Here is a 288,358-nt window from a genome sequence, read left to right on the forward strand (position 1 = left end):
ACTTAAAAGTTGCCATATTGAGTCAGACCTAAGGTCCATCAAGCCCACCATCCTGTTTCCAATAATGGCCAATCCAGATAACAAGAACTTTGCAAGGCCCCAAAAAATTAAAACAGATTGTGTGTTGCTTATCCTAGAAATAAGTATCATGCATCCTATTTTGCTATATTCTCCTTATCGATCCAATTTCTCAATCTCTTCTGGCCTTATCATGTTCCAGAGGCCTGCACATCCATAATCTTCAACTTCAAGTTCTTGGGGTACCATAGAACTTTTCAAAGGAATGAACTGTTCTATAACTGCCGTGCCATCTTCCTCCAGCCAGTCTCCTTCGATCCCATGTCTCCACCTAGACTCACCTCTTCCAGAGATCCTCTCTCCAAATTTTTACCGTATAGAAGCAATCATGGCCTCTTGACCCCCAAGTTCCATGAAACCGTTTGTTTTGTTCCTTTGTCTTAAATTCCTCTTGGAAGTGGGCCACATGTCATTGAAGAGTGCTGAATCCATTACTACAATATATTCTGCTTGTTGCTTTCTACAAAGTGATGCTTGCAGTTGATAAAGAACTGCTTTTTGCTCGAAGAGTTGGAAAAGCAATGGGAAAAGAAAATGGCAATATATATCATCTACGGTATTTGCTCTTGTTTCTAATTCCTGTTTTTCATTAAGCAATTAACGTTATTAGCTATGGGAAATGCAGCCAACACAGTTGACTAGTTGAGACAGCACCATGAGATATGTTCCTTGGCACTGGTGTTGCCTCTGTTGGCCTTGTTCCTGGATGCTATTGCTTTTTGTCTAATATAGTTACGTGTCTTATATATTTTTATCTTTCTTGGGACAAAGAATATGCTCCTTTTATTATGATGATAAAAGTTTATTGTTTATTGAAGGCTTCTATACCGCTGCTAATGACTGGGAGAGTCAATTCAGAGCAGTTTATATGAGCTTTGTAATGGTGTTAGAATACATGAGCCTCTATAATGGTGTTACAATACAGAGTTTGTGTTTCCTGGGATGGTTTCAATACAGACATTATTAAACTATAATCAATACATGTGCTTTTGTAAAGGTGTTACAATACAGAGTTAGCATTTTCTGACTTGGTTCTCAATACAGTCAATGGATTGAGATAAACACTTCAGCAAGAAGTGGTTAAAGTAGGGATCTATATACCAAGGTTCAGTACATCAAAATGTGTGCTATCACACATAGAAACATGATGGTACATAAAAGCTAAATGGCCCAACCAGTTTGCCCAGCCACAGTAACCATTATCTCTTCCTCTCTCTAAGAGATCCCACGGGCCTATCCCAGACTTTCTTGAATTCAGACACAGTCTCTGTCTCTACCACCTCTTCCGGGAGACTGTTCCACGCATCTACCATCCTTTCTGTAAAAAAATATTTGCTTAGATTACTCCAGAGCCTATCACCTCTTAACTTCATCTTATGCCCTCTCGTTACAGAGCTTCCTTTCAGATGAAAAACTCGATTCATGTGCATTTATATTATGTAGGTATTTAAACCACTCTATCATATCTCCCCTCTCCTGCCTTTCCTCCAAAGTATACAGATTGAGATCTTTAAGTCTGTCCCCATTTGCCTTATGACGAAGACCACGCACCATTTTAGTAGCCTTCCTCTGGACCAACTCCATCCTGTTTATATCTTTTTGAAGGTGAGGCCTCCAGAATTGTACACAATATTCTAAATGAGGTCTCACCAGAGTCTTATACAGTGGCATCAATACCTCCTTTTTCCTACTCATTAGACATAAGGGGTCCTTTTACTTAACCACAGTAAGCTCTACTGTATGTTTACTGTTGCTTACAACCGGTGCTAGTGGGCAGCATGCAGGAATCATGTGCTAATAGTGGATTCAATGTGTGCTTCCCATGTGCATATATTTTATATTTTAGCATGAGGGGCATATAAGAGGCAGAGGGCAGGTATGCCCAGAGCTAATCAGTTAATGCATGGGCATTGGTGTCTACTTACTGATTAGTGCAGGAGTAGCACAGGAGTCCTTAACGCCTACTAAATAGGTGGCATTGAGGGTTCATGTGGCCATGTGCTAATTTTGCAATTTGGACATGGCCATTAACAGGAAAACGGCAATGTCGGCCATTTTAGAGCCGTGCTAAAAAGTGGCTTCAGTATGTGTGAAACCCACTTCATAGTACGGTTTGGTAAAAAGACCCCTATGTAAGCCATGGTAAATAGCATGCCTTTACACCCCCACGCACACACCTTAATAAGTAGACCCCCCCCCCCCCCAAAGAACACAGTAATAGGGCACCATGACATGGCAAAATACCAAAAAGGAGAAAAAAATCCCCATTGAAAAAATATAAATGGAAAAGAGTAAAGGAGGATAAATACAGAATAAAAAAATAATACAAAAAAAATAAAAAGAAACTTAGGAGTCAAGGAACAATAAACAAAAACTGTGGCTCTAGTTTTGATCATAATAATTTTTGCTTATCATTTCTTGACTCCTAGGGCTCCTTTTGCTAAGGTGCGCTAGCGTTTTTAATGCACGCTAAACCCACGCTACGGGGCTAGAACTAACGCCAGCTCAATGCTGGCATTAGCATTCCAAGCGTGCTATTCCAAGCGTTAATACCCTAACGCAGCTTAGTAAAAGGAGCCCCAAGGTTCCTTTTTCTTTATTTTTTTTCTAAAATATTATTTTATTATTTAATCTTTATTGGTCCTTCCCTACATCTTTTATGTATTATTTTTTTTTCTAAGACATAGGCAACTCAATTGGGGGGGGGGAGTCTATAAGGGCTTCTGGGTGTCCCTAAGCCAGGGGTAGGCAATTCCGGTCCTCGAGAGCCGGAGCCAGGTCAGGTTTTCAGGATATCCACAATAAATATGCATAAGATAGATTTGCATCTCAAGGAGGCAGTGCATGCAAATCTATCTCATACATATTCATTGTGGATATCCTGAAAACCTGACCTGGCTCCGGCTCTCGAGGACCGGAATTGCCTACTCCTGCCCTAAGCCATTATAGAATGCTACTGCAAAGCCGATGTGGTGTGTTGAAAGTTTGATGAAGGGCTGTGAAAGATGGGATTACATATGTGCACCATGCAACGTGCATACGTTGCATGTGTGGCTTAGCGGTACACCTATGACATGCTCTGCTCCATCAATGTGAATGTCCCTTTGCATTTGCATGCTAAGAGGTAGATTCAGTAAGTAGCACCCCAAATTAGGTGTCAGGAGGATGTACACTAAGCACAAATTCTATAGAAGCAGTTCCAAGAGGAATTGTTTCTTTCTAGAATAGTAATTAAGCAATTTGTGTGCCTAATTTAGACATGAGCATTTATGCTTTCCAAAGGCTGGTACAAATGATGGTGTCTAACGATTGTCAGGCATGGAAGTGGAAGTGTTCTATAACTTTAAATCTGAATCCAGGGAATACTCATGACCTGCTTATACCCCTACTTTGGCCACACCCACTTTGGAGTTGCACGTGAGATGAATTAGGCCTGCAGGTTAGAGTATAGGGGCACAGAACAGATAGACATAGAAACATGACGGCAGATAAAGGCCAAACGGTCCATCCACAGCATCCACTATCTCCTCCTCTCCCTATAGGCTAAGGTTCTTTACATCTGCATTGTGATGTCATAGAGCTTTATGGTTACAGCAACATAGAAACATGACGGCACATCAAGGCCAAATGGCCCATCTGTAGCATCCACCTTCTCCTCCTCTCCCTAAGAGATCCCACGTGACTGTCCCACGCTTTCTTGAATTCAAGATGTATGCATAACCAGTAATAAGTGTCAATTAGCACTTGTCAAGGCCAGTTATTGATTTTTATCATCAATTTAGCCAATTAATTTACATGCATATCTGTGATCCGCAAACAAATTGCACAATGAGAGGCTAGAGAAACTGGGCCTCTTCTCCCTTGAAAAGAGGAGACTGAGAGGGGACATGATCGAAACATTCAAAATATTGAAGGGAATTGACTTAGTAGACAAAGAGAGACTGTTCACCCTCTCCAAGGTAGAGAGAACGAGAGGGCACTCGCTAAAGTTAGAAGGGAAAAGATTCCGTACAAACGTAAGGAAGTTCTTCTTCACCCAGAGAGTGGTAGAAACCTGGAACGCTCTTCCGGAGGCTGTTACAGGGGAAAACACCCTTCAGGGATTCAAGACAAGGTTGGATAAGTTCCTACTGGAACAGAACTTACGCTAGTAAGGCTAGACTCAAATAAGGCACTGGTCTTTGACCAGTGAGCGGACTGATGGGCACGATGGACCGCTGGTCTGACCCAGCAGCAGCAAATTTTATGTTCACACCTAACTGTGGGCGGCCTGTACAGAACTTCGGGGCAAGTGACTTACCCGTGCCGATTACAGAATCGCGTTTTAAGTGCTAGATGAGAAACTAAAGTGTTCCTCAATATATACAGTACAGTCATGCTCTAGGTTATAGAAGCACTTGGTACTATATTGTCATCAAATGTTTACATTTCTGTAGTAAATAATGCAGACGTGTCTAAAGCTGCCAAGTTTTCGTTTCACAATCCGCATCTGTTTTTATATATTAGTTCCTAGCTAGTTAAATTAGTCTGAGCTTAACCTCTTACTCTCTGTATTGATTCCCATTGGCTGCGGAAATCACATTTCATAGAGAAAAGTCTTTGGTCCATAAGGTGCCATTCTTAAAAGCACCTTCTGGAGCAGAGGGACACGGAAGTGGAGACGATTCTTCAAGAATATGGATTGCAGTTTATTGGAGAAATAAATTATAAGCCAGTGGCTGCAAATCACGCTGCCGCAGCATTAAAGGTTTCCTTTGCAAGAAAGGTCTGTTTTACAACATGAAAAGGGGGAACCTTTTATGCAGGCACTGGCTGGTGCAAAGGAGAAAGGAAATGCAGTTTGCAATGTTTTTTTTCAGGATCTTCTTTGGCTTTACATTTTAAGAGCAAGATGCAGATGCTACCTATCAACTTATAAAAGCACACATACATAGAAACATAGAAGATGACGGCAGAAAAGGGCTACAGCCCATCAAGTCTGCCCACTCTGCTTACCCACCCCCTGTCTATGCCCTAATGACCCTCGTAGGGATCCCATATGGGTATCCCATTTATTCTTAAAGTCTGGCACGCTGTCTGCCTCGATCACCTGCACTGGAAGCTTGTTCCAATGATCAACCACTCTCTCTGTGAAGAAATACTTTTTGGTGTCGCCATGAAATTTTCTGCCCCTGAGTTTGAGCAGGTGCCCTCTTGTGGCCGAGGGTCCCTTGAGAAAGAAAATATCATCTTCCACTTCGACACGTCCCATGAGGTACTTAAATGTTTCGATCATGTCTCCCCTCTCCCTACTTTCCTCGAGAGTGTAGAGCTGCAATTTGTTCAGTCTCTCTTCGTACGAGAGACCCTTGAGCCCCCGAGATCATCCTGGTGGCCGTCCGCTGAACCGATTCAATTCTGCGCACATTTTTCTGTAATGTGGCCTCCAGAATTGCACACAGTACTCCAGATGAGGTCTCACCATGGCCCTGTACAACGGCATTATGACTTCAGGCTTTCGGCTGACGAAACTTCTATTGATACAACCCAATATCTGCCTTGCCTTAGATGAAGCCTTCTCCACTTGATTGGCAGTTTTCATGTCTGCACTGATGATTACTCCTAAATCTCGTTCTGCTGAAGTCCTAGTTAAAGTTTCTCCGTTCAAGAAGTACGTCCTGCATGGATTTCCGCTTCCAAGGTGCATGACCTTACATTTCTTAGCATTGAAGCCTAGCTGCCAGGTTGAGGACCAACTTTCCATATATGTTGTCACTCCCTTCCTCGTAAGTCTTTTCTGTTTTCCCACCTGAGTTGCAAGGATAAGTCACTTTGGTCCTGAATGTCTTATCATATTTTGATTATAAGCTCTTTGAACGGGGACCGTCTCTTACATGTTTGCTGTACATCGTAGCGTTCATCTCGGAGCACTTTAGAAATAGTAACTACTAGTAGTAGATGCTGGACTGGCAGGGTATCTTGGATGTAAGAAAGGCTTAAAATAAGGACATAAGACTAGCCTTACTGGGTCAGATCAATGGTCCATCAAGCTCAGTAGCCAGTTCTCACGGTGGCCAATCCAGATCACTAGTACCTGGCCAAAACCCGAAGAGTAGCAACATTCCGTTCAGAATCTCAAAAAATAATAAGATTCCGGAATCCCATAGAGAAGGGGTGCCCACACTTTTTTGGCTTGCGAGCTACTTTTAAAATGACCAAGTCAAAATGATCTACCAACAATAAAATTTTAAAAAAAGCACAAAGCACTCCGTATGCAGAGAAAATGTTAATTATAATTTATATTTGCTGGTTTTTTAAGAACATGAGAACATAAGCGGTGCCTCCGCTGGTTCAGACCCGAGGCCCATCATGCCCAGCAGTCCGCTCACGCGGACTTTTTCAAAGAGGTCGAGGCAGATGACCTTAAAATATGCAAAGCCACCTCAGTAACAACTATACATAAATAGACAAATATACCCCCTCCCCTTTTACTAAATCACGATAGCTGTGCAGAGCTGCGCTTAATGTCCTGCGCTGCTCCCGACGCTCAGGCTCCCTGCACTAAAAACCGCTATTGCGGTTTAGTAAAAAGGGGGCCATAGTGCAAAATATAGACAGCCAATATAAATTCTCAAAATTGACACATTTTGATCACTAAATTGAAAATAAAATCATTTTTCCTACCTTTGTTGTCTGGTGATTTCATGAGTCTCTGGTTGCACTTCCTTATGACTGTGCATCTAATATTTTGAAAAATTGCGAGCCATGGAATTGAGGGTGAAATACTCATGTGGATTAAAAACTGGTTGATGGATAGGAAACAGTGTGTGGAAGTAAATGGACAATGCTCAGATTGGAAAAGCGTCACGAATGGAATGCCGCAGGGTTCTGTCCAGAGAAGAGCGACTAAAATGGTTAAGGGGCTGGAAGAGTTGCTGTACAGTGAGAGATTAGAGAAACTGGGCCTCTTCTCCCTTGAAAAGAGGAGACTGAGAGGGAACATGATCAAAACATTCAAGATAATGAAGGGAATAGACTTAGTAGATAAAGACAGGTTGTTCACCCTCTCCAAGGTAGAGAGAACGAGAGGGCACTCTCTAAAGTTAAAAGGGGATAGATTCCGTACAAACATAAGGAAGTTCTTCTTCACCCAGAGAGTGGTAGAAATCTGGAACACTCTTACAGAAGCTGTTATAGGGGAAAACACCCTCCAGGGATTCAAGACAAAGTTAGACAAGTTCCTGCTGAACCAGAACGTACGCAGGTAAGGCTAGTCTCAGGGCACTGGTCTTTGACCTAAGGGCCGCCGCGTGAGCGGACTGCTGGGCACGATGGACCACTCTGCTGACCCAGCAGTGGCAATTCTTATGTTCTTATGTTCCCTTCTTTCTGCCTCCTGCATGCTTCCTCTCCTCCAGACCTCATTCCATTCTCCAACCAACATCTCTCTCTGTCCCTTCATGAGTCCAACTTTTTCTTCCTCTCTTCCTGCATGCCCACTGCCACCTGACACACTCCATTCCCTCCCCCAACTTTTTCTTCCTCTCTCCCTGCCCCCTCACCTTTCTTTCTTTCTCTCTCCCTGCCTCCCCCCAAGCCACCACCGCCAATTTCTCCCCGATGCCATAACAGCTACTGCACAAGCGCTGGGCCCATATGCTTTCGGGGGTATGGGTGTGGGGTGGAGGTGTATGAAGCCTTGTGGGCCCGGCATTTGTTGCCCTTGAGATCTACTGGTCGATCGTGATCAACCTTTTGGGCACTCATGCCATAGAGAAACAAGGTTCTAGGACTCAAAAGAGTAGCAACATTCCATGCTACCGATCCAGGGCAAGCAGTGGCTTCTCCCATGTCTCCCTCAATAACAGACTATGGACTTTTCCTCCAGGAACTTGTCCAAACCTTTCTTAAAACCAGCTACACTATTTGCTCTTACCACAACATCTGGCAATGCGCTCCAAATCTTAACTATTCTCTGAGTGAAAAAAATATTTCCTCCTATTGGTTTTAAGAATATTTCCCTGTAACTTCATCGAGTGTTCCCGTCTTTGTCATTTTTGACGGAGTGAAAAATCAATCCACTTGTACCTGTTCTACTCCACTCAGGATTTTGTAGACTTCAATCCTATCTCCCCTCAACCGTCTCTTTTCCAAGCTGAAGAGCCCAAACCATTTTAGTCTTTCCTCATACGAGAGGAGTTCCATCCCCTTTGTCGTTCTTCTTTGAACCTTTTCTAGCACCACTATATCTTTCTTGAGATAAGGAGGCCAGAACTGAACGCAATACTCCAGGTGAGGTCACTCCATGAAGCAATACAGAGACATTATAACATTCTTAGTCTTGATAACCATTCCCTTTCTAGCTAGTGGCTGTGAAGGAGCATAGAGACTGGCCACACTGAAAAGCTGCTGATTTACTGCTTTTCCACCACTTTGGTCTGTCCTGGCTCAAAGCGTGTGTTCTCTGCTCATTGTATCAACTGGAAGGCACCCAGAAGTGCCTGGGAGTTCACAGGCCTTCATGTCTGGTCATGCCTGCTGACTTCCAGCCAGACCTCTCCTTGCTCAGGATTAAAACCATGATTTATTGCTTTGTTATCATGTCTGTCGGCTTCTCTACAGCCACTGAATCTTATCATCCAGCTTGTCCTCTGGTGTCTGGAAGGTAATTATTGAGCACACAGTTTTCTGAACAGAAAACAAGTGCAAAGAGCTGTCTTGCACTACATTTTGAATGAACAGTGGGCAGTAAGTGCAGTGCATGACACACTTGAAGAGGTCCAGGTCCTTATTTGCGATTATGAATCGACCTTTCAAGTTCAGTTTCTTGCCATCCTAGCTCTATCTTCGAGGGGGTATCGGGGGCATGATTTCAGTGCCAAATTCAGTGCCCGGCAATTTTCCAATGCCAGTTAAACTAAACTAAACTAAAACTTAGCTTTGTATCCCGGGTCTTCAACCAAAAAGGAGCTCGACTCGGTTAACGATGATTGAAAAGATACAAAAGATGGAAAGTTGGGAAAAATGTTAATGTGGCGTAGTAACGGGGCGGGGGAGGGGGCCTGCCCTGAGCACCAGCACCCGTCCTCTCGGCCCCCCTCCTTCCCTGCTTCACAACTGCCGTGCGCATGCCGTCTCCCTTCCCCTGTACCTTTGTAGTGTTTGCGGCGCCAGCAACGACCCCCCAATCTGCTGCTCACAGCAGCGTCGGCACTTCCAGGACCCGCACCTAAGAAATGATGTCAGAGGAAGGTTGGGGGTCGCTGCTCACGCCACAAATATTATAGAGGTTTGGGGGAAGGGGAACGCTCACATGGCAGGAGGGGGAAGGGAAGGAGGGGATGGGGGTAGGAGGGGCACCACCCCCACCGTCCCCATCCCGGGCGCCTCTCACGCTCGCTGTGCCACCGGCTTTATCTTCAGATCTGCATATATCCGGTAGTCGTTCCGCACATCTTGCGACAACTAGAGATTGTGCGTTCTTTTATTTAGTTCCGCGCTTACGGAATAACCTGCCCATAGACTTGAGAAAAGAAGAATCCTATATAAATCTTAAAAAGACGTTTAAAAGCACATTCTTTTCAATTGGCTTTCCCAAATTAGAACGGAGTTAGGGACTGTGATCTGTGTTTATATAATGGTTGATTTTGTAATGGAGAATTTTTAGCTGTCTATATAAATTATGGCTCATTGAGATTTGAATGTTTTACTGTTTTGTCATTAGAATGGTTTTTATGGAGATGTAGTTTGTTTTAATATTTATGAACAAAAAACATTTTTTTAAACTTTTGTTCTTAATCTTTCCTTTTCTATTTTTAATGGAGTTCTTTTCTTGATGAATGTGACTTATGCATTGATCCTTTTAGGCCGTTATGCGGTATATAAAGTTTTTAATAAACATAAACATGTCCTTTACTAGGCCGAGCTACTAAAGGATCCCACCGATTCACTCAAGGCAGTCTACAGTAGCATTAAATAAACTCTCTATGGCCAATTTTGGAGGAACCTAAGGCCACCTCTTCCTTTCCCCTCTCTTTGCCCCTCCTTACCTCCCCCAGCACCTCCTCAAACTCAGAATATAAATACCTGAGCTGGTGGGAATCCCTAAGGCCCGCTAACTGACTTCTTCCTGCTTTGGTGGTCCAGCCTCAGCAGTGTCCCCCAAGCTTCTGCTGCCACCACTCCTCTGAACGTGCTCAGTTTTTCTTGCCTAGAACTGTGGATAAAAATGGGAAATAAAAGCATGATAGTAGGGAAGAGAAACGTACAAGGCCGTTGCCGTCAGCGCTCTGACCCTTTATTTTTCTAGATGATTCCATGCACAATGAGGCACTCTGCAGGAAAGGCCAGATTACATAGGTTGGTCTCTGATCTTAGCCTAGTGCATTTTAAGCTGAGTTCAATATTCAAAGCGACTTAACTGGTCAGAAGTAGCTTCTGGCAAGTTAAATCACCTGTTTGAGGCTGACCACTCCTTTTCAATGGCACTGAAAATGCCCAGTTAGCCCCCGCAACTCAAAACCAGCCACTGTGTGTACTTTCCAGAGGCAGATTCAACAATGGATTTCTTGTCCTATTAACCTTCTTTCTTCCTCCCCTCTTAAAGTCAATCAATTTGTACCTTTGCTTAATCTTTGTAAACCGCATAGAACTTCACGGTATTGCGGTATATAAGCTGTTATTATTATTATTATAAAAGTCAGTCCCATCCTTATGCAGTTTGCCTTAGCCAGTTAAGGTGCTGATTATCCTACTTAACTGGCTCCATAATCCCAGAAATTCAACGCTGGAGTTTAGACACGTCCTGGCATTGAGTTTTGGGGCCAGCGGCGATCAGCAAAATGTTACATGTGCTGACTGAATATTGACCCCCTCAGTTTATTGTAATTAGCAACATTTTGGAAATCTTTTTTTTTTGTCTTGTCTGTACGGCTTGACTAGACTGTAAACTCTCATTGTTTAGTTTGGTTTATTTGTAGTCTTTCTATAAAACCCTTTGACATAAACAAGAGTGATTCACAATATAATATAAACTTAAAGTAAAATTAAATAAACTCGAGTAGGATAAGAAACAGGTTTGGACAATTTCCTGAAGGAATAGTCCATAGTCTGTTTTTAAGACATGGGGGAAGCCACTGCTTGCCCTGGATCGGTATGTTGTTACTCTCTGGTATTCTGGAATCTTGTTATTCCTTGAGATTCTGTATGGAATGTTGCTACTCTTTGGAATTACAGAATCTTGTTACTCTCTGGTATTCTGGAATCTTGTTATTCCTTGAGATTCTGTATGGAATGTTGCTACTCTTTGGGATTCCAGAATCTTGTTACTCTCTGGGATTCCGGAATCTTATTATTCCTTGAGATTCTGTATGGAATGTTGCTACTCTTTGGGATTCCAGAATCTTGTTACTCTCTGGTATTCTGGAATCTTGTTATTCCTTGAGATTCTGTATGGAATGTTGCTACTCTTTGGGATTCCAGAATCTTGTTACTCTCTGGGATTCCGGAATCTTATTATTCCTTGAGATTCTGTATGGAATGTTGCTACTCTTTGGGATTCCAGAATCTTGTTACTCTCTGGTATTCTGGAATCTTGTTATTCCTTGAGATTCTGTATGGAATGTTGCTACTCTTTGGGATTCCAGAATCTTGTTACTCTCTGGGATTCCGGAATCTTATTATTCCTTGAGATTCTGTATGGAATGTTGCTACTCTTTGGGATTCCAGAATCTTCTTACTCTCTGGTATTCTGGAATCTTGTTATTCCTTGAGATTCTGTATGGAATGTTGCTACTCTTTGGGATTCCAGAATCTTGTTACTCTCTGGGATTCCGGAATCTTATTATTCCTTGAGATTCTGTATGGAATGTTGCTACTCTTTGGGATTCCAGAATCTTGTTACTCTCTGGTATTCTGGAATCTTGTTATTCCTTGAGATTCTGTATGGAATGTTGCTACTCTTTGGGATTCCAGAATCTTGTTACTCTCTGGGATTCCGGAATCTTATTACTCCTTGAAATTCTGTATGGACTGTTGCTACTCTTTGGGATTCCAGAATCTTGTTACTCTCTGGTATTCTGGAATCTTGTTATTCCTTGAGATTCTGTATGGAATGTTGCTACTCTTTGGGATTCCAGAATCTTGTTACTCTCTGGGATTCCAGAATCTTATTATTCCTTGAGATTCTGTATGGAATGTTGCTACTCTTTGGGATTCCAGAATCTTGTTACTCTCTGGGATTCCGGAATCTTATTATTCCTTGAGATTCTGTATGGAATGTTGCTACTCTTTAGGATTCCAGAATCTTGTTACTCTCTGGTATTCTGGAATCTTGTTATTCCTTGAGATTCTGTAAGGAATGTTGCTACTCTTTGGGATTCCAGAATCTTGTTACTCTCTGGGATTCCGGATTCTTGTTATTCCTTGAGATTCTGTATGGAATGTTGCTACTCTTTGGGATTCCAGAATCTTGTTACTCTCTGGGATTCCGGAATCTTGTTATTCCTTGAGATTCTGTATGGAATGTCGCTACTCTTTGGGATTCCAGAATCTTGTTACTCTCTGGTATTCCGGAATCTTGTTATTCCTTGAGATTCTGTATGGAATGTCGCTACTCTTTGGGATTCCAGAATCTTGTTACTCTCTGGTATTCCGGAATCTTGTTATTCCTTGAGATTCTGTATGGAATGTTGCTACTCTTTGGGATTCCAGAATCTTGTTACTCTCTGGGATTCTGGAATCTTGTTATTCCTTGAGATTCTGTATGGAATGTTGCTACTCTTTGGGATTCCAGAATCTTGTTACTCTCTGGTATTCCGGAATCTTATTATTCCTTGAGATTCTGTATGGAATGTTGCTACTCTTTGGGATTCCAGAATCTTGTTACTCTCTGGTATTCCGGAATCTTATTATTCCTTGAGATTCTGTATGGAATGTTGCTACTCTTTGGGATTCCAGAATCTTGTTACTCTCTGGGATTCCGGAATCTTGTTATTCCTTGAGATTCTGTATGGAATGTTGCTACTCTTTGGGATTCCAGAATCTTGTTACTCTCTGGGATTCCGGAATCTTGTTATTCCTTGAGATTCTGTATGGAATGTTGCTACTCTTTGGGATTCCAGAATCTTGTTACTCTCTGGGATTCCGGAATCTTATTATTCCTTGAGATTCTGTATGGAATGTTGCTACTCTTTGGGATTCCAGAATCTTGTTACTCTCTGGTATTCTGGAATCTTGTTATTCCTTGAGATTCTGTATGGAATGTTGCTACTCTTTGGGATTCCAGAATCTTGTTACTCTCTGGGATTCCGGAATCTTATTACTCCTTGAAATTCTGTATGGACTGTTGCTACTCTTTGGGATTCCAGAATCTTGTTACTCTCTGGTATTCTGGAATCTTGTTATTCCTTGAGATTCTGTATGGAATGTTGCTACTCTTTGGGATTCCAGAATCTTGTTACTCTCTGGGATTCCAGAATCTTATTATTCCTTGAGATTCTGTATGGAATGTTGCTACTCTTTGGGATTCCAGAATCTTGTTACTCTCTGGGATTCCGGAATCTTATTATTCCTTGAGATTCTGTATGGAATGTTGCTACTCTTTAGGATTCCAGAATCTTGTTACTCTCTGGTATTCTGGAATCTTGTTATTCCTTGAGATTCTGTAAGGAATGTTGCTACTCTTTGGGATTCCAGAATCTTGTTACTCTCTGGGATTCCGGATTCTTGTTATTCCTTGAGATTCTGTATGGAATGTTGCTACTCTTTGGGATTCCAGAATCTTGTTACTCTCTGGGATTCCGGAATCTTGTTATTCCTTGAGATTCTGTATGGAATGTCGCTACTCTTTGGGATTCCAGAATCTTGTTACTCTCTGGTATTCCGGAATCTTGTTATTCCTTGAGATTCTGTATGGAATGTCGCTACTCTTTGGGATTCCAGAATCTTGTTACTCTCTGGTATTCCGGAATCTTGTTATTCCTTGAGATTCTGTATGGAATGTTGCTACTCTTTGGGATTCCAGAATCTTGTTACTCTCTGGGATTCTGGAATCTTGTTATTCCTTGAGATTCTGTATGGAATGTTGCTACTCTTTGGGATTCCAGAATCTTGTTACTCTCTGGTATTCCGGAATCTTATTATTCCTTGAGATTCTGTATGGAATGTTGCTACTCTTTGGGATTCCAGAATCTTGTTACTCTCTGGTATTCCGGAATCTTATTATTCCTTGAGATTCTGTATGGAATGTTGCTACTCTTTGGGATTCCAGAATCTTGTTACTCTCTGGGATTCCGGAATCTTGTTATTCCTTGAGATTCTGTATGGAATGTTGCTACTCTTTGGGATTCCAGAATCTTGTTACTCTCTGGGATTCCGGAATCTTGTTATTCCTTGAGATTCTGTATGGAATGTTGCTACTCTTTGGGATTCCAGAATCTTGTTACTCTCTGGGATTCCGGAATCTTGTTATTCCTTGAGATTCTGTATGGAATGTTGCTACTCTTTGGGATTCCAGAATCTTGTTACTCTCTGGGATTCCGGAATCTTGTTATTCCTTGAGATTCTGTATGGAATGTTGCTACTCTTTGGGATTCCAGAATCTTGTTACTCTCTGGTATTCTGGAATCTTGTTATTCCTTGAGATTCTGTAAGGAATGTTGCTACTCTATGGGATTCCAGAATCTTGTTACTCTCTGGTATTCTGGAATCTTGTTATTCCTTGAGATTCTGTATGGAATGTTGCTACTCTTTGGGATTCCAGAATCTTGTTACTCTCTAGTATTCCAGAATCTTGTTATTCCTTGAGATTCTGTATGGAATGTTGATGCTCTTTGGGATTCCAGAATCTTGTTACTCTCTGGGATTCCGGAATCTTATTATTCCTTGAGATTCTGTATGGAATGTTGATACTCCTTGGGTTTTGGCCAGGTACTAGTGACCTGGATTGGCCACCGTGAGAACGGGCTATTGGCCTTGATGGCCCATTGATCTGACCCAGTAAGGCTAGTCTTATGTTCTTATGATATGTGTGACTTATGATTAAGTCACCACTGTTTGATCAGTTCTTCATGGCTCGACTGTGCCCAGGAAGCCCAAACTTATCCACTCTGTTAAGTTCCATGCCACCAAGCATTAATGGGGGCAATTCTATGACAGGATACACCCTTTTTAGAGACCGTGGTACAGTGCAGGAAGTGCCTATTCTATCATGCTATCTGTGTGCCAAGATATAATACCAGCATAAACCCTCATTGGACCTCCTGAATTAAGGTGTGACCAATTATACAAGGTCAACGGTATAATTGATAAAACTGCGAACTTCACTTCAACTAGAGGTATGGGGGAAGGGAAGATGGGCGCTTGGAGGGAAGAAATGGGTAGAGGGAAGAGAGGAGGGGTGCCTGTGCCCCCAACATGGTGCCCGGAAAAAGGGGGGAGTTTGCCTTGAGACAGCCCTAGTGGTGAAACTTGGTCGTGTCGGCTTTTCTATTCCCTCCCTGACGCGATTACAAAGCTAAGTTTTTACTTACAAAGTTTTTTGTTTAATAACATACTATGCTCTCGATGCTATTTATTTGACTAAGAAAATAATTTAATACTCGGAAGATTACTAGGATTACTATGAATTTTGAGCACTTTCTTGCACTTTAAAATTTTCAAAAAAATGGACTGATGTTAAGACACTGTGGAACAGCATTTCAGCTACTATAAGTGTTATTCCTGAAGTCCTAGAAAAAATTGCCTTTAATAATGTAATTGCAATTGCAACATAAGCAATATATATTTGGTTCTAACTTTTTGTGCTTTTCTAGAACTTTTCCAAAGACCATTTAGTGCCTTTAGCTCGATATCAATGTTTCTCTAACCATAATGCTCTATGACCTCACAATGCAGGTGTTAAGAGCCTTAGGTCTCCTTTTTAGCGCATACGCTATTCCACGCGTTAAGGCCCTAACGCGCCTTCATAAAAGGAGCCCTTAGCTTAGAAACATAGAAACATGACGGCAGATAAAGACCAAATGGCCCATCCAGTCTCCCTATTGGCTAAAGCTGATGTGTGTGACGTCATCCTCGCATGGTCACATGTCCTCCCAATGCGGCCGGAGCTCGTTGGGGCTTTCCAAACAGGGGACAAACTGCCAGGTTTTGGAAAGTCTGTCTGGGACCCCAGGCAGTCCTATAAAAAGAGCACATGTCCTGGTTTTCCCAGACGTCTGGTGACCCTACCCTGTGCCAGAACCACCAGCATTGAGTAGCTGCTTGAGGAGGGCTGGTCCTTTGGGCTCCTTTTACAAAGCTGCGTTAGGGCTTTAATGCACAGAATAGCGCGCGCTGAATTGTCACGCGCACTAGACTTTAACGCCACCATTGAGCTGGCGTTAGTTCTAGAAGCGTAGCGTGGGTTTAGCGCACGCTAAAATCCTGCAGGCGCTAAAAACGCTAACGCACCTCAGTAAAAGGAGCCCTTTGTGAGCCCAGTGCAGTTCTGTCCTCGCACGGCCTGCCTTGTTGTTTGAAGCCTACTGTCTCTTCTTACAGAACAGTTTCACTTCGGACGTGCCGGCATCCAAAGAGTGAGTAGTGATTTTGCAATCTTTCAACAAAGTTTATAATTTTGGTGTCATTAGAGGCATATCAGGCCGTTTAGGCCAAAATATGTACATGTCGAGTCTCTTTTTGAATGAATTACGAACTACAGCACCCTGTGGTCGCCTTCACCGTTCTTTTCGTCTCTACTGTGATGGAGTACCATTAAGGGGAAGTGACAGAGTCCTGTCGGCATTGGCCGACTGAATTTCTTTCTTTCTTTCTTTCTTTCATGGCAAAATCTGCTTCGGATCTTTGAAAAAAACTGAAGTGAATTTGTAGAAATCCAGTCTGGATTACTTCAAATCAATGGATCTGTTCCAGATATTCCTTGGTTGTTCTATCTGGGGAAAATCTAAAAAGTTCATCAGACTTAAAACCGGACTGGAAGTCTCAAGATTCATATTCCGCTTTCAATTGTTCCTTTATCCTGCTCTTGCTAAGGTTCAGAGCTCTGCGTTTTAACATCAACAGCACTTAAGAAGCAGAAGAAAATAAATTCACACAGGCAAACAATATTCCTATTGTATGATTATCACATATTAGCTTTCACCATTAAATGGGATTAGACTTTGGGAAGGAAATTGAAACCTGATGCTTTTTTGTTCAGAGGAGGATTGGGAAGGGAAACAAGACATGGAAAAGTGTACTGTGGAAGATTTCCAAAAAGCTGAGATCACGAACACACATATCCTTTTGTGCACATGCATGAACACCCACACACATGCACGCGTGTAGGCACTAAGATCCCCACCCCCTATATACACACACACACTTGTTTGAGCTCCACAGCTGCATAAATTCAAGCTGTCACTAGATGAATAATCCATTAATCTCAGCATGGAAAATTAACTAATGAATTGAAACTAATTAGTTAGATATGGAGAGAGCAAGCTATCACCTGTTTGTTGCTAAAAGCATGCATTAGATGTGTGGCAAAGAAGCAGTTAGGCTTAAATGCGGAGAAAGATGAACAGAGGAGTTAAAAAAAAAAAAGGATGAGAGAAGCAAGAAAAGTGAATGAGACGAGGAAAAGAAGGACAAAAGCACTTGCCAAAAGGAGAGAGGAGATAGGGAGATCAGTCTAAAGAGCGGACTCCCCCCAGGTTTGGAGTGCATTTCTCTAAAGCAGTGACCACCCCCCCCCCCCCCCAGCCAGTCGGGTTTTCAAGATATCCCTCATGAATATGCATGAGGAAGATTTGCATGCCTGTCATCTCTATTATATGCAAATCTGTCTCATGCATATTCATGAGGTATTTCTTGAAACCCCCCGACTGGCTAGGGGTTTAAGAACTACTGCTCTTGAGAATATTGCATTCAACTTACACACACCGTCTCTTCCCGCTAAGGGGGTCATGTACTAACTTTATATGCCAGGTGTGTGCATAAATGTTTAGAATAATGACATTTGCATGTTTATGTGTGCACTTTCACACCTAACTGCCAAAACTCAGCCTAAGTGCTATCCTGAAAATAACCTACAGTAGGGGTCTCAAAGTTCCTCCTTGAGGGCCGCAATCCAGTCGGGTTTTCAGGATTTCCCCAATGAATATGCATGACATCTATGTGCATATACTGCTTTCAATGCATATTCATTGGGGAAATCCTGAAAACCCGACTGGATTGCGGCCCTCAAGGAGGGACTTTGAGATCCCTGCCCTACGTCCTTGGGATGACCCTACCTGAATGTGAGGTTTTAAAAATGGCGCTATCAGAATTACTGTTCAGGGCAAAGTAATGCAAATCACAGTTACCAAATGATAGGGTCCACCTTAGGGGTCGGCATCCATGAAAAAGATCTAGGTGTTATCGCAGATAATAGGCTGAAACCATCTTCCCATTGTGTGGTAAGGTGGCCAAAAAATCAAATAGAATGCTAAGAATTATTAGGAAGAGGATGGTAATTAAGACCAAGAATGTTATAATGCCTCTGTATCGCTCCGTGGTGTAACCTCATCTTGAGAATTGTATTCAGTTCTTGTCACTGTATCTAAAAATATATATATAATGAAATTAGAAAAGGTTCAAAGAAGAGCAACCAAAATGATAAAGGCTATGGAACTCCTCTCGTATGAGGTTTGGAAAAGAGATGGCCAAGGGGCAATATGATTAAGTCTCATAAATCCTTAGTGGTGTAGAACAGGTAAAAATGAATTGATTTTTTGCTCTTTCATAAATTATAAAGACTATGGGATACTCAATGAAGTTATGTGGAAATACCTTTAAAACCAATAGGAGGAAATATTTTGTCACTGAAAGAATAGTTAAGTTCTAGAACTTATTGCTGGAAATGTGGTAACAGCGATTAGTGTAGCTGGGTTTAAAAAAAGATTTGGAGAAATTCCTGAAGGAAAAGTCCAGAGTCTGCTATTGAGACAGGCATGGGGAAGCCACTGCTTATCATGGGATTTGTAGCATGCAACGTTGCTACTATTTCAGGTTCCAAAATCTTGCTTACTCTTTGAGATTCCGGAATGTTGCTACTAACTGAGATTCTGCCAGGTCCTTGTGACCTGGATTGATACTGGGCTTGATGGAGCACTGGTCTGACCCAGCATGTCTATTTTTATATTCTTATGTCCAAAATCAGGGCTGGGCCAATTTTGCTTGGTTGACCAGACGTCAATTGGTGATCCCTTTCTCATCCTCCCCTCTCCCACAGTATTCTCACTCCTCAAATCTCCAACAACCTTAAGATTCATCCTAGACTCCATGTCCTGGCCTACAACCCTGGAAGCAGGATCTTTCAGTTATATCAGTCTGATGCTTATCTGCCCACAGCTGTGCTCTTCAGAGCTTGGAATATATGCCAAACTGTTGATATGAAATAACATGGAAATATGAACAAATTCTTTTGTATGCTGTTGTGCCATTGACGACTCCAAAATGACAGAAAAATCAAACGAGCATCATTATTTTCTGCTCTCTGTATTAAGAACATAAGACTAGCCTTACTGGGTCAGACCAATGGTCCATCTGGCCCAGCATCCCGTCTTCAATAAAACAAGCTAGCTGTTGAACATAAGAACCTAAGAAATGCCTTCACCGGATCAGACCGAGGTCCATCCAGTCCGGTGACCCGCACACGCGGCGGCCCATTTAGGTACTCCTTTTTAATGACCCGGATTTGCCGTATCCTTCAATATGATATGCAAGAAGGTGTGCATCCAACTTGCGTTTGAAACCTAGCACAGTATTTTCTGCCACCACCTCCTCCGGGAGAGCATTCCAAGCACCCACCACGCGCCGTGTGAAACAGAACTTCCTGACATTTGTCCTGAACCTGCTGCCACTCAGTTTCAGGCTATGACCTCTTGTCCGTGTCACATCTGAAAATGTCAGTAATGCTGCTTCTTGGTCTATTTTATCAAATCCTTTTAATATTTTAAAAGTCTCTGTCAAGTCCCCTCTCAGTCTTCTCTTCTCGAGGGTAAACAGTCCCAGTTTCCTGAGTCCACTAGAAGCGGAAGTAAAGAGCGCATGCTTGTTGAAAAAATAAATGCGACGTGATACATTGCAACAAGCAAAACAAATTAGATAGAGCAGATGGGAAAAATGAAACATTACACATAGCATAGCATAAGACTGGAATGAAACCACAGTATGCCACGAAATAACCTTTTTTTTTTTTTTTCTCTCTCGCACAGTCCTGGTTTATACAAGAGGAGAATTTAGGAGAGTACGGCCTGTTGCATTATAGCAAGTGGAATTGCCTGCTAATGAAATTATTAGCTCAATAATTTAAGAGCAACCTACGTTGCTTTTACAGTAAATGACAAAGCCCAGAACATGTTAACAGCCCCGGCCTGACTCTCAGTACAAGTTTAAACAGCTCGAGCTGCCCCAGGTGTACGCCGTAGTCTTGGGCTCTTTTAAGAGCGGGTTGTTGTTTTTTCTTCAGGCTCTCAGCCAAATCCAGCAGTTTGTTGATGTTGAGGACTGCCAAGCTCACAAGGGACCTGTTATTGAGTGAACCATGTCCCAGCACCCTCTCTCCCCTCAACTGGATTTACAAGCTGAGTCTTGAGGCCTGGGAGGGGGAGGGGGGGAGAGCAACAGAGCTCTTCTTGGCTTCTTGGCCTGACAGACAGATTGATTTTTGTGGCTTGGGAAGATACTGAATTTGTGTTCCACCTAAAGGCAAGATGTGGGCTCAGGTAAGGCACATCTTCAGAAGCATGACTGGTTCAGTTCCATGGGACTGGCACATGGTTTGGACTGAGAAACAAATCTTGTCACCAATTACTACGACGACGACTATTTGTCATTTATATGGCGCTGAAAGACCTACACAGCACTGTACATTTAACATGTAATAGATGGTCCCTGCTCATAAGAGCTTACAATCTATTTTGGACAGACAGATGGGACATATAGGGGTTGGGGGTTTTTTTGCAGAGAGAATGATAAGATGGACATAGGTATCTTAGAGTGAATGGGAGTTAGGAGTTGAAAACAGCCTCGAAAAAGTGTTTGGATTTGAATACTTCTAGAGAAAGAGCCTGATGTAATGACTCAGGCAGTCTGTTTCAGGCAAATGGTGCAGCAAGAAAGAAGGGACGGAGTCTGGAGTTGGCAGTGGAGGAGAAGGGTACAGATAGGAGGGACCAACACACCACGTGCCCCCTGCGTTCTGATCACCCCTCCCACCAAATCCTGGTGGTCTAGAGGGCTGGTGGGGTTTGGATGCATGCCGGTGATTGCACTAAGAGGAGCCTAAGGCCCCGATTGGCTCAGGTGTCTAAGGTCCCTCCCCTAGGGGAGGGGTATTAGGCTCCTTAGCCAATCGGGGCCTTAGGCTCCTTCCAGGATGCAAAAGGAGGGGGAGGGCAACCCTCCTGCCTGATTTTCAATGAAAGATACGAGGGGAAGTATCAGGAGTGGAATGTTCTTGAGCAGGGGAGGGTCTGATATGATCTCCCCAGCCCACTAGACCACCAGGATTTTGTGGGAGGGGTTTGAGGAGATTGGAAGCCGGAAGGGGGAGCACATAGTGTCTGGGGTGTTGGAGGGTTTGAAACCCGTACACTTAGCAAGGGGTTAGAGAGGAGGAGAAAAGCCGGGGGGCGGACCACCCCCTGCCCCCTTTACCATGCCACTGAGTAATAGGACCCTTTATTGACGCATTGACTTCCCTCAGATCATAATGAAAGCAACTCCTCCAATGTTGTGCCTATCTTAACAAATGCCTTATGCTGGATGTGATTTCCAATATTTTTATTTTTTTTTAAATATAGCATTCGTTTTAGCTACAGGTGATATTAATTAAAGCACCTGCTACCATTATGCCTAATCGCTTGCTCCTAGCCATGAAAAAAAAAAAAGTGTTTTTCTTTAAATGCCAGCACAATGCAACATTATGTCTGAACTGTACTGCAGCTGTGACTAACCGAAAGCGGGTTTATGGAATAACTGCTATACACAGCTCTGATCCAGCAGAAATGGTAGTGATTAAATGCGACCGTGTCCCCATATGCTGTGCTGCCGTATAAAGCAGTATATATAGAAAAGAACTGGCAAAAATGCGATACTTCACCTGATGGCCCAGTTTCCGGGGGGGGGGGGGGGGGGGGGAGGGGGGTTCTTCAGCTGAGGATTAGCCCAATGCAGTAGCACAAGGCTGAGGAGATGAGCAGCCTGCCTCTCCCCTCTTTCCTTCAGCAATGAATCCAGGAAGCCTCCCAGCTCTGGAGCTGTGGTGCAGTGGTTAGAGCATCCTGAGGTTGTGGGTTCACATCCTGTACCTCTCCTTGTGCCCCTGGGCAAGTCACTTGACCCCATTGCCCCAGGTACATTAGATGGAGTAGGAGTCCACTGGGACAGTTAAGGAAAAATGCTTGAGTACCTAAATAATTTGTAATCTGCATAGAATATAATTTTTTTTTTTTTAAACCCTGCTCGTAAACTTTTGGGAGGAACATTCTGACTCTTTTGGTCCTGCATGTGCCACATATCATCCCATGAAAGAGCCGGATGGTTGGATTGTTCCACGTTATTTCTAAAATGTGAATGAGGATGAAGTTGGATCTAGCAGGACGGGTTTTCTGATCCATTAAGGTCTCCAAATGGGTTATTCGTGCCTATCGGTAAAAGCTCTCCCCCAGCCTGGACGCATTTGACTCGATCTCAGCTTCTCAAATTTATTGCTCTTGTTCACTTCAATTCTTGCATTGTGCCAAAGAGAGCTTCCTTCTGGAGTTCATAGAGAACAATATTGTACCCTTTGTCCTGAAGTGTATTAGTTGGTCTTTCCCTAGAAATTCCCTGGGCTCTCCTGATGTCACTTCCTGGTCCTGCAACCAGGAAGTGACTTCAGAGGGAGAGCTGAGGCCAGTGCAAGCAGTGGGTTGGACATGCTGCTAGTGCTGGTAAACAGTAAGAGGCCTGCCGATGCCTCCACCAAGACGGCAGTCTGCCCCTCCCCCTTGCTCCTCCTTACTAGGGTTGCCAGATAGACCCGCCCCAGGCCCGCCCAGCCCACCCATCCCCGCCCTGTCCTGCCCCATCACACCCCGATCCCCCCCAACCCACCCAAGCCCTGCTTCCAACCCCGCCCCCTGCTGCCTGCTTTCATCGGGCAGGACATCCGCGCATACACAAATGCAATGCAATAATGTCACTTGCACATGATGTCATCGCGTGGTATCCATGCATGCACGGATGCCCTCCTGCCCGAAGGAAAGCTTTTAAAACCCAGACAAAGTGCTGGGTTTTGTAAAGCCGTCCGGGAAATTTGTATGTCTGGTAACCCTACTCCTTTCTATGCCACTGCCGTGTGCTAAGGCCACTTTTACCACCAGGATAAAATAGCCAATCATTTCTATTTCTCCCATTAATGGTCATGTGGCAATTTTTCCATTCGCCCCTACTACCATCCATTATGTAGGCGGTAAGGACTCTACAAGTGGTAATGTAGTTGTGCTAACCAGTTACCACTCTTCATGCCCCCAGGCTAGGGTTGCCAGATTTTCCAGTTGGAAAATCCAGACCCCTTAGACCCGCCCATCCCCACCCTGTAAATGCTTTCGTCAGTCAGGGAGGAAGTCCGCACATGCACGGACTTCCTTCCTGCCCGACGCCATTTGAGAAGGCTTTTCAAAACCCTGCTCCAGGCACATGCAAAAAGTACACGTGAAGCCTGCTTATGCTCCTTTGAAGCCCTTTTTTTGCTGTGGTTCATGCTTACCGTACCATGCTTATCACACATCCCCCTCATATAATGCTCCATGAATTATTTCACGTTTCTTTGAATGGCGGCGATTTCCAGAAGTCTCCCCAACTTCGCTCATTAACTGCAGCTAACTTGCACAGCTCGATACTATCGCCCCCAAATCCACGTCCTATAAGAACCTTTTCTTCCATATTATGAAGAATTAACACAAATGGCCACTATCTGAGCTTTGAAAGAAATGAGTCTGTATAATTTCGTGTTGTCAGAGTAAGTTAGCTTTATGACCTGCATTAACAAAAAAAACCACCACCTAAATGCTGCTTTAATTAAGCAAGAAAAAAACATTGGAGAACATTAGATTCCTGTTCCAACATGTAGCTGTCAGCACCCTGCTAACCATCTGAATTGAACTACGTCTCCATTTCATAGCTGGAAAAATCTAACTGCAAAACTGTGGCTTATTTCTTAAAGAAACAGCGGGATGCATTTATTTTTATGGATTTCTTTTGGCACTGTCAAATACTAAAAGGTAGGGCTGTCTTTTGCTTCAGTATGAAGAACTCTCCCAATCTGTGTGGATATTCATGAACATACCATATTTTGAATTCATTTATGTATAGAATGTAAGCTTATATAACGTGGTCGACACACTGAAACAGGCTTGTGGTGGTCTAGGACCCCCGGAAAGGACGAAAGAACATTATCTTTCAAAAAAAATAGCAGAACTTGTGAGGTTGAACACAAACAATTTTATTTAAATTGCATAATATTGACATACTTTGCATGCATTTTTTTTTTTTTGTAAATCTTTATTGATTTTCAAACGTTAACAGTGCAATACAATTAATTTTAAACAAAAACACTACACAGAACGCACTTTAAATTTACAAATAATTCAGAAAACAATCATTTTCTCCCCCTCTCCCCCCATAACAAATACAAGAAGAAGTACATATTTAATTTCAATAATATAGATAATTTAGTATAGCAAACCAGAATACATTCCCTTCCCCCCACCCACCCACCCTGGATGTGTAAGGAAAGGTACATGCCAGCTATTGTGACTCAATAAATGCAGTCAAGGGGCTCCACACCATTTGGAATGCGTTACTAGATCCCAAACATTCCGCGTTCATTCTTTCATGCTTGTAACTGGAACATAGGTTTGCCCACCAGAAAGTGTAATTCAGTCGATCGTAACTCTTCCAGTTACGTGTAACCATCTGGATGGCTATTCCCATCATTATCAAGAAAAGCCGGCTTTTATGTCGATCCAAAGAAGGTTTAATATGTAATAGAGGACCACAAATTATGGCTTCATAAGTCATTGGTATCGATGACGCAAGTACAACATTGATTTGTCCCCAAATCGACTTCCAAAAATTAAGTATCAATGGACAATAGAACAACAGATGATCCAAAGTCCCTATATCAACATGACAATGCCAGCGTCTATTAGATTTAGAACTGTCTAACTTTTGCAAACGAACTGGGGTCCAAAAAATCCTATGCAACAAGAAAAACCAAGTTTGTCTCATAGATGCTGACGCTGTACATTTCAATCTCCAAGTCCAAATTCATGGCCATCGAGATGCAGAAATATACTGCTCTATCTCCATGCTCCAAATATCTCTAAGACTATTTTTTTGTTTTTTTATTTAAGCATTCAGAAATTAATTTATACTATCTGGCGGCCTGATGTCCTAAAAGATCTGTCTGGAAGCATAGGATCTGCAAACTATAGTATGTTTTTAAATTTTGCCAATCAGGGAACCCACTCTGAATGGCCTGCTTCAACTGCAACCATCTATAATTTTGAGTCTTTAAAATACCAAATGATTGTTGCAATCGTGAAAAATCAAGCAGCCTCCCATTTGCATGCATTTTCATGTGTCGCTTCTCACTATTATTTAGCTGACATCTCATTACCGAGGCATGTGTAAAAGACAGATAATGGTGGATTTTGCCATTTTATCTGCATTATTTGACCCAAATCATGCATTATTCCCTCTATGGAGGGCAATTGCTTCCTTCCTCACTGTGCAAAAGTGAAACTAAAAGTTGGGTTAGGTCAGGGAAGGGTGCATAGGAGCTTTCTATTGGGTACTTTGGCACCTAATTCAAAGGGGGTATAAAACTAAGCAGGAGCAAGATAGCCCCTTTCACCTGGCTGCCCGGGTTTAAATCTCATTTAACAATGGTTCTAAGAAATTGAAAAAGAAACACTCCATTTCTAATTACTTCCCAACCCAACATGGATCCTCCTTGAAATGATAGTGCATTAGGAAATTGCACAAAAATTGGCCCAGTCCATTCACCAAAGAACAATTGGCATCCCCGTGGTTGTTTTCAATGTGTCCAGCCGTCTGATTGCAAGTCACCCTCTTTACTTGGTTCTTTCAGTCTTCCCAAACATGATGTCCTTCTCCACCAAAATAAGGCAGTCATAGCTTTATCATTTGGGCTTCGAGTGACATAGCCGGTTTGATCTCTTCCAGAATCAATTGGTTAGTTCTTCTGGCAGTCCACGGCATGCCTAAAGTCCTTCTCCAGCACCAAAGCTCAAATGAGTCAATCTTCTTTCTGTCTTGTTTCCATAGAATTACCCCTCACAATCATTGTCCCAGGTACATTTGATAGAGGGTGAGCCCACTGGGACAGAAAGGGAAAAATGCTTGAGTACCTGAATATAAACCACTTAGGTTATAAGTAGACAGTACCTTACTTGCAGCCAGAAGGATAGGACGCAGTGGCGTTTGACACATAACCTACCTAACTGTTGAAGACTCTACAGTAGGGATGGCCAATGTTGGTCAATGAGCTCTGCAACCCAGTCAGGTTTCCATGATTTCCACAACAGTATGCAGAAGATTTATTTGCATAAAACGGAGGCAGTGAATGGAAGTACGTCTCATGCGTAGAAATCCTGAGGACCCGATTGAGTTGTGGCCCCCGGGGACCAACATTGAGCACCCCCTGCCATAGAAGCAATATTCCAAAACTTGGACACAGCATAAAAACAAACAGATGGCTTGTCCACTTACCTGTATACTCAGTATTCAGGGGTGCTATCATATGTTTCTCAGGTAAAATTAAGACATGTGAAAATAAAAAATATAATGATGTTGATTTGAATTGGGCTGTTGAATATATACTGTACAATGTATTCATTTAAGACTACTATGTTTGTGGCTGAATATTAACACTACGCAGGTAACACTGTGTCTCCTCCCTGGAAAGAGCCTGGCTCCTCATAATCTTATATGGATAACTTTTGACTGAATATGAAGATAACGGGCCAAAGTTGGAAAGTAGACGATGCTAACCACCTAACTTCATTGAGTTGTGTTTGAAGATACTGGCCAAAAAATGAAGGGGTCACTGGCGTAGCAAGGGGGTGCAGTCTTAGTAAAGAGCGCAGGCACCCTCCTTCCCAACTCCCCATGCCACCTGTGTGTGCCCCTTCCCTTGCCTTATACCTCTTTAATTATTCCTGCACGAGCAGAATTACGAACTTGCTGCCCACGTCGGTGTCGCCTCTCTCTGATGTCACTTCCGGGCACCGCACTTCAGAAGTGATATCAGAGGGATAGCTGACATCACGCGGGCAGCAAGTTTGTGCAATTGCTCTCACCTGGAAAATGAAAAAGGTATGGAGGAAAGGAAGGGGGGTTAGGAAGGAGCAAGAGGGGTGCCACTGCCCTGAGCACCACTGACCCTTGCTAAGCCACTGGAAGGGGTCAACTTTCTTAACCTTTTCTTATCGTGTGTCCCGGATGACGGGACATTCCAAAAATGACATAGACAGTGGATAAACAGTCTGTATGGACTAATAAAGAGCCAGGAACACAAAATATTTGAATTTACAGACTTATGACTTATTTACATTGGCCCTGATTCTGTATAGGACGCCCTGGGCTAATCAGGCCTTAGGATTAGTGGGGATGGGCGGACCCGCTATGCCTAAGGACTGATTGGTCCAGGCTTCTAGAGCCTGGGCCAATCAGGCCTTAGATTTAGCGGGGATGGGCCGGGAAGGGGCGGGCCTGTCTCATTTCCACGAGGCGGGCCCGTCGGCTGGACGGCAGCAAGACCCATCCAGCCGACCAACATGTAAAGGTTAGTTGGGGGAGAGAGGTTAGTTTTGGGGTGGGGGGGGTCGTTGGGCTTTCCGGCAGGAGGATTGGGCATCCTCCTGCCCACGATTACCAGTTTGGGGGGGAGGGGGGTTCCAGGGGGGTTCCGGCAGGAGGACTGGGCATCCTCCTGCCCACGATTACCAGTTTGGGGGGGAGGGGAGCTCCAGGGGGTTCCGGCAGGAGGAATGGGCATCCTCCTGTCGGCGATGGGACAGGCGGCCGCGACCGAGGCCGCTATACTTATTGCAGCAGGGAGATCCCTTGCTGCCATAAGTATAGCGGCCGCGTCTACTTACAATGTAGACCAGCATTTTGCTGGCCTACATTTTAAGCTTCTCTTCCTCTACTAGGGAGACACGTAGGGCCGCCTAGGTTCGCCTAAGGCCCTTAGGTGAGCTTAGGCATCTTGCAGGTCTCCCTAGGCTCCCGGAGGCGCCTTCAATATAGGCGGCCTGCCTGGGGAGCATTTTTTTAAAAAACGTGCATCCCGATTGGCTGATTAGACAGCTGTAGGAGGCCTACAGCTGCCTAAAATCGGAACACACATTGGAGAATCAGGCCCATTATGTTTACAATAGCCGTAAATGATAACGGTGAATAATACAAAACTTTGCTAAAATAATTACGATTGGAGCCAGCGTAACGTAAAATTTATTACGATAGGAAAAGGTTAAAAGTCAATACAATACTCTGTGACATGTTTTTTAAAAATTAAATATAGGTTCTCCTTCATGCATGAAAATCTGACCACTAGTTTGTGTCTTAGGAGGAAGTGATGATGTGCAATCCAAAGTTTGTGAATATCCACCAAAGCCAGAACGCAGAAGGAGGGAGGGAAAGCAGAGGTTTTCTCTAATCTCTTCATTATCTAATTATGTATGCTTGAGCTTTATTAAAAAGTGAGCTGCCTCATCAGGAAGGCTTGGAAAATGTCATCCGATAGCACCAATTAGAGCCGGCGTAAGGCAGAGTAAAACACGGCAAGCCCTTCAAGATCGTCTGTCCTAAGGAAAGTGGGACATTTGGCAAACTACAGGCCCTGAATTTCTCCCTCTCCCGTGTTAATATTGAAATGAGACTTTCGAATGATGAATGTTTATTGAATTTGAAATAGTTCAGGATAACTAGCGCATATTCCTAAGGTTAGAATGACATTTTGAAATAAACATTGGATTCATATGATTTACAGTAGTAGCAATGCTAGTATTTTGAGATAAATTAGTTGACAGAACCATGACATGAATCCAGTTTTTTGAACGGCAAATCTTTCTGTGTACTGATTGTTGTCTGAAGTCTGTTAAAACATCAACCTTTTACACCTGATTTAATATCTGCATATGGTACAGACAGCTGAGAAGTGATTTTAGTGAAAGGAAATATTGAAAGCATGGGGTGTATAACTTTTATTCTAAACACATGTAAAAATATATGACTCAGTTCAGTCCAAAGAAAGTATATTTCTGGAGAGTGAAGAGCAGAATTTAATCAAATTGCTGTATAAAAATCAAATAAAATCAGGGTGTACAGGAAGAATTGCCATCATGGACCTTCTAAGGACTTCTATTCATATCAAAGACCTGTCTACAAAGACTTATTCACCTAATTACATCCACACCTTGTAATTATCACTGTGAGTCTAGAGACCTGACCTGAGGCTAATGTCAGCCTGGGCCACCCTGTTGGCACATGCAAGTAGCTCCCATTCGGGTCAAAGGGAACAATTTTGACACCCTGAAAAACCTACCTAGTTCCTACCTATCTTGGAAGATGTGGAAAGGTTCATTGCTCCTCAATTAAACATTATCCTACTACAGGAAGCTTGAACCTTTTGTGAAGAAGTTTTGCTGCATCATGAATAAGTAAGCTCCGGAACTCCTTGCTAGAGGATGTGGTTACAGCGGTTGGTGTATCTGGATTTTAAAAAAAATTTTAGAGAAGTTCCTGGAGGAAAAGTCCAAAGTCTGCTATTGTGACTGACTTGGGGGAAGCCACTGCTTGCCCTAAGATCAGTAGCATGGAATGTTGCTACTCTTGGGTTTCTGCCAAGTACTTGGGACCTGGGTTGGCCACTGTTGGATACAGGATACTGGGCTTGATGGGCCATTGGCCTGACCCAGTATGGGTGACATGGAGTGACATGTTCATATTTCTAGTGTCCTATGATGTTTGATAACAGTATTTTGTATGATTTGTAGATGGCAAAAGTCTTTCATCCTGAAGCCTTTGTAAGGGGCATTATAGTAATCTTTCTCTCTCCTTCTCCTTTTCCCCATACCCTGGGCCTAATTCTGGAAATGGCGCCTGCCGCGGTTGGCACCTGCAAAATGGGCACCTACCGTGTGTCAATCACTGGTAGGCGCTGCATCAAGAATTGCATCTATTTTTTGTACAGATGCCTTAAATGTAGGCAAGCGTTTTACAGTCTGATTCGCACCTACAGAAGCGCCTAGGCATGCATATGGATTCCTAAGTCCACTTCCGGCATAAGCCATGCCTATATCAGCCTTAGGCATCCGTAGACATGCCTAGGTGCTTCCATAGGCATGAGTCAGATTGCCTACATTGTAGGCATAGTTCGCCGCATCGATTTCTTTTTTTTTTTTTTTTTTTTTAATGTGCATCCCGATTGGTCCATTAGATGGCAGTAGGATACCTACCGCTGCCTACAATTGGGGGCACTGTTTTGAGAATCAGGAACTCTGTATCTAGTACCTCCCCTTCCCTTCTATATTTCCCTCCCTCAGGGTCAAGCATCTCCTCTTTGTTTTCTCCACCAAGTGCCTAATATCTTCCCATCCTTATCTCCCCAGATATTCAGCATCTTCTCTCTTTTGTTTATCCTCTTGGACCCTCCTCTGTCACTGCTGATGCATTTGTGGTGTCACCACTACCACCATTATCCTCTGCTTACACTAAAGAAGAGTCACGGTGGCCAGTGCGGGACCTTGAGCTTACATGTATGTTCAAAGCCTGCCACATCAGCCATCCACCCTGGTAAAATCACACAACATTCAAAATGTACTATTTCTGTACAGATTTTTTTGGGGTGGGAGGGTTAGAAAGCCAGGGAGGGTACTATTAGATAAAATTAAGGGAGGGGTGGAGTGTGTCTTACATTTACAAAAGAAAAGTATGTTGCATCAGGGCTTTCAGTGATGAGGGCATTCATTTAGACCTTGAGGTCCTCTTAAGATGGTAACGAAGGGAGTGTTGCCACAACACATTAGCTTTTTCTTTGGGCTGATCCAGTTTTCGTCTTAGCCCACTTCATACAGGACTGCCCAAGTTCCTACTGGTAGGGGAGGGGTAGCAATCTTAGTTTTAATTGCACAAGGGAGGCGACTCTACTGAAACCCTGAGGAGCTCTCTTTCCTTCATGATTAAAACTGTGAGGTGTCTGCGCTACCAGTGGAATCTGGTGCATCTCAAAGGGAACTTGCATATGTCAACGTTGCCAGCAATACATCGCGAGGCCAGTAGCAGTTGCTGTGATCGTAAAACCTCGTGATAGTGCTCGCCATTTATCTATGCACCAGGGTCAATAAAAGCTCCATGCGTCCCATTTTGGGCCTGCCAAAAGAGACCATGATCAGTCTGCTGAATGTCAAGCAAGTATGCTGAAGACGATTGGCAGCAATATCGTTCATTAAATTGGCCGTTTTAGGTGTTGAAATCGATAGCATGAGAGTTGTTTGGACTGTGTCATATGAGCAATGTGGTTATTCTTGGTTAGCCTCCTCTTAAGACACCGATTCAGAACACTTGACTGAGACACGCTGGCCATTTGACTAATTTGATGAATGGACTTGAGAGTTCTAGGTGCGTCTTGTTGACTCAGCATGAGTTCGTCAACTGTGGCAACATTTCTTCAGTGCAAACAATTGGTCCTTCTGCTTCCTAACTTGCAATCAGTTGAGCTCGTTAGTCATCATTTCTTCAAAACCTCGTCCACCTCTTTTCTGGAAACCCTCATACTAGTCTATGAGAACCCTAACCTCCAGTTACAAATTTTTAATAGGGATCAGATCCTCCTGTGTTAAAGCCATGGTAACTAATATATTTGTTTGAGCTTGTAAGCTTCCTTTACCATTTTCTCAGTTGTGGCCCTACCAGCTCCTGTAAGGGAAGAGACCAACCTTGTGCGTTTCAAGGGCCTACTTAAGAGTCAAAGAAGCTTTCAATACTTGATTCAATCACTCATATTATTCCTCAAATTTCTTCAAAGAAACAAGTAGCAATGTTCCCTTTCCTTTTGTTTCCTCCCTATTAGGCTTTCTTTCCTATACAATTTGTAGTTCCATCCTAGTTTCTTTTTTATCTCATGTCTGTTGCCTATTCATTAATTAAATGGCATATTGATGTTTATTTTTAATTTTTTTGTACTTCTCCTGTTTATGTTAATGGCACTGTTTTTATTTTATCATGCTTTTATTTTTCTCTTCCCTTTTATTTCACTTAGAAATTGGATAAACGATCAAATCAAATTTTAATAAAAACTTGAAACCTCGTATCAGAAAATGTAGCTTAGCACGTTTAGAATAAACCACTAAACCAAAAGCAAAATGTCATCTGTGCCTATCATAATCGCTAGGTGATAGTGACATCAAGTATAGGCTTATTACGAATTTACCCTCCCCCCTTGTATGAAGCCACATTAGCGTTTTTTTTATCACCAGCCGTAGCGGTAAAAGTTCTGACGCTCGTAGGAATTCTGTGAACATTGGAGCTTTTACCACCATGGCTGGTGATTTTAGGTTTCAAACAATTTTTATTGATGCAAACAACAAAACACAATAGCAAGGCACCCCGAAAGGCACTCAATACAAAACAAATATGCATCAGATAAATAGTATAACATACAAGGACAAAACAAGAGGAATAGCAACCAAACTCCCCCCCCCCTCTCTCACACACCGCTGAAAGTGTGCATGGGAAGGAGAGCGGAAAGGCACCCCGAGGCCCTGGACTCTGATGAGCCCCGAGGAAGCCACACCACTCCCCCACACACTGAATCCCCCGTTCCCTGTCCATAGCAAAATCCCAGAACCTACCCATACCCTCAATCCCACCCCAAACCCCCCACCCACCCAAAGGTAGTCCCCACCAATACTCGCCAGTACTCTCCCAGCCCAACTATCCGGGCACCCACATTAGGACACCCATCTCAATACCGCACTACGGCCCTTTGGATGCAAATCTTGCAAATATGGCTCCCAAATATTCAGGAACAACAACTTACGCTTCCTGGCCCCTCCCACATCTCACGCCTCCCAGATGGCCAACTCATGCAACTAGTTCCGCCAATGCCAAAACGCCGGTCCAGCATTGAAGAATACTTTTCCTGGCCAATAAACTCATCTTCCTGCACAGTGCCCGATTCCCCCTAGGCAAGAGGCCAAAAGCCTCTGGCAAATCCAAAACAAAGTGAGCCAGGGTACTGCGCAGGGCTCTCCCTCTAAAAGTGCTGGATGACGGGGCAAGTCCAGAAGGCATGTCCCAAAGTGTGTCCCCCTGACCGTGGCTTCATAAAAGGGGGGGGGGGGGGGTATTTAGGTTGATATATCCCAAATTTTATTAAAATTGGTCAAATGTTGCCACAGTTATGCAGAAAATAAGCTTTGTCTAGTGTTTTTTTTTAGGGGGGGTGTTTTTCAACGTTATTAGTAATATTGTTCCTTCGCATTACTACAAGGCCCACACAACCCATTGTATACACTAGTTCATTAGCATATGCTAAATATGTCAGTATGGCAGAATAAAAGGACCCCTTGGATTCCAATCTAACTTATTGTCATTGTGAGATTTTGAATCAAGCCTCTTTTTTTCCTCCAAGTTTAGTTCCTGTGTACGTACGAGAGTCAAGCTGCTTCGGAGTGAAGGACACACATCCATTCTGAACCGTCTCTCAATAAATAAGACTCCCATTTAATCAACTGTTTCTTTTTAAGATTGTGCATAGCATTCATTATATCACATCTCCCTGCATATTTGGCGTGCCATCTTTCGCTTTAAACTATGCTCTGCAATTAAGAGGATTTTTTTTTTTTTTAAACCACTCTTGCATTGCACTTCACCTGCAAGAAATATCACTAAAACAAATTGATATTAGTGGCAGAAGACTGATCTGCAGTCGCAAACTAATTAAGTTGGATTCCAACGATTTGTCAGATCCCTATTAACAAAGGAAGTAGGGTGGGAGAGGGGCTCTGACTTTTCAACTTGAGGTCTCCAAAACAGAGAGTGGCACAGGAGCGATCGTGGAATAGTCAAAGTTAAAGGGAGCGATAAATCCGCACGCTCCAGACGAGCAACCAATCAATGCTGTAAACATTAAAGATTAGGCCCGGCAGCCAGGAAGAGCAAGGCAAGGCGGTGTGCTAATTTCAGTGCAGCCAATTAGAGAACGTGAAGCAGCCCTGTGGGCTCAGCAGCGGCAGGGACCGTGCGCGCCGCTGCTAACAAGATAGCCGGAGCTTCGAAGCCTACCATGGGGGAAGGAGGGCGATGGGAAAATGGAGCCACGGCAGATCCTTCATGGATGAGAGCTGCGTATGTCATTGTTAACCTTCAGCGTGAGACATCTCTGGGGTTAGGCACAAGGCAATCTGTTCACCTGTCCCCTACCTTTATTATAATTTCATTAATTGAATTTGTAGAAAACCCCATACTGGCAGCAGCTTGAAACTGTGCAGAAAATAAATAGGCAAATAAAAGCTGCATACATCAAACCAAACAGCTAAACTAATCGAATTATGAATCTTCAAGGCTTCAGGTTTGCTTAAAGCAACATTCCGACATGGGCAACTAATAATTCACTTAGAGGTCGCTTTACCAAGCTGCAGCAAAAAGTGACCTTAGCACAGCCTTGTATAAGGTTTTCCTGCATTTATAAAATAGCAGATTTTCTAGTTTTTTTTTCTGCTGCAGCCATTTTTTTTCTTAAAAAAAATTCTGCTTGAGCACTTGGAGGTTCTTTCACTAAGCTCTGGTAAGCACTAACTTAGATATTTATTTTTCTTTGAGAGGGGGTGTGGACAGTGGGTGGAACAGCACAGCCATGTTATCACGCACTAACTGATTAGATAGGGTTACCATCTGGAAAATTGGAGAATTGTGTTCAGTTTTGGAGGCCGTATTTGGCGAAGGACGTAAGAAGACTTGAGGCGGTCCAGAGGAGAGCGACATAAATGATAGGAGGCTTGTGCTAGAAGACATATGAGGAGAGACTGGAAGCCCTGAATATGTATACCCTAGAGCAGGGGTGTCCAATGTCGGTCCTCGAGGGCCGCAATCCAGTCGGGTTTTCAGGATTTCCCCAATGAATATGCATGAGATCTATGTGCATGCACTGCTTTCAATGCATATTCATTGGGGAAATCCTGAAAACCCGACTGGATTGCGGCCCTCGAGGACCGACATTGGACACCCCTGCCCTAGAGGAAAGGAGGGACAGGGGAGATATGATTCAGACGTTCAGATACTTGAAGGGTATTAATTTAGAACAAAATATTTTCCAGAGAAAGGAAAATGGTAAAACCAGAGGACATAATTTGAGGTTGAGGGGTGGTAGATTCAAAGGCAGTGTTAGGAAATTCTACTTTACGGAGAGGGTAGTGGATGCCTGGAATGCGCTCCCGAGAGAGGTGGAGGAGAGTAAAACTGTGACTGAGTTCAAAGAAGCGTGAGATGAACACAGAAGATCTAGAATCAGAAAATAATAGTAAAAATTGAACTAAGGCCAGTACTGGGCAGACTTGCACGGTCTGTGTCTGTATATGGCCGTTTGGTGGAGGATGGGCTGGGGAGGGCTTCAATGGCTGGGAGGGTGTAGATGGGCTGGAGTAGGTTTTGATGGAGATTTCGGCAGTTGGAACCCAACCACAGTACCGGGTAGAGCTTTGGATTCTTGCCCAGAAATAGCTAAGAAGAAAAAATTTAAAAAATTTAAATTGAATCAGGTTGGACAGACTGGATGGACCATTCGGGTCTTTATCTGCCGTCTTCTACTATGTTACTATTTGGAATGTAAAATCCGGACCCCTAGACCTGCCCCCAGGTCCACCCATCCCCACCCTGTCACGCCTCAGTTCTTCCCCGTCATTCCCCCAAGATTACCCCAGTCCCGCCTGTTCTCATCGGGCAGGACGAAGGAAAGGAGAACATGTCCTGTGAAATCCGGATGACTGGTAACCCTATGATTAGAAGAAAAGGGTACCTTTTCCTAGGTCTGGATGTGTTGAATTAGGGGTACCAGTGGGAACTCGGGCAAGAGGGCATGTATGAGGGATGGGGCTAGGACTGTGCCACTCAAAAGTGAGGGCTCCTCACCCCTTGAAGGCTTAATGAGATACTCCTCTTGGACGGAGGGGCATGTCTGAGAAGTGACTAACGGTGCAAATTAAAAGTTACGCGTGCAAATTCAGCCACGGAATCTGAACTGAAATGTTATGCACAAGTCAAAAAAAGGGGGCATGGAAATGGGCGAGTCATGAGCGGGTCGGGGCGGATCGGGAATGTTGCTTGAAGTTACACAAGCAATTATGGAATAAGGGCATCCCCGCCTAAATTCAGGCACAGACATGTGTGCCACACTTTGGTTGGTGCCTATTAATGTAGCTGTGATTCTCAAGCGTAAGTGCTAGTCTATAAATCACTCCTAAATTTAAGCGAGGCTTAAAGCGCCAATCTTGTAGGCAGCTTAGTGAAGGGGCCCTGGACATAACAGACATAGTCCCTTTAAGAGAAAAAGAACTTCCATGCATCGCAAAGCCTGCTAGACTTTCCCTAAAGCAAAATCATTTCGATAATGAGTAGAAATAGTCAAGCAGCTCAGTGCAAAATAAGTCTGATGTCTCAAGGCTTTTTTCACTTCATAAAGTCTTGTAAGCATCATTATTTGCTCAGTAATTGTTTATAATATCAATTCCAGTTAATTTTATGTTGGGTTTTATTCCAGTAGCTAGATCCTTTATGGGGGGGGGGGGGGGGGGGGGGGTTCTTCTCTGTTTTATCCACCACCACATTCTGTGTCATCCCTGATGAGGGGGACTAAGTACCAGAAGTGCTTTATCTGGCAAGATCTTGCAGGTTATAACATGTTTTTCTCTAATAATTATACCAGGAAGTATAAACTGATCGCAAATACAATACTGCCCATATCTGATTGAAACAGAATGCATGCAATGTCTCATGCAAGGTCCTTGGTATCACTATCGATTCCTCTCTCTCCCTCAATGACCACCTCAACTCCTTGGCAAAATCATGCTTTTTCAGCCTTCACATGCTGAGGAAAGCTAGATCCTACTTCAGCCAACAACACTTTGCCATCCTTGTCCAATCCTCATCCTCTCCAAACTAGATTACTGCAACGCCATCTACTTAAATCTATCAAAAAAAAGTATTCTAAGACTCCAGCTAATCCAGAATACTGCAGCCAAACTGATCTTCTCAAAACGCAAGTCTGACCATGCCTCCCCACTCCTTGCCAAACTTTACTGGCTTCCAATAATCTCCAGAATCCATTTCAAATGTTCCTGCCTGGCTTTCAAGATCATTCATGGAATCCTGCCTCCTCTTATCCCACTGTCTTTCAACTCCTCCAGTCCCGACTCCTCCAGAACTGCCCAAAGGCTTAAACTAGCCTTCCCCTCTCCACGCGGCATCCACTATTCAGGCAAACTGGGAAAATCCCTTCTCTTCAAAATCACAGGTCTTTGGAACGACCTCACCACCCCGCTGCGGAACCTGAGCTCCCTTCAGTTATTCCGCAAACAACTGAAAACCTGGCTTTTCAGCAAATTGTAGCTCTATCCTTCCCCCCTTTCTCTCCCCCCTTCTACACATAAGTTCATGTAATCCTTTTTCTTCTTCTCTACCCACTATTTTAAGTTCTTGTAAACCGTGTCGAGCTCCATTCTCATGGAGATGATGCAGTATATAAACTTAAGGTTTAGATTAGATTAGATTCTTCTAAAAGCATTCAGCGGTAAGTCATATCTAGATACTGTATCGGGTTCAGCATATCTTCTCCACGTTCTTCCAGCTGAATCAGGAGCAGATACTGGCATATTTCTTGTCGCGAATGCCGAGATGATTCAGTTTTTCCTCGAAAAAGAGCAATGAATCTTGTTCAGGTGCCCATTTACTAAGCAGTGGTAAGCGCAGAAACGTCCTTAACTGCTGTGAAAAGCGCTTAAGAAAAGTCTCGCTCTGGCTACTGCGGTCATTTTTTGGCACGTGCGGGCGCTTCCCACGCACGAAAGCATAAACGTTATGTTTTAGCGCTGGGGCAGGTTGCGGGGGATGGAGAGTAGACGTGTTCTGTGCTAACTGATCATCAGATGGTTAGCGTCTGAGATCTTAGGCCCAGATTTTATTTTAAAAAATTTCTAAAGTTAGGTGCTTAAATCAATGCGCCAAGCCAATATAGGCACTTAGCTTATCCCCATCCCCCCCCCCCCCCCCTCATTTTATCAAGCTGCACTAGAAGTTTATAGCAGTGGTTCTCAACCCTGTCTTGGAGGATCACCAGGCCAATCGGGTTTTCAGGCTAGCTCTAATGAATATGCATGGAGCAGATTTGCATGCCTGTCACTTCCACTATATGCAAATCTCTCTCATGCATATTCATTAGGGCTAGCCTGAAAACCCGACTGGCGGTTGAGAACCACTGGTTTATAGCACAGGCTGGCGCAGTAAATGCGGTGTCAGGTCAAAAGCGCGCCGGGACAAAGGCGCGCGCAGACAACTGAGCGCAGCGTGGAGGTGCGCACCGAAGAAAATGACTGTTTTAAAGGGCTCCGATGAGGAGTGTTTTCCTTTATACAGATCGCTCCGCGTTGTGGGGGGTTTGAGGGGTTGTAACCCCCCACATTTTATTGAAAACTTCACTTTTTCCCTAAAAAACAGGGAAACAGTTAAGTTTCCAATATAATGAGGAAGGTTACAACCCCCCACAACGCCGCCGCAATCTGTATTAAGTAAACTGGTGGGTTCCCCAACAAACCCCCCCGTCGGAGCCCCTAAAAACACTCTTTTTCTTTGGCGCGTGCTTCCGTCTTGTGCTCAGTTGTCGGCGCGCGCCTTTGTCTTCGGCGGTTTTGTCTATGAACCGTAAATGCTCTTGCACTAGTAGAATTAATTCCTAAGAGCGTCAGAGCACTTCCCTCGCTATCCCACACTAAAATCCTCTAGCACAGCTTGATAAAAGGGAGTTAATTAATTGAAAGGTTTAATCAGCGCTGCCAATTAACAATTAGCACTTCGTAATTGATTTAAAGTGTGCTTAATTGGATGGTAGGTACCTAATTCGGTGGCTGCCTAGTCCAAAGCACCTCCAGAAAGGAAGCAGGTTGTGAGCGCGTTTATCGCGTAGGCACCTGTTTTAGACTTAGGGCTCCTCTTGCGAAGGTGCGTTAGGGCCTTAACGCCCGGAATAGCGCACACTAAAATGCTGCGCGTGCTAGCCGCTGCCGCCGCCTCTTGAGCCGGCGGTAGTTTTTTGGCTAGCGCGTGCGCTAATCCGGTGCGTGCACTAAAAACGCTGGCGCACCTTTGTAAAAGAAGCCCTTAGGCGCCATCATTTAGGCCAGTAAAACCCTGGCATAAATAGGGTACGCCTAAGGTTAGAACGCCTATCGAAACTACTCGGTCCCTAAATCCTTACCCACCGACAGAAAAAGTTAGCAAGGGGCTCATGTGCTAATGGGAAAATTAGCACATGGTCATCAATCTTAGAAATAGGGGGGAAAAAAAATTTGCCATTTTATCCACATGGCAAAAATGGCCTTAGTGTACAGGCCTGACACATGTAAGCATGTGCAAAAGGAAAGGGATTGGGACTTCTATATCGCCTTTTTGTAGTAATACAGGTACTTCGAGCATTTTCCATATCTGGCCTGGTGGGGGATTAAGTGACTTGCCCAGGGTCACAAGGAGCAGCATAGGGTTTGAACCCATGACCTCAGGGTGCTGAGGCTGTAGCTTTAACCACTGCACCACTCTAGAAATCATAAAGTAGCAAAAGTGAGCCAAGTAATTTGTAATTTGTTTCTTATATACCGCTAAACTCCGTTAGGATTCTAAGCGGTTTACAGAAAAATAGACAATAGGGTGCATTAAAATTATAAGTAAAAGAGGTACTTAGAAATTCCCTTACTGTCCCGAAGGCTCACAACCTAACTAAAAGTACCTGGAAAAATGACAATTAGTAGAGTAATGAAGAAATAAAATAGAGATAGATGAGAAAAAATAAGAAAATAAACATTCTAATAAGACTACAATGATCTAAAGGACTTTGAAAGGTTGAAAAAAAAGGGGAGATAAGAATAGATGCAGAGGGAGAACCGTTGAAGCAATAGAATTCTGGGGAAATTTAAATGAAATTTGAATGATAAAATAAAACAAAATAAGCGGTAAAACAATAAGTGAGATTAAAAAATATATCATAAACTAAAAAGAAGAAGTGAAAATAAAATGAAAACAGTCAAAACTGAAGTCCAGCTTGAACGGGCCCCCGAGCCAACTGTTGGTCCGATGGCCGGACTGCAGCCCTCCTCCGTCGGCTCTCCCCTGCTGGAATGGGGGAGGAGCGAAGACAGTGTCGGGTGCCCCGCTGGAACGGGCCCCTGAGCCGACTGTTGGTCCGATGGCCGGACTGCAGCCCTCCTCCGTCGGCTCTCCCCTGCTGGAATGATGTTAGATGGTGTTACAGGGTTTGGTTTTGGACTTTTACTTTTCCCATCTGTAGCAAATACAGTATCCAATGTAAGTTGTTTTCTTGAAACCATTGAAATCACTTTAGTTAAACTGAAGGGATTAAATAGTTATAAAATCTTTAGTGAGAATGTCCAGGGAGAGGAGCTCTGCACTCAAACTGCCATCCTCCTCGCCTCCAAGTATAGGACAATGAAGCCATTGTGACATCACTGCTGAGGTTGGCTCTTATTGGTGGAATGAGGCATTATGACATCACAGTCTCAGCTCTGGAATGTTGCTACTCTTTGGGTTTCTGCCAGGCATTATGACATCAGGGAAAGGGATTGGGACTTGTAGACCACCTTTTGGTAGTTACAACCACGCTCCAAAGCGGTTAACATACAGTTACTTCAAGCATTTCCCTGTCGGTCCTGCTGGGCTCACAATCTGGAGGATTAAGTGACTTGCCCAGGGTCAAAGGGAGCAGTGCAGGGTTTGAACGCACATCCTCAGGGTGCTGAGGCTGGAGTTCTAATCATTCACTCTCCTATTGTTTTCTGCAGCTTAGTAAAAATGTCCCTAAAACAGAAGCCAACACACTTCCATTAGTTGTTCTACGCTATTACCAGTAACTCCAACTATTGTATACAGTATATATATATATATATTTTTTTTTTTACAAAACGAAAGACCTGCAGTTCTTCATGGAGAGAAAAAAAAGTCTGGCACAGAGAGACTTCCAGGAGTTCAGTAAAAATAGAGTTCTTCTGCTCGGATCTAGAAATTGTGCCAGGTTTGTAGCAGCCAAACCAATACTATCTTGGTTTGTGAAGAAATGTAGTTTTGAAAATGATTCTTGCCAACCCTATTATTTATTAGAGAAAAAAAAGCTGAAAATGTAGATTTACTGGAAGTTTCTACAAAGCACTGAAGTAAGTTAAGGAATAACAAATTCTCAAAATTAACTGAAGCAATTATTCATTATAGAGAATCTAACAGATGTCTTAAGATAGGAAAAAAAAAAACCCTAAGATTCTAGTAAATGTATTTATTATTTTATTTATTTAAAATTTATATACCGCATAAATACTATGCGGTTTACAAAATTACATGCATACATAGTAAAAATACTAAAACATGTTATCAATAGAACAAACACAATGCTTTGTAATTTTACTAGTTAGGAGGGGAAGGGGGTGCTGAAACGTTCTCAGCCCAACCAACTAACTTCCTAAATTATGAGCGGCGTTTCCCACTCTAGCTGAAAAGTGCCCGCGGTCTAACGCTTCCCATTTATTACTCCCTCCATATATCTATGTTAAATCTGCTCACTTCTAATCTGGAATCATGAATGTAGTTCTTCTTGATGTAAACCGCAATGATTCACTGTTGAAAATTGTGGGATATAAAGAAGTCGTATTGTATTGTAATTTGCAGAAATGAAATTCTATGTTCTGACATTGTTTCATATCATTGATTAAACCATATCTACATCATTCTCTTCTTGGCTGGGTTGAGAACGTTTCAGCACCCCCTGGTGGTGTGAAGACTTTCAGTCTCTGGTAACCAGAGCTGAGATTGTGATGTCATCATGCCTCATTCCACCAATAAGAGCCAACCTCACCAGTGATGTCACAATGGCTTGATTGTTCTCACTTTTATTACATAGGAGGGGGTGCTAAAAAGTTCTCAACCAACCAAACAACTTCCTCAGTTCTAAGCGTTATTTTGCCTTTGTAGCTGAAAAAAGTGTTATCTTTTTTCTTTAAGTGCCAAGTTGCAGAAACAAAACTCATTGTTTTGACATTGTTTCAGACCATCGATTGAATCATGTCCATGTCATTCTCTTCTTGGATGGGCTGAGAACTTTACAACACCCCCCTCGTAAGTGCTGTTGAGATTTCAGCAAGTGAACACTAAGGTCCGGATTCTGTATTGGACGCACAGTCTCTGAAGCTTTTGAGAATAGCACACGGGCGTCCTATTGAGAATCGCGCCTAAGCCCACCTATTAACCTCATTCTCTAACCGATGTCCATGTCACAGGCGCAAGTTAGAGAATCGGGTTGCCGCTGAGCTTATCGCAGCAAGGGATATCCCTTGTACCGGGGAGGGGGGGGGGATGGCTATGGCCGCTAGACTTATTGCGGAAGGGAGATCCCTTGCCGCAATAAGCTCAGCGGCCACATCTGCTTACAATATAGGCCTGCCCAAGGCTACTTCCATGCCAAGCCACGCCCATGCCTAGCCTTAGGCGAGCTTACTTGCCTCCCTAGGCTCCCAGAGGTGCCTCCAATGTAGGCGGCCTGCCTCGGGAGTGTGTCCCGATGCAGCAGTTGGCCGCCTACAATCGGAACACCATTTATAGAATTTTGCCCTAAGGGCCCCTTTTATCAAACTGCATAAGGGTTTTTCATCACAAGCCGCTTTGGTAAAAGCTCCGATGCTCATAGAATTCTTATGAACATTGGAGCTGTTACCACTGTGGCTAGCGCTAAAAACCGCGCCATGGTTTTGTAAAAGGGAGTGGGTGTATGTGTACAAAATATAGACAATTTACAATAACACCTTCCCAATAGTCAAGTGCAATAAATCCATACAAAAAATGTTGACCATCAACATCAGAGTTATACTGCCAGTTCGGTGTCCGAGGCTACGCAGAAGAAATACTGCCTGGACAACCTGTTGATGATGGCCTCGTGGTTTCAGCCAAATACCTGAAGGAACAGGAGACGCTGGTCTCCACCGTGTGCTCTCAGCTGGCGGGGATTGGCTTCTTTGCCAAGGCAATAGGTATAGCGAATCCTGCCAATCACTTTGTAATTTGGCAAATCGTGAAGGGTTGGGTGAAGTGCCCTAGAGCAGTGGTTCTCAACCCTGTCCTGGAGGACCACCAGGCCAATCGGGTTTTCAGGCTAGCCCTAATGAATATGCATGAGAGAGATTTGCATATAATGGACGTGACAGGCATGCAAATCTGCTCCATGCACATTCGTTAGAGCTATCCTGAAAACCCGATTGGCCTGGTGGTCCTCCAGGACAGGGCTGGGAACCCCTACCCTAGAGTCCCAGACACTAGGCAACCCATGACATTCAACACCTTGGGCATGCTATTACGAGCCCTGCCGGGTGTATGCCACGACACTTCTGTGACTGTATGAGGTCGGGGTAGGGTTACAAGATTTTACCTAGACCGGCCAGAGGCCCACCCACACTCCAGCCTCACCCCTAGCCCCGCCCCCTTAGCCTGCTCATCTCGGTCACGAATGCAACGCAATGATATCGCATGCATGCATGCGTACGCATGGTATGACCGCTTGCATCCGTGTTTGCGTGGATGCCCCTCCTGATGTGTTTTGATTTTCAAAACCCAGACAAAATGCTGGGCTTTGAAAAGCTGTCCGGACGCCCGGACATGCCCGCTACAAAGAGGGCATGCCCAGGTAAATCCGTAGGTTGGGGACCCTTCTGCAGTTGTTCGAATCACAAGAAAGGAGACAAGAATCTGAGCTACTTTGTGAATACCGGAAAGGGTGATAGATGCGTGGAACAGTCTCTCGGAAGAAGTGGTGGAGACAGAGACTGTGTCTGAATTCAAGAAAGCCTGCGATAGACACGTGGGATTTCAGAGAGAGGAAGAGATAATGTTACTGTAGATGGGCAGACTGGATGGGCCATTTGACCTTTATCTGCCATCATGTTTCTATGTTTCTACTTATCATTTATATAGCGCTGAAAGGTGTATGCAGGGCTGTACATTTTGACATTTATAGACGGTCCCTGCTCGGAAGAGCTTACCATCTAACTTGGACAGACAATAGGTTTGGGGATGCAGAACCCAAGGTGAGAGGAGTTAGGAGTCAAAAGCACTCTCAAAGAGATGGGCTGACATTTATAGACGGTCCCTACTCGGAAGAGCTTACAATCTAACATGGACAGACAGACATCACATCTAGGGTTGGGGATGCAGAATCCAAGCTGAGAGGAGTTAGGTGTCGAAAGCACTCTCCATGAGGTGGGCTTTTAACTGGGTCTTGAACACTGCTAGAGACAGAGCCCACGATAGGGTTTCGGGCAGCTTGTTCCAAGCAAATGATGCAGCAAGGCAGAAGGAAGGAGTCTGGAGTTGACAGAGGAAGAGAAGGGCACAAATAGGAGGGACTTACCAGGTGAGTGGAGCTGATGGGGGGAGGGGGGACACAGGGGGAGAGCTACGAAGCTCCAATGATTTGTCTAGTGTTTGGTAAAGAATTACCAGATTTAATCTACTCTAATGCGGCAGGCTTACACATCTGCATAAAACCAGCTCATTCACACAGCATATTTTTTTTTGCACTCATTGATGGATGACTCTCGTTGAAGCTGAGAAAAAAAATTCCACGCTGAGCGAAAATACCCTGACAATATCTCTGTTCTAAAGAATGGCTATTACCCTTCGTTTACTTGTTAAAAAGAGCTTTTCATTCATACAAGAGAGATAATAATCATCCCTCTTCATGGATGAGGTACTCTATATTTAATCTCTGCCTTCTTCCCCTGGCGGAGACAATGTAGACATGATTAGTGGCACTCTCTTTTCGCTTATTGGCATGTACCAAAAGATAGGCCAACATGTTTACTGTATATTAATATTGGCAAACGCGAACAGTTTAGAACGCTTCTCCTCCATGAAAGCAACTACGTTTACTTAACAATTTGAGTCAGCTGATAATCATTGGGTTTGGCACCTAGAAATACTCGAATGCTCCAAGCTAAACTATTTTGATTTTTATTAGCAGCACTGCTCCCTCCCATTTATTTTTATCTTGCAGGAAAGCTTTCTTATCTGCCCCCCGTTTCACCCTTGTACTTCCACTGGTTGTGCTGGTTTTCTTTTTTAGATTTTTTTTTGGTATCTGCTATGGAAATAGGATTAAAGGGGAACTAATTTTATAGGTTCGTATACCGCCTGTGTACTATTTCTGTGCGTCTTGCAAATTGCTGGGGGCCTCTGATTTCATATGTACTCTGGAAGAGGCCCAGGGAAAAGAGGTTGGGGTTTTGTAGACTTTCACAATATACTTATTTGGTTTTATATCAATTACTAAGGTTTCATAAAAATTTGAAAGCTTTTTTATATGACGTGTTATGATATTTTAATTTTTGATTGCTTTTGTATTTTCCTGTAGATTTTACGGCCTCTTTGAATGTAAATCGCCGTGAACCTTTTTGGTATAGTGCGATTAATAAATTGTGGATTAGATTAGAATCATAGCAAATGAATATTTATTATGCCTCTGCTTCCCTCCAATTAAAACTAAGCACAGCTTATATTTTATTTACCCTGTAGCGTGGTTTTTAGCACTAGCCATAGCGGTAACAGCTCCAACTCTCATAGAATTCCTATGAACGTCAGAGCTGTTACCGCCGTGAACAGCACAAAAACCCCTCTGGGGGAGGGGTAATTTCATAACACTTCACAGTTCAGGTAGTTGCTTATTCTGATAGACATCCAATTACAACTTACTCCAGCCTTGTCTGGCTGAGGAACATGGACAAGCACAGAGATATCTCAGGTTCCTTCACCTGTCACCAGAGCTGCCTCTATCGCCTGCTTAAGGCGCAAAACCATTCTGAGAATATATAAAGTCACCTTGCAGATGACCCATGTACTTCTATGAAACGTTACAGTCAGAAGGAGGAAGGGCTTGACCGATCGTGTTGGAAATGAATCATAAGTAGAACTTTGAATCCAGGCTTGTGCAATAAAGAGATTTCCTACTTCTCTTTTCCCATGGTTATGCCTGCTGTCTTGAAAGGTCACTTGGACACACAAAGTCAGAGGCGTGAAGAAAGTACAAGAGGTTTATTACAGCATGCTGGACTCTAGTGCAGTTAACAGCCTGCCTACTAGAGTGTTAGAAACAGGAAATGCATGGACTTTTATGCCCTTTTTACTAAGCATACGCAAACTAATATATGCAAAAACTACAATTTTTATTTGTTACTTCTATAACTTTTCTACAATTATTATTGGTCCTAAGCCAGCACTTATGATAGGTTCAGGAATACAACTTATAGTCTATAGGAAACTACCTCATTTCTCTGCTTATCTAAATCTTACAGTTCTAAATGTTACATGTACAGAAGGGCAGGGTACATCATGGCTCAAACTCTTATCTATTTAGCTTACAATGTGGTAAGGCAGGGACATACATTTCAGGCAGATGAGGTCAATAGATTGTATACTGTTTTCAGCTATGTAGGCCAGAGCAATATTTTAAACAACAGTTAACCATTTCATGACCCTACAGTCTCTTTAATAGTTTTAGAACATAGTAACACAGTAAGGTCTCCTTTTACGAAGGCACGTTAGGGCCTTAACGCGTGGAATAGTGCGCACTAAAATGCCACGCGCGCTAGCCGCTACTGCCTCCTCTTGAGCAGGCAGTAGTTTTTCGGCTAGCACACGCTAAAAACGCTAGCGCACCTTCATAAACGGAGAACACAACGAAAGGCTGGTACAACTAGAGGTAAGCATAGAGGATGTCCACAGACAGATAGACAGACTAAAGAGCGACAAATCACCAGGCCCGGATGGCATCCACCCAAGGGTAGTAAAAGAACTGAAAAACGAAATAGCAGAGACACTTCGCCAAATATGTAACCTCTCCCTAAAAACTGGGGAGATCCCAGAGGACTGGAAAATAGCAAATGTCACGCCCATCTTTAAGAAGGGATCAAGGGGTGACCCGGGAAACTACAGGCCTGTGAGCTTGACCTCGGTTCCTGGAAAGATGATGGAAGCAATGGTAAAGGACACAATCTGCGAACACATAGAAAACAATGGACAACTGAAGGCGAGCCAGCATGGCTTCTGCAAGGGAAGGTCGTGCCTCACGAACTTGCTGTACTTCTTTGAGGGAATAAACAGTCAGATGGATAAGGGTGAATCCATAGACATCATTTACCTTGACTTCCAAAAAGCCTTCGACAAGGTACCTCACGAACGGCTACTTAAAAAACTGTGGAACCACGGGGTGCAAGGGGATATCTACCGATGGATCAAACACTGGCTAGCGGGCAGGAAACAGAGGGTTGGAGTCAAGGGCCAATACTCAGATTGGCAATGGGTCACGAGCGGAGTTCCGCAGGGGTCGGTGCTGGGACCTCTACTATTCAATATATTTATTAACGATCTGGAGACGGGGACAAAATGTGAGGTTATCAAATTTGCTGATGACACCAAACTCTGCAGCAGGGTTAGAAACACGGAAGACTGCGAAGACCTACAAAGGGACCTAACGAGACTGGAAGACTGGGCAAAAAAGTGGCAAATGAGTTTTAACGTAGAGAAATGCAAGGTCATGCATGTAGGGAAAAAGAACCCGATGTTCAACTACAAAATGGGGGGAACACTGCTAGGGGTGAGTAACCTGGAAAGGGACCTGGGGGTGATGGTCGACTCATCACTGAAACCATCGGTGCAATGTGCGACAGCCTCAAAGAAAGCAAACAGAATGCTGGGCATCATCAAGAAGGGTATCACGACCCGGACGAAGGAAGTCATCATGCCGCTGTATCGCGCAATGGTGCGCCCGCACCTGGAGTACTGTGTTCAATACTGGTCGCCGTACCTCAAGAAGGACATGGCGGTACTCGAGGGAGTGCAGAGGAGGGCGACTAAGCTGATAAAAGGTATGGAAAATTTTCCATACGCTGACAGGTTAAAAATGCTGGGGATGTTCTCCCTGGAGAAGAGGAGACTTAGAGGGGACATGATAGAAACCTTCAAAATCCTTAGGGGCATAGAGAGAGTAAATAAGGACAGATTCTTCAAACTGAGAGGAGCCACAAGCACTAGGGGTCACTCGGAGAAATTGAAAGGGGACAGGTTTAGAACAAATGCTAGAAAATTCTTTTTTACACAGAGGGTGGTAGACACATGGAACGCGCTTCCGGAGGAAGTGATAGGCCAGAACTCTGTACAAGGATTCAAGAAGGGTTTGGATAGGTTCCTGGAGGATAAGGGGATAGAGGGGTACAGATAGAACTTGAGGTAGGTTATAGAAGTGGTCAGAAACCACTTCACAGGTCGCAGACCTGATGGGCCGCCGCGGGAGCGGACCGCTGGGCGAGATGGACCTCGGTCTGACCCAGTGGAGGCAACTTCTTATGTTCTTATGTTCTTATAAAAGGAGCCCTAAATAATGACAAAAAAAGGACCTGAACAATCTATGCAAGCTTGCCCAAAAATCACACTCTCTAATCCATGATTAAATTGTCGTTCTTTGGCATTTCTGGGGCATGGACCGTAAAAGTCTGCCTGGCACTGTCCTCGCGTCCCAAATTCTTAGAGTTTCCGTCAAAACCTTGGGCTCCTTTTACAAAGGCACGCTAGTGGTCTAACGCGTGTAATAGCGTGCTGCTAAACCGCCGGATGCGCTAGCCGCTACCGCCTCCTCTTGAGCAGGTGGTAGTTTTTGGCCAGCGCGTGATGAAAAGTCGCGCGCGTTAACCCCTCTGGCGCGGCTTTGTAAAAGGAGCCCCTCGTTCAGTTCATCCTCATTGTTCAATTAAATTTGTGTGTGCAATTTTTAGCGCTTTTCGTAGAATTCCAGGGGATAATATACATTATACAAGGAATCCTTGGTATTCATATATATATATATATATATACTGTATATATACCTCCAAAGGAGTACATGTTTGGGGAAATCCAGACGTCTGGTAACCCTACCTCTAAGTTCAACATAATGGGTTTCTGTGCTCGTTGTCTCCCTATCACACCCTCTGAGTCTCCAAAGAAAAGGACCTTGTTTATGCCTCTTCTTTTGAAATTTGGGGGCTGAAGCATGTATATGAGGGAAGGAGGAGGGGGTTGCATTAGGCCTTGGTGCCCCTTCCTTGGAGGCTTCGGTTTTGGAGAGGAACTCCGAGCTTTAAAGTCCTTTCTTTGGAGACATTGGGGAGGTCAGAAACAGGTGAATCATCCCATTACCCTTCTTTAGTATGTGGGGAAAACCACATTAAAATCATGTGTTTTAGCCAACATGTTAGTAGCATATTTTAATGTGACTTAGTTTCAAGTTTATTAAAAATTTGATATACTGTCTATCAAACTTCTAAGCGGTTTTACATAATAAAATCATTAAACTTGTTAATGAACATTAGACAAACAGGATTTACTGGAACGATAGGATTAGAAGTAGGAAATACATTTTATAATAGTAAAGGTAGCAATCCAAGGGAAATACAGAAAGGGAGGAATCTCATCTGAAAGCCAGAGCAAGAAGGACCTGTGACGCTTGAGCGGAAGGGGTATTAATGATTAAATGCGTCTTTGAACAGAAATGTTTTTAGTTTTCCTTTAAATCTGTCTAGAATACTTTTGTCATGTAATTCAAGGGGTAATTAATTCCAAAAGGCCGGGGCAGTAACTGTAGACTCCCCTGTCCCCTTTCCCCTTCTCCGTGGATTTAAGGGCTTGAAGGAAATTCCTCCTAGAGAAAGACAGAGCTTGTGATAAGAGCGGATAGAGTAGCTGGTTTTAAGAAAGGTTTGGACAAGTTCCTGGAGGAAAAGTCCATAGTCTGTTATTAGGAAAAACATGGGGGAAGCCACTGCTTGCCCTGGATCGGTAGCATGGAATGTTGCTCTTATTTGGGATTCCAGAATCTTGCTAATCTTGGAGATTCTGGAATGTTGCTACTCCTTGGATTTTGGCCAGGTAGTAGGGACTTGGATTGGCCACCGTGAGAATGGGCTACTGGGCTTGATGGACCATTAGTCTGACCCAGTAAGGCTATTTTTATGTTCTTATGAAGGAATTTTATCGTCAATCTGCAGAAGCATTTGATGAAAAGGGAGTTGCTAGGCAGTAAAGACTGTACTATATCATTGCCTTTGGCTGCTGGCCTGTATGGATCAGAGTTGCATTAAGATCATTACAGCCTGCCCAGGACTGATATGAACAGAGTTATCCAGCTGGAAGAAAGAGAGGGGCAGCTGATAAAAACACACAGAATGAGCCAAGACAAATGTATTTCACTTTTCAGCCCTGCTCTTCTCAGTCAGACTCAGCCGAACCGCTTTTAATGAAAGCAGAGCGAGTCTCCTTAGCAAGGTAAAGTTTCGGGCAAGGAGGGAGCAGAAAAGAGGAGTGTGTGGCGCAGTGGTTGGATCTACAGCCTCAGCACCCTGGAGTTGTGGGTTCAAACCCCGCGCTGCTCCTTGTGACCCTGGGCAAGTCACTTAATCCTCCATAACCCCAGGTACGTTAGATAGATTGTGAGCCCACCAGGACAGAGAGGGAAAATGCTTGATTGTAAAAAAAAACGCTTAGATAACCTTGATAGGCGGTATATAAAATCCTAATAAAACTTGAAACTACTCCAAGAGTGCAAAACAGGTTTACTGCTTGCGTGGTTCAGTTCCGGACAGGTACAGACGGCGGCGTAGTGAGGAGTGGGCGCTACCTGGAGCGGTGGTGCCCCCCTCCTTCTTTCCTGCCCCTTGCTGCATGCACACCCCCTTCCCTTTTCCTGTACCTTTTTTTACTTCTCCAGCATGCGCAGCATGTCCTCGTTGGTGATGGCTCACCCTTTAAGAGAGCACCGATGCCGATGCCGGTAGCAACCTCATGCTGGGGAAGTAAAAAAGGTACGGGGGAAGGCAGGGGGCATGCACACACTGCAAGGAGAGAAGCGGGGGGCAGAGAGGAGGACGAGAGGTGCCCCCGTCCCCCTCATTACGCCACTGGGTACAGATTTTAGATTTTGACACCCATAGGAAGGAATGGAGAGTAGAATTGAGAACATTATGATGCCTTTGCATCTTAAATATTGAGTGCAAGTCTGGTCACTGCATCTTAAAGAAGATAGAGCAGATCTAGGACAACAAAAATGCTAAAGGGAGTGGGACAACTTATTTATGGATTTCTTTCTTTATGCTAGCTAGGTGGGTATGGTACTGTACCTGCGGTAAAGGCATCGCTAGTCATCTGGAAATTCAGGCCCCGATTCTATAAAGGGTGCCTAAATCCCACCAAACTCTAAGCAGGACTTTGGCATCCAAACTAAGTGGTTAATGAACCATTTAAGCGATAATTGGCACTTGGACATCCAAAGGATGTGGACGTCACTTTGTAGGTCCATTGGAAAAACTCACGCCTAACAGAATAGGCATGGGCATGGAATGAGCGTGGTCTGGGTGAGGCTTCAATATGGGCGTCCTTCGATTCATTTGCATAACGCTGAGCGACCTAGGGCGGCCGTCTCATGTCTACATTGTAGACAAATGAAAACCAGGTCTACTTTGGAGCATAGTTTGGGCTTCAGATAGACCTGAGTTCTATGTACGGGACTTAAGCACAGTTTGGACGTCCTTAATGCGATCTGCTAAATAGCTCTCTGGGTTTTTATTTTTGCTTTATTAAGCTCAAAAGACATTTAATAAGGCATCACATAAACAGGGCACATCAAAGCAGATATATTGCATGTAAAACCTTCTGTTTTTGTGGATAAACAGCAATGTTATTTGCTAATTAGAGGAAAACATCCATTAACTAAAGATGAGCATATGAAAAAACACAGCTTTAGGTCTCTTGCTAAAAAGCTACCATTTTTCTGCCTAAACAGTGCTCCAATCAGCTCATTACTGAAAGGAAGGAAAGCACATGAAAAAAATATATAAATTGCATACATAATTTCATTTGCAAAAGCTTAAAAACAGATACAGACCTTAGCATGGTTTCTACTTCATTGCAAATGGAAGCATGCAGCTGCACAATGCAGACCTCATTTTGAAATCATCAAGGTGCACCTGCAAGGTAGAATGCCTCAATTAAAATATGTGCTAGGATTTGAACCTATGACTTCTGGAAGATGGGAATAGGGCTTTTACCCATTGAGCCACAGCAGCTCCCACTGTCTTTCTTCCTCACATCTGATATGATAGCTTAGGGATCTGCTAAGCTATGATTTTCTCAGGTATTTTCACCTTCACATGGCTAGGATCACTAAGCTCTCATGGTAGGTAAGCTTCCATGACTGAAAGGAAGCAGCTGTGGCAGATGTAATAGGTTCAAATCCCAGCGCATATTTTAATTGTAGCATTCTACCTTGCAGGTACGCCTTGATGATCTCACAATGAGATCAGCATTGTGCAGCTGCACACCTCCATTTGCAATGAAGTAGAAGCCATGCTAAGGTCTGTATCTGGGGTTTTTTTTTCAGTTTTTAAGCTTATGCAAATGAAGTTATGTTTCTAACAGTGGCCAACCCAGGTCCCAAGTACCGAGTTAGGTCCCAAGTAGTAAAACAGATTTCATTCAGGAGAAACTGAAGGGAGATAGGTTCAAAACAAATGCAAGGAAGTTTTTTTTCACCCAAAGGGTCGTGGACACTTGGAATGCGCTACCGGAGGAAGTGATCAGGCAGAGTACGGTACAGGGATTCAAACAGGGATTGGACGGATTCCTGAGGGATAAAGGGATCGTGGGATACTGAGGGAAGAGCTGGGATGTAACACAAGTATAGAAAGCTAACCAGGTAATAAGTATAGAAACCCAACCAGGTCGTGCATGTGCAAGACCGGAGGGTTAGGACTTCGATGGGAAGATAGGACTTCAATGAGAAACCAAGGTGGCAAGGGAGCCCCTTCTGGTGATTCTGACAGGTCGTGACCTGTTTGGGCCGCCGCGGGAGTGGACTGCCGGGCAGGATGGACCTATGGTCTGACCCGGCGGAGGCACTGCTTATGTTCTTATGCTGCTTATCTTAGGAATAAACTGTGAATTTCCCTAAGTCTGTCTTAATAATGGCTTATGGACTTTTCTTTAAGGAAATTATCCAAACCTTTTTTAAACCCCACTATGCTAACTGATTTTACCACATTCTCCGGCAATGAATTCCAGAGTTTAATTATATGTTGTGTGAAGATTTATTTTCTCTGGTTTGTTTTAAATTTACTACTTGGTAGCTTCATCGCATGGCCCCTAGTCCAAGTATTTTTGGAAAGATTCCACTCCACTCATTATTTTATAGACCTCTATCATATCACCCCTGAGCCGTCTCTTCTCCAAGCTGAAGAGCCCTAACCCCTTTAGCCTTTCCTGATAGGGACATCGTTCCATCCCTTTTATCATTTTGTCGCCCTTCTCTGTACCTTTTCTAATTCCGCTATATCTTTTTTGAGATATGGCGACCAGAACTGCACACAGTATTCGAGGTGCGGCCGTACCATAGAGCGATACAAGGGCATTAGAACATTTTCATCTTTATTTTCCATTCCTGACAGAGAGAGAGAGAGAGTGTGTGTACTCTCTAATAATTTCTTTGATCAATAACTGTTCATGTCCTAAGCAAATAACAAGTATGCTGGGCAGAAATTAGCTGGAAACCACATATGTAACCAAAGGATCTCAGTTCTATTAAAAAAAAATGCAATAACAGTCACACCTCATGCTCTCCTTCTACTAATCTGAGTTATAAAGCCTCTGCTTAAAACACCAGGAGTGAATCTGGCTATTGGCATCCTCTGAGCTAGGAACCAAAAAAGTGCTGACTTGTTATCCAGGGCACCACCTCTAACAGACTTCAAGTGAAATAATATTTGCTTCCCAACACTACTTTGGACCCTGCTCACTTTGTTAAAACGATCGCCCCCTGGCTCTCTCCGCTGGTCTGATTTGTACAAGCAAAAACGCTTTCAGCCAACTACATAAATAACTTAACGAGAAGAAGACACTTCTTCAGCGCTCCGCACCGGGTCCTATAGAACATGACAGATCAGTAAATGACGCCTCAGTGAAGCTCATCTGGGAAGCTCTGTCAGTTGAATATGAGTAATTACAATATTGTACTTGGGCTGAAAGGGTTGTCTGTCTTCCTTTAAAAAGGGCTAACAAGAAAAATAATTTGTGACTGATTCCTCCTGTGTATGAAAGTGATCTAAGTGGCTCTTTTCTCTCTCTCTCTCTCTCTCTCTCTACCAGGGTAAAGCGACTTTATTTCTCCCCTGTTGCAAATGTTGGTTTTGAATAGAAAATGAAGGCAAAAGAATGTGTAAATGGAGGGACTCCCCGATGTGAACGAGGATGGGAGGTGCTATATTATACTGCAAGAAATCTGAGCGGTTTTCTTTTCACCTTCCTTCCATCTGAGCCCTTTAAAATCAGAGGAAAAAAAATGTAATTTTGCAGGTTCCTGGTGCATAGCAGAGAATGCCAAGGGGACAAATTTGTCCTCATCCCTGCAGGAACTCACTGTCACTGTCCCTGCCCTTGCCCCATTCCTGTAAGCTCTGCCTTAACCGCACAAGCCTCGAACACTTGTGATTTTAAAGTGTTTGAAGCTTGTGTAGATGAGGACGGAGCTTGCAGGGATGGGGCAGGGACAGGAAAAGAACTCGCGAGGACGGAACGGGAAAATGAGTTCCCGCAGAGACGGGGGAAATTTTGTCCCCGTGTCATTCTCTAGTGCACAGCATAGCTTCTCAACCAGGGGGTCTGTGGCAGGGAGACACCAAGGGCCTGATTCTCTGAAGGACGCCAATCTCTCATCAGTGCCCTTTAGTGAATCACATCTATTTTCGGAGACACATGGGGACGTTTACTGATGCCCAGTGTCACTTCCAGTGGAAACCACACCCACACCAGCCTTGGGTGTCAGTAGGCATGCCTAGACACTTCCGTAGGTGTGAGTCAGATGCTTATATTGTAGGCGTCCTTCCTGGCATGAATTTAAAAAAAAAAAACATGCATCCTGATTGGCTGCTGCGATGGCAGTAGGATATCTAGTGCCACCTATAATCGGGATGCCATTTGGAGAGCCAGCCCCCAAATGAAGTTATATTAAGGTATCTGTATTTAAACTAAAGAAGGGAGTAAAATCTAAAGTCTAAAAGGGCAATCCTAAAACCGCATCTTGGCATCAAGATTCCATTTTAGACTCCTTAACCAAGATGTGCATGCATCATGGATCTGTGCCTAAATTTGGGCGACATATATAGAATCCAGGGGGTTGAGCCTTAATGCTAGAGCATGCAACTGCAAAGGGACGTGGGCATGGGGGGGGGGGGAAACAGGCGTGTATCTAGCAGTTGCATGTGTAAGTTATAGAATACAATGACTTTCGTGCAACTGCCAACTTTCGTTAGATCAGTGCCATTGACTCATGTTCGAGTCCTGGCGACTTATTTTTATTTCTTTCTAAAATTTCTTGAGAATGCATTTAACTCGTAACCCCCTCACCCTAAGCCCCCTACATGTCCTGTTGTCTGTTCAATTAGATTGTAAGCTCTTCTGAGCAGGGACCATTTTTAAAATATGTTGTCAAGTAGTCGGTTGGTGGCTGAATCTACTTTGAGAACGATAAGGAAAAGTACAGATGGCTACAAACTACTGACATTCAAGAAGCACCTAATTCTTTTTTAAACACTTTTAGGCAGACTATATGGAAAGGAGTTAGACCCATAATTCACCAAAAGTTTATAATTAATGTTATATAAACTGGCAAACTGAGTTTGACAGAAATTGCTTGTTTTATCCTCCTCCAAACACGCATAACATATAATTTCACTCTTATGGAAGACTGACGTTGACAAGAGACTCCCAAACTCCCCTCTCTCGGTGGCACCTCTCGCAGCTAATTCCCTAAGACGTAGGTGTCTCTGGCATTACGTCCTCTGCTAAAGACTGAAGAGTCTAAACATCTGTTTCATTATTGTTTGACAATTTTATCTCTTGGTTTTCTTTTATACATAAAAGATTCTTTTTCTCCGAACTGAATTCTAACACATTTTGTTAAGCCTACCAAGTTTCGCAGCAAAAGGAATACTGTTCTCAGTATTTTAGCAACTGTGCTTAAGCGGAACCAAGTGGTGTTTCCATACCGTGAACTCAAAAAGAACATATGATAGAAACATAGAAATATAGAAATTGACGGCAGAAAAGGGCCATAGCCCATCGAGTCTGCCCATACCAATGACCCACTCCCTGACTTTTACTCCCCTATAGATCCCATGTGAATATCCCATTTTCTCTTAAAATCTGACACCCTGTTGGCCTCAATCACCTGCTGAGGCAGCTCGTTCCAATGATCGACCACCCTTTCGGTGAAGAAGTACTTCCTAGCATCACCCTGAAATTTCCCTCCCCTGATTTTCAGCGAGTGTCCTCTGGTTACCGAGGGCCCTGTAAGACTGAAGATATCATCTTTCACCTTTATACGCCCCGTGATATACTTAAAGGTCTCAATCATGTCCCCCCTCTCTCTTCGCTCCTCCAGTGAGTACATCCGCAGTTTTTTTAGCCTTTCTTCATACGTGAGATCCCTGAGCCCCAAAACCATCCTGGTAGCCGTTCGCTGAACCGACTCAATTCTCAACACATCTTTTCGGTAGTGTGGTCTCCAGAATTGAACCCAATACTTGAGATGAGGTCTCACCATGGATCTGTACAGTGGCATTATGACTTCAGGTTTTCTGCTGACAAAACCCCTACGGATACAGCCCATCATTTGTCTTGCCTTGGACGAAGCCTTCTCTACTTGATTGGCAGCCTTCATATCGTCGCTAATGATCACTCCTAAATCACGTTCCACCGTGGTCCTGGACAAGGTTTCACCATTTAGTGTGTAAGTTCTGTGTGGATTTTTTTTGCCTAGGTGCATTATTTTACATTTTTTAGCATTGAAGCCTAGCTGCCAAGTTGATGACCACTGTTCAAGCTGTCTTAGGTCCTGCGTCATAAAGTCAGGCACACTGCTTTTGCCAACTATGTTGCATAGTTTGGCGTCGTCGGCAAACAGTGATACTTTTCCTCTAAGTCCTTGGGTCAAATCTCCTATGAATAAATTGAATAGAATCGGCCCTAAGACGGAGCCCTGAGGTACTCCACTCATCACTGCTGACGTTTTGGAGGGGGTACCATTTACCATCACCCTTTGAAGCCTACCATCTAGCCAATCCCTTACCCATGTAGTGAATGTATCCCCTAATCCCATCGATTTTAGTTTGTTCAACAGCCTGCGGTTGTGCGTGCTCACCCCGCCTAAGGGCTCCTTTTATCAAGATGCGAAAGCGGTTATAGTGCACCCAGAATTTTAGAGCGCACTAAACCCGCGCTACGCTCAATGCTGGCGTTAGGGTCTAGCGCATGCGGCAATTCAGCACGCACTACGCACGCACTAAAACCGCTATCGCAGCTTAGTAAAAGGAGTCCGTTATCTGTTTCTGACAATAACTAATCTATATCACTTGGTCTCACCAGATCCTAAAGGCTAGGTCCATTCCTTATTTAGGGCCAGCGAGGTAAATGCTCTGATGCTCATTCAGTTCCTAAGAGTGAAAACCTCTACCTCGGTTTGATAAAAGTCAGCGTTCTTTATTTATTTAAATAGCTATTACCCACATATCCAATAGTTCTAAGCAGGGTACAAAATAAATGTACAGAATAATAAGCATAAAAACAAATTAAAACAATCGTCAATGAGTACCAACAACAACAAAAAAACACATTAATTCAATTCTGCTGGATCATTGCAATAAACCCCTCATGCTTCATATGCCTGTCCAAATAAGTTACGTTTTAGCCATTTCCTGAACTGCAGTAGACCTGAGATAGGCTGTAGGCCCATACGGGCGCCTTCAATGTATATCATTGCATCAATGGGGACAAGTGGATTGATTTATCGCTACGTCAAAATTTACAAAGACTAGGGGACACTCGATGAAGATACAGGGAAATGCTTTTAAAACCAATAGGAGGAAAAAATATTTCACTCGGAGAATAAGCTCTGGAATGTGTTGCTAGAGGTTGTGGTAAGAGCGGATAGCGTAGCTGGTTTTAAGAAAGGTTTGGGCAAGTTCCTGGAGGAAAAGTCCATAGTCTGTTATTGAGAAAGACATGGGGGAAGCCACTGCTTGCCCTGGATTGGTAGCATGGAATGTTGCTACTATTTGAGGTTCTGGAATCTTGTTACTCTTTAGAGTTCTAGAATCTTTTGTCACTCTTTGGGATTCTGGAATGTTGCTACTCCTTGGGATTCTGTATGGAATGTTGCTACTCTTTGGGATTCTAGAATCTTGTTACTCTCTGGGATTCCGGAATCTTGCTATTCTTTGGGATTCTGTATGGAATGTTGCTACTCCTTGGGTTTTGGCCAGGTACTAGTGACCTGGATTGGCCACCGTGATAACGGGCTACTGGGCTTGATGGACCATTGGACTGACCCAGTAAGGCTAGTCTTATCTTCTTATGGTAACAAGCCAATCTGATATGTTTGAAAGAAGGCACATCCAACACCAGTTTGTCTGAAGATTGCAGATTACGTAAAGGTTTATAAAGATGAAGATAGGTTGCTAAAGCTGTAGGAGCATCATTGTCCAATACTTTTAAGGTAACAAGTCTTACATTTAATTTGTGACTTGATTGGTAGCCAGTGGAGATTTTTTTTAACACTGGTGCTACAAAGTCATCTCTTGATAAACCGGCCACCAATCGAGCCAAGTCATGAAATATACCTCATTATTATGAAAACAGAATTCGGCAACTTGACCCTTCTAAGACTTGACTATTCTAAGACTACTGCAAGGGATTACCAGTGCCATTTTCGCCATGGCACCAGCAGAGTCAGGATCAAGTTTCAAGTTTATTATTTCTTTGATATACCGTCCATCAAAACTTATCTAGACGGTTTACAGTCAAAAAAAAATTTTTAAATCAGAAAAAAAAAAAATCCCACCACATGATAATTACATGTGGAGGAGGGGGGTTGAGGTTACAGATACTGCATAAGGCTAACATGACAGGGAGGGAGATACAAGAGGTGGTAAAAAAAATACATGGCGATAAAATAAAAATATAAAGGATTGAGGGTGATGGATAGAACATTAGGAGTTAATTCACCTCTAAAGAAGCGGTTGGTGTTGAAAACCTGAAATAAAGATCATTCCAGGGAAAAGAAAGGGCTCCTAAGATTAGGTATTGTAAGCATCCTTGAATAAAAAAAGTTTTGAGTTTTGTCCTGAATAATGTAAGAGAAGACTCTTGTTTTATGTGCAAGGGAAGAGTGTTCCAGCGTGAGGGCGCTATAATGGAGATGGACTTTCTAGTGGGGTCGTAAAAAATTTCTTGAATGGAAGGGACAACAAGCAAATCTTGGTAATTTGAGCGCAGTGTACGGGTTGAAGCGTAAGAGATTTAAATATTTTTCAAAAAAGGCGGGGATATGGTGTTTGATTTTATAGGTGAGACTTGTTCATGTCCCAAGAGAGATAGGCTTAGGGTGGGGTGGTAGAAGGATTATGGGAGGGTGGGGACCTTTGGGTTGATCTCTGGGGGGGAAATGGTTGTGTTCTGGGGGTTCCTCAAGAGAGTGTTTGAATTTGGATGGCCTGGGAGAAGGTAAAGGTTTTGAGGGGTCTGTGTATGGAGGGGGGGAGGTGGCTTTTGGGGGTTCCTCAAGAGAGTGGTTGAATTTGAATTTGGATGGCCTGGAAGAAGGTAAAGGTTTTGAAGGGTCTGTGTATGGAGGAGGGGAGGTGGCTTTTCAGGAGGAGGTTATGCTCACAAGGAGGGGGATTATGTTGTGGCGTTCCTAGGGAGGGGAGTTGTGTATTTGGAGATGAAGGGAGAGCACTGGTCCCTTTAAGGTGCTACCTGGAAGCACTGGACAATGGATCAATCCTTATGAAATTGATCATAAATTGTATTATTCATTATCGCCAGAATCACTAACCTGAGATACTGACAAAACTACAGGTTGGTGAGTCCCAGTGGTAAAATAAGCTTCGATAAAAAGACAAATTTCCAGTCTTAGCAGTACATTATTTGAGGGGATGTTTTGTGATTCTTTATTTACCATTCCACCCCACCCATAAACCTCAACAGGGTTGTGCAAGTTCACAGGTTCTTTATATCATGTTTTCCATCATTGTCTGAGAATTAAATAGAAAACAGCACATTTGGGCATCAAAGAATTCTCCTGTGTGCCCTGATTAAATTGTACTGCGCCAGACCAAAGACTAAGTGCTTCCAGCATCTGGAACTATGTAGAAATACTTTATTGCACGGGCTGGAGTACATGATTATAATCTATAAATTGTCCTAGACAAATGAAAAAGAAGAATTTGCTTTCAAATTTAAAATACTTTAAAACTTTATGCTCTACTTTTAGTATCCTTAGTTGGTAGAATGAAGGTTGAGTACGTTGTCGTGTCGTTAATTGTTGTTTGGATCTCAGTAGAGCTGTGTATTTTTGGTTTGCTGGGTTTCAGTTTTTTGGAGCACATGTGGAGGAACATTTTATAGCAAGACACCTGGATTAATAGACCAGGAAAGAGCCTTTTTTTTTTATCAAAACACATAGGTGATGTCTAAGGGCATAATCAAAAAATGAAAACATCCCCCAAAAACGCCTAAGGTGACACTTTCCTGGACATTTTCCTGGACATCTAGCGAGATGTTTCATCCATTGTATGTCCAGAGTTAAAGGGGGCATGTTATGGGTGCACTTTGGGTGGGATTTGAGCATACCAGACTTGGACATCTTGCGGGGATAATCAAACCTTTCCCATGAGATCCTGGATGAAACTTAGACATTTGGGGCTAGACCTCTTTATGGAAGCTTCTAAGTACAAAAAGGTACCCAAACTGACCAGATGACTACTGCAGAAATTAAGTAATGATTCCCCCTCCCCTCATTCCCTCAGTGGTCACTGACCCCCTTCCACACCCCAAAATCTGAATAAAACAGTACATACCTGTCTCTGGAGTAGCAGCATCTGGTATTCAAAATCCTAATAGCACATCACACACGTGTCTTAAGTAGCCAGGTTGGTGGGCTGGTTAACCATAGAGGGGAGGAGCTAGACCCATAAGGCACTCTAATCACATCTATGGTGTTAAGTTTGAGCCCATCAAAGCCACCAAAACCCTACTATTCTGCCATATAGTTGCCACCTACAGCCATAAGGTCTATTGGGGTAGTAGACAGATGGATATAATAGGTTTTGAGGGAGTTTTGGAGGGCTCATCATAAATTATATGGGGGCTACGGTGAGATATACATTTGACACCTTTTATATGAAGTTCATAGCAGTGCTCTCTAAGGCCCCCCACTGCTCTGTTGGCATGTCTATGTGGTCATTCCATTAGAATGGTGGCCAGTCCCACATCTAAACGGTGCTGATATGGACGTTTCTAACTTGGATGTTTTGATGGTCGAAAATGGCGAATAAAGTTAGATGTCTGGGCAGTCTAGATGTTTTAGCAACCAAGATGTCCAAGTAGGTGATTTAAAAAAAAAAAAAAAAAAAAAAAATTGCGCATCTTGTTTGAAAATGGACATTTCTGTGCTTTTGAATTTGGACGTTTAGCTGAAAACATCCCGGTCAGACTTAGATGTCACCCAGTCAAAGAAGTTGATCAGATTTGTCTGACAAAACCTACCTCTAGTGAATCCATGTTGCCTCCGGTCCTGTAATCCACAGGATTTCAGAAACTTGACCATTTTCTGTTTTAAAAGTGTTTCCATTAATTTGCTTACCACAGAAGTCAGACTTACCGGCCTGTAATTCCCTACTTCATAGTAACATAGTAGATGACGGCAGATAAAGACCCGAATGGTCCATCCAGTCTGCCCAACCTGATTCAATTTAAATTCTTTTTTTTTTTTTCTTCTTAGCTATTTCTGGGCAAGAATCCAAAGCTTTACCCGGTACTGTGCTTGGGTTCCAACTGCCAAAATCTCTGTTAAGACTTACTCCAGCCCATCTACACCCTCCCAGCCATTGAAGCCCTCCCCTGCCCATCCTCCACCAAACGGCCATACACAGACACAGACCGTGCAAGTCTGCCCAGTAACTGGCCTAGTTCAATCTTTAATACTTTTTCCTTACTTCCACTTTTGTGGAGAGGAACCACATCTGCCCTTCACCAGAAGATATGAATATGCAAACATTTTTTCATCGTTATTTACACCTGTTCTAAGGCACGCATAAATACCTGCTGGAAGAACAAGCACAAAGATCAAGGGCAAACTTCCAATCCTGATCCTCTCCGTTGCACATCAAAACCTCATAGTAAATGACGGCAAATAAAGACCTGAATGAGTCATCCAGTCTGCATTACAATTTCATGATTAAATTAAAATATCTATTTTTCTTTGTTATTTCTGGGCCATAGACCTTAGAAGTATACCTGCTACTGGACTTGTCACTGAAGCTCACTCCAGCCTATCGAAACCATCTCCTTTGTGGGATTTAGACCTTAAAAGTATGCCAGTTCTTATTCTAATCAGCGATCCTCTGTATTCATCCCACACTTTTTTGAATTCTATCATAGTTTTCCTCTCCACCACCTCCATCGGGAGGGTATTCCAGGCATCCAACACCCTCTCCATGAAAAATAATTTCCTAACATTACTCTTAAGTCTACCACCCCTCAACCTCAATTTATGACCTCTAGTTTTACCAATTTTCCTTCTCTGGAAAAGATTTGGTCCCATATTAATACCTATATCATATCTTACCTGTCATAAGAACATAAGAATAGCCTTACTGGTTCAGACCAATGGTCCATCAAGCCCAGTAGCCCATTCTCATGGTGGCCAATCCAGAGCAAGTAGTGGCTTCCCCCATGTGTTTCTCAATAACAGACTATGGACTTTTCCTCCAGGAGGTTGTCCAAACCTTCCTTAAAACCAGCTACGCTATCCGCATTCCAGAGCTTAACTATTCTCTGAGTGAATTTTTTTTTCCTCCAATTGATTTTAAAAGTATTTCCCTGTAACTTCATCGAGTGTCCCCTAGTCTTTGTCATTTTTGACAGAGTGAAAAATCGATCCACTTATACCCGTTCTACTCCGCTCAGGATTTTGTAGACTTCAATCCTATCTCCCCTCAACCATCTCTTTTCCAAGCTAAGCAGCCCTAACCATTTTAGTCTTTTCTCATACGAGAGGAGTTCCATCCCCTTTACCATCTTGGTCGCTCTTCTTTGAACCTTTTCTAGCACCACTATATCTTAAGCACATAAGCACATAAGCAATGCCTCTGCCGGGTCAGACCTGAGGTCCATCGTGCCCAGCAGTCCGCTCACGCGGCGGCCCAACAGGTCCAGAACCTGCGTAATAATCCTCTATCTATACCCCTCTATCCCCTTTTCCAACAGGAAATTGTCCAATCCTTTCTTAAACCCCAGTACCGTACTCTGCCCTATTACATCCTCTGGAAGCGCATTCCAGGTGTCCACCACCCGCTGAGTAAAGAAAAACTTCCTAGCATTTGTTTTGAATCTATCCCCTTCTAATTTTTCCGAATGCCCTCTTGTTCTTTTATGTTTTGAAAGTTTGAAGAATCTGTCTCTCTCCACTTTCTCTATGCCCTTCATGATCTTGTAGGTCTCTATCATGTCTCCTCTGAGTCTCCGCTTTTCCAGGGAGAAGAGCTCCAGCTTCTCCAATCTTTCAGTGTATGAAAGGTTTTCCATGCCCTTAATCATTCGTGTCGCTCTCCTCTGGACCCTCTCAAGTATTGCCATATCCTTCTTAAGATGCGGTGACCAATACTGAACACAGTACTCCAGGTGCGGGCGCACCATTGCCCGATACAACGGCAGGATGACTTCTTTCGTTCTGGTCGTAATACCATTTTTAATAATACCCAACATTCTGTTCGCCTTCTTCGCAGCTGCTGTGCATTGCGCCGTTGACTTCATTGTTGTATCCACCAGTACACCCAAATCTCTTTCAAGGTTACTTCCCTCTAATACTAATCCCCCCATTTGGTAGCTGAACATCCTTATCTTGAGATAAGGAGACCAAAATTGAACGCAATACTCCAGACGAGGTCGCACCATGGAGCGATACAGGGGCATTATAACATTCTTAGTCTTGTTAACCATCCCTGTCCCTCCTCTCCTCCACAGTATGCATGTTGAGGTCTTCTAGTCTCTTGTCATACTTCTTTTGGTGCAAACCTTCTACCATTTTTGTCGTTTTCCTCTGGACTACTCCACTATATACAGCCTTCCAGTCCCCCCCCACCCCATGTATTACTATTCCAAATCCCACCCCCAAAACATGTATTATCCCTCAGATCTTTCCCACCATGTACGATCCTTCTGATTTTCCCCAACATGTAGAACAGAAATGAAACAAAAGTGAAGAAAAATTTCCTCTCCTCCACTCCCTAAACATCCAGTTTTAAGATGTCAATGAACACTCTATAATCTGAATGGTGTTTTGTTCTATTCTTGAATGAATTTTCTCCCAGTATTGCTGGTGAAAATAGACTTTCATGATTGCATTCTCAGCAGCAAATCTCTGCCAATTCTATATCAGGCCCATCACTTAAAGATAGTGATTCATGAATTTGTAAATCCTCAAGGGAAGATTTCCAAACTACGATAAAATTATACTACAGTAGACTCAGTGGTGTAGCAACGGTGAAAGGCACCCGGGGTGGTGGCAGCCTTCCCCCGCCTTTGTTTCCACCCCCTCTCCTTCCCCAATCCCCTCTGCCACACGTGGGCTCCCCTTCCCCTGTATCTATAGTTGTGCACTGCCGTGAGCAACAAGAACTTCACCGTGCTCCTCGTGACCCCATCGTCTCTCCCAATGACGTCACTTCCTATGCCTGGCACCAGTGGGAGAGTCACTGGTCACGAGGAGCACGTTAAAGTAGTTGTTCACAGCAGTGAACACCTAGAGGTATGGGGAAAAGGAAGAGGGGTGCCTACATAGAGAGGGGAGGAATGGGAGGAGGCGGGGCACAGAGTAGGAGGAGTGCCGGCACCCCCACCAATATGGCGCCACTGAGTAGAATCACTGGGCACAAAAAGCACATGTGTGAGTCTCAGAGTGAGTAATTTACAAAGGCAACCCTAGTTGACGGTTCAGGTTGAATGGAAGTGTCTTGTGGATTCTAGTTCAGCTAATTAAAGTCAAGGTCCGTTGAATGAATGGAGATGATGAGAAAATGAATAGGGAGGAAGAAGAGATGCCAATTAAGCATTGCAACCTGTGTAAATTGTTTTGTGAACCAATGATTCTGCGCGGTATATCAAAGTAATCGATTAAATCAAAGTGTCATCTGCGTACAGCAAAACAGAGTGAGTTCCCCCTTCAATAACAGAATCAGAACTAGCACAGCCCATGCCTGTACCCACCTATTCTGGAGTCAGAAATTAGAAGATTCCCAAACTCATCTGTGAGGTAAAGCTTTGGAAATCTGGGGGGTGAAGAGGTCCTTTAAAAGATGGTTTAATACAGGCTTGGGTTGCCTGTTGATAAGAGTTGCAAGCTCGGGCTGTCAGCTTGCTGGCACACTTGCTGGTTGTCTAGGCCCTGAGCACAACAAGTAGGTTGTGTATGGACTAGTATTCCTAATTGTTGGGGATGTGGGGGAACTTTCCAGTGTTATTTCTGGTCTTTTGAGAGCAAAGGACTTGAAAAGGCTTTATTGTGTGCCCCTGGAATGAAGTTATACAGTTGGGATCCAAACCCAAGGCAGAAGCTGAAGGTAATGAGAGGCAATGAGGGACTGTGACAGATGGAGAGACCATACTTGAAGTGTGCTGGAAGTCCTCTTCTGGTAGTAGGGATCAAAATATATTTAGGGAGAGGGTATACACTTTGAAAAAGTGGCCAGGACCTTTGAACAACAAAGGTGTTCCTTAAGCGATGAATGAGACGTCTAATGGATTTTGGAGATTTCTGTGGAGAACTGCTCCAGGTAAGAAATGAGAGGGTTTTTAAAAAAATATTATTTTGAAGGGGTGGAGGGGGGGATGACTCAGTCTTGTTTGGTAAGGCCATACAATAGTTACACAGGGAAAATCAGGGCTAGAAAGCCAGTATGAGGTTATCCAGACAAATTCCAGCTTAGTTGGGGGCAGGAAACAAGTGGGCCATGATAATCCCAAGCCTAGATCCGTACAGGCTGCAGCATCATGATTAGGTGGGGGAAGAAGGGAGAGAGACATTAAGGGGAGAGGAGAGACTAGGGACCTCTCATATACTGACAGACTGAAAAAGCTGGGGCTTTTCTCCCTGGAAAAGCGACGACTCAGGGGAGACATGATAGAAACCTTCAAGATCATGAAGGGCATAGAAAAAGTGGACAGGGGCAGATTTTTCAAACTAAGGGGAACCACAAGTACAAGGGGGCACTCGGAGAAATTGAAAGGGGGAAGGTTTAGAACAAACGCCAGGAAGTTCTTTTTCACCCAGAGGGTGGTGGATACATGGAACGCGCTTCCGGAGGCTGTGATAGGCAGAAGTACGCTACAGGGCTTCAAAGAAGATTTGGATAGGTACCTGGAGGACAAAGGGATTGAGGGGTACAGATAGGAGTAGAGATAAGGTTATAGGGACAGGATTAGAGGTAAATTATAAAAATTAGTCAGAGACCACTGTTCAGGCAGTGGACCTGATGGGCCGCCGCGGGAGTGGACCGCTGGGCAGGATGGACCTCTGGTCTGCCCCAGCGGAGGCAACTTCTTATGTTCTTATGACACCATCCTCATTCCTGGGCCAGTTTTTGGTCACAAGCTGCCTTTTTATTTAAAATAAAGGCCTACTGCACTCTACACAGTGTATCAGGACTTTCCTATTTTGCTTTGCTCTGCACATTTAAAACCCCAGAATCATTTCTAGGGAAATGTGAGATTAGGAGGAAGCCGCAATGCATTTGTCGAACAGTTTTAATGAGTCACAGGTAGCAAAACTTGGATGGCACGTTTGTTTGCACGTGGGCTGCCTTAGTTCTAGATCTGGCTCACATGTGAATTATTGTCGCTTCTGTGATCAGCATGGATCGTTTTGTTTTCCAATTACTTTAGCAGAGCATTTTTATCCTGTCAGCAATGTTTGTGGCAGTGTGATAACCACTCTGGCAGGCCAACTTTCTAGCGCTAATTGTTTTTTTTGGTTTTTTTTAATGAAATATGTGTATTTATGAAATATTGCTTATACAGTTCGGCAACAAGTTATACAGTCTGTGGTTTTCTTTTATTTTTGGAGATTACTGACATTTTCCAATAGACTATTGAGGAGCTGATTTAAAAAATCATTCCCTCAGTTCATATTTATCTTTTGGTCATACTTATAAAATGTACACAACGGACAGTCCCTGCTTCTTGAAGCTTACAGTCTAATCAAGTTTCAAGTTTATTAAAATTTGATGGTTCGCCTATTAAATCTAAGCGAATTACATAATAAAAGAATTATAGTATAGAACAATAAAACAAGTTATTTTACATTAACAATTTTTAAGGTGCTACGACAGATTGACAATACAGACGAACTGTGAAACTAGGAAAGAACATTAGGGAATAATAGTTACAAATTGTAGTTTCCTCAAGGGAAGAAAGGGGGATGATGTGGGTAGGAACAAACGAGTAGGTTGGGGAAGATGTGTAAGAAAGTATTGATTGTTTACCTGTACTCCAAAAAGTTGTTCTAAAGGTTAAATGAGGATTTGAAGAGATAAGTTTTTAGATTAATTTTAAATAAATTAAGGTCTTTGATGTTTCTGATATATAGGGGGAGGGTATTCCAAATACGAGGAGCCATAACAGAGAAGATGTCATGGCGTCTGGTTCCTATTATTTTCAATGAGGGGACCAATAATAAATGAGGGGACTAATAAAAGATAAACAAGAAACACAGACATAGGCATATCAACACTTGGAAAGCATTCAATCAACAAACCTTAAAAGACCATCCTCCCACCCCCACCCCCCCCTTATACAAAGCTGCGTTAGCAGCTGCCACTGTGGTAACTTCCTGAAACCTATAGAGATTTAAAGTGCTTTGGGATTTTTGTGCGCAGCTGTGTAAAAAGGGGGTATATTTATGATCAGATATTAATAAATCACTGAATAAACTACTGATTTGGGACATGTTTTTACAAAGCTATTACGCAGTAACTCATATTCTTTAAAAAATAATCCAATATTTTTTCTTTGCTTTCCCAGTACCATTAAAAAGATGCACGCTGGTGCAGTTCTATTTCTATAATATTTATTTATTGGGATTTATTAACCACGTTTTTGAAAAGATTCACCCAATATGTCTCCATTTTCTTTCTTTTTTTAATTGACATTTGTTCTTTAAAATGGATACAATAAAAACAAAAATAAAATAATATAAAAAAAAATAAAACAGTGAACTATTTGTAGCACATATGTTTGGGTATTATGGAACTTCTTAAGTTGCTAACTTTTATCCCCCCTTTTACAAAACCGTAGCATCGGCCATGGTGGTAACGCTCTTAGAATTCCTATGAGTTTCAGAGGTGCTAAAAACTGCGCTAAGGTTTTATAAAGGGGGGGGGGGAGTTAATGTGCTATTTCATGCTTTGTGAACAGAGTGATAACATTCATTGCTCATTTACTACCTCCATTCAAATCGCTGATTTATAATTTATAATTGTTATGTTTATTCTTTCAACACTTTAGCTAAAAGACATTTAGCTAAAAGACATTTAGCTAAAAGACTTTAGCTAAAAGACATCTCAAAACTACTGACCAAAACAACAGACATAAAAGAGTTCCGTAAAGAAATAAAAACACTACTGTTCAAAAAATATCTCCCATCACTCTAACCACCATCCAATGAGTTCCCAATCAACGCCTTTGGAAACACCCACCTATAGTATCTCTTTGTCTGTGATCTAGAATTACTGTAACTCTTTTACACCCCACCTGACTTAACTTGTTTCAGTTGATATGTATTATCTTCTGTGATATGTATTATCTATGGTGATATATATTATCTTCTGTGATATGTATTATCTTCTGTGATATGTATTATCTTCCGTGAAATTGAAGTATCATAATTCTTTACGGTTCCTGTAACTTACTCTTATCCTGTAATGTAATTCTACTAGAAATGCCCAGACATCTTCTATATCTTGTAATCCGCCTAGAACCGCAAGGCACAGGCGGAATAGAAATCCCTAATGTAATGTAATGTAAAAGAAACAAAAATCAGAAGGTCTGATCAAATATCTCACAGAAATCATGAGAAAAGTTAAATATTAATAGGACTAATATTCTATAGTACTGCCCAGTGGTATAAATTGATATCTGAATTTGTGAATAAAAAGCCAAAAACTAGTCTTAAAGACATTTGGAGCATTGAGACAAAGCAGCAAATTTCTGCATCTCAATGGCCACGAATTTGGACTTGGAGGATGAGGTGTACAGCGTCAGCATCTCTGAGACAGACTTGGTTTTTCTTGTTGCCTAGATCTACATAAATGGATGCTTAGGTGCCGTTAACAGAATCACCAGCTAACGACGCCTAAGAAGAAGCGTAGACGCTTGCGATGTAGGCCAGCATTTGACTGGCCTACATTGCAGGCGTCTAAGTTCTTTAGTGAACCGCACCTAACAGTGCCTAAGTCCCTCTCTGCCCCTAGCCTCGCCCAATTAGGCGTAAGGCACCGTTAGACGTTCTGCTGGAGACGCAAAAATGGCGCCTACACTGTAGATGCATCATCCGAGTTAGACTTTTCCAATTATTCCTGTGATGTGTCACTTTCTTTAAATTTGTCCCCTTATTTTCTAACTTCTGTTACTCTAGCTTATTTATCTATATGTTTCATCTCTACTTACACCTTATGCTGTCCATTAACTCCTTATATTGTACTGTGCAATACCTTGTATTATTATTATTTGAATAGTTTTACTGCTGTAATTGTCTATTAAGAACATAAGAATAGCCGACAGAAACCCAGAGAGTAGCAACTTTCCAGAACTGAGACTGTGACATCATAATACCTCATTCCACCAATGCCTAAGAGCCAACCTCATCAGTGATGTCACAATGGCTTGATTGTTCTATACTTGACTCACTTAAGAACATAAGAATTGCCATACTGGGACAGACCAAAGGTCCATCAAGTCCAGGATCCTGTTTCCAACAGTGGCCAGCCCAGGTCCCAAGTATCTGGCAGAAACCCAAAGAGTAGCAACATTCCAGAGCTGAGATTGTGATGTCATAATGCCTCATTCCACCAATGCCTAAGAGCCAACCTCATCAGTGATGTCACAATGGCTTGATTGTCCTAGACTTGGCTCACATAAGAATAGCCTTCTTAGGTCAAAGCAAAGGTCCATCTAGCCCAGTATCTCATCTTCATGGAGACCAATTCAAGTCACAAGTACCTGGCAGAAACCCAAAGAGTAGCAGCAGTCCATGCCACCGATCCAGGGCAAGCAGCGGCTTCTCCCATGTCTGTCTCAACAGCAGTTTATGGCCTTTTCCTCTAGGAACTTGTCCAAACCGCTCTTACCACATCCTCTGGCTTAACTATTCCCCGAGTGAAAAAATATTTCCTATTGGTTTTAAAAGGATGACTCTGTTGCTTACGTTTGACGCATTCTTGCTGTACACTGTCCTGAGTGAATTCCTTGAAAAAGGCATTAAATACAAGTAAATCCTAATAAAAAATAATGTTTGCTGAAAATTGACCCATCGATTTGTATCTGCATTAAAGCCACCTGTTTCTTTTAAAATGTGCCCCTTTGATGTCAAATGAGACTACAGCATCAGAGCATTTGGTAAATAAATATGACTCCACCACCGAGAACAGATTTGTCCAATTGAATTTTCTTGGAGACATCCAATTTTTTTTTTTCTTTGAACAGGACCATTTACCAGGAATCACACTGTATAAGGAACAAGCTCCTTTCACAAAATCCAAGCAGTCTATCATTCAGAATGGAAAATCTGCCTCCTAGCATGGAAACCTGCTCATCTTCCAAAGTACAAAATGCAGAACGTCAGGAGCATTCTTCCTTGAAGGACGGAGAGACCTTCTCCATATGGAAGCCAGAAGCAGTTTACATTAGGCAGCCCATGTGAGTTCATTTGACTACAAATTGGCAAACGTCGCTGTTGTGCAAATATTGGCAGTTGTGTCCTCGTTGGACACTTTCCTATGTTCGTGTTCCTGCTTTAGACCACGATGCTTCTGATCCTATTAACTTCATTTGGTCTACAATACCTAATACTTTTCAAGTCATTGTGATTTTTTTTATTAGTTGGATCAAAGCTAAGTAAGCAATTAGAGAACAGTTGAGTCACCAGGATAAACAGCTCCCTGGCCCTGGTGTCGCCTTTGGGGGTTTTTTCACTTAAAGGGGGAAGCCAGCTTCTCCTCAGCCTGAAATACCCTAATGCCTCAAATAATTGAAACAAAGTCACTATCGAGAGAAAACGTCACAACCGCAGTCCCCAGAGCTATAAACTCTTCTTTTTATTCCCTTTGCAAACTTCCCAGCGCTCTTCTTATAGAGAAGAATAAAGTCATTAATTATCTTCCCAAATTCAGAGTCTTGGCAACAGATTAGTGAACCAACTAGTTTTCAGCAGGTCTTACACAGCAAGATAGGAGAACGCCAAGACCAGATAGCGCATAAAATGCTCAGCAGTGGAGTCTTGCATGTGCACGCATCATGGCTTGAACAGAGACGATGTTTCCAAATGACAAACTGTAATAATAAAAGCAACATGTGGTCTTTAACATTTCAGCCTTTACCTCGAATGAACCTTCATTAAAGTTGTTTCAAGACTTATGGCCTGTTGAGATCCACCCCCTCCCTCTGCTCTGCCCCTTCCCTTGAAGGATGAACTTTTCATACTCAAAATTTAGAAGCATATGATTTAAGCATTAGTCAACTGAAAGAATCCTTCATATGTTTTGTGGTTATTTTGTTTTGGTTAGTTTCAGCGAGTGTGAGGTCTGTTTGTGATCATTCCGAGCAACCCAAGTCCCCCAGGATGGCACTGAAGTTGTGCAGCTCATCTGATGAGCAGCGAAAACGTCATCTAAAAATACCAAAAGGCAACCAGGAACCAATCACAGAAATGACTTTCCTTGCAGATATTTGTACCTGCTTCAAAACTGGCACACAAGTATAAGTGATAAGTACCTGCTGTTCCCCCCTTAGACAGATGTTCAGAGGGAAAAATATTTTTGCATCCTGCAGATATGTTAGACCTGTAAGCCCTAGGAAGTGATGTCAACGCAGGATGACACAAAAAAGGGGAGGAGACAACCAGGACAGCGCCTTTGGAACCGTTATGAGGAAGCCCTCCAATAATTGTAAAAAATATTTTTTGTTTTCACAAACGCACAGAGATATTGATTATTTATTCACTACTTTTTTCAAAAAAAAACTTTTTTGTAGACTGGTATCTTTATGATCGAGAGAGTGCACAGTTGTTTGAGGGTTGTCTGAGGCAGCAAATATGTGGGAACGCGTCAAGACCCTGAGAGAACATCTAAGTTACACGTGCTATGATTGAAAAAGAGACAGCTTGAACCACACAATGGTGTCAACAATTGAACATTCTCTGAGCACCTTTCAAGTACACTATTATTGACATGTTGAATTATGGACAATAGGTTTGCTGGCAATATTGTTTTTCATTTTTGGATTTATAGAGATTATGGCAGGTCAGATGACAATGGGAGGCTGCGGTAAGCTATTCTAATAATTCTCAAATTTTCTTAGGTTTAGATGTTACAGATTAAATATGTGGTAGAGGGATTGAGATATATAGTTTGTAATTATAGGGAAGGATCCTTGAAAAAGCTGAGTTACAGTGCAGGATTTCTCAATACAAGTTTTCGTAACGTGACATACCAGGATCTGCTACCAATATTACATTTCATTGTAATTCTTTGGTCATAGCAGAGGAGTTAGGTGAAGAGGTCTGTTTTTCTTGCTTTCCTAAATTTGAGGAGTCCTTCAAGGGATTCCAGTGGCTCAGTATGAAGTGGAAATAGGAATATCGTTTGGCAGTTTGCAGTTGAAGGGCACCACAAGGGGGCGTTTTGAAGCATATTTCATCCTGGGAGTAGAGGGAGCTGTTCGGCCCTTCCAGAGGGAGCTTGGTCATCATGTAGCCCGGCGCCATGTCGTGCAGTGATTTTGACGTTAGCATCAGGCCCTTGAAGACACAACATCTGGCTACGTTATGTGCCTAACTGCCATGAGTTGCATGCCAACTTTTGCACAAGGTTTTAGTAGGTGTAAGTGTGGTGCCCAGATCAAAACTAAGCTAGTATTCCATAAAGGATGTCCCATGCAAAGTGCCCTTTACAGAACACTCATTTAGCACGCTAAGGTTATAGAATTGTCCTTCATATGTGCAATTGTTAAAGAATTCTGTGGGCACTGGCCAGGGTCAGTAAATCTGGTACAATATTGCATCTGTATTTGCAACAGATAGACAATAAGCAGAAGACTGAGCAGATAATTTGTAATAACTTTCCTGGTGCCATTTCTTACTCAATATAACATGTCAATTGTAACGATGAACTGACTTGCTCGAAATTGCTTTAAAATACCGTGTAGATTAAGAGAACTTGGAACGGCTTACATGTTTAGTCATGCACTAAAAAGAAAATAATCCATTAATTGCCTTTATGTTAATTGCATTGAAGCTAGATTTATCTTTTGCATAGTTTAGTATACTATGTAATCCAAGTCCATAGCTGCAGTGCTCACGGCCCAGAAGGATGGGGGGAGGGGAAATCAAACATTCTTAGACTGTCTCAAGAAGGTACAAAAGGCATCTTTAGAAAGAGAAAACATTCTTATTAATTTGGGTTCTTCAGTAGGAGCTCAAGATGAGTCACATTTGGGTACATTAGATATTGCCCTTTCCCTAAAGTGCTCATAATCCTTTTTTTTTTTGTTTACACCTGAAACAACAGAGAGTTGAGTTCCTTGCTCAGGATCACAAGGTGCAGCATTGGGATTTGAACTCATCACCCCCTGGCTCTTGGGCATAATGCTTTCATCACTAGACTCCAATCCTCTGCAATGTTGGCATCATTCCCAGTGACTTTTTCATAAAATGCACAATGGGAATGGACAAGACAGGGAAAGAGAAACGGCCAAAGAAAAATGACATCAAGACAGCCTATAGAACACCACAGAAACTTGCATTCACACTCATACACCCCTGGAGTGTACGAAATCCCATGCAGTTGTGGCCAGTCTTGCATTGGTGAAATTGGACACCCTATAGAGGAAAGGATGAAGGAGCACAAGAGACACCACATAGATGTCAAAAGAGTGCCACCAATTGGATGTGTCTTGTACCCCTGAGGCAGACTCCAACGCTGAAACACGGATCTGTAACACAGTTGCTTTCTGTTGCTTCCTTGTAGGGTTTATTTCCTTGTTTTTCTCCTACGTTTACTCAAACTTTATGTCCAGCCTTACAGCTGCTGAACAGAGGTGTCAGTGCTACATATAAAATGACCCAAGTTTCCAAGTTTATTAAAATCTTTCTATCCTGCACCATGGGGGTATCCTTCTGGGCGGCTTACAATCTAAAATTCCAATAACACAAATAATAAAACAAAGCACAAACAAATCACATACACATGAATTTGAAGTTAAAAAGTTGAACTACAATTTTTTTTTAGTAAATATTTTAAGTAAAATTTTGATAAATATAAATAGGGGAACAAACAACAGATAATAAACATAATCCTTACACGTCAGACAAACTTGATTTGGGAAAGGGAGTGAAAACAAGAGGAGAAGAGAATGTAAAAGATAAAAACAATGGGATATGAAAAGGTAGGGATTAGTTATGGGAGTAAAAATAGAAAGATATGATAAATCAATCGTAGGCATCTTTAAAAAGAAAGCATTTTAAACTACTCTTGAATTTATCCAAGTTTTGTTCTGCTCTAATATATAATGAGAGGGAATTCCAAATTGAAGGAGCGGTGACCGAAAATATAGAAGCACGACGGGTGCTAATTGAGACATTGAGAGTATGTTGAGAAGTGGATCTTAAGGTTCTGGGGGGATCGTATGGTATTAGAAGTCTATCTAGGAATGCAGGGGCATTAGTATTTTGAGTTTTGAAAATTAGAAGAGCAATTTTATAGGTAATCCAATGCGGAATGGGTAACCAGTGTGCATTCTTTAACAAAGGAGTGGCATGATCGAATCTTTTCGAGTTCGTGATGATTTTAATGGCCGTATTTTAAATAATAACATAAGAATTGCCGCTGCTAGGTCAGATCATTGGTCCATCGTGCCCAGCAATCCGCTCACGCGGCGGCCCTCTGGTCAAAGACCTGTGCCCTAACTGAGACCAGCCCTACCTGCGCTCGTTCTGGTTCAGCAGGAACTTGTCCAACCTTGTCTTGAATCCCTGGAGGGTGTTTTCCCTTATAACAGATTCCGGAAGAGCATTCCAGTTCTCTTCCACTCTCTGGGTGAAGAAGAACTTCCTTACATTTGTACGGAATCTATCCCCTTTTAACTTCAGAGAGTGACCATGGAGAGGGTGAACAACCTGTCTTTATCTATTAAGTCTATTCCCTTCAGTATCTTGAATGTTTCTATTATGTTCCCTCTCAGTCTCCTCTTTTCAAGGGAGAAGAGGGCCAGTTTCTCCAATCTCTCACTGTACGGCAACTCCTTCAGCCCCTTAACCATTTTAATCGCTCTTCTCTGGACCCTTTCAAGTAGTACCATGTCCTTCTTCATGTATGGCGACCAGTGCTGTATGCAGTATTCCAGGTGAGGGCATACCATGAGTTGGAGACGCCTGATATCTTTTTGCCACAACCCTTTATATAATGAATTGCAATAATCGATTTTAGATCTAATGAGAGATTGGATTAGGATATTGAGAGAATTCGAATCGAGGAGAGGGACCAGGGATCTTATCATCCTGAGCTTATAGAAGCAGTTTTTGACCAAAGAGCTAACTTGGGGTCAATATGTAAGTTTATTGTCGATGATGACACCTAGGATTTTTCTTCTTAAAATGGATTCAAGTGGGATATTATCGACGGATACCTGTGAAACTAGCTGTAAACCTTCTTTCCAAGGGAAAAGAACAGTCTTTGTTTTTGTGATGCTTAGAGAAAGCATATTTGAATTTAGCCAGTCACGGATTTTGACTAATTTGAGGTTAATGGAAGCAATATCATTTAAGTTAGAAGGATCTTATATTCTACAGAGCTTCTCCAGTACAGTTGAATCCTTCCAACAGTTCTCCTGTAATAACTGTGGCATCCATCAAAATGTATATGCATCTGCAAATAAAAACGTTTTCAGCTCAGTTTTCAATTTCTCAATAGAATTCAATAATTGAAGAGATCATGGTAAGGAATTCCAAAGCTTAAGACCATTTGCTGAGAAAATAGCAGCCCTAGAGCTAAGTGCACAACTTTTCGGAAGCCCCTGCCTCTTCCTATTCCTCCTCTCCATACCTCTAGTTGACGTTGTTGTTCGCGGCAGTCCGCAACCTTGTCTGCTCTCCCGCTGACGTCACTTCCGGGAGCCACGCATAGGAAGTGATGTCAGAGGGAGAGCCGACGAGGTCACACGGAGCACGTTGTTGATCGTCGCGAGCAACAACTTCAACGGGGGAAGGGAAGAGAAAGGAAGGGGGCACACACGGCAGGAAAGGAGAAAGGAGGGGGGGGGATGAAGGTGGGGAAGGGGCTCCTCTCACCCTAGCCACGCCACTGGCCTGAGATTCCAGATGTATCCTGAGAAGGACATCTTTCCTGTTATTCTATCAGCCGTTTTCTTCACAGCTTGCCCCTCAGGACATTTTTCTCAGAAAGCAGAGGCTGGTCCCTTCCAGCTAGGAAACTTCATGTTTTTTTCCTTTATTAGCAAATCAGCAAAGCAAGCAATAGCTCTAGTTTGGGCCTGGATACAGGCTGTGGTTAACCCACATAAGTAGCTATAATTTTAAGTGAACCTTTATGAATATGGAAAGCTATTCTGGCAATAATAAATGCTTTTTTGAACTCAACCATGACACATTTAAAGACCTACCTTATTACAGTGAAAATGAATCTCATCAATTGAACAGAAGATTTGGAGCCCTACTATCTAATCAGCCTATGGCAGAGGCCTGATTTTCAGCATAAGTGGAATCTACAAATTTACCAGACTCTAAGACCAAATGCATGCAGATGTGCTTGATGAATATTCAATGTAGACATCCTGAAACCAAAGCTGTTTCATCGGAAAGATCTGGAGTTTCCTAACCCTGGAAAATAGACCAGATATTAGCAGTCAGAAATAGTTTTTTTTATTTGTTTGTTTGTTTTCTTTTTGGCACTGTATTTTAGCGCAATATCCTTTATTTATTAGCTCTCAGGGCTCCTTTTACGAAGGCGCGTTAGGGCCTTAACCCGTGAAATAGCGCACGCTAAAATGCAGCACGCGCTAGCCGCTACCGCCTCCTCTTGAGCAGGCGGTAGTTTTTCGGCTAAAACGCTAATACGTCGCGTGCTTTATAAACGCTAGCGCACTTTCGTAAAAGGAGCCCTCAGTTTCTAGGTACAGATTTCAAATGTTTGAAATAATGTGGCCCTCCCTTCCTATATCATAAGAGCAGACCATTGGTCCATTTAACCCGGTTTCCTGTTTCCACAGTGGCCAATCCAGGCCGCAAAACCCCAAAGGGTAAAAAAGTTCCAGAATCTCAAAGAATAAGTAAGATTCTGGAACCCCAAAGAGTAGCAGCATTCCATGCTACCAGTCCCAGGGCAAGCAGTGGCTTTCCCCATGTCTGCCTCAATAGCAGACTCTGGACTTTTCCTCCAGGAACTTGTCTAAACTTTTTTTTAAACCCAGATTCACTAAATATTTTTACAACAACCTCTGGCAATGAGTTCCAGAACTCTTGCTTTTAAAAGTATTTCCCTGTAACTTCTTTGAGTGTCTCCTTAGTCTTTGTCATTTTTGATAAGAGTAAAAAAATTGATTCACTTGTACCCAGGATTTTGTAGATCTCAGGCACCCTCCAGTATCTGCCAAATGTGCACATGCTGGCCACCTGATTAAAAATATTTTATTTTTAGTTTTTTTTTTTTTTTTACTTTATTTAGTTTTTAATGCCAACAAAAAGTGCAATACAATTTATATACAAATAATGATAATCAACCAAGCACTTATAATCAATCAGTATCTATACAAAAGATAAAAATTCCCTCCCCATCCATCATTACCATCAGGAATAATACCAAAACAAAAGATATACGCCCCTCCCGCCCCCCCCCCCCCCCCCCCCGGATGTATGGGTGAAAAACAACAGACAAGTCCGAAAATTCTTTGAAAAAACACAATTTCAACTCCTAGTACAATCTCTAATCCTAAGTACCCTAGACTATTGCAACATCCTCTACCTCCCCTGTCCTGCAATAATGATTAAACAATTACAGACAATTCAGAATACAGCTCTGAGACTCGTCTACTCATTGAAGAAACATGACCACATTACTGAGGCATTCATCAACTCACATTGGCTTCCAATCCAGGAAAGAATACAATTTAAATTCTACTGTATACTATTTAAAACTATAAATGGAGACAGCCCAACCTACCTAAACGACCGCCTCATCCAAACCACCTCTACCAGGCATAGAAAAACACACACCCCATTCACGTACCCCCCAATCAAAGAAGTAAAACGGAAAAAACTATACAACGGACTACAGGCCACTCAGGCAGCGAAGATAGACAACCAAGTCTCCAACCTGTTGACAACAACCCCAGACTACAAGATGTTCAGAAAGGAAATAAAAACTATATTCTTCAAGAAATCCCTTAATAAAGCTTAATACCATGATAAAGCTTAACCCCCCTCTTACCATCCCCTCCCTAACCCCAGATCCTACTTTTCCCTCTCTTGGAAACCTTCTCTGATCTAACATTGTAACCCTTCTTCCATAACTCTTTTTGTAATCCGCTTTGAACCGATAGGTAATGGCGGAATAGAAATCTGTAATGTAATGTAATGTAAAATAAAGATAAAGGACAACTATAGCAAATCTACAAAAGACATCAATGGACCCCCAAACTAATTTGAATATCTTATTATGCCCCAGCATGTCAGCATTCTTTTTCTCATATTTATAAGCTAAACATAAGCTCACCCACCAAAAAGGAAAACTAAGGTGATCCCAATTCTTCCAATTGCGAGTAATTTTTTCATTTTTTTAAGGATGCCTGTCAGGGAACAGAGAGTGGGTGCTCTTGCACTAAAAAGCACATTTACATTCGCACTGAATAACTAGTTAACAGAGGAATACCACCTGGGCCCCTACCATCTACAAAATGGGTGGTAGTAAATGGTTTTTTTTGGGGGGGGTTAATGGCCACATGCTAAAAATGGCTTTGACGTGCGTGGAAAACCCACATAAAGGCATGCTAAGGTCACTTTTTCCCACAGCTTAGTAAAAGGACCCCATGGGTGTTTTGCTGTCTTTGCAATCTAACAACTAAGAATTTCTCCTACAGATAAATGGGAGAAACCTTTCAGAAAACATTCTCCTGAAATCTGGACCCGTTTGGAGCACTCTGTCATTTACAATACTATTAATAGTGAACAGAGAACAAGAGAAACAAAAAAAAAAATACCAAAATCAACAATGTGTCATATTCAATTTTATCTTATCTCCAGTGTTCCCTGTAAACTAAGCAGGTCCTACCATGGGAAGGGGGGGGGGGGGCGGGGGTCAACCTATTTCAATAATGAAGGATAGGCAAGCTCTGCAGGACTCCAAGGAATCTGCCTGTCTCAAGTGATTCAAAACACAATATTGACACACTGCCCCCCACTGGCAGCAATGAAAATTTTTCTCAGCATAGAGGGAACACTGGTTGCCTCTTCTAAAAGTGGTAAAATAAAGAACAGAGTGGGGTGAGGAAAGGTTTTAACATGGGGTGCAGATTCTTCCGATGTTAGCCCAGAAGAAGCATGTAGCTCCACAGAATCCAATTACTCTGGCCCACTGCAGAGGGAAAAAAGTGTCATGTGCCAACAGCCATTTTCCACAATTTTGCTAAAACAAAAAATAAAAAAATTGAAAGAAATGCAGAAAATTGATTTGTAGCCTTGGCAGAGTTTTGAGAAAACAGTAGCAGTAGGCCGGAGGCCAGTAATTTATGTTTCAAATATCACAGAGTGCATTCCCCATAATTTCAGGGGAGAATAATGATAATAATTTTACTAAAACGCACACAGTTGCAGTCACTGCGTGCTGGAGAGAAAAGCTTCACTTCGCCAAGGTGGTTAGCTCCAATGTGTTTTTACTTTCCTAGTGAGTTTCAGACATGGAATGACTGGCTTAATCAAATACATAATTAATCACTTGTTGATGTTTTGCCTGAGATGGAACATACTGCGGTTCTCTTGAAGAAAGACCCTGGAGTATAGCAGGCTAGAGCTAGTGGTGCAGAGTGGACCTCCAGTGGTAACAGCCGAGACCATCTGAGCTGCCTGGATACATTTCAGCCATTGCTTCTCTACAAAAAGTCTAGCAAGGATTTTGCTCATTTATCGCAAAAGCGGTTATTGGCGCAGGCCGGCACTCTGAATGCTCGACGCTTCTCCCGACACTCATAGGCCCTCTTTTATTAAGGTGCCCTAACCGATTAGCGTGCGCTAATCAGTTCTCCCTGGAAAAGCGGAGACTTAGGGGAGACATGATAGAAACCTTCAAAATCATGAAGGGCATAGAGAAGGTAGACAGGGACAAATTCTTCAGGCTGTGGGGAGCCACAAGTACAAGGGGGCACTCGGAGAAATTGAAAAAGGACAGGTTTAGAACAAATGCTAGGAAGTTCTTTTTCACTCAGAGGGTGGTGGACACATGGAACACGCTCCCGGAGGCTGTGATAGGCCAGAGCACGCTACAGGGGTTCAAGGAGGGTCTAGATAGGTTCCTAAAGGATGAGGGGATTGAGGGTTACAGATAGAAGTATAGGTAGGTTATAGGAATAGTCAGGGACCACTTCACAGGTCATGGACCTGATGGGCCGCCGCGGGAGCGGACCGCTGGGCACGATGGACCTCTCGTCTGACCCAGTGGAGGCAACTTCTTATGTTCTTAGAGCTTGGGAGCAGCGTAGAGCATTCAGTGCGCCGGCCTGAGCTAAAAACCACTTTTGCAGTTTTGTAAAAAGGGGGGAGGGGCGGTAATGCTGACACACACAGAAAGCATATTTTAACAGTTCAGGGTCATTGGTGCTCTAGGGGGAGCAAGGGCAGAAAGGTGTTATTAATGAGCAAGCAGATATTTTTCAAAGATGGAGGAGCTGCAGAACCCGAGGACGTGAAGCGAAACCGCAAAGAGGGAACGATAACATCAGGCATCGGGAAATACTATTTCATGGAAAGGGTGATGGATGTTCCGCCAGCTTTCAGCCGGGGACTTTGCAATTTGATGTAATTCCAAGCCTTTGTTTCTCCTCCCCATCCCCTCCCTCCACAACTCTTCCTTTCCTTTGTTTGACCTTCCAGCTGCAATCCATGTAACTGCCTACTTGACGCCACCTTCCCTACATGCCGATCCTTTTCCTGCCATATATTCGTTTGCCTTTCCCTCAGCTTCCACCCTTCCTTCACTCTGTGGTGACCACCAGCCCCACCACAGGAGTATTTCCTGGTTTCTGGAAACAGAGCCAAATATCAAGAATCCCAAATTGGATTGCTCTTCTTTTAACAACGTTAGACACATCTCTAATTTTCCTTTTGTGTCCAATGGAGTGGTAGCCGTGTTAGTCCACTGTTTGAGATAATATATAGAATAATAGAAATAAAACTAATGGAATAAAGGTAATACCTTTTTTATTGGACTAACTTAGTGCATTTTTTGATTAGCTTTCGAAGGTAACCTTCTTCCTCAGATCAGAAATAGGCAAATTTGACAACTGTCTAGTAAGGAGGGTGCAGGAAGGGGTGTCTTCCTAAAGGCGTGGCACCCCTTCTCCTCTGCGCCCCTCCCACTTCTCTTCTTGCCGCGCAAGCGTGCCCATTACCTTCCCCGTATTTTTTTTACTTTCCTGGCGTGACAATGTTGGCATTGGCGCTCTCTGTGACATCACTTCCAGGACCCACGCCTAAGAAACGACATCAACGGGTGAGTCGACAACAACGTGGACATGCTGCTCATGTCAGAGAAGTCAAAAAGGTACAGGGAAAGCAAAGGGGGGGAGGGGCGCCACTCACTCTACTACGCTACTGAAAGTAAGTGAAACATCAAAACATTTCAGTGATAGCCTCACAGGAGGAGGGGGAGTTGGGTGAAGTGTAAGCCAAAAGGGGCAGGGTGGATGAGAGATAGAGAGATAATGGGCAGGTAATGAGCAGGAGACAACGTCATAAATATTCATGTCCTTGTTGAGTCCTGTTTTGTGGTGTCAAGATACTACTACTATTAATTATTTCATTAGCGCTGTACAGAATCACAAAGAAGACAGTCCCTGCTTGAAAGAGCTTACAATATAAACAGACAAGACAGACAAACAGGATGTCATAGATACAATTAAGAGGAACGGTGAATCTGCTGGCTGGGTTGGTGGGCACTGGTGACTAGGGTTATGGATTGAAGGCTATATCAAAAAGGTGGTCTGCTTTGAAACAAGGGAAGGGAAGGGGCTTGGCAGGCAAACTCGGGTTAGTTTTTCCAGGCAAAGTCTGGAAATGGCAGTGGAGGAGAAGGGAAACGCTAACAGCGGCTTATCTGAGGAACAGAGTTCTCTGAGTGGGGTATAAGGAGAGTTATTGAGGGGCAATAGAATGAACACAGCTTGAATTGTATGCGAAGGCGGCTAGGGAGCCAATTAAGTGATTTAAGGAGAAGGGTGACATGAGTGTAGCGAGGTTGGTAAAAGATGAGTCGTGCAGCAGAGTTTTGCATCAAATGCAGGGGGGGGTGGGGGGGGGGGGTAGAGGCGGCCCTGCAGGAGACCAGTTAGAAGTAGATTGCAGTAATCTAAGCGTGAGGTTCTGAGATAATTTATCATTTTGATTTCAAAGGTCTTACATTCCTGGATTGTTTTAAAATTTCCATCGGTAGTCTCACCATAAAGTCACTGGTTTGTTGTCCTACAGAGGTGATGAGTCGTTGGTGAAAGGAGTTGGCACATGTGCAGAATACGTCACAAAAAGAGGCTTAAATGTGCGCATAAGTCGGGTCTCATCACATATCTTCTCATTGGGCCAACATGGAAAGTGCGAGGAATAAGAGCCACCATCTATAATGTCGTCAGCTATTTTAGCACAAAACATGCACCGCTCACAAATGCCTAGAATTCGTAATTTTTTAAATGCAAAATTTTACCACGAGCCACAACCAGAAACATATGAGACACGCCTATAATACATTGGCTCAAGACGCGCGCTTTTGTTCCCTTCCCCCAAAAATCGACTATAATTCATGTGAATCTTGTAAAAAAAAAAGGTTTATGTCAAATTTTATCATGAGACGGCAACCAGGTGGTACTCACCATCTTTATTCTATGAAAACTTGACATGTCCGTGTTTCGGCCCAAAGGCCTGTCTCCTCAAGAGTCTTAATGCTTTGATCAATACAGTATATGCCGACTATTCTGTCTTATAAAAAGGATGGAGTCGGTCCAGAGGAAGGCTATTAAAATGGTGTGTGGTTTTCGTGATAAGGCATATGGGGGACAGACTTAAAGATCTCAACCTGTATACTTTGGAGGAAAGGCGTTTAAATACCTACATGGCATAAATGCGCATGAGTCAAGTCTCTTTCATTTGAAAGGAAACTCTGCAATGAGACGGCATAGGATGAAGTTAAGAAGTGTAATCTGAGGAAATACTTTTTTATGGAAAGGGTGATAGATTCATGGAACAGTCTCCCGGAAGAGATGGTGTAAACAGAGACTGTGGGATCTCTCAGAGAGATAGAGATAATGGTTACTGTGGATGGGTAGACTTCACTAGATGGGCCATTTGGCCTTTATCTGCCGTCATCTTTCTATGATTGAGTCATTCACTAGACACATCAATCAGAACGATCACGCAAAAATTTGTCCACGATGTGGCAATTAATCCAGGTTCCGCGGTTCACATTTAAAACATTCATAATAGTTCGGAAGACAGTACTTTGCATACAAACATTCAATTACATTACAAATCACAAAGTAATTTATCCCACTTAAAAACAGTGTCAGAAAACTCAACAAATCCACATTAACTATACATACTAAGAAAAGGTACAGCAATCAAAATTCAGAACTCTTATTAAAAAATAAAGGCCTCCACAAACAATTGCGTTTTCAACATCTTTCTAAACTGTAGATGATCAGGATTCCAGGGAGGGAATTCCACAATTTTACCCCAGCTAAGGGACAACATCGCTGCCCTGGTTTGACTGCTTTCAACAGCGAGAGCTCTCCCGGATGCCAATGCCTTGTACACGGTCTTTGATAGAGACGTCACCAATTTCAACCTTATCATTTATACACATCAGACATAGGGTTGCTATGTGTTGCTTATCAAGATTCTATTGTTGCCTACCCCAAGTCTTGTTAGGTAGACGGGCCAAAATGCCTACTTTTATTTTGACTGTACTAAACCATGGAAATGACAGCTGTATGTTGATTTTGTTCAGGACAAAACACTCTTTTTAAAAAAAAAAAGTGTTCTGGAAAATCTTTCAAGCTTTGCTACCATTAATGTAAACAATAAAATATGTTGTACTATTAATCTTCTAAGTGGACCACTGGGACTGGATTGGAGACAGAAAACCGTTCTTCCAATTGGTTAATGGAATGGCTATACATGACCCAGAAATGCATGCTATAACAATCACTTTGGCAACCTGTCATAAAATAATGATTTGTATATTTTGTAAGCCTACAAATTCATAACAGCAGTCGTGAATTTCTGAGAGAGCATTTCTCGAGCAGTGGACCTGCTGCATTAAGGACCCTTACCCTTATAGCCTGAGAGCTTCAGGAAATTGCAAAGCATTTCAATTAAAAATGGAAAAAAAAAAAATCAGAAATGTGAAATGTTCTGCTCCTCCAGAATTTTCATAATAAAATACCCATCACTTTTTTTACACAGATTCAGACAGGTATGCACAGTGGGAAGAATAACCCGAAACACAGTTACCGGATGCTAGGGTCCACCTCGGGGGTTAGTGCCCAAGAAAAGGATCTGGGTGTCATTGTAGACAATACGATGAAACCTTCTGCCCAAAAATGCAAACAAGATGCTAGGTAAGGGTGGATAGCGTAGCGGATTTTAAGAAAGGATTGGACAATTTCTTGGAGGAAAAGTCCAGTCCGTTATTGAGAAAGACATGGGGGAAGCCACTGCTTGCCCTGGATCGGTAGCATGGAATGTTGCTACTCGTTAGAGTTCTAGAACCTTTTTTACTCTTTGGCATTCTGCATGGAATGTTGCTACTATGTGGGGGTTCCAGAATCTTGCTATTCTCGATACTCTTTGGGATTCTAGAATCTTGTTACTCTCTGGGATTCCGGAATCTTGCTACTCGTTGAGATTCTGGAATATTGCTACTCTTTGGGTTTTGGCCAGGTACTAGTGACCTGGATTGGCCACCATGAGAATGGGCTTGATTGACCATTGGTGTGACCCAGTAAGGAATGGAAAAGGTCAAAAACGGATGAAAACTGGAACAAGCACAAACAACATCAACGCAGGTGCCATAAGGCGGTAAAAGGGGCCAAAAGAGACTACGAGGAAAAAATAGCCAAGGAGGCGAAGAACTTCAAGCCGTTGGATGACCATGGAATAAAGGGAGCACTAAAGGAGGACAAAGCAATCGCTGACAAACTGAACACATTTTTTGCATCTGTATTTACTGAAGAAGATGTACACAGCATACCGGAACCCATCAGACTATATGCTGGAAATGAAGACGGGAAGCTGACAGGATTGACGGTAGGTCTAGAGGAGGTATATAGGCAGACTGATAGGCTTAAGAGCGATAAATCCCCGGGACCGGATGGCATCCATCTGAGGGTCATTAAGGAACTGAAAGGGACCATAGCTGAACTGTTTCAACTAATAGCCAATCTGTCGATCAAATCAGGAAAGATTCCGGAAGACTGGAAGGTGTCGAATGTTACACCGATCTGCAAGAAAGGTTCGAGGGGAGATCCGGGGAACTACAGACCGACAGTCTGACCCCGGTACCGGGAAAGATGGTAGAAACACTGATAAAGGACAGCATCATTGATCACCTTGACGGACACGGGCTGATGAGGACCAGTCAGCACGGTTTTAGCAAAGGCAGATCATGTTTGACGAACTTGCTGCACTTCTTTGAGGGAGTAAACAGACAGATAGACAAGGGTGATCCTGTCGACTGTCTGTGTATGGCCGTTAGGTGGAGGATGGGCAGGGGAGGGCTTCAATGGCTGGGAGGGTGTAGATGGGCTGGAGTAAGTCTTAACAGAGATTTCGGCAGTTGGAACCCAAGCATAGTACCGGGTAAAGCTTTGGATTCTTGCCCAGAAATAGCTAAGAAGAAAAAAAAAAAAAATTTAAATTGAATCAGGTTGGGCAGACTGGATGGACCATTCGGGTCTTTATCTGCCGTCATCTACTATGTTACTATGTATGTTACTATGTTACTATGTATATCTGGATTTTCAGAAGGTGTTTGACAAGGTTCCGCATGAACGACTATTTCGGAAAATTGCAAGCCATGGAATCGAGGGTGAAATACTCACGTGGATTAAAAACTGGCTGGAGTATAGGAAACAGAGAGTGGGGGTAAATGGACAATACTCGGACTGGAAGAGCGTCACCAGTGGGGTGCTGCAGGGCTCAGTGCTTTGACCCGTGCTCTTTAACATCTTTATAAATGATCTGGACATAGGTACGACGAGCGAGGTGATTAAATTTGCGGATGATACGAAGTTATACAGAGTAGTAAAGACGCAAGGGGATTACGAAGATCTGCAACGTAACATAATCAAGTTCGACGAATGGGCATCGACATGGCAGATGAGGTTCAACGTGGATAAGTGTAAAGTGATGCATGTCGGTAACAAAAATCTCATGCACGAATACAGGATGTCCGGGGCGGTACTTGGAGAGACCTCCCAGGAAAGGGGCTTGAGAGTTCTGATCGACAAGTCGATGAAGCCGTCCACACAATGTGCGGCGGCAGCAAAAAGGGCAAACAGAATGCTAGGAATGATAAAGAAGGGGATCACAAACAGATCAGAGAAGGTTATCATGCCGCTGTACCGGGCCATAGTACGCCCTCACCTGGAGTACCGCGTCCAGCACTGGTCGCCGTACATGAAGAAGGACACGGTACTACTCGAAAGAGTCCAGAGAAGAGCGACTAAGATGGTTAAGGGGCTGGAGGAGCTGCCGTACAGCGAAAGATTAGAGAAACTGGGCCTCTTCTCCCTCAAACAGAGAAGATTGAGAAGGGACATGATCGAAACATTCAAGGTACTGAAGGGGATAGAGGTTGTTCACCCTCTCCAAGGTAGGGAGAACAAGAGGGCACTCTCTAAAGATGAAAGGGGATAGATTCCGTACAAACGTAAGGAAGTTCTTCTTCACCCAGAGAGTGGTAGAAAGCTGGAATGCTCTTCCAGAGGCTGTTATAGGGGGAAACACCCAGCAGGGATTCAAATAGGGGAAAACACCCTCCAGGGACTCAAGACAAAGTTAGACAAGTTTCTGCTGAACAAGAACGTGCGCTGGTAGGGCTAGTCTCAGTTAGGGTGCTGGTCTTAGACCAGAGGGCCGCCGCGTGAGCGGACTGCTGGGAATGATGGACCACTGGTCTGACTCAGCAGTGGTAGTTCTTATGTTCTTATATTATAAGGGTCTGATTTAGTAACAGCTTGCCTATGTGAGGGGTCAAAAAAAAATAGACTATTTCATAAATACATGTGGTGGATTAGTGGCTGGTGCAGGAATTCACAATATGTGGTAGGCACAAGTTGCAGGTAAAAGTCAAAGCACTTTATTTATGGACCACAACTCTGTTTCCTCACTGACTTGCAACTTCTCCTAAAGCCTTTTCAAGCACAGTTTCAGTCGCCTGCCCCCCCCGACATGGCAACATTAGAACATGGCAATTCAATTGAAAAAAGTCCTTGGTGTATCAATTGACCGAGTGTCATCCCTAGTTCCTGCATGCCTTCTGCCTTATCATTCATCTTTGTGCTTGCTGTTTCCTGTGACCTTCTTGCTGGCTGCAGGAAACCCCGACAGTGTCCTTATCTCTGCTGACTTCCTGAATGTAACCCTTGCTGGCACCACTGACCGTGTTCAGGCATGCATTATCTCCCTTTCAAGCATTCTGAGGTCATGTATATCACGGGTGACACTAGCCACCCTAACAAGCAAGGGTCATAAAGTAAATTTCCTTCCCAGAAAGAGTAGAACAATCTCCGCTATACAAAGATATTTTTAATTTTTTTGTTGTTGTTGAGTGTTGGTTGTCAGCACATGTATAACATACTCAGTAAACATTCTTAAAATAATTTTTAAAAAACAACGTGTGTTTATCTGAACAATTTATTTAATTCTTTGTCTATTCAAATACACATGGCCTAACTTCACAGGGTCCATTCAACAATCTAGAAATCTTAAAGTGTTTTTCTGGGACTATTGGGGGAATTGAATCAGGTAATAACTACCCCCCCCCCTCCCTTTTACTAAACCACAATAATAATAACAGCTTATATACCACAGTTATTAGCGCAGAGAGCCATGCTGAATGTTCCGCGCTTCTTCCAATGCTCCTTTAAAGAATGGGAAAAGGATCCGAATGAAGAAAATAAGAAGGAACACAAGCACTGGCAAGTTAGATGCAAATCATTGATAAAGACAGCTAAGAAAGAATATGAAGAGAAACTTGCAAAAGAGGCAAAAACTCATAGCAATTTTTTATCAGAAGCAGAAAACCTGCGAGGAAATCTGTGGGACCGTTGGATGATCAAGGTGCAGAATTATTTCCTTTGGTCTTTATGGAAGAAGATATAAGAGATCTATCTGAACCGGAAATGGTTTTCAAGGGGGGTGATGCTGAGGAACTGAAAGAAATCTCGGTGAATCTGGAACATGTACTAAGCTAAATCGACAACTTAAAAAGTAATAAATCACCTGGACCGGATGGTATACTTTACATCCCAGGGTACTAAAAGAACTCAAACATGAAATTGCTGACCTGCTGTTAGTGATCTGTAAACTGTCTTTAAAATCATCTGTAGTATCTGAGGATTGGAGGGTGGACAATGTTATGCCGATTTTTAAAAAGGGCTCCAGGGGAGATCCTGGAAATTATAGACTAGGAAGCCTGATTTCAGTGCCGGGCAAAATTGTGGAAACAATTATAAAAGATATAATTGTGGAATGCATAGACAAACATGATTTAATGAGACAGAGTCACCATGGGTTCAGCTGAGGGAGATCTGGCCTCACCAATTTTCTTGACTTCTTTGAAGGTGTGAATAAACATGTGGATAAAGGTGAGCCATTTGACGTAGTATATCTAGATTTTCAGAAAGCTTTTGATAATGTTCCTCATGAGAGGTTCCTGAGAAATTTAAAGAGTCTTGGGATAGGTGGCAAAGTTCAGTTGTGGATTAGGAATTGGTTATCAAATAGAAAACAGAGGGCAGGGTTAAATGGTCATTTTTCTCAAAGGAGGAGAGTAAACAGTGGAGTGCCGCAGGGGTCTGTACTGGGACCGGTGCTATTTAACTTATTTATAAACAATCTGGAAATTGGAATGACGAGTGAGGTGATTAAATTTGCATGGGGACTAGGTGAAAAAGTGATATGTTCAATTAACATAAGAACATAAGAATTGCCATCTCCGGATCAGACCCTAGGTCCATCAAGTACGGCGATCTGTACACGCGGAGGCCCCGCTAGGTGTACCCTGGCATAGTTTTGGTCCCTATATCACTCTAAGCTTCTCATAAGGAGATGTGCATCTCGTTTACCCTTATGCTACTCATAAGGAGATGTGCATCTAGCTTACCCTTAAATCCTAGAACGGTGGATTCCGCAATCACCGCTTCCAGGAGAGCATTCCAGGTGTCCACCACTCGTTGTGTGAAGCAGAACTTCCTGATATTTGTCCTGAACTTGTCCCACCCTAGCTTCAGTCCATGTCCTCTTGTCCGTGTCACAATGGACATTGTAAATTCCTTTCAGTATTTTGAAAGTCTCGATCATATCCCCTCGCAGTCTCCTCTTCTCAAGGGAGAACAATCCCAGTCTCTCAAGTCGTTCCTCGTATTCCAAGTTCTCCATACCTTTTATTAGCTTCGTTGCTCGTCTCTGCACCCTCTCCAGCAGATTTATATCCCTCTTTACAGTTACTTCTATCAAAGCTGCTAAATGTATTTTGCCTTTGCTTTTTGATTTATCCTCGTATATATTTGTTATCTTCTGAGATATTATTTAGAAAATAGCTCGTGGGAGGTATTCTTGTTGTCTAATTCAGAAACCACACCTTTGAGAAATTATCATTTTCTTTCTAAAAAAAAAACAACTCCAGGATCGTCATGAAGGATCAAGGGGTTACGTCTGCTGTGGACTTAACTGCATTTCTTGAAGATTCTCAAGATATTATTACAAGTAGATCCATTCTTTTGGTTACCTTTTTGAATGAAAGTGATAAGTCATGTGTTATGAAGCCATATTTTGAAAAGAAAGGAGTTAATTTTTGTGGTAGAAAGATCAATTTGTTTCCTGATGTGTCCAGAGCCACTTAACTAAGGCATGAGGCCTTTCTAGTACCGAAGCCTTAGGTTAGTGGCATCTGGAGTTAATTTTTTTCTTAAATACCCATGCAAATATCTTATTATTTATCAGGGGAAGGAATATTTGTTTTGGGATTCTCTTCAATTAGAAGCTTTTCTTAACGGTCATGAGAAAGCATAGTTTAGATAGGAGATGTTTAAATATACATAGTAACATAGTAACATAGTAGATGATGGCAGATAAAGACCCGAATGATCCATCCAGTCTGCCCAACCTGATTCAATTTAAATTTTTTTTTTTTTTTCTTCTTAGCTATTTCTGGGCAAGAATCCAAAGCTCTACCCAGTACTGTGCTTGGGTTCCTACTGCCGAAATCTCTGTTAAGACTTACTCCAGCCCATCTACACCCTCCCAGCCATTGAAGCCCTCCCCTGCCCATCCTCCTCCAAACGGCCATGCACAGACACAGACCGTACAAGTATGCCCAGTAACTGGCCTGGTTCAATCTTTAATATTATTTTCTGATTCTAAATCTTCTGTGTTCATCCCACGCTTCTTTGAACTCAGTCACAGTTTTCCTCTCCACCACCTCTCTCGGGAGCGCATTCCAGGCATCCACCACCCTCTCCGTAAAGTAGAATTTCCTAACATTGCCCCTGAATCTACCACCCCTCAACCTCAAGTTATGTCCTCTGGTTTTACCATTTTCCTTTCTCTGGAAAAGATTTTGTTCTACGTTAATACCCTTTACTCCGTAATTGTATTGGGTCAGGTTAAAATTTTGGGTATAACTGATCCTGATTTCTTTGTAATTTTTCTTCTTACTTATGTAAGATATGTTCTTTCTTGAAGTGGGCTTGTAGGTTTCGTTTTCCTTATGGAAATGTTATGCTAAAGGGATAATTTGTTTATTTTGGAAAACCTCTCCTGTTTCTATGTGATGGAAATGTATAAATTTATAAATTAAAAAAAAGAAAATATGGTAGATTTGGCAAGTACCGGTCTGCTCATGGGAGGAACATAGGCATGAAAAGCAAGTGAATTCTGAGCTGGGTGGAGATGCTTTTAAAAGGTTCTACAGAGGGCTTAAGAGTCCCCTGCAATTTGTCTGCAAATTTTCAATTTGATAAACATTGGAAAGCGATTGGAGGCACTCATATTCAAAATAAAGCGTTATCTTTGCCCCCTTTTTGCAAAACAGTGATAGTGGTTTTTAGCACAGGCCGGTGTGCTGAATGCTCTGCATTCAGTGCACCCCCCAGGAAAGAGACTTGGGAGTACTGGTAGACAAGTCAATGAAGTCGTCCGTGCAATGTGCCGGGGCTGGCAAAAGGGCAAACAGAATGCTAGAAATGATTAAGAAGAAGATCACAAACAGATCGGAGAAGGTTATCATGCTGCTGTACCAGGCCATGGTGCGCCCCCCCACCTGGAATACTGCGTCCAACACTGGTCCAACACTCGAAAGGATCCAGAGAAGAGCGACAAAAATGGTTAAGGGACTGGAGGAGTTGCCGTACAATGAGAGGCTAGGGGAGACTTAGAGAGGACATGATCGAAACATTCAAGATATTGAAGGGAATTGACTTAGTAGATAAAGAAAGATTGTTCACCCTCTCCGAGGTGACGAGAACGAGAGGGCACTTTAAAGTTAAAAGGGGATAGATTCCATACAAACGTAAGGAAGTTCTTCTTCACCCAGAGAGTGGTAGAAAACTGGAACGCTCTTCCAGAGGCTGTTATAGGGGAAAGCACCCTCCAGGTATTCAAGAAAGGGCAAGATAAGTTCCTGTTGAACCAGAACGTACGCAGGTAAGGCTAGACTCAAATAGGGCACTGGTCTTTGACCTACGGGACACCGCGTGAGCGGACTGCTGGGCACGATGGACCACTGGTCTGATCTAGCAGCAGCATTCTTATGTTCTTATGCCCTGTGTTAAAAACTGCTATCAGGGTTTTGTAAAAGGGAAGAGGTGGCTTATGCAGAAGATGGGGCCCATAAGAAGCAGGTGTTGTATCATTCCCATTAGATGATATTTAAATTTCCAAACCTCATTAATTCTGATGTTTTACATTTCCAGTATAACAAATGTATTGTATTGCATTGAATCCCGGGGTATATGGCACATCCTGCAACGAATCATTGAAAGTTATTCACTGTCAGGAAAGGTTGTTTGAAACGGAAGCAAGGGAAGCACCTCTCCTGCAAAGCAGCGGAAATACTGAATAAAAAGGAAACAAATCATGCTATCTATTTTTCCTCTCGGACCTTATGTTGGATAGAACACTGACCTCCACCCTCTTCCTCTCTTAAGAATATCCAGATGGAATGAGCAAAATAGAGAGACCAGGGAATTGGAACAACACCTTCCCCAAATGGGCCATTTGTTCACTTAGGTTTGATTTTGACTGGGAAAGTTGGAACAGAAAAGAGGCTTCAGCTCCAGCTTCTTCACATAAGACACTAAAAATGTTTCCCTTTTCACGATAATGTGATGCTTTTTAGGATCTAAGCAGGATGTCATCAATTGAGAGAAACTTCAAATAACCAACACTCCGTAGATCTTGTCGATAGATATTGTAGGACTTAAATGTAGGTGATAAATGGGTAAAATAAATCTTGTGTTTGATTTTGTATGAATCCTTTTTGCCCTTGTGAAGTCGAAAACTAACAAATGTCACAAAAATTTGTTTTCAGGAGATAATTGTTAAAAAGAGATCTGGTCTACAAGGCTTGACAAAAGATTTGGAGCACATGGAAAGATGCTTCCACAGAAGCTTCACCAATGCCTTCCACTATAGTACCCATAAACCTGCCCCCAAAATTAATTTATTTACTGTTATTGTTACCTGCATTTCACAATATTTGAGGCGAGGAGCACTGCAAACATTTGACAACATAGTGACACAATATTACAAACATTTAGACTGATAAATTTGTAGCATAGCTTCATTAATTAACTAGTCTTTAAGCCCGTTACATTAACGGGTGCTAGAGATTCCTCGGCTTCCTCCCCCTCCCGTCAACCCCCTTGTTTCCCTTTGCACAGTCTCCCTGCTTCATCCGCTCCTTCTCCTGCGCGGGCCACCGGAGCAGAGAGGACTGGGCAGAGGGGGCTGCCAGCCGGAGCCGGCGGAGAGGAGCTAGGCGGCTGGAGGAGTAGCAGCAGCCGCTGCCGATTGCAGCCTCCGTCCCGCCTTCGCCTCCCTGGATTTGCTAAAGCGGCCTGCAAGGTTCGCTACAGTGGCTGGCAAACCTCAGCAGGCCACTTTGAAGAGGGCCGGCAGTGGGAGGGAGGAGTCGCTGGCACACGCGCTAGCGCAGGCGCCGTGAGCACTGTCACAGAAGCACAGCTCACGCCACCAGGACTCACGGATTTTCGACAGCGCATGCGCGCTTAGCCTTTTATTATTATGGATTGCATCCCAATATCATTAAATAAATTATGCTTTTTAATTTATACCTTTCTGGAACGCTCATAAGAATTATATGGCATTTTAGGATGGTATTTTATTTTGATTTTATGTTGAATGTTATGTATATTTTTATTTTTTTTGTAAGATGTTTATTTTTAAAAATTCTATACAGTTTTTTTTCCAAAATGGTTTACAAAATGTTACACACACAAAATATTATAAAAATCAAAACAAGATAGGAACAAAAACAGATTCAATCTTTACATAAGGTCAATTGCTCAAAGAAATGAGTCTACAAATAGTTGTGTTTTTAACATTTTCCTAAATGCGTTCCTTGATCTACGTTTTCGAATTTGACCAACAAGGCTATTGCACAACTTTACTCCAGCCCATATAAAAGTCATAGAAATCGTTTCCACATATTTAGGATTAGCCTTTGTTTTCAGCAATGCTGAACTTTCAGAACGCAATGATCTTAATGGTTGATACTCAGACATCAAACCCTTAAAGAATTCAGGGATCGTACCGTATAAAAATTGGTGACATAACATAATTGCTTTGTATTGAATTCTAAATACAACTGGCAACCAATGCACTTCTCGGAGATATGGAGTAATATGCTCATATCTTGATGTTCCAGTTGTCAATCTAGCCGCGGTGTTCTGTACCAGCCACAGTGCCCTGATCCTGGTCTTAGTTATTCCCAGGTAACTTTTCCTCCTTCCCTTCCCTCTCATGTTTGTATTAAATTATAGAATTTTGTTATTTGGTTTGTTTTTATGTAATTTACGCTATTTTTAAAATTTTGTTCATCGCTTAGTAATTCAAATAGGCGATTCATCAAATGCTATTAATAAACTTGAAACATTGCAGTAGTCCAGTTTGAAATGTTTCTGAAGTACTATTCTGTGTGTTGTTGCACTTTGCCTTGTAAAAGGCTGATTATAAATAAACCAACCGTAAACCATATGATTGTCGGAGCTGTTACCGTGGCAGCCGGTGCTAAAAACGCATGCGCGGCTTTGTAAAGGAGGGGAGTAAATCAGAACCAAGTTGCAATGAACTTGGTTCTGTGTTTCAAAGAACAGGGTCTATACAAGATCCAGGAAATGGGTTTTTCAGGACTTTTCTAAAATGGTATTTGTAGAAACTTTTGCAGCGAAGAACCTAATGGCCAAACCGAAGCAAGGGGTTGGTACCAGCAGTGCAAACATTTTACTTTATAACATTTTATTGAAGAAATAAATATGCAATAATATTATACAATAAAATAGTTAGTACATTAAAATTCCGTCGAGGGCTCTACACTTAGCGCTCCTTTTACGAAGCCGCGGTAGCTAAACCGCCTGCCGCACTAGCTGCTACCGCCTCTTCTTGAGCAGGCGGTAGTTTTTGGCTAGCACGGGGGTTAGCGCGTGATGAAAAGTCGCACGCGCTGAAGCCGCTAACGCGGCTTGGTAAAAGGAGCCCTTAGTCCAGCGAGTTTCCAGTTTTTTCATATCATAGGAAAATATCGTATGAAAAAAACGGAAACTCGCTGGACTAACCCTTCTTTTACAAAACTGTAGCGCCGTTTTTAGCGCCAGCCACGGCAGTAACAGCTCCGTCGCTCATAGAATACCGGCTGGCGCTAAAAACTGCGCTATGGTTTTATAAAAGGGGTGGGGTAAGTAACATAGTAGATGACAGCAGATAAAGACCCGAATGGTCCATCCAGTCTGCCCAACCTGATTCAATTAAATTTTTTTTTTTTTTTTTTTTTCTTCTTAGCTATTTCTGGGCAAGAATCCAAAGCTTTACCCGGTACTGTGCTTGGGTTCCAACTGCCGAAATCTCTGTTAAGACTTACTCCAGCCCATCTACACCCTCCCAGCCATTGAAGCCTTCCCCTGCCCATCCTCCACCAAACGGCCATACACAGACACAGACCGTGCAAGTCTGCCTAGTACTGGCCTTAGTTCAATATTTAATATTATTTTCTGATTCTAAATCTTCTGTGTTCATCCCACGCTTCTTTGAACTCAGTCACAGTTTTACTCTCCACCACCTCTCTCGGGAGCGCATTCCAGGCATCCACCACCCTCTCCGTAAAGTAGAATTTCCTAACATTGCCCCTGAATCTACCACCCCTCAACCTCAAATTATGTCCTCTGGTTTTACCATTTTCCTTTCTCTGGAAAAGATTTTGTTCTGCGTTAATCCCCTTCAAGTGTATAGTGTATAGCACTCGATGGGGACTGAGGGGTCTTTTTATGAAGGCGCGCTAAAGGCTAAGGCATCTTTAGTGTTTGCTTCATCGGTTAGCGTGCCTTAATCAAAGGACTCCTGCGTTCTCTTAACTTGCATTTTTACCAGGCTTTTCAAACCAGCCACGTTTCTAGTCCTGATTGAAGCTGGTGTAACTGGATCAAAATGCTGCCACGGCCGGGCAAGTACAATGGACCCGTGAGCGCAACAGGAAAAGAGTACCTTTTAATTTGGCGTGAACGCAGATACTTTTGAAAACCGGCCAACATTACACATAACGTTAGGGGCGAGTTCGTTTCGTTTCTTTTGGTCTTTATTTTTTCATTTAGGGCTCCTTTTACGAAGCGGTTTAACACCCGCGCTAATTTGCCAGCCGCGCTAGCCGCTACCCCCTCCTCTTGAGCAGGCGGTAGTTTTTCGGCTGGCGCGGGGCTTAGCGCGCGCTAAAGAGGTGCGTGCAATAAAGCCACTAACGCGGCTTCGTAAAAGGAGCTCTTAATTTGGACTTTATTTTTGTGTCGTGTATTTCAAAGTAGCTCGTAGAAATGAATGAAATTATTAAAAAGCTGTTTCCAAATCGCACCTTCTTTTCACCCTTTCAGAAATATTGGTGTAGGGATCAAGGACCAAACCCCCCTCCCCCCCCAAAAAAAAGAAGTGAGAATCCTGGTCCTGCCTCTCAATCCAATAGTTTTGCATGGAGGAGTGTTCTAGTGCTTAGAGCAGGTGCCTCAACACCCTGAGGTTGTGAGTTCAATTCCCACTGCAGTTCTGTGTGTGTCTGGGCAAGCCCCGTGCAAACCACACAGGAAAAGCAGTCTGAAGTCCCATCTTCCCTTGTACAAGAACCTAACTCTCTTTGTGGTCAATCCAGTTCCTTTTTGAGCCTGAATTTGAATACAATGGAGCTAATGCATGCAAATTTCTATCAGGCATATTCATTGTGGATATTCTGAAAAATGACTGTCTGAATGTGTGTGTGTGTGTGTGTGGGGGGGTGTGCTTGTATATACAGTATATATAATGAATTGTGCTCTTGTTTTTCACAAACTTTTTTTTTTTAAGTTATAAGAAAATAGTTTTTGGTAGGGCCAAGTTAGAAAAAAAAATGCAAGGGTCCTGGATTTGATATACAGTACTTCCCCGAAATTCGTGGGGGTTCCGTTTCAGGAACCCGTGTGAATTTTGAAAAACCGCGAATGTGTTTTTTTGCCTGTCAAAAGGCAGGAGAGGGCAGCCGGAGCGCTGGCGGGTGAAGAAAATCACTCGTGGTCTGCTCCGACTGCCTCTTCCTGTAAAAAAGTCGGGCTACACCAATCAGGAGCTGCTTTGACATGCAGCTCCTGATTGGTGAAGCCCGACTTTACTACAGGAAGAGGCGGTTGGAGCAGACCGCGGATGAGCAAGTTTGTGATTTGCGAAGTGCGAATTTGTGGGGGACCACTGTACTGCCTTTCAGTGGTACAACCAAATTGGTTCATGTGTATTATATGTACTCAGTGGTGTAGTAAGGGTCCCCTCCCCCCGCACCCCCTCTACTTCCCACCCCCATTCCTCACTTATGCTCTCCCTCCACCCCCCTCCCTTACCTTTTAATCTTCATCAGTGCAAGTGGTTTCTGCAAGCATGCTCCTTGCACCAGCGTTGGATTTCTCTCTGATGTCACTTCCTGGGCCCGTGACCTGGAAGTGATTGAGAGGGGAACCAGGCAGGTGTAAGCAACAGGCAACAGTTGCTCACGCTAGCGAAGATAATACAGAGGTCTGGGGTGGGGGGGGAGGGATGGCACAAGGATGGTGCAGTGTGGCAGGGCAGGGTAGAGAGGTGCCAGCACCCCCAATGACTTGGCACCTTCACATACTCCTTACTACACCACTGTATGTACTTTCTCTGTCCCCAGGGAGTTCACAACCTACGTTTTATATCTCAGCCAATGAAGGGTTAAATGGCTTACCCAGGGTCACAAGGATCTGCAGTGGGACTTGAACCCGGGTCCCCTGGTTCTTACTCCACTGCACTAACCATGAGACTACTCTCAAAGGCTAGTACGAGCTCTGCATTTCTAGCTAGAAAGACAAATAAAACCATCTGTAGTGTGTATTAGGGAGTTAGGCTTTTTGCTTTTGGCTTAGTATATTAATTTTGTTTAAACGGCTGATGCCCAATTTTGAAATGGAATTAAAAAAAAAAACCAGTGCTTTTTGGTGGAAAATACATACATTTGTCATCTGGTATATCAGTCGGTGGAAGTGAGCGCATCTGAAAAGTTAATCCTGACCAGATTAAGGGGCGACCTGCCATGGTTCTAGCCAGGGTGGCAAAGAAGGGTCCTGGATTCTAGTCAGGATGAACTACAGCCATCGTTAAACCTTGAATACACGATGACCTTTCTCCTTTGCCGAACTGTGATACCTCTGAGCCCAAGTGTGAAAAATATACAGACACCTGGTAACAGTTGAAAACTCTAACCCCTGGGTTCTAATTTTCCAAAGAACATTTTCTTTGGCCTGTATCAGCGACTCTGCTCTTTCTTTAGAAGTGTGAAACTGGATGGTGGTTGGTATTTCTTTTGCGGTTTGTGCTAACTGTTCCATCTGTGTAAACTTCAGATGGCCAGCCTGGGAGCTCGAAAACACTTTCCCTTCAAGGGAAATGAAGTTCCCATTAAGTGGCTCTTTGAAGCTTGTAAAGAGCAGTCTTTAGATCTGGGGTATTTTCCTTGTTCCTTTCCCTTGTGGCTCCTAAAAAAAGGTTTTGTAGCCGAAAAGGATAAAACGAGACAATGCACACCGTGCTGTCAATCTTACGACAGAGAAAAGTAAAACCCGCAGCTAAGGAGAGAATTTGAGCCACTCAGGTATACTAGGCTTCTTTTCACAAGGACAGCAGACCTGGTCTGTTTAAAACACAGGTTGTCAGAGCCACTTTTGAAAGAATGATAGATAAGGAGAAAATGAATACAATTTTAAAGTGCATTAGGAGAGGTGAGAGATTTTCGTTAAAACAGGCCTAAAAAGGAATTTAAGTCAAGGAACTTAGAGTTCTTCCAGAATGATTCAGTCGAAGCTGCTACTTCTGAAAAATAAATATTCAGACCCCCACAGACAGTGTTTGTGCTAACTCGGAAAAGTTGAAAGGGGACAGGTTTAGAACCAATGCTAGGAAGTTCTTTTTCACTCAGAGGGTGGTGGACACCTGGAATGCAGAGGACAGAGTATACTAAGGGGCTTCAAAGAAGGATTGGACAAATTCCTGAAGGATACAGGGATTGAGGGATACAGATAAAGGTAGGGACAGCTTATGAAAAGGGTAAGGATAATGGGGATCCAAGGGTGTAGACAAGGATTTCCTTAAAGGTCATGGACCTGGTGGGCCACCGCGGAGCGGACCGTTGAGCGCGATGGACCTCTTGGTCTGACCCAGTGGAGGCAACTTCTTATGTTCTTAACTGTTCACAAATATTCATTGCCACTCTTGATTTCTGCACTTAGGAGTGTCCAGTGATAGCTATTTGGATAACATGACCATTCAGCCACGAAAAGGTAGCAATGTGGTTCACATTAGGACATCCTTTCTGTTGTCCTAACTTCATCCACATATCTATCTGGATACTGGCTGAATTCTGCTGACCCTCCATAGCGCTAGGTGGGTGGAAGGCAGTTCTATTACAGGGCATCCAGAGGTAGAAGCTTACAGCGGTATTTTCGAAACACTAAGACTTCCAAAATAACAGGCATGTGGATATTTTTCTTGACAAAACATCCAAAGGGCTGATTTTTGACAGACTTTCTGGATATCTTGCTAGGCTTTGGGCATGCTTAGATTTGGACGTCTTGTGGCGATAATCGAGCCTTTCCCGAGACATCCTGGATGAAACTTAGATGTTCAGAGCTAGACCTGTTTTAAACATGTCTAAGTGCTCAAAAGATACCCAAACAGACCAGATGATCAATGGAGGGATTAAGTAATGACTCCCCCACATTCCTCCAGGGATCACTGATCTCCTCCTACCCCCAAATAATCTGAATAAAACAGTGCATACCTGTCTCTAGAACAGCAGCACCTGGTATGGCAAACCGTAGTAGGGCATCATAGAGGTGTCTTAAGTAGCCTGGTGGGTGGGCTAGTGAACCATAGAGAGGAGGACCCAGGCCCATAAGATACATTTATAGTGGAAAGTTTGAGCCCACCAAAATCCTACTATCCTGCCAGCTAAACTGATAGAATTCAGCGTCAACTGTCCAATTTCTTCTCGAACTAACCTCTAAGGCAAAGTACCACTTGAGCAAAGGCAAGCGAACAGTCCTTTTGCAATGTAATTTATTTCTTATATACCGCTACATCCGTTAAGTTCTAAGCGGTTTACAGAAAATATACATTAAGATTAAAAATAAGAAAATAATAAAGGTACTTAAAAAATTCCCTTTCTGTCCCGAAGGCTCACAATCTAACTAAAGTACCTGGAGATTAATAAATTAATTAAAAATAAAGATATAAGAGGGAGTAGAAATAAATATTTTAACAAGATAGCATTGAATTAAATTCATTGGTAGATAGAAGAGAGAAGATCAAAGAGTAAATGCATAAATGCATAAGAGTTAAACAATAGAATTCTGGCGAAATTTAAAATGACAGAAATGATATAAAACGAAGAAAAAAGGCATAACAGTAAGTAAGATTAAATATAATTCATAAGCAAGTAGGGAAAGAAAATAAAATAACACATTGGCTTTAAAAAAGGTATTGAAAGTCATTATGTTTTGTTTCTGATGTAACTGGGTCTGACATAAGACTCTTGTCCTGCTGATCTTGTGCTCATCGGCTGAGAGTTCTGAAAAGAAGCAGAGTTAATGGGTGAAGGGGCTCCGGGGTATAAGAAATCAGGTTTCGGGTCGGGTCAGTGGAGTCCAGATCTTCATCATCGCTAAAATGGGGGCAGAAGTGGCAGATCAGCACAAAAAAACACACATTACATTACATTACATTACTGATTTCTATTCCGCCTCAACCTTGCAGTTCTGGGCGGATTACAAAAGAGGCAACTGGACATTTCCAGGATAATTACAGAGAGAATTCTGGTCATTTCCAGGAGAAGTTACAAGAATAATGGAGCTGTATGTTTCAAGAGCTACAAGATGCTGTACAAATAGGAAATAGTGCAGATCCAGTATATATACCGTTAGGGAAGCAGTTGACATGCTTGAGGCTAAAGAGAAGGGAACTGGTGAAGGGGGGAGGAGGGGGGAGTTGCGTTGAGGGGGGTCCGGTTGGGGTTAAGCCATCTGTATAAATTTTTTGAATAGGTGGGTTTTGATTTCTTTGCGAAAATATTTGTACTCGTTTGTTGTTATCAGCAGGTTGGAGATAGTGTGGTCCAGTTTCGCTGCCTGCGTCGCCAGCAGACTGTCAAATATCTTCTTGCGCTGGGTGCCTTTGAGTGGGGGGTAGGTAAAAGGGGTCTTAGTTCTTCTTTGCCTAGTGGTGGCGTTTTGGTACAGGCGGTTGTTTAGGTAATTGGGGGCTGTGCCATTTATTGCTTTGAATAATAGACAGTATAGTTTGAATTGAATTCGTTTATAGATAACACATTTATAGAATATCGTGTGCTTCCATTCAGCAGCAACATTTTCAGCACTGTTTACTGAATTTTCCACTTTGGGGGGGTTTTGTATGCCGATAAAAAGTGTGCACAATCTTTCCTTATAATATACATGTTTGCAATGGTTCACGCCTGTGTGCACTATCGGGAAAGAGAGTGCACTCTTTGCAACAAAGATGCACTCAATGACATTGCTCCCATAAAGACAAAATGGCCTTGTAATATGCAAGCTAGCCTGTACACTCTGGAAAGGCTGGGACCAAACAGCAGTTCATAAGCACAAAACACTTTTTATTCTTTGGGTTTGCCTCACACTTTACAGTTTGCTAGGCTTACCTCAGCCAAGCAGTTACAGGCTCTGATGTCTAAGAAAAAATCTGAAGTTCCTTCTCCCTCGCTCAGGGACCTCCCTGAAATGATCCCAGGCTCAGGTACATAGTCTTCTCCTTGCCTGAGGACCGCCCCTGTGAGCCCAGTGCATCCTGGGAGCTGTAATTTCCGTACCTTTGGGCCAGCGCCCTCTACTGCCCAGTGACTTAATGACATCATTACTGAGGGAGAATCACTGACTCTTTTACAGGCCAAAAAAGAAAATTCCCATAAATGGCATAGGAAACAACGCAAATGAGTGGAAGAGTGGTTCAATGGTTAGAAGAGTTACTTCAGCACCCTGAGGTTGTGAGTTCAATTCCTACTGCATCTCCTTGTGACTATAGACAAGGTACAAAATACATATCTTTCTAAAATATGCAAAACGCTTTGATTGTAGCCACACAGAAAAAGCCATGTATCAAGTCCCCTCCCCTTCACAAAATAAATGAATTCTGACTGCTCATCCCTAGTTGATTAACAAGTTTTAAAACAAAAAGCTTTTATTAAAACTAGTCTTATAGCCCGTTAACATTAACGGGTGCTAGAATATATGTGTGTGTGTCTGTCTTTATTTTTTTTTCTCTCTCCTTAGCCGCTTTCTGTATTTCTGTCTGTCTTTCTTTCTTTTTTTTTTCTTTGGCTGTCCACCACCATCCCTTGCCTGCTCCCCCTGTCCATTCTCCCTTCATTTTATCTCCCCTGTGTCCTCCACCACCCCATCACTGCTCACCTTATCCAGCAGCAGCCCTTCTCCCTTTGTTTTACCTCCCCCTGTCCATCATCACCTCCTTCCTGCTCTCCCTGTCCGGCAGTAGGCCTGCCTTCATTTTTCTGCCCCCCCCCCCTGTCCATCAGCACCTCTTCCCCTGTCCATCAACCCCTTTTTCCTGCTCCCCCTGCCTCCCTTCCTTTTTCTGCCCTTCCATTTCCGTGTGCTGCAGCATTTCCCTCCCACCCCACTTCCCTGTGCAGTATTTTCCTCCCCCCCATACCTTCCTCCTTAACTCCATGCCCTAGCATTCGAAGCCGGCAACAGCAGTGAATTTTAAATGCTGCTGTTGCCCGAAGAAGCCAGGCCTTAACCACAAAGCTGGGGGGGGGGGGAGAGTTTTAAAAGATATTGCGTCGGCGGTGGTGGGGGGGTTGAAAAGCCAAATTGCCTGTTTTATTGTAAAATGCCATCCGGGATCGGCCGCCGACAGCCTCCGTGGCCTACATCCGCCTCGGGCCGCTGACAGCCGCCTCGGGGGGGGAAGGAGAGAGAGAGCTTCGCGCGCATGTGCACTCCTACCTGCGGTGCCCTACAGCTCACAGAAAACGGGTGCACGCAGGTGGGAGTGCGCATGCGCGGCTTAGAGTTTTATTATATTAGATGGATGTATGAAATGTACTGAACATCTGGATAAAAAAGCCCCCAAAAATAAAAAGAACAGTACGTTTCTCCCCTCTTCACATCCCTAATAGCCAAAGGCCAGTTGATGCGCTTAGGAATGTCTGGGTTATAATCCTTCCTAGGACAGAGCAGATCAGGTCAGCTATCACTCCACATCTCTTACTAGGCAATAAGAATATAGCATCATATCTGGAATTCTTTCTGCTGCAGATGTAAAACCAAGAACAGCAGTCATTAGCTGGTTCTTAAAGAAAAAGCTTAGGGAACTCCTGCGGCTTGAACTCTAGAGAAAACTGTTTTGTTGGGGGTTTATTTTCTGCTGAACCGTAAGTAGCGCAGAGCACTGGGCTTTCAAGAAATTCAACACTGAATCTTTACCAGAGCAGCCGGATCTAGAATGTACACATTTTTCTTGAGGCAGCTTGATCAACCATTTTCCGATATTTCCCATATATGATACTCGTGCATTAATAAATTTCTCACTAGCAAAAGAGTACAGTGGAGTACATCTCTTTCAGGTGATAAATATGTGAATGCAAAACACAGTAGTGATGAATGAAATTCCCGTCATAAACAAGATGTATTCCTTAATAACTCACATCCTTTACTAATGCCGCCTGTTGGTCTGATTTATTTGGGACTCATTGCTAACGTTCACTTCATTAGAGACTCTGATAAGCCTCATATATCCTTCTTTGTGTCATTCTCATTTGCCCGTGGTGTAAAGCACGGCCCTATACCACTATTTATTGATTACATTTTAAAGAAGCAAATTATTTACCTCAATGACATAAAAGCAATAAAGGTCATCTGATCAGGTTTGGAGGCAATGCTTGCTGTCTCTTGACATGAAATGGTCTCGGTCATGGGGACCATCTTCCATTATTCATAGTTTCAAATGATCACAAGCCGACCATCCTTCACTCTAATTCACAACCAACAGTAGTATAATAGATTTAAGTAGCTACTGAGAAATAAATTTCTGTGCTTTGGTAGAGTAAGTCTAAGACGTGGAATTCATCAGTTTCAAGCTAGCCCTATATCTCACCCTAAGCCTCCAGTTTGGATTCAGGCTATCCATAATGAATATATGTGAGAAAGATTCACATGCACCGTCTCCATTATATGCAAATCCATCTCATGCATATTCATCAGGGATAACCTGAAAACCTGTCTGGCTGTGGATGTCTTGAGTGACAGGTTGAGAATCCTTGCACTAAAAACACATTAGATCGATGAGAGGAAGGAGAAAATGGTTCAGAATGAGCTGCAATAAAATAACAGAAAAATAGGCTCCAAAGAGAGTTGTCTAATTATTAATATAGACCTGCAAAATGCTGGCCTACATATAAGGCATCTGTCCGGGAGTGTAGACACAATTCTGACAAGGACGCTGATGAGTGATTGATATTGGCGTCTGATACCGAATCAGATCCTAAGTGTATAGCTCTTGATGGAGATGCCCCAACTTTGTTGGTTGGGCTGAGAACTTGTTGCCTGTCTCTATAGGGTGGGGGTGGGGGATTTGAGGTCTTTTCCTCCTCATTTATCATTTTATATGTTGCTCTGATTCTCTGGACACTTGTTGCCATGCCTCTGTATTTCGGGTTGCCAGATTTTCCAATTGGAAAATCCAGAGCCCCTAGATCCGCCCAGTTCTGCCCATCCCTGCCCTAACCCCGCCCCCAGTCCACCCTAGCCCCACCCCCGCTGCCTGTTCTTGTCCGCCGTTCCCCGCTCTTGTCCACCAATTGCGTCAGGCAGGGAGTAAGTCCACGCATACGCAGACTTCCTCCTGCCCGATGCAGTTTGAGAAGGCTTTTCAAAACCCGGACAAAATACCGGGTTTTGAAAACCATCTGGATCCCCGGACATCTGGTAACCCTATTTATATTAGTGTTTGTACATGTATGTACCTGTTTTGTTTTTTATGACAAGCAGAAGTGTGTTTAGTTATTATTAGTATTTCCTGTGTCATTTCCGATAAATGCACATTTCTCAGTCCATTCTACAACCACTAGACTATTCCTTGATATAGGGTTACCAGACGTCCAGATCGCTTTTCAAAACCTGACACTTCCTCCCTGTTCGACAAGAGCCGGAATCAGGGGGCGGGGCTAGGGCAGGGATGGGCAGAACTAGGCGGGCCTGGGGGCAGGGCTAGGAGGTCCCGATTTTCCCAAAGGAAAATCTGGCAACCCTACCTTGATAAACCTTTTTTTAAAAAAAAAGTTTACCAACAAAAAGTCAGATGTATGAACTGGTCAAAAGTAGGGAAAGCGATGCACAAAACCTGTGAGTTTTGCTTGCCAAGTTTGAGACAATAGATTGCTTTGCGCGAGGCTTCAATTTCCTGTACCCTCTGTAATTAAAAAATTTGACGAGAAAATCAAACATGCAAACAACAAAAAAAAATGCTGCAGGACTTACGGCCAATTTTTAAGTTTAGTCCTCAGAGACCAGACAAGCTTGCTTGTACAATTATTTTTCTGGGGATTTTGTTCCCTTCCTGAACTTGCAGGAAATTAAACCCTTAGGCAAAAGATGAGCTACTTGGAAACTGGGGAACCAAACAGACCTGCAGGCTTTTTGCACTCTTTTTGCCTTTCTTTTTCATTTCACATATAAACATATAAGAAAAAGAAGCCAAACAAACATTGTGTCCACAAATGCATTGCCAGGATTCCACCATGTGGAACTAATACATCATTTTGACTCCCTTTTTGTCATACTCCCATATTCTCGTCCACTTTTGCCTATATTTCTTCTTGATCCTTAAAAATTTGACCCTCCAGCAGAAATCATTGAAAATGACAAATACTAAACTGTCTTTAATAATCACCTGGGTTTTCTGACATCTAGCGTAAGCTATTGACGGAGGCACCAATTTTGTCCTCCTTGCGATGACCATTTCTCTCCTCCACCCTATCGCCCGCAATGACTGGCATGGCTTTCCTCTGCCCCACCTAGGGTTACTGGATGTCCAGATTCCCTAGCCGTCCTTTTGAGAACAAGTCCAGGGGTCTGGACAGCTTTTCAAAATCCGGTACTTTGTCCAGGTTTTAAAAAGCCTCCTCAAATTGCGTCGGTCATGCCTGATAAGAGCAGACAGCGGGGAGGGGGGAGGGGGGAAGGGCGTGGCTAGAGCTGGACAGGGGGCAGGATTAGGTCGTTACAGGGTGGAACTGGGCAGGCCTGGAGGCGGGTCTAGGGGGGTATGGATTTTCCGATTGGAAAATCTGTCATCCCTAGCCCCACCCTCTGTTATGACCAGATCTCTTTTCTTACCTGATCTTGAGGTTACAAAATGGGGCCGGTGTGAGACCCTGCACATTTAGGGGTACTTAAGGTCTTGAGTATACATGCATGCAGATACTCAAGACTCTAAACCGGCCCAGCACCATAACCAGAGAGCTCTGGTCATTGCTGGGGGGCATAGAGCAATGCTGAGCGGGATGAGAAATTTTGGGGGGAACCTTGATTTGGCCTGAAGACCATGTTTTCCAGTCTTTGGGGGGTTCTTAAGCAGGGAGTGCGCAATTATTGGAGGTGGTCTTTTATTAGAGACAATACGGTATGTTAAAAGACCTGGAAAACACAAGGTGAAATCCTACTTTGAATAATGAGGGTTCAATAGTTTTCTGTCATTTAAACCATGAGTGTGTCAGGAGTCTATTAAGTGGCACTTCAACAGATGGTACCACTGAATTTCAACTCTGACCACTGCTGGACTCTCCAGGTAGAGGAGCCAGGGGTTAGGCAGATACCAGGGATTCTGGGTACTGGTACCTGCATAGCTAACAGGGCAAGTGGAAATGCTCAAGATGCAGCTTGAATTTCCCCCGTTAGCTTTGCAAGTGGCCGTGCCCACCTAATTTCCAGGATAACCCAGATATCAATACGGGTACCTGAATTCCAAGTCTTGTGGCTCTGAGCCCTGCAGAGCGACTCACCGTTAAGGGCAGCTGAACTTGGAAGCTCTACGGTAGCAAACTCGTTCAGGATCTAGCAGATCAGGTGACAACTGCTACTGCTTGTAGAGCCATCATCAATCTGCCTCAGTAAGATGTTATCTTACCGATTTGCCAAACTTCCTTCTATCTGGCTTAACAACAATTTCAGGTCCTCAGCGGGCCACCACACACTCAAACCATCTCATTGTGTGGGGCTTTACGCTCCCACTTGTCATCGGACCAAATAAGCGTTTTAAAGCACAGATTTATACTTTTGGAGAATAAACAGATGGGGACTTTCCAACTTACTTGATCCCAAATGGTTATTTTGTTTTTCATTCGTGTGTCATTTATAAATTATGCTCCTGTGGTTATAATAAAATATTAAATATTTGTAATGAAAAAAAAAAAAAAAAAAAAGAATTTCTTATATAAGAATTATTTTTAATATATGCTAAAAGTACTTAGCTTTGTATATTCGACGCTAATCGGGAGGGTGGAAACATCAATCGCTGCTTGTACAGCGGCATAGATGGATGATTTGTTTATTCAATGAATTCATGATAGTCCCACGGGATAGTCACAGCTTTCCTCACCCAGCTCCCAGGCCGCCAGGGATTCCGGGGCAGACCTTCATTAGAGGGCATCTACAAAACACTGACAAGGCATGTGAAGGGAGAAAGATGAAGATAAAAATGAGGGCCCAATGGTCAAGCAGTGACGATCACTGTTTTGCTGACCACCAACAGCGTTATGCTTGGAAATTCAATGCTGGGCCACGTCTGGGCTCTGGCACCGAATTTCTGGGAATCTGGATCCGATGAAAACATAGCACAATATTTGGCACTAAACCAGCTATGAAGAGCTGCATAAACACAGGCCTGAGGGAGGAGCCTGTTCTAGTCAATAGAACCCCTAGTTTCTGCACCTATACTGCAGTCTTCCAGGATTCTGTCATGTGGAACAGTCTCCTGGTAGAGGTGGTGGAGACAAAGACTGTGTTTGAATTCAAGAAAGCGTGGGACGACAGGCAGATGGGCAGACTGGATGGGCCATCATGTTTCTATGTTCCTTTAACCATAAATTTCTATGACATCATAATGCAGGTGTAAAGAGCCTTAGCCTATAGGAAGAGGAGATGCAAATGTTAAGAGCCTTAGCCAATAGGGAGAGGAGGAGATAGTGGATGCTGCAGATGGGCCATTTGGCCTTTATCTGTCATCATGCTTCTATGTTTTTATAACCATAAAGCTCTATGACCTCACAATGCATGTGTAAAGAGCCTTAGCCTATAGGAAGAGGAGATGCAAATGTTGAGAGCCTTAGCCAATAGGGAGAGGAGGAGATAGTGGATGTTCTGGATGGGCCATTTGGCCTTTATCTGCCATCATGCTTCTATGTTTTTATAACCATAAAGCTCTATGACCTCACAATGCATGTGTAAAGAGCCTTAGCCTATAGGAAGAGGAGATGCAAATGTTGAGAGCCTTAGCCAATAGGGAGAGGAGGAGATAGTGGATGTTCTGGATGGGCCATTTGGCCTTTATCTGCCATCATGTTTCTATAACCATAAAGCTCTATGACCTCACAATGCAGATGTAAAGAGCCTTAGCCAATAGGGAGAGAAGGAGATAGTGGATGGGCCATTTGGCCTTTATCTGCCCTCATGTTTGTATGTTTCTATAAGGCATTATGGATCCCCATTAAGCAACATCATGCAGATACCTGTATATGTTGGTCTTGTCATTGTGATAAAGGGAAAGGGATTTGATATACTACAGTTTATAGTCAGGTACACGAGCATGTTCCCTATCTAATCTAATCTTCATTTTATATACCGAATCTACTCCCTAAGGAGCTCGACTTGCTTTACAGTTCGTTAAAAAATGAAACATAACAAGTAAAAATTGTGGGATAAAAACAGAAATTGGTTAGAAATTGGATGGAAAAAGTATGCTGAATTGCTTAAAATTACTATATGACAGCTAAAATCAAATTAACTATTGCAGGCCCACAGTCTAGCTAATGTGCCTGGAGCAGTGGAGGTAGAAGTGATTTGCCCAGGGTCAGAAGGAGCAGCACAGCTTGTTAACGTGATGCCAAACAGGAAGGAGGCCTGGGATATCAATACATCATTATCTTTTTAAAGTTTTAGATTTCATTGTGCTTGATTTTCAAACACTTTGCCATAAAAGAATAGTTGATACAGACACACATTTAAATCAAATGTTCCCTTGTCAAGGCTATGCTTGCTTGCTGCAGGATGTGAACGGGTGAAGATTCAACTAAAGAGAAGGCAAGATTTTTGGGGGGTCCGAGCCTCGGTAACAAATGACAAAAGTCCTGATTAAAGAGTCAGAAGGTTAATCTCTTGGTCCCTTCTTGATAAAGTTCATAGCCAGACACTGTTACTCCGCAGCAGCTTGATAATCTGGGTATGTCATTATTCACAGCGTCTGCAGTGAACTGAGGTATACAGTCTGCGGTTCTAGCTCGAAAACCACGATCAATCTAAGTCACATTCAGCTTTCTTTTCTGCCGCTCTCTCTTTCTCGTTCCCAGTGATTAAAGAAGCAGGACCGAGTGACAGCCGCAAGAGAATCTGAGCTGCGATGCCAGGCAGCCTGAAAGGCTCTGAGCCCCTTGTATTGTCCATCTGCCCACCATGATTTCGTCACAAGAGATCCCACTGTGCAATATTCTGCTGTATTGGGAGCCATTTTATAAGAGAAACGGAAAAGGTGACCTGCGATGCTCAATTTCTTTATTATGACTGAGACTCGCCATGTATGTGTTTCAGCCACTTGGCCTACCTCAGGAGTCTACAAGTCATTGAATAGTAATCAGGTACCCTTAAGTATTTTCCCTCTCAGTCCTGGCAGCTTCATGTGACTTGCCCAGAATCTCAGCAGCTCAAACCACTAGGCCACCTTCTCCACTCCAATATCAATGTTGCAGTGCTGTTAGGCCACATCATTCTTTTCATTGGCCATTCAACTGAAAATTTACCTTAAGTTTTGTTTTTTAATCTATTTTGAATGCCGAGAGTATCACCGAGAGGGAAGCTGAGTGATGAAAGCCTAGTCACCATTCAATCTCACTTGGAAAAGCTCAACAGATTGCTTTGAGGAAGGAAAGGGCAATGCATGTGTTCAGAGCTGCCAAATCGGTCATCGTTCAGGATGTGGCCTCACTGGTTTAATGACGCATAATGAGTAAAGCCATGGTGCAAACTGGTGCATGAAGGTAGCACCCATACGCCTCTTCCTGCAGTTCCATGGCTTCCTAGCCCGTTTCCCTTCTCTGCTTTTAGGAAAGGTCACCCAGCTGTTGTCCTTCCCAAATCTGTAATGAGTTTTCAGTAGGGATCTGGGGGGAAAGAGGAGGGCTTGGCGAAGCAGATGTGTGCATTTCTGAATGCTTGCAGAGCTCCCATCATAAGCCATAGTCGTTATGTACCATATAAGATAAAGGAAAGGGGACTTGTATACTGCCTTTTTGCTGCTTTGGCATTTCAAAGCTGACAATCAAAGCGGTGGACACTGGAGGATTAAGTAGCTTGTCCAGGGTCACAAGGAGCAGTCCTAGGATTTGATCTCACAACCTCTGGGTGCAGAGGCAGTAGCTCAACCAGTGAGCCACAGCATTCTATGTGGAGTCCTGAAAGAGTAAGCAAGATTCTGGAACCCCAAATAGTACCAACATTCAATTTGGAATCCCCAAAAGTAGCAAGATTCCACGTAGAATCTCAGAGTAAGCAAGATTTTGGAACCCCAAATAGTAAGGGGAAGGGGACTTGTATACTATCTTTTTAGTATTTCAAAGCTGACATTCAAAGTGGTGGCTACTGGAAGATTAAGTGTCTTGCCCAGGGTTAGCACCGGGATTTGATCTCACAACAACAGGCTTGTCACAGCTCTCCCAGGCCCCTCCCCAGCTATGTACTTACTCCTCTGCAGATCAAGGGAGCAGAGGCAATCCCCAATCACTCCTGCCCCACCAATGTTCTCTTTCAAAACAGAGGTCAGCAGGGTTCTTAGACTCCCTTTTGTCAAGCCACGTTAAGGTCTTTTATTGCTGGCCGCTCTGACTCTCATAGAATTCGTATGAGCGTTGGCGCTTTTACTATAGCGGCCAGCAATAGAAAAAAAAACCTAACGTATTTTGAAAAATAGGGGGGCCTATATTAGTGACATTTTGTACTTCAAAAAATTGAAAATAGTGGTTGCCTCTGTGTCCCAATGCCCTTTGCAATAGATGTTCTAGGGAGGGAGTTAATCAAATGAAACCAATAATTTTTTGTTGCTGTTTCAATTTATGAACAACCTAAACGAACAGAACAACCCTAGTCTACAAATGGTGCCCAAACCCATCCTCCTTTTATTAAGCCATGGTAGAATTTTCTACCATGGCCCAAAGCGACAAATGCTCCGACGCTGCTCCAAATTCTATGAGCGTAAGACCTCTGCTGCGGCTTAATAACAGAGGATCATAGTTAGATGCACAATCGGACAAGTAGTTATAGAATAGGGAAAGTTATGCATGTAAACTAATTGTTTAATTAGCGCTAATTATATATAATTGGTAATAAGTATCAATAACGGCTTAACAAGTACTGATTGGCAATATTTTGTAGTTCTATGCTTAACCTCTATTCTATAAACCGAGCAGTGGCGGGGCAGTGGCACCCCTCCCCCGCCTTCACCTCTACCCCCACTCCATCCCCAATCTCCCTGTCACGCGCACGCCCCCCATTCCCTTTCCCCAACCCTCTAGTTGTTCACCGCCACGAACAACAAGAGCTTCAATGTGCTACTCGCGGGAGAGCTGACGCAGTCACGAAGAGCACGTTGAAGTTCTTGCTCGCGACGGTGAACAACTAGAGGTAAAGGGAAGGGGGCAGAGAGGAGGTGGCACCCCCCACCTACACGGCACCCGGGGTGGACCCCCGCCGCCCTTTACTATGCCACTGAAACCGAACACCTCATTTTTACGGTGTGCAACTCCAAAGGCAGTGTGGACATGGAAGGGTCATGGGCAGATTGGGGCTGTGCCAAACAATTTGGCACAGCTATAAAATATTGTGACTGATGCCCTGTATCCGCCAGTGCTTAGGCATGAACAGCCTTTGAGCAGATGTAAATGCTCACACAGAAAGTTAGATGGATTGTGAGCCCACCAGGACAGATAGGGAAAATGCTTGAGTACCTGATTGCTTAGGAACATTCCTTTTAGGAACGTCTCCAAACCTTTTTTAAACCCAGCTGTGCTAACCACTTTTGCCACATTAATGGCAAACCACTTAGATAACCTTGATAGGTGGCCTATAAATACCTAAAATAAATAAATAAAATGTGCAGAAAGGCCCAGATTCTATAAAACACACCTGAAGTTAGGTGCGTACTGTAGATCGGCGTGCCTTGCCGATCTCGGTGCCTAGCTTACCCTCCCACCCCCTTTTCTAAAGCCACATTAGCGTTTTTTTTTATTGCCGGCTGTGGCATTAAAAGCTGTAATGCTCATAGAATTGCTACACATGTTGGAAATTTGACCGCTGTGGCCAGTGGTATAAAATGCTAAAGTGGCCTCGTAAAAGGAAGGGGTGGGGCTGGTTAATTTTTTAAAAAAGCTTAATCGGTCCTGATAACAAGCATTCAGCACCTCGTAACTGGCTTAAATGAAAATTAATTGTCTGGTAGGCAGCGAGATTGGTAGGCGCCTAGTCCAACGCATTTAGGGGTGGATCGTGTGTATATTTAGCACGTAGACCCCTCTTTTGGACTTAAGCATCCGTATTTAGGCCAAGAAAACCCTGGCATCAATAGGGAACGCTAAGCTTAGGATGCCTACCAGCGCCTATGCCCACTCTATTCACTGCTATAAATGCCGCCTAATTTAAGATTATGTCATTCTTATTCCAGATGGTCTCTCAGATAATTGAGTATCCAAATGTTCAATGTAGCTCAAATTTTGTTGCTTAATATAAATTGTAAAAAAAAAATGTTTTTTTGATTTTTTCCTTAATCCTTATGAGAAAAAAGTTACATAAAAATTAGGGTGAGCCAGATGACAGTAGCGGCACTGGGGGGGATCCTTGAGAAAGCAAGTTTATTGCGAAACATGTCAGATCGATAGCTCCCAGGTCAAAGCAAAGTTGAGATGAATTTAAGTTAAGTCTGAAATTCATTTCTGGATACTGAAGATGATGGGATTAAATATTTTTAGAAAAACCAATTCAATTATATATGAAAAGTGAGCATGAATTAAGGCCGGTGAGGAAAGTTTTACACCGTAATTCCTGCCAGATACAAATTTATTCTCAAAGGCGGAGGAGGTGTTTCTGAGGCCTTTTTTCTCATGTAAGGATGAATGGTAAAATCAAAAAAACCTTTTAGATACTCGGTTATTGAATTGTGAATGCCTAATTTAAGATTGACATGCGCTGTGCACCATCCACCCCATTCCTCGGCGCCGATTTATGGAATCGGCGCCTTAAGTATTTTATTCCGCTGTTACGGAATTTGCACTTGGTACGTACCATCCCCTTAGTGGATGCAGGAGACAGATTAACCTGAATGAGTTAAAAGTTCATGAACTTTATTTTAAAACATATAATCCCATTTAGCTTCAATTAATATTAAAGATATGAAGGCCTATAAGTCAAGTTGACCCTCAGACAGCGCTTAAAATGATTCATCTCTCTGATGTTCTCCCCAGAGCCCATGTATCAGAGTGTTAATATACAATAAATTACAGAACTCTGCCTTTGTTCCAGTAATCTCCCCCTTCGAGCCCCTGAGCCTCATTTACAAAATCATACACGTAGAATATAACGTCCATATAACTCATCCAGTCCTCCTGTTTTCTTAGGTAAAGGTGGTCCTCCACACAAAGTTTCAAGACGTCAACAACCTAAGGAGGCCACCATTTGAGTGATGGTTTCTTGGAGTGAAGGAGGATCTAAAGTTTAGTGCAGTGGGAATCGGGTTCAAGTCCCACCACAGCTCCTTAGTAATTTAAATAGTTTATTATTTATATCCCACCTTCGTACAACATTGCATGCATAATTTAAGACCACAAAACATTTACATACACATGCTACAAAAGTGTCATTATCAAACATAAATTGGCAAGAATCTCATCACAAAAAACATCCGACAGGAAGATAAGCTGATTACTCATCAAATATACTTAACATCCCCCCTTCAAACAGTTATCAGAGTGATGTACAGTTCATAAAAAAACATGATACCACAAATTGACTATTGAATACCATAAAAACAAGAAAGATGAACACTCATTCCAAGAAAATCACACCCACCAACAGTCATACCTCTCAAATAAAATACAGGGCTAATATCCTACAATTCTAGGCAGATTACAAATTGCTCAGGTCCTCAAGCATTTTTCCCTATCTGTCCTAGTGGGCTCACCCGCTATCTAAAGCAGCGATAGGGGCTGCTGCGGTCATCGCTCCGACGCCCCGAGGGATTTAATTGGCATTGGAGTGTTTGCCTTATGACAGCCTCTACCGTTGCTTTGGAGCGGGTTGAGATGAAGTACCTTCCTTACATTCAATAAGGAGCGGAGAGAGGGAGTGAGTTCAATAATTAAATTGCAATAGGGTTGGGTTGGTAGGTCAGCTTTCTTAGTAACGTCTGTTGTAATGAAAAATCATGGCGCAAACTCTTATATTCAACATGCTGGATTAGGAGGTAATAACATGTCTTAGAGGAAGGGAAGGACAGATTTTATTACTGTCTTGGTCAAATGCTTGCAAAATTGCACCAGTGATTAAAACATCTTATTCTGGCCTCAGGCTCTACCACCTATCCTTGACAAAAGCTCTTAGGCACAAAAAGGAAAGAAATAAGCCATTAAAAAGTATTTCAGTATAATGCAATTATTATAGCTGTATAATTGAATGGGGAAACCATTGATCTGTAGTAGGGAAGAGATTGCTCTTTTCATTGTGCTCCTATGAATATGGGCGCATTAATCTCAATCTATAATCAACGTTCATTTCAAATCTGATTGCAAAGCTACTAAACACCCCTAGCAATGCTAACATTATGTTAATGCAGTTCAGCATCGTAGCTTCCAGCTTCACAGTGCAAATATTTTTCTTTTAGCAATCAATAGTAATTTTAGCTGAGTGGATGAAAGTCACGTTGTAATGGTAATCTTCCAAGTGGAAACTCTGCTGGTGCCTAACACGGCTGCAGTGCATTGTATGCAATCAGATAAAACCCCTTCTCTCAGCCAAAAGGAAAAAAAAGCAGAACAAAACGATCAGATCAAAAAAAAAAAAAGAAAAAAAGGACTCTCTATGCTCCAGCTAAAAGGTGTCAAGAACTAATGCTGATTTCATTGGATTTCAAACTGCTGCTAGAGGTAGGTCATCCCAGCCGGAAAACCATGAGCGGAGACCCTAGATCAGGGAGAAGGTGGTACGGCGAATTTACGCCTCTGAGATTTGTAAACACACGTTGATAAGTAGAATTTTCAAGAAGTTGGAAATATTATGTGATACAATGTGCAATGGACATCAAACTTAATTTTTTAAACTGATTTAATTGGTGCCATTAATTGAAAGTGCCATTAAAAACCAAAAACGATTTTAAAAAATGAATTAGACTAAATGGGAGTGTGCCTAAGGCTTGAACGCCTACCGGCGCTACTAGGCTCGGGTTCTATAAATGGCACCTAACAGATGATTGGTAACTGTGCTCAATGGCACCAATTATAGAATCAGGGCCTCGATGCTTGAATGAGTGCGTTAACTGTTTTTGCACGAGTGCACCAACAGTGGCATCAAAGCCACCGCTCCAGGCGCCTCCCACCCTGGCCACACCACGGCAACTAGCATCATGATTAAAAATGCAGTTTATCCATTGGCGCCTTCACTGAGCAAGTTAGGTTGCACCCTTCAGACACAGGCTAGTGAGCTGGTTGTTGTGAAATCTTCAGTGTGTGTATTCACAAGTATTTTGAAGAGGCTCAATGTCGTCTTCTGGTACTGGCTTTGATCCTGGCAATGTTGGATTACTGTAATGTTTTATTCTTGCCATGTTTGGCAGAATGTTCAAAATGCAGCTTTACAGTTGATCTTTTCTCTGACTAAATTTGACCATATATCTCTTTTCAATTTTAAATTCATTGACGTCCTGTTATATAAAGTGTTGTAAGTTCCCTCCTGCCTGGTTGCTCAATTTGTGTTGAGAGGGCTACTTAGGTCTTGAAGAGTTCAGGGTCTCTTTGCCTACCCCCTGTCAGAGAGATGAAGAAATTGAAGCTTTTAGAGGGTCTATTGACTTATTGGTCTCCACAATGTTAGTGCGACCGACCATAACGTTTTTCAGAGATAGATTAAGACTTCATTATTTTGTAAATACGTGGATACCTCTTAATTGACGATTGTACAATTTTCATCTTTTTAATTACGCACTTCCTGGAGATGTCCAGCTTTCTTTTTGAATTGCAATCATACTACGATGTAATCTCTGTCCTTCAGAAGGGTTATTAAGAAGTCAATTTACAAATTATCTCCTGTCGGCAAGCTCCTGCTCTTTCCTTTGCTCGCTTAACTCATTCCCTCTTCCTTTTTCTCCTAGAAAGCACGGCCACTAAGTACAGAAGAAAGTGAGAACAGATTCCCATACTGGCAACCAATGTTGGGTGTGAGGTGTTTGGTGTGGAAGTATGAGAGGCTGTTGTTAAGATGCCATCTATAAGTGCTCCCTTAGTATTTATGAGGTGATTACTAGACGTAGTTATAGTCTGTAGAAATGTAGAGTAATAAAATTCTTGGTGATGTATGTCTTGCAGATGATGTTCTGTCAAACACATCTATAAAACACATCTCAAGATACAGTGCTGAATTGTTGAAATATGTGTATTATTGTATATGCATTCAGTGCAATTTAATTGACTAGAATTAGCCGTTGAAAGGTGAAATAATTTCTTGGTATAGAATAACTTCTCACTTCTCATTTTATCCAAATGAAATGAATAGTGTATGAGAGAAAAGATTTATCACTATCCTTGATATCTAAGACTCAAGCAGTTGGGTTTGCGTTGGAACACCAATCGGAAAACCAAAAAGTATCTTGATAAAGTTACCAAGCTCTTTTCTTTTGAAGAACTGAAAGAACCAATGAAATTACAAGACCAAACTGAACATGCTAAATTTGTGTGTACAAAACTATGGATTCTAATATCCCGTGGCATAGCAGGGGTGAGTGGTGCCCTTCTTTCTCGCCCTCCCCCGGCTGCGCCCCTAACTTCCTTTCCCTTTTTATCGTTTGAGCGAGCAGCCACGGCACTCTCTGACGTCACTTCTAGGTACGGGTCCTGGAAATGACGTCAAAGAGTGTCGATGTGAGCCAAAACTTTGTGGCTGTGACCGCCAAAGCTAAAAAGGAACGGGGGGCAGAAAGCAGGAGGGGGGTGAACACCCCAAGGAAGACCATCCCCCTCTCTCTTTCACTACACCACTGCTAACATTGAAGTCTTTTCATTTAACTCTGCTGCAAAATTTCTCCCCATTTTCTTGTCATAACACCCAACGTTCAGTACAATTTTACCAGCCAAGAACAGCTGCTGGCAGCTTAAATACGGTTAAGCTGGCTAAGTGCTAATATTAGGGTTACTAGATATCCAGGAAAACCCGGACATGTCCTTTTTATAAAGGACTGTCCAGGTGCTGGGACGGACTTTCCAACAGCCGGCAGTTTGTCCAGGTTTTGGAACGTTCTGAGCTCCAGCCGCACCTGGAGGGCATCTGAGCATGTGCGGATGACGTCACATGCATCCACGTATGCTCAGAGTTGGGAAAGAAGAGACGGGGCTTGGGGGGGGGCAGAACAGGGCGGGGGTGGAGGTGGACCAGGGCGGCCCTGGAGATAGAACAAGGTGGGGCCAAAGGTGGAATAGGGCGTGACCATGCGTCCATGATTTTACAGCTCTATGCATGGTAACCCTAGCTAATATTCAAGGCAAGATGGCCACTAAACAGTAGCCCTCAAAAGCTAGCAGCTAGCCAGCTGTGCTGTGTGACTTAGGGCTTCTTTTACGAAGCCGCATTAGTGGCTTTATCGCACGCACATTGTTAGCACACGCTAACCCCCGCGGCTAGCCGAAAAACTACCGCCTGCTCAAGAGGAGGCGGTAGCGACTAGCGCAGCCGGCAAATTAGCGGGCGCTATTTCGTGCGTTAAACCGCTAACGCGGCTTCGTAATAGGAGCCCTTAGTCAGCTAGCCACAAAATTTAAAAGGTAGCCTGGCTATGTTTTGTCTTCATCTATAATCTATACCTCATGGATTACTCTCTTTCCCAGATTATTTAGGAATCTTACTAATAGAACCCGACCCAACCTCTTTGTTATCTTTTCGTAAACATTTGAAGGCACATTTTTTTCTTTGAATTCTTTTCAAATACGTGAAGGAATTATATTGTTTTAAGTGAATTTTTGAAACAGATGATTGTGAATGTTTCTGCGTAGCCCGCTCAGATTTTGGGATGTGCGGGATATAAATGTTTCAAATAAATTTAATAATAAAAAAATAGATCCTTGCAGGACACCATCCTACACGGTGAAAAATAACCATTTAGTCCTATTTTTCCCGTTTTCTTCAAATTTGGCTCATTAGAGGCACATTTTGACCCCTTTAGAAACATTTTCTTCTTACCCCTTCCCTTAGATCATGTTTTCAGAACAGGACTAAAGGATGGGAACCAAAAAAAGATGATTTATAAATTTGTACACACAAATTTAACATGTTCAGTTTGGTCTTGTAATTTCATTGTGTCTTTTAGTTCTTCAAAAGAAAAGAGCTTTATGAAGATACTTTTTGGTTTTCCGATTGGTGTTCCATCGCAAACCCAACTGCTTGAGTCTTAGATATCAAGGATAGTGAGAAATCTTTCCTCTCATACACTATTCATTTCATTTGGATAAAATGAGAAGTGAGAAGTTATTCTGTACCAAGAAATTGCTTCACCTTTCAATGGCTAATTCTAGTCAATTAAATTGCATTGAATGCATATACAATAATACACATAATGCACCGTCTAAATCTTCTTTATAAGAGAGGTAACATTTTTTTTTTTTTTTTTCAAAACGTACCTTTAAAACATAACTGTTTGGTCCTTAAACAACAAATATCAAGACTCCTGAGGAAGGTACCCTAAGCACCAAAATGCATGCTGCACTGAGAAACTGAATGTTTTTATGTTACTGACCATAAAGACCCCGACTGGAACATCGCGACCTTCCCGGTTTGATTTGATTGCTTCCGTGGGGATTTCCTGCTGCTTCTGGTGGAATTGATTCTCCTTTTACAATTCTCTTTTTATTTGCAGACTATGAAGTATAATAATTCACTATTCTGTTTAAGTATCACAATAAAGTTAGCGTTATAAGTCTCCATTAAGCTACAGAGAAATGAGTTACCCAACGATTCCAATATCAAACTCCAAGGGACTCCCAGAGATGTGTTACCAAATTATAGTAACATAGTAACATAGTAGATGACGGCAGATAAAGACCCGAATGGTCCATCCAGTCTCCCAACCTGATTCAATTTAAAAAAAAATTTTTTTTTTCTTTTTTTTCTTCTTAGCTATTTCTGGGCAAGAATCCAAAGCTTTACCCGGTACTGTGCTTGGGTTCCAACTGCCGAAATCTCTGTTAAGACTTACTCCAGCCCATCTACACCCTCCCAGCCATTGAAGCCCTCCCCTGCCCATCCTCCACCAAACGGCCATACACAGACACAGACCGTACAAGTCTGCCCAGTAACTGGCCTTAGTTCAATATTTAATATTATTTTCTGATTCTAAATCTTCTGTGTTCATCCCACGCTTCTTTGAACTCAGTCACCGTTTTCCTCTCCACCACCTCTCTCGGGAGCGCATTCCAGGCATCCACCACCCTCTCCGTAAAGTAGAATTTCCTAACATTGCCCCTGAATCTACCACCCCTCAACCTCAAATTATGTCCTCTGGTTTTACCATTTTCCTTTCTCTGGAAAAGATTTTGTTCTACGTTAATACCCTTCAAGTATTTGAACGTCTGAATCATATCTCCCCTGTCTCTCCTTTCCTCTAGGGTATACATATTCAGGGCTTCCAGTCTCTCCTCATATGTCTTCTGGCGCAAGCCTCCTATCATTTTCGTCACCCTCCCTGGTATGATATGGGATACCGCCTGCCTCGCTGTACCTCACTATTAAAATCATGCAAATATGTTTGGGAAGGGAGGTCGGTTTGCTGTTGATTTTAAAAACATAGCTCAATTAAACATCAAACCAATCCCTTTTTGTCAAGAAAAGATCTTATAAAGTTCTGTAATGCCACTCATCTCAGTCAGACCTAAACAGCCTCTTCATCGGCTCAAATATATGCTTTTTACAAACCCTTCTTACATTTCTTATCTAAACATGTTATTTTTACCCTTAGGGGACTAGATTGCACCGCCGCTGCCATGCATGTTTTGCATGCAAATAACTGCTTCAGGGCGTGGTATTTTTGATATCGCTAAGTTTGACGTGGCAGGTACAAATGCTCGCTTCAGAGACGTTAAGAGTCACAGAATATTCCTTCCAATATGGGGTATGCCTAGTAAAGTGTGTCAGCCCTAAAACTGAACACATTTAGCACACATGAAATTGTTTCTCCGCAAAGCAAGTTACAGCAGTTTTCAATAAGTAACCTTATTGCATGCCCTCAGCATATGTTAATTATAGTTTTCTAATTAGATTTTGAAGGGGCACGAACAGGCATGGATGCAGTGTTTAGCTAGCCCTGTGGTCTCCAGCCTTTTTCATGTAAAGGGTTGCACCGTGAATACGAGAAAGCTCCGATGGTTGGCAAAAGTTTTCACGCTTACTCGTTTAAGCCTATACTAGTTAAATACATCACTGAAAATTCTGCTTTCGTCATGCAGTCTTCTGTGTTTTAGCAAAACTTTGGCATGGTTTCCACAGTTCTCTGAAGTTTCAAGTTCCAACTGTAGTCCTCAGTACAATGAGGACTACAATTTTCTCCGTTAGTGTCCCCTCTCTTTGGAACAGTATCCCCAATAACTTACATGAAATAACAACTCTTGCCAATTTTAAGGTGAAGTTAAAGACATTTCTCTTCCTTGATGCTTTTGTAACTTAAACTGTCCTTCTAAGGACGATTTAGATTCATGAAAGGTCGTTAGCCATTCCTGACGCCCTTTCTCCTTCACAAAAATCCCTACTAAACATTCTTCTTGCTCTTACTAACCAGATGATCTTACACAATTGGAAATCTGCCGATTCCTTAAATATCACCTTTTGGTGGAACTCTATCCTTCTAATTCATTCCTATGAATCAAAGGCGGCAGATTTTTCCAACAGACAGGCTACTATTTCCAAAATTTGGGACCCCGTCAAGTATTTTGCTTTTTAACTATTGACGATTCCTTCTTTTTTCTCTAATCCATCACATCTCTTAATATTTGATAATTTTATGCGGATTCTTTGGGGGGATTCTCGCTCTGTCCGGGAATTTTAATGTCTCACCTTAGCTCTCTTACTGACTGTCTTCTTTGGTTCCATCTCTTTGCTTCTTCTTTTCATCTTTTTTGTCTCTTCCTCCTCTCCAGATTGCTATTTGGCCTGTGATCGGCTGGCTTAACATACTGCTCCGCTCATGTAATGTTATGTCATCTTTGTAGAATGTTGAGATGTTGGCCTGCTATTCATTGGACCTGATGTTTCTCTCCTGTTATTCATTATTTGTACTGTTTGCTTATTGTTTTATGAAAAAAAATCCAATAAACATATTTGAAATCCATAGATTCAAGAAAGGTTTCCACCTTCAGTTCCCCCTCCCTTTGTTATTCTTTCCCTTGAATGTTCTCTTTCTTTTTATCAATTGTAGTTCTAACCCTTCTTCCTTTTTGTTCCCGTTCGTCAATGTCTTCAAAAATTGTCATTTCCCCTGGTTTGTCTTTGTTTATATTGTATTTTAATTGACGCATTGTTTTGGCGCTTTTTTGTACACCGCCTAGAAGGCTTGATTGGGCGGTATAAGAAATTTTAAATAAACTTGAAACCTTATCAAATTTCAATACATGCAAAATGACTCTGGCTGCAGTATTTTGAAGCAACTTGAATGATGTATCCAAAATGGCAACCCTACCAGTAGTAGCTCAACTTGCATGAGGGGCACCATTTTAGATGAAGTGCCAAACAAGAAAGGTGTGATTGAGGATTGCTCCTTCTCCGTGACCATTGGACCACCAGAGAATAAAATGGTTGATCCTTTTGGGGATGGAAGGCCCTTTGAGGCAGAGCTCTGATTGGGGGGGGGGGGGGGGTTGAGTCCTTGATTAGAGAGTGAGGGACTTCAGTTGGGGGTTTGGGTCCATGATCAGATGGATGGAGGGATGTTTTGATTGAAGGGAAGCTCCAGCCAGAAGAACTTGAGTGACCCAAAGTTTCTATGATGAGATGTAGATGAGCGAAAGAAGAGCGCAAGGAGCTCAAAATCCAATCTTCTTTAATAAAAGGACCCTTGAATAGGAATGCTGTAGAATGGAAATCTGATTAACACGAAGATAAACACTTCCACTGAATCCCCACTTCTAAGCCCCAAAATGCTGTTCACTTTTCTATATTTGGCTGCAGCTAGTTTGAATCCAGACAGTTCTCTGTGGACATCTGCCCTGTTCATGCTTCACCCTTTTAAAAAAGATTTCTCCCATTTTTCCTCTTCAAGGGAAGATAATCCCAGTAACATTTCCAAAACATATTCAGAAGGTCGTTAATCTTATTCTTTTTCAAAAATGTAAATTCTCTGTGATGTTGTGGCAATGAGGAATATGACTGGTGTAGTTCCTTCTCATTATAGTCTGTTCAAAAGAATTGTATCTTAATACTTTGCTGGATCTGTATAGCTTTTAACAGCACAGATCAGTATTTCAAAACAAATACTGCAAAATGTCATCTGTAATACTGAGATCTCTTTTTCCCCTCAGATAGATGTATAAATAGAAATTCTCAAGCTGTTTGTGTGGATTTTGGAGACATATCCATAAAATAAGATTTTATTCAAAGCAATGAGGGGCTATTCCAGAAACATTTGTACTTTTCTTAACTTCTCTGTTAATTATACTCTTACAGCATAATTAGTAAAGGGAAGAAGAGAACGATCACATAATCCAGCCGACCGCGTTTCTACCTGTTGGAGTTTAATGCTATAGAAATAAGTAGAAGCAGTAGAGAAGAAAAATTAGTATTTAATTAATTAATTAATTGATTTATTCAGGTACTCAAGCATTTTCCCCTGTCTGTCCCGGTGGGCTCACAATGTACCTGGGGCAATGGGGGGATTAAGTGACTTGCCCAGGGTCACAAGGAGCAGTGTGAGGAACTGAACAAGTGGAAATCTGTTTGGCTAAATGGGGGGGGGGAAAAAAAGGCCATGGACAAGTCCTTAGAGAAATTGAGATAAACATGGACAGCACTGGGAATTGACAATGATTGCGGCTAGATATCCTCCAGAAGAAGATGGTGGGATTTATTTTTGCTGCTCAGGAACAAGCTTTACAAAATTGCGTGCTTTTCTGAGATGCAGGTACAACTAAATCGACTAACATGCCAGTCAGCGCCAATAATTTGATGTTAGCAATTACTTATTGGCATTAATGGGGAAACAATTTGGGTTCGCACGCATATCATGCAATGCGCCATTCTATAAAAATCCATGAACAAATATTTTAGCACGCAACTCAGAAAGGGCTGTGGCCTTGGTTGGGGCATTCATTAAAGATGCACACAATATTACTGAATTCCATGGATCCATGTCTAAATTGCGTGCTAGGATTTATATCACGTTTCAGTTGGTATAAATCCTTATGCCAAAAGTTTGGTGCGAAACTCGGCCCCAAATATCGCTCTATAAATGGCATCCAACTCTGGAGCACTGTTGATAGAATAGCACTCCATGCACGTTTTGGGGGCGCCAAATCATGCGGACCAATCCCTGAATCTAGTCCTAACTGCACGAAGGCAAATGTTCACTATATTTCGACTAATAGCAAATGTAGACTATGGAATAAAAAAGTTCGAACATTCGCCACTTTGTTAGTAGATGCCTTCAAGCAATAGGGTAGATCTTATAGAAGAAGTATGACTTTAGAGTCAACAAATACTGGTAGAACTGCCACGTAGAAAAAGTTAAGATTTTATGGAGCCTTTAAATTCATAGAGGCCAGCATTTGGAACCTAATAAACCCAATATCATATTAATTGAAAACAATACTGTGATCTTCATCAACATTCCAGTACCAGGAGAAACAAGAATTAAAGATGAAGCATCGGCAAAATTACCAAAGTATCAAGAGCTGAGAAGCGAAATGACAAGACTCTGGAACAAGCCATGAATGGTAATCTCTATGGTTGTCAGACCCTTAGACATCATTACAAGGGGCCTTTGAAAAGTTCTCAGCCCAACCAACAAAGCTGGGGCACTCTCCATTGATTTTCCACTTCTTTTTGTTCCATATTTTTCTGAATGAATCGGGCCCATTGTAAACCAGCTGGTAAGACAAGCACCAGCCAGCGTATATTTACACTCATGTTGCTGTGGATCTTCCCACTGTTTAGTTTGGTCATGGTAGCACTAAGGTACAGTTTGGTTTCTGGCCATTTTACTTGGTTGACTGTTCTATGTTCCCTGCTGCCTTTCACAGGGGTATTCATTATATAAAAACAGTCTCTCCACCCAAATCCTATTGCTTCTATGTCCGTTAAAGACTACGTCAACTCATACAGTCCTTGGAGCTCACATAGGTTCCTAGAAGAAACTGACACTAGAAAATAAACAAAATCATGCTGCCCTGAGTACCGTATTTTCACGCATATAACGCGCGCGTTATACGCGTTTTTACCTACCGCGCATACCCCTCGCGCGTTATATGCGTGAGCGCGGTATACGAAAGTTTTAAAACATAGTTCCCACCCCGCCCGACGCCCGATTCACCCCCCCAGCAGGACCACTCGCACCCCTACCCCGAACGACCACTCGCACGCGCTCCCACCCGCACCCGCATCCACGATCGGAGCAAGAGGGAGCCCAAGCCTCTTGCCGGCCGACTCCCCGACGTCCGATACATCCCCCCCCCCCCGGCAGGACCACTCGCACCCCCACCCCGAAGGACCGCCGACTTCCCGACAATATCGGGCCAGAAGGGAGCCCAAACCCTCCTTGGCCACGGCGACCCCCTAACCCCACCCCGCACTACATTACGGGCAGGAGGGATCCCAGGCCCTCCTGCCCTCGACGCAAACCCCCCTCCCCCCCAACGACCGTCCCCCCCCCAAGAACCTCCGACCGCCCCCCCAGCCGACCCGCGACCCCCCCCTGGCCGACCCCACGACCCCCCCACCCCCCTTCCCCGTACCTTTGGAAGTTGGCCGGACAGACGGAGCCAAACCCGCCTGTCCGGCAGGCAGCCAACGAAGGAATGAGGCCGGATTGGCCCATCCGTCCTAAGCTCCGCCTACTGGTGGGGCCTAAGGCGCGTGGGCCAATCAGAATAGGCCCTGGAGCCTTAGGTCCCACCTGGGGGCGCGGCCTGAGGCACATGGTCGGGTTGGGCCCATGTGCCTCAGGCCGCGCCCCCAGGTGGGACCTAAGGCTCCAGGGCCTATTCTGATTGGCCCACGCGCCTTAGGCCCCACCAGTAGGCGGAGCTTATAGGACGGATGGGCCAATCCGGCCTCATTCCTTCGTTGGCTGCCTGCCGGACAGGCGGGTTTGGCTCCCGTCTGTCCGGCCAACTACCAAAGGTACGGGGAAGGGGGGTGGGGGGGTCGTGGGGGTCGCCAGGGGGGTCGCGGGTCGGCTGGGGGGGCGGTCGGAGGTTCTTGGGGGGGGGCGGTCGTGGGGGGGGAGGGGGGTTTGCGTCGAGGGCAGGAGGGCCTGGGATCCCTCCTGCCCGTAATGTAGTGCGGGGTGGGGTTAGGGGGTCGCCGTGGCCAGGAGGGTTTGGGCTCCCTTCTGGCCCAACTAACAAAGGTACGGGGAAGGGGGGTGGGGGCGTCGTGGGGGTCGCCAGGGGGGTCGCGGGTCGGCTGGGGGGGCGGTCGGAGGTTCTTGGGGGGGGGCGGGCGTGGGGGGGGGGGGGGGTTTGTGTCGAGGGCAGGAGGGCATGGGATCCCTCCTGCCCGTAATGTAGTGCCGGGGTGGGGGGTAGGGGGTCGCCGTGGCCAGGAGGGTTTGGGTCCCTCCTGGCCCGATATTGTCGGGGAGTCGGCGGTCCTTCGGGGTGGGGGTGCGAATGGTCCTGCCGGGGGGGGTGGATGAATCGGACGTCGGGGGGGGGGTGAACGGAAGAGTCGGGACAGCGCACGGAGAGGCGGGGCAGTGCACGGAAGTCAGGGGGGGTTGAACGGAGAGTCGGGACAGCGCACGGAAAGTCAGGGCAGTGCACGGAAGTCAGGGGGGGGTGAACGGAGAGTCGGGACAGCGCACGGAGAGGCGGGGCAGTGCACGGAAGTCAGGGGGGGTGAACGGAGAGTCGGGACAGCGCACGGAAAGTCGGGGCAGTGCACGGAAGTCAGGGGGGGGTGAACGGAGAGTCGGGACAGCGCACGGAGAGGCGGGGGCATGTGCACGGAAGTCAGGGGGGGTGAACGGAGAGTCGGGACAGCGCACGGAGAGGCGGGGCAGGGCACGGAAGTCAGGGGGGGTGAACGGAGAGTCGGGACAGCGCACGGAGAGGCGGTGCAGTGCACGGAAGTCAGGGGGGGGTGAACGGAGAGTCGGGACAGCGCACGGAGAGGCGGGGCAGTGCACGGAAGTCAGGGGGGGTGAACGGAGAGTCGGGCAGCATGCGCGGTATAATCGTGAGCGCGTTATACCAAAGTTTTTTGTGCTTATCATCGTGATTTCTGCGCGCTATACACGTGTGCGCGTTTTATACGGGTGCGTGTTATTTGCGTGAAAATACGGTAGACCAGAGAATATTTGAGAACACATGAAGGAAGCAACTACGATCCGTCTGTAGAGAACCGCTCTAGTGGTTGAGAACCTTAAATTCAACTGATGTTCCTTGTGACCTTGAACAAGTCACTTCATCCTCCGTTGTTGCAGGCAGAGGTTTGTGCGTAGCTTCATTTACCTGTGGACTTTAACCAGCTAATGCAATTTTCTGATCCAGATGTGCCCTTAAGTCAAACTGACACATCGTAACCGCACAGTGAGGAACTCTGCTTGTGGTTTTCGTGGCATAATACAGGAGTGGTTTGCCATTGCCCCCTCATGCATATGTGAGGAACCACTATACTGCTGCTACCCAAAATTGGGGGTGTGGGGGAGAGGGGATGACCTGGACTGGCAATGCTCAGAGAACCTGCCCAGTGTTGAACCCAAGACAATGGAGACTTAAATGATTTGTCCAAGACCACAGGAAGCTGCTTGGGATTTGAGCCCTCTTCTCTGAACTTTAGGCTGTTCCTCTGCCTCTAATGCAATTTAATCATGTTAAAATAAGGCTACCCCCATTATTCTCAGTGCTGTCTATTTTACTAACTATGCACTTAACTAAAATTAGCCTATTTTGATCAGGTAGTAATTTGCTTTGATCTAGAAAAGAAGCAACTTGGGCTAAATATAAACCGAAGCAGACAGCATTATATAAGTCATTATATAAGTCATTGGTTTACTATTCAGCAGCACTTATCCGACCCACTTAAGTGCCATTCCCTAGGGCCAGCCACAGATTTGCAGTGGCATTATTTGGAGAGCGCTGTTGAGAATGACACCCCAGGGGGCGCTCAAAACTCTTCAACACTTGAGAACCGATCCCTCATCCGAAGAATGCCAACACTCCAGCAGAGACTGATAAACGCTTCCCAAGAAGCCCTCCCCTTCCTTCCCCCTCCCCTTTTCTTTTCTATCTCGATGTATTTTTAATTCCCCCACCCCCTCTTTCCCTTTGGACACAGTCAGTAGGCTTTGGTTCGTAAACCCCGGTTATATTATATTATTTTATTTTATATAATAATATTGTTTTTATTTCTTTTTAGATGTACGTTACTATAAAATTATTGTAAACGGCTTAGTTATTATTTGATAGACAGCAAGGGCTCCTTTTACAAAGGTGCACTAGCGGTTTTAGCGTGTGCTACAATGCGCGCTAAGAACGCTAGAGAACCTTCATAAAAGGAGCCCTAAGTGACAAATAAACTTGGAAATTTGGACCTAAAATGGAGCCGGGAGTTACCCGTCAAAACTGCTGTCCTAACTTTATTCGGGTAGCTATCCAAGTACCAGTCTGAATATTGAGGGTACCTGGATAAATGCCGGCATCCACTTTCCACTGAGTTTTTCGGCGCCAGTGCAATTTATTCCGTGAATGATAATACCTTGCTAGCAGTACCTTCACCTAAGGTAATGAAGTTAGAAGCCATTTGGCAGACATCTTTGGCCTGTTTGACATGACATCATCCCTGTGGAATTCTCTTCCTTGTTCTCCGCACTCTCACATTTGAAATTTAAATATGCTTTCAAAACATGCTTCTTCTTCTCAGGCCTGACACAAATTTATGTCTTGGGGCACGGATTAATTGTTGTCAGCTGTCTTCTTTGACGAAGCTCTGGCTCCCTCTCGTTCCTTCGTTCTCTCCTTGCTTTGCATGAATACATTTTCCTTTTGTGAACACTGTCCCTACGTTTGCAAACCATGTTGAAGTCTACTGGATATAAGGCACTATATCAAATCCCTAAATATGCTAATTAAATGCGGCCACTGAGGGCATAATTTATCTGCCCAGGTGTGTATGCACCAGTAATTGGAGAAGTTATCCTTAACTTGGGGTCCTTTAATTAAGGTGTGCTAAAGCATCCACGGAATATAATTTTTAGCACGCGTTAAATCATTTAGCACGCCTTAATAAAAGAACCCCAAATTAAGGATAACTTCTCCATTTAAAGTTAGATTTTACTCATCTGCTGAATTTCCATCTTACAAACCGCACACACCCCCTCTTCTATTAAACTGCACTAGCGGTTTTTAGCGCAGAGAGCCGCGCTGTTCCCGATGCTCATAGGAACTCTCTGAGCATCGGGAGCAGTGTGGGCCATTCGGCGCGGCTCCCCATGCTAGAAATTGCTAGTGCAGCTTTAATAGAGGAGGCCCACGGCATTTCTGCTTTTCTAGACAATACTTCATAAAACACCTTGGAACAGTTCTGGATCTAAGGGGTTAAAGAAACACCTAAATGGCAGAGATTAAAGAGGCATATTTATATCTGGAGTAGGCTGTTCTTTTGCATCAGCTGGCTTTCATTCCTTGTGGAATCTGTTTCTGACCTCAGCTGGTTAAATGCCCCTGAAGCAGCCTTGTTTGGCGAAACGTGTCGGCCACTTTTGCTGGGGGCACCTTGAATAAATCTAATATTATCTTCAGATTGTCTGCAAATTTTTTTTCTTCCACATATTTTTTAAATGGCACCCTAAGTTAGATGGCGGTAGGTGTTTTAACTGGCTTTAATTGGCGCGGTGAATGACCGCGTCATTTAAGACGGTTTAAAAATTCATTTAAAAAAGTAGGTGCCGAGACACATCTATAGTGTAGGCATTGTTAATGCGTTTATACTGGGATGGCTAATGGCGCCTTATGCCTACGTGAGCATGGTTAGGGGCGGAGCAGGACTTAAGGCGCCATTAGGTGTGATCCACTACCAGATGTTGGCATTGTAGGCCAGTAAAATCTTGGCCTATATTGCAGACACCTAAGTTTTGTGGCAGGCGCCATTAGCAGCGTCTAAGTGTGCTTGACACGCAGTTTTGTAGGTGGCGGCCGATTTAAGCGCTGTTTACAGAATATGTCCTTCAGGTCCCAAGTGTAAATTCGATAATGGTATCTGGGCGCCCAGACTCTAATGGAAAGCCAGAAATCAACAGCGAAGGTGACCTACGGTGGTCAGTTGCTTTATTGTATAATCAAGATTTGACACGATCATGTTTCGGCCGAGGGGGCCTTCCTCAGGAGTCTGAAGAATAAAATAAGATAAATTATATTGAATCAGCGTAAATGACATCCATATTATACATCGTTAATGGTGTAAAACCTGATCTAAAAAATAAGATCATCTAAATAAAATAAACTTGCATCAAATGTATAAAATCTGAAATGCTATAAATATGTAGAACTAACATATGTATATGTCATGAATGTTATGCATGATTTGGACTTATAAAATGTGATGTTAAAAATGAGATAATATGTGTTCCTAAAAGATAAAGATAGGACTAAATAATCCAATACTAATACAAATTCCAAGTAACTATTACATCCTTTGGAAACAAACCAAATGTGTCCAAAATGAGTTAAACTATATTGTATAGAATATAAACGTTAGCAAATTAATATAATAATAACATTAAAAACGACATAAAATACCACTTTTATTACACATATATAAAAAACTTTAAAAACAATGTTCCAGGAAAAATATTAAACAACAAAAGAAAAATCCAACAAAGACCGCAGTACAGGAACAACAAGCAGAGGACAAGAAAAAAACTGCAGACAATATGTTTATTCTATCAAATAGTAGATACGGTCACTAATGCCACCTTTGTACAAACCAAGGAACCCGACACGGTCCGTGTTTCGGTAAACACGCCTTCTTCAGGGGTCCAGGGTTGATAAGGTTTTAAAAAGCAATAAGCAAAAAACAAAAGGAATTGACCCCGAAATATCCACAAAGAAGAAAATCCAGAGAAAACCAAAAAAACTCTGTGGAGTGACGATGTTCCAAAATGGACTTTATTTGAAAGTATCAAAGTTCCAAAGGTCCACTGAAATCATCCACATAAAATAATTCCATCCACATAAAAGAGAATCATCCACATAAGAGCCTTAAAGGACCTAGTCCGCTAGGGATACAGGAGCCAACACAATCCGCGTTTCGACAAAAAGTCTTCTTCAGGGGTCCCTGGGGGTCCTATAAAGGTGTGTACGTGGGAAACAATTATGTGGTGAACTGGAAGTGAGACACTGCTTGCATTTGCAATGGAAATGCACTTGTCTGGGTAGTTATATCCTTCAAAAAACAAAAGGAATTGACCCCGAAATATCCACAAAGAAGAAAATCCAGAGAAAACCAAAAAAACTCTGTGGAGTGACGATGTTCCCAAATGGACTTTATTTGAAAGTATCAAAGTTCCAAAGGTCCACTGAAATCATCCACATAAAATAATTCCATCCACATAAAAGTAAATCATCCACATAAGAGCCTTAAAGGACCTAGTCCGCTAGGGATACAGGACCCAACACGGTCCGCGTTTCGACAAAAAGTCTTCTTCATGGGTCCTATAAATAATGAGGGGTACATTAAGAATGCATGTAAGTTATAAATAGTGGTGGTGATAAAATGTGAAACTTTGAATGATAAGGTTTTAAGACAAACCGCAATTAAAATTGATCATGAAAACAGCCTATGTAATCAGTGATCACAAGCCGACGATTCCAGCGCAAAATGGACCCCTGAAGAAGGCGTGTTCACCGAAACACGGACCGTGTCGGGTTCCTTGGTTTGTAAAAAGGTGGTATTAGTGACCGTATCTACTATTTGATAGAATAAACATATTGTCTGCAGTTTTTTTTTCTTGCTTTCTCCAGGAAAAATATTAGCATAAAAAATAATAGAAAAAGTGAAATTGTGACTTATAAGGTCATAGGAGGGAGGCTATTAAGAACATTAATTAAAAATGAAGATGATTCGGAATGTTTCAATCTTAACGGCACCTTAGCACATCATTTATAGGGCTCCTTTTACGAAGGGTGCGCTAGCGTTTTTAGCGCGCGCTATAGCGTGCACTAGCCGAAAATCTACCGCTTGCTCAAAAGGCGTGGAGCAATTTAGCGTGTGCTATTCTGCGCGTTGAGGCCCTACCGCGCCTTCGTAAAAGGAGCCCATAGTGTTCTGTAAATTACCCAGACCCCCAAGCCCCGCCCACATCGACACCTTTGCTTTTATGCGCTAAGTGAGTTGCGCAGCTATTAACATAGAATACCGCTGAGCACGTGGCGAGCACTTATGTACATTTCAGTACGAGCACACTTAAGAACTAGTGCTCTATAAGTTAGCTTGCAATTGGAACCTAACTTCAGGTGACATATAGTGTATATATTTGAGGGTGCACCTACTGGACTTGGCATTGCTCCTACATTTATTATTTGCAGGTGTCTGTTTCCAATGCCGCAAACTTGGCACTGTCCCAACAGCAAATACAGTGGTACTGAAAGTGGTATTTAACGGCTTTTCAAAACAGCTACAGCTCTACAGAGAGTGAAAACAGTCTGTTCATGTTATGCCTTTCCAGCCCTCATCACAGAAGCTGTATGAATTGTGACCCTCGTTCCACTGCCTGAACTTGCATCCCATGGGAGTGTCTCACGTTAGTAATCACAAGGTGACTGAGAAGTTAGAGATACCGATCTGCTCTAAGTAATTACCTTTAACCATATTTACGTATGCAGTTACAGCGTGCTCTGCCTCTTCACGTTCGATGCCAAGATCGCTTACAAAGCAGAGGAGAAACGTGACGGACGGGAGAGTGCTAAGCATGCACATACGCAGCCCAGACAGCTCAGCCTGATGAGTCAATCATCGTCTGGGTCTTTTTGCCAAGCGGGCGAGGTGACTACGAGTGCAAAGTCAAGCTAATGAGCGCGGCCAGACCTTCAGCCAGAAGAAAAGGCATGAGAAGAAAACTTCTAAGATCTAAACAACAAACGAGAAAACAAGGGCTCAAAAACGCTAACTTAAATCCACGCGCGACTTCATTGTTTGTTAATGGATTAAACGACATGATAACACTGGACAACAACGTTTTTGCTTCTGCAACACTTTCGGGCGCATCTTACAGATTTTTGGCTGCTGGTCACGAAAATCACGTTTAAAATTACGTATCGCGTACCGTTTTAACATAGAAGTCCATTTTTACAATTTCTGGTTATACTTTCAGGCTAACGCGATTAATAATCAGTAAGTGACGCCAAGATTAAGGAAGGCATTTTTGTCAGTCCACAGGTCAGACACGTCATCAGTGATGAGAGATTTGTTAGTCGGGCCAGAGAAAATCGCCTGGAAAGCATTCAAGGATGCACCAAACTAGATTCAACTGGTTGACAAACTTTTGTCATTGCGACACACTTCTACACTCGATATCAGAGTCTAAGCGGCACTCGTTTGTTCCATTTTTTTGCTGTCAGTTCCAATAACTTATTTACCACGGACCCCTGAGGAAGGCAAGGTGTCCGAAACACGGACCGTGTTGGGTCCCTCGGTTGGTAATAAGTATTTATACCATCAATGTTGCAAGAAGCAGTGCCTGCATCTTGTACATGATCTGCAATTTTGGTTTCTTTTGTCTATTCTTTGGATTACTGCAGTTTCTGTTGGATTCTTTTTTTGTGTTCTTGACAAACTTCTTAGAGCATACAAAACTATGAAATGCAACATGCCATAAGGACATAAGAATAGCCTTAGTGGGTCAGACCATCAAGCCCAGTAGCCCATTCTAACGGAGACCAATCCAGGTCACTAGTACCTGGCCAAAACCCAAGGAGTAGCACTTTCTACATTCACACTTGGACTTCTTCCCCACAAATTTTGGTGCAGTCAGCGATGAACATGGCAAAAGGCTTCACCAGGATATTGTCACTACGGGAAAAAAGATATCAGGGCAACTGGAATCCATCAATGCTGGCCGACTATTGTTGGACACTGCAACGAGATGCACCGGACACTGAGAACAAATGAAGATCAGCAGGAAAACGATTTTAGCGGTAGTGTTTTTAGCTTGCGCTAAACCTACGCTACGTGGCTAGAACTAACGCCAGCTCAGTGCTGGCATTAGCGTCTAGTGCACGCAGCAATTTAGTGCTCACTAAGTGCGGGCTAAAACCGCTATCGCAACTTAGTAAAAGGAGCCCTTTGTGTATTAAAGATCCCATCGTGCTTCTCAAAATTCCTACGTGATACAGCTTCTTCACTCTCATCTTATTGCTACACAATCTCAAAGACCCTGGCAATGCATTCCTAGGGTTACCAGATTTTATTCCTGTAAAATCCGGACCCATAGCCCCCCCCCCCCCCAAATCATTCGCTGTCATGCGAAACCTAAGACAAATCTGAAAATTCTTTGACAGAAAATAATTCCAGCTCCTGGTACAGATCCTAATCCTTGGACTTCTAGACTACTGCAACATCCTCTATCTACCCTGCCCTGCAGCCTTGATATAACAATTACAAAGAGTACAAAATATTGCTTTCAGACTAATCTGTTCACTGAACAAGTATGACCACATCACCGCTGCATACCTAGACACACACTGGCTCCCAATACAAGCAAGAATACTATTCAAATTTTGCTGTCTACTGTTCAAAGAGCATAAGAAGTTGCCTCCGCTGAGTCAGACCAGAGGTCCATCGCACCCAGCAGTCCACTCCCGTGGCGGCCCATCAGGTCCATGACCTGTAAGGTGATCCTTTGTCTAAAACCCTTCAGCCCCCTTCAATCTATACCCTTTCATAATCCTATCTCTACCTCTACCTATATCCCTCAATCCCCGCATCCTTCAGGAATTTATCCAATCCTTCTTTGAAACCCCATAATGTACTTTGTCCTATCACAACCTCTGGAAGCGCATTCCAGGTGCCCACCACCCTCTGAGTGAAAAAGAATTTCCTCAGAGGGTGGTGGGCACCTGGAATGGTGACAGCCTAACTTACTTGAACAATTGCCTTCCTGAGCCAACACAAGCAGACCACGAAGAACCCAGACACCGTTCACTCACCCCTCCAATCAGAGGCATACAGCGCAAGAAAATGTACCATGGCCTACTTGACACTCAGGCAGCGAAACTAGACCTCTCCTATCTGCTGATCACAACACCAGACTACAAAACTTTCAGAAGAGAAGAAAAAACCCTGTTATTCAAGAAATTTATCAAGTCAAGCTGATGTCACACTGATCGTTTCTTTCTCCTCCAGATCCTATACCTCTGATTAAACATCTATCTTATAAAGGAAATATCCAGATTCCTCTCATGTAATCCGCTCTATCTTGTAATACTCCTGGAAATGTCCAGATTACCACTTATGTAATCTGCCTTGAACCGCAAGGTAATGGCGGAATAAAAGCCACTAATGTAATGTATTCTTTAAGCTGTATCTTGGTGCACAGATTCTGATACAGAGTTGGCACTCGGAGCGTGGCATCACCATGCCCAGCTAAAGGTGTAAAATTAAAGAATGGCACCCATGTGTCATTTTGTACCTTCTGTAGGGAAAACATTCGTAATGAATGGGATTGAGAAAACATTCATATGAGTACGGGAGATCAAACACCAGCAGGACAGAGCCTCGTACCACAGCCCAGACGCTGGTGCCTTTTGTTTTCTGTTCTGCCAAACTCCCCAGCAATGCTGATGCCCATGGAGGGGGCAGATCCAATGTGACGATGACATCAGGTGAGGCACAGGGACCTTTAAAACATATGAAGTGTGTCATTAGCCACAGGCAAATGGCACAATGGGATTGCTCCAAGGTCCCCGTCCCCCCCCCCCCCTTGAAGCTTTTTTGGAGCCCGGAGGAGGCAAGAAACTCTGTTGGACTCCGGCTCTAGAGGAAAGAAAAATTTAAACATCTTTCTCTCTCTAAATTGATGGTTACTGAGCCAGCTGATAAAGATCTGGCATTTCACTGGCAATTTGCAGTAGTCTGGGGATTAGCAAACAGGAAAGGAGAAGAATGGTTTTTTGTATTGTCGATGACTGGAACATTATTTAAGTCTTCATTTTAAAATGACATGAAAACATCAGCAGCACCAGTTACATTGGTTGGCCATAACACACAAAAAAGAATGAAATGTGATTTTGTGTCACTGTTTTGTTTTAGCATGTGATGAAATGCTTTCAAATGCATTATTGATAAAGTATGTATATCGTAATTATACATTAGATGCTAAATTGACATCAAGTTTATTATAAAATTTGATTAATCGCTTATTCCAAATTCTAAGCGATGAACAAAATCGATAAAATTACAAAATTAGGGGAGACAAACATAACTAACAAAAAGACTAAATCTTGCGAAACATAATAAAAGCCAACTCTGCAAACATAAAACACAAGGAAAGAATAGGAAAAGAAATACAATCTGATTAAGAAAGACAATTGAGGTCACAAACAATAGGAAGGGGAAGGACAAAAACTCTCAAAAGATATAAAGATAAGATGAAACTCCTAGGCAATTCATTTAGTCATTAAATGCATCTTTAAAAAGAAAGCTTTTGAGTTTGCTCTTAAATTTTTCTCCTCTCAAGTAAATTGGAAGGGAATTCCATGTTTGAGGAGCTGTAACGGAAAAGATGGATTGCCATCGTGTGTTAATAATTTTAAGGGAGGGAATGATTCATAAATGTTGGTCATTAGACCTCAGTAATCTAGATGAAGTATAAGGAATCAGTGCTTTGTAAATAAAAGCTGGGGTTTTAGATGTCAGAGATTTAAAGATGAGCAAACTTAATTTGTACATTATACGATGTGCGACAGGAAGCCAGTGTGCTTTTTTAAGTAAAGGAGTCACATGATCAAATTTCTTGGCTTTCATAATAAGTTTAATTGAAACATTCTGGATGATCTGCAAACGCCTGATTTCCCTTTGAGCCATTCCCTTAAATAGGGCCTTACAGTAATCGATTTTTGAAATAACCAAAGAATGAATTAATATATTCAGAGACTTTGGACATAAGAATTTTGATACTGAACGAATTTGGCGGAGTCTGTAAAAAGTTGTTTTAACGACGTGACTAATATGAATGAATGAATGAAATCCAGTACACAGGAGCCCAAAAAAGTCCACAATCAATTCTATCCATCATAAATGGAGAACGCAAAACAATGGAGTCGTACAAAAGGTTCAGAACAATGACACCAAAGTTTATTATCACTTCATAAAATATACAGGGTGTCCAAAGTCTCTTTACAATTTCCAAAAAAAAAAAAGACTGAAAAGGCAATTGATGAGATATGTTAATCAAATTTGTCCTATGGACTCAGTCGTTATCAAAGTTTGCAATCACGTTGCATTTGGGTATTTCAGGGACCCTGTTGATGAAAGAGAAGCTGTTGAATAAACCCCTAAAGAAATGGCCACGCCTCGAGAAAAGGCACAATCTCAGCGAAACTACAGGACTAACTATGGAAAGCATCTGTCAATTCGTGCATGGCACAAGAAATTTACGGGGACAGGGACAGTATTGAAAAAAATAAAATAAAAGAAGTGGATGACAAAGAATATCGGAGGAAAACGTCGATCGTGTAAGACAATCCTTTGCTCGTTCTCCTGGAGGGCCTGAGATAGGCACATGGGATCTCTCGGAGAGTGAAAGAGATAATGGTTACTGTGGATGGGCAAACTGGATGGACCATTTGGCCTTTATCTGCCGTCATGTTTCTATGTTTCAAAATCCATCTGTATAGAGGTGTATTAAATGAGGCAAAAAAAAAAACCCTTTCAATATCTACTCCTCATCTAATATAATAAAACGCTAGGCCGCGCATGCGCATTTCCTATGTGTGTGCCGGTTTTCCGTGAGCTGTAGCGACACATAGGAAGTGCGCATGCGCGGCTTACGTTCTGTCCTGCTCCCTGTTCAAAGCCGCAGCGGTCGCCGTCTCTCTGTTCTCTCTCTTCCTCCCCCCCCCAGGCGGATGTCGACTGTGGCAGCCAAACCCCTGTGCCGCTCACATCAAAAGCCAACCCTTCCGGGTTTTAAGTTGGGCACTGCTTCTCCTGCGGCGCAGCGGCCCGGGTCAGATGTCGGCCGCCTCCTTCTCTCCCCCCCCAACCCGGGCAGAGGCGCAGCTGACAAACCTACCCGGAGCCGGAAGCGAAACGCCGAGGTAATCTCGCTGTGGAAGGGGCGGATGGGAGGGTCAATGGGGTCGGATGCATGGTGGCGGGGGCGGGGAAAGATGGAAACAGGCTGATCACCGGTTCTACTGCACAGGGGGGGATGGGAGGGGGGTACAAATTTAAAGATGCTGCTCATTGGGTCTACTACACAGGGGAGGGGAGGGAGGCAGGCAGGCTAGCTTCGGGGGGTGGGGTTGGGTCAAAGTCTGGAAGGCAGTGAGGGGGACATAGGAAGGAGGCACTGGGGGCCACTAAGGACATAGGAAGGGGCACTAAGGACACAGGACAGAGGCACTGGGGGCACTAAGGACACGGGAAGGAGGCACTGGGGGCACTAAGGACACAGGACGGATGCACTGGGGGCACAAAGGACATGGGAAGGAAGAACTGGGGTACTAAGGACATAGGAGGCACTGAGGGCACTAAGGACATAGGATGGGACAGTATGGACATAGGAAGGGGGGCCACTGAGAGACAGGCAGGCATGGCACAACAGAGAAATACAGAGACAGAAAGAAAGATAGACAGGGGGCCAGGGACAGACAGAAAGAATGACAGACAGACAGCATCCAAGGAGAAAGAGACAAAGAAAAAAAAACAACCCCAAAATAGATGTCTACTCTAGCACCCGTTAATGTAACGGGCTAAAATACTAGTTTTGTAATAATTTCCACAGATTTGCTTATTCATTTGTTTTTTGAATAACATCTTTAAATTGTAAAGAGACTTTGTGGACACCCTGTATATCCTGCAAAAGAGGGACCTTCAGAAACCTAAGCAGAGATTGCATCTAAAGTTGCCAACTTCAGCCATCCTTATTCTCCAAACGTTTCTGAAATGGCCTGACTTACCTCAATAGCCTTACAATTAGCTCAATAATAGCTCTTGAGAAATAAACAGCAGAGCTTCCTTTCACTATAAATCAGTGGTCTCAAACGCAAACCTTTTGCAGGGCCACATTTTGGATTTGGAGGTACTTGGAGGGCCGCAGAAAAAAATAGTTCATGTCTTATTAAAGGAATGACAACTTTGCATGAGGTAAAACTCGTTATAGTTTATAAACCTTTCCTTAATTGCTTCTGAAAGTAGTGCAACATGCAGAAAGATGCAGGAAAGCGCTTGCGTGAGGTTACAGCGGTGAGGCGGGCAACGTTCCAGAACAATGGTAACATACCGAGGGCCTCAAAATAGTTCCTGGCTCTAAATGCATCAAAGCGTTATAATATGATCTAATAAATGCAAACCGCTCCACTTCTCTCTAGCAGCCCCCAACCAGCTTTCAAACTCCGCTGTCGCCTGAACCACATGGGCTCCAATTTTGTCTGCAGCAGGAACCGGAGTTGAATAATAGCCCAAACTTAGCTGTGTTCCAATGGCCAATGGCCGTAGAGGGCTGGATTTCGTAAAAGACACTTCAAACTAGGGGCTCCTTTTACAAAGCCTTAAGGCGCGGAATAACAGGCGCTAGATTGCCGCACGCGCTAGCCGCTACCGCCTCCTTTTGAGCAGGCAGTCGATTTCCAGCTAGCGCTAATCCAGTGTGTGCGATAAAACCGCTAGCATGGCTTTGTAAAAGGACCCCTGGGTACCAGAGAAAAAAAAATCACTGCTATGAAGCCGTCGGCACAGTGCGCAGCGGCCTCTAAGAAGGCGAGCAGAATGCTAGGTATTATCAAGAAAGGCATTACAACCAGAAAGAAGTTATCCTGCCGTTGTATCAGGCGATGGTGCGCCCGCATCTGGAGTACTGCGTCCAATATTGGTCGCCGTACCTTAAGAAGGATAAGGCGATGCGCGAGAGGGCAATGATGATCTTTATTGTTCAAACATCAAATTGACAAAATGACTCGACATCGCATGTTTCGGCCATCAGGAGTCTTGAAAGTCACGAATGAAGATAAACGAGATGTACTAACACTCGAAGGAATTTAAGCACAACTCAATCAAAGAGGAGTGTAATCCCACCAAGAAAACAAATGCTGTCTTTTCGATACTCGAGAGGGTCCAGAAAAGAGTGACGCAATTGATAAAAGGTATGGAAAACCTTTCATATGCTGAAAGATTGGAGAAACTGGCGCTCTTTTCCCTGGAAAAGAGGAGACTTGGAGGGGACATGATAGAGACTTACAAAGATCATGAAGGGCATAGAGAGAGTAGAGAGGGACAGAAAGAGAGAGAGAAAGGGAGACAGAGAGAGAGAGAGAAATAGAGAGAGAGAGAGAGAAAGGGAGACAGAGAGAAATAGAGAGAGAGAGAGAGAGAGAGAGAAAGGGAGACAGAGAAAGAGAGAGAGAGAAAGGGAGACAGAGAGAAATAGAGAGAGAGAGAAAGGGAGACAGAGAGAGAAAGAGAGAGAGAAAGGGAGAGAGACAGAAATAGAGAGAGATAAGACAGAGAAAGACTGGAGGAACTGGGACTCTTTTCCCTGGAAAAGAGGAGACTTGGAGGGGATATGATAGAGACTTACAAAGATCATGAAGGGCATAGAGAGAGTAGAGAGGGACAGATTCTTCAAACTTTCAAAAACTACAAGAATGAGAGAGCATTCAGAAAAATGAAGAGGGGACGGATTCAGAACCAGTGCTAGGAAGTTCTTCTTCACCCAAAGGGTGGTGGATACCTGGAATGCACTTCCAGAGAGCATGACAGGACAGGGTACGATATTGGGGTTCAAGAAGGGATTAGATGATTTCCTGAAGGAAAAGGAGATAGAAGGGTATAGATAGAGGGTTACTATACAGGTCCTGGACCTGATGGGCCGCTGCGTGAGCAGACTGCTGGGCGTGATGGACCTCTGGTCTGACCCAGCGGAGGCATGGCTTATGTTCTTAAGTGTGAATCTGTAAATGGCACACACCCTTTATAAAATAGCACTTAAGCGAAATCTTGCACCTAACTCTGTGACATGAGATGTAACGCATGTTGAAACCTAGTATAAATGCTGGCACCCGATAGGTGTACTGTCCCAGTATTCTTTGACTAAGCCCACAAATTTCCATTATGCCGTTGGCACGCCCATGCTCCTCTAATGGCCACACCCCTTTTGAGACGTGCATTATGGGAGCCAGGCGCACTGCCTTGTAAAATAGCACCCAATGATCGATGTCATTGAGCTCATTAAGCAATTTTGGGATTGCACTCCAATTTAAGCGCCTAAAATTTCACAACTTATACAGAACCTAAGGTATAATGGCTCCTGCCCAGTTAAGTCACGTGGAGGGGAATTTTCGATACGACATCTAAGTCTGATTTTGGACGTTTTGGGAAAGACGTCCAGAAATCCAGTAGAGAAAATGTCCATTCTCAAAACAGCAAGACGTCTTATCTTTTATTTTAACCTTTTCTTATTGTGTGTCCCAGATGACGGGACATTCCAAAAATGGCATAGACAGTGGATAAACAGTCTGTATGGACTAATAGAGAGCCAGGAACACAAAATATTTGAATTTACAGACTTAGGACTTATTTACATTATGTTTACAATAGCCGTAAATGATAACGGTGAATAATACAAAACTTTGCTAAAATAATTACGATTGGAGCCAGCGTAACGTCAAATTTATTACAATAGGAAAAGGTTAATGACCTATATAGACATTTTGATCCTTAGTAAATCTATCTTTTATGGCCATTTTTGAATACAAAGATATCCAAATGAAAAAAACGCGTTATTTTGCCACTGTAGCTGAAAAGAGTGTTATCTGATTTTGTTAACTGCCAAGTTGCAGAAATGAAATTCTGTATTTTGACATTGGTTGAGATCATTGATTGAACTATATCCATGTCACTCTCTTCTTGGTTGGACTGAGAACTTTTCGGCACCCCCTTGTAATACAGGCTAGAATGTACTGGGATGTTTTCACATCTTTGGGTGGTGGGAGGGGGCGCTAACCACTGGGGTCATGCCTTAATCTCTCCAGTCAGTTTGTGCACCTTTTAGACCCATATTTGTTTTCAAAACAGGTGTAGTTCCAAATGTCTAAAAAAGCCCTGGACATTTTGTTAAAGGTCTGATTATCCCTGCAAAATGTGCAAGTCCTAAGCCTACCCAAAACACCCCTCTAACATGCCCCCTTAAGATTTAGATGCACTGAACTCAAGAGAACCAGAAAGATGTCTAGAAAATCTGTTTTGAGGGTGTCAGGTCAAAAGCGCGCCGGGATAAAGGCGCGAGCAGACAACTGAGCGCAGCGTGGAGGCGTGCGCCGAAGAAAAAGACTGTTTTTAGGGGCTACAACGGGGGTGTGGGGGGGAACCCCCCCCCACTTTACTTAATACAGATCGCGCCGCATTGTGGGGGCATTGTGGAGGGTTTGGGGGGTTGTAACCCCCCACATTTTACTGAAAACTTAACTTTTTCCCTGTTTTTAGGGAAAAAGTTACATTTTCACTAAAATGTGGGGGTTACAACCCCCCAAACCCCCCACAACGCCGCCGCGATATGTATTAAGTAAAGTGGGGGGGGGCTCCCCAACAAAAATCCACATCGCAGCCCCTAAAAACAGTCTTTTTCTTCAGCGCGCACCTCCGTCTTGCGCTCAGTTGTCGGCGCGCGCCTTTGTCTTCCACGTTACTGTCTATGAACCGTTTTGAGAATGGACGTTTTGACTGGTAAGACGTCTAAGTGCTGGTTTATGCTGTCTTTTGGACATGAGCCCCAAAGCTCATTGCTTATTAGGCTTGCTAGGGTATCCAAAATGCATGAGAGAAATTTATACTGTATGCACAGACTCCATTGTATGCAGCTCTGTAACATGCATATTCATTGAGGGTATCCTAATAACCTCGCCGGCTAGGCCTAGGTGCAGGAAAGGGTTAACAAGCACTAGAATAAAGCCCTGAAAAGCAAATTCAAATTCCATTAACCTCCGATAACTATGTCGAAATAACAGCAAAAGTAGGCAAAACACTTCCCCAGTTGAATAGCTGAAGTTCTCTTCACGGACCACCATGGGCCTCGGCGGGCGTGTTTTTTTCCGAGGGCTATGGATTGTCAAAGCTGTCTCATCAAGTAATTGAGAACTGCTTTCCTGCTGGGATGCTTAAGTTCCACAAAGAAAATTATGCTTTTTTGTGTCCGTAAAATGAGAACAAGAGCGGCTTTTTCCCTCTTATTTATTTATATATATATTTAGAAATCAAATGTTTTCTACTTTGAAATGCTCCCTTCAAGAAAAAGCAGCCTTTAATGATAATGATACAGTCGTTAAGGCAAGAGTCCAAAACTGACGGTGGGGGTGGGGGGGGGGAGAGAGGGACAGAGAAAGAGAGAGGGGGGGAAAAATCCAAGAGATGACGAAGAAAAAGCCAGAGCAGACAAAGTGCAATTAACAGTGAGACGCGGCTTGATGTGAAATGGTTTTTGCTAGGAAGAAAACAACACATGGAAATGGTGCAAAGCTCTGTGATCTGCCTTCAGCAAACCAGATCCCATCTTTTGCTGAAAACATGTCATCACATAAAGTTTCTGCAGCTCCAGCTGGTAATTTAACTTAAGGCTTTGAGTGTAATTATTGTTTGGAGTTGAAGTTTGGGGGGGGGGGTTATGAGACTGCATTTGTTTATTTAGATTTGGCTTTAGCTCACACCGGTGCCGATTTCGCTAACAGCCCAAAGTGAGTTATAGCCAGGCACGTCAGGTCGCTAGAGGGCTTACAATTAAAGGGCACCTGTTACAAAAGAGCATTAACCCTTTACCCCCCAATTCTGTATAAGGTACCCTAAAAAATCAGCTCCGATCATAACGTCACTTAACATAGGGTTCCTTTTACTAAGGCACGCTAAATGCTAAGATGCCCTTATAATATAATGGGCGTCTTAGAATTTAGTGTGCACTAAATCAGTTACCGTGCCTTAGTAAAAGGACCCCATAATTCTTTAAAAAGTATCTGCTATATCTAGAATCACACTTAGTGGCTGTACGGGACATAACACTGAGACCAAGAAAAACCAGGCCTAAATAGTACACCTAACTTTTTAGGAATACCCATGATCCGCCCCTGGCTGTGTCCCCTTTTCAGACTCGTACGCTAGAAGTGGAAGGCATCACTTTATAGACTGCGCTTACAAAGGGCTAGATTCACAAAGCAAACCGATCGGTTTGCGACCCCTTTACTATCACTGATCCACTTACCTCTCCTGCGATCCGCTTCGAATCCGTGCATGCAAATTGGACAGCGAACCGATTCACTACACCAAATTTCCGATCCGACTGGGCTGGCCGATCACTTGAAGAAGCGACTCCTGGGGACCAGTTAAAAACGTCTTTCCGACTGGAAGCCCTGCTCTCTGCCCTGCAATCTCTCCCGCCTGCTCACCCCGAATGCTGCCCTGCTTCTTATCTCCTGCTGCTCGTCTTTCCAATGCTCTTCTCCTGCCTGCCCAAACTGCTGCCTGCTCCGAACTGCCATGCCTGGACTCTCCCACCCTTCCCCGCAGTGCAAGCCCGTGGTTTTAACCCGCGGGTTAAAACCACGGGTTCCACTTACCTTTTTATTATTAGTGAGGCAGCTGGCAAGAGCGGGACCACCTTTCTGGGAGCCACGCAGGTTGGGGGTCAGTGGTGTCCTGCCGCAAGTACAAAAAAGTTAAAAAAATAAAATAAAAAAGATCACTGCTCCTCTGGTCTGCGCATGTGCATGGATCATGCATGCGCGAGCCATGCAGGCAGATGGGGGCGTTCCTCCAATCGGCCCCATCTGCATATTTTTGGTTTCTGAATTGATCGGATCTGCCAGGATCGGACCCGATCTGGCAGGTTAGTGAATCCTGGCCAAAGGTCTGCGTGTCGCTTCTAATTGGTTCCAGTTATCATCAATTATTAGCTGTTAATTGCTAATTATCAGCACCAGTTGACTTGTTGGGTGTGCAAATTGACTATGCACGGGCAACTTACGACGCCATATACAGCATTTGGGCTTTAGCATGCACCAACAGGTTACCGCAAAACATGTTAAAGTATTTTGCCTGCTGTAAGACTGCACGTTGCCTACTTTTTTATATATATATGTATATTTTTTTTTTTTAGGAAGGGACATGTAATGGGTGGCGAGATATTTAGCTAGCAAGTTAGCGCTTATTAACTGGATAATGCAGGGTTAAAGTGCTGGATGCGCTAAAGTCAGCGATCTTCACGAAACCTGTTTTCACAGCTTCTACCGGCCCGATTCTCAAAACTGCTCACCGCGCGTTTTTCCCCTCGATCGCCCATTTTCCGATCTGGCCATGCAAAATAGCCAAGCGATTGATGACTGACATCACTTAGCTACGCACAAAAAAAAAAACCCCCAAAAACCCAACAGATTAACTGTGTTACCGACAAGTCTGCCTGTTTATTTTTTTTTCAATGGCACAGATATTTTGCACACACCCCCCTCCCCCCCAACAAGAGAAAATTGGCAGGAGGGATGCCTACTTCCTCCTGCCAATGGAGGCTCCCCCTCCTGAACCATACCCTCCCCTCCCCCTCCCTCCCCCCAAAAAAGGCAGGAGAAATGCCCACTCCCTCCTGTCACTGGATGCTCCCCCAAACCCCACTCCTCTCCCCCATGCTTTTTGTACACATTGGGAGCTGGAGGGAAGCACAGTCCCTCCAGCTCGGAGGCCTGCCCATCGAAAATGATAGGCCTTCCCTTTCCCGGTACACCATGTGATGCATGGGGAGCAGCCTAAGACCCTGATTGGCTCAGATGCCTGCGGCCCCTCCCCTCCCTCTGTATCCCATGTGATGCACAGGAAGGGGCCTAAGGTCCTGATTTGCTCAGATGTCAGACCTTAGGCCCCTCCCTATGCATCACATAGGATACAGAGGGAGGAGCCTAAGGCCCCAGGTAGGGGTCTTAGGCATCTGAGCCAATCAGGGCCTTAGGCTCTTCCCCAAGCATGACATGAGCCCAAAATGTTCGACGGGCAGGCCTTGGAGCTGGAGGGACTTTGCTTCCCTCCAGCTCCAAACATCTACAAAAGGTATGGGGGGGGGGGGGGGATTCTAGGCATGGGTCCAGGAAATGACATCAGAGGAGAAGCCAATGCTGGCATGAGCAGCATGGTGAGGTTGCTGCTTACACCGGGAAGATTAAAGAAGTATGGGGGGAGGCAAGGAGTGCATCTGTGCGATAGTGGGGGGTGGAGAAGGAGCGGGGGGGAAGAGAGGAAGACAGGTGCTGGCGCCTCCCACCAAGATAGCACCCGGGGTGGACCACCCCCTGCCTCTCCCCCCTTACTACGCCACCATCTGGGTAGTGGGTTTCAATCTTCATCCCCCCTCCCCCCCCCCCCTCCTGTGGATTTGGGCAAGTCGCTTCACCCTCCATTGCACCTAATATGTAAACTGCTTTGATCATAACAACAGAAAGCTTTTAGTAAATCTCTCCCCCCCCTAAAATAACCCATCAGATCATTAGCCCACATTGATAACGTTCCCCTACATGGCTCCCACTGTCAGTGGCAAATGCAAAGACGATCTAAACTTTGGACGCTATACTGTCCCTTTTGAAGCCACATTCTACGAATCCAGGCTGAACACAGGAAAGGCAGTTTTAAAAAGTGACCACGCTTATTTTCAAGCAGAACAGAGTACTGGCTACGGGCAATCTCGCCCTGTTGTTCTTGGAGAAATTTCAGCTCGCAAGCACAGTTTGCATTCCGTTACAAATGAGGCTCAAAGCGTAGAAAGCTGTCTTCAGACAAACACAGGCTTTCTGTGGGTTTACTAGGGAGTAGCCAAGGGTTAATCTGGAAACATTAGGAGTATTCAAGTATAGGCAGTGTTTGATAGTGAGAACTGCTGCCAGGGAGTAGTTTATCAATATCAAAACAGACGTGTCCTAACATAATCCAGGGCTTGTTGCTCTTTCTGGAGTATATAATTTCATCAAAGTAATGGGATTCATGCTGGACGTAGTTTACCCCAAGCAGGTTAAAGTGTTCACAGCTTCAGGGAGCAGAACCCCTACAGTCAAGAGTCACAGTAGAAATTTCAGATACTTTGACTCTCTAGTTCTTTACAAATGAAACATATTTTATCCATTCAGGGAAGACAGTCAAACAATAAGTTGGCAATGGCCTCCGCCTAGAACAGAGACCCCCATCTTAAAAAACAGAATTTCAGGGGTCTAGGCAGGTTTCTGTTTACTAGCATGAGCTTGTATCATCACAGAATTCTCTAGAAACGTGTGGACCCTCCAATCCTGGAGTTGGAACAGTCCGTGTCAGTGGGATAGACCAGGGAAAAATCACCCCATTAAATATTTTTCAGGCCTCTGAAGAGCTAAACAGTTGCTTAGTAAAGCTTTTTGGGCCTATAGATCTTACCCTATAATTTCCTTGTAGATGCATATCAAACAAAGTTAGGCACCACTTGTAGAATCTCATTTACCAGTCCCTAACTTGACTTAGGCACCAGTAGACAACTATATATTAAGCCAGGGTTTTCTTGGCCTAAAATACCACTGCCTGCCTCAATCCACACTCAAACTTTGCCCCAAATTCACCCCTAACCATGCCTATGTGTTAGTAGATGCCTCAGTGTAGACGCCTACTGAGTTGGGTGCCTACCTGCTAATTAATTTTTAAAATCATCTTTTAATGGCACGTTCAATTATCAGCACCAATTAAACCAACTTTAAGAAAGCAATAAAAACATATCTGTTCACCTAACTCCCCCGACCGATAGATTGCAAAGAAATGTATGTTGATATAAGATCACCGAAGTGCTACATACTCACTAAGTCGTAAAAGACTCAAAAGTTTGTAAATCATAACAACGAATTAGCCAAAGAGTTAGCGTGAACTAACAAAGGATTCTTTGGCTTTGGCTCCGGGTTGGACTTTATGTGCAACGTGGGACAGCGAAGGGCTTGTGGTGTGTGCTTCGCCGGGATCCCAGAGGAAGGAGCTGCTGTCTTTTTCCACATTCTTTGAGCTAAGTCAAGGGGTTTTCTTCGCCCTTTGAGTGGTGATTTATTTTTGAGCATTGCACTACGTTTTTCTTTGCACGGTGTGTCACTTGGAAAACTTTGGAACGTTGTTTTGCTCTGCCTCTGGAGGTGGCGCAGGTTTCTCTCCATGGACATTTAATCCATGAGGGTTTTTTTTTTTTTTTTACTGCGCCTTTCCCTATTGGCAAGAGAAGCCTATGATTTACAAACTTAGGAGTCTTTTACGACGTAGGGCTCCTTTTACTAAGGTGCGCTGGCGTTTTTAGCGCATGCAGGATTTTAGCGCATGCTAAACCCACGCTACATGGCTAGAACTAACACCAGCTCAGTGCTGGCGTTAAGGTCTAGCGCGTGCTATTCCACGCGTTAAGGCTCTAACGCACTTTAGTAAAAGGAGCCCTTAATGAGTTCTGCTTTTGTCTGAGGCTCGTATTATCGTTCAGTTTCTTGTGACTACGATGTCAAACTTTCTCATGTCAAGTCGGGTAGTACTGTCAACTATATATTACAGACATTGGTATTAGATCCCTAGTATGTGTCAAGTTAAGATAAGAACTTGTACCAGAAAAAACAAAACAAACACAACTTGTACTCTCACACCAAGCAGCCTTATGGGATAAAGACCTAGATCAACTGCTTTCGCCCACTACCTACGAGGAATTTAGGAAGCGCCTAAAAACACACCTATTCCTGAAATACCTAAACAACTGACCTGCTCTTCTCACTCTCCTCAATAACGGTCCTCCTGACCTCTTACCCTTTTCCTCTCTCCCCTCTTAAGTCCGCCTAGAACTTCATGGTTCTGTGATATATACAAATTGTTATTATTATCATATCGTAATTTTCACTGTACTTTCAGAATTGCACATAGAACTCTTGGTTCTATGATATATATAAATTGTTATTATCGTAATTTTCGCTGTACTTTTTGAATTGCATGGCCTTCTCCTAACAGGCCCACTTGGAAATCTTCCAATCTGTATTCCTTATACTCTCGCTCAGCAAATTGTATATCTATAATTTTGCTTCCTAAATGTTTCTGCACTCTGTATTTCCTCTGACTATCTGCACATTGTAACTCGCTGAATGTCCATCTCTCTTGATTGTAAACCGCCTAGAAGGCGCAAGATTGTGGCGGTATAGAAGAATAAAGTTATTATTATTATTTATGTTAACCTGTAACCCATCCTGAGCTCTCTGGAGAAGACGAGATGGAAAACAAATGAAATAAAATAGTAATGGAAAAAAATAAGTTAGATGGTTGATCTAGAAGATTAACTGGTTTGAAACCCAGCTTCAAATTCAGCTGGTAAAAAATAGGCTACGTCACTACATATTAATCACCCCCCCTAGACACGTACACACAACGACAACAAAACCCTGTGATTCCAGATGCCAAATCATTTTCTGTGACTTATTCAGCAGTTTAGGAAATTACTGAAAACCTAGTCATTTCAGAATTTTGTCTCTGTTTCAATTTTCTTTTGTAAACCGCATAGAACTCCTAAGGTACTGCGGTATATAAATAATTTTTTATGTTATATTATGGCTAGATTGACGATCAAGATCAAACGTCTCTAATTTTGCTTCACAGTTCCAAAATGGCTGACACCATTTCACTTTCCTAGTGACCCTTTTATTAATTCCGTGGCCAAAAAAAGGCCTTAGCATGTTCTTATAGATCTTTACCTATTTTCCCAATTAATGGCCATGTGCAAATTTTGGGCTTCATTTACCTTCCAGCCCATGGTAGAAACCTCTACTGTGCTTGCCTTTACTGAGCAGCCGTTAAAAAAATGATCATGTGTGCCTCCACTACCACCAATTTTGTAGGCGGTAAAAGCCCCCACGCTAACCAATTGGTGCATGGCAATGCCTCACGTGCAAGCTATACCCCCTAACACCCCCCATCCCAGAAAACTATACATATTTTTAATGCATGGTATGCAAACACAAGTCACCCATTTTGCCACAAGTTGCTAGAGCACATCCACGGCATGCCTTTTTAACGTATGGTAAGTGTGCGCAGGTGCTTACCGCAGTTTCGTAAAATATCCCCAAATGTGTTAAGTCAAGGTGTATTTTGATTCCATAGTCTTTTCATTTTATTTCATTTAAATTCCTAGGTACAAACCTTGCAATTTCCATGTACCTTCTCTAAATAGAGACAGTCCTGTTATTGTACATTATATAAATATACTTTTAAAATAAAATATGAATGCCCGACACAATCTGTCTCTCTCTGCTCTCAGCTATCAGACCAGGCGGGTAGTGGGGAAAAAAGCTTCAGTGATGTGGCAGAGACAATTCAGAGAATTACCATCTGAGCAGGCAGAGTGAAAAATCAGATCTGATTCTGAGTGTGGAAGATAAATGAGCTGGTGTCCCCAAAGCCCAAGATATGGCCATCTCTTTATGAGTTTTGAAGTGCCTATTAGCAGGTCTGATGAGCGCCAGGGGGGTCCGCGAAAGATGAAGTCTACATTGAACAATGTTATAGAGCTGAATCAAATCAATTGAAATCTTCCAGAGGGAGAAACATATTCACTCTTATAGGTACGCTGCCCTCGACTTTCTTTCGACCCAGATGCAACGATATACAGTAGAAGCATCTGGAAAAAAACAGAAATGGACAGATATGGTGCAACTAAACGTCCAGCCTTATTTATATAAAGTTGGGTTCAAGAGCAACAAATAACAATGTCTTCTCTTGATCCCTCCAGTAGGAAAACAATATTAAATCACGTTGATATTCCGCACTACAAAGCGGACAGTGCCTCTAGATAGCGGCTTTGATTGCCATAGCACTTGCTGGTAAGTCCCAGAGCAACCTGGGGGTGGAGCCAGTGAAAAACTAGGAGTTATGTGGGCCTCAACAATAATCAGCACTGGTGCCTGCATCGCTGAATGATTGTGTCTTACTGGTTAACCATGTGGTCCTTTTATTAAGGCGTGCTGAAAATGAGTGCATTTAGCACATGCTAATTAGTGCATTTAGCACATGCTAATTTTTAGCGTGCACTAAATCATTTAGCACGCCTTAATAAAAGGACCCCTACATGCAGGTATAACCCTGAATTTTGAATGTACCTACAAAACGTCCCGACTCCCGCAATGACCCAAATATTTAGTGCTAGTAACCTTAAAAGGGCCTGTGAGGGAAAAAGAGTAGAGGCTCCCCTCTCCTTTCCAAGATATTCCTGAAACCCCCAAACACTCTCCCATATGACTCCATAGACCTGGTGATCTAGGGGGAATTCATCAAAGACAGCTAACCGATTTAGTGTGCCCTAAGGCTCGATGTCGGCAACTGCCTTAAAAGCGGCTGCGCAACGGTACTGTTTAGAAAATCACCAGAAATGTACACCAAGGTTTTTAGGTCCTACATTTCTGGCATCTACCATTGACATGAATCATGCCTCCATAGGCCTTTTACAGCACCTAACGCTACTTCCAGTATTAACCATGCCTACATTGGTGTTAGGCTCCTTAAAGCACCTACGGAGGTGTGATTCTGGCAATGATTTTTTTTTTAGGCACTTTGAAAATCAGTTTTAAAAAACATTTAAATGACATTTTTCACTTAGCTTGAGTGCCTAACGGTGCCTAAAATACTGGCACCATTTAGAGAATCATGACCCAAATGCTAGCACACCTATAGAAATATAATGGGCATTTTAGAATTGAGCATGCACTAATCGTTAGCGCATACATAAGAACATAAGAATAGCCTTAGTGGGTCAGACCAGTGCTCCATCAAGCTCAGTAGCCTGTTCTCAAAGTGGCCAATCCAGGTCACTAGTACCTGGCCAAATCCCAAGGAGTAGCAAGATTCCATGCTACCGATCAAGAGCAAGCAGTGGCTTCCCCCATGTCTTTCTCAATAACAGACTATGGACTTTTCCTCCAGGAACTTCTCCAAACCTTTCTTAAAATCAGCCACGCTATCCTCTCATACCACAACCTCAGGCAATGCGTTTCAGAGCTTAACTATTCTCTGAATGGAAAAAAAAATCCTCCTATTGGTTTTTTAAATAATTCCTAGCATTCTGTTTGCTTTTTTGGCTGCCGCCTCGCAGTGGGCGGAAGGTTGCATCGAATGATGATACCCAGATCCTTTTCATGGACACTAAAATGGTTAGCACCCCTTGGTGAATTCCCTCCTTACTGGGCTGTAATTAGTATTATTTATTGAAAGTTTATATACCGCTATTAATGACTGGGGAGTCAATTCAGAGCAGTTCACACGAGCTCCTGTTACAATACAGAGTTAGTGTTTTCTGAGATGGTTTTCAATATGGACACATTTATACCATAGTCAATCATCCTACGTGTATACGCACATTTATGATAGAATATGGATATCTCTTGCTTTCTTATTAATCCCTAATAGTTTTTATTTTCTTACCTGGAAGCGCTTTCTTTTTCTGTACAAGACTTAGGAGTCCTTTTATTAATCTGTGGTGAAACGTAGCCATCTCTTATGCAGGTCTTGCTCATGATCTAAGGCCATTTTTATTACAGCCGGAAAATGGCTCCTTTTCTATTCCTCCTATTAATGGCATGTGCTGACATTAGTCAAAAAATATGGGGCAAAAATTAAAAAAATGATTACTTCCAAGTGAAGTCTGGGAAAAGCTCTCATTGACGAAAAGCTCCATAGTAAAAGCATGTTTCTAAAGCTTAAGAGACCTTCGGAGTTATAACTCTTTTCGAACGGCTTTGGCGGGTTCCCTGAAGCAGCCCTCGAAACATAGTCCATGTCGGGACCCAAGCACATATAGATTTTTTTCAAATTTCCATGATATAGTCATATGAGATTTGCAATATTAATATCATCTTATAGCCAGTATGCAATGATTGGAAGATAAGACCTAACATATTGGGGGGTGGGGTCCCCCAACTGGCCTGATTTCTGAGCATTAATGTCTATAAGAATATATATCACTAAGTATATGGCCTTAAAATTGATATATGTTCTTCTGAGTGAAGGCAAATAAATACCAAAATCAACAAAGGTTGCCACACTCTCCACTGTAATATCTTCTTATACTACACTTCCCCCTCCGTATTTGCGAATTCCGTATCTACGGATTCACTTATTCGCGGTCTTAAATGAAAAAAAAATAATCACTTTCATTTTTCAGGCTATTTTAAGCCCTTGTAAGCCTCCCCTTAAGCCTTACCTGGTGGTCTAGCAGGTTTTCGGGGCAGGAGTGATCTTCCCACGCTCCTGCCCCTTGCAAATCGCTCACAGGAAATGGCTCGAGAGACTACGGGAGCTCAAGGCAGCCATTTCCTGTGAGTGATCTGCACGGGGCAGGAGCGTGGGAAGATCGCTCCTGCCCCGAAAACCCGCTAGACCACCAGGTAAGGCTTAAGAGGGGGGGGGGGGGCTTTCAGGACTTAAAATAGCCAAGGGAAGTGGGGGTTAGGGGCAGAACCGGCCCAAATATTATTCACGGTTTTTTCATATTTGCAGCCCCGCGAATACGGAGGGGGAAGTGTACTTCCTTCAATTCTTCCATATGAATTTCTCCCATTCATTAAAGAACCATTTAAATACAATTCTTCTGTGACCTCAGTGGCTCCACTTGAACATCATATTTCATGTAAAGTTCAAGTTATACCGTAGCCAGCCTCCTCATCGGCCACTTACTTATCACTATCTTAATTTTTTAGTATTTTAAATACTTTTGCGGTATAAAATCCATAAATAAACTTATCTTAAAGTTGATACATTGAATGGGGCTCCGACATGGATTCAGCGTTTCGCAGAGAAGCTGTTTAAACATAGAAACATAGAAATAGACGGCAGATAAGGGCCACGGCCCATCTAGTCTGCCCACCCTAATGACCCTCCCCTACCTTTGCCTAGTGAATAGAGCCCACGTGTCGATCCCATTTGGCCTTAAGGAACATCCCCTAAAACATTAAAAAATTTTCAGTGCACCCTGAAGCTTAAGCAGTAAATTTAAGCATAAATATATATAAATAAACTCAAGATACTCTCTCATCATTTAAAGACTTTACACCATTGTCTCCTTGTAAGTCTAAAATGGCTGCGGCGTCTTATTTCTCACTCTTATATACACTCTATCATTCAACCAATCACAGAACTCACCAAATGTGTCCATGCACTAACATTGCCGCATGTGTGAAGCAACCAAAAATAATTACTATATAAGAACTTACCAACACCTGTTTTGTAGGTGGTAAAGATTCACGCAGTAATCCTGCACTAACCAGTTCGTAAGTGATCATTTAGATGTTCTAAATGATTAACGCTTGGTTTTACAAAGCCGCGATAGAGCGTCGGAGCATTTACCTCGTCCGCACATGGCAGCAACATAGGAACGCCTACTTTCTGCCCCAAGATCCATCCCCAATGCTAAAAAAATTAAATCTGCTTTTTACTGCATGGGTAGAGTGTGCTGATGCCAAAAATACCACAGGATGACTGAGCATGCAGTGGCGTAGCGAGAGTGGGAGGCATCCCTCCCCGCCACGCGTGCACATCCCTTCTCTTCATCCGGTATCTCTAATTGTTCACCACCTCAAGCAACAACTTCAGCGGCTCTCCCTCTGACATCACTTCCTGTGCCTGGCACCCGGAAGTGACATCAGCAGGAGAGCTGATGCGGTCATGAGGAACATGTTGACGTTGTTGTTCAGGGTGGCGAACAGCTAGGGGTACGGGGGAAGAGAAGGGGGAATGTGTGTATGGTGAAGGGTGGAGTGAGAAGAGAGGGAGGGGAGTCGGTGCCCCCACCAACATTTTGCCCGGTGCAGACTGCCCCCGCCCCCTTTACTTTGCCACTGTGAGCGTGCTCTGTGATAAGGCATTTTAAGCTGTGGTAAGCATGCATTAGTCTTTATGATGGCTTCGTAAAAGGACCCCTCCCCCCCCCCCTATGTTTTGCAAGTGGTTAGTTGGGTTAATTTGAAATTTACTGCAGGATGCCCGAGCACATCCTGCTGTACGAGGAAGCCATTTTAAGTTGCAGTAAGCATGCACTGATTCTTACCTGAGCATCATAAAAGGGCCCTTTGATGCTTGTTTAAATATATGAAAGGCATAAATTTGATAAAAATGTACTAAAATCTTCATAAAAAAACAACAAAGTGCTGCTCTGACAAACTGACTTTCTAGGATAAATCTCTGCCCTTAAAGCCCAAGCAGAAACTCAAATTGGCCATCCTTCTAAAGAAAGCTTTGCAGAAAGAGGCTTGTCATCTCATCATTGCTCCCTTGCATCAAACCACAGCCTTTATTTTTAGGTTACGTGCACCGAAAAGGCGCAGAGACTGCAATGAAACAGACAGACCGATGTTTCAGAGTCAGGCTTAATCCACCGCTGTCCCCGAAGAATACTGAAGCTGGGTTAAGTGGGCTTCGAAGATTGAAAGTGGAATGAGACGTGATGGGAAACCGGCTTTTGCTAACTGGTGGACTTCAGGCTACGTTTAAATAAATTGCAGCACTGAGCTGCTTTGGACATTGACAAGAAAACGTTGATAAGGATTTTCGGTCACTGAAGTGTGAATGGGAGAATTTTAAAGAAAACTCATCAGTGAAGTAGAAACCTGTCAAAATATGTAGCTATTAGGGAAGTTCTTATAGGCAGTGGCATAGTAAGAGGGGGAGGGGTGGGGGATGGCCTTCCTCGGGGCGCTCGCGCCTCTCTTGCTCTCTGCCCCCCCCCCTGCCACACATGCGTTCCATTTCCCTCCCCTCCCTGCACATTTTTATCTTCGTTGCAAGCAGCCACGAAGTAGCTGCTCACGTCAGCTTCGGCACGCTCTGACGTCACTTCCGGGACCCGCGCCTAGAAAGTGATGTCAGAGAGCGCCGTAGCTGACGCGAGCAGCTACTTCGTGACTACTCACATCGAAGATAAAAAGGTACAGGGGGAGGGAAGGGGTGCACATGTGCGGCAGTGGAGGCGGGGAAGAAGGTGGGAGAGGGGACCACCGTTCAGGGCGCCGTTCATCCCCGCTACGCCACTGCTTTTAGGTGCTTAAAACTCTAAAGGGTGCACTAAGGGTCAGATTCTATAAAAGGCAGGTAACTCAGCAGGTGCCTAGGAAAACAGCACCAACCACATAGCAATCAAAGTTAGACGCCGTTGGTAGAACGGCACCTAGCTGCACCTAAATCAACTTAGGTAGCAGTATATTAAGCAGGAGTTTTCTTGGCCTAACTGAATCCATGCCACAGCTCTGCCCCTAGCCATGCCTGCTTGCCCGTAGGTACCTCAGTGTAGACGTCTACATTGAAGTTGTAGGCGCCTACCAAGTTGGCGCCTAATGGGTAATTTTTTAAAATCATTGTTTTATAATGGTGCTTTCAATTATCAGCGCCAATTATGCCAACTAAAAAAATTTAGGGCTGCTTTTACAAAGCAGCGGTGGAGGTTTCTACTACGGGCCGGTGAGGTAAATGCTCCGACGCTCAAAGGAGTGTCAATGCATTTCCCTTGCCAGCCCATGGGAGAGGCATCTACTGCTGCTTTGTTAAAGGAGCCCTAAATTTTTTTAGTTGGCACTTGATTTGTTGAGTAGACACCTTGCTTAGCCAGTCAAACTGCATGAAACTAAAAGTAAACTAAAAAAACCCCGCTGGGCTCTTGGGCTGGGGATTTTCCAAAACCCCTGAAGACCCTGACAGTACTGATCTGAGTTTGATTGGCTGAGCAGCATCTGCCTGTTGCCTGCTTGACCAATCAAATTCAGAGCAGTGCCCTCAGGGCCTTTAGCGGGGATCCCCTGAAGGCCCTGACCACACACTACTAGTTGGGGATAACCGTAAAAAAATAATAGGGAGCGGATAAAAATTGCATCTGTAGGGTTAGATTTATATCACTAAAATCCTGTGTATTTCGAAATAAAGTTTTGCAAATAGATTCTTGCATTAACATTTCTGCGAAAGACATTTTCCTAAAGTATTAGGCTCATATTTTCTGAACAATTTAACATCTGGTGGCAGATTGTATGGAACTTCTGTAGTGTAGGTAGGGTAATATGTCTACTTTGTTCCGTTCATTAGCTTTCTGTGATATTAAACAGTAGTTGAGAGATCAGTTGATGAAACCAAGACTTCAGGAACAGTTCACATTTTACAGCTAGGGCAATGGGCCAAGAACCAGCATAACACAAAGATCAGAACTGTATCTTAATAGACAACAAAGCAGCCCACAATCGGGATTCTAGGGCTGAAAATGCAGCGTATCCGCAGCTGAGCACGGCAATTAATCACCAAGGGTGTAATTTCTGAAATCCTATTCTAAGATGTCCAGCTGACACAGCCAGCAAAATATTGGCCTCGCTGAGTCTGGATAGATTTACTAATGGTACTAGAGTCCGATAGTATCAGCCCTAGAAAACGGAAGTGTAGTGCTTTCTAGAACTATCTAGAAAGACAGAATGGAAAGGAGACAATAGTTTTCTCTCCTCTGTGAGTGGTAGAATAGTTTCAAGTTTATAATATAAAACAGTTTTGAAAAAAAATGTATTAAAAACAAGGGAAAGGACATATATACTGTATATGTGTGAATCTGAATTGTCACAACATGGCACAAGAGGCATAAAGGGGAGGTTTACAATTTATTAAACAAAGAATTAAAAAAGTAATAGGAAGAACGATATGGAGAGGGGGGATGACATGGGTGATCCATTTTTCTAAATCTCAAAAGCGTGTTTAAAGAGAAAGATTAGTTTTTAAATGATTAGTTAGTTTCCAGTCTTAACGCATTCATAAGAACATAAGAATTGCCACTGTGGGTCAGACCAGTGGTCCATCGTGCCTACCAGTCCGCTCCCGCCTCGGCCCCTAGGTCATGCATGAGATCTATTTGTATGCACTGCTTTCATTGTATGCTAATAGATCTCATGCATATTCATTGGGGAAATCCTGGAAACCAAAACCCGACTGGATTGTGGCTCTGACACCCCTGATCTAGAGGAAGCTCTGGGCTGTAGAAGTAAAGTTTCTGCGGTTGGTTGGAGGCAGAAAAAAAAATGAACTCCTTCCAAAAATTGCCTCAATATATTACTACAGGTGAAGCAAGTTCCAACAGCTGCAATATCCATACATCAGTGATTCCCAAACCCAGTACTGGAAGCACTCCAGTCAGTCAAGCTTTCAGGATTTCTGCAATGAATATTTGTGAGAAACATTTGCATGATGTTTGCACGCGCTGCCTCCACTGCAAATGTCTCTCAAAAACCAGACTGGCTGGGTTGTCTCCAAGACCAGGTGCTATGGTATGTTAGGCCCAGGATGAATATGCGTAAAATCGGGTAACCCTAGGCATGCATATACCTTGGTGTGTCTACTAGGGGGTCACCATTGTTCTATGGCTACACCTCCCTCACCGAGGACTTGAATGACGCCTCCTTAGCAGAAATATGGGGTCACCTTAATTGTGACCGAGACAGTCCCCATACAGAATGCAGTATGCACACAACATTGCTCACATTTAAACAGATTAGTCAGGATATGGCGAGACTCGAGAGGGTTCAGAGGAGAGCGACGCGTTTGATAAAAGGTATGGAAAACCTTTCATATGCTGAAAGATTGGAGAAACTGGGGCTCTTTTCCCTAGAGAAGCGGAGACTTAGAGGGGACATGACAGAGACTTACAAGATCATGAAGGGCATAGAGAAAGTGGAGAGGGACAGATTCTTCAAATTTTCAAAAACTAGGGCATTTGGAAAAATTGAGAGGGGACAGATTCAGAACCAGTGCTAGGAAGTTCTTCTTCACCCAACGGGTGGTGGACACCTGGAATGCCCTTCCGGAGGACGTGATAGGACAGAGTACGGTATTAGGGTTCAAGAAGGGATTGGACAATTTTCTGGAGGAAAAGGGGATAGAGGGGTATAGATAGAGGATTACTACACAGGTCCTGGACCTGTTGGGCCGTCACGCGAGCAGACTGCTGGGCACGATGGACCTCTAGTCTGACCCAGCAGAGGCACTTCTTATGTTCTTATGTACTTCATTCAAAAGCAAAAGCCACAGCAGAAGTTAAATGCCTGCATTTTCCCCCCCAAATATTATTCTAACCTCATGGCTGGGAGAATACATTTTCTACTGCTGACAATTTAGGAAGGCGGGACCAGGAGAGTACAGTTACCTTGGTAATCAGCAAGGTTGCAATAAGGCCTATATATGTGTTCTTTGCAAGGGTGAACTCTTAACAAAGCCAGGATTGTTTTGTGTCAGCTTCTATGTGGGTAATTTTCATTAATTATGAATTTGTTACTATGGAAAACTCTAGTAATTCCAACTTAATTATATCCACGAACATAAAGCTGTGCGAACAAATGATATAAAAGCAGGGTTTAGCTTTTATTTTCAGATTTTAAAATAGGGAAATTATCCGTATGTACATTTTGGTAGTCCACAGGGGGTTTATTAGCACGCCTTGCAAAAATCTGGCGCTTGCTTAATCCAACCTGGGAGTTCACCTGCATTAAATCAAATATTGCAGGTTAAAAGGTTTTCATGCACGTTAACATTTTTTTTTACTATAAGAAACACGTCACATTCATAGGGTTCTTTTTACTGAGGTGAACTAGCTAGCGAATTTAGCGCACAAGCAAACAATTAGTGCACAATACATTTTATTCCTAAGGGTGTCTTAGCATTTAATGCATGCCAACAATTAGCATGTGTTAAATCCATTAGCACATCTTAGTAAAAGGGTCCCTTATAGGAGAGCTAAAGTAGTGGTTCCCAGAGCTGTCCTCACAATTAATTGGGATTTCCGGACACCTCAAATAAATACGCATGAGATGAATTTGCATTATTTACAAGTGTTTATACCATTTTTCTGATTACAGCATTCAAAATGGTTTACTCAACAAATAAAACCATTTCACGTTGAAATGAAATTGAGTAAAAAAGAATTAGCTGAAATTATTTATTTTAAAAATTTCTATACCATTTAAAACCAAATGGTTTACATGAATTATATACATAAATTATAAAAGAACATAATTAAGCAAACAGTCCTAAAAACATATCTGCAAAATAGCAGCAAAAGAAAAATTACTGACTAGAAAAAGGCATCTACTACTATTAATTATTTCTATAGTGCTATCAGCCGTACGGAGCTCTGTACAGAGTCAAAAAGAAGAAGAAAACAGTCCCTGCTCCAAAGAGCTTACAAGGTAAATAGACAAACATGATGTCATGGATACAGTTAAATGGAAGAGTTAATCTGCTGGCTGAGTTGGAGGGCAGAGGGGAGTACAGGACAATCGAGCCATTGTGACATCACTGATGAGGTTGTCTCTTATTGGTGGAATGAGGCATTATGACATCACGAGCTCAGCTCTGCTTCCCAAAGACTGAAACTCTTCACCCTACTACTATGAATTATTTCTATAGCGCTACCAGACGTACGCAGCGCTGTACAGAGTCACAAAGAAGACAGTCCCTGCTCGAAGGAGCTTACCATCTAAACAGACAAGACAAACAAACAGGATGTCATGGATACAGATCTTCAGTTTTGAGCTATGTCTGGGCGTATGTGGCTGGCTAACATGTATTTGTCCTTCAATTCCTGTTGTGTTTTACCTTTAATTGTTGATTCTTTCCTATCTAAGATTGTATTTCTATCCCACCTGTCCTATTGTATTCTTGTCTTATCTTAATTAGTTTGTTTCAAGTTTCAAGTTTCAAGTTTATTAACTTTTTAATATACCGACCATCACCAAGTATCTGGCCGGTTCACAATACAATTTATATAGAGGAAAACAAAGATAAAATTTAAAATATAAAATATGGTGGGTGAACATTAAAGACATAATTTGACTAACATGAAGGTGAGGATATGAGGGGAAGGGGGGGGGAAAGTTACATAATCTGGAGAAGAGAGGGAAATAGTGAGGGTAGGGAAAAACATATTGGGTAGGATCGCTTTAATTAAAGCGGTTGTCTAAATAAGTTGAAACGAATCAGTTGAAAAAGAAGAGTGATAGGGAAAAGGGTGGAATAGAGGAGAAAAGGTAGGCAAAGATTGAAAAAGTAGGGTAAGTAAAAGAGAGAATTTAGGAGGGAGTGAAAAAAAAAAAAAGTTTTGTGACTTATCCCCTTGTTAATTATATGGTCTATTTTATGTATATTTTAGACAATTTATTTTACCAATTTGTACATCGCTTAGAATTTGGAATAGGCGATTAATCAAATAATAAATAAACTTGAAACTTGAAACTTAAATTGAATAAGGTTGGGCAGACTGGATGGACCATTCGGGTCTTTATCTGCCGTCATCTACTATGTTACCTCAGTTCCGACAATACAGCTAGTTGTGCATTACCAGGACAGGCCTGGGAGCCTCGTTCATCTGCTAGCCAGTGAGAATATATTCAGTTTTTTTCTTACTTACCTGACCCCCCTCCCCCCCCCCCAAGTTTTTTTACAAAGCCACGGTAGTGGCTGTCATGTGGCAAATGGTCCGTCACCCATTAAATCCCTATGGACGTCGGAGAGATTACGCAGCAGCTGCTTCTGTGGCTTTGGGAAGTAGCCCCATAACACTGTCTAAAGGCATTCATATTCAAATCTTTAGTACAGAATGAAAACTAATATTAAATTGTGAAAGTAATCCATATTTACATTTTCCACATAGTTATTTGTTAATTTACTAGATATGGTATTTTGTATTTGTTTCTCATGAAAGATCAAGAGGATTAGACTGATGGTATAGTGTTGGCTAAAAGACCAAGGCTTGATTCCCTGGTTTGGATGTCTGATCCTTGGGCGGGGCAGGATTGGAAACACCATGGGGCTCATAATCGAAACTTACTAGAAAGGGAGACTTGTTGGGCAAAAGGAGGGAGAGAGAAATATTGGTCATGGTGGTGGGAGAGGCGTGAGGTACAGATGCATGGGGAAGAAATGTTGGATGTGGTGGTGGAGAGGGAATAGTGGAATGGATGAAGAAGAAAAATAAGGGTAAACCTCCTGTCTTTTCTTTCTGTTTAAACGGCAGGACTTTATTTTGAGGAATGTTTAGGATCTGAGTTACATACAAATTCAACTTAAGGACGGTGTTAAAACAGAACTCGTTCTTAACCCTGGGGACTGCCTGTATCTATGATGCTCAAACCCAGCTCTTGAAGACCCCCAAGACAAATGCATTTATTCTAAAAGCGATTGATGCACAGAATTTGGTTCCCCTAAAAAAACGCAGCCTGTTGAGGGTGGCTTATCCAATACTGTCCAATTCATGTCATTATCTAACCCAGGGTCAATGTCTCCAAAAGGGCTAGTTTTGTGCATAAACCTCACTCCCTAAGCCAAGTAATGTGGAGCATGATCTCAGTTTCCCAAATTTACTGCTACTGCTTGCATCGTGCCAAAAAAGCTTCCTTCTGGAGCTCAGAAGATATAATACGAATAGGCAACCTTTTCAGAAATGCTGGGAAATTCCTCTTAATCGAGCATGTGATTCCCAAATGTATCTTTACAATTCTGACACATTCTCTTGGTTTCTAAGTGCTTTGCTTGGTGCTAGAGGATCTTCCCTCTCGTCACACAATTCACAGATTAATCGCTTGGGACTGACGTCCACCGTGATCAATGCCTTTTTTTTTTTGGAGGGGGGGGGGTGCGCGCGTGTTTTGTTTTTTTCCATTTGCCATGATGCCCGTACGGTTTTGTATTTATGCCTGGGTTGCAGAATTGGGTAACTAAAGGACTTTTTATCTCTGGCTCTCCAGCTGGAAGTTCCCCTTAGCTGTGTAATTTATTAAGTCCATTTAATTACTATTGTATTTCACCAGTACTTGAAGTTTTTACTTATGCCAGTACACTGGAGCCCACTTAAATGTTAATGGATACTTTGTAAACAGAGGTAAACTTGTTGAAAGGATACATATTTGGTGGAGTGATTTAGCAAGTTCTTAGCGTGTCCACGCTGTTTAAAGGGGATTTTTATTAGAGAGAAGATCTCCACTCTTATAATTAGGCAATAAAACAGGTCAGGGAGTGTGGTTATCATGCAATAATCGTACCCCTGGGGTAAAATGAAGCATGAGACGTGCCTGATGAATATTCCCTCTGGGGTTGCTTTATCACCGGGGCGATTTTTTTGGTGATTTTCTGTTTATGAATTATTTATGGAAATCATTAATCTAAGCTGCTGGTATAAGGCCGTACTAGAGTGCCGTCATCTTGTATTATGTGGGCTTTACTGAGTGAAAATAAAAAAAAGGCCCACGTTTGCAGAATGCCACCATTTTAATCTGCTTGAGCTGCCAAGCGAGTGTGGCCTGCAAAAAAAAAAAAAATAAAAGTTTGAGGGTCTTGTTTATTTTTTTTATTTTTCTTCTTTTTTGTTATCTGCTACTGCAAATCAGGATACTTGTTCTTAGAAAACCAATGAATCGAAGAAAGTGAATTAATTCTGCAGTAAAAATGAAAGACCGTATTTTTAACATGCTGTTCATTTAGGTCAAAGTGAAAGGCCAGTGAATTGGACAAGGAGGGTCTTTCTCTTGCAAAGCCTACACAATACGATAACTGGTGGCTGTTCTTGCTGAATGAAGGCCCTCTTTTGCTAGAGGTTTCTAATGCTCGAATGCTCAGACCTAGGAACATTGGAGCAAGATTCTGTATCATTTAGCACTCCAAGCCATGGTAGAAACCTCTTCCATGGCTTAGTGAAAGAAGGGTAATCCTATATAATAAAACGCTAGCCGCGCATGCGCACTTAACTGCGTGCTTCCGTTTTCCCTGATCTGTGAGATGTAGGTCCGTGGCCTTGCAGGAGTGCGCATGGCGCGAGTCCCCCAGCCTTACTTTCCAGCACCTACCACTCGCCGCCAGCCCTTGACTTCCTGCTCTCCGTGTTGGCTCCTCTCACCAGCCGCACCAGCGTCTGAGAAGGCTTACGACGCTGGCGGGATCGAGAGGAGCCATGGTGACACCTCGCGGGGCGGGAAGGGAAGCCCAAAACACTCCAGCCTCAAAGGGATGCCGCGGTCCCGACTCAAAACCAGCTGATTCCAGTAGCGTGTGCAGCACTCTACACATGCTGCTTCGGGGCCTTTTACTGCCCTGATTTGCTCTGCTGCGTCTCTGATGATGTCATCAGGGACGTGCCAGAGTAAATCAAGGCAGTAAAAGGCCCCGAAGCAGCGTGTGTAGAGTGCTGTACACGCTGCTGGAATCGGCAGATGGTCGGACCGCGGGAAGGGAAGGGTGGGGGCGGCAAGGGACTAAGGGAGCAGTCAAGACCGAGGGATGGGAAAGGGGGGGGTAAGGGAAACGCTGCTGCTGTACAGGGAAGTGGGGTGGGGTGGGAGGGAATGCTGGTGCTGCTGTGGCTGCTGCACAGGGAAAGTGGGGATCTAAATGCTGCTGTACAGGGAAGTAGTGGCGGGGAGGGAATGCTATTGCACAGAGACATGGAGGGGGAGGGAATGCTGCTGTGGCTGCTGCACAGGGAAGTGTGGGGGGGAGAGAGACAGATGGATAGAAAGAAAGCCAGACAGCGAGAGGAAGGCAGACAGAAAGAAAAGAAGAAAGGCACAGGGGCAGAAAGACAGACAGACAAAGGGGGCCAGGGAGAGAGACAGACAAAAAGAAAAACAGCGGGAGGGAGAGAGAGACAGACAGAAAGACAGACAGACAGACAGACATATATTCTAGCACCCGTTAATGTAACGGGCTAAAATACTAGTTGGCTATATTTTTGTTACACTTTTGCAATCATTTTTTAATGTTTTTTTTAACAACTATTTCACAGTGAAAGTAGCATGGGAGAGTGTGGTGCAGTGGTTAAAGCTACAGCCTCAGCACCCTCAGGGTGTGGGTTCAAACCCAAGCTGCTCCTTGTGACCCTGGGCAAGTAGTCACTTAATCCCCCATCGCCCCAGGTTCATTAGATAGATTGTGAGCCCCCAGGACAGACAGGGAAAAATGCTTGAGTACCTGAATAAATCCATGTAAACTGTTCTGAGTTCCCCTGGGAGAATGGTAGAGAAAACTGAATAAATAAATACTTCTACTAAAATAATTCTATTCTCTCTATTTTTCTTCTTCCTTTTAATTTTGGATGTCTCGCTACCTCTTCCCATTCCCTTCTCTCTGTCCTTTGTACTCTTGTCCCATTCGCCTTTTCATTCTTCCCTTATCCTTCCCAGAGTCCATTTGTAGGAGCTGAGTACCGTATTTTCACGCATATAACGTGCACCCGTGTAAAACGCGTGGGAAAACAACATTTATGTAAATAAATTGACATACAGCGCGCGCACACGTATACCGTGCATTGCCGGAGGATGACTTGAAGCAGTGGATTCTGGGGAGAAGGCAGCAAATTCTGTTTTCCTACTTTGAGAATAAGCCACTGACCAAATTCAGATTAGCTGCTTCATTGTTTTCCCTTTTGCTTCCCCGTCATTTCTCAAACACAGTGGCTAGGTTTCTAAGTAGTAATAATAATAATAATCGTCTATTTCTTGTATAATGCCAGACCAGTAAAAGGTTCTAGGCTGAACATCCAGCCAATTTACAATACAAGAAAAGCTATTTCTAGAAGATACATAATGCCAAAAGTATTAATATTAGAACATTTAAGTTACAAATTTATCAAATAGTTGTGTTTTTAGTAATTTTCTAAAATTATAGTAAGATGGAACTTCTAGCATAATTTTGCCAAACCAGGTATTCAATTTAGCTGCCTGAAAAGCGAGAGTTCTCTCTAAAAATATCTTAAAACGACATAATTTGACAGGAGGGTCTGTAAATAATTGGACTTTACGTGTAGGCTTGTTTGAGTAATTTAAGGAGAAATAGGAAACGAGGTAACCTGGAGACATACCGAAAATTGATCTGAAGCAGATACATGAAAATTTGAATAAAACTCTGGCCTCTATCGGTAACCAATGTAATTTTTGATAATAGGGAGTGACATATTCCCATTTTTTCAAACTAAAAATCAATCAAACAGCACTCTTAATTTTTGGAAAATTTTCTTATAGGCACCCAATTAAATTATATTGCAATAGTCAAGGATACTCAATATCAATGACTGAACCAACAGACGAAAGGAAACTATCAAAATATTTCTTAATTGTTCGTAGTTTCCAGAGAGCTGAGAAACATTTCCTGAGTAACAAATCTGTCTGCTGTTCTAAAGTGAGATGTCGATCTAAAGCCACTCCTAGTATTTTTATGGACTGTTCTATAGGATAGTCCAGGCCATTAAAATGGATCATTGATTCTTTAATCTTGTCAGTAAGACTGGCTAGAAAGAGTTTAGTCTTTTCAGGATTCAATTTCAATTGGAAATCAATCATCCAAAATTTGATCTTTTTTAAGATATAGAATTTGTTAACTCTACTGTCAGACACGTAAATGGAAGGACTATAGTGATATCATCAGCATACATATAGAACCTAAGATTTAAGCTTTGCAAAAGGTTACCCAATGAAGCTAGGTAAATAGTAAACAGAGTAGAAGATAAAGGTGAGCCTTGAGGAATCCCAAATGAGTCTACCCAACGAGAGGAAAAATTATCTTCTTTAAACACTTGGTACGATCTACTACCCAAAAAACCTCTTGACCAGGAGCATTAGGACGAATGATGCTCTGTCTTTACTTGGCCATCTCCATTGGCTGCCAATCCCCTCCTCTTATCATACTGTGCTAGAGGATTTTAGCATGGGCCAGCGCAGTCATAGGAATTCTATAGCTTTAGAGCATTTACCTCGCTGGCCCATGGTTAAAAAAACTCTAGCGCAGCTTCATTAAAAAAAGGGGGGTGAGAGATGTATTTTTGAGTTAATTGTTGTGGTTCCAGGTGCATCATTATACAGCCTAGAACCCCCTCTGATTCTCTCAAAAAAAATAGATGGTCTTCCAAAGGAGCGATGTCATGGGGTAAGAATCACTGAGAAAGAAGACTTTTAGAGTTAGTGCCGTGGAATAGGTTACCAGAAGTTTTGAGAGACTTACTTCCTCTTATTTAAGAAGGAATAGAAATATTTCTTTTGTCCACCTCAGAGGATATGATGAGCTATGAGAGGCTCCTGAGAAAAATGTGGATTAGGAATTGGTTATCAGATAGAAAACAGAGGATAGGGTTAAATGACCATTTTTCTCAACGGAGGAGGGTAAATAGTGGAATGCCACAGGGATCTGTACTGGGACCGTTGCTATTTAACTTTTCTATAAATGATCTGGAAGTTGGAATGACAAGTGAGGTGATTAAATTTGCAGATGATACTAAACTGTTGAAAAATTGTTAAAATGCATGCAGATTGTGAACCATTGCATTTATAATTTAGGAAATTGGAAGACTGGATGGCCAAATGGCAGATGACCCCTGGGGAACCCCACTATTTATCCTCTCCATTGAGAATATTGACCATTTAAAGCAGGGATCTCAAAGTCCCTCCTTGAGGGCCGCAATCCAGTGGGGTTTTCAGGATTTCCCCAATGAATATGCATGAGATCTATGTGCATGCACTGCTTTCAATGCATATTCATTGGGGAAATCCTGAAAACCCGACTGGAATACGGCTCTCGAGGACCGGAGTTCCCTACCCCTGGTCTACAGCATCGGCAGATCTCTTTCAATAGACACAAAAAAGTGTTTTTTTTATCTTTATCAAGTTTATTTAATCTTTGATATACCATTTATCAAAAAACATATCTAAATCAGGGGTCTCAAAGTTCCTCCTTGAGGGCCGTGATCCAGTCGGGTTTTCAGGATTTCCCCAATGAATATGCATGAGATCTATGTGCATGCACTGCTTTCAATGCATATTCATTGGGGAAATCCTGAAAACCCCACTGGATTGCGGCCCTCAAGGAGGGACTTTGAGACCCCTGATTTAAAGTAACCCACTCTCTGTTTTGCTATATCCAAGAAAAGGGTCCAAAAACTAAAAAAAATAATAATAATAAGATAAACAAGCAAGTGTAGTCACCACTAAACATACTGTACTCACATTAGACTGGTGAAGATAACATCCTCCGGTTTCCTTTGTTTCAAAGAGCACTTGGGCTGCTTGGAAATGTGTTTCACATTTCTTCTTGCAAAATAGCACTTATTAGCTCATTAAAAGGAAGTGGTGAGATTTCACGAGCTGTTAAATTTATGGAGGTATAGAACAATCAGGCTGAGCACAAAGTACTTATCAGAGAATGAAGGCAGCTGAATGGAGGCTCACAAAGAGACGTCGGAGAAGTCAAGTCATTGCAAGTAATGTTATCAAAAGAGCTACAACACTTCTCTCTAGTTTGTACCACCGGCCTCAGCCAACCTGCTTTGTAACAACCATCTCCATAGTTTCATTGCTATGATCATGATTCTTCTTCTTATAATGATGGTTACTCTTGTGAATATTATTCTATATCGCTGCTAATGACTTGGGGAATCACTTCAGAGTGGTTTATATGAGCTTTGTAATGGTGTTATAATAGAGTTTGCATTTCCTGGAATGGTTTCAATATAAGCACTTGAAGAACAAACAAGACAAACTACTCCACCTAACAGTCATCAAAGGAAAACATCAAACAGTGGAGCATACAATCTTCCCAAAATTGTTAAAAATCTGCTTTAAATATACTTGATAAATATTTCAAACACATCAAACCTATGCTGACTGTAGAATGTCTCATGAATATCTCAAAAATATTTGAGGAAGGTGGAAGGACCTCAGACACCTCACAATGGAGCAACATATGCTGGTCCATTCAGCGGGTTTGTCTTTTCAATCATCAGTCCACCACCCTCTCCGTTCATAAGGTATGCAACAATTCCAAAATAAATTAAAACAGAAACTTAGCTTTTAGTCAGTGAACTTCTGATCTCTAGTCTCAGTAGCTGTAGTCAATATATTTCTGACCCGTTTCGCCCTGAGCTTCTTCGGGAGATCAGGAAATAAACCATCCTCCTATAGCCACGTTCCAAAGCAAGAGTGTCCACAACGCATACTTAACAGGATGGGAATCCACTCATCATATTCCCTCAACAGTGCAATCTTCAAGGCCTCACGAGCGCAGGGGGAATCCCGTCTCAAAAAATGGTGTCAACTGGAGCACCTTTTTTGTATTCTGGATGTATTGGGTACCAGGTCTAAATGCCAATGTCCATGTTTTTTGACACAGACATCCCTTCCTCTTCTGAAATTGGTCCCTCTCTAGTCCCACCCAAAACACAAGCAGACCATGCCACGTGCTATAAGGATATACTGTAGTTTTAAATGTCTGTATTCTGGCTTTATAAAATCAGGATTTGGACGTCCATCAAGTATTTATATCGAAATGCTGTTTCTTTACATACGAATAGTAAGGTCCAACACATCTAACAAGATGTCTTGCCTCTGTCATAGTTTTGTTTTTTTGGTTTGTTGTTTTTTTTTTGGGGGGGCGGGTTGGTTAAAAGGGGACAAGCAAGATGCCATGAGAATATAATTTCAAACAATTTGAAAGGGAACTTAATCTGCCAGTGCTTAAATAGGATTTATCCCGTCCGTTGCATGGCCACTAGCTGCCCATCTGAGCATCCTCCACAAATGCCACGACAGTTTCAGTGTGCCAGATGGCCTGTCCCTGGATTCTTGACTGCTTTCACATAACAAGCTGCAGACTTTAGCTTCTGTTCATGATCGTGGGAAACTGGTGTGATGTGTTGAGGAGAGTTTTATTTCCTGCGGTTTGAAAGCTGTGGCAGATGGATCTCCTCTCCCCTGTCTCCACATCTGTATGTGCTCAGTATTGCTTTTAATTCCAAACAAAACCATCCATTGCGCTTTTACGAGAACTGGTTCTGCCACTTTTGGTCATGCAGCCGCGTGGCATGCTCCTCCTGGGATGAGCTGACGTCATGTGTTGCCCACTTGTGGACCGTGGTTGCGGTGAGCCACCTTCCTTACGGCATCACCTCTTTTCAACTTACCCTAGTTACAACCTGCAAAGATGCAAATTGAAAAAATGATTGACTTTAATTATTTTTTATATCTTTTTAGCTTCTTGATGATACTTTTACACAACCTTAACAATGCAACATAAGATTTTTTTTTAAATAGCTTATTAAATAGCTTATTAAAATGCTATTTTCAGTTCGGTTTATCTAATATGACGTCTTTCACAAAATAACAACAAGGTAGTTTACAATTCTAAATAAATAAATAAAAACAAGAAAGCAGTGACATTCAAAAATGTGGAATTTTTTTCAACTGCATTGCGATGTCATACAACTTTAGGGTTAAAATAACATTGCAACATAATGGCAGAAAGAGGTGGTGGAGACAGAGATTGTGTCTGAATTCAAAAGGCCCTTGGATAGGCATTTGGGATCTCTCGGAGACAGAAGGAGATAATGGGTACTGTGGATGGGTCATTTGGTCTTTATCTGCCATCTGGTTTCTATAACCATAAATGACCTCACAATGCAGGTGTAAGGAGCCTTAGCCAATAGGAAGAGGAGATGCAAATGTTAAGACTCTTTGCCAATAGGGAGAGAAGGAGACAGTGGATGTTGCAGATGAACAGACTGGATGGGCCATTTGGCCTTTATTTGCCATCATGTTTCTAAGAACTTACAATCAAAACCAAAACCCTGTAACCTAATAGGAGGTTTTTGCCAGTGACGCTAACCAACCCTCTTAAGTTAGACGAGGTTTTCCCCATAGGGGATTTGAGTGCATTAAGAACTTACCCCTGGCCTCCATATATGGTGCCCAGATTTGGGTGCCCAAAGCTGTGTGCATTTCTGAGAAGCCCGCATAACTTACTTGGCCAATGAGCTCTTAGCCATCAACAACTGGATGCCAATTTCCAACAATCAAGCGTCGAGCGTGCCTCTGTGTGTGATTCCATACTGCTGAGCGCCTACCTCCTACGGCATGCAACATGAAAGGGGGCGTGGTTAAGGGATGGATATAGGTGGTTCAGGGGTGTTCCAAAAAATGTGCATTATTATAGAATATTAGGTCTTTGTGCCCAACTTGGGCATCAGAGCTTGCAACGCATTTCAACAGGTGTAAGTCCTGGCGTCTAGAGATCTCTGCTATGCACTATTCTGTGAAGAACATGCACCTTATATAGAGTTACACTTATAACGGATCTTTTTCCACACCCAACTTTTGGCGCCATTTATAGAATGCCCTCCTTAATTGGCAGTAAACCATATGGTAACTACAATCCCAGAGCCATGTTAAGAAGTTTTGTGGCAATTTGTACATTTTTTTTCTCACTTAGGAAAAGATGGGAAATAAGAGCATATGAAGCAAACATAATCAACGTTAATGTACAGTCTCAAAGCAAGCAGGTTATTTGTGATGGAAAGTATTGATGTAGCGTGAGATCCGATGCTAGGTTACCGTGTGCCCGGGATTCTTCTCCACTTGTCTCACAGATTAAGAGCTCTGGACGACCTGGCTAAGGATAGAGTTGGAGTTTCAGCTCTGGACCTGTGGCGCTGAACTTTTTTCATGCAGCGGAAGAAGACGTTTTGCAAAATGATTGAAGAAGGGAAAAGCTTGTGTGGGGAGCATATGAACAAAGCCTCAGATAATGATGTATGTAAGGAGCGGAAGCTTTCTCTATACTGTATCTGTATGGGGGGAGATGTGTAAATGTAAAGGGCATACAAACAGACATGGCACAGGCATTAGTCATTATTAAGATGACCTTAGGGAAATCCATTACTTATTTCTATAATAAGCAGAATAAAATCTGTTTTACTACTTGAGATCTAGTTAGGTACTTGTGACCTGGGTTGACCACGGTTGGAAACAAGATGCTGGGATTGATGGACCTTTAAGTCTAGGACAATCAAGCCATTGTGACATCACTGCTGAGGTTGGCTCTTAGGCATTGGTGGAATGAGGTATTATGACATCACTATCTCAGCTCTGGAATGTTGCTACTCTTTGGGTTTCTGCCAAGTTCTTTTGACCTGGGCTGGCCACTGTTGGAAACAGGATCCTGGACTTGATGGACCTTTGTTCTGTCCCAGTATGGCAACTCTTATGTTGTTTTGATATGGATGGGACTCCTGGTTTTGTGTATACCTTACACTTGTGCCACTTGTTGCACTTAAATGCCAATAGTTACTCATGCCATAGACATAGCATAAGTGTTGTTACCTACTTTTAGGTGTGCCAGCTTCTGATAGCATTCTGTTATGGCATGACGTTGGTGTGTCAAACGTGAGGTGCCAAGCCTCAGAACTGACTAGAGAAGGGTGTCAGTAGTGTTCCGTTCAGACACAGAAGAAGGCGATGGGTACGTTTGCCTCTTAAAATGTTCAGACTCTGGCGGTTTGAGCACTTTCTCATCACCTGAAGATCACCACTTCTGACAAGTTTCTCTGCCTGCTGAAGGAGAGGATAAACTTGGGTGAGATTTAGGCCTGAGGGGGACATGAAAATCATATTCACAATTTGAGCTGACATGTGATTTGGGATTAAAGAGCTGGCTGGCAGAGAAAAGAGCTGAGTTTATCCTTTTGAGTCATGGTAATGCAGAAAACTGCCTTTTTAATCCTGTTTTAAAAGACCCAGAAGGATTCTAGCTCGGGCTGCCTGAATAAAAGAGATGAATAAAAAAAAAGTCTCTTTCAATGTGAAAAGAAGACAGAAGAGAGTACAAAAAAAACAGAATTTACGTGTGGTTTCTGAACTAAAAGAAAAGCTGTAGAGACTTACTGAATTATTGTCAGGGCATTCCCACAGCATTATTGTATGGCTGCAGGACCACATTGAAGAGTCACAGAGTTGCATCATTACCACAAGAAAACCAAATATCACCAGTAAAGGAACAAGAAGTAGGAAAAGGCCTTATTTCTTTTCTGTGAGTTTTCCTTTAACTTTTAGTACATTTTAATGACAATTTTAAGACTGTCTACACTAAATATTTTTTACCCCTAGGCTTTGCGGTATAGGCTTTAAAAGGGCCAGGGATAAGCATAGATGGAGCAAATTCTATTTAAAAAATCTAGGCACCAGGATGCTATACGCTGAGTAAATATTCTATAACTTCCATTAGAGAATACTAGCATCTACCACCCTTTCTGTAAAAAAATATTTCCTTACATAGGCTCCGGAGTAATCTAAGGGAATACTTTTTTAAAGAAAGGGTGGTAGATGCATGGAACAGTCTCCCAGAAGAGGTGGTGGAGACAGAGACTGTGTCTGAATTGAAGAGGGCCTGGGATGGGCATGTGGGATCTCTCAGAGAATGAGATAATGGTTAGTGCGGATGGGCCATTTAGCCTTTTTCTGCCATCATGTTACAATGTTTCTTCAACCATAAAGTTCAATGACATCACAATGCAGTTGTAAAGAGCCTTAGCCAATAGGGAGAGGAGGAGACAGTGGATGCTCTGGATGGGCCATTTGGCCTTTATCTGCCATCATGTTTCTATAACCATAAAGCTCTATGACCTCACAATGCAGGTGTAAAGAGCCTTAGCCTATAGGAAAAGGAGATGCAAATGTTAAGAGCCTTAGCCAATAGGGAGAGGAGGAGGTAGTGGATGCTCTGGATGGGCCATTTGGCCTTTATCCGCCATCATGTTTCTAGAACCATAAAGCTCTATGACCTCACAATGCAGGTGTAAAGAGCCTTAGCCAATAGGGAGAGGAGGAGATAGTGGATGCTCTGGATGGGCCATTTGGCCTTTATCTGCCATCATCTTTCTAAGTTTCTAAGTCTAAATTTAGGCTTGACCACTTAGGCCATGTCAAAGGCTGGTGTAAGTGTTCATGCCTATCAACAGTTAAGTGTGTAAACCCTAGTAATCTATAGTTTCTGCGCATAACTCATTACCATGTCCCTGACCCGCCATTGCTCCTCCCCTCTGGAAGCTGCATGTTACCGAAAATGAGCTCCGCAGCTTTTAGGGTAGCGACTAAGATCAGTTGCACTTGCAGCTAACAATTGTTGCTAATTAATGCCAATTAATACCAACTAACAGCCAATCATTAAAGTAGGTAACTTGTTCTATCAACTGGCACCCCACTTTGCATGCTAAGCATGAAATTGGGTGCCCAGTTTTATAGGGTGATGGGATAATCGTGCGCCGACAATTCAGCACAAGACAGAAGCGCGCCGCCGAAAAACTTACTTTTTAAGAGCTCCGACAGGGGCTTTAATGCATAGTGTTTGAGCTGCCATGGGGGGGGGGTGCAACCCCCCACATTATAGACAAAACGGAACTTTTCCTGAAAAAAATCGGAAACTGTTCTGTTTTCTCTATAATGTGGGGGGGGTTGCACCCCCCACCCCCCCCCAACGGCAGCGCAAACACTATGCATTAAAATGGGGGGGTTTCCCCCTCACACCCCCCATTGGAGCTCTTAAAAAATAGGTTTTTTGGCGGCTTTCGGCGACGCGCTTCTGTCTTGCGCTGGATTGTCAGCGCGCTGGTGTCATGCGCACCACAGACTATGAACCGTTTTATAGAATTAAAGGAAAAGTCTCCTAATTTGTAAAAGATGAAGAGAGAATTTATGCCGATAAGCATTCCGTGTAAACTTTGTATTGCAGGATCAGCCACATCTAAACGCCACTACGGAACGGAAGAATACTACACTTTTTAAAATCATGTTTCTTTGTACAATGACTGATTCTTCTGTACAGATGCTGCCAACTACACATGTATTTCCCGATTTTCAATGTGAATGGTTGCCAACCAGTTAACTTGATAATCAGCGGCAATCCAGTCACTGAAAATTTGGCTTTTTGATAGAGGTGTCTATGAGGGGCAGCTGAAAAGTTCTCAGCCCAACCAAGAAGAAAATTATGTAGAGTCATGAAACTTAGAAGTTATTCCACACTTTTTTGGATGCTTTTTTTGAGAACTTTTCAGCGGCCGCTCGTATTCTGATGTCATAATGCCTCGTTCCACCAATGCCTAAGAGCCAACCTCATCGGTGATGTCACAATGGCTTGGTTTCCCTACGCTTGTGCCCATTTACTGGATGCAAAGTGAGGGTTTCTTCACCTCTTGTTACTGATTGGTTCTTTCTTCTCATATGAAAATTAGAAGCAGAAAGGACCAGTGACCTTCTTTCCAGCTCCTTACATGTCCTCTCTCCTAGTACTCACCCTCTTCTCAGCCTAGACCACACAATGACACAGTTGGACTGAAAAGGGGCAATTTTAAGGCCTAGACATCCTGCCTGTTCCCCAAGCCTCTACATTACACCTGCCTCCTTTATTTTTCATGCAGTTAAAAGTTCATATTTCTATGAAACAGAATAAATAGTTTTGCCTGGAGTAATTTTCAAAAGTCCATTTTAATTGACTAAATGTTGGATTACCCATTTTTTAAAAAACCCCACAAAACTTTGAAAGTTACCCTCGCCACATTATCCCTTAAGCTATTATTGCTTTTCACAAGAACAAATTAGGCTTTAAGAAATTTCAGGCTATTGACGGTCTGTACAAGTTTTATCTCTATTTATCTTCAGACTAATCCTACTTTATATTGACCTGAATTATAAAGTCTGCTAGGTTAATACCTTTGTATATATTAGTTTACATTAATAAAGGCTTTTTATTGAATAGCTTCCCTTGAGTAATTGAAAAAAGGTACAGCATAATCTGGTGAAATACATGAGACCTCCTGTATTCATCTGCCTGGCTAGATCATTGTCATAAGAGAAAGTACCTGACTGATAATCATGTTTCTACTGAATGCAGTCCTTAAAAAGTGGTTTTCATTTTAATAAAAATATCTTAATACGGCTTGATCCAATAGATAGGATTATGTGTTAACAATTAAAGCAAAAATTTCTGCCATATTGCTGTGAAGATTTACACAGAACAAGCACAGAATCAAATAAATATTTCAGCCTGTATTCAATTAAATCCCCCCCCCCCCCACACACACACACACTTTTATGAAACCATAGTGCGGTTTTTAGCGTCGGATGTGGCGGTAAGAGCGCCAACGATCATAGAAGTAGATTGCTTGGCCTTTCTTCTGCACAGTATAAATTCAATGCTGTCACCATTGTCATATCAAACACTGCCCATCCGCTGCTGCCCAGATGGGTGGTACATCGTTAACCTGGCATCTCCACTGAAACCTGTCCACATTGGGAGACCCTGCTGGCAGTGAAACTACCGATGACATAGCTTTCAGCTTCTCAGTGGCACAAGCCCACGCACCATGACTGGAGCATTACAATAATCTAAATGAGGCGGAATTAACATTTGGGCAAATAGAGCAAAGCTAGATTGCTCAAACTATGACATGGCTAGCTACAGTTGCCTTAATTAAAAAAAAAAAAAAAAAGTTTGCCATAGAGAATTCACTTGGGCTTCCAAGGTCATAGATGAATCAAAAATGACTCCTAAAACTCTGGATTTGTCTCTACTGGAAAAGATTTCCCTGAAGAGGGAAGAATGGTGTTGAGGACCTTAAAAGTGGCCTGCAGTAGCCCCAACGTAGGTCTTTCCCACACACTGAGGCCACTTTTACCGCAGCTGGTAAAAGGCAGATTTTTCTAAGTTTCTGAGAATGGTCATGTGCTAATTTCCCCATTATCATATGGCCGTTAGCTTGTGATACCTCACTGCCCTTACTGTCACCTATTGTGTAGGCGGTAAGAGTTAGCACAGAGCACTAACCCATTAGCATAGCTGCACTCGCTCTCTGCCCCCAAACACCCCCCCCCCCCCAGTACATAAAAATAGTAGAATCAGAGCAGGTATATATAGAGTAGGTACTGAGTCAAGATTTCAAAAGGGCTTCCATTATCTATCTACGTTATTATCTACGTTATTGTACTCTGTGTTTCGCAAAGCTCTTTTATCATATGGGTCTTGATAGAATGTTTTGTAATGTGTGGTTTAAGTTAATAAAACGCATAACAGAATTCTATCAGCTTTTGAGCTTATAGTCCCTCTTGAATCAAGGATGAATCAAGACAGAATATAAATACCAGACTGGATTGGATGTTAGTACTTTCACACAATCTGAGTCTAGGAATGTTCCGGGGTAGAATTTGGGCAAAGTTGCAATTTTTGAAACTTGTTTATGAATTTCTCATGCATGCACACTTTACAAGTAAAACATTGATGCCTGTTCCTAAGCAGATAGAAAGGTCTGTGGCTTCAGTCTAATTACCGTGTCTGTTGCTTTGCTCCTAGTATTTCCATTAGTTTAAAAGGCCGACTCTGACGTCATCAGTTCTAAATGAAATCTAATGGAGCGCGATGTGTAAACAACTCGCTGTAAGTCTTTGCCCGCTAGGCATTTTTGTGTTGGCTTATTATCTCTGCTGTTATGCTTATGAATTGATAATTTAAGTAATGCATTTAATATGTCTTCTCCTATGCATGTGGGATTTTAAAAATAAAACATTTCATTGCCCTGAAGAAAAGGGTTTGAAACACGCCATGTCGGTGGAGGCGCTCCCTTGACTTTAAATTATAATGCCGCTTTATAGAGCAATGGTCAGACCACACTTGGAATACTGTGTCCAACATTGGTCTCCCAACCTAAAGAAGGATATAAAACTGCTGGAGAGGGTGCAGAGACGAGCAACGAAGCTAATAAGAGGTATGGAGAACTTGGAATATGAGGAACGACTCAAGAAACTGGGACTGTTCTCCCTTGAGAAGAGGAGGCTGCGAGGGGACATGATCGAGACGTTCAAAATGCTGAAAGGCATCGATAAAATAGAGCAGGAAAATAAATTATTTACATTGTCCAACGTGACACGGACAAGAGGACATGGTTTGAAGCTAAGGGGGGACAAGTCCAGGACAAATGTCAGGAAGTTCTGCTTCACGCAGCGAGTGGTAGACGCCTGGAATGCTCTCCCAAAGGAGGTTATTAAGGAATCCACTGTGCTAGGATTCAAAGGCAAATTAGATGCACATCTCCTTACGAGAGGCATAGAGGGATATGGGTGACTAAAACTACATCAGGTGTATACCTGACTGGGCCTCCGCGTGTGCGGATCGCCGGACTCAAAGGACCATGGGTCTGATCCGGAGATGGCAGTTCTTATGTTCTTAAGATTCGTCATTTTTTTTAAATAATTGGTGTTATTTCACAAATAATTTATAAGGAAAAATGGATCCTGTGAAGAAAATGACATAAGCACATAAGAGGATTGAGCGCCTACTGAGGATTCTGCCAAAAAAGTTTGAAAAGTAAAAAATGTTTTGAAAAAAAAAGTAGAAAAGTACCGTATTTTCTCGCATATAACGCGAGAAACCGTGCATACCCTTGCGCGTTATACAAAAATTTTTTTACATAGTTTCCCCCCTCCCGACGCCCGATTCATCACCCGGAAGGAGCGCTCGCACTCCCACCCCGAAGGACCGCTCGCACCCCCACAGCCTCCCCCCCTCCCCCATGGAGAAGCTGTCTACCTTGTTTCTGGATGCCAGCCCAGCTGCTTCCTCTGCCGGCGGTTCTGCTCCTTCTCAGAGCCCTGTGCTGCGCTGCTTCCTCTTCAGGCGGTCCCGCCCTTTCTCTGATGTCAGAGAAAGGGCGGGACCGCCGGAAGAAAAAGCAGCACAGCAGGGCTCAGAGAAGGGGCGGGACCGCCGGCAGAGGAAACAGCTGGGCTCGCTGGCATCCGGAAACAAGGTAGACAGCTTCTCCATGGGGGAGGGGGGTGAGGCTGTGGGGGTGCGAGCGGTTCTTCGGGTAGGGGTGCGAGCAGTCCTTCGGGGTGGGGGTGCGAGCGGTCCTGCGGGGGGGTGAATCGGACGTCGGGGGGGGGCATCAGGCTTTCAGGGTAGGGACAGGACTTCAAGGAGGAAAGGAGAGTCGGGGCGGGCGAAAACAGAGTCAGGGTCTCCAGAGGAGAGTCGGGGCGGGGAAAAGGAGAGTCGGGCAGCATGTGCAGTATACGGGTGTGCGCGGTATATAAAAATGTATGTACATAAATATGTGTTTTTTGCGCGCTATATCCGTGTGCGCGTTTTACACGGGTGCGCGTTATCTATGTGAAAATACGGTAGTTAATATTGCTGCATACTGGTTTGTTGGTGTCTGTGATTGATATATCTTTTTTTTTTTTTTTAATATCATTTTTATTAAGGAGTCAACAAGAGAACAGAAATAACACATTCAACAAATATGCGAACTTGAAAAATGCAAAGAATTTTAAACGAGCATTGCACCATTACAGTACGCCCGATCACCATGAAAAGAGTCTCCATTCTCCACATATTAAATGGTTTTCCTTGCCAAGGAAAACATGAAGCACACATACTCGCTACAAACCAATCAACCAATCAAACCAGTGGCTTATATGTGTCTTTGTACAATTAGCTCCTACTCGGCCTTCATACTTAGGCATTGCCTGCTCTGGTCTGCAGTTTCACAGTCCTTTTCTTGATGAAGTCTTCTGTACATTAGCCAGCTGTTGTGGTAGAGTGTTGTTCTCTAATGGAAAAGTCTCTAACAGGAGAGGTCAGAGGCTCCCACACTATTTTCCTAGGTAAAATTAATTGAGCTTCAAAGGTCAAGCAGGTTACGAGGAGGCTCATTATGACAAATGATTTCTGCTTGAGCAAAAAGACCTTTAGGGGTCATTTCAGAATTATGCCTAAGCTCCGTAATTATACTGGCCTGAGGCCCCTAAAGCAAATAAAAACAGTGGAGCATGTGGATAAGGGCTGCTAGGAGATTAGAGGGTAAAGTGGTAATAATCAGGGGAACGCGAACTAAATATTTTTTCTAAGCGAAGCTGACTAAACTGTGAAAAGGTGAAAACTGAATGCTGATTGACCTAAAGGTTTATAGGTTACGACTAGACTGCAATTGTAATCTCCTGCTCTGGTTCTTTCACGTAGGGGAAAAGCTGAAACATCATTCTTGCCTCAGCTGTGCTTGGATCTGCTGGGAAATGACCAAGGAGAAGAACAAGACAGCTTTCTTTTTATTTTTGTCTTTTTGGTCAACATGATATTTCTCCACACTAGGGTTGTCCAACATCGGTCCTCAAGGGTTTTCAGGATTTCCCCAATGAATTTGCATAAGATCTCTTTGCATGCACTGTTTCCATTGTTTTCAAATGGATCTCATGCATATTCATTGGGGAAATCCTGAAAACCCGATTTGGCAAGGGCTATGGCTGGACACGCCTGCTCTAGATCTTTCTCACAGTGTCTAGAAGAGTTGGTAACGCTTATAACAACAACAATATATTTTCCGTGTCCACTCTGGCATATCTGACTATTGATTAATAGTTGGAGGGAACTGATCATTGGAACATTGACAGCAGTTCAAAGGTTGCACCAGGCCTGAAGCACAGTCAAATGACGACAGAGCCAAACATCATACATGGAAATGCGCTTCCCCAAAAATGTATGATAAAGAAGAATAGATCATTTCTTTCATCAACATTGAAAAAATTGAAAGAATTAGTACAACATTATTGTCTACTGTATATAGTTAGATCATGTTTCCCCTCTTCTGTTCAACAGACACTGGCTACCCATAGAACACAGAATTGGTTACAAAATCCTACTCCATTCATTTAAAATCCGTAAAAGTTACCAGCCCGAGTTTATCGATAGACTTCTCATTCCGTATAACCTACCCAAACTCTTCGCTCTATGTCTCAGAATCTCCTTACTATACCATCCCTGAGGCTAATTAACACCATGGGATCTAACAATTTTGCGGTTTACAGCACCCACCCTATGGGATTCTATGCCTAATCATCTACAATATCTGTATTAGATCGATTTAAATCTAGTCTAAAAACATTTTTGTTCCAGGATGCTTTTGGATAAAAACTGCCCTTTTAAGGACAAAACAATCCTCCTCTGATTTTACCCTTCCCATCGTTCTTTCTTTTTATGTTCTTTTTGCAAATATTCTAGTTCTTGCCCATCTCCTTATGTTTGGTATATGTCCATAAGACAAGTAATTCGTTGTACTAACATCCCCTAGTATTGTCCATCTTTGTTAATTTTATAATTTGTTTTTATAGTATCTATTCTCTGTATTATACACCGCCTAGAAGCCTGATTAGGCGGTATAAGAAATTTTTAAAAACTTGAAACTTGATCTGGCTGATTCTATTCAATCTAGACATACAGAGGTCAATTTTAAATAAATCTAGCTGTCTAGTCTTCAGTTATTTATTTAAAACATTTATATCCCACATGTCCAAAGTTCCATGCGAGTTGCAGATATAACATACATAAATCATACCATAGAAACAATTATACATGTTATTTCTTTAGCCCTAAATACACTAAGCAATAGTATTAAACTCTATCAAATGTGATGAAAGGCCTTAATAAAAAAAATAGACTTTCAAACTTTTTTGAAAATTTACAAACATATGAATACAATGGACTGATTCAGGAAGGGAGTTCCACAATTGGAGGCCCACAACAATAAAAACTCGGGACCGAATAGTTGCCTTAGTTATGAAACGAAGATTGGGAACAACCAACAAATTCTTAGATTGAGATCTCGGAGAATGGAAAGGCATAGAAAGCTCCAATAGTGAAGTCACCACTTTTGGTAGAGAATGATTCAAAGCTTCATGCACTAAAGTTAAGATCTTAAATTGGTTTCTCTATTCTACTGGAAGCCAATGAAGCTCAGCAAGCAAAGGAGAGACATGCGCCGAACGGGGCAAACCAACAATTAGGCTTGCTGTGGCATTCTGAGCCACCTGTAATGCTCTCAGAGATTTCTTTGAGAGACCACACAAAAGAGAATTGCAGTAATCCAAGTGAGGTAAAATAAAACACTGCATGACTTGGCGAAAATTAGAAGGAGAGAGCAAATCCTGCAATTTCGATACTATACGGATCTTAAATAAACACTACCAATGAAATATGGCCACAAAATTGTAGAGTATTCTAATAGGACATCTAAACTCTTAATCTCCCACTGTATCTGAATCGATACCATGTTCACTCCTCTAGCTTCTCATTACCATACCCCCTTCCCCCTCTACTTTCCCTTCTCTTTGATCTGTCGCCTTGAGCCTGTATAGGTATATGCAACTCACAAATGGAAGATTAGATTAGATACCATCATATAAAAATCCTGATGGAGCTCCATCCATACCGCAACTAGATCCATCCATATGCAACTAGTTTGGCTCTATTAAAACCGAGTGGTAGGAGTGGCTAAATTTAACCAACCCGCTGGTAGCGCTGGACCTGGAATGAAAGCTAGACATGTCATGCTGATTTTGAGTGCTAGACGTCTTAACTGGAGTACTCAAATATAAGCCCAGGAATAGCAGGCCTAAATCCAGGTGAGATAAATTTGGCTGCCCTAATTTAGGGCAATTTTTCAGCCACAAACCAAGCTGCCTTGGTTTAGCATTAAAATATTATACGCCTAAGTGGGCAAATTTAGACCATTGAAGTCAGGTATTCAGCCAAAGTTGATAATCGCCCCATGGAGTGTTTGCCAAAGTCGTCACATATGTCTGAAGAAATGCTATTCATACTGTATTAGCTAAATACATAAATCTGGAATGACCCTGCAGGGGTTTTCTGTCAGGTAAAGCACAGTTGCCTATTCAAAACCTTTTTGACAGAGCGGCTAGAAAGGGGTAACTGATGGAGTTCATCCTTCCAGCCGACAAAGGGCAAACTCCTATTGCATGAAAAAGGGGCATGGTGGCTGATGGAGCGCATTTTATCAGCTGTTGAAGAAATGCCTGAAGGTCACAACATATGGAAAGGTAGGAAGAGAGGACCCAAGATGAATAGGAGGGAACACAGTGAGCAGACTTGAACAGGGGGAAGGTGTGGCTCGCTGGCAGAGCTGCTGTCTCTACACCCAGAGGTCATGAGGTCAAATCCCAGCACTGCTCCTTGTGACCTTGGGCAAGTCACCCAATTCTCCAGTACCCACCACCTTCAATGTCAGCTTTGAAATGCCAAAGCCACAAAAAGGCAGCATACAAGTCCCCGTTCCTTTTCTTCCTTACCTGTTTTTTATAAACCTTCCCCTCCTTGCTCTGACCTCATGGCCTAGCACCTATTTATTTCAGAAAACCAATCATGGATAAACTCAAAATAGATTCAAAAAAGCTAGAAAGATTTCTTTTGTGTGTGTTTTTTTCCTGAAAGAAAAATAATAAAAAACCAGAAGAAAGAGAAGAGAAAGTGGAAACATAAACTTTTGTCAGTCGACACAAATCTACTGAAGAAATGTGTGACATAAGAACGCGGGCATTCTGGGGAAATCAAGGAGAGGAAAGAAGTATGAGCAAGCAAGAAAGAAAAATGATCTTGAAGTTGTAAGGCTATAAATTTGTATTACCCACGGGAGAAAGGCTGTCAGCGCTTCAGTGATCTGTCGCTGCATCAGGCCCACTAGGTCAGAATCCGGGGTCAGAAAACATTATACATGTTCAACAAGAGGAATTTTGTGCAAACATTGTTCTGACACTCAAATGATAATAATTGTCCTGGGTCTTAGCTTACTCGACTGGCCATTTTGGCTTTATATATATATATATATGTTCATGAAATAGTCTTTTGTCAACATCTCATTGACTAGAAGATACGGTATCCATTACAGGACCAGCACTAGCTCTGTTTCTGAATTCATTTACACTTTTTTTTATATATACTTTTTAAATGAAACATGAGCAGCTTCTCTTTATTTATTTATTCATATATTTATTACATTTATAAGTCACCCATTTCTTCAGAACCTCAGGCAGTATCTCCAAAATGATAGCTTAAACAGTATAATATACTGCATAATTAATCAACACCAATAAAACATAAAAAATTTAAATTTAAAAGAATATACAAAATATTTTTAAAACAACAAAGCAACTATAGCCATGGACTTATAAAAATGATCTTTTCCAAGCGCCTCGATGGGGCTTTCAAAAGGATTAGTTGAGGGGCACCTCCAGTTCGATTAGATACAACGGGGTTCACGTGCGGCCCTCAATCATCATGGCAGATTATAGAATAAGGAGAACAAACAAAAAACTGCAGACAATGTACACGATGCAGGCAAAAATGTATTATCCCCAAATAAAATGCAGTAATATAAAAACCTTATTACCAACCAAGGGACCCAACACGGTCCGTGTTTCGGACAAACCCCTTCATCAGGGGTCCATGGTAAATAGGGTATAAAGTGTACCGCAAAAAATGAAGATAACAACAATTGCCTGTACAGTCAAACCTCGGTTTGCGAGTAACCCAGTTTGCGAGTGTTTTGCAAGACGAGCAAAACATTCTCGCAAAACGTGTCTCGCAAACCGAGTGTTGACTCGATTTGCGAGCACCCCCCGATAACCGGCATCGCTCCCCCCCGCTCGCAAAGGGCCCCCTCCCTCTCGAATCGGCACCCTCCCCCCCCCCCCCCCGCAAGAACAGGAACCAACTTTAACTCATCCCCCTTTGGCACCGGCACGCAGCCCACAAGTGCCGGTGCCGCTTGCAGATCTTCTTCCCAGTCTCTGCCGGCTTTGAGCATGCATCTGCGCATGCTCAAGCCCTTCTAATTCTCCCTCTCGCCGAGAATCTTGGCGGGAGGGAGAATTAGAAGGGCTTGAGCATGCGCAGATGCATGCTCAAAGCCGGCAGAGACTGGGAAGAAGAAAATCTGCAAGCGGCACCAGCACCGGCACTTGTGGGCTGCGTGCCGGTGCCAAAGGGGGGGTGAGTTAAAGTTGGTCGGGTGGGGGGTTCCTGTTCTCGCAGGGAGGGCGCTGATTCGAGCGGGGGGGCCTTTGCGAGCGGGGAGGAGCGGTTCTCGTGCTGGTGCCAGACGGGGGGGTGAGTTAAAGTTGGTCGGGCGGGGGGTGCCTGTTCTCACGGGGGGTGCCGGATCACGCGGGGGGGACTTTGCGAGCGGGAGGGGGGGGAGCAGCTCCCTGGCTTCGGGGGTGGGGTGGGGTAGATTGCATAAAATAGATAGTTCTAAGTCTAATAGATGCTGGCATTTTGTCATATTCACATAGGGACTCTGGATCATCTGCTGTATTTTTGTCCATTTATATTAATATTTTGGAATCCATATGGGGACAAATTAATCTAGTTTTAGATTCAAATATTCCATTAACATATGAGGCTATAATTTGTGGAACAATTTTACATGTTAAACCCACTTTAGATAAGTATAAAAGTCGTCTATTTTTAATTCTTACAGGTATAGCCATTCAATTGATTACAAGTAATTGGAAGAATCATGATAGAATCAATTATACTTTCTGGTGGGTGAATGTGTGTACTATATACAAATATGAACAAATTAATGCGGAGTGTAGGGGATTTAGTGGAATATTCAACAAAATTTGGTGCCCATTGACTACATTTGTACAAATATAATACTGTATTTTGTCTTACTTTTTTCTTGGTTTATTTATCTTTACACATCCAGGGAGGGTGGGGGGTTGGGAGGAAATATTGATAATGATATTTTAGGTAACTTGGTTTCATATTATATTATTTACTTGGTTCTTATGTTATTACTATATGCAAATACAGTGGTACCTCAGTTTACGAGTGCACCGGTTTGCGAGTGTTTTGCAAGACGAGCAAAACATTTGCAAAACATTTGCCTCGGAAACCGAGCATGGCTTGATTTACACGCCCCCCCTCTGCAATCCGGCACCCCCCCTGCCTCGAACCGGCACAATGGGGCACCCCCCCGCCGCTTCTTACCCTCATCTGGGCTCTTGAAGATCTGCCTACTCGTCTGCTGGGCCTTGAGCATCTGAGCATGCTCAAGGCCTGCGAGTTCACGTTCACGTTCAGAATGTGAACTCGCAGGCCTATGCTCAAGGCCCAGCAGACGAGTAGGCAGATCTTCAAGAGCCCAGATGAGGGTAAGAAGCGGCGGGGGGGTGCCCCATTGTGCCGGTTCGAGGCAGGGGGGGTGCCGGATTGCAGAGGGGGGGCGTGTAAATCAAGCCATGCTCGGTTTCCGAGGCAAATGTTTTGCAAATGTTTTGCTCGTCTTGCAAAACACTCGCAAACCGGTGCACTCGTAAACTGAGGTACCACTGTATTTGCATATAGTAATAACATAAGAACCAAGTAAATAATATAATATGAAACCAAGTTACCTAAAATATCATTATCAATATTTCCTCCCAACCCCCCACTCTCCCTGGATGTGTAAAGATAAATAAACCAAGAAAAAAGTAAGACAAAATACAGTATTATATTTGTACAAATGTAGTCAATGGGCACCAAATTTTGTTGAATATTCCACTAAATCCCCTACACTCCGCATTAATTTGTTCATATTTGTATATAGTACACACATTCACCCACCAGAAAGTATAATTTATTCTATCATGATTCTTCCAATTACTTGTAATCAATTGAATGGCTATACCTGTACGAATTAAAAATAGACGACTTTTATACTTATCTAAAGTGGGTTTAACATGTAAAATTGTTCCACAAATTATAGCCTCATATGTTAATGGAATATTTGAATCTAAAACTAGATTAATTTGTCCCCATATGGATTCCAAAATATTAATATAAATGGACAAAAATACAGCAGATGATCCAGAGTCCCTATGTCAATATGACAATGCCAGCATCTATTAGACTTAGAACTATCTATTTTATGCAATCTAACTGGGGTCCAGAAAATTCTATGTAACAAAACTAACCATGTTTGTCTCATAGATGCTGACGCTGTACATTTCAATCTCCAAGTCCAAATTCGTGGCCAACGAGACACAGAAATATACTGTTTTATCTCGATGCTCCAAATGTCTCTAAGACTATTTTTTGGCTTTTTATTTATTAATCCAGAAATCAATTTGTACCACTGAGCAGCCTGATGTCCTATTAAATCAGTTTGGTAGCAAAGGATTTGCAGGCTTAAATAAGTTTTAAAATTTTTCCATTCAGGGAACCGACTCTGAAAAGCCTGGTTCAACTGCAACCACCTATATTGCTGAGATTTAAAAGTCCAAATGACTGTTGCAGTTGTGAAAAACTAAGCAGATTTCCATTCGACAAAACATCATCTAATTCCGAATATTGAATAGACGATTCTATAGAGTGCACCTAACTTTTACCCGTCAGGGTTGATCTTTTTTAGGCAATATAGACAAAATCTTAATTCCTTTAGCGTGCAACTGTTAAGGGGCTGTGGACATGGGAGGGGCATGGGTGGGTCAGGGAAGTTAAGCTCTGGAACGTGTTGCCAGAGGTTGTGGTAAGAGCGGTTAACGTAACTGGTTTTAAGAAAGGTTTGGACAAGTTCCTGGAGGAAAGGTCCATAGTCTGTTATTGAGAAAGACATGGGGGAAGCCACTGCTTGACCTGGATCTGGCAATTCCAGAACATTGGTACTCTTTGGGGATTCCGCATGAGATGTTACTACTATTTGGGGTTCCGGAATCTTTCTTACGTTTTGAGGTTCTGGAAAGTTGCTATTGACCTGGATTGGCCACCTTGAGGACGAGCTACTGGACTAGCTGGACTATTGGTCTGACCCAGTGAGGCTATTCATAGGTTCTTATGTTACTAGGTAAGGTTCTGTCTTAGTTTATGACCGGGCAACACCTTCATTGATGAAATCACACTGGCTACCTATAGAGGCCAGGAGTCAATTTAAGGTCAGTGTAACAGATTTTAAGATCACGTATGGCCTGGGTCCTCTTTATTAGAGTCAATTGATTCAACTAGCATCGAATAAATATTGCTCTCGAGGCCCTTTAATGCTAAGGGTCTTAGATCAGAAACTAGTTTTTCAGCTAGCCCTATCTATCAGGCCCCATTAATCTGGAATAAATGGCCTTGGTCCGTTCAAAATTATTCACTATGTAGGAAAGCTTTAAAAAACCCATCTGTTTAAAACATATTTGATTATTTAGTATTATAATCCTGAAATACAAATCATTTAATAGGATAATATTCTTATCTATCTCTGAAACACTTGATTGTCTAATAGGTTGTTACTTCAGATTATATTTACAGTTTATATGGGTTTTATTCTGCCATCCTTTGTTTGTAACTCTCCAGAATAAGGTGGCCATCTTTCATTGTAATCCACATAAAACCACAAGGTATTGCACTGTCTTGGGGGGGGCACCAGCCCCTGTCCTCCTCTCTTCTCCTTCCCCACCCCCACTACCATGTGCATGCCCCTTCCCTTCCCCCATAGCTCATTAACATTCTGGGCACAAGCAGCAGCCCCATCCTATCCTACCTTCTTGTACCTAGCTCCTCTTATTGTGAACCGCCTCAAGCTACTATGGCTTTGGCGGTACATAAGAATAAAATTATTATTATTATTATTACTGCTTGTGGCAGCTCTTCCTCTGATGTCACTTCCTGGACCCGTGCCAGGAAGGTTGGGGCTGCTACTCGCACCTGGAAAGTTAAAGAGGTAAGGGGAAAGAGAAGGGGGTGGCACCACCGCCCCGGGCACTTCTTACTCTCGCTACACCACTACGTAAGCGCTTGTGATTAAAGCTAAGTGTTGCAAAACAGACTACAACTCAGGATTACTTATTGGGAACTTAAAACAGCCTTTTTAAGAAGAGATTCATCCAGCTTGGTTTACAACACGTTGAATAGTAATCGAGTGCCCTTAAGAATTTTCTCTATCTGTCCAGACAGTGGAGGGTTAAGTGACTTGCCCAGAATCACAAGGAGCAGGCTGGGATTGAACACGTAACCTCAGGGTGCTGAGGCAACAGCTCAAACCACTAGCCCACTCCTCCACATAACAGATGTGCCTAAGACAAGCTAGAGAATTCATCCTCTTGGGCTGATTCTGTAAGCCATGCCTGCCGCAGCGGACGCCAGCAGAACGGCTGTCTGCCGTGTGTCAATCACCGACAAGCGCCGCTTCCAGAATTGCAGCTCGGCAGGACCTTAAGTGCCAGAAACGTAGGGCCAAGGTTTCAGAGGTCTACACCTGTCAGAATCGCAGCCCGCAGCGCATAGGGACGCTGAAGTCCATTGCCGCCCCTAACCGTGCCCACTTCCGGGCTTCAGCATCACTATGTGCCGCCAGAGTCCCGGAGGCCTTTTTTTTGTAATTATTTTTTAATAGGTTTTAAATGACGTGGCCAATCACCGCATCATTTAGCACCAATTAAAAGAATTATCATCCAGTTTTGAATATCAGCCGCCTACAGGAAGAAGCTCCAAGCAGATTGCTATGTTTTTCTTTTGTCTATGTTTGATTTATTATGTATTTTCTCTTGTGAGCCTACAGGAACTTTTTTTTTTTTTTATAAATCTTTATTGATTTTCCATTACTAACAAAAAGTTCAAAACAATATTCATATCCATAACAATAACCGCCAGGAACTTTGGATTGTGTGGTGTAGAAATAAATCAATAAATCATCCCCCCCCCCCCCCCCCTCCTTGTACAAAACTGTAGCACGGTTTTTAGTATTGGCCGTGGCGGTAACAGCTCTGACACTCATAGGAATTCCATGAGCGTCGGAGCCGTCACCGCCATGGCCAGTGCTAAATACCTTGCTACGCTTTTGTAAAGGGGGGGGGGGGTAAGTTAGGTGATGGTAGGATGCCTACTGCCACCTAACTTTTGGCGTCCCGACAAGAATCTAGGCCTTTGTGCCAAGCATTTCAGTGACCTTCACAGAATAAACCCATCACCCCCCCCCCATCCCCCCACTAAAGCACAGTCACTCCTCTACGTATAAGACGGAGATATTTTTCTTTTAAAAAAAGCATATGTGCTGCTGAATATCAACCAGTAAGCAAAGAGGTGCAAAGTAAGTGAACTGATAAATTGTGCTCACACTACCTCAAATCCAGCCCAATGAAATTAGAAGGACATGCATGTATCAGCTTTAGATGAAATTTATTTGCTTTTCTGCTCACTGTCACTATATGAATTCTTTCTTTATAAGCTGACTGAGTGCATGAAGGGCAGAAAGTTATATTGCGCAAAACCCTAAAGGCTTGCAAACTTTTCCCATTCCCCCAGGACCTATAAATATTTTTCTCTGTCTCTCTCTTTCAAGCAATAAAAAACTGGCTGGGAGGTTAGCTGTGGGGCACTTGACATGAGCTTGGCTCTGATCACCACTTGAGGTTAAGGGAAAATTACTTGTGGCTGCGTTGAAAGAAAACCCAGCACAGGTGACAGATGAGAATGGAGCGGGTAGTCTACTGGAACTGGATGGTCAAGGTCACAGAGTGGAAATATACATGGGCACACACACATAAGAACATAAGACTAGCCATACTGGGACAGACCGAAGGTCCATCAAGCCCAGTCTCCTCTTTCCAACAGTGGCCAACCCAGGTCCCAAGTACCTGGCAGAGATCCAAAAAGTAGCAACATTCCAGAGCTGAGATTGTGATGTCATCATGCCTCATTCCACCAATGGCTAAGAACCAACCTCATCAGTGATGTCACAATGGCTTGATTGTTCTTTACTTGGCTCACATAAGAACGTAAGAATTGCCACATTCCAACAATGGCCAACCCAGATCAGAAGTACCAGACAGAAACCCAAAGATAGCAACATTCCAGAGCTGAGATTGTGATGTCATAATGCCTCATTCCACCAATGCCTAAGCTCCGTCCTCATCTGCAGAAGCCTCAAACACTTCAAAATCATGTGTCCGAGGCTTGTGCGGTTAAGGCAGAGCTTATAGGAATGGGGCAGGGACAGCGATGAAACTCACCGAGACGGGACGGGGAGATTGAGTTCCTGCGAGGACGGTGAAAAATTTGTCCCCATGTCATCCTGTACTCCTTATACAAAGGAGTGTTATAAATACTGTATTCTAAGAATTATGTCAAATAACAACACACACTTCAGCAAACCTGCTCCAGTGCACTCTCTAGATATTAGGCGTGTTTTTGGCTTTCAGCAGAGCAAATGGATTCATGTGGCGAGAGCCTTGGGTTTTCTGAAAGCCTTTGGGGGTGTCCAAAATTCATAACCTTGCAGTTATCAGTGGTTACCAGGCCATTGGAAAGGAAAGCTAGAATAAACATGTTAGCTCGTGAAAGCTTAATAAAGCTCTAGCTGGCCACACTTTGCCGCTATCTAAGGACACCATGTAGTCCATCCACTCATCACCTTTTCATAAATCGAAGTCAGGTACCCTTCCTCTACAACAAAGGCCCTAGATTAATGCTACACAAATGCAATTGTTCACTCAACTGAACTTCTAATTTATCAGCAGAGCCATCCTCAAGCCTAACGACAAAAGATAGGAAAACAATAACCTTGTGAGCTGGAGAAAAGCCATAATGTTTTTACTGGCTGCTAATGGAAACCTGACTGGTTAGGGGGAGGGGGAGGGAGAGAAAGGGAAGGGAGAGAGAAACAGACTTGTATTTTTCTGAATATTTCATTTAAATAAGAAAGACATAAATGTTTCAAATAATATTCTAACGTTCCAACCAATCAAGGGTGCTAAAAAAAACTTATATCACTATTAATAAAGTATATTTAAAGCAAAGCAAAGAAATTGGAGGAAAACTGTGCACTCAAAAACACATCACTTCCCTATGTAGTATTTTTTTGCGCACTTGTATATTTGTTCGTTTACTTTGGGTTTGGGGGTGTTGTTTAGTTTTTTGGGTTTGTTTGTTTTTTGGTTTGCTCAAAGGTTTTTTTTTTCTAGCGGGCAATGATGACAGTTTTTCCCATTTCCACATTCTTCAGCACTCCCGCCCCCTCCCAAAGATATGCCTGGTGGCCCAAATGGACCCTCTACCCCAGACCACAAATATTTTGTTTTGCAGCCCCAATGTATTTTTGGTGAGGTTAGGAGAAGGGAATGGGGGCCCAAGGGACACCAGGGAAATCCTTGGGAAGGGTGGCTGCGGACAAGGGGCCACTGGACCACCAGAGATTTTTTTGGGGGGAGGGGGTCAGAGAAATGTTGGGATCACTGAATATGGGGGGGGGGGATTTGCAAAATAAAATTTAAAAAATTTTCTTACTTCTCTTTTCATCTGTTCTATCAATTTTAATGACGTTCCCCCCTTTCTCTTTCCTAGTTTTAATTGTAAACTGTTTGGATTGTACAGAAAGGCAGCACATTAAGTATTAACCCCCCCCCCCCCTCTCCATTTTACCAATCCACGGTAGAGGTTTCTACTGTGACCCGGAGCACTAAATGCTCCGACGCTCACAGAATTTCTCTATCGCGGCTTAGTAGAAGAGGGTCTGAATGAATGAAACACAGCAAAGCAAAAGTCCATAAACACTGTTGCGTTGACTCTGAGCTTAGCACGCCGTAAGACCCGCTAAGGCCGGATGCTAATGCCCATGCTTTGGCCTCTGCGAAAATTTACTTGGGCTGAGCGCCTACATTTTTGCCCAAAATGTCACAAAAATTGTCAATTTCGGTCCATAAAGAGTAGGTGGTAACTGGGGCAGATTAAAGACAGGAAAAAAAGAAGTTAGGAGGACAGCAGTGATTGTCAGCATTAGGCAAATGAATGGCAGGTTTAAATCTATGGGCTTAATTTTTAAGCTCATAAGATGGATTTTCAGCTGAAAAATTATGCTCCTAAATTTGGCTACAAACGGAGCACAAATTTATGAGTTTAATGGGAGAAAAAATGGAGGCGCTCGGATATTTCCTGAAAATGAGGCCAAAGATTATATCCACATATGCCCCCTGGACATGCCCTCCAGCTCCAAACAGCCCAGAAACAATCCGACTCCCATGTCCTGCCAACGGAGCAACCTACCTCCACACATCAGATCCCTAGAGGTTCTTCTAAACTTCAGAACAACTGCAGTCGTGGGAGCCACGCTGCTCCCAACACTCGTAGAGTTTTTATGAGCGTCGGGAGCAGCGTGGAGCAATCAGCGCTCCCAACACCAAATCGTAGCAACATTCCGGAATCTCAAATAGTAGCAACGTTCCTTGCAGAATTCCCAGAGAGTAGCGAGATTCCCTGGCTTAACCCACGTCTGTTTCAATGGCAGACTGTGGGCTTTTCCTCCAGGAACTTGTCCAAACGATTTTTAAACCCAGCTATGCTAACCTCTGTAATCACATCCTCTGGCAATGAGTTCCAGAGCTGAACTATTCTCTGAGTGAAAAAATATTTCCTCCTATTGTTTTAAAAGTATTTCCATATAAGTTAATTGAATGCCCCCCTAGTTTTTGCTCTTCTTGAAAGGGTGAAAAATCGATCCATTGTACCTGTTCTACACCACTCTGAATTTTTTTTTTTTTTTATTCATTCAATTTTCTATACCGTTCTCCCAGGAGAGATCAGAACGGTTTACATGAGTTTATTCAGGCGCTCAAGCATTTTGCCCTGTCTGTCCCGGCAGGCTGTCAATCTATCTAATGTACCTGGGGCAATGGGGGGATTAAGTGACTTGCCCAGGGTCACAAGGAGCAGCCTGGGTTTGAACCCACAACCTTAGGGCGCTGAGGCTGTAGCTCTAACCACTGCACCACTCTAGAAATCAAATGTAGCAAAAGTGAACCAAGTATAGGACAATCAACCATTGTGACATCACTGCTGAGGTTGGCTCTTATTGGTGGAATGAGGCATTATGACATCACAATATAGCTCTGATTACCAGAGGCAGAAACTTTTCACACTATTTATTTATTCAATTTTCTCTACTGTTCTCCTCGGGGAGCTCAGAATGGTTTACATGAATTTATTGAGGAACTCATAATCTATCGAATGTACCTGGGGCAAAGGGGGGATTAAGTGACTTGCCCAGGGTCACAAGGAGCAGCCTGGGTTTGAACCATGGCACCACATGCACCTCAGTCATCTCTTGCCAAGAGCCCTAACCTCTTTTGCCTTTCCTTATACGAGAGGAGTTTCATCCCCTTTATCATTTTGGTCCCACTTCTTTGAACCTTTTCTAATTCTGCCACATCTTTTTTGAGATAAGGCAACCAGAATTGAATACAATACTCAAGATGAGCTTGCACAGAGGCATTATAATATTCTCGGTCTTAATTACCGTCCCTTTCCTAATAATTCCTAGTGTCCTGTTTGCTTTTTTGGCCGCAGATGCACACTGGCATGGGAGAAGCTTGGGCATTTCTAGGGGTTCACAAATCATGCATGCAGTATTACAGAACAGCAGAAATCTGCCCCGGACGTAAGCGCCTGGATTTAAACTAGGTTTCGGCTGGCATAAGTTTTCATGAATCTAAGAACAGTATAATAAATTGTATAGTCCCAGACTAATTTACACTACAATTCCTTAATCCTGGAACAATATTCTAATATTCATTTCTCATTTTTACCATTCAACAAATACATTCTATATATAACTTTTATTTTTTTATTTAAATTTTTATCTAGTGCTCAGAAAATGGCTACTTAGTAGCTCGTAAGTTGTCATTTTTCAAAAACTGTGAGACAGCTTTCCTGCCCAAAGTTAAACGTGGAATTAGGCACTCGGGCCCAGATTCTGAAAGTGACGCCGTTCTTGGCAGGCGCCGGAAAAAAACGGTACCAGTCGCGTGTCACTCCGATTATGGTTGTCGGATTTTCAACCCCTTTGTACTATTCACCTTATCGGAATCCTCAGCGGCACCACTTAGAGCTCGCTATGTCTCATTGCTCTAAGCTTTACGCGTCAAGTCGTCATCGGATTGGAGATTTCTCCTCCTTAAACTTTTTATGTTTGTAATTTTAACTTTGCTAATGCTTATACTCGCTATTTATTTAGAACTTTTAAGCATGTGGTCTCTGGCTAGGGATTTCAATGCCGACATGTTTCGCTTTCTCAAGGCTTAACCCCTAACTACTATACTGCCAGTAACTGCGACCACTATGTCCTGAGGTTTAATTGCATAAGGTGTATACCCTTTGGCAAATAGATTTATAAGTTTAGTGCACGTTACATGACACTCTGATTATGGTGCCACTTTCAGAATCACGGCCCGCATCGAAGGTAGGCACCAAAAAGGTAGGCCAGGGCTTTACAGGCCTACATTCTCGGCGCCTACCTTCGACGTAGAATCACACTTAGCAGCGCCAAACATCGACTCCGCCCATAACCATGCTTCTTTTGATGTTCAGCACCGCTAAGCATCTACGTAGATGTGATTCCAGTGCCGTGTTTTGTAGGCACCTGTTGATGCCTACTTTTCATAAATTATTTGTTTTTAATTGTTTTTTTTAACAACGCGGTCAATTTATTAATGGCCAATTAAGGCAATTAGGTGCTGGTTTTAGAATCTGGCCATCGGTGCTACTCTGTGCAGGGTGCTGATCCCGGAGTGCCTTGTATGGAATAATTTTGCGTGTCGACTGTTAGTGAGGCCTAATTTTTATCATTGTTTATAGAATTTCCCCCAAAGTTACAGCTCTGTAATGCTTGCAAATGTCATCCGAATGACGCCTTTTGGCCCTTTGCTTTCTGTGCTCTCCTAGGATGCTAATAAGGGAACCAAACTCTAGGGCCGGTGACTTTCAAAGATGGAATCGCATTACACTGTAGCAAGTTCCTGCCAGGTCTCAGATTTTCGGATTGCATTCTGCTACTCTGGCAGAACGGCAGCACAAGCCAAAAGGCGGAAGCTTGCAGAAAACCCATTTAATCTCTGACTGACGTTGAGCTCCTCGCCTTTCATGACAAAATAAAACTGCATGAAACGAGAATTGGGCTAACTGTATACAATGCAGTCTATTATTATTCCCTATGGTCTTCCGCAGGATTCCCTGCCCGCAAGAAAGCCTCTCACACGGAGCGCACTTTTAATAACAAATTCCCTCCAAAGCATTTCGGGGATGGACCGCAAGAGAAGCTCATTTGATCGTTTGCCTCATCCGAAAAAAAAACCCCAATCATGAAAAGTGGGTCTGAGGAGACGAAGTAGGAGTTTTCCCATCAACCCCTTGTCCTGTAGGAGCAGTGGGCCGCCCTCTGATATATTTGAAGGTGGTGGTGGGCTTTAAAAAGTCTCATTTACTCAAGCAAGAATGGCTCACTGGAGGACGTCTTGGCTGCCGAGCTAATTACATCCTTTCTCTGTATAATAATTCAGCACTTTATTATGATTCCACGTAAACCGGGCCACAAGAGTCATTTCCCCCCCCCCCCCCCCCCGTTGAATTAAATGCTTCTACAAAAGCAGACAAATGATCAATCATCCAGTGTTGAATTAGCCACAGCGTATCTTTTTATTAATTATTTCTGCTTGCAATCCTGGAACGCAGTAAGGGAAGGAATTAAAGAAACAGTCCTCCTTGATAACCCCCCCAAACCCCCTCCCCCCAAAAAAAAACTAGTCATTTTCTATGCCTTTCAACACCAAAGGGACTTCCATTGCCTCAGGTCATTCTCTCACACTAGGGCCATTTTTACTTTGGCTGTAAACAACCCTGATTTTCTATTTATTTCATTAATGGCCACGTGATAATGTTGCCATTAGGCTCAGCCATGTTTTGTTTTTGTTTTTTAAATTTCCGTGAGAGTGCTTGACAGTACCTATTTTGCAAGTTTACAAGTTTATTAAAAATTTCATTAAACGCCTATCTTGAATTCTAAGTGTTTTACATTAATAAATAATGGTTACAAAATTTAAAATTTATAGACACAAACAAGATATGCGGACTTGACTTGCAGATAAACAAAATGGCTGAGGGGAAAACCACAATATAGCAAAAAAAAAAAAAAGAACACATTCAAGGGATAAACGATAAGAATAGGTTAGGGCAGTGGTTCCCAACCCTGTCCTGGAGGAACACTAGGCCAATTGGGTTTTCAGGCTAGCCCTAATGAATATGCATGAAGCAAATTTGCATGCCTATCACTTCCATCATATGCAAATCTCTCTCATGCATATTCATTAGGGCTAGCCTGAAAACACGATTGGCCTGGTGTTCCTCCAGGACAGGGTTGGGAATCACTGGGCTAGGGGAACCTTCTTTGTCGTTGGGGACCTTAGAGAAACCGGTGTAAGGGCTCCCTTTGTATCCATGTGCTAACTGGTTAGCATGCAGTAATGTAGATGAACCAAGGCCCGGATTCTCCAAAACGGTGCTGTTTGGAAGGTGCCAATAGGCACCCAAATAGCGCCTAAGTGTTTTAATTGACCATTAATGGAGCGATAATTGACCGCGCCACTCAAAACTAATTAAGGAAAAACGAAGTAGGTGCCGCGAGACTTCTACAAAAAAAAGGCTCCTGGATCACTTCTACGTAGACGCTTACCAGCGTTGAATGTCAAGACAGGTGTGGATAGGGGCGGGGTTGACTTTCAGCATCACTAAGCGTGATTCTGTGTCGAAGATAGACGCCAGAAATGTGGGTCTGTAAAATCCCGGCCTACATTTCCAGCGCCTATCTTTGACGCAGGCCGCGATTCTCAAAACAGCGCTGTAGTTTGGGTGAGGTGCGACCGGCGCCTTTTTTTTTTCTGCATCTTTTGAGAATCTGGGCCTAACCGCTCTCCTCCCTTGACACACTCATAGCAAAAGTGACGCAGACATCTTTAGCGGGTCCCTCGTTAGGCTGTTTTTCACTGCGTCAGGCATGTGTTAGCATCTACCACAGCTTAGTAAACGAGCTCCTTGGACTGTGAGCTCTCCAGAGCCCCTGGTTGTGCTTTCAGACTTGTAGGCAGTATCCAAAAAAAAAGAAATAAAATCAAAAGCAATCAAATTTCATGTATCAGAGGAATGATGTGGGAAAATCAAATCATGAGTGATTCTCTTAAGAATGAACAGAAACAAAGGATTACGGTGCAGAGCCTGCCCCGTAGGTCAACGAGAGCTGGGAAGGCATTCACGATCCCTCCTCCCTTCGGGGTCTTTTTCGTAAGCTGCATTGAGCGCTAATTCTGCAAGACACACGAGACACGTTAAAGCTAAGGTTACCAGACATTGGGATTCCTCCTTTTCGAGCCAAGCTCTCCTGAGGCATTTGGGTGCATGAAGTGAGTTAGACTAGTAGGAAAAGATATCTAGGATGGTCCTTGTCAACTGGGGAAGTCATCATTTTCTTTCTGAACCGGGGAGCGAAAATTCTGAGGCCCGGTACAAAAATTAAAGCGGCAATAGCGACGGTTTAATGAAGAAGCAAAGTAACGGGAACGGTTGTAAGGCACGAAGAGGAGTGAGATTGGAATCTAGATACGACACTCAGAAGATATAAACTGACTGTATGGTTGGTAGGGAGAGCTGAGGGCAGCAAGAGCGGCAAGTTGGAGGTGGTGTTCGTACCGATGAAGAGCCAAAGAGATACAGGGGACATACCCCCCTCTTTTACCAAGGTGCGCTAATCGAATTAGCACACGCTAAATGCTAATGCGTCCATAGACTAACTAATCGGTTAGCGTACCTTTGTAAAAGAGGGCCCTAGAGGAGGGCAGGTGCTGGCATCCCTAGCGGTACCCAGGGGGTCCACCCCCCTGCCCCTTTACTATGCCAGTGTTTGGATATTTGTTTTAGGAAGCTATCCAGACTTTTTTTTAAACCCCGCTAAGCTAGGTTCGCAGGTAAGGCTGGACTCATTTAGAGCACTGGTCTTTGACCTGGGGTGCCACCGCGTGAATGGACTCCTGGGAACGATGGACCCCTTTCCTGCTCCCCCTGTCCAGCAGCACCTCTTCCCTGCTCCCTAAATACCTGCTCCCAAACCGCCGTTCCTACCCTCCCTCCATCTCTTCTGGCCCACCGGCGTCTGTTTATTGTGCCCCCTTCTCCCACCTACCTTTTTTTTTTATCACGTTTATACAGTGAAGGGCAACCGGCGCACAGTAACCGCTGCAGGATAGAGGAAACCGCCATGCGTGCACGTGACGCACTCTTTAACATTTCTCTGCCGGCCACGGAGTTACGGATCACGGAGGCAGGGACCACGCAGGTAGGAGTGCGCATGCGCGCTTAGGGTTTTATTATTAGTGATGTGCTTATGTTCTTAATAGATTAAGATCTGTGAAGAAGCATTCTAATGTGTTCTGCCTAAATGAACTGCTTTCAGGGAATTCATGTCCAGGAAATCGGGAAAGAGATGTGGTGGGCAGTAAGAGCAATACAGAGAAGCAAAAATAAATGAACTCTCCTTCTGGTCTAAGCCACAGGCAAACAGTTTCATGTTAGCAGAAGCAACTCAGATTTATATACAAGCTTGACCAAAGTCGAATTCTTTCTTCAAACTCGGTGCCAGACATAAGAGTTGCTACCAGTCAACTGGAAGCCCAAGAACTTCACAGAAAATGACTCTATGCCTGGAATAAGCACTTTTTTTTTTTTTTTGCCAGTCTGAGGAAGAAATCACACACAGTTACGAAACAAAGAGAAATATATTCAAGAAAGGTTGGCTAAAGTTAGGCATGAAATATTATAGAACATAATGGCAGTTCTGCAGTAGAGTACGTTCACATTTTCACACCTAACTTGCGTGCGTGCAATTACGCCAGCTCAAAGGCTCATGGCACATGGGCTTGGCGCGCCACTGGGGCTTGCGCGCATCTGAGAAGCCAAAAGCTATGTCGTCGGTATTTTGCTACCAGCAGGGCCTCCTAAGGCGGACAGGTTTCAGTGGAGATGTCAGACTAACTATTTCCCCCAATTCTTCCAGGCAGCGACGTCCAAAAGCAAGGGTGAACAGGTGTGTCTTTAGGGCGGCTTTAAAGCAGCTTGATTAAGTTCCCCTCTTAAATGTAGTGGGAGTGAGTTCCACTTCAGTAGACCATAAAATGAGAACGCTGTACGTCTCGTTGTGTCCAGACGATGACTAGAGAGAGGTGGCAGGGTCAATTGATTGATGGATTGTGAACATGTGTGTCGGCGGGAATGAAAGGGCACGAGGAAAGATACATTGGAATTCCAGTATGAAGCGCTTTTTGCATGTAAACAAAAATTGTAAAGACTGATGTGACCTGATCTTTTAGTGCTTGTAAGTAGTCCGGCAGCCACGTTTTGCATAAGTTACAATGTGCGGGATGGATGACGGCTTCAATCCACTGTCATTAATCAATCAGTCAGTCCTGCAGCTTTTCTCTTGATGGCATTGATGGATCTGAGAAACGAACAGAAGCTCTGAAAAGCTCTTTCCACGTTCACTTCACACCGTGTAGTCACGTAAAAATACTTTAGACACTCAGGAGCCTAAAGCCATTAAGGGTTTTTTCAATGAGAAAGTCTAGATGTATTGTATATCACTTTTTTTGTATACATTCAGCTTCAATTAGGCTTAGAAGAAATATCTTGTATCATAAAATTCCCATTATGAAAACAGTTTACAGTGTTAAATGACCTTATTTTTTGCTTCCAAAGAAGGAGGGTCTATGAATATCGCTGCAACAACGCTCTGATTGAGCACAATTCAAGTAAGCAAAGCACGCAAGTTTCAGAGCTTTGAATTTGTTGGATTTTATGATTAAATGATTGGGGAATTAGATTAATAGCACTGTGGTCCTCTTTGTAGACCACCTAGATATGATATTACACTTGTCGAATATGGCACTTACATCCAGTTTCAGAAAGAAAATTTTCTACCCCTGTACGTCTACTATGTGCATGTGGGAAGGAAGGGGGAGGGGCGTTGTGGGTTTTGCTTGGGCAGGACTAAAACAGACCTTATGTATTACCCATTTTATTTAGGGAACACAGATGTATGTCCAGATGTCCAGGCAGGTTAGCAGTAAGATTTTTGCCTGTTCATTCTCACAAAGTACCAGTAAGATGCGATGAAAGTTCACCGGCTCCTCCCTGTAAAGTTCCACCCAATCACAACTTCCCTGATAAAGCCATCCCTCACCCTCAATCAGAATACTCCATGGCGATGTCAACTCTCCAGATCACAACTCGCTCTCTGATGTTATCTCACTGTATCAGAATTCCCCCCCCCCTCATCGGAACCCATCCTTCATGTGCCCCCTTCTTCCTGAACCTAGCCTCAGGAAACCCCCTCCAAGCCACGTCTCCTTGATCAAAACCAACCACCATTCCAAGGATCCCCTACCCACCTCCAGAACCCTTCTGGAGAAGATCAATCGTGCTGTAGTGAAGACCCCTAGCAAACAGGCCCCACCTCTCCCACTTTTGTAGCAGATCAGGAAGGCAAGGAACAATGCTAGGAGCAGAAGCAGTCCATGGCAAATGGTACAAGACAGATGATGATTTGGCAACTCTAGCAATGCCAGAAAGACTTCTACAGTCCGATGGAAAAAAGACAGATGAATATTCGGCAACTCCACTATTCTATATCACTTGATCATATGATGAGAGTGAGGGGGCTGGACAACTCAAGGGAGAGGGGAAGACATCTTAAATAGCACTATCTCTATATGGTTGGCATGATGGCAAATCACCAACCAGTGTTTGAAGCATGAATGCCTTTAACCTATACAGAGTAGCAGGTGTAGCTTTAACTGCCTTGGATGGACCATGTAGATCTTTTATCTGCCATCATTTACTGTGTTACTCTATGTAGGCAGGCACAGAGACACTGCAGTAGAGGTAAGGAGACAGGGAAGTACATTTTTGATGGGCCTTTTGTGCTAATTTAGTAATAATACTTCTCTGAAGCTCTGCTAAGATTTGCCATTGGTTTCCAATACCATTTAAACAGGACTGGAGGATGCAAACACCACTAAAATGTCATAGGAGAGAGAGCAGGTGGTGAAAACAGGGACCATAAAAACAGGAAGTAAATAAATGTCTGCCTGAATTTGATTGTGAAATATGTTAGCAAAAAAACCCAGCAACTTTGCTGCATTAAAATGATCAAATGTATAAGGTTTTTCTAACTACAATACACTGAAAACAGCTTCTAGACTTAAACATTCTCCTAATTAGGTTCCGGGGGGGAGGGAGGGGGGAAGGAACGAAAGGGCTATGGTAAGTATAAGGATATTTTTAGAGGGAGATAGACTGGCAAGTACCGAGAACTCCAAGAGTGCATTTCTACTGGAAATCTGCTCCTACTTCTGGTAAATGTGGTTGAGTCTGGGACACGGCCTCCAACATTAACCACATGTGTGGAAGTTCGTCGTCAAGCGTTCCAGCTCTGCTGTCAACAACAACAAAATAATGTTCAGAAGAAAAAGCGGGATGTACGGTAATACTGCTTAATTTGTCTCTCTGCCAGAAGGAAATTTAAATATAAGAGCTTATTGCTTTTGCTAAAGAAAACCAACATGGTTAAGCTGTCTGTGTTTCATACACTATAAGCAAAAGAACTCAAGCCAAACCACACAGACGGAGGAACGAGTTAGTGTGAGGTTCTGTGTGGCTGTGCGAGTAAACCTCTTCCCTCGTTTAGCCTTTCGGGCCTCTGCATTCTGGAGGCCTCTTGCAAGGGGAGAGTGGGGGGCAGCCTCAGCACCCAGAGGTTGTGGGTTCAAGCCAACGCTGCTCCTTGTGACCCTGGGCAAGTCACATAATCCCCCCATTGCCCCAGGTGCATTAGATAGTTTGTGAGCCAGGGAAAAATGCTTGACTACCTGAATAAATTCACGTAAACTGTTCTGAGCTCCCCTGAAAACTGAATGAATAAATAGTGTGAAAAGTTTCGGTCTCTGGTAACCAGAGCTGAGATTGTGATGTCATAATGCCTCATTCCACCAATGCCTAAGAGCCAACCTCACTAGTGATGTCACAATGGTTTCACTGTCCTCTAATTGGCTCACATAAGAACATATGAATTGCTATACTGGGACAGACCGAAGGTCCATCAAGCCCAGTATCCTGTTTCCAACAGTGGCCAACCCAGGTCCCAAGAACCTGGCAGAAACCCAAAGAGTAGCAACATTCCAGAGCTGAGATTGTGATGTCATAATGCCTCATTCCACCAATGCCTAAGAGCCAACTTCATCAGTGATGTCACAATGGCTTGATTGTCCTTTACGTGGCTCACTTCTACTATATTTTGATTACTAGAGTGGCCCAGTGGTTAAAGCTATAGTCTCAGCACCCTGTGGTTGTGGGTTCAAATCCACACTGCTCCTTGTGACCCTGGTCAAGTCACTTAATTCCCACCCCCCCTTTGCCCCAGGTATATTAGATATAGATTGTGAGCCCCCAGGACAGACAGGGAAAAATGCTTGAGTGCCTGAATAAATTCATGTAAACCGCTCTGAGCTCCCTCGGGAGAACGGTATAGAAAATTGAATAAATAAATAAATAAATACTGTTTTAATGCTCATTTCTCCAAAAACAATATTGCTCAGAGGGATGAGAAATCTAATACAATTTTACCTCTCTAGAAGAACTTGCTTCTTCTTTTTGCCTCTGTTATGCAACCTCTCCCTGGCCTAACCCCGTTACAAGGGTCCACAATATTTGAGGAGGGGGAATGATTCTATAACTGGACACTGGAGGGTATTTGCGGTAGCTGTAGTAAAAAGAAACGTCGGCCCCCACTTTCATGAACTACTCGTATGTGCCTCTAATTTAGGTAGAAATGCTTAACACCATCCCCAGAGCTCATGTAGTGTAAATGCCAGAGATACAATACGATACCATAGAAAAGCTTTTATTCTACTACTTTGCCAAATAGGCTTAGTGTGGATTACAGTGAAGGAGAAGGAAACACGATATCCTGAAATTACCAAAAAAGAACAGTATCCTAAAATGACATTAAAAAAATAAATTTACAAAAGATAGACTTGGAAAAAAAAACAAACCTGTAGAGTCACCAGAAAAGGCAAACATTATTTCCTCACCCGACACTTTTAAGACGGAACCCAAAAAGGGACGTTTTCAGCAGTTTTCTGAATTTAATATAAGAGGACTCAGTTCTTAGAGACAAAGGAAGAGCGTTCCAGAGTTTGGCAGCTTGATAGGAGAAAGATGCCATCCAAAAGCGCTTTGAACGTAACTTGTGAGCAGATGGATGCAAAAGTAACAGGTCATTTGAGAGCTCTTGACTCTTCGGCAATCCTAAAACAGGTAAGTAGGAAGCATGAATTATCCCGAAAACTGTTGCGCACATTTTAAATTTATATCAAGCCCAAACTGGCAATTAATGGAGCTCACATAGAGTGGAACAAATCCTGTCATGCTGGATTCTAAATTTAGGTTTCAGCAAGATCTTTGTGAAGCCCGACCTTTATAAAATACTAGCCTAGTGCATGGGCCACACCTAACTTTGGACACCGGACCTGATATGTTGCAGACTGTTCAGAAAGATACCTAATAGAAACATAGAAACATGATGTCAGATAAAGGCCAAATGGCCCATCCAGTCTGCCCATCCGCAGTAACCCTTATCTCTTCCTCTCTCTAAGAGATCCCATGGCTTTCTTGAATTCAGACATAGTCTTTGTCTCCACCACCTCTTTCAGGAGACTGTTCCACACATCTACCACCCTTTCTGTAAAAAAGTATTTCTTTAGATTACTCAGGAGCCCATCACCTCTCAATCCAGAGCTTCCTTTCAAATGAAAGAGACTCGACTCATGTGCATGTTTGCCACATAGGTATTTAAACGTCTCTATCGTATCTCCCCTATCCTACCTTTCCTCTAAAGTATGCAGATTGAGATCTTTAAGTCTGACCCCATATGCCTTATCACGAAGACCACACACCATTTTAATAGCCTTCCTCTGGACTGACTCCATCCTTTTTATGTTTTTGAAGGTGAGGCCTCCAGAATTGTACACAATATTCTAAATGAGGTCTCACCAGAGTCTTATACAGGGGCATCAATACCTCCTTTTTCCTACTGGCCATACCTCTCCCTATGCACCCTAGCATCCTTCTAGCTTCACTGTCACCTTTTTAACCTGTTTGGCCACCTTAAGATCATCACATACAATCACACCAAAGTCCCACTCTTCTGTTGTGCATATAAGTTCTTCACACCCTAAACTGTACCATTCCCTTGGGTTTTTGCAGTCCAAATGCATGTCCACGCTTTGTCAATGTGAGCATTTGGGGAGTAGTCCCCCTTGTCATAATGCTGAATATTGATTGCATCACAGACCTTAGTCTATTTTCCATCTACGTTGCTGGCTTTGTGATGTCATCAGACTGTTTCGAAAATGTTCCTCTAGCAGTCCAGTGCCCCTACAGAAGAAAGTCAACAAAACCTCTAGAATTGTGAATTTTCAAAGAATAATGCAGTTTGTAGAGCTTAGCACAACCATATTACCCAATTTTCAAGTTTCAAGTTTATTTGTTCTTGATGAATCGCCTATTTAAATTGCTAGGCGATGTACAATAAAATAACATGTAATAATAGATGAAACAAGTACAATATTAAAGGTGACATAAAAAACAAATTTGTTAGTTAAAATTTAACACATTTAACAAACTGGGTGCAAACATAAATTTAAAATAATATGTGGGTAAAACATACAGGACCTGTGCGGTAGGAGGGGGAATAGTTACAATTTTTGATAGAAGAGAAGAAAAAAACATAAAAGGGAAAAACAAAAGGTGGGTTATAATAGCTGTTGTTTTAAAAAAAATAAAAAAATAAAAAATAGAAAACTCGGTAATGAATAAAAACGAATCACTTTTTATTTGTCCTAAGATCCATACGCATCTTTAAAGAGAAAGGTTTTTAACATTTTTTTTAACATTGTTAGGTCTTTTAGTTCTCTAATATATTGTGGTAAAAGATTCCAAGAATGAGGGGCCATAACTGAGAACATGTCTTGTCTTCTAGTTCCTATCATTTTAATAGAAGGCACTGTAAGAAGATTAAAAGAAGATGAACGAAGTGAACGTGATGTGCTATATGGGATAAGCCATCTGTTAATAAATTGGGGTTCATTAAAATTTAACGCTTTGAACACCAAAAACAGTAATTTAAAGGTGATACGGTGGCTTATAGGAAGCCAATGAGATTTAATCAACAGAGGGGAAACGTGATCATATTTTTTAGCTTTGTAAATTAGTTTCACGGCGGTATTTTGTATAAGTTGCAGTCTTTTTTTTTCTTTTTGTGTTACATTTATAAGAAGAGAATTGCAGTAATCCAATTTAGTCATTATTAGGGAGTGAATGAGAATGTTAATGGATTCTGGCTGTAAGAATTTTGCAAGAGAGCGAATCAATCGAAGTTTGTAAAAACATGATTTAACGATATTGTTTATGTAGTTGTGATAAGAAAGCTTATCGTCAATCACAACACCCAATATTTTTAAAGAGGTAACCTGTTCTAAGTTAGTGTTATTAATAGCGATTGGAGAACTCAAAGTTATATCTTTTTTCCAGGGGAAAAATATCGTTTTTGTTTTGTTAATGTTTAATGATAATTTATTTGTGGTTAGCCAATTTTTTATTGTTTCCAGTTTATTGTTAATAGCAACAATGTCATCATTACTATTTGGGTCCAATGGATGAATAAGCTGAATATCATCCGCATAGACGAAGGCTGTAAAACCTAGGGATTGTGCTATGTTTAGAAGTGGTGAAAGAAATATATTAAATAGCAGAGGAGATAATTTTCATAACAAATAGCTACTTTGCATGCATCTCATTATTTTCACGTACACGGATCATGTTCTCACACTTTATGGTGACATAATACACGCTATAGGGGTTAGCATGCGTTATTTGCTCTTTAACATACACGATTGCCATAATCTGGTTTATTAAATAAACCTCCTCTGATTGTAACTTATTTACTGAGCTAAATGTCCACTGACAAATTGCTCTCACTGGCAAGAGGATTTCGCTTGTAGACAGTAGCAACTAGGGCTTCCCCGCTGAAGTTCCCAAAGATGGTGTCAGGGCTCGGAGAAAGGAACAACTTTCTCTCCGGAAGTGTGGGTGAGGAGGGAGGGGGGGGGGGGCAAAAGCTCTTGAATTTCAGTCACTAGTTTGGTGATGTAATTTGCTGTCAATTGCCCATGCCCTGTGAGAAATGCCTTCCTGTTTAGCAAGACTGCTTCTGTAACCGGCCAAATGAAATGCAATGATTTATTCAATGCCACTGGACTATGACAGATTAGTCACTGAATCGGTAACGAGATAACAAACCAGAGAGCTGAGGAATAACTAATGTCTCTCTGCATGTCCTCTCACTACATTTCTGTGAAATCTTTCTGCGCCTTAGAGAAAAGGGGCCCTGTCCTTTCTAAACCACTGTGGCATTGTGTGCTGGTATATAATTCAGTACGGCACTTATTTCAGAAGCTCTATTCAGGTCTTAGGTATCTGAAAACTGGCATTTAGATATTCACATTGCATGGACGTTGAAATCTCGATAAGGAAGTCTAAAACTGCAATACTCTTCTCCCTCTGTATTCGCTGTGATAGGGGATTAACAGAACCACCAATACAGAAAAACTGCAAATAACTTTTTCATATGTTATTCGCTGTTTTCTGTTGAAAACCATCGTGAATATGGTGAAACCGCGAATAACATGGTGGGAGACCCGGCCTGTTCCTGAAGGAGAGGCAAAACACGGTGAAGGAAACATAGAAACATAGAAATTGACGGCAGAAAAGGGCCATAGCCCATCGAGTCTGCCCATACCAATGACCCACTCCCTGACTTTTACTCCCCTATAGATCCCATATGAATATCCCATTTTCTCTTAAAATCTGACACGCTGTTGGCCTCAATCACCTGCTGAGGCAGCTCGTTCCAATGATCGACCACCCTTTCGGTGAAGAAGTACTTCCTAGCATCACCTTGAAATTTCCCTCCCCTGATTTTCAGCGAGTGTCCTCTGGTTACCGAGGGCCCTGTAAGACTGAAGATATCATCTTTCACCTCTATACGCCCCGTGATATACTTAAAGGTCTCAATCATGTCCCCCCTCTCTCTTCGCTCCTCCAGTGAGTACATCCGCAGTTTTTTTAGCCTTTCTTCATACGTGAGATCCCTGAGCCCCAAGACCATCCTGGTAGCCATTCGCTGAACCGACTCAGCAATTTTCTCCGTAAATGCATGGAATCAGCGATTTCTCTATGCAAGCTGATGTAATTTTGGGGGGAGGAGCCAGCAAGCTAGAAATCATGAATAATCGAAACCGCGATTGCTGAAACCGCAAATACGGAGGGAGACGTGTATGCCCCAATGGCAAGAGGAGTAGTCTGAGTGTTTGGGGTGAGACTAGGGAGTTTCCAAGTCTCCAAATTTTTTTATTCTTTGATATACCGTTTATCAAACAGGTACCGAAATGGTTTCCAATAAAATATATTAATTAAAAGAGAATGATTAAAAAAAATTAACATACTGGGACCAATAGGGGAAAGAGGGGCTCAGGTGAGTTAAGAAGTTCATCGAGATAAAAAAATAAAGCCATGAAAGGGAGGGAAAAGGTAAAAACCAAATGATAGGGGTTCGCTCCGAAAGAAGCGTTTTCATTTAATATTAATAAGTTCGTAGATGAACTACATGGATTCTATTTGAGACGGATGAGGTCAGAGGTCATATGCATCTTTGAAGAGGAAAGTTTTGAGTTTTGACTTGAATTATTTTTTAAAAAAATCTTTTATTCATTTATATATATACATAACGCATTATATATATGAAAAGAAATAGAGAATACAAAGGAAAAAAAGAACAATTAGTCTCAGGTCAAATGATCTTCAACTTAAATATATACAGTCTCTTAAGCAAGACCACATTATAGAGGAGACAATTCACATAATCATGTGAACTGATTATTAACTGGAGTTTTGCTAATAAAATATATTACCTAATTCAGGGAATAAGGATTCAGGGAAAAAGAATGGTCGAAGGACTCAGATTGATTTTGAAAATGTGTCTTTACTTCTTGAACAAACTTTAACAGCTGACACGGAAAGAGCAACTCTTTTGGTGTCTTTTGTTTTTGAACAAGACGCCAATATGATTTTGAAACTATACTTTGAGAACTCTAAGAAATTATTTAGAGGTCAGAAAGTATGGATATATCCCGATGTTTCTAAAACTACTCCGGAACGAAGAAAGGATTTCCTCTCTCAGCGTCAAGAGACAATTAGATTAGGTCTATAGTTAGTTACTTGGGTGTTAAATATACATTTTATTCTCCAGAACATTTGAAGCAGTTTCTAGATATTAAGAAAATCATCAAGGAATGAGTGGAAAAAGGGGACCTATTGATATGAGTCGTTGATTCACACTAAGCTTTACCACAAATGATATGTAATTAATTTCTCCCTTAATATGTTTGATTACCCTTATTGTAATTGTGGTCTAAGAAAGGGGATTAAGATTTGGTTATATTGTCAGAATGTTTTCTTTCTTTTTCTTTTGAAATATTTTCCTTCTCTGTGTTTCATGTAGCAAGATGTTCTTGTGAATTTTATTTGGAAATTATAAATAAAGAAAAAAAAAAGGAGTTTTGATTTGAATTTGGCAAGATAATTTTCTAATGGGTGGTCCAATGGGTGGGCATTCCACAGAGTAGGGGCAGTGATCGAGAAGATGGTTCTATGGGTTGAGCCAAGAAATAGTATACGGATAGAAGGGATGGTAAGCAAATTTTGATTGTGGGAACGAAGAATCTGGGAAGGAGCAGAAGGGATTAGACGTTTGTCGACGAATGCTGGCGAGTTGAAATGTTTGGAGGGGGACAAATATGGTCATCCAACTCCAATTGCGGAATGGGAAGAGGATGTCTAGAAACGAAACTGAAACTTAAGTTTGTAGACTGGGTCATCTCCATGGAAAAAGGAGCTCGACTCGGTTAGCAATCACAAACTAATAACAACAGTAATGATTAGAGATTAAGGGGTCCTTTTACTATGGCGGGCTAACCAATTTAGCACGTGCAAACTGATTTAGCTCACTCTAACGATTAGTGTGGACTAAATGCTAACATGTCCATTGGATTCTATGGATAGAAACATAGAAACATAGAAAATGACGGCAGAAAAGGGCCACGGCCCATCTAGTCTGCCCACACTAATGACCCACCCCCTAACTTCCTCGATGAAGAGATCCCACATGCCAATCCCATCTTTTCTTAAAATCTGGCACGCTGCTGGCCTCAATTACCTGTAGTGGAAGATTATTCCAGTGATCAACCACCCTTTCGGTGAAGAAATATTTTCTGGTGTCGCCATGAAATTTCCCTCCCCTGATTTTCAACGGATGCCCTTTTTTCTTTAAGAAAAAAGAGATCTTCTTCCACCTCGATGCGGCCCATGACATATTTGAACGGCTCTATCATGTCTCCCCTCTCTCTGCATTCCTCGAGTGAGTATAGCTGCAACTTACCCAGCCGTTCCTCATACGGGAGATCCTTGAGTCCTGGTGGCCATTCACTGAACCGATTCAACTCTCAGCACATCTTTTTGATAATGTGGCCTCCAGAATTGTACACAATATTCCAGATGGGGTCTCACCATGGATCTGTACAACAGCATTATGACCTCGGGCTTACGGCTGACGAAGCTTCTACGGATACAACCCATGATTTGTCTGGCCTTGGATGAAGCTTTCTCCACTTGATTGGCAGTCTTCATGTCTTCGCTAATGATCACCCCAAGTCACGTTCTGCTACAGTCCTTGCTAGGATCTCACCATTTAGGGTGTAAGTTCTGCATGGATTTTTGCCGCCAAGGTGCATGACCTTGCATTTTTTTGGCATTGAAACTTAGTTGCCAAGTCTTTGACCAATGCTCCAGCAGGAGTAGGTCCTGCGTCATACTGTCGGGCATTGAGCTTTTGTCGGTATGACGCAAGACTTACTCCTGCTGGAGCATTGGTCAAAGACTTGGCAACTAAATTTCAATGCCAAAAAAATGCAAGGTCATGCACCTTGGCGGCAAAAATGCATTTAGCATTTAGCACGTGCTAACAAGTAGCATGCGCTAAATCAGTTAGGACGAAAATAAACTGAAGATGGTCCTCAGCATATCCAGCTTCCAGGCAGGCATTCTAACGACGGGATCAAGGCATGTCAGTGGTTGCTCTCCCCCTCCATGAAATGATAACGGCTCTCTATGTGGAGCGAAAGAGTAGCTTAATGGTCAGAGCAGCAGGCAGGAACCCAGGAGACCCTGTTTCAAATCCCACTTCAGCTTTTGGTGATTAGTTTTTAAAATTCTGAGCCAGACAAGTACCTACTGTAGCTGAATGCACACTGCTTCGATAGCTTTTGGGCTTGCAGGTTTCTATTCAAGTACTTTACATTCAGGTTCAATCAATACCTTTCTGTTCCTGGAAGGCTCACAGTTAAAAAAAAAAAAATCACAAAGAGTAAAAGCAGGACTTGTTCTGTAACCATTAGATGACTCCTCCACTCTGCATGAAAATCTATGCGGCCATTTTAAAACATGGTGCCACAAAGACATCCATGTCACTTGTTTGCCTCATTCATTATTGATGTATTTTAGAACCAGGCTGTATATCCTGTGAGGAAGAGGCATCCCCAAGTCTGGGGTGAAAGGGGGGGCGGTGAAATTAGACCTAGTCCCTGTGGATTTAGTTGGGAGTCCCATGGGAACAGGAAGGAAGACTCGAGATGGGGCCTAAACCATAGCATGAGAGGAATTGTTCACCCTTTTTACCAGAGTAGGCGGCAGCTAGCCGAGGCCCAATTCCTTTGGGTTAGGAACCAGTATGGCGTTCAACAAACAAATTTATTGAAAGATTCAACACAATTCGAGGGAGGGAGAAGGAAGACCAGGGGAGAGAAGAGAAGAGAGATACCAGACCATGGGAAAAGAAGGACAGGAAGTAGGGAAAGGAAGTAAGGAAAGGAGATGCCAGATCATGGAGGTAGAGGGAGAGATGCCATGGCATGGGGAGGGGAGTGAAGGGATAGAGACAGAGATGCCAGACCAGGGGGAAAGAAAAAGAGAGAGATTCTAGAATATAGGGGAGAGGTAGGAATTGAAATGAGAGAAGGGTCACAGGATAGATAGATTATAGAAGGGGCATAGAAAAAGTGAAGATACCATACGGAAGGAGAGAGGGTGGCAGGGCAGCAGACCCGAGTGCCCCAAAGTCCTCAAGGGTCTTCACAATCCACAGATCCTGTTCTAAAATACTGGCACCACCAGTGACATAGCGACCTGGACGTCCTTGTTCTGAACTAGACATCCTTTCTAAAATGTCATTCCGCATTACTATTTGCCACAAAATCCCCTGGTATCTGTCACAGGTGATAAAATTGTACCAACCGTCTAGACCTCTGAAGTCAGAAGGGATGATGCGATTAGCAATACATGAGTTCTTGCATGTTCATTACGAAAATACAAGAACACCTGTGATCGCGATAGCAGGGGTTTCTTTAGAACAATCTGAAAGGATCCTTGAGACTACTCTCAGACATGCAAAAATTTAAGAAGACACTTTACTTATGGAAGCCTTTCAATGAATAAGTAATGAATAGCAATGGCTAATTATGCATGGAGTATGTGGATTAAGGATGTGCTTTTGTTTGAAATACCACAGGAAATATCGACGACATTCGCCATGTTGTTTCGCGTCATTGGCACATGAAAACAAGCAGATATAAAAACATGACATTTCATGGCTTTTGAGCTTGGTTGTCAACAATGTGCAAATCCCTAATATATCATAAATCTGATTAGAGAACATTCAAATATCCATCATCTATTAGTTCTCTAAAATTGAGAATATTCCAACGGAACGCAATAATTCACATTCAATTAAAGGAGAAAGAGTCCCAGCACATAAGTGACGATGTGCTATACATGTAATGCTAAGACGAACATCCTTCACTGTACTCTAGCACCCAAAAATTCAGCCACGATACATCCCTGGATTCGACCCCCCCATACTAGAGGCCAATTCTTACGTTGACTTTAGAAAATTACTGAAGACATGTCTGTTTGACAAGTTCTAAATCTCCAATCTTGCCCCACCCATCTCTTTATCAATTCCCAACAGCCGGCCACTGTTAATTATGCCACTGTTCCAACTTTTAGATTCTAGATCTAACTGAGGCTCTCTTTCAACTGTAATTGTATTTCAGATTGATTTGTTCCTACCCTGTATCAGATTGAACTTTTTTTTTTACCTTGTAGCTCAGTCTCTGACTGTATGTATCTCTGTTGTAAACCGCTTTGAACTTCTGGTATAGCGGTATATAAGAAATAAAATTATTATTATTATTACCCATCATCCACCTGTGAGTAAGATTATTCCACATACAAAAGTGTATCACTAGTGAATTGCACTAATTCTTTTGCCAATTTAATCAGTGGCATAGTAAGGGTAGGAGACGTCCGGGGTGGTGGTGCCCCCTTCTTGCCCTCCTCTCTGCTCCACTCCTTCTGCACCCCTCCTTCCTGCCTCTCCATTCCACACTTGTGCTCACCTTCCCATATACCTCTAAATCTTTGCCAGTGCAAGTGGCTTCATCAGCATGCTCCTCACGTCGGTGTTGGATTTCCCTCTGATGTCACTTCCTGGCTCCATGACCCAGAAGTGATTCAGAGGGGAACCAGGCTGGCGTGAGCAACAGGCATAAGTTGCTCACACTAGCAAAGATAATGCAGAGGTATGGGGTAGGGGTAGGGATGGCATGAGTGGGGTAGGGTGAAGCAAAGAGGGGTGCTTGCGCCCCCATTGACTGAGCACCTGGGATGGTCCGCACCCCCCTTATTACGCTACTGAATTTAAGAAACATCTAACTACTAATCATTTCTATAGTGCACAGATTTTCTTTGTTCCTTGTGGGCTCACAATCTAGATTTTGGACCTGGGGCAATGGATCACAGGGACCTGCAGTGGGAATTGAACCCAGGTTTCCAGGTTCAAAGCCTATATATCTTTTTGGCTGAAGGTTATTAGACAATTGTTTATAGGTTCCTGAGGAAGAAGTGAAATGGGGCACCATGCTGAGCCCTTCACTTTATTCTGCCAGAAGTGACATTTAATTATATAGCCACTGTAGGTGTCTTAAATTGTAGAAAGAATTAGTGCAATCCATTTGTGATATACTTTTGTATGTGGAATCTTACTGTAGTCAACCCAAGAAGAGATAGCAGAGAACAAACATCTGCCTCAATACGGTCAGTGTTTCGGCACATAAGTGCTTCCTCGGGAGCCAGAATGTTACAGTCTTATGAATTTGATCGTTAGAGATATCACTCAACAAACGCAACGTAAAACTGCAAAAGTGATTCATCCAAATGTGCAACGCTCCTGCACATGCCGTAACAAAACGTACAGTCTTACTCACAGGTGGATGATGGGTAAAGCATAGTGAAGGGCATTTGCCTTAGCATTACACGTATAAGCACATCGTCACTTATGTGCTGGGACTGTGCCTATAACTGAGGACTCTATCTCCTTTAACTGAATATAGATTATCACGTACCATCTCTGAATTTTAGGCAGACTAATAGATGTTGGTCAGTAGTGTGCAGTCTTCCAAAAGATCGAGCGCTCTTTCAAAAAGAATGTGCACCGTTTACGAAGAGAATGCAGAATTCACAGCACGCTCTTTCATAGAGAGTGTGGAAACAGGATACTGGACCTTCAGTCTGTCCCAGTATGGCAATTCTTACGTTCTTATGTGAGCCAAGTATAGGACAATGAAGCCATTGTGACATCACTGATGAGGTTGGCTCTTAGGCATTGGTGGAATGAGGCATGATGACATCACAATCTCAGCTCTGGAATGTTGCTAGTCTTTGGGCTTCTGCCAGGCACTTGTGGCCACTGTTGGAAGCAGGATGCTGGACTTGATGGACCTTTGGTCAGTCCCAGTATGGGAATGCTTATGTCCTCTTTCCTGATAGTATATGTAGGCATGAACCATCACACATGCACACTGTCTGCAAATTTTTCATGAATAGTTTACACTATTTCTGAAAGAGTTTCCATTTGTTTTCTAAAAGAGCATACATTTTTTTAACATTGCTCCAATTATGTCAAATGAAAAAGAAAAAGAAGTTGGAAGGTCTTTATGAAGCCGTGAGTTATATATGGCTGTGCCAAGCTACAGAGTTTAAAAATGTTTTTTTGCCGTTATCACTATACTGAAAGACGATCATTTCTTTGGTTTTTTAATTATTGTGGTGGCCAAACAAGTTGGAAAGATGACAGCAAAAGCTAGAAGGATGCTAGGGTGCATAGGAAGAGGTATGGATAGTAGGAAAAATGAGATATTGTTACCCCTGTATAAGACTCTGGTGAGACCTCATTTCGAATATTGTGTACAATTCTGGAGGCCTTCAAAAAGATATAGAAAGGATGGTCCAGAGGAAGGCTACTAAAATGTTGCTTAGTCTTCGTCATATGGCTCATGGGGACAGACTTAAAGATATGTACTTTGGAGGAAAGGGGAGATACGATAGAGACATTTAAATATCTACGTGATGCAAATGTGCATGAGTTGAGTCTCAATTGAAAGGAAGCTCTGGAATGAGAAGGCATAGGATGGAGTTAGGAGGTGAGAGGCTCCGGAGTAATCTAAGGAAGTACTTTTTTACAGAAAGGGTGGTAGATACATGGAACAGTCTCCTGGAAGAGGTGGTGGAGACAGAGACTGTGTCTGATTTTAAGAAAGCCTGGGATAGGCACGTTGGATCTCTTAGAGAGAGGAGGAGATAATGGCTACTATGGACGGGCAGACTAGATGGGCCATTTGGCCTTTATGTGCCATCATGTTTCCAAATATTTTTCTATGCATCTAAAATCTTTAAAAATTTTAAAAGAAAGCCTCATAAAATGCTGGAGCAATGAAAAAATCTTTTATCGCAACAGTATTCCCCTGTGTGAGAGGATATGTTTGTGCAGAAAGCTGTAGTTTTGAGCCGATATTTGATCGTTTTTCTTTTCTATAACTCTATTTGTGAAAATACAGTTAGATTGCGATCATCCCATATCACTGGATCAAACAGAATTTAAATAAATATAAGAATCTCTATTCCACATTACAACATTTTTCATAACTTCATCCTTGTTTGGAACTCTGACAGTCAATCATATCACCAGGTTTCCCCATTTTGCCTATTTCACAATGCATTCGCTAAGTTATCGGAAGGGGCGTTCCTAAAACGGGTCTGTTTTTCTCTCCAGATATAATGAACTAGGTTCTTCTCCAACTAAGGTTCTCATTTCTCTATATTCATGGCCAACCCTCACATGAGTCAGAATGAAAGGCAGGGAAAAGGGAACAACTTCTTCTATATAAACATATATTGTGTAATTTTTTTGTGTGTCCAATGCACAAGGGTTGGATGCACAAGTTCATTGACCTTTTCAGTCCAGCTGTAACAAGTATATTTGAAAAAAAAAATAATAACTTGGTTAGATAGTTTGCAGAATTCTTTTTATTTTATATGGAGAAAGAGGAGCTACAGGTTATACCAAGCGAGCAAAGTTATTGTTGGTAACGGTTATGTCCTTATTTTAAAGATTTACACACATAATCACCATGTAATCGTAAACAAGTACTTTAAAAGATGTCTTCATATCATTTGGTCATTAAAGCAACTTAAGGAAGGTCCTTAGTAGTAACAGAAAAACAAATATTCATTCCTGAGGTCTTATATATTCCAAGTTGTACTGTTGAGGATATATTTCTGCAATTAAATTATAAACCTCTCAACACCAGGAATTGCTAATGCAACCTTTAACTCCGCTGCTAGTTTGTCTGCTGTAATGTCCCCAGCTGACCACTGAGATCCCAAGAAGAGAGATGACTAACCCTACCACCTGGTCACTCTCTCATGACAGAAACAGCCCGCAAATGTTCCTACTCGCATTTCATACCTAGATTATGGCCCATCATCCGTTAGATCGCTAGACAGACTATGGAACTTCAGGAAGGCCCCGAAAACTTTCTCTTTACTAACCTAGCGCCTCAGTGACTCAGTACCTCCACTATCTGACTGATGGAACTCAAATGCAACTCCTAGTATAACTTAAGTGTGTTACCTACTGTAACGCCGATGCTGTACTATCATCTATGATATGTCTCTAATGGAGATGCTGCATTATCAACTATGCTATATCCATCATGACTGTATTATCACTTATGTCATATCTGTCATGTCCTGACCTATATTGTCAATGTACTATTGTAACCTGTTCTGGGCTCCTTTGGAAGGACGGGCTACATAAATAAATAATGAACCATGAGATATCTGAATATTAAATGGGAGTTAATGCTATTTCATGCTTGTGGTTCTACACATACTTCATTTTTCAGATGCCTTGAAGTGAATTACTCTAAAGCAGTGGTTCCCAACCCTGTCCTGGAGGACCACCAGGCCAATCGGGTTTTCAGGATAGCCCTAATAAATATGCATGAGAGAGATTTGCATATAATGGAAGTGACAGGCATGCATATTCATTAGGGCTATCCTGAAAACCCGATTGGCCTTGTGGTCCTCCAGGACAGGGTTGGGAGCCACTGCTCTAAAGTATCAAGGATTCCTCCTGTGCTGAAAACATTTGAAACACTGGTATAGGAAATTTGCTCTTCTTAACACCAGTGAAAGGAACCTCCCCAGCATCTGAAATGCTTTCAGATTTTTGGCAGCCACTAGGCTTCCACAGTGAATATTCTTTAGCTTTCATATTAATCCCATCCTTTTCTATCTTTGCTGTAAATAATCCAGAAAAAGGACCTTCATTTAAAATGTTATTACCTCCAAGAAGGAACACACACACACACAAAAAAAAAGACCTTCAGGTTCCGGGTAATTCTACTTTAATGATGGACACGACACAGGCCGTGTTTCAGCATCTCCACCTGCATCAGGGGTCAGCTAGAGATGGCCTTTCAGGTTCTCCATAAGCTATAGTGGCTCTCCTGCCATCTCTATTTCTTCTTCTTGAAATCTAATTCATGCACCAGGAGCAGCCAGGTCAGTCTGCAAAAATCCACACAATTTCCAGTCCTGTCTCTGAAACGCAGCCCGTGTCGGGTCCATCATTAAAGTAAAATTACCCAGAACTTGAAAGCCTTTTGTGCTTTTTTTTTTTGTGTGTTCCTTTGTGGTTTGTACTCTGAATCCCTCTTCTCTTTTCTTCTACATTACTTCCACGAAAAACACCAAAAGGACCAGAGTATGGAAGTCATGTAATGGTTAGAACAACAGGGTTCAAATCCTATTGACCTTGGTCAAGTCACTTTCAACCCCACTCCTCCATTGTCTCACTGCCTCTCATACAATCTCAAATTGTAATTCTTCCGGTGACAGGGAGCCAAATCAAACAAAATTCAAGACTTTCAAAAGTTATTTTGTGAGACATTTTGGAACACCTGTGGTAGGAATGGGGGCCTCAAGTCATTCCATGCCAAGAATATAGTCTACCTGTCTTCAAGAATGCAACATTCAAATTCCAGTAGTATATTGTTTAATTAACACATGGATGATAAGAGCAAAACTTAGCGAGGCAGTAAACTGTACAAACTTCAGAAAGAAAAGTTATACCTTTGGTAGTCTGCCAAGATGTCTCACACTGCTTGAGAAAGGACCTTAATAGTCTCAACAGCTTGCATCTTAAAACACTCATTAGCATAATAAATACTTTATCCCCACCTAAATACTTTGCTCAAGATTATTTTGAACACATTTCAGATTTCAACTCATGCTTAAACTTTGTCTCTATTAATTAGCGCTGTGGAAGCAACTTCTCACTATTCCTGAGAGTCTTTCTTGCAGTCCTTTTCCCTCAGCCCTGCAAAATGAGAATCATCTCACCTAGTGTCATAAAAGTGCAGGACTCAATGCTCGAAATGTCTTGAGACTAGAAATGAGCACTCTAGATGAGTATGTGGTGTTCCGTGACCCAAAACCTTTCACTTATCAAAAATCTGATAAAGAGGGTCCCAGCCGGTTGTTCTCTTTCCTGTGAGTCTTGCAAATCTGGATCTGTGATCTGTCATATCTTCGAAGCTCTTGGTTGCACTGGAATGGAACTTTTGTTTTGTTTTTTAATGGCAGGAAGGAAGGAAGAAGAACTCTGCAGAAAAGATTGACACAAGAATCAAAAGCAGCTATGCCCATTGTTGAAAATTAACTCTTTAAAGGAAAATTGCATTCTGCTCAAACAAATCAGTTTGACTTTTGCAATCAAATTAGAAATATTTCAGGCCAGCCTAATTGCTTACTGGTACTATGGAAGGACCAGAGTTGTATCCTTTTTTTTTTTTTTTTTCCTCAAGTCAGGGATCTTCTGCATCTTGCATTAACAGGGCAAGAAATGTCCATAGCCACTGATGTGGGAGGGGAATTCCTAGTCATTATGCAATGGGGACACCTACTGGCCAGAATCTTGACTGTTTTGTTCTAGAAGGAATCCTTGGTTTGTGGCTCATGGTCAAGTTAGCGAGGAATCCAGATGAGATGGAAGCCAAATGAGAACAGATTTTTGTTCAATTTTCATAATTTTATACCACATTTTATTGGTATAATGTATAATAACTGTTTAATGGTATGCTTTGTGTGAGTCTTTTGGTTTAGCAAAATTTTGATTACTTTTCTCTTACGGAGTGATTCCTTTGATAGTAAAGATACAGATAAAAATAGAAATTTAGCTGCTTGGTTTATGGGCATCCACTGAAGTGAGACATAGTAGCATACAAAAAAGTTTTCGGAACAAGAACACAATGTTGCATCCTTACCCATAAGCAACATGTCAGTTTGCATAGCATGCAAAATCTTGAACAAGAAAATAATGCCTTCCACGACCTCCAGGATTGCACCCTAAGAAGAAAAGTCTGCTCTTGGGACTCCGCTTTTCTCGGTTGGAACCTCTTGTATTTTACTGTGAAAATCAATATACCCTGGAGTGCTACCATCTGCATACTGTGAAGCTTAAATATAGCTTTTTAAAAATTCAGAAATGATTTAATACTCAGGGTAGACAGTTCCAAATTAAAACAAACCCCAAATGAAATAGAATGTTGAATAGCTCATGTGGCTGGCACTGTACATAGGCACTTTGGCCCTGATTTTATAAAGGGCGCCTACATCACGCCTAATATTGAGCTTGACTTAGGCATCCAAACTAAGTGGATAATGAACCATTTAAGAGCCTTAACGAGTGATAATTGGCACTTAGGCGTCCAAAGGAGGTGGACGTCACATTGTAGATGTGTTCATAATTTTATGCATGCCCATGTTTAAAACTTGCGTCTAACTCAATAGGCATGGGCGTGGAATGGGCAAAGTTTGGGCAATGAATCAGTATGGGCGTCCTTTGATTCATTTACATAACGCTGAGCGACCTAGGGCATCCATATCATGCCTATATTGTAGGCGAATGAAAACCAGGTCTACTATTGAGCTTAGTTTGGGCTTCAAATAGAGCTGGGTTCTATGAATGGAACTTAGGCACCCTTAATGCAAGCTGCTAAATCGCCATCGTAGATGTTCAAACCGTGCCTAACTTTATTTGCGCTTTGTAGAATCAGGGCCTTTGTGTTAGCATGCCTTTGAGTTGATGCCAAACCATGGCTGCATGCACAGTGAGGAATTGTCCCTATGATGTTTCAAGGCATAATACAAGAGTGGTTTTCCATTGCCTTCTCCTGCATGGTGTGTGCCTCCTCTATGTTGCCCTGAAGCACCTGGTATTCTCCAGTGGGCCCCCATCCAGGTTTTAGCCAGGCCTGATGCTGCTTAGTTTCTGCTAGCAAAAATGGGCTTAACCAGAGCAGCCAGGCCATAGGCATTTGTATTAGCATGCATTGCAGCTAATCTCCAAAGAAAGCATGCGTAAAGTGACTCTTTGAAAATTAGCAGCCACATGTTGAGGATGATTTTTTTCAAAAACAAAAAATAAAAGGAATTGACCCCAAATGCAAGCAGTGTCTCACGGTTCACCACACAATTGTTTCCCACGTAATCACCTTTATAGGACCCCCAGGGACCCCTGAAGAAGACTTTTTGTCGAAACGCGGACCGTGTTGGGTCCTGTATCCCTAGCGGACTAGGTCCTTTAAGGCTCTTATGTGGATGATTTACTTTTATGTGGATGGAATTATTTTATGTGGATGATTTCAGTGTACCTTTGGAACTATGACACTTTCAAATATAGTCCATTTGGGAACATCGTCACTCCACAGAGTTTTTTTTTGTTTTTTTTTTCAAAAACAGACAGGAGCACAGGAAACATAATTGGCTGAAGCAGTTTCAACCGTGTATGTGTTCAGGATGCTGTGTTTTAGGCTTTAAAAGTGCATAAAAACAAACTGAAAATAAAGCATAAGTATGGAGAGAAAACAGCATCAAATAATTTTAAAAAATCTGTAAAAAGCTTCCCAAACATGTAACAGCATGGAGAATCAAATTAAAAGCGAAACAGAGCAAAACTTTTGGCTGCTTTTGTAAGTTACTTGCGCCTTGTTTGCCAATAAAAAATGATTTAGAAAAAAATTTAAAAAATGATGTTTTCCTGCCACAAATGTAATAATAATGTCATCACATAAAAACTTTCAAAAACTACTTAAAATGTTTAAAAACGCAGCGATTTTTGAGAAAGAGGACCATTTTTCTATCTTTCTATTTTTTATCTGATCTTTTTGTTTAATTTGTCTGTCAGGTGGACGTCTATGTTTTCTAACTAGATATCATTTTTATAATTACCCTCGATGCAGGCGCTGGCGTACCCTAAAACGTGGATAACTGTTAAGGAAGTGGTTTTATCACACACCAACTCGATTCGGAGGTCATGAAGCTATTTTATAAAACCTTGTGGACACTTATGTGTCTTTATAAAAGAACATCAAGAAAACTGCTGGAATGGTGGCCAAAATGGGTCCACATGCTTGTACCCCTGTCCAGAAGCTGGAATAAATGGACCTGAGTGAAGTACCGTACATGCGAAAGTGTGTATGGGTCTACTTTTGCTTCGCTTAAATTCTCTCTTTTTTTTTATATATTCTTTATTCATTTTCAAAATTACATTACGTGTAAAATATATTCATTCACAGTAACAATAAATATATCACTTATAAACAATCATTGGTACATTATATAAATTTTATCCCTTCCCCTTTCCCATCCCTCCCATCCATATCTTCCATTATTATATAATATATGTAATAAGAAAAATACCCCCCTCCCTATATCCTGAACTGATAATTAAAAGGGAAATAATTTTACTTAATCCTTACAATATTTTGTTAATGGTTTCCACACATCCTGAAATTTCTTAAAGTATCCCCTTTGTAAAGCAATAAATTCTCCATGACACCTACAGCAAAGTCCGGTAAAAGCGAATGTTTCTTCTCATGGTATCGACTTAATCTTGCCTATGCCATGGGGTCATTTTATAAGAAGGATCGTGTGCATGTAAAACTGTGTCTAAATCGGGACGCCATTTTGAGAATCAGACCCGTAGTTTCCATGTTTTATTAGAGGCTTGATATTCCAGTGGTATTCTGAGTTGGTACTAAAAGGGATCTTTTAGATGTGCTTTAGTTCAGTGTTCTTCAACCACCGGTCCATGGATCAGTGCCGGTCCACAGAAATTTCCTGCCGGTCCACAGGGCCAGCACGTGCATCAGGCCCAAAAGTGTTCTTCAACCGCCGGTCCACAGTGCGATCGATGCGGCGTTATCTTCGAGCCAGCTCCCTCTTCCTAACTGATTCAGAGCACAAAGCCACGGGCAGCGGCTCCTACGGGCGTCCTGCGCCCGAACCGGAAGCGTTGCAATGTCAGAGGGAAGGCTTCCAGATGAGGCAAGGGACGTGCAAGGTGCAATTAGTACTATTATGGGGGTGGGGCCTGGGGTGGAGATTGGGTAGAGACGGGCGGGGTCTGGCCCACGACTTAGCCCCGTGTTCTTCAACCGCCAGTCCACGGACCAATGCCGGTCCACAGAATAGTTCTTTTATTTCTACCAGTCCATAGGTGTAAAAAGGTTGAAAAACACTGATCTAGTTGACTGGTTGGATAGTTGGTCTATGCTCATCTTTTTCACATCTAAGTTTTATTTTTTTAAAGGACAAACAAAAGCACAGAGCGGTGGGAATCAGGACAGAGTGCTGTCTAAGCGTGTGATTTAATTTTTAGAAGATGTAGAACCTCAAGAGGAAGTTTATAAACCGAAACCTCGTACACTCGTGTGAATAAACACAGTCCCAAAAGTCAAATGCTAGTAGACGTGATCAGAGAAAGAGCATTCTCCCCAAATTCTATCTGTTATGCCCACATTGGAAAATGTTACTTGTATTTGGACCAGTGCGTGATTACGTAAGCAGACAGTGTTAGGTCAAGCATGAAATTTTAAAATTAATTGGTGCGGTTACTGGGAGCCAGTGTGCCAAACGTACCCCCACCCCCTTTTACTAAGCCGGAATAGAGGTTTCTACCACAGCCCAGAGTGCTGCTCTGACACTCGTAGAATTCCTATGAGCATCGGAGAAGCGTTGGAGCATTTAGGGCCGGATTCTGTAACTGGTGCCCAAGTCATTGGCCGCCTTAAAAGCAGCCACCGATCGCCTGTCAATCATTCCAGGGCGCTGGTTACAGAATCACACCAAGATAGGCAGCTGAAATGTAGGCCCAGAAAACCCAGGCATACATTTCAGCCACTTCTCTTGGCCACTTGACCGCAGCAGCTGAGAGCAACAGGGGGATTGCCCCCCCTATCAGCTGAGCGGCAGGGACTCCCCAAAGCCACAATTCTGTAACCGGCGCCCAGAACTTGCATGTTGGTTACAAAATTGCAGCTTTGGGGAATCCCTGACGTACAGCTGATGGGAGGGGGGTTTCCCTGCTGCAATTGGCTGCTGCGGTCTAGGCAAAGTAGGCCAGGGTTTCCCAAGCCTACATTTTAGCCGCCTATCGTGGCGTGCTTCACAACTGGGCAGCCGCTTTAGCTTGCCTAATGCTACTTCAGGGGTTGGCCACGCCTACTTTGGCATGCCACAGCCTAAAGCGGCTTCCTAGCCATGATTCCTGCAGCCATTTCAGGTGTCAGGAGGCGCTTCAACCCTGCCTTTTCTGACCATCGGCATGGCACCTACCAACAACTCAATTTAGGCGCGGGTTATAGAATTTTCCCCTTAGTGCTCCAAACCACGGTAGAGACCTTTACTGCGGCTTAGTAAAAGGGGGCTGTAGGAAAGCAGAACCTCTCTCCCCCATTATTGTTTCCCTAGAATCATCTTTCCAGTGGTATTTTGCTGGAGTTGCAAACCTCTATTGCAATTTGAGAAATGCCTAAACACAATGAATAATAAAAATCCAGCTTTGACAATTTACGAGATGCATAACCTTGATTTCTAAAGTCATGTTATAAGAAGGCATTGCAGGGAACATAAAACCACCAGTTTTTAGAGAAACAGAGCAAAGTTTCTAAAGAAGACAATACTTCCTGAGAAATTCCTGTCCACACTCTGTGGCCTAATGCTATTTTAAAAGATCTATATTTTCATTTTCAGTGAATGTCAAAACAAGTTCTTTTTTTTTTTAACCCTTTAGTTGGCAGATGGTGAAACGACTTTACCTAACTTGATGTTGACCGAGAGCAACAGGTGTTTGGAGATGCAAAACTCCCCACAAGAGCCATAGAAGACGCACGTTGCTTCTGACCAACAAGGCCAAGTAAAGAGTAAACTTTCTTTTTATTACTCATTTATATATTTTTACAAGCAAAACAAAATACTTGACCAGAAAATGTATTTTAAAAATCTTCTTGTAGTTCCAAATTCGGGATCCTTCAGAATCTAATAAGAGTACATATTTCAGGAAAAATAAATCAATATTGTTAAAACAAGTTCAATATAGAATTGATTACATAAGAACATAAGAAGTTGCCTCCGCTGAGGCAGACCAGAGGTCCATCTCGCCCAGCGGTCCACTCTCGTGGCGGCCCATTGCCTGAGCAGTGGTCCCTGACTAGCTCTATAACCTATCTCTACTCCTATTCCTATAACCTACCTCTACACCTATCTATACCCCTCAATCCCTTTGTCCTCTAGGAACCTATCCAAGCCTTCTTTGAAGCCCTGTAATGTGCTCCTGTCTACCACAGCCTCTGGAAGCGCATTCCATGTATCCACCACCCTCTGGGTGAAAAAGAATTTCCTAGCATTTGTTCTAAACCTGTCCCCTTTCAATTTCTCCGAGTGCCCCCTTGTACTTGTGGTTCCCCTTAATTTGAAAATTCTGTCCCTGTCTACTTTTTCTATGCCCTTCATGATCTTGAAGGTTTCTATCATGTCTCCCCTAAGTCTCCGCTTCTCCAGGGAGAACAGCCCCAACTTTTTTTAGTCTGTCAGTATATGAGAGATTTTCCATACCCTTTACCTAGATTGATTGTCTATATAAGAACATAAGAATAGCCTTACTGGGTCAGACCAATGGCCCATGAATAGCAGCCCGTTCTCATGGCGGCCAATCCAGGTCCCTAGTACCTGGCAGAAACCCAGGGAGTAGCAAGAATAGCAAGATTCCGGAACCCCAATGAGAGCAACATTCCACCAGCTGAGATTGTGATGTCATAATGCCTCATTCCACCAATGCCTAAGAGCCAACCTCATCAGTGATGTCACAATGGCTTGAACGATCTATACTTGGCTCACATAAGAGCATAAAAATAGCCTTCCTGGGTCAGGCCAAAGGTCCATCAAGCCCAGTATCCCGTCTTCATGGCGGCCAATCCAAGTCACAAATACCTGGCAGAAACCCAAATAGTAGCAGAATTCCATGCCGCCGATCCAGGGCAAGCAGTTGTTAGACATTCCCCCCCCCCCTCTTTTACAAAGGTGCATTAAGCTTTTTAGCACGCGCTAAATATCGCGTGCTAAACGCTAACACGTGCATGTTATCCTATGGACACGTTAGCGGTTAGCACACACGTTGATTAAGCACACGCTAAATCTGTGCTAAAATGCTTAGCACGCCTCTGTAAAAGACGGGGGGGTCCGTTTTCAATTACATTGGCCCTAAATTACAGAATAACCTCCCCCTCACTTTAGGAACTTTACCTCTATTTCTGAATTCAAGAAGGCAGTTAAGACACCTTTGTTCGGGGGGGGGGAACCACCGGTGCATCTCCTCCTCTCCGCCTCCCGCGTACCTCTTGAAATGTTCACCAGCAAGAGCAGCATCTTTCACCTCCTGTTTACGCCAGCCTCGGCTCCCTTCTGACATCACTTCCTGCTCACGGGACCAGGATGTGACATCAGAGGGAAGCTGAGGTTGGCTCGTGCAGGAGGTGGGAAAATGCTGCTCGTGCCTGCAAAAGATGCTTGAGTGTCAGGGAAAGTGGGTGGCGCATGGCACGGTTATGCCACTGCCCCGGGTACCCCCTCCCTCACTTGCAGGTATTTGTTGTTTTATGCCAGAATTTTTCCCCCTGTCTTGTTTTGTGTGTTGTTATTAAGCCTCCAGATATTATTGTATTAGCGATACTGTGTGTAGCAATGTTTTTTTATTTGGTTGTTTTGTACACTGCTGTGATTCTGGGCCTGGAGCTATTCCTACTTTTCCATCTCCTGCTCTGAGCTGGAGTTGTTCCTTTTTCTTTAAGGCTGTAGGACTCCGTTTTGTTTGGTTGCTCTGTATATTTGGAAATTTTCCATTGTATCTTGTATTGCTTTTATCGGCAAAGAAAATTAAATAAAACGAATATCCCGAATGAAAGAAAAATTAAGTCGGAACATTTGATAGATGAGCAGAGTCAGAGCCAAGCCGTGGAATCTGGCTTAACTCTGAGAGCACACACGGGCCAAGTCAAATTATCAGAGAAAAAGCCACTTCAGTGACTTGGCCGTAACCCTGCACAGTGGGATACCGCAGACGATGATAGAAGTTATCAAGCCAACAGAACTGTGGAAATTGGCTGAAGTCGGAGCTGAGCCGCACAGATGGTTTTAGGGGTGCCGAAAATCTCAAGCATGATTTCCAGCTTCTCAACAAGGAAGTTGGCTTTGAGATGCATGGGAAGACTATATTAGCAATTTCCCCAGCCCGGGTTTTCTCTCCCCCTCATTTCCTTCCACCAAATGAATCTGTTTGCTTTCCTCTCTTCCTTTCTATTTTCAGAGCCCTCCGAAACCCACCCTGATCCTACTGTATCGACATACAGGTGACACCTGTAAGCATAAGATCTATTGAGGTTGTATACAGGTTTTGGGTGAGTTTTGGAAGGGGTTATAGTGAGATGCGCACCTGGAACCTTTTAGGTGAAGTTCTCTGCGGTGTCCCACTGCTCTGCTCCAAGTGGATATTAAATATGATCATCAAGAACATGTGTTTTGGGGATTTCTGTGTGGCCAGCCTACTTAGAACGTTGGCCACGCCTACGTGTTCCCTGGCGGGTTGTTGGGCATTTTTTATTTGGACAGTTATTTGCAAAAATGGTTAGAAAAGATAGATGTACTGAGGGCAGACATCTAGGAAATGACCATTTTTCAAAACAAAAAGACGTCTTCCTGTTTTGAAAATGGTCATTTCCCTAAACGTCCAAAACTGTATTTAGATATCATATTGAAAATGCCCCTCTATGCTTATCCTGTTTGTTTGGGTTATTCTAAATCATTACTAAGGAAATTGCAACAAGGCCATAATTCAGCAGTTAAGAGTTTTGATATGGATAAGGTTCATTTCAAATTATTTTTTTTTATTTAGCCAAACACTGAAGACTTTTCTGTGCATTTTTATTTTTTTAAACTGTGCAATTTACCTTACATTTTTATTGCTTGTCTTGGACAATGCTCTAGGCCACAGGTGTCAAAGTCGGTCCTCGAGGGCCAGAATCCAGTCGGGTTTTCAGGATTTCCCCAATGAATCTGCATGAGATCTATTTGCATGCACTGCTTTCAATGCATATTCATTGGGGAAATCCAGAAAACCCGACTGGATTCCGGCCCTCGAGGAGGGACTTTGACACCCCTGCTCTAGGCTCTTATCTATACCCCGCATTGAACTTTTGTGGTATTTGTGGGTGACAAACTCTTAATGTAATGTAAGAACATAAGAATTTGCCTCCGCTGGGTCAAACCAGAGGTCCATCCCGCCCAGCGGTCCACTCTCGCAGCGGTCCCTCAGGCCTATCACCTGTGCAGTGGTCCCTGACTATTCCTATAACCTACCTCAACTCCTATCTGTACCCCTCAATCCCCTTATTCTCTAGGAACATTTCTACAATCCTCTCTCATTGTCAGGACTACAAAGTACTGGAACAGGATTCAGGGAACGTACAGGACTCTCTGTTATTGGTGGTTTGTAAAAGTGGGTTAGTCTGACTTTTTGTTCGGAGATTCCTGCTTGAAAGAAGAAGGGACAGGCCAGCTGTCCTCTTGAGGTTCCTTCTAAATTGAAAATTAATAGTAATCGTTATAGTGTTTAAGCTGTGTCTGGCAACAGGTAATCTAACATCTGGAGCTGGAAGGCCCCAATCACCCATCCCCCACCAGTGCTCCCTCTAAGCGGGCGGGTGTTGTGAGCAAAATTTTTTTCGCTGTGCGCTAAAAATATCGGGCGCCAGCAAGTTATGAGCCAACTCGCCCGATTCTCCTCTCGCCGCCCTGCCCGCCGTGCGCTGTGACGTGAAACTTGTGCGCTGGATGTAATATTTTGTGCGCCAGCGCACGCCAGCGCAGCTTAGAGGGAACACTGTCCCCCACCCCATCACCTCCCACCACCACTTACAAGAATTACTAGACACCATTTTCTAGAAAATATAGGCCGCAGCCCTGTTTATTGGAATAAACAACAAATAACAATTCACAAAATATTATAACATCCGAGCTACCATGTGAACAATCTTTATACACTAAATCCCCAATTCCCCGCCATCCTCAGCTAGGGCCTGGGGGTTGTATGACCTTCATGCCCCATAGAATACCATTCTCTGATGCTCACTCCCCCCGAGCTCATGTCCTCTTACAGATCATCGCCCGTTGAGCCCAGCCCCCAAAACGCTTGGTAACTCAGGACACCCGCTGCTGCGACATCCCTAAACCCCAGCGCCAACTGAACCACCCACGGAAGGGAGGGAGGGAGAGAAAAGCCGCCCTCAGGAGCCAGGAACCCCTGACCCCAGAAGGTCCCAGCTTTTATACCCCCTTCTCTCAAACCTTCCATGCCCCGACCAATCAGAAGCTCAGACAGGTCGGGACGGGAAGAAACTCACCCCTTACATTTTCCCTACCTGCTAGCCTATACCCAATGGGCGATAACTGGGCTCTCCAGCTCAGTATTAAATTAGCTCTCAAGCGTACACTTTCTTCTGTCATTTTCTCACATCTCATACGAAAAGACTTTAATGATATATATATTTGTATATTTATATACTCTATAAACTCTGAAAATAGATTAAAACATAATATACCCTAGGACAGTGATTCCCAACCCTGTCCTGGAGGAACACCAGGCCAATCGGGTTTTCAGGCTAGCCCTAATGAATATGCATGAGAGAGATTTGCATATGATGGAAGTGATAGGCATGCAAATTTGCTTCATGCATATTCATTAGGGCTAGCCTGAAAACCCAATTGGCCTGGTGTTCCTCCAGGACAGGGTTGGGAACCACTGCCCTAGGACATCTAATATTTCCTTTCAAAAATGTATCCTAACCAACAGAAATCAAGCAAGAGTTTGATAATTGTTTAGAAATAAGTTAATAATAATAATAACTTTATTTTTATATACCGCAATACCACAAACAGTTCAGAGCGGTTTACAGAGGAAAAGACTGTATACAGACAGCGATGTTACAAAAAACTTTCAAAATTACATTATCATGGTAAGATTAATCCAATTTATCTGGAGGTGTTTTAGAGTCAGAGAAGTTAGTGATAGTCAACACTCATGAAGACATGCTTCGGTATTGATCGATGTTTGTCAACCAACCTTTAAAAACTGAAGTAGGTTGGAAAGTAGAATATATTTTCTGACTATAGGTACTTTAGCCAAACCTGTGTAGAGCAATGGAACATCTGACTACTCTCCTCCAGTCAATGCCATTTAAGTCCTAAAGTTCCCCAAATAGTTTTAAAATATCAATGACTTACATTTTCCTTAGCTGAACGCAATTATTGGGATGATTCAAAGTTGGTTTGGAGCTCTGCATTGTCTCAGTGAACGTGACCAGGCGTTGTGCCAGTTGCAAGAGTTCGGTTGATAAGCGCAGGAGATGACTGTGCCAAGAGGGGGATTAAAACAGAGAAGGAAGTCGGGAAAGGCTTGACAGCCACAGGGTGAAGAATTATGAAAACGGTGAACCCGTGCAAGCATGGGAAAGCTGGAGCAATGTTTGCACCAGAGCAATCCGGCAGATTGATGATAACGAGTCCAAAAGTATTCACCCCAACACAGGGGCCCTCTGTTATTAAGCTATGGGACAGGTTTGAACCTAAATGCTCCGACGCTCATAGGAATTCTATGAGCATCAGAGCAGCATTGCAGCATTTCACACTCCGGGTTGCGATAGAGACCTCTACCGCAGCTTAGTAAAGGAGGGGGAGAGGGGGTTAGATACTTAAAAGCCCAACACAGCATTGTTTTGCCTAGAGAATGACACGGGGACACATTTTCCCCTATTCCCTTGAGAACTTATTTTCCCGTCCCATCTTGGCAAATTCTTTTCCTGCCCCATTCCTGCAAGCTCCGTCCTCATCTGCACGAGCCTCAAACCCTTTAAAATCCTAAGTAGTAACATTCCAGAGATGAGATTGTGATGTCATAATGCCTCATTCCACCAATACCTAAGCTCCGTCCTCATCCGCACAAGCCTCAAACGCTTTAAAATCATAAGTAGCAACATTCCAGAGATGAGATTGTGATGTCATAATGCCTCATTCCACCAATACCTAAGCTCCGTCTTCAACCGCACAAGCCTCAAACGCTTTAAAATCATAAGTAGCAACATTCCAGAGATGAGATTGTGATGTCATAGAAACATAGAAACATAGAAAGATGACGGCAGAAAAGGGCCAAGGCCCATCAAGTCTGCCCACTCTATAGACCCTCCCCTTAATACTATACAATGTTGGCCTGACCCACTTAGGGATCCCACATGGGCGTCCCATTTATTCTTAAAATCTGGCACGCTGCTGGCCTCGATCACCTGTACTGGAAGCTTGTTCCATTGATCAATCACTCGCTCCGTGAAGAAATACTTTCTGGTGTCGCCGTGAAATTTTCCGCCCTTGAGTTTGAGCGGGTGCCCCCTTGTGGTTGAGGGGCCTCTGAGAAGGAAAATGTTATCTTCCACTTCTATACGTCCGGTGACGTATTTAAACGTCTCAATCATGTCTCCCCTCTCCCTGCGTTCCTCGAGAGTGTAGAGCTGCAAATTGTTTAGTCTTGCCTCGTACGAGAGACCTTTAAGCCCTGAGACCATTCTGGTGGCCATCCTTTGGACCGACTCGACCCTCTGCATGTCATAATGCCTCGTTCCACCAATGCCTAAGCTCCGCCCTCATCCGCACGAGCCTCAAATACTTTAAAATCCTAAGTAGCAACATTCTAGAGCTCAGATTGTGATGTCATAATGCCTCATTCCATCAATGCCTAAGCTCCGCCCTCATCTGCACAAGCCTCAAACACTTTAAAATCAGAAGTGTTTGAGGCTTGTGCGATTCAGGCAGAGCTTACAGGAATGGGGCAGGGACAGCGACAAAACTTACGGGGACGGAAAGGGGGAAATTGAGTTCCTGCGGGGACGGCGACAAAATTTCCCCCCTTGTCATTCTCTAGTTTCAAGTTTCAAGTTTATTGATTTTTGATATCCCGATCATAAAACAAATATCTGACCGGTTAACAATTTAAATTTAAATTCTCTAGTTTCACCCTCTCAAAGGCTGTGTCTTAAAACTAACCAATCATGAGACATTTCCTTTAAAAAAGGAAATGAAAAGCGAAAATTAAAAGAAATATCTTATTAAAAGTAAAAATGCTGGACAAATTCACTCAGACGTACATGGCAAAAAAAGGGAACTAGGGGAGGGGAAGTTTTATAAATACATCGAAATACAAGAAAAAGGGGACGTTGGAGACACATTAGGGCAAAGAGAAGGATACAAGGGAAAGAGAGTAGTTTACAGGGGTTCCATTCCTGGAGCACCCGCGAATTTCAAAAAACCGCAAATACGGTTTTCAGAGCGGATCGGAGGCAGGAGAGGGCTGCGGGGGCAGCGGCGGGTACTGAAAATCAGGTGCGGGATCGTTAGTATTTTCTGACCGCCCCTTCCGGGAGCTAAAGCCAGGCTGCCCCAATTGGGAAGAGGCGGTCGGAAAATACCACGAAAGACTGAGTCCACGATTTGCGAATTTGCGGGGGCATTCTGAATTTGGGTATTTTGAAAATAATTAAAATCAGTATAGAGAGACAAATTGATAAAGTGCAAAATAATATCACATGGTGCATTGTAATTGGACTACCGTACAGCCAACTTGATAAATGCTAGTTAAAAAAAATAATAATTACGGATATGCTTCCTGAAATATATATTTTTTTTAAGTGTCTATTTTAATAAGGCTATATAGTTCTTAATCTTTCTCCAGTGTCCCTGTCTGGGCTTGTCTTCAGAATGCATTCCTTTCCCACAATTCCTCTGTCCCTCCACTTTGCTTCTAAAGAGATGACAGGACCTTTTTTCAGGTAAGTAATGCTGAATCTTTCAAACTTCTGACTAAAATGATCCCCTGTGGATTCAGAAGCATTATAGCTTGGCTGCTTCGCAAGATCCCCATCAGCGATGAAGACAAGGAGCTCCTGAGTCATAGTATTTTTCCAACATGATAATCTCAAAAGCTACAATGCTGGGAACCTTCGTAGTTAATAGGCTGTCATCGTGGTTCAAGAAATTTAGCCGCAGGAACAGGACTACCTTCTAATCTCCTACTATCCAGACCACTGGGGGGCTAGCAAAATTACCCCCCCCCTCATTTTTTTTTTTTTAGAAAATTATATCTCGGTTTTAGCGCAAGCCGCGGCGGTAACAGCTCCGATGCTCATGAGGGTTGGAGCTGTTACAAAACCACGGTACAGTTTTGTAATGGGGGGGGGGGGGTGAAGGGGGTAATGAAGTTGGAAGGGTGAAGGGTTTACTTTTGAAAAAAATCTCTTGCTCATAGTTGATTGAGGGGGTGATTTACTAGCCCCCCTCTTTTACTAAGGTACGCTATGCTTTTTAGTGCGTGGTAAATATTAGCGTGCGTGAAACACGTGCTAAACGCGAATGCGTGCATATTATTCTATGGACGTGTTAGCAGTAAGTGCATGCATCAATTTAACATGCACTAAGGGCTCCTTCTACTAAGGTGCGCTAGCGTTTTTAGCGTTTTTATCTTCATACCGTTACCGAGTTTTCTAGTTTTTTTTTTTTGTTTTTTTTTCAAAAACAACCATTATAACCTCCCTTTTGTTTTTCCCTTTTATGTTTTTTCTTCTCTTCTATCAAAAATTGTAACTATTCCCCCTCTTAACCACACGTGTCTTGTATGTTTTACCCACAAAATTATTTTAAACTTATGTTTACACTCAGTTTATTAAGTGTGTTAAATTTTAACTAACAACAAATTTGTTTTTATGTCACCATTAATATTGTGCTTGTTTCATTTATTAATATATGTTAATATTATTGTACATCGCCTAGCAATTTAAATAGGCGATTCATCAAGAATAAATAAACTTGAAAATTGAAACTTGAAATTACCGTGTGCTACACTGCGTGCTACGCTTCCAGAACTAACGCCAGCTCAATGCTGGCATTAAGGTCTAGCACGCGCGGCAATGTATCACACGCTATTCCGCGCGTTACAGCCCTAGCGCACCTTAGTAAAAGGAGCCCTAAATCCGCGTTGAAACGCTTAGCGCACCTTTGTAAAAGAGGGGATAAGTTCTTTTACAAAGGTGCGGTAAGCATTTTTAGCGCGTGATAAATCTACGCGTGCGCTAAACGCTAACCCGTCCATAGACTAACATGCATGCTTTAGCGTTTAGCACATGGTTAGCATGTGCTAAAATGCTTAGCGTACCTTTGTAAAAGGAGCCCTTAATAGATTTACTTTCCTTTCCCTCTCTAAAAGGCGTCTCCCTTGTAGGAAAACTAGGTTCCTCCCTCCCTTTTAGAATCCCTGAGCTCTGGAACAACCTTACCTCCCCTCTTAGGAATCTGAGCTCCCTCCAACTCTTCCGTAAACATCTGAAAACCTGGTTATTCTCAAATAGGTAATTCTTCCTCCCTGTCTGATTATTCTAGTCCTCTAAATTTCCTCTTCATCCTTTCCCTCCACTGGAGTTCCTTTCCACCCTAATTCTTGTTAACCGTGTCGAGCTCTGCGAATGTTGAGATGATGCGGTAAGGTTTAGTTTAGTTTAAATTTTCCTCTAAAAATGTTGAATTCATTTGTAATTTTCCCCAGATCTGATAGGCAACCCCTGTAGATCTGAGAAAAATCTGAAAATACAATTGAACAAGAGATCCCCGAAAATTTTACCTGGTTTAAGCTCAACTTTAAGCTACAAAATCTGAGTGGAGAAGGAAAGCTGGTGGAAGAGACAAGTTAAATTAATCATGCATTTTAATGGGCAGGCCGGATGGACCGTTCAGGTCTTTATCTGCCATCATTTACTATTTTTCTCAAAAAAATAAACTTGTAGATGAACTGCAATAGAAACCGATCATTTGTGTGTTTCTTTCTCAAGGCAGGAATGTTTAAACAAGCAGTTGTTTCCGATCTTCGAACACGATTGGGTGAGCGGAGTCATTTTCTGAAGCCTTCTGAATGCAAAGCAGCACTTTGAGCATAATTTGTTATGGGCAGCCAAAGAAAATCATGAGAACTGATGTGATTTGCTGAAATTGCAAATGGCCAGAGATGAACCTTCCTGCGACATTCTGAATGGCTTGCAATGCACGAAGGTTGAACACCGGAAGCCCTAAATACAAGAATTGCAATAGTCGAGTCCACTCAAAAGAAGACTGTACCACGGTGTGAAAATCAGCCTCTCACAGGTAGATGCAATTTCCATTTTCCTACCATTCTAAGCTTGAAGAATGATGTTTTTCTATAACATCATTTTAGAACTCAGTCTGAGATTGTATCCGTTTGATCATTGATTTTTTGGCCTTTCGAAAAAGTTTGAAAGCCTACTTTTATCGACTGGCATTTTCAGATTTGGGTATTTTTTTAGTTTTGCTCTTATTTCGTTTGATGTTTTTGAATTGTATATTGTATGGCGATGTTTTATTTTGATCTGTCTAAATCTATCTAGTTTTATTCTGCATGTAATGGTGTTATCCGCATAGACGTTTGGCTTGGCCACTGTTGAAAACAGGATACTGGGCTTGATGGACCTATGTGACATCACGGATGAGGTTGGCTCTTATTGGTGGAATGAGGCATTATGACATCACAATCTCAGCTCTGGAATATTGCTAATCTATGGGCTTCTGTCTGGTACTTGGGACCTGGATTGGCCACTGTTGAAAACAGGATACTGGGCTTGATGGACCTATGTGACATCACGGATGAGGTTGGCTCTTATTGGTGGAATGAGGCATTATGACATCACAATCTCAGCTCTGGAATATTGCTAATCTATGGGCTTCTGTCTGGTACTTGGGACCTGGGTTGGCCACTGTTGAAAACAGGATACTGGACTTGATGGACCTATGTGACATCACGGATGAGGTTGGCTCTTATTGGTGGAATGAGGCATTGTGACATCACAATCTCAGCTCTGGAATATTGCTAATCTTTGGGCTTCTGTCTGGTACTTGGGACCTGGGTTGGCCACTGTTGAAAACAGGATACTGGGCTTGATGGGCCTTCGGTCTGTCCCAGTATGGCAACTCTTATGTTCTTAAGTTTTGGGAGGAAAAAGATTAAACACAAACGCATATAAGAACTGTTCTTTCATAGTTGACTAACAGAACTGGATCAGTAACAGTTCAAACCAACATCTTTCAAAAACCGGCAGTTATTTATCAGGATCTCAGTTCAAATCCACCCCAGGAAGAGAAAGTGAGAATTCTCAACAGAAGTCTGACTCACAGCAGGAACAATCTGTGGGTTTTTGTGCTATAAAACCAGCAATTACTTATCTGGCTCTTGTCAGAAAATTCTGTTTCTTCTACAAAACCAGCGATCCGATGTCTGACTCCATGGACGTTCCGTTTCGCTTGGAGCTGCTTCTGGAGCCTGAATTCGCCAACTACTAAAAAAAAAATCCCAACTCTTCCACTTTCTACCGTGTGGTTTTCTTTATGCTGTCATTTATCTGCCAGTCTGCATTGCTCTGCAATTATATCCCTTTTGCAGTGCTGTGCCGCTGTATTTTACTGTTATCATCAATTTCTTTTATGCTTTTCCAATAAGAGAGCTCAAAGCATGCACATCCCGTACAATGCAAAGTAGTTGGCAACTGAAGACTTGAGCATGTGTCCAGCCACTGATATATTAGGTAAACAAACATACAGATGTTCTGTAAGGGATGGTGGAAGAAGGGTAGAGTTGATTTAGTACCAGGAGCTGTGCTTAAAGTCAAAAGGTCCATGTTTTAAATATATTGGAAAGCAAAACTTCCTGTGAGGCTGAGCAGATGCAATGTCAATTAGCAGAGTGGATGCTGATAAGAAACATAGCCATGCCGATGTCTAGATGAGACAATTACACTTTCTCATTAAGAAATCCCAGGGCCCTACTTTGTGCCTATCAGAGAAATGTCATAAAACAAGCTCACGGCATTGCAATCAAATGTCCATAGGCGTCGGAACGGGGGAGGCCACAGGAGCCCGGAGCTCCCCCAAATTGGCAGTCAGTGATGGCTCTTCTCCCCCATCTACCTCCTCCCGGACGGGCAGCTGTCGCCAGCGTCATTGAGCGTGCCTGCCCCAGAGCCCTTCATTTTGCAGCGTCCCGCCTAGGTGGGAACAGGAAGTCAAGGCAGAATGAAGACTTCCGGGGCAGGCCTGCTCATTGACGCTGCGTGATGGCTGCCTGAAGATTTAAAATTCCTGCGGCAGGGGAAGGTAGGTGGCGGCATCGGCAGCTGGAGAGAGAGGTCATGCCGCAGGATTCTGCTGGGGCTAGGATGGAGCTTTCCCCCCCCCCCCACCCAACTGAAAAAGTGTTCTGCTGCCTATGATGCTGCCAAGGGCTTTCTAGGTGCCCAGAGGGATTTCCAAAACCCAGCATTTTGGAATGCCCTGAGCTCGGGTCCGCGTCTGGAGGGCATGGACATCAGCATGATACCGTCACACGTATGTGCATGACATCATCACATCGACAACCTCCAGACGCGGACCCGAGCTTGGGGAAGGAGACATGAGGTTCTTGTGGGGGGGGGGCTGGGGGACAGAATGGGGCGTGGCTGGGGGTAGACCTGGTGTGGCCAGATGTCCTCTTTTTTTAAAGAGGAAATCTGGTAATCCTATCTGTGCCCCTCACCCATGATCACTTTGTCTACCGCATTCCACCAGATCCCTGCTGAATAACAGGATCACAGACTTGCAAGCCGCATCTATGTTTCTTCTAGATCTTTCTATCCTATGTTTCCCCTCATGCCTGTTGATATGTGGATTATGGGGAACAGGAGGGGAAGAGATGAGCCTAGAGTAGACACAGCAGAGCTAAAAACAATCCCTCTGCTGCCTTCTCCAGCAAATTCCTGCTGCTTTAAGAGAAAAAGCCGGCGCTTTCCACTGTTTCCTTGGTGACATGGTAATTTATGCAAATTCACAAAGTCCAGGGTGAACCCTGAAGCATTCCCAGCTATGAATATAGATAAAGGGAGGGTTATTTCTGAAACCATTTCAGCAATAAAACAGTACTAGGGTGGGACAGCCCCCCCCAAAAAACTTTTGTTTCATGTTGTTTCCTGAGTCAATCAAAGGAATCGTTTGTTTTATTCATTTTTTAATAATAACTTTATTTTTCTATACCGCCACAATCTTACGACTTCTAGGCGGTTTACACTGAAGAGAACTGGACAGTAAGGAAATTACAGAATACAAATAGCAAAAATACAACATATTTCTCAAAAGTTATCAGTATAGAGTTATTAGTTTTAAAAAGGTTTCTGATTAGGAGATAAATCTGTCAAACAATGCAGTCTTAATGTCTTTTTGAACATTTTGTCTTTTCATCAGTTCCTAATACAGTAATTGTGTGCAGCGTTTGGAAAAAGGAGGCAAACTATTTCAGTGTGAGTGCGCAATCTTCCTGATAGGGTTTGGCCCTAGTGAGACCACCACTAGAGGTCATATCTGCCATTTTATAAGCTGCAGCCACAAGGGGCAGTAGCGAGTGGGCTTTGTTTACCCACTAGACACTGCAGAAGTTAGTTCCTGGCGGGGCCTATTCAGAAATGATTTAGGCTTCTATTGTTGGAAGGTTTGGGAGGGGGATAGGGTCATAATATGAGTGGGGACTTCTACGGTTGGGGTGAATCCTGGAGGGGTTTACTTTCTGACACCACGTCACAGCATTCTGTTAGACAGTGTTGTCCATTTTCAGATCTCAATGGTGACAATGTATCATTGCTTTGACTTTGATTTACTAAAGTCACTGATATCTTTGTGACCACAGCATTTGGGAACTTCAGACTTCCAAGGCGGGCCTGTTGGCCTGAAACACAGTTTGTGTCAAATCGATAAGGTACAATAAGCGTTGCTCAACTGAAACTCCTCCTGTGCCTAATGATTTTCATCTGTTGTTTCTTTTGGAATGAAAATGTTAACATTGGTCCCTGGTTGCTGGAGACCCGCAGTATCAAACCAAAGAAGAAATTTCCTCTGCATAAAATGGAGATAGCCAAGACCTCACCACAGGTTCAAACTAACCCAACACATGCTGTGTTTCAGCACAATGCCTGCATCAGGGGTCGTTATCTTTATGAAAGCGGATTCCAAAACAGTTCTCACAATACAAATAGTACCTGACTGCTTTTAGACGCAGCGAGTTCCAACGAACACTACTCTTGGAAACAAAGTGCCATCTGAGGTTGGATCACTAGGCCGAGAGCCAGCGGAGATGAGTATGGTGGACTGTATATGTTGCAAGAGAGAGGCCCTAATGGCCAAGTTTGAACAATCAATTTACGCTTGGTTATTAGGACCTCTCTCTTGCCTTCTTTGTTGCTTGTTCACTGCAGTAAGGCAAGTTTTTTCTCTTTGCTGGTTTCGGAATGTAATTGTTAACATTGGTTCCTGGTTGCTGGAGACCCACACTATACCATTGCTCCCAAAGCACCTGCTTTTACTAAACTTTTATTCTTAAACACAGTGGAATCAAAGCGGGGTAACCAGGTTACCCATTCTAGAAGGGAGACCTTTTGGCCAGTCCTGGATTTCTGCCAGCCTCATCCTGATGCATTCTGGGAACCTGCGGCACTGATTTGAATGGATAGAATCACGGACTACAAATACTACAGTGCTTTGGGAAACCAGGACGGCCAAAAAGCCCCCCTTCCCACCCTAATTAAAAGCCTTATTAAATCAGACCTAAAGCAAAGCATTCTTTTCTGGATCTAGGGGTACCTTTCGTTTAATGGGCCAAACAAGCAGCCAGATTTAAATGGCCATTTCAAACTTGAATCATTTTCTGTGAAGCCCCAATATATACCATGTGTAGCATCACAGACACATAAGAGGCAGCCTTCGCTCTTGGGAGCAGACAATTAAAACGGGAAAGACAAGGCAGACTTTGAACGATGACGGGAAGGCCATCCTGCAGTTTGGACATAGTCAGTGCATGTATTAATTACTATGTCCAAATGTCTTGTACAATACTGATATGATATTGCAACTGACAGTCTAAGAAGGCCTTGTGGGCAGCTGATGGTTTAGTCCACAACAGACAGAGGATTACTAAAGCAGTCAGTTCCTAATCTGCATCTGAAAAAAAAAAAAACCCAGACCAGAGCTACTGGAACTCATTTGAATTTTCATTCTATTTATGGACGTTTAAACAGAAAGGACTTTCCCCAGAACATTTGCATTAAACTTAATTCCTGCTTTGCTGAAATCCTACATGACTGCCAAGCTGAAAAATAGAAAAGACATAAAGGGTTTCACCAATCTGGCACTAACACATCTGGATCGTATGACATCAACATGGGGGAGAACAATGGTAAGAGTATGGCATACCAGGCTTATGCCACGAAATACGAGGGTAGATCAAAGAGTAAAGGCAAAATACATTTAACGGTTTTAATAGAAATAACTGTGAGCAACTGAACGTATCACTTTTCCACATAGGCCCCATGCAAGACTGCGCATTTGTTGTGTCGTTCAACTAGCTTTGGCATTCCAGCAGAGAAGAAGTTTTTCGGCTGCTCCCGAAGCCAGGCGAGCACCGCTTCCTTTCCTTCATCATTCTATGTCTTTTGCTCTCCGGGTCACAGTGACGCACCTGTGACAATTCTCTCCAGAATACTCGCTTCATACCATCTCAAACATTGGGTTGCAACCTCCACACGCTGTCGCTTGTGCAGCTGTTTGGGAGCCCATCGTGCGCAGTCTTTCCTGTATCCCACGTCATCGTGCGTTATGGCAAATGCAGATCCATAGCTGATATCCAAATTTGCAGCCAATTGAGACACTGTTATCCATCGGTCTTCTCTAATCAAGACATCTGCCCTGTCAGTATGCTCTTGTGTGCGTGATGTTGATGGACGACCAGAACAACCTTCTTCACGCTTTAAACCTTTATACCCACTCATAAACCTTGTGTTGATTCATGGTGCTATGAACATAGAGTCTATAAAATTCTTTAAAAATATATATATATATATACTGTATATATATGAAAGTTCCAGTATTCAGTAACTCAGAGTAACTGAGGAATCCCCACGAATTCTCTTGGAACTTTGCCGACAAGCAAATAAAGTCCAGAGTCCGTGCAAAATCTCTAACTCTCTTTTATTATTTTTTTTGTATTTTGATATTAAACATAGATGAAATCGTTAAATTTGTAATAAAACTTCTCTTCAAAAATAGTTCAAGGGTGATTGAAATGACACCAAGGGATAACATCAACAAAAAACTAGAAGCAGTTCTTGTTGAAAACCCTCTGAGGATTTAGCTTCTTGAATTGTGGATCACCCCTGAAGAAGAGATGAAACAGAGCACTGGGACAGCAACTAACATTACTTAATGATTTAAATTAAATTTGGTATATTGTCATGTTCCGGGTGCCGTTCCAATCGCCCTTGAACTATTTTTGAAGAGAAGTCTTATCACAATATTAATGATTTCACCTATATTTAATATCAAAATACAAAATAATAAAAATATAATAAAAGAGAGTTAGAGATGTAGTACAGACTCTGGACTTTATTTGCTTGTCAGCAAAGTTCCAAGAGAATTTGTTGGGTTTTCGCAGTTACTCTGAGTTCCTGAATACTAGAACTCTCATATATAGATATAGATATATTTTTAAGAAATTTCATTATTATTTTGGGGGGGTGTTTTTTTCAAATGAGGTTCTTTTTGGTTCAAATTGTGCCCTGGACACAGGGCCGGATTTTCCTATAGGCTAACTAGGCTTCAGCCTAGGGCCTCAAGATCAAGAGGGGCCTACATTCAAATTGTTAGCAAAATTAAAATTACACTATTCTAAAAACAGTGAACACTAAAACACTGAACTGAAAATAAGGAGAAATTCTACGCTTCCGGCCGCAACGGGGCGCCGACTCGGTTTCTCCCTTTATTTTTCTCGCCCTGGGAGGAGGATCGGGGAGGGAAAGACGTCAGTCCGGAAACAGCTGGGCAAAGCCCAGCCCCGCGGGGAGAGAGGCAAAACGTGGATCCGTCAGGACAGGGCGGCCCAGACTGGCATGGGGGGGGGTTCAGTGGAAGGGGGATGGGAGGCAGGCAGGCTGGCATCAGAGGGGGGGTGGGGGGGTTTAATGGAAGGCAAGCAGGATGGCATGGGGGGGTGTTCAATGGAAGGGGGATGGAAGGCAGGCAGGCATCAGAGCGGGGGTGAGGTGAGGAAGGACGCACTGGGGGCACTATGGACATAGGAAGGGGCAATGTTGTGTGTTATGTTTGATTAGTTATTGTTACAAGTACTATATATGGTGCTGAGAATAAATGTCCAAATAAGTGTTCTCGACTTTTTTTTATTTGTTATCCGTGTCACATTTTTTATAAAGGTTAGTACCAATAACAACATGTTTCATTTAACATATTGATATATATCACAGTAATGATGTATTTTATTATCTCATGTAATTTACAAACTTAAAAATGGGAGGTGAAAGGGCCTCATAAGTGGAATAGCCTAGGGCCTCTTTTCATCTAAATCCGGCCCTGCCTGGACATATTCTTAAATGTTTGATTATGGGAGAAAAATGTCCTAGTCATAAATCCGCCCTAGCCCTGCCCATACCACGCCTCTAACAAGCCCCCTTGAGATTTAGATGAATAACATAGAAATCCATATAAACATGGAGGGGGTTTCAAAAATAGCACATTAGAAGGGTTTGGCAAGCAAAATATTCATCTGACACTTTATGCCACTTTTGAATGCTTTTCTTTTTTGAAAATGTGCCCCATAATCATTTGCTTGATCTCTGAAATCTAAGTACTGTATTTTTCACTCCATAAAAGGGGGTGGAAAAGTAGGTGTGTCTTATGGAGAGAATACACCTTCCCCCCTCCTCCCCGGTACCTTTTTAAAAGTTGCGGTGCTCTCCTGCCGGACGGCTGTCTTTGGAAGCAGAGCAACGCGATGCAGGAGCGTGACCTTTGAGCTTCCTGCCTGGTCCCGTGCCGCTCAGTGAGAACTGACATCAGCCAATCACTGAGCGGCGCGGGACCAGGCGCTCCTGCGTCACACTGCTCTGCTCTGCTTCCAAGGACAGCCCAGGAGAGCACTGCAACTTTAAAAAGGTACCGGGGCGGTTTCGGGTGTGGGCAGCTTCGGTCGGGCTCCTTCGATGTGACGGCTTCTGACTGGGCTGCAGGCGGGAGGCTTCAGGTGCAGGCGGGAGGCTTCAGGTGCGGGCGGGCGGCTGCGGGCTGCAGGCGGGCTGCTTCAGGCTGCTTAACACCAGACCACCAGATACACCCCCCTGTAGAACGGGAGCTCAGAATGGTTTACATGAATTTATTCAGATACTCAAGCATTTTTCCCTGTCTGTCCAGGTGGACTCACAATCTTTCTAATGTACCAGGGGCAATGGAGGGGGGGGGATTAAGTGTGTTGCCCAAGGTCACAAGGAGCAGCCTGGGCACCACAACCTCAGGGTGCTGAGGCTGTAGCTTCTCGTCCCCTATACCTCTTTAACGTTCCCAGCGTGAGCAGCAACCCCCAACCTGCTGTTCGCGATAGCATCGGCTCTTCCTCTGATGTCACTTCCTGGACCCGAACCTAGGAAGTGACTTCAGAGGAAGAGCCTAATGCTGGTGGAGCAGTAGGTTGGGGTTACTGCTCACGCCAAGAATGTTGAGCAGGTGCGGAAGAAGGTGGGCGCGAGACAGGAGGGGGGCGGGGATGGGGAGCGAAGAAGAGGGCAGGGGAAGGAGCGCAACCATCCCAGGCCCCTCTCACCCTCGCTGTGCCACCGTGCCGGGATTTTATTTTGCTACGCTACAGAGTTTTCTTTCTTCCAGAGAGTGTGTGCTGACATATTTCCGCTCTTACATTCACCGTCTATAATCAATCCAAGCTGCACAGCCGTGTGACAAATTTGCTATTCCAACATGCTGCAGTCCGAGGTACTTGTGTTCACTAAATTTAGGAAAGAGTCACTCTAGGGACAAATGCTCTGGCCCACTGGATACTTTATATGCATAAAATCCCCTTATCAGCCAATTGTATTATCATTTACAGTTTATATCTGCATTGGGAATAAAAGATTAGTGCTACCATCACTAATTCTGAGAACGCCACACAGCCCTGTGGTCCTCTGTACAGTATGTTTCCAGGAGAAGCGAGAATTACTTTAATTATACTCCATAGTCCTCTCAGATAAAGGCCTAGTGGTTCATTAGACTATAGTCATGGACCGAGAGAACATAAAATCACTCAGGCAAGGCGTATCAAGAACTTCCCTTCTTCCTCCTCAGCAACAGCCGATGATAGCCCAGCATAAACGCTATTCTAAAGACAAGCTCCCTAAAACACAGAGCTCATTTCATTTCGTATCACTGGCAAAGAGAAAACAGGCAAGACCAAGCACGAAATGCGTGTGCCACAGTGGTTGGAACTACAGCCTCAGCAACCTGAGCTTGTGGCTTCAAATCTCATGCTGCTCCTTGTGACCCTGGGCAAGTCACTTAATCCCCCACTGGCAGAGTGTGAGCCCACCAGGACAAATAGGGGACTAGGCCTGAATATAAACCACTTCGGCTATACTAGCTGTGAACATTGCCATTCTTTCATAAGAGCTTGGGAGAACTGTATAAATAAATAGTGGTAACCAGAGCTGGTATTGTGACATCATAATGCCTCTTTCCACCAATAAGAGCCAACCTCAGCAGTGATGTCACAATGGCTGGATTATCCTTTACTTGGCTCACTTTTACTATATTTTGATTTCTAGAGTGGTGCAGTGCAGTGAATGACATAGAGACAAGTTCTTCCCCATCCGTGCAGGAACTCAATTTTCCCGTCCCGTCCTCGTGAGTTTTGTCGCTCTCCCTGCCTCATTCCTGTAAGTTCTGCCTTAACAGCACAAGCCTCGAACACTTCTGATTTTGAAGTGTTTGAGGCTTGTGCAGATGAGGACGGAGCTTAGGCATTGGTGGAATGAGGCATTATGACATCACAATCTGAGCTCTAGAATGTTGCTACTTAGGATTTTAAAGGGTTTGAGGCTTGTGCAGATGAGGACAGAGTTTAGGCATTGGTGGGATGAGCCATTATGACATCACAATCTCAGTTCTAGAATGTTGCTACTTAGGATTTTAAAGTGTTTGAGGCTTGTGCAGATGAGGACGGAGCTTAGGCATTAGTGGAATGAGGCATTATGACATCACAATCTGAGCTCTAGAATGTTGCTACTTAGGATTTTAAAGTGTTTGAGGCTTGTGCAGATAAGGACGGAGCTTAGGCATTGGTGGAATGAGGCATTATGACATCACAATCTGAGCTCTAGAATGTTGCTACTTAGGATTTTAAAGTGTTTGAGGCTTGTGCAGATGAGGACGGAGCTTACAGGAATGGGGCAGGGACAGGAAAAGAACTCATGGGGATGTGATGGGAAAATGAGTTCCCGCAGGTACGTGGAAAAATTTGTCCCCATGTCATTCTCTATGTGTGCTCTTTCAGAACATTGTATGCCCTTAACGGCACTGCTTTCGTGATGACATAAGGAAAATAATCCCGAACAAAACGAATGTTTCCAGAATTGACATAGGAAGCGACACAAAACAAAACTTTTTGGGCCATGTGCCCCTAGGGGTAAATTTTTGACGTTTTTTATTGAATTTGGAGGTAGTGCCTTGTTACAGAACTACCCTGAATATACTGTGGTCCCATGACTATTTAACAGGGAAGCGATGTAGAGTGAGTATAAAAAGAAGCAGGTTGATTCATCCTTTCAGTGCTTATGTAACTACTTTTAGTTTTCAATAAAGAGACCACATGAGACACAGCTTTGCTGACTAAATATTCCTTTCATCCAGAAATTCACTATTTTAAGCTGTGTCAAAACTGCTGCGATCAGAGATTTATCATTAGATATAGAGTGCCCGACTCACAGACTCCTTCCTCACTCACTGCATGCTGTACTTAGGTTGTTATTACGCCATTAAGTTGAAAGTGGCGGGGGGGGGGGGGGGCGGATAGAGGATAATACAGCGCTTGAGAATGAATGATCACAAGTGATGCTTACAAAACCGATTTCAATAGACACAGATATCGTGATTCAAGGAAAGAAATGGGGTTAGTTTGACAGGGTAACACCAGGAAGTAACTAGGGCAGAGGATCATGTGAATTGTACTTGGGACCTGGGTTGGCCCCTGTTGGAAACAGGATACTGGGCTTGACGGACCTTCGGTCTGTCCCAGTATGGCAGCTCTTATGTTCTAATATGAGCCAAGTATAGGACAATCAAGCCATTGTGACATCACTGGTGAGGTTGGCTCTTAGGCATTGGTGGAATGAGGCACTATGACATCACAATCTCAGCTCTAGAATGTTGCTGCTCTTTGGGTTTCTGCCAGGTTCTTGTGATCTGGGTTGGCCAGTGCTGGAAACAGGATACTGGGCTGTCCCAGAATGCAATTCTTATTCTTATGTTCTTATGACAAGTATCAACAGGGGCATTGAATCACATATATAACACAAAGTGTTGTGCAGTCCCTGTCGATACTTGTATGTGGGTCAGACATCTTGTGCTTTGAAGACTCGGATCCTGGAACATCACTCCCGCCTGTCTCCTTAACGATTGGACAAGCTTTTGGTAGCCCACTTGCTTGGAATCCCAACATTATTATTTTTTCTTTGAAGTGCTGCGCCCTGGAACATTTTCCTCGCCCTATTCATAGGGGCGATTGGTGGAAGTTACTCTGCCAGAAAGAGCAACGCTGGATGTTTATTTTACACTCTGTCCAGCCGGGCGGATTGAACGCACGCCTGGAATGGGCGGCTTTTTTCTTTTTTTTTTTTTAAGATTCTTTTTTGATAACCTGCAGGGGCGGAGCATTCCTCCGTTCCTAGTTGATGCTGCGGATTGGATGCTTTGTAGAAGGAGGGTGGAGCTTATTTCTCTTTTAACAGCGGTCCGTGACGGAGTCTTTCACCCCAGCGCTTTTGACTGTTGCCTGGTGTTATAGTGTTAGTGGCGGGCCGGTTTGGTGAAGATTGACCCCTGATGCAGCTTCGGCGAAACAAGGACTGTTCTTGTCGGGATTCTGTGGATATCTCTGCCGCTGTTGTGGGAGTGCGCCTTGTGACCCCGTTTATGCATTGTGGGGCTGAGGCACCGGATCAGCGATTTTGGCAGCTGAGTACCATTCTTTTTTTAGCTGCTGCTGGTGGAACTGTCTCATGTGGCCCTTTATGGGATGTCTGGAATCTTCCTCTGGATATATGGCACCAATTTTGTGCATATTTTAGGAGCACTGAAACATTGTATGAATATAAGTGGAGTTTTTTTTAACCAATGAAGGCCAACGGAGGTTTCTTTTTCTTCGCTCTGTAGCTTGGTTAGGTGTGCTTGGATGGATGGATGAATGGTTCCCCATAGTGTACATTTGGAGTACGACTTTAGTTATCTAGTAATTATACTCTTTTTGTTTGTAGTGAGTCAGCCCTGTTTTTTCTTTTTTTTGTTGTTTATTTTTTCATTATTTTAATAATTTTTATTGGTATTTAAAGAAAAAATAATTATACATATGTAAATCTCCATACAATACAATATAGATGATATGTATGAACCAAAGATCAAACAAACAAATTAAACAGTAGATTAACATTTAAAATTGTTAATGATCATTAATACTTCCATAAATATATCAAAAAGGACAGTATGGATGTACACCTTCATCAAACAATTCGTTATGGCTTAATAGGCGCATTGTTATAAGACTCCAATGGCTTCCATATTTTAGTAAATGTTTTTACAGCATTAAATCTCTCTGCATAACATAACAACATAAGAAATGCCTCTGCTGGGCCAAACCCGAGGTCCATCGTGCCCAGCAGTCCGCTCACGCGGCGGCCCAACAGGTCCAGAACCTGTGCAGTAATCCTCTATCTATACCCCTCTATCCCTTTTTCCAGCAGGAAATTGTCCAATCCTTTCTTGAACTCCAGTACCGTACTCTGTCCTATTACGTCCTGTGGAAGCGCATTCCAGGTGTCCACCACACGCTGGGTAAAGAAAAACTTCCTAGCATTTGTTTTGAATCTGTCTCCTTCCAACTTTTCCGAATGCCCTCTTGTTCTTTTATGTTTTGAAAGTTTGAAAAATCTGTCCCTCTCTACTCTCTCTATGCCCTTCATGATCTTGTAGGTCTCTATCATGTCTCCAGTTTGATTTGTTAAAAAGGCAGCTTGCTCAACCAGTCAAACTGCTTCAAACAAAAAGTAAACCCCACCCTGAGGGCCTTTAGGGGGCGGGGTGAATCCCCTGAAAGTCCCGACCGTGTGCCACCGTTTGAAAGGTATTATTGAGCAAACACATAGTTTTCAAAGGCAGGGAAGCCATAAAAGTTACAGACATGAAGTGAAGCTGCAAGGAGGCTTAAAAACCTGTATCATGGAAGCGGTGGTGGAAGCCTGGAATGCGCTTCTGGCAGAGGTGGTTGGGGAAGATGCAGTGACAGAATTAAAAAAAGGAATGGGATAAATGCAGGGGATCCCTAGATGGCAAGAGAACGGGACCCAAGCCAAACAAATGACACAGAGGGCTGTGACCTGCATGGAGCAACAGGAAATCCAAAATAAAAGCATTCTGGGAATGTGTGGTGTAAGTGGTTAGAGCTACAGCCTATATAGCTCATATATAGACATATAAGCAAAATCAAGCAAATAGGCCAGTAAAGAGAGAGATGGGCATTCCAGACAAGAGGAACCAGATTCCTAATATAAGAGTCAAAGGAAACAAGGCCCTATCGAACTCGAAGTTCAGAACTTCAGGAGCACCAGTTTTGTTAAAATGTGAAACGTAAATTCGATCACTTGCCACCAGAGTCTTCATTGGCTTCCTGTTTATGTTAGAGTTCAGTTTAAATGTGCTTGTGTTATTTGTAAAATCCTTTATGGTGTCTTCACTCCTCTAGTTCCTTTATCCTGGAATCTTTACAGATTCTCTTTTGCAAGGGGCAACCAACATTATAAATTATATCTCCTTCCAGAAAAGGGATTAGAGGAGTTAAGATTTTTGGCCAATCTTAACTCCTCTAATCCCTTATAAGAAGCTCTGGTTCTTTTCTATTTTTTGGTAAACTTTTGAAAACTACTTTATTCACTAAACATTTTGGAAATTAATTCTTTTCGAAATTTTTCTTTTATGGTTAATATTTTTTTTTTTAAGTTAAGTATTGTAAACCGGGTCGAGCTTTCTTAGAATGAAGACTCGGTATATAAAGCCAAGTATTAGATTAGATTAGATTAGAAAGAACTGACAGGGTGATAAGTCGTTTACAGTGGGTTTAAGTAACAGGAGCAATAACAAGGGTAACAAATCTTCATGTCAGAAAACTCAATAAAAGTAAGAGGAGAAAGAAACAATGGATTTCCAATGACAGAAAGGGCAGCAGAGCCAAAGGGATTTAGGGAAAATAGTGTGTGTTGGGGGGGGAAGGTGATAATATTGCTGTGTGCTTCGTTGATGAGACACCACCTGCAATAATGGACTTAATGGTATATCCGATTTTAGCAAGTAAATGCATCCAAAATTGAGGAGAGTGTGACACAGTGGATGAAACTACAGCCTCAGCACCCTGAGATTGTGGGTTCAAGCCCATGCTACTCCTTGTGACCCTGGGCAAGTCACTTAATCCCCCCCCCCCATTGCCCCAGGTACATTAGATAGATTGTGAGCCCACCATGACAGATGGGGGAAAATGTTTGAGTACCTGAATAAATTCACATAAACTGTTCTGAGCTCCCCTGGGAGAACAGTATAGAAAACTGAATGAATAAATAGTGTGAAAGGTTTCTGTCTCTGGTAACCAGAGCTGAGATTGTGACATCATGATGCCTCATTCCACCAATGCCTAAGAGCCAACCTCAGCAGTGATGTCAGAATGGCTTGATTGACCTATGATTGGCTCACTTTTGCTACATTTTGATTTCTAGAGTGGCGCAGTGGTTAAAGCTACAGCCTTAGCACCCTGAGGTTGTGAGTTCAAATCCACACTGCTCCTTGTGACCCTGGGCAAGTCACTTAATCCCCCCATTGCCCACCAGGACAGACAGGGAAAATGGTTGAGTACCTGAATAAATTCATGTAAATCGTTCTGAGCTCCATTGGGAGAAAAGTATAAAAAATTTAATAAAATTGCCTAGGGGTATTAATGTATAAAAATAGATCCCCATAAAATGTGGAGGGCATTTCTGTAAAGGCTGCCTGACTATTTGGGTGCAAACAAATTTGGTCCCACCCAGTTGTGCTGCTCCCAGAGCCAACATAGCATAGCAACATAGCACATAGAAAATTTGTTTGCAGCATTTTTTGAAGGGGGTGGGGGGGTTGATTTTGAAAAGCATCAGCACCTTCTAAGCCTTCTTCTTCCGTGTGTGGATTGTGTATGCAAATGTCAAATTTATTGCTCTGGTTCGCTTTTTTAATCTTCATTGGCTTCAAATTATTGCCTAATACAGCTTAGGGCTCCTTTTACTAAGCCACGTTAGGGCTTTAATGTGTGGAACAGCTGCACTACATTGCCCTGCGCGCTAGAACTTAATGCCAGCATTGAGCTGGTGTTAGTTCCAGAAGCGTAGCGCGTGGTAATTTCCTGCGAGCGCTAAACGCTAGCGCACCTTAGTCAAATGAGCTCTTAGTAAAAGGGCCCCAAGAAATATTTCCTGATTCTTCACATCGTACAATAAACCAGCTTTGAAGAAACTTTGTCCATTCCTACCCAGCCCCATGTCCATTTTGACTTTTTGGTGAGAGCCGCATGCTCCCTCTTTCTCTCGATGGCAGAGGTCTCTTTATGACTTAGCTCTCTTGGAAAGAAGGGCTGCGGGCACTTGGGATGAACGAAGGTGGTCTCGATTTCAGGATGTATGGGAGGAGTAATGGCTGTCCCTTCCCCATCGCGAGAGGAGTCTACTATTGAACTGTTAGCATCTACTGGGGTCTTCTGTCCTCTTCTGTACTCTCCCTCTTCAGACTCATTCTTACTTGGATTCTCTTAGGGGGTTCATTTCTCTTTCTCTTTATTTTTTCCTCTCTTTCTTCCCTTTTTGACCTAGTTTTCCTCCCCATTTTGTCTATTTTTTGTCTATTTTGTGTATTTCGTATATGTATTTCACAGGTCGGGAGTAGGGGTGGGTGGGGGGTTGGGGGGAGATTTGGATCCGGTTTTCTAAGGTGTATTCTAATGTATGTTTTAGTATTGGGGTGCTACGATATGTCCTGGGGGGGGGGTTTCAGAGGGTTTTACATGGAAAATTGTATTGAGCACCTCTTGTTCCTGAGACATCTGATCTTGGTTGTGTTTATGACCTTTTTCTCTGTATGCCCAGTAGGGCGGTTTTTTTCTGGATTGATGGATGTCCCTTTACTCTGTTATGTTATGTGTGTACTGGTTTGCTCAATAAAGAAATATTATATATTAAAAAAAAACAAAAAAATCCACACACACACAAAAATAGGGTTTGGGATAAAAATTGTTTGGAAAAATAAAAACCAAATGATATAAATGAGGCCTTAATCAAAGCCTTCTCCTTCTGCTTATTCACGTCTGTCCTTTGTTTCCTGGAATGGGACTAGACAAAAGATGCATCTCAAACTGTTATACAGACTACTGAAACTTCTCCTATTAGCATTTTAAGAAGTGCATCATCTTTCTCTGAGCACCATATGGAGAAAGAGAGAAAAAAAAAATATGACTCTTCCATGTATGTGGTCAATTGTAATATAAATAGGGAGATGTCACAATACGAGTTTGCCCTTGTGACAATGACTGCAGTGCCAGCAAGCAGTTGCAAAAAGGTAAGCCGGTTGCTACTGGTCCTTAGTTGGTCTTTTTCAGATGCTCCCACATGCTGCCGGGACTTAGGGATGCCCAATTTCCCCTACTGTACAATATTACGAGACGAAGCCCAAGAAAGATTCACAAAGCAGACCTGCCAAGTCGTTCAGCGGAAGACTCCTGCTTTTTCAGGTCTTCTCCCAAACTCCCGCCGGGCAACTGCAATCTCACGCTCAGTGACCTCCCGTTTCACGGCAGCAGAAAATGCCTAAATGTTAGGGTTGAAGAAACGGGCACAGGAGAAAAATCCTTTCTCCCAACGGAGAATCAAAGGAAAAACAGCGACAGCGACCTCTGTGTTCCATAAGTTTATTGAATAAAAAACTCGCCACGTATGTGTTTCGGCCTAACCGGCCTGCGTCAGGAGTCTTGATGAAAGATGGAATTAATTCAGTAAACCTCCGACATCTTATGAGGTTGAACACACTCGACACTACCTGTGCGCTCTTGAGTATGATGTTGAATGAGAATACGAGCAAAGACCTGTTAGAAACATAGAAACATGACGGCATATAAAGGCCAAATGGCCCATCTGTTGATGCGTCTGGGTGTCCGGGTGGATTCTTGAAAATCAGCACTTTGTCCGAGTTTTCAAGCTCAGGGCCGTGTCTGGAGGGCCTCCAAGCACACGCAGGTGTAACGCAATGATTTCACACGCATGCCTGTGGGTGACGGGACAAAAGCGTGACGGACAAAGCCACGCCGACATTTGAGAGCAGACAATTGTGCGCAAGACTCCAGCACGCTGCCGTAAAAGTTTATTTTAAAGGGCTCCGATGGGGGGTGTGGGGGGAACCCCCCCACTTTACTTAATAGTGTTCGCGCTGCCATGGGGGGGGGGAGTGTAACCCCCCACATTATACAGAAAACTTAAATTTTCCCCTAAAAAATAGGGAAAAAGTTAAGTTTCCTCCCCAAACCCCCCCCCCCCCAACAGCAGCGCAAATACTATTAAGTAAACTGGGGGGGGTTCCCCCCTCACCCCCCCATCAGAGCTCTTTAAAATATACTTTTACGGTGGTGCGCTTGAGTCTTCCGCTCAGTTGTCTGCTCTCAAATGTCGGCGCGGCTTTGTCCCGCACGTTTATGACTGTGAACCATGCCTGTGACATCACTGTGTCACATCTGCGCATGCTCGGAGGTCCCTCCAGATGTGGTCCTGATCAGGAGAAAAGAGGAAACCAGGTTTGGGAGGGGCAGGGCCGGGGCGTAACAGGGCGTGACTTGGGCTGGAGGGCGGTGCCATGTAACCGGGTTTTTCCAAACAAAATCTGATAACCCCACTAAATGTCAACAAACATTTTTGACTGGAAATGGGGTATAAACCTGAACAAGGAGACCCTGATATTTCCAAATATTAAAGGTTAATAATAAGAATATGTAGAAAGAACTTGACAATCAGGACCTCGGGTTATAAGATATGAGCATTGTTTAGGGCTCGTAGTTGCTAACATGTGATAAGAGAATAATGCACCATATTTGATAATATTACGTATAACATTCTGCTTGCTTTCTTAGTTGCCGCTGCAGATTGAGCTGAGGGTTTCAACGTATCCTCAAACGTATCCTTTTCCTGGGAAGTGACTCATAGTACAGAATCAACATTGCATAGCTATAGTTCGGGCTCCTCTTTCCAACATGCTTCACTTAGAACATAAGACTAGCCTTACTGGGTCAGACAAATGGTCCATCAAGCCCAGTAGCCCGTTTTCACGGTGGCCAATCCAGGTCACTAGTACCTAGCCAAAACCCAAGGAGTAGCAACATTCCATTATCTCAGAGTAAGCAAGATTCCGGAACCCCAAAGAGTGCAACATTCCAGAATCTGAGTAGTAAGATTCCGGAACTCCCAATAGTAGCAACATTCCATTCAGAATCTCAAAGAATAACAAGATTCCGGAATCCCAGAGAGTAACAAGATTCCAGAATATCCAGAGTAGCAACATTCCAGGGCAAGCAGTGGCTTCCCCCATGTCTTTCTCAATAACAGACTATAGACTTTTCCTCCAGGAACTTGTCCAAACCTTCCTTAAAACCAGCTACACTATCCGCTCTTACCACATCCTCTGGCAACACGTTCTCTGAGTGAAAAAAAAATTTCCTCTTATTGGTTTTAAAAGTATTTCCCTGTAACTTCATTGAGTGTCTCCTAGGTTTGCAATTTTTGACAAAGTGAAAAATCGATCCACTTGTACCCGTTCTACTCCACTCAGGATTTTGTAGAGTTCAATCATATCTCCCCTCAGCTGTCTCTTTTCCAAGCTGAGGGGTAACTCTACTCTTTAGTCTTTCATCATACGAGAGGAGTTCCATCCCCTTTGCCATCTTGGTCGCTCTTCTTTGAACCTTTTCTAGCGCCACTATATCTTTCTTGAGATAAGAAGACCAGAATTGAGTGCAATACTCCAGATGAGATTGCACCATGGAGCGATACAGGGGCATTATGACATTCTTAGTCTTGCATCCCTTTTTTAACAATTCCTAGCTGTCAAATAAGAGCAAAAAGTGTCACTCAAAAGGCAATATATATTACAGGATGCCCACAAATATACTCCTTGATTTTAAATGGTTACAAAACCAAAATTTATTGCAATATTCTTTCACCTAGGCTAGAGTTTCATCAACTCATAAAGTTTTATATGGTATCTGTTACATACACTCGATGTGCACTCGGCAAACATCGATGCGATAATCGAGCTCGGACCAGACTCTCCGAAGCATATCTGGCGTGATCGCGTTTATAGCTTCAGTGATGCATTCCTGCAGATCATCCATAGTTGGGGGTATGTACCCCCAAAGGAAAAAGTCACAAACAGTAATGTCCGGTGATCTCGGCGGCCACTTGAGGAACCCCCTGGTCATTTTGTTGCATTGCATTGTCTGAAGGTTGTAACTTCTACACCAATTGCAGCTTCTCAGGGTGAAAGTGCAAGCGATTGTGTAAGATCTCACTAATCGTGCTTTTTGGGACTTGTATTTGCTGTCATCTTATTTATAAACATATTCCAATAAGTTTTGATTTTGTAACCATTTAAAATCAAGGCGTGTTTTTGTGAGCACCCTGTTAATATGCTTTAAAGGAATGCAGGTTCCTTCTTATACATATCACCTTTCACAGCAGTTTACAAATATATTATATACAGGTACTTTCTATATTTTTTGTACCTGGAGCAGTGGAGGGTTAAATGACTGACCCAGGATTATGAGGAGCTGTATTGAGAATCAAAACTAGTTCCCTAAGTCTGGACTTGTCTAATAATGGTTGGTGCATGAGGAACGTGAACTCTTTGTGGGCCTTGGTGCCTTTTATTGACTCAGTGAGAATAGGCCAAACCATAGGCCATAATTGAACACCTACACAAACACAAACCACGTTATTTGTATCATGAACCCTAATGAAATAATGTAATCCCTGGATATGGCCAGTCTCTTCTAAATTGTGAATCACATTGAACTCCTTCTGGGGCACATTAGCGGTCCATAAATACTAATGTAATGTAATTGTTATACAAGGACTTTCACGTCTGTTAGATTTGATCTGGAATGCTCAGCTGCAGGGTCAACCCCCAGATAATTGCCTAGAAGATATAACAGCCACATAAGCTCAAGATCCTCTGGACATATCAGCACATTAAACAGAGAATCTCTTCTCTCCCAAGCCCTGTCTCCTCATAAATCATATTTCCTGCAGTTCTATACATTGAAAGGTCGTTATCTTGACACAATTTCTTTTGACAGTTTCCTTCAAGACTATGGCAGTGTCCTGGATGATTTCTGTATCTCTTGCATGATATAAAAGATTATGCAAATTTCAGTGCTGGGTTTTCTCTCTACCCAAGGACATAAGCTACAGAGGTAGCCTCCTTCTTGCTGTTCTAATTTTGGCATTTTTACAAGGCTTCTTTATGGATGTTTTCTCTGCCCCTTATTTTTCCTGATATCAGAGTCGATATGGATGTAAATATTGAGAAGTGTTGCTTGGATATATGCATTAAGAAATTTCTGTAAATCCATAGAACTAACTTGGCAACTATAATTCTCATCTCAAGGAATTTTGATTGGAAATTTAACATGGTAGGACAGCAGCTCTGTCACTTGAATCAAACACCTGCCGTTAACAGCCAATAAGCTTTTCGATTTAAAAAAAAACCCTGCTTCCGGGGTAGTTATGTGGCTCCACAGACAAACGTTACTTAATCCTTCCATTTTTATTCATGTGTTATTATCTGCGACCTAAGATGTTTATATGTTATGTGACCTGGATGGTCTTCTTTCTCTGTTGTTCACAGACATCGGTTATTTGTCTTGTGTATTATGCTCTTGAAACTTTTTTGTTCTGTTTTTTGCTATATAAAATCAATAAAATTTATTGAACTTAAAAAAAAAAAAAAAAAGCGAAATAAACTCAGACATGCTCTAAAAAGGTGCAGTTACTTTAAAAAAAAAATCTTTATTCATTTTACAAACACAATAAGTGTAACACAAGATACAATCATTATATACTTTAACATCACTTTTTTATTTTTTTAATTATTTGTTTTATTAGACATTATCAAGAATAACTTCTTGTACAGAATATGATCAAGACAATCAGCACAATTAAGTACAAAATTAAAGAGAAATCATTTGCTTAATCAAATTTTAGAGTCCCATATTAAGGATCCAGGATGGTAAAGTTGAGTGAAAATAAAAACTAAGTATGAATATTTTATCAATCAGGTGGAAAGTCACAGGAGAAAACTCATTAACTAAGTTTTCTTCACACCTCTACCTCTAACCCTCTGTTGTAGTTCCTTCCTATTTCTCCTACTGTAAACCGCATCGAGCTCTACGAACGTGGAGATGATGCGGTATACAAACCTAAGGATTAGATTAGATTGTTACAAATTCCCCTTCAAGCCGTTTCATGGAAAGAAAGCCCGTTAGTTGTGAAGGTTCAAAAAATACATAATTACAAGATTTATACTTGCATGGATACCGTAACAAGAATAAGGCACCCATCGCAGTAACCCCTGGTTTGAGAAGCAAGAACTGTTTTCTACATTTCTTTTGTCACATCAGGAAATATTTGAACTCTCTGTCCCATAAATTCTTTATGTCTGTTTTTGAAGTATAACTTTAATATCCAATTATTGTCGGGTAGCAGGACTAGTAAAGTTGCTGGCCTAGCTACCTCTTTCATTGAGGTTTCCAGGATCGTGGTTAAGTCCATCTGTTCACCCTCTACCGGACATGGCTCCTCTACAGTTTTTGTAGGAAGATAATATATTTTTCTTTTAAATTATTTATTTATTACTTTTAAAATTTTTTCCAAGAAACCTCTTGTACAGAATAATGAAAATAAGAAAAATAACATATTTGAACAAAACAGAATCTCAATTAGGCAATAACATTCTTAATCAATACTATTAATCCCATAATATGGATCCAAGAATTCCAGTGAGTTCTAATGAAATTAAGTCATATTATTATCAAGAAAATCAAACCATCTGACTGCAGGAGAGAAGTCTACCTAATTACTTTACTATTGGTGTTATTTCATTTACCTCTTCTAGGCATTTCGTAGAGATGAACCCTGTTAGTTGAGAAGGGTCAAAGAATACATATGTGTTGGATCTATATTTAACAATACATTTACAGGGATATCATAATAGGAAAAAACCCTCCCATCATTGTTACCCCTGGTTTAAGGAGCAGGAATTGTCGTCTTTCCTTATTACGACAATTCCGACAATATATTTTTGAAAAGGGAGGAAAAGCATCTTCTGGAACATTAAGTACTTCCAAAAAATATTTCTTTAAAGCTTCTTTGGCAGACAATAAAGGTACCTTTGGAAAATTCAGTATTCTAAGATTATTCATTCTATTATTATTTTCCAAGATTTCCATCTTTCTTCTTAAATTAAGATTATCTCTAATTAAAGTTGTTTGTACCTCCTTTACTTCCAAAATCTCTTTCTCAACTTTTTCTACCTTATTTTGTAACAACCATTATATCTTGTTTAAATCCATTTAATTCCTCCCTTTGTTCAGAAAGTTTATTTTCTAAGTCCTTTATTTGTACTTTAACATCACTTAATATATCATCAAATATCCCCCCTCCCTCATACCAACAATTATTCATAAGCATAAAAAATCATAAAATATTCCCCTCCCCCCACCCCACTCTGGACGTGTATGAACAAAAGGGAAAGAAATAATATTTATTCTATACAGCAATTTGTTAATGGCTCCCAAACATCCCTAAATTTCTTAAAATGCCCCTGCTATTGCTCGCTCCATTTAAAAAAATTCGGCATAATGAATTCCACCAAAAATTATAATTTAGACGATCCCAATTTTTCATAATTTGTTGTATGGCAACCCCTGTCAACGTGCAGTTGCTAAAGACTGAAGCTTCTCAAGCAAACCTTTCCAGGATAACTTTCTGAAGCAGGTGTTTTCATTCCAGTTTTGTTTCTGGAGTCCCCATTTAAGAAATTCCTTGAACTAACACCCTCTAAAAGGTATTTTCTAAGAGCCCGTTTGCGAGGGTTTGGAACGGTTCTGATAGGCAAGCAAGGTGGCGAGCGCTCTGCCACGCACATAGGAAATGTCCAGATGGATTGTTATTCCTGCTAAACAATTTCTTTCTTGAATATCATGCCGAAGTTTCCGGTGTTGTGCTTGGCATATCACAACACTGTTTTAGAAAGAGTGAACAGTACGAGGTGATTAGAACGTTAAAGGCCTGGAGAGAATTTACAACCACAATATGTGACAAAATATTTATATGTAATAAAGCATTCTAGAAAGAGATCATTAAACATCTGACTAAGTCTTCAAGGCTTAAAAGAAAAACAAATAAATGAAACCACAAGAGGCTGCTATTATTTCTTTTTTTTTCTTGTTGATGAGAAGGGCAACCTTTATATCACGTTTTGAAGATTCGTGACTGCCCCATGGTATGGCCATAACAAGTTTTCAAAACGAAGATGCAAAGTCAATGGCAGCAGGACTGAGAAATATAAATTGCAGGTCATGTTTTGGGGGCTGCCTCCCCCCAGGGGATGTGCAAAAGAATGTGGTTTCTCTGGGTCCTGAGGGAGGGGGAGAGATAAAAGTGCCAAGGACCTCACCAGATGACGTTGAAAAAGAATCGCCTTCAACTTGACACCCATCCAAAACTAGCGTTCACTTCTGAGATCTTTACGAGAGTGCACACAATGACAACGATTCAAAACACAGAGTAAAAATAAATAAATGGTAACAAAGACTTCTTAAAACCTCTTTTCAAAATTGGAGAAAACAGCTCCTCTTTATTTACGCCCTCCCCCGTTTATGAATCCGCGTTAGGCTTTTTTATTGAGGCGGGTTTGGGAAAGCAGTTGGTTGGGGCCGGGGTTGGCACACATCTGCGCAGACGCAAATGCATGCAAGCCCCGGCCCGAAAAGATGAGATTTGTGCGGGGCTGGGTTGGGGGGCAGAACGGGGCATGGCTGGGGACAGATCAGGGTGATCCCAGGGGCAGAATGGGGAGGACCTGGGGGTTGAACGGGGCAGTCCCGGAGCAGAACAGAGCAGGGTCATGCATCCTCTTTTACCAGATGGAAAATCTGGTAACCCTAATCCATTGCCCCAGGTACCATAGTAAAGTTGGCACAGATAGGGAAAATACTTAAAGTGCCTGATTGCTATTCAATGTAAACCACTTAGTAGGGTTACCAGATTTTTGGGAACAAAAATTTGGACCCATGGCCCTACCCCCAGGCCCACCCATTTCCACCTGGCTCTGCCTCATTCTGCCTGAGTCACTCCTCGAAAGGGTCCAGAGAAGAGCAAGTAAAATGGTTAAGGGGTTGGAGGAGCTGCCGTACAGTGAAAGATTAGAGAAACTGGGCCTCTTCTCCCTCGAACAGAGGAGATTGAGAGGGAACATCATCAAAACATTCAAGGTACTGAAAGGGATAGACTTAGTAGATAAGGACAGGTTGTTCACCCTCTCCAAGGTGGGGACACCGAGAGGGCACTCTTTAAAGTGGAAAGGGGATAGATTCCTACAAACGTAAGGAAGTTCTTCTTCACCCAGAGAGTGGTGGAAAGCTGGAACGTTTGTCATAGGGGAAAACACCCTTCAGGGATTCAAGACAAAGTTAGACAAGTTTCTGCTGAACCAGAACGTACACAGGTAAGGCTAGTCTCAGTTAGGGCGTTGGTCTTTGACCAGAAGGCCACCGTGTGAGCGGACTGCTGGGTACGATGGACCCAGCAGCGGCAATTCATATGTTCTTATGTTCCATCCCCAGCTACGCCCCCAGTTCTACCCCCCTCAACCTGTTCGCTCCTTGGGTGGCCATCTGCGCATGGGCTGGTGTGACGCGATGCACAGAGGCCGTCCCGACATCGCTGCTAGCTGGAAGCTTTTCAAAACCTGGACAAAGTGCCAGACACCTAGGCTCTAAGTAGAACATTAAAATACATAACCTCGAAGGCCTATTTTTTCCCAGAAGCTTTCACCAATTTATGAAAGGAGAAAAGTGCATTTGTTGGTTTTCATTATCATTTTCATTGTAATTTTAATGGGTGATTGTTTGTTTTATTCTATTTTTATGTATTTTGTAATCCGCGTAGATCTTTGTGATTTGCGGAATATAAATGTTTTAAAGAAATAAATGCATCAGAAACCTGCGAATTTGCAGCAGTCTCTCTTACAGTCCACTTCTCCCTCCGTGAATATGGAAAAACTGCGAATAACTTTTTATATGTTCGCAGTTTTTTTTGTAAAAGTTAGCATTTTTAGTATCGAAACCGCGAATAGTGTTTCAACAGTTATTCGCGGTTTTGGGAAACAGCCACTATTATTACTATGTACATTATAGTAATAATCTCCTGGCTTAGGGCAGGCAAGCAGCGATTACATAAGAATTACCGCTGCTGGGTCAGACCAGTGGTCCATTGTCCCGCGGCAGCCCCCAGGTCAAACACCAGCACCCTAACTGGTATATTCTGGTTAGCAGAAACTTGTCTAATTTTGTCTTGAATCCCTGGAGGGTGTTTTCCCCTATGACAGATTCCCAGCGATCCCCAGCGTTTCTCTCTATGGATGCTGGGAAACAGCGTTTTTCAGGGTGAATGTTGGTAAGCACTAAACTTTTTTATCGGTACAGTAAAAAAAAAAAGGAACTTTACTCATGGTGTAATTTGGGGGGGGGGCTTTACTCATTTTACTCATGGTATAATTTGAGGGGGGGTCAGAGTCAACATGTGAAAAATCACAAATAAGCAAAACTGCAAGTGCTGAAACTGCGAATACGGAGGGAGAAGTGTATATGATTTTCATCACCATAAATACTTATAAGCTTAAACGGATTTCTTATCCATTAAATATTACACAGCAACATTGCAGAAAACTGATATCTAGATTTCTGTTTTGCTTTTTTCGTCTCCCAATCCTCGCTCTTCCCCCTTATATTCCTGTTTAAAAGTCAGTGGTTTCGCTTACTAGGTTTTAAAAGAAATCAAAGACATCATTTCCCGTGAAAGCATAAGGTTCCCAGGCATCTGGAGTGACTGCTTCACTGCTACCAGTGCAGGAGATAACAGGATGAGGGCACGCTTACAAGTACAATTAAGTGACTTGCTGAGGGTCACAAGGAGCAGCGTGGGTTTGAACCCACAACCTCAGGGTGCTGCGGCTGTAACGTTAACCACTGCGCCCCTCTAGAAATCAAAATCTAATCTAATCTAATCCTTAGGTTTGTATACCGCATCATCTCCACGTTCGTAGAGCTCGACGCGGAGAAATAGGAAGGAACTACAACAGAGGGTTAGAGGTAGAAGTGTGAAGAAAATTTAGAGGACTTGGGATGCCAAGATATAAGAGTTTCCTTGATTCCTAAGTTGGAGGGAGACTTACATTTTTTGAGAAAAGCCAGGTTTTCAGATGTTTGCGGAACACTTGGAGAGAGCTCAAGTTCCGAAGAGGGGAGGTAAGGTTGTTCCAGAGCTCAGTGATTTTGAAGTGGAGGGAGGTCCCTAGCTTTCCTGTGTGGGAAATGCCTTTTAGCGAGGGGAAGGATAGTTTTAATCTGTGGGAGGATCTGGTGGTATTAGGGTTTGAGGAATTCCAAGAAAGAGGGATAAAGGTAGCAAAAGCGAGCCAGGAGATAACAGGATGAGGTCGAGCTTACGAGTTGTGGTCCCGCAGGCCAGGTGGATTCATCGTGATGGTATTCACCAGGCAATAGCAGCTACTTTTTAAATCAGTGTTTTTAATGGTTGCTTCCTATATGTGCACTTTAGAAGATCTAACCCAAGCCAGAAATAACTGCTTATATCTCAAGGGAGAGGTTTTAAAGTACAAGTGGTAAAATAGCGCCAAACATAAACTGCCTCTTTCAACCCAATCAACATAATCCCCCATTATGATGTCATTACCTTTGATCCAGATCTTCAAGCTGAAAGTTTAATCCTTTCAACAATTATTTAAAAGTGTTTTTCAAGACGTTCTAATCACCTTCCCAGGGTTGTCACTGTGTTATTTGCTCCCCTGATCTAGGATGGGTGCCAAAACACATCAGAAGGGGATTTTTTTTATCTTCTCTGACTACCGCCCATCCCTTTATAGAGAAGAAAAAGGAAACAAGGTGCCAATTAAATTGCTCAGGTTATCAGACCACCACCTCGGGTGGTTAATAAATCTCAATAAATAAATTGCAATGATTTGAACACAAAAGGCTGGTACCCATACACCCAGTTATCTCTATATTATGGACAGAATTTATTCATTCAATTTTCTGTACTAATCTCCCAGGAAGGAGCAGTGTGGATTTGAACCCACAGCTGCAGGGTGCTGAGGCTGTAGCTTCATTGACCTCAATTCTAGAAACCGAATCCATCAAAATTCTTATTCACTCACTAATAATCTCTCACCTAGATTACTGTAATTCCCTACTCAACGGCCTCCCACAAAAAGAAATTCGCCGCCTTCAACTTATACAAAACACAGCAATAAAACTCATCTATAACCTAGGTAAATATGATCATGTCACGCCTGCTTTGAAAGATGCCCACTGGTTACCCGTGACGCACCGAATCACCTACAAAATCATCCTTTTGTCATTCAAAATAAAATCTTCTCATCTGCCGTCATATCTCCACAAACTTCTTATCCCTCAGTGCTCTACTCGAACTTTGAGATCTTCAAATCAAAATCTCTTATTGATTCTGTCTATAAAAGAATTTTATTACACACGCAAAATAAACTTTGCAGTAACTGCCCCGACATTGTGGAACTCCCTTCCACAATCACTCCGTGACGAACAAAAAACCTTGACAAATTTAAGAAAAACTTAAAAACTTTTTTATTTCGAGATGCATTCTTTTCCACTTAACTTCTATCCTCTTAAATTCTTTTCTATCTAATTTTACTCTTTTATAAACATTCAATATATCTTATCCCCATCCAACATGTTTATTCCTTAACCCCTCTTTCTCCTTTTTCTACTTACAATGTAACTTTACCCACCCATTCCCTCTCTCCTCACTGTCAAGTCTGTCTTGTTATTGTTTTTAATGTTCACTGTACATTATTTAAATTATTTAATACTTTTCGTTTTTGTTTTTTTTTCCAATTGTTTCTACTCTTGTCTGTCAATTTTTTAAATCTAATGTAAACCGTCCAGATATTTGCTTGATGGTCGGTATATTAAAATCTAATAAACTTGAAACTTGAAACTTTAACCACTGCACCACTCTAGAAATCAAAATGTAGCAAGAGTCAGCCAAGTCTAGGACAATCAAACCATTGTGACATCACTGATGAGGTTGGCTCTTATTGGTGGAATGAGGCATTATGACATCACAATACCAGCTCGGGTTACCAGTGGCAGAAACTTTTCACACTATTTATTTATTCAATTTTCTCTATTGTTCTCCCAGGGGAGCTCTGTACGGTTTACATGAATTTATTCAGATACTCAAGCATTTTTCCCTGTCTGTCCTCGGGCAATGGGGGGATTAGGTGGCCTGGCCAGGGCCAGAAGGAGCAGCGTGGGCTTGAGCCCACAACTCAGGGTGCTGAGATTGTAGCTTTAACCATTGTGTGCTACTTACACCTTTATGTAGGAGCACTGGTTCCATGCACTGAGCACCAAATTTATAACGGAATCTTGTGAACCGAGATTCTGGTATAGAGCGCCAGCCTAAATCTGAATTGCTTTACCTAAATTTACATGCCATCATTTATGCCACGTCAGTGTGTTCTGTGCAAAAAAAGTAACTTAGGGGCCCTTTTATTAAACCTCATGCTTAATGGAGAAAACAAAGGCTTACCATTTTGTAGTAATTTGCCTCATCAGCACACTCTAATCACACATTTATTTCTTTTTTGTAAATTTTACGGGAGGAGACATGTAATGGATGGGGATGGCGTGGAAGAATTATCCAGCCAGTACGTTCACGTTAGTGGGTGCTGACTGGATAACGAAAGGTTAATATGGGAGCACCTTACAGTAAGTGATCTACAGAGTGCAAAAGGATCTCAGAAACCCGCTTGATTAGTCAGAATGAACCTTAACCAAGACTTGCAAGGTTTCACGTTGCTATCATTGAGCCTGCCAAACCTCTGAAAGTGGGCATGAAAGTGTTAACCAGCTAAGCATGTTCACATTTCTGTACAATAACTGGTTAATGTAGGAGCACTTAGGCCCAGATTCTCAAAATGGCACTGTTCAGAAGGCATCGGTAGATGCCCGAATGGCGCCTAAGTTAAGTGTTTTAATTCGTCACTAACGGTGCAGTAATTGACCGCACTGCTAAAAACCAATTCAAAAAGTAATTAAGAGAAAAAGTAGGCGTCTACAAAAAATCACGTTTATGTAGGCGCTTACTAGTGCTGAACATCAAAAGAGGCGCTGCTAAATGCGATTCTATATCGAAGAAAGGCGCCAGAAACGTAGGTCTGTAAAACCCTAGAAATTTCCAGGTTTATCGTCAGCAGTGGTCACCAAAACACCAAATATATTGGCTTTTCAGTTTCCAAAGGGTTTAATGACAGCATCTTAGATTTCATTCAAGATGAGATCTCCGAAAATAATTTATTCATATTTATTGCATGATCCTCTGGATTGTTACATTGGGAATGGTAGATTTGAAGGTCATCACGATAACAATGAAAGGTGAGACCACAGGACATTATTTACAATTGGGTAAATATAGATATTAAACATGACTAGAGAAAAACTAGCCCTTGCGTAGAACATCTTAACTCACAACTCATAAATCACCCTTCCAAGAAAGCAATCGAGTATGTTCGGAATAAAAATCATTCAAGACTCTGCTCTTGACACCAGTGTCAGAGACCTTCAATAACAGCATCGTGTGATCAATGGTGTCGAAATGCATCGGTTAGATTGAGAAAGACTAGGAGTGGACTTCCCTTTATCTAGACTCAGCCTTACATCATCGACAAGGGAAAGCAAAACTGTCTGTGTGCTAAATCCTGAATGAAACCTAGACTGATAAAGATCCAGCTAGTTCTTCTCACACAAAGACGCCTCCAAATGACCAAAGAAGGCTCTTCCAATTGCTGTAACAAGATGCATATGGTTTGGTCATTTTCGACCTGGATTTGTGTATGCTACGTTCTTGCCTTTTCCAAATCTAAATTGAAAGTGAATTACATTCAGGTGCATACAATATTTTCCTGTACAAATGCACTCAAAATTTAAGTTGTTCGATTATAGGCTGTTCAGTTTTAATTTCATTGGTGTGGGGGGGGGGAGGAGTGAAGTGATTTGATCAGTATCTAATGATGGTTATTAAATAGAGCAGTGGCCTTCACTAATTTTTAAGTTGGGGTCCCCACGATGACTGTAGCTGCTGGCTGCCAGTCCACCCCACTCCGACATACTTGTTCTGGAGCGGGCTCAGTAGCCGCAAGCTGAAGGTCCCGAGATGACTCATCTGCTGGCTCTGCTCTGGAAGAAGCAAGTTACGTCGGAGGGGATGGACCCGGCAGACACAGGGAGTTGTGGCAAAGTCCCGCAATAACTGCATCTGCTGAGTCCACCCCCTCCAACGTAACTTACTTCTTCCAGAGCAGAGCCGGCAAATGAGTCATTGCGGGACCTTCCTGCACCTCAGCACGGCTGCCGACTATGCTGCAGAGAAAGTAAGTCAGAGGTAATGTGACCATTTATTTTTTTCATCAAAAGGAGACATCTATTAATTGACTGTGTATCCTTTCTTTCATTTCTTTCTTTCTGTACTCAGGCCAAACAATTGTCCCTTTCCATTCCCTCCCTCCTTCCTTCCCATGTCCTTAGTGCCCCTGGTGCCTCCTTCCCATGTCCTTAGTGCCCCCAGTGCCTCCGTCTTGTGTCCATGCTGCCCCAGTGTCTCCGTCTTGTGTCCATGGTGCCCCCAGTGCCTCCTTCTTGTGTCCATAGTGCCCCCAGTGCCTCCGTCCTGTGTCCATGGTGCCCCCAGTGCCTCCTTCCTGTGTTCATAGTGCCCCCAGTGCCTCCATCCTGTGTCCATAGTGCCCCCTTCCCGTGTCCTTAGTGCCCCCAGTGCCTCCTTCTTATGTCCCCCCACTGCCTTCCAGATTTTGTCCACCCCCAAAGCCAGTCTGTCTACCTATCTCTCTCCCTCCCTGCCACGCTAAAGCCAGCCAGCATGCCTGCCTACATCCTTCCCTCCCTGCCGCGGAAAAAGAAAAAGCGCCTCTCTCCTTCCTTTCCCCCGGACCGCGCCACTGCAATCTTACCTCCCCGCTGCTGAAACTAATCGCCGACAAGAAGTCTTCTTTCCGACGTCAATTCTGACGTCGGAGAGGACGTTCCGGGCCAGCCAATCACTGGCTGGTGCAGAACGTCCTCTCCGACATCAGAATTGACATCAGAAAGAAGACTTCTTGTCGCAGCAGCAGCGGGGCGGTAAGATTGTAGCGGCGCGGACCGGGGGAAAGGAAGGGCAGGAGGACCCGGACCTGGCTGGCTGTGCACCCCCCAAGCCGTGCACCCGGGGCTGACCTACCCCCCCCCCCCTTGGTACGCCACTGGCTTGATGGACCATTGGTTTGACCCAGTAAGGCTATTCTTATGTTCTCTGTGAAGCTTAATGTCATGGGCTTGATATAGGGTTACCAGATTTTACTTTTTAAAAAAGAGGACACGTAGCCCCGCCCAATTCTGCCTCCAGCTCTGCCTCAACCCCGGCCCTACACAAACCTCGTCTCTTCAGGGCCCGTGACTGGAGCGCATCTGCGTGTGCACGGAAGCGACGCAGTGATATCACATGCATGAGCGCTTGCGTTGTGATGTCACCATGTCGCATCCATGCATGCGCAGATACTCTCCAGAGGTGGCCCTGATCTCAATGCTTTTCAAAACTCGGATAAAGTGCCGGGTTTTGAAAAGCCATCCGGATGCCTGGACAGTCCTCTAAAAGGAAGACATATCCGGGTAAATCTGGTAACCCTAGCTAAATATCAACCCCCCCCCCCCCCTCCAGTGATCTCAAACTTGCGGCCCAGGATACTAATTTGAGGCCCTTGGCATGTTTATCATAATCACAAAAGTAAAATAAAAGGTATCGTTGGTCATCTGTCTCTTTAGCTATAAATGACAATATTATTATTAAGACTTTAGCCAAAAGGAAAGATTTATAAACTATAAAGACATTAACTCTTTTTTCTGAGGACCTCCAAGTTCAAAATGTGGCCCTGCTTTAGATGGTGATTGGAAGAATGATTTTATTTTTCAGCGTGTTTGCTTGAGAAGTCAGATATCACTTGGCTTTCATGCATGACCCGAATGACCCTGGTTGTAAAAAGTGTGGTTAAAATCAGGAGACAGCGGCAGTCAGCACTGTCTTCCTTCTTTTCTGCTGAGAGTACAAGGGGCCCTTTTGCACGTGTTCCCTAATTTTACATTCTCTGGTCTTGCACAACCTGTAGCCTCTACACACGGATGTTGGATGGGGCTGAAAGAGCTCTCCACTTGTTATTTTTGTGTCCGAGTCTCAAAGAGGGAACAAGGGAGAGTCAAATGCTCTCCACCCTTCCATCTCCTGCCTCCTGCACAGTTCATGCTAACCAGTGTGTAGCCCTTCCTGCAAAATCAGCTTTATGGTGACAATATATTAAGTAATCTGGAGAGCAGAAGGTTGAGAGAGGTTCGGTACCTCTGAAGGTGATAGCAAACCATCAGCTCGTATTTAAGATGTTTGGCACAAGCCAAGTGGCTATAATATATAAAAGAAGTATTACCAGCCTAGTGCATGGGGCACACCTAGTCCCATTGGGTTTTCCGGATATCCACAATGAGACAGAGCTGCACTGCTTCAGTTGCATGCAAATCTAACTTATGGATTTTCTTTGTGCCCTAAAGGGGGCTGGGAATAGCTGCTCCGGACTGAAGCTGCATTTAACCAGAGCAGATGCAAGTGATGGTACCCTATGCTGCCGGATGAGAAGCTTGCAATGATACACTGCTAGAGATAATTAATTGCACTCATCCTAGGGCTTTACCCAAAGCACTGTCAGAGATCAGATTATGGGTATGCTTCTGAGCAGCTAAGAAGAACTGTCGCTGCATAAGCAGCACTGAATTACCTAGACCGGGGGTCGGCAACCTGCGGCTCCAGAGCCGCATGCGGCTCTTTTCCACCTTTGCTGCGGCTCTGGTAGTGTGTCACGCAGGCATGCAGCTTAAGTCCGGCGTCGCGGCGGGAAATAGCCATGCTGAGCAGTGAGCTCAGCACATACACAGTTGAAAGCCTTGCTTGCTGATTGGTCCGGCGGCCCCGTCCCGCCGTGCCGCCGGACCAATCAGCAAGCAAGGCTTTCATCTGTGTAGTGCTGAGCTCACTGCTCAGCATGGCTTGGCTATTTCCCGCCGCGACGCCGGACTTGTAAGATGCAGCCTGAAAAAGAAATCATCCTGGCCGGGGTCGGTGTCATGCTCCGGAGATCTACAGCCTTCCTATCTCCCTCTCTCTTCTACCTGCTTCCGGCCACATCCCCTGCTCCGCGGCTCTCTTCGGCAACTCAGCAGCAGCGATCGACACAAGCTTCTGATGTCGGGGCCTACCCTCTGCGAGTCCCGCTTGTTTCAACTTCCTTTTTCCACAAAGGCGGGACTCGTAGAGGGAAGGCCTCGATGTCAGCAGCTTGTCTTGATCACCGCTGCTGACGAGTTGCTGAAGAGAGCCGCAGAGCAGGGGGGTGTTGCCAGGTGCAGGACTCGTGGGTGAGGGAGGAGAAGAGAGAGGGGAGGGAAACAAAAGGAAATATTTCATACTGGGCTGGGCCGGAGTGGAGGGAGGGTAGAAAGATTCTGGCTACAGGGTGCATTAACAAAGGAAAAGGGGGGAAAGCTGAAAATGGAGATAGTGACACAAAGAAGAGAAAGGGTAAGCAGGACCTACTGAATAAGGATAGAGATACAGAGGGGACATGAAGAGGAGGTGAAATAGAGACATAGAAGTAATGCTGAAAAAGTGTGTGGGGGGAGATAAAGACATTGAAAGGGCAAATGGTGAACATGGCGTAAAGATAAGGACAGAGACAAATGAAGATTCTGAAAAAGTGGTGAGATAGGGATATAGGTGAGATGGACACAAAGAAGGGTGATGCTGGAAAATAGGTGGAATGGTAATTCTGACAGACACAGAAGGGAAATGCTGGATCAAGGAGAGATGGGGCTCAGACTGGATGGAATGAGGAGAAATGCCTTGTTGGCCCGGAACTTCCTCTCCTGCGTCAGAATTGACGTCAGGGAGCGGAATGCTGGTCAGCGCAACACTTCTGCAGGGAAAGCTTGGGACGGCGGTGGCTTGGGGGCTGTTCCCCGATTGCGGTGGCAGCAAACCGAGTGGCTTGGGGGAGGGCACGGAGACAGAAAGAAGGGGGAACAGGGAGACAGAAAGAAAAAGTTGGGGGAGAGAATGAGGTCTGGAGGAGAGGAAACATACAGGAGGCTGAAAGAAAGGAAGAAAGATTGGATGCACAGTCAGAAGAAGAAAGTGCAACCAGAGACTCATGAAATCACCAAATAGCAAAGGTAGGAAAAATGATTTTATTTTCAATTTAGTGATCCTGTATATAGCATTAAGATAAGAAACAATATATGCAGTGTTAGATTTGTTTTATAATGGTTTTGCGGCTCCAAGTTTTTTTTTCTTTTCGAAAACGGGTCCAAGTGGCTCTTTATGTCTTAAAGGTTGCAGACCCCTGACCTAGACCTATGTGACTGTCTGTGGGGAAAGGAGACTAAGGGGTTTGTCATGTGCTAAGGTCTCTTTTGAGTATGGATCCAAGATGGCCAACAGTGCCATTTTCTTATTAGTGGCCTTGTGCAAATTGCACAATTACCGCATGGCCATTAGCGCCTGAACCCTCAGCGCCACTTATTTAGTAGACATTAAGAGCTCTCGCACTAATCAGTCAGCATGCAGCAATGCCCACATGCTACCCGATTAGCAAGGGCATGCCTACTCTCTGCCCCCCAAACGCACTAACTATGCTAAAGAATAGAATTTAATTTTTAGTGCATGGCTCCTGAGCATGACCCAGCACTAAGCATGCATTGATGCATACCGTCACTTAGTAAAACGGTGCTGCAAAATGTTGATTTTTCATGTCATGGGCCCATAAGCAATATGAAAACTTACATGTTGAACTTCTGTAATTTTTTATTTTGTTTTCACATAAAAGGATGGGGTTGGACCATTACAAACTGTTCTAACAGAATTCATTAACACCTCATTTTTTGTTTCTGGTGACTTTAGTCACCTTTCCCCAGAGACGATCATAAATGAACATAAAAAGTTGCCTCCGCTGAGGCAGACCAGAGGTCCATCTCGCCCAGCGGTCCGCTCCCGCGGCGGCCCATCAGGCCCACTGCCTGAACAGTGGTCTCTGACTAATTTTACAAATTACCTCTAATCCTATCCCTCTAACCTTACCTCTACTCCTATCTGTACCCCTCAATCCCTTTGTCCTCCAGGTACCTGTCCAGACCCTCTTTGAAGCCCTGTAGCGTGATTCTGGTTATCACATCCTCCGGTAGCGCGTTCCATGTATCCACCACCCTCTGGGTGAAAAAGAACTTCCTGGCATTTGTTCTAAACCTTTCCCCTCTCAATTTCTCTGAGTGCCCCCTTGTACTTGTGGTTCCCCATAGTTTGAAAAATCTGTCCCTGTCCACTTTTTCTATGCCCTTCATGATCTTGAAGGTTTCTATCATGTCTCCTCTGAGTCGTCGCTTTTCCAGCGAGAAAAGCCCTAGCTTTTTCAGTCTGTCAGTATATGAGAGGTTCCCCATACCCTTTATCAGCTTAGTTGCTCTTCTCTGGACTCTCTCAAGTACCGCCATGTCCTTCTTGAGGTACGGCGACCAGTACTGGACACAGTACTCCAGGTGCGGGCGCACCAATGCACGATACAATGGCAGGATGACTTCCTTCATCCTGGTCGTGATACCTTTCTTAATGATACCCAACATTCTGTTCGCTTTCCTTGAAAAAAGTAGCAAATACACAATACTACCATGAAGAACTTGAGGCTCCTTTTATCAAACCGGCGAACTAAATGCTCCGACGCTCATTCGATTCCTACAAGCATTGGAGCTTTAACTTCTCTGGCCCATGGTATAAAGCTCTACCGCAGTTTGATAAAAGGACCCTTGGTATTTAGGAGAAAGGAAGCATGGGTCACTATCTGCTGAAAAGAAATATTTCTGGCCAACCTATTTGCTCGTTGTTACTACCATGCATCACAAACCTGCCCTCAGGGACCCCCTAATAATTGAGTTTTCAAGGTATTTATGTCTCACTAGTATATATATATATATATATATATATATATTGTATCTATGAGGGATCTTCAAAAAGTTTCTGTCCTTTTAGTTTTTTAATGTGCCTTTGTACCAACTCTCCCACTTCAACCATTTCCCATGAAAATACGAAAGTGCGGAAACCTGTTGAAGAACCTTCATATATATTCATGTCTATGGATATATGAAGATGAAGATAGTTAAAGACCACGGCTCTGATATTCAGATGGTGGGAGTTACCAGGCTGACTCCCCACAGTTGGTGTTGAGCATAGCTGGCCAAGTAGATCAACGCTGACTGAATGAGTTTAGAGCGGCCAAAGCTGGATTATTTTACAAGTCGAGTTATTTTATCACTAATTGGATTATTTTAGGACAAGGTCTCATGGCACAAAATAGGACCATGTTGATAACGTCCCCCCTTTAAATAGAGAACGGTTTCCAGTTTTATCTAATATTGATTCCTTGTCAATGCCTGATGCTATTGACTTAAGGAATCAAACTTTAGAATGACGTTCAGATAAAACTACCCCTTGTAAACAAAATTACTTCTAGAAGGTACACGTGTCAGCCATGATTTACAGATCAATTGAGAGTTGAAAAGAGCAGACAAGAAACAAAAAGAAAATATCCTGATGCCTATGCTTTACAAAATTATAAAGTCGCTATGCAGAATTATCAATATTTGGCAGCAGTTTCCAAGAAAGATGATTTTGAATGAAGAGTAGAGAAGGCTTGTGTAAATTCAAGAAAATTGTTGTTCATATGGAGGGCCATTTTTTATATGATGTCCAAATCCGCGTTTGGACGATTTGCGGAAGATGCACAAAAATTCATACCATATATGACCATTTTCAAAACTGCAAAACCTCTGTCCTGTGTTCTCCAAAAATGGCTATTTTTTAAAAAAGCATGTCCAAAAGAAGAATGTACAAAACAAGTCATTGGGCTATTTGTAGACGGCTGGCCACACATTCACCCCAGCAGAGCACCACAGTGAACTTCACATAAAAGGTCCCAGGTAGACATCTCAGCATAACAATCTTATATTGTGTGGTGAGCCCTCCAAAACCAACCCAAAACATACTGGACCCAACAATAGACCTAATGCCTGCAATGTATTTTTATCATTATTCATTTCCTTTGGTTATTGCTTATTACTTATTTATTTGTATGTAGTTGTTTTACTTAGGCCCCTGAAGCAGACATTTGTGCCAAAACACAGCCCGTTTCAGGTCTGTCCCAACCTGGAAGGGGGCACATGGTGCTTTGTTTTGTTTGCTGTTTGATGTGTGCTTCGATTCCTTCTGTTGGTTTGAATTTAGGTTCAACATCTGTATTTAAGGCTTTGAAATAAGATTTAAAACTCCCATTTTAATAATCATTTCGAAAGAGTTAAAGAAGGCTTCCATCAGACTTTTAATGAAAAATAATTTTGTGGATTGAAGAAGATTGAGAATTCTGGAGCAAGTTCTCCAAATCTTTTCTATCTATGTTTATGAGGAAATTGGCATTACATCAAGGGGTTCAAGGAAGGTTTAGATAGGTTCCTAAAGGATAAGGGGATTGAGGGGTACAGATAGAAGTAGAGGTAGGTTATAGGAATAGTCAGGGACCACTTCACAGGTCATAGGCCTGATGGGCCGCCGCGGGAGTGGACCGCTGGGCGCAATGGACCTTTGGTCTGACCCAGTGGAGGCAACTTCTTAAGTTCTTATAAGAATTTGTAGAAGATATGAGTTATTTGATATATAGACCCAATCACAGTATTGGAACAACAATCAGATTGATCTTCGGATCAAACAAATATGATGCTATATCAGACCACTATCACAAACTCCACTGGCTACCTGTAAACACACAAATTAACCTTCAAAATATCCTTCATTATGTTCCATATCCCACAAACCAATGCCACATAGCAAATAATCTACATCTTCTCCAACTACATCTTCTCATCACCTAGAATCTACAACACACACCATCTGATCATCCCTTTGGCCAAAGGAGTCAAATATAAATGTATATTTAACACCCTATATACCTATATTGCCACCAGAACCTGGAATAGCCTCTCTACAACCATCACAATCGGGCCGACCTACCTTGGTTTAAAAAAAGCACAGAAATCTTTTTTGTTTGACAGACATCTTTTTTTTTTTTTTTTTTTTTTTAATTTTCTTTATTCATTTTCAAAATTACATTAAGTGTTAAATATATTCATTCACATTAACAATAAATACATCACTTACAAACAATCTTTGATACTTTTCATAAATTCTTATCCCTTCCCCTTTTCCATCCCTCCCACCCATATATTCCATTATCATATAAAACATGTAATAATAGAATTCCCCCCTCCCTACACCTTAAGTTGATAAATATAAGAGAAACAATTTCAAATTAATCTTTACAATATCTTGTCAATGGTTTCCACACATCCTGAAACTTCTTAAAATATCCCCATTGTAATGCAATCAACCTTTCCATTTTATAGATATGGCATAAAGAATTCCACCAGAAGTTGTAATTTAATCTCCTCCAATCCTTCCAATTATATGTAATTTGCTGAATGGCAACACCAGTCATTATAAATAGTAATTTATTATTATTCGCAGAAATCTGACTTTTTGCTCTCATTTCCATACCAAATATCACAGTATCATAGGATAATGCCACTGGGTTATCTAACAAATTATTAATTTGGTCCCAAATTGATTTCCAAAAATTCATAATACATGGGCAATGAAACAGTAAATGATCTAAAGTTCCTGCTTCCAGATGACAATGCCAACATCTATTAGACAAAGAACTATCTAATTTTTGCAACCTAACAGGGGTCCACAACGCTCTATGCAACAGAAAAAACCAAGTTTGTCTCATAGATGCTGACACCGTACATTTCATCCTCCAAGACCAAATTCGTGGCCATTGAGATGCAGTAATTTCATGCTTAATCTCAATGCTCCAAATATCTCTTAAACCAGTTTTTAATTTCTTTTTATTGAATCCACTTAACACTTTGTACCACTGGGCGCCCTGGTGACCCAAGAAGTCTGTCTGAAAACACAGAAACTCCATACTTTAATGATTATTAAGGTTTTTCCAATCAGGGAACCCCGACTGAATGGCATGCTTCAGTTGCAACCATCTAAAATTTTCTGAGTTTTTAAGACCAAATTTATGTTGCAACTGTGAAAATTCAAGCATAGTACCATTAGAAATAACATCATCCAATATTCGTATTCCTGCTACCATCCAGTGCTTCCAGACTAGTCTCTCTCCGCCAATTTGGATCTTGGAGTATGTTTGACAGACCTCTACAATCCAGCAATAAAATCTTTTCTCTAACTCAAGAACAGTACACAACAATTTAATTATGGCAATTCTATTCCTGCTAACTGTCTCTTGCAACGTAACATCACCACAAACCAAGTCCACTCTCATCTCGTGTTCCTAACTAATCTTACAAGCTGTATTTTAGCATATTAAAGCCACAGAAACTCTCCTATTCTCTGCACAGACTTTCTGCTTGCAAAACGCCATCAACCTGTATCTGAAATATTCCTGTGATGCTATATTGCTATTAATTCTCCACCTCTCTTTGCAAATCTCTTGCACTTGAACTTGTACCTGAAATTTTTCTATGTAAACTCACCAAATATACTCATAGCTAAGCATGAAAATGTAATTCCCCATATTTTATATGGGTCTCTTCGCTGTAAGTCCTAAGAAATCTCTTAAAACTCACCTAGTAAATTATGTAAATGTAATTCCTCATATTTATAAATCGCCTAGAACCTGTAATGGATAAGTGCGATGAGATGTGTTTGGGTTTTGACAAAGGAGAGAGGTACTAATCCTGATTTCAAATCACAAGGGAACTCAAAACAAAATAAAATTGGGCTCCAGAACAAACATGACTACTTTCTTCCCACAGAAGCTCTTCCTCTTTTCGTACAATAATGCACTTCTTTAAAACAGAAGACTGGACTTTTACTGTCTCTGTGTTGCAGTTGTGTCTCTTCATAGAGACTGATGGGAGAGCTTCCAGTAAGGGAGAAACATAGGGAGCTGGAAGAACCAGCAATGGAGAACAGAATGGTGGCACAGGCTGAGGTGGGGAGGTGTCCGGGAAGAAAGGAGTCATGGGAGAAATGGAAAGTGAAGAGAGAGTGAAGAATCAGAAATGAAGGCATTCTGGGGAGGGGGGGGGGTAAGATGTGGAAGCGACAGAGAATAAGAGCAGGAAAGTGGTGGAAGAGGTGAGAAGAACAAGGGCGAGTTTAAGATGAAATGGAGAAAATAGATGGTGAAATGCAATGCTAGACAGCCACTAAGAGTGAGAAAAAAATAAACCATCTACCTAATAGAAACCTTGAGATGAAATAAGGCAAGGGTACAAGGATCTCAAAGTCCCTTCTTGAGGGCCGCAATCCAGTCGGGTTTTCAGGATTTCCCCAATGAATATGCATTGAAAGCAGTGCATTCACATAGATCTCATGCATATTCATTGGGGAAATCCTGAAAACCCGACTGGATTGCGGCCCTCAAGGAGGGACTTTGAGACCCCTGAACTAGATAGACTAGGACAGGGGTCTCCAAACTTTTCGTCACAAGGGCCACATTGGGTACTTCAGCTCTTTTCAGTAGGCCACAGTAAAAAAAAAAAAAAAAAGATATGTAACTCTAGATATATGAGTTTTATTGAAAGCAAAAAATGGTATAAACTAATTACAGAGTATGTGAGATTAACTTATAGTATATTAATGACAATGAACACTGCCAGCTAATTCTCATATTTTCACTGCACCACTGCAAGTATTCTTATGGACAATTAACCATAACGGCTAGTAACGAACTTCCAGATTAAATTTAAAGATTCGTCACAGCGCCACAGCTACCTGCAATGCCGCGAGTTGACACTGTCGATTGAGGCTGAACAAGTACAAAGATATAGTACGAAGTAGACAATTATGATTCAGTATTAAAGTTGTGAATAATATTAATATTAACATAATATGGAGTATCGACATATTTTGAACACTATTTTAATTAATGCATTTGAGATCTACCAACACCTCATGGGTTGTTGTTTTTTTTGCAGATTCTCATTGGAAAATTAGTCCAATTGGCATATTTCCGCACAATTCTTCTGCGGGCTGGATAAAATCATATCGCGGGCCATACTTTGGAGACCCCTGGACTAGGAGAAAAAGACAAGCTTGGAGACTTGAAGTTTACGCCTCGGTGGACCTACTTTCAGGGCAAGCAGAGGTTCAGAAGGTCCCTAATCTAGGTCAGTGTGTTTGAGATTCCTACTTATTTCATTTCTAGCATTTTGGCTGTGAATGCTCCCTATGCAGTATTTCCAAACCCATCAAGTCCCAGAAAGCAAGAACTAGGATCAGGAAGAAAGCCTTTGCCTTCATCTCATAACATGGTCAACTGCTTGCTAGGTTCCCCACCAAAACCAGTTCCTTTGGAAACATATCTTATGATGCATTTTATGTTCCTGTGGAGCATTAAGGCATTTTTCCTTATGCCAAAGGAAATCAGATCACATTTGTGACTGAAGTGTATCTCCAGCCTTTGCAAAAGTGACAAAAACTGTTCTCATCACAGCTTTTGGTTCAATCACCTCATCAGCTTAAAAAATGGTTAAAGTTACAGGAAACTCTTTTGCAATAAGAGCACGAAGGAACTGTCCAGAGTACGACTGAATGGAGATATGCCTGAAAGGGGGAAGCAAGCGGACTCAGTACAAGATAAAAATAATTGGCTTGAGCAAGCAAAATGGTACCAGCGTACTGTGGTTTGTCTTCATGTGATCTGGGAAGAGGAAGCTAATGACATTGCTGGGGAGAGGTATAGAGCAGTGCGATGCTCTCACCGTCCCCTCTTCGTGAAACATTGCACAACGAAGATTTCTGCGCAGGTTACGAATTTGGGAGTCATGCTGGGCTTTTGTTCTCATTTAAACCACAGTTTCAGGCTTGAGTAAATTGAAACTACTGATCCTGTAGAGGATTTTCAGTCAATTACACTGAGTTTAATATTGAGTGGTTATACGTAACTCACTTTATATTGGGCTACCTGTTTCAATGTTGAAATCTCTCCAGGATGTCCAGAATACAATAAGAACATAAGAATTGCTATACTGGGACAGACCGAAAGTCTATCAAGCCCAGTCTCCTGTTTTCAACATTGGCCAACTTGGGTCCCAAGTACCTGGCAGAAACCCAAAGAGTAGCAACATTCCAGAGCCGAGATTGTGATGTCATAATGCCTCATTCCACCAATGCCTAAGAGCCAACATTATCAGTGATGTCACAACGGCTTCACTGTCCTCTGCTTGGCTCACATAAGAACATAACAGCTGCCATACTGGGTCAGACCGAAGGTCCATCAAGCCCAGTATCCTGTTTCCAATAGTGGCCAATCCAGATCACAATTACCTGGCAGAAATCCAAAGAGTAGCAACATTCCAGAGCTGCTATTGTGACATCATAATGCCTCATTCCACCAATGCCTAAGAGCAAACCTCAGCAGTGATGTCACAATGGCTTGATTGTCCTATACTTGGATCACATAAGAACATAAGAGTTGCAATACTGGGACAGACTGAATATTCCTCAAGTCCAGTATCCTGTTTCCAACAGCAGCCAACCCAGGTCCCAAGGAGTGAAACAGATTTTATGCTGCTTATCCTAGGAATAAGCAATGGATTTCCACAAGCCATCTCAATAATGGCCTATGCACGTCTCTTTTAGGAAACTATCCAAGGCTTTTTTAAACCCTGCTAACTGATCTATTATGTGGTTTTTCCCATTACTCCATATTTGAAAGGTTTGCATTGGCTCCCCATAGAAGCTCAAATAAAATTTTAAATATTTTTGCTCCTTCATAGAATTACATGGGGAGAAGTTACATGGCATTTCTTGTTGAATTTACAGTCTTACACTCCAAGTAGGTCATTGTGATCAGAGGGTGCTTGATTTCAGATGGCTCTTGACTTAAGAAGGGTCCATTTTGAGGTGTCACAAAGGCACACCTTCTCAGTCGGACCTCAGGATTATAATTGTCTCCTCCCCCTTTAGTTATGTTTCATTAGTAAATGGGCCATGGCTATATTGAGAAATGGGATGGGTTGTAGAAGCAAAAATTAGCATATTTAAACTAAAACTTAATTATATAGACCAGGTCTTCAACCCAAAGGTGCTCGACTCAGTTTACAATAAAGTAAGTTTAGTGCATAAATATGGAAGAAGAATGGCTGAGTTTCCAAAGTGTTTCGTAAACAAGAAAGTTTTCAAAGCGTTCCGAAATAAAACGAAGGGGCCTAGACTTCTAAGTGAAAGTGGTAGCTCATTCCAGAGCTCAGTTGGGCAATGTAGAGGTAAGATCCGTGGACCATGTTTGCTCACTTCCAAATGCAAACAAGTATTGCAAATATTAAGGGGCCCTTTTGCACTAACTGATGTATTGCATGTTGGTGATTATATAACGGGCATCGTAGCATTTGGTGCATGTTAATTGTTAGCATGCACTAAATCAATTAGCACACTTTGGTAAAAGGACTCCTAAAACTGGCATATTCAAATGCAGCTAAAAGCATGCACAGTTGCCAGACTGCCTTGCTACGTTATTGGCGGTCTTATATCCAGCCAAATCCTCCGAGGTGGAGATTACAACATCTATGAATGCGTCATAAACAATGCAGCATCTGTTATGACAACACAATCCCATACATCAAATTAAGTCATCACAAGCGATCTCAACTGCAACGGCTATAACAGAAACGCAGAAGCCACTTTTAAAGAGAAGTACGTTTCATTTAGGGAAGAAAAGTCACATGCATACATTGGATTTCCAAAACCACATTTGAGCTCTTCCCCCCCATTTGACCCACAGCACAATCAGAAGTTGCAACATGTACAGACTCCTTCAGCATGTGACCTTTGGCCCTTCTCATTTTGAAAGGGAACAGTATTAGTTGGTTCATTTTGAATTTAAGAAATGTGCACGTGTTAGGGACAGAAGGACTAAGATGGGTTCATAGTCATTCGCGCGCGGGACTTCGGCATGCGGACCCCAGCGTGCCATCTAAAAAGTTACTTTTAAAGAGCTCCGATGCAGGGTGTAAGTGGGGACCCCCCCCCCCCCCACACACACACACACACACACACATTACCTCATACTCTTCGCGCTGCCGTTGGGGGATTGGAACCCTCCATTATAGAGTAAACTTAACTTTTTCCTGATTTTCTCTAGAATGTGGGGGGTTGCACCCCCCACGCCCCCCCCCCCAACGGCAGCACGAAGAGTATGAAGTAAAGTGTGAGGGGGTTCCCCCTCCACACACCCCCGTCAGAGCTGCGCTGGGGTCTTCCAACAAATTGTCGGCGCGGTGAAGTCTCGCGCGCTTTTGTCCCGTCACCACCAGGATGAGGGGTGGGAGTGGGTGTGTATTTAATTTACAAAGCCCCGCTAGCGTTTTTTAGCACCGGCTGCCGCAGTAATTGCTCCAGCGCTCATGGAATTCCTGTGAGCGTCCAAGTTGTTACCACCACGGCCGGCGCTAAAAACGCTAGTGCGGCTTTGCAAAGGAGGAGGAATATTTTTGATTATATAATTCTTACTGTGTTAATTAATTTTATCGTATACGTTTCGAGTTTTATTCTATTTGATATATCGCTTATTAACACGCGGTTTCTATACAAACTTTACAAAAATATAAAACCACACCTTGTGACGTTTTAATTAAAGTGTGTAATGAAATGTAATCAAATTAATAAAATCCTTAATGCAGAAGACAATGAGGCAATATTGTTGTGCCCTAAAATTGGCCCTGAAGCAGTGGACAAACTAGCGGTCCGTGAAACGCCGGCCGCGTCAACCTCTGTTAGTTTTTTCAAACTGTGAAGTGCTCCAGTGTGGAATATATTAATCACAAGCTACAATTAAGAAAAAAAAAGATAAAATAGGTTAAAAATAGTTAAAGAGTTAGAAGTTAAAGAATAATAGAAATGCACTAACCAGGATTATAGTATGGAGTAGAAATTCGGACGAATATCGATGAGACTATAAGCGTAGGACTCCTTAACTCTGAGGGCTTTTCCTGCACAAACAATGTGCTTAAAAAAATGCTTCTACAATGCTCAACACATGGTTTAAGACGAATATAAGAATGAGTGACAGAATATATATCATTTCATGAGTGGAGTATTGATTCTTATTGTATACGGACTACTAATACCACTCAGTTATAATTTTTTGAAGCTCCTTTTTCTGGAGCCATATGGTAACCCTAGTATAGTGAAGTTGATGTCAGGTCAAAAGCGCGCCGGGACAAAGGCGCGCCCAGACAATTGAGCGCAGCGCGGAGGCGCGCGCCGCTCTAAAATTACTGTTTTTAGGGCTCCGACGGGGGGGGGGCGTGGGGGGGAACCCCCCACTTTACTTAATAGACATCGCGCCACGTTATGGGGGCATTGTGGGGGGTGTAGGGGGTTGTAACCCCCCACATTTTACTGAAAACTCAACTTTTTCCCTGTTTTTAGGGAAAAAGTTCAGTTTACAGTAAAATGTGGAGGGTTACAACCCCCCAAACCCCCCATAATGCCGGCGCGATGTCTATTAAGTAAACTGGGGGGGTTCCCCAACAAAAAACCCCATCGGAGCCCCTAAAAACTGTAATTTTGTGCGGCGCGCACCTCCACGCTGCGCTCAATTGTCGGCGCGTGCTTTTGTCTTTCGCGCCGTTGTCTATGAACCAGTGAAGTTTGGTTACAGGGATCTTTAGAGGAAACGGAATACTAAGAAGAGAAATTGTACCTTTTATTTTCTGAAAAAATGGCTTATTCCTAGATGGGCAAGTAGAAATTTGGCCAGCTGGTTGGACGAGATTTTCAGGAAGTCAACCATCCTGATCAGAAAAGGATTCTCTATGGTAGGCAAATTACAGGTAATGTCCAGTGCGTGGAAAACATAATGCACCAGTCACGAGTGCAAAGGAGAACGGTCTCAGCATCTCTTTCGATCAGAGAGATTGAGGGCCCCTGTTTGTTCCACTGGAATATCCGAATAAGCAGGAAGGCTTTTCTAAACTGAGTTAAGCAGTTCTGTCTACTTTGGTGGAAGCGGCATGAAAATCTGATGCCCTCCCCTGCCCCCCCCCCTTGACCTTCGCACTGGCAGTGCAGTCAGTTTGCAGAAATGAGGCAATTAAGCCTGTTCAGAGAGGTGGAGCTCCTTGTATTATATACCCTTATAGCAGGGATGTCAAAGTCCCTCCTGGAGGGCCGCAGTTTTCAGGATTTCCCCAATGAATATGCATGAGATCTATGTGCATGCACTGCTTTCAATGCATATTCATTGGGGAAATCCTGAAAACCCGACTGGAATACGGCTCTCGAGGACCGGAGTTCCCTACCCCTGGTCTACAGCATCGGCAGATCTCTTTCAATAGACACAAAAAAGTGTTTTTTATCTTTATCAAGTTTATTTAATCTTTGATATACCATTTATCAAAAACATATCTAAACCAGGGGTCTCAAAGTCCCTCCTGGAGGGCCGCGATCCAGTCGGGTTTTCAGGATTTCCCCAATGAATATGCACGAGATCTATGTGCATGCGCTGCTTTCAATGCACATTCATTGGGGAAATCCTGAAAACCCTGGATTGCGGCCTTCCGGGAGGCACTTTGACACCCCTTCCTCATAGGGTGTATGTGGTAGACCTAATTAATTCAGCCACTTTGTTAACTGAGGACTATGAGAAGAAAACAAAGCCCTAAGACTCCGATGACCATACGGCCTAATAATAGCTTGGAATTTTTAAAATATTTTCCAGAGGAGTGACCTAGTGGTAGAGCGGCTGCCACAGCACCCAGAGGGTGTAGGATCGAATCCCAGGGCAAGTCACTCATTCCTCCATTGCACCAAGTACAAAATAAGAACCTGCAAATACTTTGAACATCTAACCACAAAAAGGCGGATGGGATGTAAGTTCAATTCCCTTTCCTACTTAAAACCCTGATAATCTTGGCATCACCCTATAATGCTCTTCTGGTAATGCTATAAGATTAGGTTTACAGACCCCTAAATGACCCCTTTAAGGATGAAAAACATTAAGGCTTATTCAAAACAGAGCTTCTTTAGGAGAAACCAGCCTAGAATAATGAGTGCTAAACATGAACATTTTTCCATTTTAGCAGGCCAAAAATAACCTCGTCCAGCGCAATTTCGTTGGACAGATAAGACGTGACCTCTTTTCCATAAAATCTCTCTCCCAGCGCAGGAGCAACGGCACGAGAATTCCATCCATCGGACTGCTGTTCGTGACACCCTTTGTAGTTATTGCCTGGGCTGGATGCAATGTTGCCATGATAATGCTGGGGCAATAAGTCAGGAGCGTTGCAGGCATGTTCGGGCTCATAAAAGAGCACATGCTTTTGCTTGGTTTGCATCTTTCATCTGCCTACGTCTCGGTTTCCTTAATGTTAGGACACATGTGGTATGGATTAAGGTTTCGTGCGGCAGTGTTAACCCTTTCTCCTCCTTCAGTTCGTGATTTCCCTAGGCGCTGTTTTATTCTTCGGAGCACTGGAGGATGCAGGAGCAGGCATGGAGCGCTGGGAGAAACCGTGACCCGACAATGCACGTCGTCAATTGCGCTCCATACATCAGATACTATTTTGTCTTTTTGGCAGGGGTAGGCAATTCCGGTCCTCGAGAGCCGGAGCCAGGTCAGGTTTTCAGGATATCCACAATAAATATGCATGAGATAGATTTGCATCTCAAGGAGGCAGGGCATGCAAATCCATCTCATACATATTTATTGTGGAAATCCTGAAAACCTGACCTGGCTCCGGCTCTTGAGGACCGGAATTGCCTACCCCTGTCTTAGGGTATTTACCTGTAGAACAGGGGTCCCCAAAGTCCCTGCTTGAGGGCCGAATCCAGTCGGGTCTTCAGGATTTCCCCAATGAATATTCATGAGATCTATGTGCATGCACTGCTTTCAATGCATATTCATTGGGGAAATCCTGTAAACCCGACTGGATTCGGCCCTCAAGGAGGGACTTTGAGACCCCTGGTGTATAGTAAAGTCTAGTCTAGGGCAGGAGTTGGCAATTCCAGTCCTCGAGAGCCAGAGCCAGGTCAGGTTTTCAGGATATCCACAATAAATATGCATGAGATAGATTTGCATCTCAAGGAGGCAGTGCATGCAAATCCATCTCATACATATTCATTTTGGAGATCCTGAAAACCTGACCTGACTCCGACTCTTGAGGACCGGAATTGCCTACCCCTGTCTTAGGGTATGTACCTGTAGAACAGGGGTCCCCAATGTCCCTGATTGAGGGCTAAATCCAGTCGGGTCTTCCGGATTTCCCAAATCAATATGCATGAGATCTATGTGCATGCACTGCTTTCAATGCATATTCATTGGGGAAATCCTGAAAACCCGACTGGATTCGGCCCTCAAGGAGGGACTTTGGGGGACCCCTGGTTCTCAACTCAATCCATAAGACACGCCCAGCCAGTCAGGTTTTCAGGATACCCACAATGAATATGCATTAGGCAAATTTGCATGCATTTTCTCTATTCTAATCTAATCCTTAGGTTTGTATACCGCATCATCTCCACGTTCGTAGAGCTCGACGCGGTTTACAGTAGGAGAAATAGGAAGGAACTACAACAGAGGGTTAGAGGTAGAAGTGTGAAGAAAATTTAGAGGACTTGGGATGCCAAGATATAAGAGTTTCCTTGATTCCTAAGTTGGAGGGAGACTTACATTTTTTGAGAAAAGCCAGGTTTTCAGATGTTTGCGGAAAACTTGGAGAGAGCTCAAGTTCCGAAGAGGGGAGGTAAGGTTGTTCCAGAGCTCAGTGAAGTGTAAATCCATTTCATGCAAATATCGTTGTTTCATCTTGAAAACCTGACCGGCCGAATATGTTCTTAGAACTTTGTTGAGAACTTCTTCTACACAAAAACACCTATTCAGGCTCACAATCGAAAAACATAGACGTACAAAAAGCATCCTAAATCAGCACTTGGGCGTCCTAATCGCCAGGACGCCCAAGTGCCGATAATTGAAACCGTCTTTCTGTACGTCTAGCAAGATGTTCCAACCTCTGTACGTTCGGAGCACGAGATGGGCATGGTGGAGGCTTTGGGCGATCTCAAGGGCGGGTTAGACATGGTCATCTTGCAGCGATAATCAAACATTTTGTAAGACATCCTGGACGGAACTTATATGTTTTGGAACTAGACCTCTTTTAGAAAGGTCTAAGTGTCACAATGACCACTGCATGCATCAAGGTAAGACACCCCCACACTCCCCTAGTGCTCACTGACCCCCTCCCACCGCTCAAGAATGAGAACAGCAAGGTACAAAACTGTCTCTGAAACTATAGCATCTGGTATGGGGAAGCCTAGAAAAGCTGCACACAGATGTGCTTGGTGGGTGAAACTACTGAACCATAGAGAGGCGGACCCAGGCCCATAAGGCACTCTAGCCACTACATTTATGGTAGAATATGTGAGCCTATCCAATCCCTACTAGACTGCCTGTAGGTGCCACCTGCAGCATTAAATGCTTTTGGGGTGGTATACAGGAGGGTATGGTGGGTTTGGGGGGCTCCCCTAAATTATGGTGAGATATAGTGCTGGCACCTTTATGTGAAGTTCACAGCAGTGTCCTCTAAGTTGTCCCATTGCTCTGTCGGGATGTCTATGTGGCCGGTCCATTACTATGCCCCACCCGCGTCCAAATAGTCAGGATTAGGACGTTTTTCTGATCGAAAATGGGTTATAATGTTAGACGTTCTGGCGGCCTAGACGTCCCGGTGGCCAAGACGTCTAAGCAGGCAGTTTTCAAAAAAAAAAATTATATCTGGACATCCAGCAGTTTGCCTTTTGAAAATGGCCACTTTTGTACCTCCAGCTTTGGATGTTCAGCTGGCAACATTTTTTTAAAAATGCACATCCATGTGTCCTGGTTCCTCTGTGGGAAACAGTATCTAAACTAAACTAAACTAAACCTTAGGTTTGTATACCGCATCTTCTCCACGATCGTAGAGCTCAGCACGGTTTACAGGACTAAGATAGAATGGAACTCCAAAGGATGGTTGTAAGATTAAGAGTAAAGGAGAAGTAGAGGGTTTTAGGGAACCAGAGAGGGGGGAGGTGTTACATTTTTGAGAAAAGCCAAGTTTTCAGATGTTTTCGGAAGAGTTGGAGGGAGCTCGAATTTCAGAGAGGGGATGTAAGGTAGTTCCAGAGCTCGGTGATTCTAAAGGGGAGGGATGTCCCTAGTTTTCCAGCATGGGATATACCTTTTATAGAAGGAAAGGATAGTTTTAATTTTGGGGAGGATCTGGTGGAATTAGGATTAGAGGAATTCCAAGATAGTGGAATAGCGGGAGGAAGAATGCCGTGGAGGATCTTGAAAGTTAGGCAGGCACATTTGAAGTGGACCCTGGAGATTACTGGAAGCCAGTGAAGCTTGGACAGAAGTGGTGAGACGTGATCAAATTTACTTTGTGCGAAAATAAGCTTAGCCGCGGCATTCTGAATCTGCTGGAGTCTGAGGAAATGACGGGGGTGGGCCGGGAGAATTAAAGTTCATGAGGACATGTGCTTTTTAAGACCCTTCTATCTGCTTCTTACTACTTTACACCCTGTAAACCATGCTGGAAAACGCCTCCCCACATTCACTGACTGGCCAATTTTTAAAAAACAAACTCCACAGGGAAGACGCCATGCGTGGAAGATTAAAACAGGTGTGCTGTGTCTGCAGAAATCTCTCATTCCAGGCCATCATACATAAAATTTTCGTTGCCTCTATAGCAATTCCCTGTGGATATGGGGAACGACTGCAGAGGCCAGTTTGAAAACGATAAGGAGCCAATTCCGCTGTCACTGCAATTTAAACAGTGGTAACGGGTTAATGATAGCGCTTCCAGAGATGTTGACATTCATCTCAACTTGTGTTGTAAGCACCACACAACTTACTTCAGCCTTAATCTCTTACGACTTATGGCTTCATAGGTGATTCGTAAAACAAATACATCAAAGCAAAGAGGCTAATAGCCATTTATTAATGATTTTAACACTAGAAGCTGTAGAAAAACATAACAATGTTATTTGGACCGTGTTTTTCTTCTCCAGAACAATAAAAGGATCTAATTTACAATGGAACCAAAACTCTGGGGGCTTTTTCTTTTCTGTACAAGTTCCAAGTGTTTACAGTAAATGGCAGTAATTTGTGGTGAGCCCTGTTTTGGATTTTGCTGTCGCTAGAGTTTTCTAAAACCACTGAGAATTAGGGAAGTCAGGTGGATATACGAGGGGCGTTCAATAATTTATCTACCTCACTAAGAATGACAAAGAGTTTTCAAATAATTTTTATTTTAATTTTCCTGCAATGACTTTAACCCCTTTGAAAAGAATTCTTCTGTTTGACCTTCAAACCAGGACGTTGCAACTTTCTTCACATCTTCATCACTTGAAAACCGCTGTTCATGGAGAGATAATCTGAGGGAGCCAGGTCAGGACTGTAGGGTTGATGGTTCAGCTGCTGAAACCCATGTAGACCATGAAGAAGCAGCATGCCTGCTGTCAGTTTTTCTCGTCTTTTCTCTGTAATTGCTTTTCACAAGTGATCAGTGCTTTGGTGTAACTCTCCCTGGTTATAGTCATCTTGTGTGGTATGAACTCCAGAAGTAAAAGTCCTTCATCATCCCAGATGACAGTTGCCATGAGTTTGCATGCAGATTTTTCTGTCTAACTTTTTTTGGGGGGTGGGGGATGACTTATGCTTCTACTGCATCGAATCAAGTCTCATCTCCATACACCAAACGATGAAAAAAATTCACTTGGTCTTCATGAAGCATCTCCAAGTTCTCTTGACATCAACATTCTTGGAAACCATCAGGCACTAACCTTGGACATGTCTAACTTTTCATGAATTATTTTCCAAACTGTACCTGCTGAGATACCCATTTCTTCAGCTATTCGTCTGTCTGACAAAATTTGCCAGTCTGACATAATTAAATCCTCAACTTTCTTGCACATTTCTGTGGAAGTTGCTTCCACAGGCCATCCAGTGTAAGGGTCTCTTC

Source organism: Geotrypetes seraphini, chromosome 11 (genome assembly GCF_902459505.1).
Source record: "Geotrypetes seraphini chromosome 11, aGeoSer1.1, whole genome shotgun sequence".
Classification (NCBI taxonomy): Eukaryota; Metazoa; Chordata; class Amphibia; order Gymnophiona; family Dermophiidae; genus Geotrypetes; species Geotrypetes seraphini.